Below are 253728 nucleotides of genomic sequence, written 5' to 3'. Positions count from 1 at the left end.
TTGCTTTTATGTTAGGTTTTCAGCATTAAAAAAAAGTATTTTCAATAAAACGAGACATACTGTATATCCTCTGCTCGTCCATTCATTTATTTAGAGATGAGTGAAGTTCTTAAAATATTCGATTCCGCTGCTTCGCCGAATTTACTTCATGACGGATTACTTCATCACGAAGTTCAATGACGGGGGCGATTGTGCCACCCCCATCATTGAACCCCTCAGATGCCGTGTTCATCGCCGATCGCGGCATCTGAGATCAATATTAAAGCATTTTAGGGGTTGCTTTATACATACTCCCCTCATCTATTTGAGGCCTCTGTCGCCATCTTGCTAGAAGATCCAGCGCGAAATCTCTTGCGGCGCGTGATGACATCATCATGTCTTCTGGCTTGGTGACGTCATACGTCATTCGCATGGGATCTTCAAGCAAGATGGCTGCAGAGGCCTCTTCACACTCAAATAGATGAGGTGTATGATATGAAAATCGATTTGTTACCACGAAGCACAAGGAAATTCGGCTTTGCGGCGAATCAAAATTTCCCTGAAATTCGTATCGAAGTCCACTTCATGAACTTCGATTCGATCTCTACACAGTACATTTATTCTTTCATTAATGTTACCTTAGTTCGCCATTTGTATTAGTTTCACTGTTTAAAAATGTAATGATAGCTATATATACAATAATAATAATAAAACCACCATAATCCTCAACGTTTTGATCATTGTGGCTGACAAAGACCCCCCCAAGACTCTTCACATGATGCCTTGGACATATCTTGAGATGCCCATACACATTAGAGGAACGTCATTTTCAGGTGTATGAGGGTGAGGGGGGAGTCTCCTGATTCTCCTCCACAGAAGATGTTCGTTTAAAAGAAGGATCGGGCTGTTGGATTTCAACACGTCCAATCCTTGTTTCCCACAAGAGATAAACTTATGTCCCTTTCTCCCCTGAAAACGCATGCACATTCGGCCAAACCCAGAGAAGGCAATTGTATAGGGGAGTTAGAGAGAATAGCTGCTGGCCAAATGAGCCTTCAGCCATTGGCTCCTATAGGGCTGAGTTCACACCAGTTATTTGGTCAGTTATTTCCGTCAGGTATTGGGAGCCAAAACCAGTAGTGAAGCCTCCAGAGAGATCAGGGATGATAGAAAGATTTCCTCCCGTTCTGTGTTTTTGACCCGCACCTGGTTTTGGCTCACAATTACTGATGGGAATAACTGAAGTGTGAACTTGGCCCAACATGTGCCTGTTCATTTATATATATATACGCAGGATTAATATGTAAAATAATAAATAAATAAATAAAAGTCCCCAAATGGGAAAAAAAATAAAGCTTTATGAAGTAAATGGCAAAACAGATAAAACTAAAGCAATTTTTTAAAGGGGTTGCCCCATGATCAATGTAAAAAAATATAATCCAATATCCTATATTAAACGACGGTCTCTTTATAACAAAGCTAGAACCAGCCCTGGACCTCACATGGCTCCAGAGATCTCCTCATTCATTGCTCTGCTGCTAGATTTATTTCAAGCTGGCAGCTCAGGGGGCATGCGCTTTTTCAGAAGGCTTTGTCCTTTCTACTGCAGCTGGTGGCAGCTGAAGGATGGAACTGAGCATGTGCGTCCACCTCAGTGAGCAGGTCAGAGAAATTAGAAAAACAGCAAACAGCAGGTGGCGCTGTACAGATAGATTTCAGTGAATAACTCAGAGGCTATGCTAAATGTTTAATTACGGTACATGCAATTACAAAAGTATTCAGATCCAGGGGCTGGTTTGAAAACTGTAGGGTTGGAGAACCGCTTTAACTATTTTTGTTAGATAAAATTCATAGAAGACATAAAAAATTATGCTATGATGTATGTGCCATAAAATAATGCAACTGAACTTGAGGACTACTTTAAAGGGCATGTGTCACATTGAACGTGGCGCCTGATCTGCAGGCAGCTTGGTATAGAGCGGGAGGAGCTATGATTAGGAGTCCAGTGGGTGGTCCTATTAGTGATTGACACTATCTTTGTCTACCTATACAGAGAAGGCTGTCAATCACTAATAGGACCGCCTACTGGACTCCTAATCATAGAATGAGCAAAGATATAAATATAGAAAATATAGAAAGTTCTACTGAATCATTTCTCACAAAACTATATATCATTCCGCTCAGCTCCTCCTGCTCTATAACGTGCCGCCCACAGATCTGATTGCGTGGTCAATGTGACGGGTTCCCTTTAAACCACGCAGCTGTAAAAGTGGTGCTGCGTACTCCTCAGCAAAGCATAAAAAATGATTTCCGACCAGGGAGAAGAAAACGATTCCTAAAATGGTGCAAACAGACGGATTGTGAATCCAGTGCAAGGTTAAGATGACAGAGATAAAGGCTTCCTAGATGTTCCTTCTGCTCGTTGTATAAGATATTAACATCTTGTAATCCCCGTGTCTCTGAGACAGTATGACAGGCCCAAAGTAAACCATCCAGTGAGAAAGAATATATAACCCATCGGTGTCTCTCCAGCCGCGGGCTATCAGGGCATGCTGGGAGTTGTTGTTTTGCAGCTTCATTTTCTCTGATTACCTGGTTTAACAACCCTCGGAGGGCATCCACCTGGTAGGTAAGTGTCTTTATGTGGTGCCGAGGCTTTGTTCTGCAGCAGCCGATTGTCAATTACCACTAATGGAAAGCTATTTTCCTGGTTTACGTCATGCCGCCTATTACACAAAGCCGCCTCAGGCTAGGTTCCCACTCCGTGTCATTGTCTACAACAAATCCTGTCCTTACACATCAGCCACCTGTCAACAGTAGGACTTGCTACTTGCCGATGGGAATATTTGCAAATAGAAGTACAAGTGAGGTCTTGGGTTCTCAAACCAGCTAGAGAGCCCCTATCAAACCCTAATCTGAGGCATTCAGAAGCACTGGCCACAATGCAAAATCTTTGACAGGAGAAAGCTGCAGCAGAATGGACACCCCCTTAGCTGCGATAGGGAGAGGGCTGCTGCAGGAAGGACACGTCCCCCTGAGAAAGAACGCACCCCCTAAACTCCCAGCCTTCAAAGAATCAAGCAGAGCAGTTGGTTCTACCTTTGTTAAAAAGAAACGGTCATGTACTATATGATGTCTGATTTTCAGTTTTTACATCAAAAGGTTGGACAGAGGCGTGTAGTTCTGTGAAGAACAGCTGATTGGCGAGTGTGTGCAACCACCGGACAACCTAGGGGCGATGTGCGTGAGCGTACTAGTGATAAGGTGCCGAGGATAGTAGTACTCACAGCGTGCAGTGGATGGTAAGACAGCACGAAATCCTCCGGGGCACTCTAGGTTGCAGAGAACACCAGCCAGATGTTGGTTGAGGTGCCCTTGATGGTAATTGGTGTTTAAAGTGCTTTGGTGGCTGGGCCCCTGGTTCGTGACGCCAGGACCGCTAGGTGCAAATGTTGAGAGTAGTAGTAATGATGATATAGAATAAGGAGACTAGAGCTTTTAACGAACACCCAGTACTTTACAGATCCACAGGTCATCAATATAGGAAAAAGTAATTTACATCAAGGCAACTTTTACAGGGATTCACATTAGTTCCCAGAAGTTGCATTAGGCATAGTCCTCTATGACAATCAGTCATTCTCTCTCTTATTTCTCCAGGTTGGAGGGATGAACTATCTCTGTTGTGCTGTATAATCCTACACCTCTGTATCCTCTTCTAGGAATACTATACCCTGACAAATGGCCTTTTTGTCTTTAATTATGGTGGGCAGCTTGTAGCTTAGAATCTCTCCACGAGGCTGGAGTCTGATACACGACAGTTACCTTCCTTTGTCAATATTCTCATTCCCTCTCTGAGTTGCCTGGTTCTTCTGTAATCTTTTCCCTTCTATGGGCTGGTACATGGAACTAAGGGTACTTTCACACTTGCGTTGCCGGATTCCGGCATGCAGATCCGCCAATCTGTATGCAAACGGAAACCATTTGTAGACGGATCCGGATGCGGATCCTTCTCACAAATGCATTGCAATACCAGATCCGTCTCTCTGGTGTCATCCGGAAAAACGGATCCGGTATTTTTATTTTTTTTACATTTTTAAAGGTCTGTGGATCCGTCAATGCGCCAATTTTAATGCCGGCACTAATACATTCCAATGGAAAAAAATGCCGGATCTGGCATTCCAGCAAGTGTTCGGGATTTTTGGGCCGAAGAGAAAAATGCAGCATGCTGCGGTATTTTTCTCCGTCCAAATACCGTAAAAGGATTGAACTGAAGACATCCTGATGCATCCTGAACGGATTGCTTTCCATTCAGAATGCATTAGGAGAAAACTGATCAGTTTTTTTCCGGTATTGAGCCCCTAGGACGGAACTCAATACCGGAAAACTTTGACGCAAGTGTGAAAGTACCCTTACACACGTCTGCAATTTCGTTCCGCGGAATTGCAGACCCATTCATTTCTATGGGGCAGCACGATGGGCCGCCCGGATCCGGAATTGCACACAATGACCTTCTTGCTCCTTCTGCTCTGCGCTGTGTAGAGCGGAGTTAACCCCGGGAGGCTTGTTAGAACCTGCCCCCCCCCCCCCATGCAACTTTATGAGAACACATTTACAAGCACAGTTTACATGAAAAACAATCACAACATTAAGCAGTGTGTTTCAGGACACTGCATGTGGACGTCAGACCCCCACCAGTCAGATGTTAATGGCCTATCCTGGTGGCAGGTCATTAGTATTAAAGTCTCAGAAAACCCCTTTAAGGTGCGATCCATCATATCCATATCCCTCCGCGTCTCTCCGTCACACCCTCCTGTGAACCTTTCACCCATTAAGCCGGTCAGTGTCTTTCATTCTCTGTCGGAGTGACCCTCTCCCCCGGTGAGGACACGGTAGAGCGAAGCGCTGATAGCTAATCCCTTTTGTGCTGACTCTGCTGCCCGAGCCTCTGTCACAGATTAACCGCTAGCAGATGCCACATTGTGGGCACCGCTTACAACCTGCCCATCTACTGGACCCTGATGTGATAATTGTCCTCATTGCTCTATACAACCTCAGTCACACAGGGCAGATCTGGTGCAGGGTTTGAGGCCATTTTTAGAGTAAAACTAACTAAACCAAAGTAGAACAGAGGCGCAGACTTTCACTTAACTCCTCTGCGTGGCGTATAGCGTAGAGCCACCGACTCTGAGGCTTTTTTTTTTATCACACTCCATTATTAGTGTTGAGCGTGAATATTCGAGTAGCAAATTTTTATCGCGAATATCGCCACTTCGAGAATTCGCGAATATTTAGAATATAGTGTATATATTCGTCATATCGAATATTCAGCATCGAAATCGAACACATGATTCCTCTCTGCTTCTTGCCGGTGGGCCAATGAGAAGGAAGCCATGTCAAGTTCACACCAATACTAAGCGCACCAATCAGTGATCTGTAGCCAGACCCGCTAAAATGTGAAGCTGCACGTAGTGCGAAAAAATATTCTAATCACTGCCGATTAGCGCAATCGCGAATATATTGGAGCACTTGACTCTATCTGCGTATAAAGCTATTGTAATGTTCTGCCGTGCCAACCATTTTCTACAGTCTCAGGAGAAACTCATGAAGCTTCTAGCAGCTTGAAAAATTTAACCAAAGTGACCCACGCCTGTATTTTGCGTTACGAATTCGCATTACGCGATTTTTACATTGCCGATTTTTCGCATTCAATTAAATAATCTCGAATTCGCGAAGATATGACAAATCCTACAAAATAATCATGAAATATCGCGAATTCGACTATAGCCCCTGCCGTTCATCACTATCCATTATCAGTTCCAGAAAGAGTTCCATCATACTAGTGCCAGGAAGAACCCACTATTGGATCCTGCCAGAGGTCCTCCAGAACAGTTCACTCATATTCACAGCCAGAGAGGTCCTCTCCAAGTGGTGCTTGCCAGTTAACCCTTTCTAAAACTGCCTGCCAGAGGTCTTCCAGAACAGTGCCAGAAATCCTGCCCTAATAGTGGCAGTCAGAGGGTCCCGACTCCCCACTAATAGTGCCAGCCAGAGGTCACAAGAGTTCACTAATGGTCACAGCCAGAATTGTCTCCTCAAAGCGGGGGCTGCCAGTGACCCCCTACTAAAAATACCTGCCAGAGGTCCTCCAGAAAAGTCCCAGAAAGCCTGCACTAATAGTGACAGTCAGAGAGTCCCTACTAATGGTGCCTGCCAGAGGTTCTCCAGAAGAGTTCACTCATGTTCACAGCCAGACAGGTCCCCTCCAAGTGGTGCCTGCCAGTGAGCCCCTACTAAAAATGCCTGCCGGAGGTCCTCCAGAACAGTGCCAAAAAGCCTGCACTAATACGGTAGTGGCAGTCAGAGGTTCCCTCTAAATGGTACCTGCCAGTGATCCCCTACTAATAATGCATGCCAGAGGTCCTCCAGAACAGTGCCAGGGCACCTACAATAATAGTGGCAGTCAGAGGGTCCCCACTAATAGTTCCTACCAGTGAGCCTCTACTAATTGTGCCTGCCAGAAGACCTGCATCATAGTGGTGGACAGAACTAAACCATAACAGTGCCCCTCTAAAAGGCCACCTGCACTAATTGTGTTAGAAGGAGTGCTCCCAATAATAGTGGGGACTAGGAATGTCACTAAGAATAGTGCCAACCAGGTCACCCCTTGCTGTAACAGTGCCAGCCAGGGTGGCCACATTAATAGTGTCAGGCAAAGCGCTCTAGTAAGAGTACCGCCTAGAATGTTCTCATGAATAGAGTGCCCACATTGGCATCCAGAAGTGACCCTAGTAGTGTTAGTCGGAGTTCCTCTAAAACAGTGCTCCTATAGCAGTGCCAAGTGGAGATTTTCCAAGTGCAGTGTCCTCCATAGTGTTCCAAGGCTTAAACAACCTCCTCCTTTCATAGTAAACTATAGGTTATGTTCATACAACCCTTCTAATCTTAATTAAATAGACCTGAGGATTGAGGGCGGACTCCACCCTTTCTCTGCCAGTCTCCAGGCCTTTGTCTGAGCCGATCCCTAGATCACTTCCCCCAAGTCCGGAGCAGCATTGTCCCTCTAAACTGTAGATCATTAATCCTCGCTGTGCTGACATGGCTCGTTCTGTCCCCATCGTTTTGTTGAACAGATTAGGCACCCACAATAACGAGTACACAGCAGAGCCGACTGTGCACCCTGCAGCATTATACTGATCAATGGAGGGGCTGGAGATATGGCCGCTTGTATTTTTTAAGCTTCACTTTTTTTAACTCCTTGTTTTCCTATTTTATCTAGGCTTATGGGAGGTTTATTTCCTGTTTCTGGTGGGAAAAAAAAAAATCTGCATTAATAGCAACATTTGAATTCCAGATCATTGTTCAATGTATACCCCATGTTGCAGTCCAGTTTGCAGAAAATCCCGCAAAATTATTGTCAAGCTTCTGATCCCCGCCCCGACTCCAAGTGACTTGGTTCCATGACTTCTGTGGCCAATCACTGGCCTCAGTGGTGACATGTGCTAGAACGGCTGACTAGCAGTGATATGCTGTTCTAGCATATGTGACCAGCGGGGACTGGAAACAGCTGGGAACGGGGCAGTGGTGCAGGAACGTAAAAACGGTGGACAGGTAAGCTTTTTTTTCAATTGGCCGCAGGTCACGACCATTGGGGTTGTCTGCTCCTAGGGTGGACAACACCTTTAAAGCTTACCCCATAAGACAATTGGGAGAGGTCTACCTCCGCCTGACCTGGAGAGGTGGCCATTCATGAGTAGAATGAATGAAGAGTTGGACGCATATCTGCAGGTCTCTTCCTGAATGCTGCCTCATCAGGTGGTACAGGTGTTGGTGGAACCCAATGCTAGAGAGACATGTGTGTCCCAGAGATGAGACCCACATCCTTCATTTTGGCATAACCTGAGGATAGAAGGTAGGAATACCCCTTTAAGGGCACTGCACCTTGAAATTTCCTGATAATAGATACTGTACTTCACCTGATCTTAGCCAAGGCCTTAAGGCAGATTATCATTAAGATGATCGCTAACGAGCATTTGTATGAACGTTCGTTAGCGATCATCTGGCAGTGTAATACTGCCGCCGATTACCTGATGAACCAGCAAACTCTCGTTCATAAGGTAATCGTGATCTTTTAACATGTTAAAAACAATCCTGGTTTGCCGGCGGCAGATCGCGCTGTGTCATAGCAGCGGTCTCCTCCTCTAGCGAGCAAGCAAATGTCGGGAGGGAATGCTTCCTGCCCATGTAATAGGGCCCTTAGTCCAAGTGATACAACCATAAAACAGACCCTAAAATGTGGCCGTGTAAAAAGATCCTCTTAGGGCTCATGCACACGACTGCTTGCAAATCCGCAAAACGTGGATACTGGTCCTGTGCATTCTGCATTTTTCGGAACGGAATGTCTGGCCCATAATAGTAACATAATGCGGACAAGAATAGGACTTGTTCTCTACTTTTGCAGATGGCCATAACGATGCAGACAGTGAATGGGTCCGCATCTGACCCGCAAACATTACGTTTTTTTGTGTGCATGAGCCCTTACTGATACTATTTCCTTCTGATGGAGTCATATAGGTACAATAGAACATTACAGTCTGTAGTATTACAGAAATTGTGCATAAAATGATAACATTCTCACAGTAGACCCGCAGCTTATCTAGGATGTAACACTTGTTTGCCATGAGAAGGACAGACTGTGTGAGAACTTCGCATGCAGTGCGGAAAGGAAGACGTAAACCAGTATCCACAATCCCGGAGATCCTAACGCTTTATAAATGCTTCATGTAAGCCTAGATGATAAGCAGCATTGTCTTATCCTAACAATTATTTTATTTCGATACATTGTTTCACAAATGTACACGGCATTTTGATAGCGAGCGATATTTTAGCTTTCCCACAGCAAAATTTACAGTCGATAATACTACTCGGGTACCCTCTTAATCTGGAAGTTTTTAGGTTATCAGTATAAACTTGGTGGGGTTAAGACTCCTGGCGCACCCTGTCGATCAGCTGATCAGGCACCATGACCGGAGCAGGACGGCTTCATACACTGAGCAGTGGACGCAAATGGTACTGCAGTGCTGCTCCTATTCACTTCAATGGAATTCTAAATTATATTTAGATACATTATACTGTATATACATATTCTATATTCCCACAATTTTAGGTGGGGAGATTTTAGCACATATTTATCTGATCAGTGAATCGGGTAAAAAAAATGAATGATTTTCTGCATTTCTCACATAATTTACAGTATACCCAAACTTTCGGATAACTTTTCAGAAAAAGCTGCTCCTTCTATGACTCAGGCTACTTTCACACTAGCGGCACGGACCTCCGGCAGGCTGTTCCGTTGGGTGAACAGCCTGTCGGATCCATCCTGCCGCTAGTGACCGCGTGCCCCCGGACTGCCGCTCCGTCCCCATTGACTATAATGGGGGCGGGGGCTGAGTTCCGGCGGAGGCACGGCGATAGGCTGCCGGAATAAATGTCGGACATGTCGTAGTTTTATTCCGGCAGCCTCTCGCCGTGCGCTGCTGTGCCTCGCTGGAACTTCGCCCCTATTATGGTCAATGGGTACGGAGCGGCAGTTCGGGGGCACACGGTCACTAGCGGCAGGACGAATCCGCCGGGGGTCCGTGCCGCTAGTGTGAAAGTAGCCTTATATCGGGCATATTTTAGCAGTTCTCTCCTTTGTATGCTCTATCTCTAATTCTCAGTTGTCCCTGGGCTGGTGGATGGAGACTAGCTACTCCCCATAGACTACACATGGAGACACAAGAATCTCCTTAGGACATTACAGCAGGGTGTATACAAATCTCTTAGGGCCCCATAGTAAAATTTAGTATGGGCCCCTCTCTTCCACCCAGTTTCACATAATACATTATAAAATTGGCTGCCTGCAGCCACCACTAGGGGGAGCTCAACGCATAGGAATATAAAGCTACTGTAAGCTCAGAGCCTACATGTAGAAATGTTTATACCTTGGGGCAATGCCATGTCCATTGACCCTGTGACCTATGTGTCTGTATCACAGACCCCTAAGCACTATCCTAGTCCTTGGGCCAGTCTCACAATGGTCTTTTGGTACAGACTGTTGACAACCTTGGTACCCGTACAGTCTAGTTGTGAAGGGAGTTTTCTGCAGAAGCATACATGTGAATTAAATGGAAATGCAAAGAATTCAGATCACAATTATGGGGATTTCAGAAATATTTAAGCAGATGTTCCAAACTCCTCTTCTCTTTCTCTCCAGAGTCTACTCACTCAGATGGTTTTCATATTCTGGAGTTTTTCCCAGTGAATTCTCTTCTCAAAAAAAAAAAAAAATATATATATATAAATCCATACACATTTATATCTATTTGGATCCCAATATAAAGCCATAGTGTCCCAAACTACCAGCCATATGACCAGGACTTATATTGGATGGTGCCCTGTGTGGTGCCTTCTGCTGCTGCCCATAGGACGTACTGGAATATAGTGATGAGCGGCAGGGGCAATATTCGAATTCGCGATATTTCGCAAATATTTGCGCGAATATTCGTCATATTATTTTCTTGATTGCGAAAATCGGCAATGTAATATGCGCATATTGCGCACGCAATACAGACATGGGTCACTATAGCTACATTTTTCAAGCTGCTAGAAGTTACTATATTATTACTAGAGATGAACCGAATAAAAAAAAAAAAATTCACTTTGTGACGATAGCGCCTCCCCCGTCATTGTACCCCTCAGATGCCGCGTTCATACATGAGTGTAAAATTAACAATAAAAAAAAAATAAAAAATCTAACTTACCGCCTCCATTTGCTCGCGACGGGCCGGCCGCCGCCATCTTGCTTGAAGATCTCGAGCAAAATCCTATGCGGCGCGAGATTACATCATCACGCAAGCTAGCATGGTGACGTATGATGTCATCACGCCGGCATGATGATGATGTAATCTTGCGCCACACGGGATTTCGGCCGAGATCTTCAAGCAAGGTGGAGGCTGGCGGCCCGTCGCGAGCAAATGGAGGCGGTAAGTTTGAATTTTTTTGTTTTTTATGCTATTTCAGGTTAAATCGATTCGCTGAAATTTCGGCTTCTAGGCAAATTGAATTTATCCTGATTCGATTCGCTCATCTCTAATTATTACAGACCTAATGAAATATATTACAAGAAAATCACATAAAAATTGGCATAAACTCAAAACTAGCATCATAATAACATCCCTCTATGTTGTACTATAACACCTGGGACGTGAGGCATTTATTTTTACAGGATGTTTTCAGTTTGTGCGCGCAGTAGGTTATACGTATATCTATGCTAAAATAGCTTGAAACCAAAGCAACTAGATATACAGAACTGGCCTCAAGAATTCTGTATTTTGCAGCTTTCTTTTGGGCACTTTTATCAATACTAGCGTGTCACATGGCGGATTCAACAAAAGTCCTTTTAAGTAAAAGGTGCCAGATGGGCGCACACCTGGCACTGTTTTCTGGTGTTTTGCAATGTTTGTGCCCCGCCTCTTCATATTTAGCCCCACCCATTTTTCTCACCAGTTCTGAGACGTCTTGAGAAGTGAAAAAGTCATAAGTTTCAGCATTTTTTCCCACTAAAACACACTGATTATGTCCCACTCCTAATTCATTACTGTCAAGGGAATTTGAACATTCTTCTTCCTAAGGCTACGTTCACATCTGCGCCAGTTTTTCCATTTTTCTCTACCACCCTAATGCAGATCTGAACATAGCCTTACCTGTACAGATCCTGTACTTCTCATAGCTAAGGATTTGCTGCAGATGTATCCAGTCTAGACAATTTTCTGTGGGTAAGGGTCCATTCGCACATCCGCAATTCCATTCCGCATTATGCGGAACGGAATTGCGGACCCATACATTTCTATGGGGCCGCACGACGTGCGGACCCGCACTTCCGGGTCCGCAATTCCGATCCTGAAAAAATGGAACATGTCCTATTCTTGTCCGCAATAGCGGACAAGAATAGGCATATTCTCTTAGTGCCGGCAATGTGCGGTCCGCAAAATGCGGATCGCACATTGCCGCTGCCCGTGTTTTGCGGATCCGCGGATCTGCAAAACACACACGGATGTTTGAATGGACCCTTAAACGGGTTGTCCAGGATAAAAAAAATTAAAAAAACATGTCTCTTTTTTTCCAAAAACAGTGCCACCCATGTCCACTGGTTGTGTGCGGTACTGCAGCTCAGCCTTAGGGCTTGTTCACACGAGCATGTGATGCCCGTTGCCGTATTGCGGATGCAATTCAAATTCAAATCACCATCTTTTCCCATATTAAAAATAAAAAACAAAAAATAAAGATCAGAGGCTAGGCTACTTTCAGACTACCGTTCAGAGAGGATCCGTTTGGTGTCTGCACAGACGGATCCGCTCCTATAATACAGACGTTTGGATCCGTTCAGAACGGATCCGTCTGCATTATAGTTTAGAAAAATTTCTAAGTCTGAAAGTAGTTCAGACGGATCCGTCCAGACTTTACATTGAAAGTCAATGGGGGACGGATCCGTTTGAAAATTGAGCCATACTGTGTCATCTTCAAACGGATCCGTCCCCATTGACTTACATAGTAAGTCTGGACGGATCCGCTCGCCTCCGCACGGCCAGGCTGCAAGCAGCGTTCAGGTGTCCGCCTGCTGAGCGGAGCGGAGGCTGAACGCTGCCAGACTGATGCTTTCTGAGCAGATCCGCGTCCACTCAGAATGCATTGGTAGCTGGACGGATGCGTTCGGGGCCGCTTGCGAGACCCTTCAAACGGAGCTCACAAGCGGAGCCCCGACACTAGTGTGAAAGTAGCTGGGACTGTGTCCTAAAATGCCTGTAGTATTAAAACATAAAAGTATTAATTCCGTACGGTGAAAGCTGTACTGGAAAAAAAAATCATACTGGACGATTTGCAATTTTTTAGTCGCTTTACCTCTCCCTTAAAAAAAACTGAATAAAAACTGATCAAAAGCCTTAGGCCCCTTGCAGACGAGCGTGTCCGGATTAGGTCCGGATGCGTTGCGGCAAACCCGCGCCAGTAGGTACCCAATTGCAGTCAGTTTTGACTGCGATTGCGTTCCGTTGTTCAGTTTTTATCACGCAATGCGTTTTGCACGCGCGTGATAAAAATCTGAATGTGGTACCCAGACCCGAACTTCTTCACAGAAGTTCAGGTTTGGGTTCAAGGTTGTGTAGATTGTATTATTTTCCCTTATAACATGGTTATAAGGGAAAATAATAGCATTCTGAATACAGAATGCAAAGTACAATAGGGCTGGAGGGGTTAAAATATATTTTTTTTAACTCACCTTAATCCACTTGTTCGCGCAGCCCGGCTTCTCTTCTGTCTTCTTCTTTGAGGAATAGGACCTTTGATGACGTCACTGCGCTCATCACATGGTCCATCACATGATCTTTTACCATGGTGATGGATCATATGACGGACCATGTGATGATTGCAGTGACGTCATCAAAGGTCCTTTTCCTGTGCACAGCAAAGAAGAAGACAGAAGAGAAGCCGGGCTGCGCGATCAAGTGGATTAAGGTGAGTTAAATTATTATTAATTTTTTTTAACCCCTCCAGCCCTATTGTACTATGCAGTCTGTATTCAGAATGCTATTATTTTCCCTTATAACCATGTTATAAGGGAAAATAATAATGATCGGGTCCCCATCCCGATCGTCTCCTAGCAACTGTGCGTGAAAATCGCACCGCAACCGCACTTGCTTGCGATTTTCACGCAGCCCCATTCACTTCTATGGGGCCTGCGTTGCGTGAAAAATGCAGAATATAGAACATGCTGCGATTTTCACGCAACGCACAAGTGATGCGTGAAAATCACCGCTCATGTGCACAGCCCCATAGAAATGAATGGATCCGGATTCAGTGCGGGTGCTATGCGTTCACCTCACGTGTGAAAGGGGCCTTAGGCCTCATGCACACGGCCGTTGCCGTATTGCGGCCTGCCTACAGTGGGTCCGCAATACACTGGCACGGCCGTAAGCACCCCGCATCATGGATGCAGACCCATTCACAAGTTCTATTTTTTTACGGCGAGAACGGATCACAGACCCTTTCAAGTTGAATGGGTCTCGATCCGTCCCGGTCCCCAATGCACGGAATGACCACACAACAGCCACACCTAAATGGTATCAATAAAAATGAAAGATTCTGCCTGCAAAAAACGAGCCCTCACACAGCTCCGGGGTCCAAATATGGCCATGCAACATACACAATTGTGTTGTTTTTTTCAAAGTTTTTTTTTTAAAATTAAAATACAAGAAAAACGATACAAATGTGGTATTGCTGTAATTGTACTGACCCAGAGAGTGAAGGGAAGGTAAGAAGAATTGTGTTTTTTTTTTTCCAATTCCGCCCCATTTGGGATTTTTCCAGCTTTCCACTACATCCTGTGCAATATAAAATGATGCCTTTAGAAAGTACAAACTTGTCAGGCAAAAAACATAAAAATAAAAAAAAGTCATAAGGCTATGTGAAAGGAGAAATAACAAAGTAATTGCTTCTGGAAAGCAGGGAGTGAAAAATGAAAACGAAGAAACGGAAAATTGCTCGATTCTTAAGGGGTTTGTGATTGTAGCTTCCACTGGTCTCTACTGGGTCCATATAAATCAATGTCTGCTGTGTTTAAACATGGGCGCCATATTGTGGATCCAGCATTGGATTGAAGTCCTTTGGGCCCTCTAGAGAAAATGATTCTGGGGGCCCACCCTCTGTGTGTATAAGACCGTAAGAGCCCTGTTTTATTAGGGGTCCTTTATTGCCAGAGCTTGGGACCACCGTAAGGATCCTCTGGAACTCCGGTGGGCCGGTCCGACCCTGTGTGGATCTGTAACGTAGCCTTACAGCACAGCGTCCGGCCCTAAGCCTGCAGAAGCCACTTAACCCTTTGTGTGAGAAATATGTGGAGTATGCATTGTGTTTGCGTTGTGTGCATTGTGCTCCATTGTGAGTATTGTGTTTGCATTGTGTTTTCTATGCCATCAAGAGGTCAAATATGTGTTACTGAGGGTCAAAAAAGATGCAGAAGTTGTACCCATAAGAGAAGAGGAGGGTGACAGGTGAATTTGGAGGAACAGGGACAGAAGATACACGGGGGGACAAAGAGGGGAGCTAGACAAAGGGACATTGAAGTAGGGGGAGGGGAGAGAAAGGGCTGAGAGCCAGGCAAGTGTTTCTGGTCCCGTCTGGTCCACAGTCCCATGTGTCACACATGTGACAATCTCTAAAACCACAGGAAGCATCACAAGCTACAAAGAGAAAGAGGTAGAGACTTAGCAAGAATCACAGAGATTATACTGGGAGAGGGAGGGGGAAGAGACAGCCAACTGGCCCATAGACTGACCCAGGGCCAGGGGAAGAGAGTAAGGAGAAAGTGCCAGAGACACGCAACAGCCATAGCTAATCCTGCAGGGGGGAAAGCAGAGCCAGGAACAAGGCTTCTGACAGATGAAGAGACTGCAAGAGAAGGAGAGACTGGCAGGAGAGAGAGTGTGAGTAAGAAGAGACTGCAGGGAGGAGACGTGCTCCAGAGCAGAGGGGAACACCCTGTGTCACTAGGGGGGGCCGGTGGAGCCTTGGGGGTACTTTGATGTAATTTATTTGAGTAGGGGGTGGGAAATATTTGGAAATGCTGTTATAGAGAAGACAGGCTGATGTCCAGCATAAAGAGAGCAGACAAAGAGATGACCAGAGACCCAGAGAAAGGAACAGCCTATATAGGGATAGATAGACAGATAAATCCATTCCCAGTCCTAACTAGATTATATCCTACTTGCTTTAGAAATTGTACTAAGTATTTAGTTCTGTCAATAAAGCTTATTTTAATTACTTAGATATGACATAGAGAGACAGACAGACAGATAGTAGAGAGATAATAAATAGATAGACAGAAAGCTTTTTGATTACAATACCCTCAAGTCACCATGAGCACATTGCTCCTTTCCTGCCCTACCTCTCCTCTCTGCACCCCCAGCCCCTCCTCTACCAATGTTGGCCCTTCTCCCCCTGGTGCCCCTTCTTTTCCTTGTCCTTCCCGAGGCTTTCTCCGCAGCCTTCGGATCCTATACCACATTTTGGAAGAAGAAGGTGGTGGCCGGGTGCATGTGCAGGATATTGAAGGACTTTGGGGTGGACCAAGCATTCTCGCAGGCGTCCCACAGGCTCTTAGAGATGCAACTGCTTCAAGTGGAGGATACCTAAGTTTTCCTCGACTGGTGAGGGGGCTTACCCAAGCGCTGAGAGCAGGAGACCCTCAAGACACAGCTGCACCAAGGAAGAGGGGTGAGTCTGAGAGATCTGATGGATCTTTCTAACATTGAATATCTTCTACTTCTCTTCCTAAGTGTTTCTTCATTCTGCTTTTTCATCTCATCCCCTTATTCTCCTTCGCCTGTCCTGTGCGGTCTCTCCGGTCTGACTCTTGTGTATCATAACCCTCTTTAATCTGCGCCATCTGTCTGGGTGTAATCTGTACATTAAGAGAAAAAGGGCTAAGCATGGAGGGATTATTAGTTCATGGCAACAAAAAAAAATTACTTTGTAGGGTATTAAAGGAGGTCTGTGGACAATGTGGCAGGTAGGACTCCCACCAATGGCCTAATAAAGTCATACTGCTCTGGTCGGAGACTGTTGGACTCAATGACTTCTCATGGCAGGGGCTGGATCAGTAGGGATCTCCAACGCCAGGACTCCCTTTTTTTAGGATGTAGGTGGGAGTCCCTTGGCAGTCTGCCATATACTAATGATATTCCATTTCACACACTGAAAAGTGGACAGCCCCTTTAACCCTGACCATGGCATCATAGACATTTGTTATAGAGAGTCATAGCCAGGCTTTTTGTCACCTGAGACAAGGATTCTGCGTGCTGCCCTAGCCCTCTATCTTAATTCTTTGTCCAAGGGAGAGTGATTTGTTGTTGTCCCCCTTGGCACCCAGGGCACATGTGCCACCATAGTACATGCAGAATATATACAAGATGTTCAGCTTTTGGTTGGCCAGGACTGAAATGTTGATGTTAACCTGGAAACTAGACTGCTCGGACCAGACGTGATCAGACATGGTCAGAATGGATGGTGACCCATACGTTGTAGTATGTATGACAATATCTACTACAAGGTGGGCTGTCATGGGCCTATTTCTACATGACCCATCTTCCCGCACTGGGTCTGAAGTTCACGATACTCTTCTCTTCTACAAGGGATAGGCAGGAAATGGGGGCAAAGAAGTGCTGGACCCTTCTGACTCCACAAGGTGTGGAATAACCATCTGATTGTTGGGGTCCGACTGCTGGAACCCTGACTGATCCTCATAATAGGGGTCCTATTCCCCCATCTGAATGGAGTAACAGGTCGAGCATGTGTGCTGGCAGAGATGGCCAAAGGTAGGGGATAACTTTTAAACGTGGCACATACCTTTTAACGTGAACCAGGTGTTTTCTGCTCCACTATCTGAGAGCAGGATATGATAGAGAGAGAGAGAGATGCTGAGCATTTTGATGTATAGGTTTATATGATTTGGTGCAGGATTTATGGGTCAAAAAAGCAGAGTAAGTCCTGACAGGACTCCTAAGAGAGACAGTGAGAGTCCTGCTAACCCCGCCCACACAGGATGAGTGACAGACTGCTCTGTACACACACTGAGACAGAGAGGTGTCAATCATCCTGTGTGGGTGGGGACAGCAGGACTCTCACTGTCTCTCTTAGGAGTCCTGTCAGGACTCACTCTGCTTTTTTGACCCATAAATCCTGCTCCAGATCATACAAATGTTCTTTCTTTCTTTCTCTTTCTCTTTCTCTTTCTTTCTCTTTCTCTTTCTTTCTCTTTCTTTCTTTCTTTCTTTCTTTCTTTCTTTCTCGTTCCAGTCCTTCGCTGTACCATGTGACTGTCCCTTAGGTTAACTGACTCTCTTATCTGTGGGCTAGAAGTCGCTTTCTTCATTCATTTATTTTCATTTCATCTCAATGAAAGTCTCATAGAATAACGAAAGTGACTTCCGATCAACACTAAAGCGGCGTAACATTTCAGTGAGTCACATGGTACAGCGGAGAATCGGAACAAATTTCTATAAAGAATTGCGTCACTGTTTCATTTAACATGACATGTTCAAGATCTCTGCTTGTTGTCGGTGAAAGTAAACATTCTGATTTAGATCCAGAAGCAGAAAACGCATCTGTTTCAAGTGTCGGCACCTGCTGCCCTACCTTTTGCATACGTACAGTTAGTATAGGTCAGGAGCGGGGTGATAAATTACCAGGCTCCATAACGCGGCGGTCCTGGAGATGACAATCTGTCTGCGGCCAGTCCTGACGTGAACTCTTAATTTCATCAGAACAGATGCAGATTCATAAGATGGGAACAGATGGAGAGATCAAAACATTAATTACTGAGAGAGGAATATCAAGCCTCTTATAATAAATGTCCTTCTTAAAAGTGCAGCTCTCAGCCTGGTGACGGGGGGGTCGTAAACCACAAGTGATGTCGCTCTCTCTGTCTGTCTCCCAGGGTCTAAGGCTGTCACCCGTTCCCAGAGCATCAACCATGACGTTGCCTCCACCGCCGCGCGCCTCACACGCCAAGAGCAGCGCGTACGGCGCCACACACTGACAAGTGGGATCGACTACAACACGGTACCTGCCAATGCTAAGCAATTGTGTGTATTACTATCTGTGGTGTACATAGAAGAGAGGGGCCCCAAAAAGAGTCTGTGCACCACCCATTATGGTGCTACTCAGTACAGAAGGGTCTGATGTTTGTTTCCTGCTCCAGATCCTTTCAATGACCACTGGGACAATTCCTTCTCATTATAAGGCTCCTCAGGGGAGGGGACTCTTGGGCAGGTTCTTGCCAGCCAATAGCAAAGAGGATAAGCCCAAGAAGAGCAAGAAGCCATCTCCCCAGTGTTTTTGGCAGGACCTAAGGACACTTTAAGGCCATGTTCACATCTAGTATTTTATTTACATGCAGTGTATGTGCTGAAACTCTTGGCCCTTACACCAGATGTATCCATAGAGCCCAAATGACCTGATGGAGGGGAAAAAAAAAATATTTTTGGTCTCCGTTGGGCTGGTATATGGCAGCATACCTTTTATTTCAGCTCCATAGTAAGGCACACCTGTACAAATGCATACCATTAAACATGAGGGCTATAGGCCACACCAAACAGCATATGTCATAACCCTCCATCAGACATCTATGTGTGTGAACAGTGTCCGGAAACAAACAGCGATCCAAAGTCTGTTCACACTTGCATTTTAGGGTCCAGATTAAAGCCACCCAACGTGGTTCTCCTGAAGCTCCCATTGGCCCCTATGGGGATCTTAATTTGCTTTAGTAGTAGCATGCAGAGATCCGGAGCTTGCAGCCATAATAGGGACCCTAAAATGCTGCCATATAACAGCAGTCTGAAGTGGGCCTTGTTGTGTCCTCAGGTTTGGTTCTCCAAGTTTCTTCATTTAGTTAAATGATTTGCACCATCTCAACGACCCCCCTCTAGGATCTAACAGGACATTAGATGGGGGGGGGGGGTACACTCTAGTAGGGAGAGAGTAGCTAACAAGGTATACCTACCACTCATTTCTTCATCATCTGTGACTTTAAAGATACTGCAGACTTAGATTCGTGCAAAAATGGTTGTCTTCCCAGCAAGCAGTGGGTCTCCTATATTCAGTACAATCAACCTAACTGTACAGAATTCATTATAATGTGTCCTTACTAAATACAGGGACATAGGAGATGAGGTATACCTGCCACTCCATTTTTCATTGTAGGTAAACAGTGACTTTAAAGATACTGCAGCCGTAGGTCTGTGGTGCATGCTGCGCAGAAACGGGTGGCTTCTCAGCATGCAATAGGTCCCCTATATTGGGTACAATCACCCGTACTGTACGGTGGTCATTATATTATAATGTGTCCTTACTAAGTACAGGGGCGTGAGAGACAAATCACAGGATGTGAATACTTCTCCAGCTTCTGCGCAGCATGCAGCACGGACCTGTAAAAGGAAGCAGAATTCACTTAGCTTTGGTTCTCTAAGCATCTTCATTTAGTTAAATGGGTTGTGTCATTTCAACAAACCCCCACTACGATCTAATGGGACATTAGATGGGGGGGGGGGGGGCACACTCTAGTAGGGCGAGACCCACTAACAAGGTATACCTGACACTTAATTTTTCATCATAGGTAAACAGTGACTTTAAAGATACTGCAGCCGTAGGTCTTTGCTGCATGCCGCGCAAAAATGTGTGGCCTCCTAGCATGCGGGGGGTTCGCTATATTCGGTACAATCAGCCGTACTGTACAGTGGTCATTACAGTATGGTGTGGCTTTAGTAAATACGAGAACCTAAGAGACAAAACGAGGGATGCGAGGACTTCTCTTCTCCAGCCTCCTCGGCACAGCATGCAGCATTCACTGAGGTCTATGGAACTCTTGTCTGATTTTGTTATCGAGGGTGCACTTTATTATTATTATTTATTATTACAGCGCCATTCATTCCATAGCGCTGTACATGAGGAGAGGTATACATACATAATACAGACAATTGCACTAATCATAAATAACTTTAATGACACTTTAGTCCATGAAGATACTACGCATAGTCCCTCGTGATTGATGTGATGATGGGGAGTGTAGTACTGTCCGGCAGTATCACACAGGATAATCTTAGATACAACAGACCTGCAATTATTTATTTATTTATTTATTTACAATGTTTTCTTCTACTTGTCTTGGAGCTCAGTCCTTTCCGTTCTCTCGTTCTTGTGTCGACCACCTCTTCTCGGTCGGTCCCTCTCATCGTGGAGGCCTAGGAGAGGCAGGAGAGGGTGGGCGACAGGGGCAGCGAGAGGGTAGACAGATAGGGGAGGGGTGGGAATGAGCACTGACGAGGGAGTGTCAGCTCTGCTCGCATAACTTCTCCATTCACACGGGGCTGGAGGCAACAGGCGGACAAGTCTGTGCGGCTCTGCCCAGGAAGGGGGTCGCTTAGGGAGACGACATCAAAGAGGGCGATGTAGGCAGAGGGCAGGTGCAATCACACCGGTAATTTTAGGAGACGGTAAATTGCAGGGGGGGGAAGAAAGGCACAGAAAGAAGTGAAGGGGGGAGAGAAGTCCCAGTCACATGAAGTCGTGGATCCAAAGAGCCTCATAAATACCGGGAGGTGGGGGCTGGGCGGCACGTACAGGTATATACACCGACACGCCTAGAGCTCCTGAGGGAGTACATGCTCACACCCTCTGTTATACAGCTGCCTGTACAGTATACCGTCATCTGGTGACACACACGTAGGCAGCCTGTATATAGACTGGACCTGTACACACCGTGCGGCAGATGTCGGCTTACATGTGATCTTTCCTAAGGACACACATCTTGTATGGCTGTACACGCGGCTTACACCATCCTCATCCTCCCCCTGCACAACAGCCGAGAGGCCCTGACCTTCTACCTGTGGGTGAGTGTCCGCTAATGTACAGTACGGGGGGCTATGGGGTGTGGGACGTATCTGTCATCTCATATCCATCTATCTCCTATCTAATATCTATATACTATCTATCTATGTAATATCTATCTAATATCTATCTATCATCTATGTAATTATCTATCTATCTATTATCTATCTATCTATCTATCTATCTATCTATCTATCTATCTATATTATATTATATCTATTATCTATCATCTATCTATCTATTATCTATCTATCTATCTATCTATCTATCTATCTATCTATCTATCTATCTATCTATCCATCCATCCATCCATCCATCCATCCATTTATCTCCTCCTCTTCTGTCACCCTTTATCTTCCTGTCTGTCCGCTCCCTGCTGACACACGCTGTATATCAGTTAATCCGATGGGGGTAGTAATAGCCCAGTATGCGGTAGATTCGGTGCTGCCTGATACACACTCAGCCGGTGACCTCTGGTGCTCCGCAGTTATTGTGTTTTCGCCTCCTTTTCTTGCTCGGTGTTGTCTCTCCAGCAGTTGCCTCCCTCTTTCGGGTCTGACACCCTATAAACCGTCATATTTTCCTTTTACCATTGACAATACCGTACATGTTTATTGCCCTGACTGCCGTGTGAGTGTCCGCAGCCCTGCACATTACCGGTGACTGTACGATCTGAGCCGCGGCATCCTCATGCTTGAGTCATACGTGCTCCACAACATACATAGACATTATGTTATTCAGTCCGGATCAAGCCCCAAAGTGGAGCGTGTATCCTCCAGTTCAATCCATATGAAAACAGCGCCGCCCTATCTACTGCAACTAGAAGTAAAAAATTCAGAAACTGACTTAAAGGGGTATTTCAGCTAAAACAGGTTATCCCCTATCTACAGGTACCCCCACCGATCATGAAAATGGGGGCCCCAGCCCGTACCCTGTGGAGCCCCCCGCTGGGGCCCCCGTTCTAGTGATCAATAGGACAGGGTATAACTTGTTATAAGCAGAATACCCCTTTAAGGATCCATCATTTATTACTGGACTGTATTGTTAAATCGTCTTCAGGGATACTGTGCTGCTGAGGCAGTGTATCTAAGCCTGTCATGTGTGATACTGCCTCAGAGGATCTCACAAAACTACTCTCCCCATTGGAAACTTAATTTGTTTTTATTTTGTTTATAACCTTTTCTTGCAATTTTCAGGGATTAGTGACAATAGTAAGGAAAACGCTCCCTAACCTGTGGCTCATAAAACTACAACTCCCAGCAGGTTTGACAGCCCTAGGAGCGAGCCTGCAGAGAACAATCCATGGTAATGGTGGCACAAGTCCAATGTCTCCGTGTGAGGGACCTCAGGTCATGATGGTCACTAGCAACGTATTCTTGTATTTGTGATCTGCGGCCATATCAGCCGAATCAGGTAAAGGGAGCCGTGTGTCTTCTAGGTGCAGGCAAGGAAGTCACTTAGTTACAATTCCCTAATCCAGAGGTGACGGGTTCACCTGTAGGAAGCCTTCTCTGGGAATCGTTAGGATAAAGTACGTTTTACTAGTAGTAACCAGCGCGGTGACAGCCATCATCTCAGAGGCCTCCACCAATACTTACCATATTAATCATTTTGTAGGGATGAGAACAATTCATTAGCAGAGCAAGAATAATTACAGAATTTCTATAAGACGTTTCCAAGAAAATAACCTCTGAGGCGCTGGCACTTCTCAAGAGGGTCCTACATTCCTCAGTTCTGTGATAGTTTACTTATGTGACCCGCCTGATAGATTCCTGTCATTGCTGGTTAGAATACATACACAATATCTATCTATCTATCTATCTATCTATCTATCTATCTATTTATCTATTATCTATCTATCTATCTATCTATCTATCTATCTATCTATCTATCTATTATCTATCTATCTATCTATCTATCTATCTATCTATTATCTATCTATCTATCTATTTATCTATTATCTATCTATCTATCTATCTATCTATCTATTATCTATCTATCTATCTATCTATCTATCTATCTATTATCTATCTATCTATCTATCTATCTATTATCTATCTATCTATTTATCTATTATCTATCTATCTATCTATCTATCTAATATCTATCTATCTATCTATCTCCTATCTATCTATTATCTATCTATTATCTATCTATCTATCTATCTATCTATCTATCTATCTATTATCTATCTATCTATTATCTATCTATCTATCTATCTATCTATCTATTATCTATCTATCTATTTATCTATTATCTATCTATCTATCTAATATCTATCTATCTATCTATCTATCTATCTATCTATCTATTATCTATCTATCTATCTATCTATCTATTATCTATCTATCTATTATCTATCTATTATCTATCTATCTATCTATTATCTATCTATCTATCTATCTATTATCTATCTATCTATCTATCTATCTATTATCTATCTATCTATCTATCTATTATCTATCTATCTATCTATCTATCTATCTATTATCTATCTATCTATCTATCTATTATCTATCTATCTATTATCTATCTATTATCTATCTATCTATCTATCTATCTATCTATTATCTATCTATCTATCTATCTATCTATCTATCTATTATCTATCTATCTATTATCTATCTATCTATCTATCTATCTATCTATCTATCTATCTATCTATTATCTATCTATCTATCTATCTATCTATCTATCTATCTATCTATTATCTATCTATCTATCTATCTATCTATCTATCTATCTATCTATTATCTATCTATCTATTATCTATCTATTATCTATCTATCTATCTATCTATCTATCTATCTATTATCTATCTATCTATCTATCTATTATCTATCTATCTATCTATCTATCTATTATCTATCTATTATCTATCTATCTATCTATCTATCTATCTATTATCTATCTATCTATCTATTTATCTATTATCTATCTATCTATCTATCTATCTATCTATTATCTATCTATTATCTATCTATCTATCTATCTATCTATCTATTATCTATCTATCTATCTATCTATCTATTATCTATCTATCTATCTATCTATCTATTATCTATCTATCTATTTATCTATTATCTATCTATCTATCTATCTATCTAATATCTATCTATCTATCTATCTCCTATCTATCTATCTATCTATCTATCTATCTATCTATCTATCTATCTATTATCTATCTATTATCTATCTATCTATCTATCTATCTATCTATCTATTATCTATCTATTATCTATCTATCTATCTATCTATCTATCTATCTATCTATCTATCTATTATCTATCTATCTATCTATCTATCTATTATCTATCTATCTATCTATCTATCTATCTATCTATCTATTATCTATCTATCTATTATCTATCTATCTATCTATCTATCTATCTATTATCTATCTATCTATCTATTATCTATCTATCTATCTATCTATCTATCTATCTATCTATTATCTATCTATCTATCTATCTATCTATCTATCTATCTATTATCTATCTATCTATTATCTATCTATCTATCTATCTATCTATCTATCTATCTATTATCTATCTATTATCTATCTATCTATCTATCTATCTATCTATTATCTATCTATCTATCTATCTATCTATTATCTATCTATCTATCTATCTATCTATCTATTATCTATCTATCTATTATCTATCTATCTATCTATCTATCTATCTATTATCTATCTATCTATTTATCTATTATCTATCTATCTATCTAATATCTATCTATCTATCTATCTATCTATCTATTATCTATCTATCTATCTATCTATCTATTATCTATCTATCTATTATCTATCTATTATCTATCTATCTATCTATTATCTATCTATCTATCTATCTATTATCTATCTATCTATCTATCTATCTATTATCTATCTATCTATCTATCTATTATCTATCTATCTATCTATCTATCTATCTATTATCTATCTATCTATCTATCTATTATCTATCTATCTATTATCTATCTATTATCTATCTATCTATCTATCTATCTATTATCTATCTATCTATCTATCTATCTATCTATCTATCTATCTATTATCTATCTATCTATTATCTATCTATCTATCTATCTATCTATCTATTATCTATCTATCTATCTATCTATCTATCTATTATCTATCTATCTATCTATCTATCTATCTATCTATTATCTATCTATCTATTATCTATCTATTATCTATCTATCTATCTATCTATTATCTATCTATCTATCTATCTATTATCTATCTATCTATCTATCTATCTATCTATCTATTATCTATCTATTATCTATCTATCTATCTATCTATCTATCTATTATCTATCTATCTATCTATTTATCTATTATCTATCTATCTATCTATCTATTATCTATCTATTATCTATCTATCTATCTATCTATCTATCTATCTATCTATTATCTATCTATCTATCTATCTATCTATTATCTATCTATCTATCTATCTATCTATTATCTATCTATCTATTTATCTATTATCTATCTATCTATCTATCTATCTAATATCTATCTATCTATCTATCTATCTCCTATCTATCTATCTATCTATCTATTATCTATCTATTATCTATCTATCTATCTATCTATCTATCTATCTATCTATCTATTATCTATCTATTATCTATCTATCTATCTATCTATCTATCTATCTATCTATCTATTATCTATCTATCTATCTATCTATCTATTATCTATCTATCTATCTATCTATCTATCTATCTATTATCTATCTATCTATTATCTATCTATCTATCTATCTATCTATTATCTATCTATCTATCTATTATCTATCTATCTATCTATCTATCTATCTATCTATCTATTATCTATCTATCTATTATCTATCTATCTATCTATTATCTATCTATCTATCTATCTATCTATTATCTATCTATCTATTTATCTATTATCTATCTATCTATCTAATATCTATCTATCTATCTATCTATCTATTATCTATCTATCTATTATCTATCTATCTATCTATCTATCTATTATCTATCTATCTATTATCTATCTATTATCTATCTATCTATTATCTATCTATTATCTATCTATCTATCTATTATCTATCTATCTATCTATCTATTATCTATCTATCTATCTATCTATCTATCTATCTATCTATCTATTATCTATCTATCTATCTATCTATTATCTATCTATCTATCTATCTATCTATCTATCTATCTATCTATTATCTATCTATCTATCTATCTATCTATTATCTATCTATCTATTATCTATCTATTATCTATCTATCTATCTATCTATCTATCTATCTATCTATCTATCTATCTATCTATCTATTATCTATCTATCTATTATCTATCTATCTATCTATCTATCTATCTATCTATCTATTATCTATCTATCTATCTATCTATCTATTATCTATCTATCTATCTATCTATCTATCTATCTATCTATTATCTATCTATCTATTATCTATCTATTATCTATCTATCTATCTATCTATCTATCTATCTATCTATCTATCTATCTATCTATCTATTATCTATCTATCTATCTATCTATTATCTATCTATCTATCTATCTATCTATTATCTATCTATTATCTATCTATCTATCTATCTATCTATCTATCTATCTATCTATTATCTATCTATCTATTTATCTATTATCTATCTATCTATCTATCTATCTAATATCTATCTATCTATCTCCTATCTATCTATCTATCTATCTATCTATCTATCTATCTATCTATCTATTATCTATCTATCTATCTATCTATCTATTATCTATCTATCTATCTATCTATTATCTATCTATCTATCTATTATCTATCTATCTATTATCTATCTATTATCTATCTATCTATCTATCTATTATCTATCTATCTATCTATCTATCTATCTATCTATCTATTATCTATCTATCTATCTATCTATCTATCTATCTATCTATCTATCTATTATCTATCTATCTATTATCTATCTATCTATCTATCTATCTATCTATCTATCTATTATCTATCTATCTATCTATCTATCTATCTATCTATCTATCTATTATCTATCTATCTATTATCTATCTATTATCTATCTATTATCTATCTATCTATCTATCTATCTATCTATCTATCTCATATCTATCTATCTATCTATCTATCTATCTATCTATCTATCTATCTATCTATCTACCTATCTATTATCTATCTATCTATCTATTATCTATCTATTATCTATCTATCTATCTATCTATCTATCTATCTATCTATCTATCTATCTATCTATTTTGTTATGTTGGGACCTTGTGCTAAACTAAAAATACCCCATAATGTGAAAACAGAATGTTTGAAATTTGTTTGCTAATTTATTGATTTTATTATTTAAGGAATATCTAAAATCTTGCATTAACATAAGTATTCAGGCCTTTACTCAGTTGTTTCAGAGGCCTCCACCAATACTTATCATAGAGGATCCTAATCATTTTGTAGGGATGGGAACAATTCATTAACAGAATGGGGAATAATTACAGAATTTCTATAAGAAGCTTCCCAACAAAATAACCACAGAGGAGCTGACACTTCTCATGAAGATCCTACATCCCTTAGTTCTGTGATACTTATGTGATTCACCTGATACATTCCTACTGTCATTGCTGGTTAAAATATACATTTGTTTATCTACCTATCTATCTGTCTGTCTATCTGTCTATCTCATATCTATCTAATTATCTATCTGTATCATCTATTTATCATGAATTTTGCACTCAGGACTTAGGCTACTTTCGCACTCGCGTTTGGTGCGGATCCGTCATAGATCTGCACAGACGGATCCGTTCAGATGATACAACCGCATGCATCCGTTCAGAACGGATCTGTTTGTATTATCTGTAACATAGCCAAGACGGATCCGTCATAAACTCCATTGAAAGTCAATAAGGGACGGATCCGTTTTCTATTGTGCCAGATTGTGTCAGAGAAAACTGATCCGTCCCCATTGACTTACATTGTGTGTCAGGACGGATCCGTTTGGCTCAGTTTCGTCAGACGGACCGTTTTGGTGTCCGCCTCCAAAGCAGAATGGAGACGGAACGGAGGAAAACTGATGCATTCTGAGTAGTGTTGAGCGAACTTCTGTTTTAAGTTCGGCGTCTAAAGTTCGGCTTCCGGTTAGCGAAGAATCCCGATATGGATTCCGAATTCCGTTGTGGTCCGTGGTAGCGGAATCAATAATCGTCCATTATTGATTCCGCTACCACGGACCCCAACGGAATTCGGAATCCATATTGGGATTCTTTGCTAACCGGAAGCCGAACTTTAGACACCGAACTTAAAACAGAAGTTCGCTCAACACTAATTCTGAGCGGATCTTTTTCTATTCAGAATGCATTAGGGCAAAACGGATCCGTTTTGGACCGCTTGTGAGAGCCCAAGACGGATCTCACAAACGGAAAGCCAAAACGCCAGATTGAACATAGCCTTAGTTGAAGCCCCTTTGGCAGCGATCAGCCTCCAGTCTTCTTGGGAGATGATGCCACAAGGTTTGGTCACCTGGATTTGGGAATTTTCTGCCGTTCTTCTCTGCAGATCCTCTCAAGCTTTGTCAGGTTGGATGGGAACTGTTGGTGGAAAGCCATTTTCAGGTCTCTCCAGAGATGTTTGATTGGGTTCAAGGGTTCTGGCCGGCTGACTTTCCCAAAGTTGTTCCTTAGTCACTCCTATGTTGTCTTGGCTGTGCTTGTCTTAGGTCCAGGGTACTCATGATCAGGTTTTTATTAAGAATATCTCTGTACTTTGCTCCATTCAGCTTTCCCTCAACTCTGACCAGTCTCCCTGTCCCAGCAGCTGAGAAACACTGTAGGGATGGTAATAGGCAGGTGATGAGCAGTGCCTGGTTTCCTCCAAACATTACACTTAAAATTGAGGCCAAAAAGTTCAATCTTGATTTTATCATACCAGAGAATCTTACTTCTCACAGTCTGAGAGCCTTTTAGGTTCTTTTTTGAAAACTTTCATATGTCTTTTACTGAGGAGAGACTTCTTTCTGGCCACCACGCCATAAAGCCCAGATGGAGTGCTGCAGTGATGATTGATCTTTCGGAGGTTTCTCCCATCTGTACATAGGATCTTTAGAGCTCAGTCAGAGTGACCATTGGGTTCGTGGTCACCTCTCTTGCTAAGGCCCTTCTACCCTTATTACTTAGTTTGGTGGGGCAGCTAACTCTAGGAGGAGTTCTGGTTGTTCCAAACTTCTTCCATTTAAGAATTATGGAGGCCACTGTGGCCTTAAAGGGTTTCTACCACCAGAAATACTGTTATGTAGCTGACTGATATAGCGATGCGCTAATGTCAGCACTACATAACAGTATGTTTCTAACATTTGTCCCTGCAGCCGTTTTTGTAAAAAAAGCACTTTTATTATATGCTAATGAGCCTCTAGGTGCTATGTGGGCGTAAAATCAGCACCTAGAGGCTCCGTCCACTCACCCTTTATCCCGCCCAGGTCCCCTGTTCTGCCCGCCCCGCTCCTCTTGATTGATGGCACGGTCCGCCGCATCGTTGACGAAATCCCGCGCCTGCTCCGTTCACTTCTGTCTTCGGCGCAGGCGCAGTGAGTGAATGATGCGCTCCTGGTGCCGGATTCCTCACTGCGCCTGCGCCGACTACGCCACAGTGAGGAAGCCGGCATCAGGAGAGCAGCCTTCACTCATTGCTCCTACGCCGAAGACAGAAGTGAACGGAGCAGGCGCGGGATTTCGTCAACTATGCGGTGGACCGTGCCATCAATCAAGATGAGCGGGGCGGGCAGAACAGGGCGGCTATCTATCTATCTATCTATCTATCTATCTATTTATCTCTCTATCCCATATCTATTGTGGGGTTTCGCTCTGGTAGACAGGATTAGCGGATGCAGTATAGAGGCAACAACAAGTTCTTTGGATCAAACAGTTCAGTGTTTTATTCACACTTTAGGCAAGTGACAAAACAAGCAGTCATAAACAAGCAAAAAGTCACCTTGCGGTGTTGGTGGTAATTCACACCATGCAGCAATTCTGCCTCAAAGAGTCCTTGATGATAGCAGCACCAACCTGTTTTCACGCCGAACAGTTAGCAAGTCTTCATCCAGACACAAGGCTCACAGATCCCAACACAGAGACCTGGCTTCTGAGCCCAGCTGCCTATTTAAGGACAGCCAGGTGCTGCCAAAACCCGGACCGGCACTTAAAATCCGGTCCGGTATTTGCCTTTACCTGGCTGTAAATCAGCCCAGCAGCACATGCTGGGAGGAAAATACCTGTTTTCCGAGACAAAACCTCTCACTGTGTCACACTATCTGCTGGAATTATAGCTCTAAGTTGTCACAAAACTTCACATTTTAGGCCATCCCCCATTTCCCACTAAGGCATGCCCCTTGTCAAGCTAGGTGTTGAAAATTTTCTCGAAACTAAATACACCAAGTGGCACTAGCTTGTGCCAAGTTGTGATTTTGGTGAGTTAACGACAAGGTCTAGGTGCACCCACATTGGTAAAACTGGGCCAATAATTTTACTGACCTTTATAATGTTATTCCAAATTCCTGCATACATCCCTGTATCATGTATAGACATATTCTGAGAGTTCAAGATATTCATATTGTGTAATAAAAATGTCATTGAATCATTGCTTCACACTGGATTTACCCCTATGAACTGCTCCCACCACTATTTTTGACCTAAAAAGCTCCTTCTAAAGTCTCAATATATTCCATGGTAGGGCTCAAGTGTCCATGGTACGTAAAATAGTTGTGTAGTTGTACATGTATCTAAGCACACCCTTACTATCCGTCCAGAATGTAAATTAATCGATTGTAATGTCCATTTCATCCTGCTAGGACTGCTGCACAAATTTCGAGTCTTGAGACAGAGTGTGCAGGATTTGGAGTCAGCTTGGCCTTACCTAAGAGAAGGGGCGTTGCTAGGGCCTCAAAAGATCCGGGGTCCAAGCACCAATGCATATGGCCCAATTCTCTAAGTTGAACAACCGCACTTCCCCCCTGCAAACACTAGCACTGAAGACATTTTACTGTACTTGCCATACAGCAGCACATACCTGTCACATCCAAGGCCTCCTAGGTGACGTCTCCTCGGATGTAGATCTTCTCTGTCATCATCTTCTCCATTCGGTCCGGACACTTCTCTCAGCCACCACGTCTCTGCAGAGTGTGACGCACAGACATCTTAGCTTAGCTGTACCCCCAAATACTATCCTGAAGAAAAATGAGTGCCCCCCATAGTAACAGTACTCCTCATAGTCCCACCAATAGTAATTCCCTCCTAGAATGCTCTCATTAGTAATACTGCCCCCTACTGGACCCAACAGTGATAATGTTCCACAAGAATGCCTCCATTAGTAATACTGCCCTCTACAGTGCCCCCAACCGTGATAACGCTCCCCAAGAGTGCCTCCATTAGTAGAAGAGACCTCCAGTATTAATAATACCCTCACAGAGCCCCCAGTAGAAATAAGGCCCCCTATTGTCCCCCCAGTGGTAATAAAGCTCTCTACAGATCCCCCAGTAGTAATAAGGCCCCCATAGTGCTCTTAGTAAAAATAAGGCGGATCTATAAGTCCCTCCTATAGAGCCCCTAGTAGTAGTAAGAATGCCTAATGTCCCCTGGATTTAAAATGCCCCCCTCAGTGCCCCCAGTATTTATATCACCCCCTACTGTTATAATGCTCACCCTGAAGCGCCCCAGTATTTATAATGCCACCTGCAGTGCCCCCTGTAGTTATATTTCTCAGTTTAGTGTCCTCAGAAATTATAATTACTCCGCACCTCCGCCATACAGTCCCATGTAAATAACACTATTTCCCTCCCTCCGCCATAGAGTCCCATATAAATACCATCACACCATCTCTCCAGCCCCCTCCAATATACAGTCCCATGTAAATCCCATCCCTCTCTATATACAGCCCCCTCTAAAATACAGTCCCATGTAAATAACATCATACCATCTCTCCTGCCCCTTTCAATATACAGTCCTATGTAAATAACATCACTCCCTCCCCAGCCACCTTAAGCATACAGTCCCACGTAAATAACATCACCTCCTCAATATTCAGTTCCATATACAGTACAGACCAAAAGTTTGGACACACCTTCTCATTCAAAGAGATTTCTTTATTTTCATGACTATGAAGGCATCAAAACTATGAATTAACACATGTGGAATTATATACATAACAAACAAGTGTGAAACAACTGAAAATACGTCATATTCTAGGTTCTTCAAAGTAGCCACCTTTTGCTTTGATTGCAGCCTGTGGATGACCTTGTAAGCATCATCAACAACAATCAATTGACCGGAGCGGTCTTAGCAAAGATTGAGCAGGACAGGTGGACCATCCACATACGCTCGGTGGACACTGTAACCTGCATTTGCACAGGACAAGTTATGCAGTGCTACAGTTTCACTGTTGGGCCAAAATTTAGAAAGATCTTTGCAGGTCACGAATGGTGGTCAGAGCGGATTATGGGGTAAATTCTGCTGTCAGGTTCCCTTTAAATGACAACATTCTGTCTACCTGCAGTCACCACTAGAGGGAGCTTCTAGTTGTTTACTTTAATCCTTTAAAGGGGTATTACCATCTGGAACATTTATGGCATATCCTCAAGATATGCAATGACTTTCAAGAGGGAAGGCCCCTGGAGAAAGAGGAGACTGGCTAGCTTTACTGTGTACCTAGTAGTTAGCTCAGCCACTGATGCATCTATGATAACTAGGTACTTTGTTAAATAATCTATCCAGTTGTTCATGTGATCCCATGGGCTGGTTGAGATCCTGTATGCTGCCTTTCTATCTGCAGTGCAGTCAGCACACCATGCCATGTATCTATCTATCTATTATGTATCGCTCTAATCTATCTCATAGCTATCTGTCTATCATCTATCTATCATCTGTATTTCATCTTTAAGGCATTTGGTGCTACTTAGATTTTGATGGTCTTTATATTAGGTCAGTGGGGGTCCGACCCCTCCACTCCCACCTATCAGCTGCCAGCACCAGGAACTATACAGGGAGTGCAGAATTATTAGGCAAGTTGTATTTTTGAGGATTAATTTTATTATTGAACAATAACCATGTTCTCAATGAACCCAAAAAACTCATTAATATCAAAGCTGAATATTTTTGGAAGTAGTTTTTAGTTTGTTTTTAGTTTTAGCTATTTTAGGGGGATATCTGTGTGTGCAGGTGACTATTACTGTGCATAATTATTAGGCAACTTAACAAAAAACAAATATATACCCATTTCAATTATTTATTTTTACCAGTGAAACCAATATAACATCTCAACATTCACAAATATACTTTTCTGACATTCAAAAACAAAACAAAAACAAATCAGTGACCAATATAGCCACCTTTCTTTGCAAGGACACTCAAAAGCCTGCCATCCATGGATTCTGTCAGTGTTTTGATCTGTTCACCATCAACATTGCGTGCAGCAGCAACCACAGCCTCCCAGACACTGTTCAGAGAGGTGTACTGTTTTCCCTCCTTGTAAATCTCACATTTGATGATGGACCACAGGTTCTCAATGGGGTTCAGATCAGGTGAACAAGGAGGCCATGTCATTAGATTTTCTTCTTTTATACCCTTTCTTGCCAGCCACGCTGTGGAGTACTTGGACGCGTGTGATGGAGCATTGTCCTGCATGAAAATCATGTTTTTCTTGAAGGATGCAGACTTCTTCCTGTACCACTACTTGAAGAAGGTGTCTTCCAGAAACTGGCAGTAGGACTGGGAGTTGAGCTTGACTCCATCCTCAACCCGAAAAGGCCCCACAAGCTCATCTTTGATGATACCAGCCCAAACCAGTACTCAACCTCCACCTTGCTGGCGTCTGAGTTGGACTGGAGCTCTCTGCCCTTTACCAATCCAGCCACGGGCCCATCCATCTGGCCCATCAAGACTCACTCTCATTTCATCAGTCCATAAAACCTTAGAAAAATCAGTCTTGAGATATTTCTTGGCCCAGTCTTGACGTTTCAGCTTGTGTGTCTTGTTCAGTGGTGGTCGTCTTTCAGCCTTTCTTACCTTGGCCATGTCTCTGAGTATTGCACACCTTGTGCTTTTGGGCACTCCAGTGATGTTGCAGCTCTGAAATATGGCCAAACTGGTGGCAAGTGGCATCTTGGCAGCTGCACGCTTGACTTTTCTCAGTTCATGGGCAGTTATTTTGCTCCTTGGTTTTTCCACACGCTTCTTGCGACCCTGTTGACTATTTTGAATGAAACGCTTGATTGTTCGATGATCACGCTTCAGAAGCTTTGCAATTTTAAGAGTGCTGCATCCCTCTGCAAGATATCTCACTATTTTTGACTTTTCTGAGCCTGTCAAGTCCTTCTTTTGACCCATTTTGCCAAAGGAAAGGAAGTTGCCTAATAATTATGCACACCTGATATAGGGTGTTGATGTCATTAGACCACACCCCTTCTCATTACAGAGATGCACATCACCTAATATGCTTAATTGGTAGTAGGCTTTCGAGCCTATACAGCTTGGAGTAAGACAACATGCATAAAGAGGATGATGTGGTCAAAATACTCATTTGCCTAATAATTCTGCACGCAGTGTATAGTAAACTAGCAGAAGGACCCGGCTTCGCATGTGTATATTTTATCTATTTAATTTAATGGTTGTGTGTGTCGTTAAAAGATATCGACAGTATCCACTATAACAGTGACATCTACAGTACCCCGCCCCTTTAACAGTGACCTCCACAGCGGCCTGCCCCCTTAACAGTAACATCCACAGCGCCCGCCCCTTTAACAGTGACCTCCACAGCGGCTGCTCCTTTATTAGTGACCTCCACAGCGGCTGCTCCTTTATTAGTGACCTCCACAGCGGCTGCTCCTTTATTAGTGACCTCCACAGTACCCCGTCTTGTTAACAGTGATTTCCACAATAATCCGCCCCCTTAACAGTGACCCCTACAGGGCTCTGTTCCCTTAAAATGTGACCTCTACAACACCTCGCCCCCTTAACAGTGACCTCTACAGCACCCCACCCCTGAACATTGACCTCTATATGTCACGGACGTTCCCGTGGCAGGTACCAGGAGATCGGAGAGACTGGCAACGCATGGGTTAAATTGACATGTTCTATTGGCTGATAAGGGACATGTGACCGTGGGTATGGCAGTTGGGATATGAAGTTGGCATATGAAGAGAGACTTGCAGGCTTCTATTGGCTAATGTAGGTCATGTGATGTGCCATATTTGCATTTTTTTGGGGAATATCTCAGGAACGGTACGTGCTAGAGTGCTGAGACCCGGTCTAAAACCTTCTGGACACCTCATGTACCTGTGTGCCAAATTTCGTGATTGTAAATGCGACTGTACGGATTCCTTTAGCGGACATACATACACTCAGTTTTATATATTAGATGGAGCCGGAGGCAGAAGACTCTGTCCACTGTGTAGTTTCCAGCACAGGTCAATACCATTCACGTGATTGATAGCTGAGCTGCAGTACCCGGCATGGCCACTACACAGCGGATGGAGCCTTCTACCTCCGGCTCCATTCTCTTTATATTCTCCAGCTGATTGGTACGAGTGTAGGTGTTGGAGCTCCACCGATGTGATATTAATGACCTATCTGGAGAATAAGTCTTCAATATCTAAGTCGTGGAAAACCCCTTTGATGTAAGAACAAGCGCTATTCCTGTATTGTTATATAGCGTCAGCGTTATTTCTGCTTTTCTGTAGTTATTGATAGTGTTGTAGAGTTGTGTAGATGACCACTATAGATGAGCTCACTTCTTCCACCCCTTCGCCTGCACATCCGTCCTCAGTAGAACATTTCAGGCTTCTCCACTCCCTGCAATGTCAGAAGAAGCCATAAATTCTGTATATTCTCTCTTACAGCTACGTCGCATGAAAGAATTGGAGCAGGAACGAGATGCTCTACTAGATGGTGTCCAACTGGTGGACAGGGCCCGAGACTGGTACAGGGACCGTCTGCAGGAATCTGAGCAGCAGAGGGATTGGCCGTGCACCTTGGTATGTAGAGGCCCACTTACTGTATGTCTCTGTCCTGAAGCTACAGTTGTTTTCAAAATAATAGCAGTCGGACATTACTAACCTGATCAATCACTGTTTTTGGTAGAAATGATATTTCTACATGGCAAATAAATTACTAGCAGGTGTAGTAGAATAATAGAAATCCAACAGACCCAACAGTCATGACATGCGTGCTGCTGATTCTGTGTAATTGAATCACTAATTGAAATGGGCCTGTTCAAAATAATAGCAGTGTGGAGTTCAATTAGTGAGGTCATTCATTCTTTGAAAAACCGTTGGCAATTATTGCCCTTTTTTAGGGAAGGAAGGCAGAAAATGTTGTACATGCTGGTTACAGTGCATTTCTCTGAGGAAAATGGGTCGTTCCAGACATTGTTCAGAAGAACAGCGTACCTTGATTAAAAAGTTGATTGTAGAGGGGGAAACAAAGTAAGAAGTGCAGAAAATGATAGGCTGCTCAGCTAAAATGATCTCAAATGCTTTAAAAATTGCAACCAAAACATGAAAGATGTGGAAGAAAGCGAAAAACTACCACTCGAATGGATAGAAGAATAGCCAAAATGGCAAGGACTCGGCCAACAATCAGCTCCAGGAAGATCAAAGAAGGTCTAAAGTTACCTGTGAGTACTGTTACAATTAGAAGACTCCTATGTGAAGTCAAGTTATCTGCAAGAAGCCCCCGCAAAGTCCCACTGTTGAAAAAAACATGTGCTGAAGAGGTTACAATTTGCCAAAGAGCACATTGACCGGCCTAAAGAGACATTTTGTGGACTGATGAAAGTAAGATTGTTCTTTTTGGGTCTAGTGGCCGGAGACAGTTTGTCAGACGACCCCCAAACACTGATTTCAAGCCACAGTACACTGTGAAGACAGTAAAGCATGGTGGACAAGCATCATGATATGGGGATGTTTCTCATACTACTGTGTTGGGCCTATTTATCGCATACCAGGGATCATGGATCAGTTTGAATACAGAATACTTGAAGAGGTCATGCTGCCTTATACTGAAGAGGAAATGCCCTTGAAATGGGTGTTCCAACAAGACAATGACCCCAAACACACCAGTAAACGTGTGGGGGATTGGGTCAGCACAACCTGTATGTAGGTGCACATCACTATGGCGAAATACATATACAAACGGAAAATACTAATGTGATAGCACTCGGCATCCAGCATTCTGCCCTGCCTCCATGCTGGATGAGGCATTGGTGTACATTTTGGCCAAAGCGTAATAAGCCACTCACCACGTCAAGGTCGCCTCTATTGAGTGGTCCCTAACACCAGTAAACGTGCAACGTCTTGGTTCCAGACCAACAAGATTGACATTATGGAGTGGCCGGCCCAATCCCCGGATCTTAATCCAATAGAAAACTTGGGGGGCGACATCAAAAATACAGTTTCTGAGGCAAAACCAAGAAATAGAGAAGAACTGTGGAATGTAGTCCGATCATCCTGGGCTGGAATACCTGTTCACAGGGGCCAGAAGTTGGTTGACTCCATGCAACACAGACGTCCGGCAGTTCTCAGAAACAGCGGTTATACAACTAAATAATAGTGAAGTGATTCAAAGGAAAGCAAAATCTTCAAACATTTCTCAGTTTATATAGTGAATGTTTGAGTTTGTAAAGAAGAATACAAACACTGCTAGTATTTTGAACAGTCTAATATTCACTTTTCTTAATTTTTTTTTTAGAGGAACAACACAAATTTGATATATTTTTCTTCATGTTTTGATTTGGAATAGAATGTGCAGTGTTCCCGATGCATTTATGTGTATAGAAATAAAAGCTTTTAGAAGGATTTTTAGCTTTATTCACTTTTTCAAACACACTGCTATTATTTTGAACACAACTGTATTTCTTTGTCCTCCATCTACCCCATCCACGGTGGCTCTTCTACCACATAAACCTGATACAGTCCTGCTTCTCATCCTCAGGACCAGACCCCGCCGCCTCCTCTCCTCGGCTCCGCGCTGTTGGTGCAGATCCAAGAAGTTAACAGATTCTTGAGTGACCTCATCTCATCTTCTGAAAAGGTGTGAGCTTCCATAAGAACACTTCTAAGCCCTAGTACTTGCTTAAAGGGGTTCTCTGCTCTTTTTGAAATAAAGCTTAAAGGGACATTCCCACAGGATATGCCAGAAATGAGATAGATGGTGATGGTCCCACCTTCCAGAACCTTCACCAATTAGGAGTATGAGAGCGCTACTGAAGTCTGTGGAAAGGGCTGGATGGTGGGAACCATGGTTATAATAGATTTTTGGCATATCCTATGGATGGGTTTACACTGCTGCTCTGTTCTGCCCCTATGCTTTACACTGCTGCTCTAATCTGCATGCTCACATTGGTTGCTGTGAGTAAGCACAAGCCCACCACGACCATGTTCTTAGCTCGTTGACTTCTTGCTTATATTCACAGGCTGAAAACTGTTCATTCCTACTCTTTCTCATACAGCTGAAGTTTCTTACACTATAGCTCCTGTTCGGGACGCCAGGCTAATACTGATACTTTGTAACGAACAGATACATATAACTGGACACACAATTTATAGCCCTGTGGTCAATCTTGTGCATGATGCCAGTGTATCTCGCTGGTCTTGACTTCTAATAACTTTGTATTTTAAGGGTAATCGGAGACAGTCGCCCTACTCCACAAAGCATCCTGACGCCATCAGCACACTGAAGTACCAGAACCAGCTGCTGACCAGGGTGAGTAAGAGATGGGCATAGCCGCCAGATGGAAAAGGATGGGATGACGGTATATTAGGGTTACCTACCGATGAACACCATTAAAGGACACTCTTCTGACGTGTAAGGTTTAGTAAATAATTGAATTCCCAATTAAATAACAGTTCTAGAGCCTTGTTGTTCAGTTCCTCTTTTATTCCTCCTAGAAATTTATCAATACATTGGCAACTGAAAGTTACCAAATTGTGTGTGTGTGTGTGGGGGGGGGGGGGGGGGGGTCCCTGCACTGTCTGACATGCAGGGACCAAGGGAATGGTATCACCTATTTGTCAATGTAGTCATAAATTTCGAGGGATGTTCATTTTTTTTAAATGATCAAATTTCTTTTTATTTCTTTTTATTCGTTTTTACATTTACTTTTTTTTTTATTATTTTTACTCTAGCCTCCAATACATTTGGAGAACCAGATTATTTCATGATTTAAAAAAATATAATTTTCCCCTATAACTTGAGCTGACATTGCCGCCCCACTTACCGGAGATGACAGCCCCTGACAAGTGACAGCTGTCGCTATCATGGTTGTACTGAGCTTGTTATAATCGGCAGCGTAGTCACGTGACCGATGTCACATGATCACAGTGATCAATAGGCAGTTTAATACAGAACTATCTTTGTTGCCTTTAACAACCAATCAGAGCTCAGCTTTCGTTTTTTTCAAGTGCAGAATGCATAATGAAAGCTGCGCTATGATTGGTTGGCATGGTCAACAAAAACTTAAAGGGCTATTCCCACCTTATTGCATATGCTCAGCATACGATAGAGGCCTGTCCCTCCTTTGGAACCTGCATTATCCCTGTCCTGTTTGGTGAGGCAGCCATTAGCTGTCATATCGAGGAAGAGAATAAATAAAGAGTTGACTGCACATTTGTGTGGCCATGTCTGTTCACTTTTTAGGGGGTCAGGGTACGACCACGTGGCGCGGTCAGGCAACGCAGCCATGCTGTATGGGTTGCAGCGGTCTCTAATTGAACTGAGTAGGTCCGCACTGTTTAGTTGGTTTGTATTGTTAATCACCACACGGCATTGCATTTTCTCCCAGGACCACCACCAAACCCTCCCACTTATGGGTGGGATTTAAAAAATCTGCCTGTATCCGCCTGAAAAAAAGCTGTAAGGTCATGGCCACTAGGGGTCTCACTTCCACCTAAGTTGCAGTCCAATGCCTGCTGTCAAGTAGTGTTGATCGTGAATATTCTAATCGCGAATATCAACACTTCGAGAATTCGCGAATATCTAGAATATAGTGCTATATCTTCGTAATCGCGAATATTCTAAAAAAAATTTTCATCAGTACCCATGCTCCCTCACTGCTTCTTGCTTGAAGGCCAATGAGAAGGCTGCAATATCTTTGACTTTAGGAGTAGTGTTGATCGCAAATTTTCGTTTTGCAAATTTTTTTTGGGCGAAAATTTTTATCGCGACTTTTCCCATTGACGATTTTCGCAATAAAGAAATTAATGACTTGAGATCACGAATTCTCGAATACATGATGAATATTCGCCCCCAAATATTAGCGAAATATCGCAAATTCGAATATTGCCCCTGCCGCTCATCACTGTTGTCAAGCAACATCTGCCCTGGTTACAGATACACAGGAAATGGGGGCATGTCAGAGCTACCTGAGATCCTGAGTCTGATAAAACAACTGCTTCTCCACTGCTTTTGAAGATTATAGGAGCCTCACGTGTTTCTGTAAGTCTGATTTCCCCTTCCTTATCTGTACTGTGAGCTCCGGAGATTAAAAGAAACATAGTGGGGAGTAAGGGAAAGGACGACACAGCAGTACAGTGCAGGAAGATCTCACAGAAGGGATATGCCTCCTGCTTCTGAGTGAAATGCATTTAGCTGTGCAGCTGAAACAGGGAATAATATGGCTGGAAAAGATTTTAGAGAAGCCCACATAACACATGTTCTCTCACAGTTTTGATTATACAAAGAAGCACAGGCAATATACAAGCTTTTTTTTTTAAAACTCAGGTACGCTTTAAGAGAATACCAGGATGCCAGATCTCTTTTGGGTTTTCTCCTGTGCAGAGTATTTTGTGTATCCCCCTCCAGAGTAACGTAATGAGAGGCAGAGAAGACATGCGATTGTGCTGACAGATGTCTGTATCCTTACAGGAACTCTCCGTGCAGAATGAAAGGATATGGAAACTGCAGAGAGAGAATGAGGCGCTGTACAGAGAGCTGGAGGAGCGCCATGTACACAGGGCCACCTTTATCTGACACGGGACCACCATTGTGCCGGATGACTGCAAGGACCTCACAGTGAGGCACCGTGTTACCCTCCGGCAATCAGTTTTCATAGCAGATCGTCATTCACAGCCTGAATACGGACATCTGATCTGCTATCCTGCTCCGTCGTCAGGTGCTGGACCCCGTGGTGCCCGCTGATGCATACAGGCCTGCAGAGCATCTCTTCCTGCCTGACATGAGCTCTGCAGAACTTGCCGCTGACAGCAGAGACTCTCCCAGCATCACAGCTCCAAATCAAATGATGTGAATAGAAAAATACCAGATATAATAATGACCTCTGACCGCAGAGTATCGCACCCTGCCCGGCAGGATGGTTTCAGTTACTCTATGTGATGCCCAAGAGACTGCGATTATTGGGCCGGGTTGCCATGTGGCCCTCCACAGGGTTATGTATAGTAGATCTATGGTTTATATTAGAAATATTCACTGGTTTACAGCCCTGGATGACTTGTGATATGTGACGGAAATTAAGACTAATAAAGTTATAAGGCCCAGTATGGCCGTTCCATGACCAGTGTGACACCAGTCTCTTTCCAGTGAGTTTCCTGCCTTTTGTAGCCGTGTACAGCAGAATATATGCGTTGACTTTTAAAGGGAGAGGTAGTCATGGTGTCTGACTTCCAGGCCGGCACCTCCGCCGATCAGCCTTTAAAAGAGGCTGTGACCCCTTCATTACAAGACACAGTGCCATACATTCTGTAGTGGCTGTACATGGTACTACACATAGCTATTCACTTGTTAGCAAGCGGCAGTACCACGCACGGCTGCTACCAAATGTACAGTTAGGTCATCTGTATTGAAATCCTACACCATCCCTTTAATTTGAAAGGTTAGAACTGTCCCGGCCAATAGGGGCCAATCTAAAATATGAATGTGAAGGACCTATGTATATACATATGTAGTCGTGTCTTCCTCTTACCGGTGATTTGATATTTGCAATTACTCACATACCTATACTGATATCCAGATGTGTCCTTCCTCAGCTTTCTACTTACCGAGATGACCAACTCTATAAAGGAAATATATACAGTACAGACCAAAAGTTTGGACACACATTCTCATTCAAAGAGTTTTCTTTATTTTCATGACTATGAAGGCATCAAAACTATGAATTAACACATGTGGAATTATATACATAACAAACAAGTGTGAAACAACTGAAAATATGTCATATTCTAGGTTCTTCAAAGTAGCCACCTTTTGCTTTGATTACTGCTTTGCACACTCTTGGCATTCTCTTGATAAGCTTCAAGAGGTAGTCCCCTGAAATGGTCTTCCAACAGTCTTGAAGGAGTTCCCAGAGAATCTTAGCACTTGTTGGCCCTTTTCCCTTCACTCTGCGGTCCAGCTCACCCCAAACCATCTCGATTGGGTTCAGGTCCGGTAACTGTGGAGGCCAGGTCATCTGGCGCAGCACCCCATCACTCTCCTTCATGGTCAAATAGCCCTTACTTTCAAAGTTTTCCCAATTTTTCGGCTGACTGACTGACCTTAATTTCTTAAAGTAATGATGGCCACTCATTTTTCTTTACTTAGCTGCTTTTCTCTTGCCATAATACAAATTCCAACAGTCTATTCAGTAGGACTATCAGATTGGACTGTTACAAAAATGCGACGCTTCAGTTCACTCTATGGAACCTTTTTCACTGCTTGAAAAAGGTTCCATGGAGTGAGCCGAAACGTCGCATTTTTGTCAATAAAGCACATGTCACTTTAATGGATGTGCCACGGTACTCTTATTTTTATGGATGCATGGGTGGTAGAATCACTGCCCCAACCGCTGGCACTCTGTTCATAAGTTGGTTTGGTGGTGCTGCCCAGAAGTTTTATACACTGACTCACCTAAAGAATTACTAGGAACACCATACTAATACGGTGTTGGACCCCCTTTTGCCTTCAGAACTGCCTTAATTCTACGTGGCATTGATTCAACAAGGTGCTGATAGCATTCTTTAGAAATGTTGGCCCATATTGATAGGATAGCATCTTGCAGTTGATGGAGATTTGAGGGATGCACATCCAGGGCACGAAGCTCCCGTTCCACCACATCCCAAAGATGCTCTATTGGGTTGAGATCTGGTGACTGTGGGGGCCATTTTAGTACAGTGAACTCATTGTCATGTTCAAGAAACCAATTTGAAATGATTCGAGCTTTGTGACATGGTGCATTATCCTGCTGGAAGTAGCCATCAGAAGATGGATACATGTTCCTATTCTGTTTACGCCAAACTCTGAATCTACCATTTGAATGTCTCAACAGAAATCGAGACTCATCAGACCAGGCAACATTTTTCCAGTCTTCAACAGTCCGATTTTGGTGAGCTCGTGCAAATTGTAGCCTCTTTTTCCTATTTGTAGTGGAGATGAGTGGTACCCGGTGGGGTCTTCTGCTGTTGTAGCCCATCCGCCTCAAGGTTGTGCGTGTTGTGGCTTCACAAATGCTTTGCTGCATACCTCGGTTGTAACGAGTGGTTATTTCAGTCAACGTTGCTCTTCTATCAGCTTGAATCAGTCGGCCCATTCTCCTCTGACCTCTAGCATCCACAAGGCATTTTCGCCCACAGGACTGCCGCATACTGGATGTTTTTCCCTTTTCACACCATTCTTTGTAAACCCTAGAAATGGTTGTGCGTGAAAATCCCAGTAACTGAGCAGATTGTGAAATACTCAGACCGGCCCGTCTGGCACCAACAACCATGCCACGCTCAAAATTGCTTAAATCACCTTTCTTTCCCATTCTGACATTCAGTTTGGAGTTCAGGAGATTGTCTTGACCAGGACCACATCCCTTAATGCATTGAAGAAACTGCCATGTGATTGGTTGACTAGAAAATTGCATTAATGAGAAATAGAACAGGTGTTCCTAATAATTCTTTAGGTGAGTGTATGTCTATCTGCTGCCACCAAGTGGTTGTGTTGTGAGTTGCAGCCTGTCAAGAGTTTTGCTAGCAAGCCTCGATTGGATTCATGAGAAATTGGAGTCCTTGACCAAATTCAGGCCAAGCTAAAGGTCGACATGTGTATTAGGGAACTGTGTATGGAATAAACATCCTGTGGAAATAGAACATTAGCTGGAGACAGACAGTATACAGTCCAGGTCATCCTCGGCTGCCACAGTTTATCCACACAAGACAGACAGAAACTCAGACAAGAGGGTCTCCAGCACCTGGATCCCCTCCAATATAAACTACTAATACGTTTCTATGATGTCTGAACTTCATTGAAATGACAGTGACTCTCTAATGCAGGTGAACGCTACAAGATACGTTGGGGGTCATTTAGTAACAGAAATTTGTCTATTTTTGGTATATTTCTGGCGACCTTTCCTTGCTCACGCCAAGTCTAAAAAAGGGGGCAGGGAAGGGGATGTCTAAAACGCTAGTCTTAATAAATGGCCCCCATAGTCCACAAGCAAGTTCATAATATCCCCCTAAAGTTTTGGGGTAGTGTAAATTCATAATACACAGTCCAGTAACATTATTATGACCAGCAGCTAATATCCAGAGTAACTGCAGTGTGCAGCACAGACAGCAGCTAGACAGGCTGGGAGAGACTCGGTAAGGTCCTGGAAGGTTGTCACAGGTATCTGGAGCTATGCTGCTAGAGGGTGCATGGAGGATCCAGGTGGTCTCACAGATGCTTAATTGGGGAAATTAGGGGGTCAGGGTAATACTTGTGCAGTGACATAGAGGATGGGAGTAGTAGTGGCCTTGATGTAGTGTAGTTGTGTCACTGTGTCCTACCTCAGGTCATCGCTCCCTGGGGTCTGTTGCAGTGAAAGTTCTAGCACTGAAGAATGAGGCCAGAGTTGAACGTAACATAGTCTTTTTTAAATTAGAACTTGAAAATACATACAGTAGCACCAGGCTTCAGTGCAATTCTCTTAGGGGGTATTCTAGCAGATTCGATGGCTGCAATTCTGCACTTAGATGTTGCTGGCCTAGTGGTTGTTTGGTGATAAGCGTGTCTTTGGCATGTTTTCCCTCACCTCACAGCAGTGTCTGTAGAGGTGCTTTTGTAGATCACTCTGCTGTCTGGGATCCCAAGACTTTACTTGAGTCCTTCAATTTTGGGGAGTGGGTACTCTAGGAGCTGCATCCCCACTCTCCAGCAGGATAGGGTCCTCTGTCTTCCCCTCTCCTCCTCACTCTGACTATAGAATGCTAAATCACACTAGATTTTTCTCTCCTGTCAGGAAGTCGGACAAATCCACTCTCCCAGGATGAGTGGAACAGGGTGATTAAGCCCTTTTACAGCCAACTGTTGCCACACAATGCCCCCCCCCCCCCCCCGGCGTGGGATAAGATGACAAAATACAAGAGACATATATAATATTACACAGAATTGCATATAAAACATACAGTTAGTTCCATATATTTTTGGATACTGACACAAATTTTGTTTTTATTACCTGTTTACTAAAACATATTTAAGTTATAGTTATATAATGGACATGGACATAAAGTCCAGACTTTTAGCTTTCATTTGAGGGTATCCACATTAAAATTGGATGAAGGGTTTAGGAGTTTCAGCTCCTTTACATGTGGCACCCTGTTTTTGAAGGGACCAAAAGTAATTGGACAAATGACTCAAAGCCTGTTTCATGGGCAATTCCTTCATTATTCTTAATTAAGCACATAAAAGGCCTGGAGTTGATTTGAGGTGTGGTGCTTGCATTTTGAAGATTTTGCTGAGAAGTAAAGATGCGGTCAAAGGAGGTGAAACAAGCCATCCTTCAAAAAAACCATCTGAGAAATTGCTACGCTATTATCAGTGGCAAAATCTACAGTTTGGTCCATCCTGAGAAAAAAAGCACTGGTGACCTCAACAATGCAAAAATACCTGGACGCCCACGGAAGACAACAGTGGTGGATGATGGCAGAATAATTACCATGGTGAAGAGAAACCCCTTCACAACAGCCGACCAAGTGAACAACACTCTCCAGGATACAGGCGTATCAATATCCAAATCTACCATAAAGAGAAGACGGCATGAAAGTAAATATGGAGGGTTCACTGCACGGTGCAGCCACTCGTAAGCCTCAAGAACAAGAAGGCTAAAGTGGACTTTGCTAAAAAAAACAGCACACTTCTGGAAGAACATTCCTTGGATAGATGAAACCAAGATCAACCTCTACCAGAATGATGAAAAGAAAAAAGTATGGCGAAGGCACGGTACAGCTCATGATCCAAAGCATACCACATCATCTGTAGAACACGGCAGAGGCAGTGTGATGCTTGGGCATGCATGGCTGCCAGTGGCCCCGGGGCCCTAGTGTTTATTGATGATGTGACACAGGACAAGCAGCCGGATAAATTCTGGGGTTTTCAGAGACATACTGTGTGCTCAAATCCAGCCAAACTGATTGGTCGGTGTTTCATAATACAGATGGACAATGACCCAAAACATAAAGCCAAAGCAACCCAAGAGTTTATTAAAGCAAAGAAGTGGAATATTCTTGAATAGCCGAGTCAGTCACCGGATCTGAGCCCAATAGAGCATTTCACTTGTTAAAGACTAAACTTCAGACGGAAAGGCCACAAACAAACAGCAAATGAAAACCACTGCAGTAAAGGCCGAGCATTAAAAAGGAGGAAACACAGCGTCTGGTGATGTCCATGAGGTCAAGATTTCAGGCAGTCATTGCAAACAAAGGGTTTTCAACTAAGTATTAGAAATTAACATTTTATTTATAATTATTTATTTGTCCAATTACTTTTGAGCCCCTGAAATGAAGGGATTGAGTTAAAAAATAGTTCCTCACATTTTTATGCAATCATTTTGTTCAACCGACTGAATTAAAGCTGAAAGTCTGAACTTCAACTGCTTTAGGATTGTTTTCTTCAAAATCCATTGTGGTAACGTACAGAACAAGAATTAGAAAAATGTTGTCTCTGTCCAAATATATATGGACCTAACTGTACAAAATGCAGTAATTAAAGAACACAATGGTAATACCCTCAACTCTGGGGTATTATACTTGGAAGTCTTGGTCATGCTCTTCCAACCAATGTCGGACATTTCTAGCCATGTGACATGTCGCATTGTCTTGCAAGAAGATCCCATCCGCCCCAGGGAAGACAATCAGCATGTATGGGTGTACGTAATCTGAAAGGATGGATTCATACACAAATCGGCTGAGAGCGTTTTCCACATGGATGAGTAGACCCAGAACATGCCACGAAAACATTCCCCAGACCATAACGCTGCCAACATGGCACCATGTTCTTCCAGCAACGGTTGCTGGGTGTTTGTTCTCTGATGTGTCTCGCCTGATACGCCAACGCCCATCCGTTCCATGAAGCATAGAATGTGACTCATCGGAGAAGACAACCATTTTCCCATTAGCGGAGGTCAATTTCCGATACTGCTGCAAAAGTGAATGCTTTTCTGCTGATACAACTTCATTAGCAGAGGTGCAGTGACCATCCATCTGCTCCAGAGCTCCATACACAGTGGGGTTCTCTGAACTGTTCTGTTAGACACACGTCTGGTTGCCCCTTGGTGGTGAGCTGCTCCACTGTAGTGTGTCAGTCCACCCTCGTGCACCTTCACAGTTGTTCACCTCTCACATCAGTGGCATGTGGTTTCCACGTGGCTTATTCACAATGCTGCCATTTGTCCACTCATCATACACTTTCCTTACAGCAGCACGAAATTAGTTGACACTGCGCAGTATCAGAAATACCGCCACCCTTGGCCCAAAAGCCAATAATCCTCCCTTTTTACAACTCTGATAAATCGATAATTTTACCCATGACAGCAACGAGGGATATGTGTGCAGATAGCCTATCGCTCGCCTTGTATACCCACTGAGCCAGCTCACCACACCTTATATACCCACCGAGCCAGCCATACGTGACTTCTTCATGAGCTACACTCTGCCAACATTCAAATCCCCAGCTGTTCATCATTTATGCAAAATGAAATAATACAATTCTGACTTCCTCCACTAGGGGGAGCTCACTGCATATGAATTAATTAAAATCCCATAGAACTCAATAGGAGCTATATAAATTATTATGCTTTTTGAAAACCTAGTGACATATGTAGGAACCAGAATTGTAATGTTTTTTTATTTTTTTAAATTAATTTTTTATTCTGACTGACCTTTCATGTGGTCTTTTTTAACATCACTGCATATGGGTATAAGCAGGTCCCTGGATGCAGTACCTTCTACATTGATTTGATGATGTTTTATGCCTTTATGTCAGGGGTGGGGAACCTTTTTGCTGCCGAGGACCATTTGGATATGTGTAACATCGTTCGGGGGCCATACAGAATTCTCAACTTAAAACTGCTATATTTGGTCAAACATATATTTGGTTAAACATATAATTGACTTTGGGGTAAGTTACAGAGATTGCATTTCAATTTTAAAAAATCAAGAGCGCTGTATTCTTGTAGCACAAAATAGCGTCTGCACTATATATATTACCAGGCTCGGACTGGCCCACCGGGGAGGCGGGGCATTCCTTGGTGGGCCCCCAGTCTCCTGCGCCCCCGAAATAAGATGGAGGAGTAATTATTTCTCCTTTCTCAGGAGAGATAATTATTGTAACCACTAGGTGGCAGTATCGCACAGTGATGCAGCCTCCTACTGGTGTACATTGTACAGGAGGCCCCGCAGTATCTTCTAGACTTCTGGGGCTGCTGGCAGTGAAGGAGGAGAGAACATGTCTGGCCATCCTCCTGCCCTCCCTGCTGATAGGGAAACTGTGGCTGCTGTAGATAAGTACTCCACTGCGGTGCTGGGCTCATTTCTCAGGTGTGTGACAGTAGTGAGCTGTAGGAGACTGTAAGGGGGAAATAGGAGATTTGTTTATAGCAGACACAGATCTCTGAATGTGTGCTGCTCTCTGCAGAGTTCAGAGTGGCACTGGGGGGACTCTGCCCTAGGTCCCCGCCCAATGCCTGTGCTTTAGGTGCACCCCCATAAGTGCCCCAGCTCCAGATATTCCAAATATTGAATCTTCTCCGCTTGCCCCCCTAATACTCCTGCAGCTGCTCCAGGATTACCACTATTACCCTGCCTCGGGTGACCCTAATGTCTCTGCTTCAGTTATGACTAGAGATGATTGAATTTCTTAAAAGTTCAATTTGGCAGATTCGCTGAATTTCACAAAAAAATTTGCTTCGTGATGAAGCAATTTTTTTTTGGTAAGTAGTAGGTGCAATGACAGGGAGCTGCGATAACGCCGTCCCCTGTCATTGTACCCCTCAGATGCCGCGTTCATATATGATCGCGGCATCTGAGTGTAAAATTAACAATACATTTTTTTTTTATCAAACTTACTGCCTCCATTTGCTTGCAATGGGCCGGCCGCCGCCATCTTGCTTAAAGATCTCGGCCGCAATCCTGTGCAGCGCGAGATTACGTCATCACGCCAGGATGATGATGTAATCTCGCGACGCACAGGATTTCGTCAGAGATCTTCAAGCAAGAGGCCCGTCGCGAGCAAATGGAAGAAGTAAGTTTGAATTTTTTTGTTTATTATACTATTTCAGGTTAAATCGCTGACACGAAGCATGACGAAATTCGGCTTATCCTGAAATTCGGGTCGAATTCCACTTCGTGGGATTTGATTCGCTCATCTCTAGTTATGACCCTCCGTTTGTGCCCTTTTCATTACGATGCTCCTCTAGCACCTTTGCTTGGGCTTTGTTAAAGGTTGTGACCTGCAAAGGGGGTTGAACTTATGCCCAGAAAATTCTGCACAGTGCGTCACATTCTCCAGTATTGACACGTATGGTTTACATGGCGGCAGTGATGATATTCCGTATTTACAGGCATCACTGCTGCCATGTAAAGAGATACTGGTGGTGGAGTGGTGGAGGATTTACAGGGGTTGTCCATGTTTTAAGTTATCCTCTCCACACCATAGGACATAACTATATGATTAGTGGGTTCCGATTCTGCGACCCCCACTGATCCCAGGAACGGGTCCTGTTCCCCCTTGTTGATGGTGTGACAGGCCACACATTTGCCCTGTTGCTCCATTCATTCTCTTTGGGACCACTGGAAATAGCCAGCGCTGTACTCCGCCATCTCCGGCGACCCCATAGAGAATATATGGAGAGGCAGGGCATATGCTCGACCTGCCACTCAGTCAAGAAGGGGGATCAGTGGGGGCTCCAGCGTTCAGACCCCCACAGATCACTTAGTTATCCCCGATACTGTGGATAGAGGATAACTAGAAAAGCGGACACAAGTCCTTTAACAGGCGAGCATTTCTATTTCAGTTTGACGCATATTTTGGGACAGATTTTTTATTTTAATTATTAATTTATAATTAATATTTTTTTACACCCAAAGAAAACCTTTAATGATGGGAAATGTGAAAATGTCCAAAAGCTATGACACGACAGTTGATAAGTGTCTGATTGGTGGGGTCTGACTGCTGGGACCCCCATGATCAAGGGAATGGGGTCTTAATCCCTTAAGGACTTAGGACGTACCGGTACGGCATATTTGCCGAGTCGTTAAAAACTTTAAACCTACATTGCGGCGCGGCGGGGGTTAATCGGAACAGGATGTCCACTGAAATCATTTACAACGCCGTTGGGGGTCATGTGACCCCCCCGCATCGGCGATCGCAGCAAACCGCAGGTCAATTGAGACCTGCGGTTTGCTGCGTTTCCGGTCCATTCGGGTCTCCGATGAACCGGAAAAGGACGGTGATCGGTGGTGTGATTACACACCACTAATCACAGTCCGAGCTTTTGGGGGCGGCGGTGCTGTCCTTGGGGCTGGCGGTGCTGTCCTTGGTGCTAATTGGTGTGGGGAGAGAGGCGGAAGATTCAAACTCCCGGCGCTCCTCTCTCCCCTCCTCTTCCTGCTGCTGCTCCTGCACCGTTCTGCACCAGCTCCTGTGATCCCCCCGTCAGCACCCATCACCCTCCAGGTAGGTTAGGGTCAGTGAGGGAGAGGCACGATTAGGCAGGGATAGAAGGGAGAGTTAGTTAGGGGGAAAAAAATAAATAAAAAATGTATCTGATTTATAGTTTCTGGTGGTTGGGGTCCACAACACTTAGCTGTAAGACCCTAGACCCACCCAGGACTGCTGCCACTTGCCGGATTTTGTTGGCAATCCAGGAATCCAGATTCCCACAGTGGGCTTCACTGAAATTGACTTTTTTTTTTTTTTTTTTCAGTGACCTATTTGTGAATCTGATGGTGGAGCAGACGAACATGTACGCCCAACAGTTCGTTGCTCAGCACCCGGCTCCTTTTTGGCTAGACCCGGTGGCTGGATGCCGGTCAGTGCAGCCGAGATGAGGACGTTTTGGGGCCTCGTTCTGCACATGGGTCTAGTGCAAAAACCCAGTGTCAGGCAATACTGGAGTGGGGACGTCCTCTACCAGACCCCACTTTACAGTATGGCCATGACACGCCCCCGGTTTGAGGCCTTCCGGAAATGCCTGCATTATGCAAATAATGCAGCATGTCCCCCCCCTGAGGTGATCCTGCCTATGACCGTCTGTATAAGATACGGCCGGTCATCGATCACTTCGGGGCCAAATTTGCGCAGGCCTACGTACCTGGAAGGGAGGTCGCGGTTGATGAGTCTCTCGTTCCTTTCAAGGGGAGACTCAGTTTCCGCCAATACATCCCCACTAAGCGGGCGAGGTATGGCGTGAAAATGTACAAAATTTGTGAGTGCCTCAGGGTACACTTACAAATTTTGTGTGTACGAGGGGCGAGATTCCCGTATTGAACGTCCCCCCACTCTGGGTGTTAGCGGGAAACTCGTGTGGGACCTTATGCACCCACTGCTAGATAAGGGTTACAACTTGTACGTGGATAACTTTTATACTAGCATTTCCTTGTTCAGGTCCCTTGTGGGACCGTGTGGAAAAATCTGCGCGGCCTCCCTGCCCACCCCCACCAGGTACCTATCCCCAGGGGTGAGACCCGTGCCCTTACCAGTGGAAACCTGTTGCTGGTCAGGTATAAGGACAAGAGGGATGTCCTTATACTGTCCACAATCCACGGTAACAGCATCACCCCTGTCCCTGTGCGAGGTACAGCGGCAACGGTCCTTAAGCCCGATTGTATCGTCGACTACAATCGGTATATGGGAGGAGTTCATCTCTCTAATCAAGTCGTCAAACCATATAACGCCATGCGCAAAACCCGGGCATGGTACAAAAAAGTTGCGGTCTACTTGGTACAGGTTGCCTTGTACAACGCGTTTGTACTATCCCGAAGCGCTGGCAGCACAGGGACATTCCTCCAATTCTATGAGGCAGTCCTCAAGGACCTGATTTTTTCAGACCAGGAAAGAGCAGGCCGGAGTACCTCGGGAATTGGAGGCGCCCGGATCGTCCCTGGCCAACATTTTCCAGGTGTGCTCCCCTACTGTATACTGGAAAGAAGGGACGAACCCAAAAAAGATGCAGAGTGTGTCACAAGAGGGGGATACGGAAGGACACCACCACTCAATGTGACACTTTCCCCGATCATCCGGGCCTCTGCGTTAGGCCTCATGCACACGACCGTTGTTTTATTCCGTGTCCGTTGCGCCGTTTTTCGTGATTTTCAGCGGACCCATTGATTTTCAATGGGTCCGTTGAAAACTCGGTTAATGCACCGTTTGTCATCCGCGTCCGTGATCCGTGGTTCCAGTCCGTCCAAAAAATAAATATAATCTGTCCTATTTTTTTTCGCGGAAAACGGTTCACGGACCCATTCAAGTCAATGGGACCGTAAAAAAAACGCGGAGGCGTACCCGATTGACATCCGCGTCCGTTTTATTTCTATCTTTTGCCATGGCAAAACTGTCTGCCAAAACTTGTGCCAATAAAATGAAAAAAAAAAATATATATATATACAGGAAGTCTGAGGTCACAGGTTATGCTAATTGCTGCGACCTGTGCAGAAAATCAGTAGTGTGGTGTGGCAGTCATTGCTGATCGATTTTTAGTCAAAATGCCACGCTGGAATGTAGAGAAATTAATAAATTTGGTTCAGGAGAGGCCCGAACTGTGGGACACCCGGTCCAATTCCTATCAGGACTGAGTCCGTAAGGAGGCTGCGTGGGAACAAGTGGCCCGTAGCATGAGGCGGGCCGAATGGGCCAAAGCAGATGGCCGAGGCCGGGCAGATTTAGGTAAGTGCTAGCAATGTAGTTGTCCTGTGTGTGCCAAAATGATGTAGCTATAAATTCCATGAGGTCAGAATACTGTATATGTTGTGGCCCAGCTTCATTTTGCATAAAGGCCTGTACACGGTTTTTAAATGAGTCGTGCACTAAATACCACTCCCCACCATTTATAACTCTAAATGGCCGTCCCTCCCTTTGCTACAGCATACAGTACTTATGTCTAATAACATGTATGGGCACTTTTTATTTGGTGACACATGTGTCCCTGTTGTAATTGAGCATCTTATAGTTGTCACCCTCACATATTCTAAAGTATTTTAGTACAAATGGCTTGCACGACTCGTCTCCTCCTTCCTGAATGTGTACATTAGTTTCCACACACCTGCAGTCCTGTACCATGTGCTGTATAATCTGGCCAATTCAGACATTTATGAGATTGGTCTCCTTGATCTAGGTTAACATTTGCACTTTGTTATTTGTCTAGATTTTTAGTTTTTTTTTTGATTCAATTAAATTTTTTGTAATTTGTATATTATGTCATTTATTTACAGTCAAACAGACTAAAACCCGGTGGTCTAGTTGCCGGGATCAATTAAATACAAATAAAGGCCTCCAAAAAAAGGCCCTATCTGTACACTGCCCAGTTGCAGTTTTTGCGAACAGTTATGGATTTGAGGCCGTAAGTATTTTTTGATGTTTTATTTAAAAAAAATGTTGGTTAAAATTAGTTCCTAATCTTTGTGAGCAATAGTGGAAAAGAATGTAATGGGTTGTGTTGCGTTGTACTATTGATGACCTATCCTTTGTGTAGGTCAGGCATGTCCACACTGTGGCCCTCCAGCTGTTGCAAAACTACAACTCCCAGCATGCCATAATAGCTGTAAGCTATCCAGTCCTGCTGGGAGTTGTAGTTGTGCAACAGCTGGCGGGCCGCAGTTTGGACATGCCTGGTGTAGGTGATCTCCATCATTTTTGTGGGGGAGTCCCACCAGGCACCACCGCTGATGAGCTGTATGATGAGACGACACGTGCAGAGCGCACATGGCGCCTCCCCTCTCTCTTTTGTTCCCGTGAAGCAATATTTTCACGGTCAAGGAAAGTAGATGTTTGCAATCAGATCAGGAATAGAGAAGGGAGATGGCACGTGGTCACTGCGCGCATTGTCTCCTCATACAGTTGATCATCGTGTTTGCCGGCTGTTGGTCCCACACCAATATAATCTTGTGTACCTATCCTGTGGATAGGTCACAAATCTAAAAAGGTTGGACAAACCCTCCTTTTATTCTTTGGCCCTGAATAGTGTAGGCATTTTTCGTATGTTTTGGTTGGTTATATATTTTTCCTACATACCTGCTATCTTACTTTTGTCTGTTTTTGAATTTGATACCCGTTCTGTACTGTCATTGTCATTTACATAGGTTAAATGGTATATTACAAACCACAACATGGATTCCTAAAAGTTCCCATATAAAATGCCAATTACCTAATCCGATGATAATCGAGTATAATGATGCTCCAACTACGTCCGACCAGCAGATTTTAAACTACTACTCCCACCATGGGCAAGTGTTGCCTGGTACATGTTGTTTCTCTGGAAATGATGTTCTACTAGGTTTACATTACATCAAGGATGTTTGGATGGTGGAAGCAGCCACATACAGACGAGATGGACTGAATATCAGCACTGGTTTTGGTCCTTGAATGAGTAAACCTCTTTTGGTGCTGGACAGCTCCGAACGCCAAACAATGTATTCCAAATAGTTTCACATTAGGCCTTTACATCAAATATCCAAATGTTTTTTAAAAAAAGTAATTTTTTTTTATTTGTATTAAGAACAATTCACATTGAAGGTGTTATTCCTTTTTTTTAAACCAATATGTGATGTATGCAGCCTCACCGTATATATTGTACACACACAGCTGTTTTAACTTAGTAAAAATGATGTACTTTTGCAATGAGGTAGTCAAATGATGTAATATATTTTTTCTTGTTTCTTTCAAATACAGTACTGTGGACAGTGTGGATGCCTCAGATGACTCAGAGACGGCGGGAAGTGAGACACCGGCTGTTTTTTCTCACGCAACAAGTCCAGCCCCAACGCCAGCAGAGGAGCCTGAAGAGCCGTCACTGGCCCAGCCCACCCTAGCAATGGCGAGCCCAGAGAAAGGCCAGCAGCCGCAGCCCAGGCGTCGCCGCCATGTCCCTCCCTCTTCCTCTGGGCAAGCGAATCGTGAAATGATTGATGCACGAGTCATAGAATTCCTATGCGCAGAGGAGGAGTGATGGCATGGAGGAGGCAATGTTAAGGGGACTAGGACCATTAATGAAGCAGGTCACTCCGGACAAGTACCATGAGTGCATGGCTTCTCTGGCCCTAGTCATTAAAATGTATTCCTCCCCTTACCAGGGAGACATACACTCTAAAATAAATGTTTTAAAAAATGAAATATTAAATGCTGCTCATCAGCTACAAACCTGCAGCTACCACCAGCCTCCCCAACCAACTCAAGGGCCATCTCCCCCCCCCCCCCCCCCCAAACACCATACCACCATTCCCAAGACCCGACACAACATGTGGGTCAGCCAAATTACCCGGCCACTTTGGCAACTGGGGCCACACAACAGGCCCATGTATGCCCACGCTCTTCATATGGTCCTGTGTCATTTACCCAAGACCTCTTTGAACTTTGATATGATATGTTTCAAAATGTTTTCATAGCACTTTTTGATTATGTGTTTATTATTTATGTATAATTGTATGGTTTTAGTATTTGTGATCCACATATTTTATGTAAAGTTTGTTTGGAAAAAAACAATTTGACTTGTGTTAATTTTTTAAATACACAAATCATTTATAGTTCAACACATCGCTAAAACACATAGACACGGACAATAGCTCACAAATAAACACTTTATTTTGAAGAACAACATCTGTATTTTTGGATAATGTGATCATGAGGTATTAGAGATTTTTTTGGACCATATAAGCAAAATACTAAAGATGTTAATGTCAGAAATCTAGAAATTAAAAAAAAACTAACGAGGCCAGAAGATATCAAACACTGCCACGAATAGCGTCCCTCTGCCATGGCAAGGACCCCGCTGGGCTGTAAAAGTAGTCTGCATAGAGTTCCCGAACTGCAATGCCTGCAGTCCCAGGTCGTCTATGCAGGGTCATTTCCAAACCCAAATCTGATGACGTAGGAAAATCTTCCAGGTCAGCAGAAGAGGAAGCCTCATTAATCCTGGTGAAGTTGTTTAGAACAACACAAGCTTGAATTACCAGGGTAGCATTCTCCGGATCCATTTGTAAGGATGATAAAAAAAAACACCCTCCACTTGCTAGAGAGTATCCCGAAAGCGCACTCAACATACCGACGGGCACGAGTCAACCGGTAGTTGAAAATACGCCTCCTGACATCCAAACCACGCTTTGGAAAGGGCTGCATAACATGGGGAGTCAATGCAAACCCTTCATCTGCCACGATGACAAATGGAGCAGGTGGACCTGCATATCCGGGCAGTCTTCTGGACTCGGGCAGGGCAAGCTGGTTGGCACAAAGCCGCTCACCCATTCTAGAAGCACTAAAGATGCGAGCATCCGCAGTGCTTCCATAGGCCCCGATATCAACCATTATAAACCAGTAGTTACTGTCAGCAACAGCCATCAGCACTACCGAAAAATATTGTTTATAATTGAAGAATCGGGACCCTGAGTGAGGAGGCTTCTTCACACGGATGTGCTTGCCATCCATTGCCCCGATGCAGTTTGGAAACTGCGCAGAAATATTGAAGCCCTCAGCGATCCGAACTCAATCGTCCGCCTTGGGCTGTGGCATCACCGTCTCTCGGAGTTGCTGCCAGATGACATGGCAAGTGTGACGCACAATCCGAGAGATCGTCGAGGTTCCTAAAAGGAACTCAAAATGCAGGGATGCAAAAGAGTTCCCAGTTGCAAGGAATCTGTAGGAAAAAGAAAAAAAAAACATCAGTAAGCAGCAAATCAAAGGGAACATCAGATACATGATTCGCCTATAATGTTGCATACAAGACATGTTTTTAAACAATCTATGTCCATTGTCGAGTAAACAAAATTGAAAAAAGTGAATTTGGGTGTATGAATAAAACCCTACCAGTGATTGGGGTGTGGGCAGTACTACCACAACTAAGTTACAACAACTGTGTTTAGACCCTTTACATGCTGAAGGTTATGGGCGACTTAAGAATGATGTGAACATGACGGGGGTATTGGTTATCTATCGTTCGCCACCTCCACTTACTTTAATACACTCCTTTTAATCCCCAATTCCCCACCATTACACTTCCCCGCCACAGAACCCCGATCCCAATAAGACTCGGACAACCAACTGGAAATGTAATGGCCACAGCAGCCATTTATTAAATAACAATTACAAAATAACATAACATAATACTGTAAACCCCAATGGGGGAAGGTCCTTGAAGCCCCAAAACATCGAGCTGCCGAACCAGGGTGAGCCATTCTTGCCTCCAGCCGTAACACCCAGCTCAAAGGCACCACCGAATAACCCTCCCTTGATTCACCACAACCGCTCGGTCCACCTGGGAGTCCAGCCCCAACCTTGGGGCCCCCCCAATTGTCCTCAGATTCCACCGTGACCAACTCCAAGGACCCCCCCACCGCCACAAGCCTCCGTGACATGACCACTCCCCAACAAACCCCTCCCCATACCACAACCCCAATCCCTTAAACACAAAACAAAAGGGGAAGGGTGGGTAGGAGCTTTTTCTTTCTACCTAAAATGGCGCCCTGCCTTCCTCACCCCTTAACTCCACGCCCTTCACTCAAACTAACTTATCCTAACCTTTCTCCCTACCAATAGCCCCCCCAACCATGGGGCCCCCCCAATTGTCCTCAGATTCCACCGTGACCAACTCCAAGGACCCCCCCCCACCGCCACCGACGACCGGACTTGACCACCTCAACTCCGGGCGTTCCTCCACAACCTCAGGGCCACCTCAATGCCATCCTGCAACGCCAAACTCCACATATCCAGCCCCACCGCATTCAAGTGCACACCGTCCGACCTCCAGAAAGCCCCCACTTCAGCCTCCAACTCCCTATGCCTGACTACCACCGCCCCGTTCCTAGCCATAAAACGCCCTATTGCCGTATTCACCTTTACCCTCGCCTTATTCACCGCATCCACTGATCGAGCCTCCCTCCACACCTGCCGGGGAACAATATCAGGCCATACGGTCACCATACCCGGGAACAATGACCACAACCGCAAGAAATCCCACTTGACCTCCTTAGTCAGCTCCCGAATAGGCTTCGCCGCCAAATCGTTGCCCCCCCGCATGGACCACCAACACATCCGGTGCCCTATCCATTCTCGCAAACCTATGAATCTCAGGCAACACCCCCTTCCAAACCATACCCCTTTTCCCAATCCACCTTACCACCGCAGACTCCCTGTCAAAGCCTAGCTGTTGACCGTCTGGCCGAACCGCTGCCCGGACAGCCCCCCAGAAGACGTAAGAATGCCCCAGAATCCACACCAGAGCGGGTGCCGCATCTGCAACGAGAGAAACAAAAAGAACAATACCGCAGCTTTGCACCAACAAGACAAACCCTGAACACAACCACCCCCCTTTCACTATAAGCGATCCAAACGAACATAAGACTTAAACCTCGCCGATTCCCAACGTCCAATCCGCTTAATAACATCCTCACCCAGGCCCCATCTTGCCGCTTCCGTCGCCGCCCCAATCCTAAAGGAGTGGCTAGAATACCCCACCCTATCCACCCCCACTCGGCTCAAACACCTAGAAAAAATAGCCGAGAACTGAAAACGAGACAAAAAAGTGCCATCTGCATGAACCAACAGGGGGGACACCTCCCCCCCAAGCCCCACCCCATAATCCCGCAAACATTGAACTGGGCACATATCACAACCCTCAATCCGGAAAAGCACCACCTTCCGACCCCTACCCAACGTATCCGTTTTCGACCGCCGTATAACAAACTCCACCCTATCCGCAAACAACTCAACATCCACCCTCAAAAGTCCCCCCACCCGACTTACCGATGGACAAACCAACTCCCCCACACGCATTGCCCCAAAAAACGCCATCGAGAAAGCCAACCGAAACAACCGCGCTTCCCCCTCTGACCGATAAACTCCCCGCAACTGACCCCCCAACTGAAGCAACAACCCAAACGAAACCGGCCTCCTCCCATCCACCCCTGCACCCATCCTCCGCCACCCTTTTAAAGGGATTCTGTCACCAGGTTTCACCCCTGTCAGCTAAACATATGCTGATGTTCAGGACCTCATCACGATTCCTAATGTGGGCTTATAAATGTGATCTGTAGCCTTATTTTGCTAAAAAACAGCTTTTACTAACCTGTCAGTCAAAGAAATAAGGTGCCCAAGGGGATGTGAAGTGATGCAAGGTGCCGGCCGCACCCGCCGCCGTTCGTGCCCAGCGCCGCCTTTCCAGACATTTGCTCCGCCTCCTAATCCTCTGTGCCGCCTCTCGCTCTCCCTCCCCCTCCTCCTGCTGTAAGATCTCGCGCGTGCGCACAGGGCTCTGAGAGGCTGGCGCCAGAGTGCAGGTCATACAGGGGGTTGAGCGAAGTGCCGGCGCATGCGCATGCGCACTTCGCTGTAAGAAGCCAAATGGAGAAGTCCGCACGGGCGCATCAGAGCGAGAGGCGGCACAGAGGATTAGGAGGCGGCGCAGAAGTCTGGAAAGGCGGCGCTGGGCACGAACGGCGGCGGGTGCGGCCGGCACCTTGCATCACTTCACATCCCCTTGGGCACCTTATTTCTTTGACTGACAGATTAGTAAAAGCTGTTTTTTTTTGCAAAATAAGGCTACAGATCACATTTATAAGCCCACATTAGGAATCATGATGAGGTCCTGAACATCAGCATTAGCTGACAGGGGTGAAACCTGGTGACAGAATCCCTTTAAAGCCTGCACCACCAGAAAGGATTTCGTAACATCCACCATCCGCCGAGCCTTAAAACCAAAAGCCAACCCAGCCATGTATCCGTTAACCTTGCTAACCGACCAACCCTGCTCCCTACCATGAATCAAAAACATTAATAAAGCCAACTCCGGCTCCTCCTTTCCCCCTCCCAAAACGGTACACCAATCCTCCCAGGCCCTCCAAGCCCTCATATACATATCCCACGTACCCGGAGCCAATGACGCTCGAATAAGCCCCATTAACGTTCCTCCAACAGCTCCCACAGGCAAGCCGGACACTCCAGGCCAACCCCGTCCGCATCCGGAGCCAACTGCCGAAAACGATTCCACTGCGAACGAGAAAGGGCGTCAGCAATACAATTGTCCACCCCTGGCACATGTACCGCTACAACCCAAGCATTAAGCGACAAGCACTCCAACACCAACCACTGCAGCAGCCGCCCCACTAACGGCGCCGACGCCGACAGACCATTGATCGCCTGAACTACCCCCATATTGTCGCAGTGAAAACGAACCTTCCTGTCCCGGAAACGCTCCCTCCACAACAAAACCGCCAGCACAATAGGAAACAATTCCAACAAAGCCAAATTCCTCACCCAGCCCCGCTCAACCCACACAGCCGGCCAAACCCCAGCACACCATTGACCTCCACAAAAAGCCCCAAAACCCGAACCCCCCGCCGCATCGGTGAATAACTCAAAATCAAAAGCCTCAACAACTCCACCCATAAACAGCGAGCGAACGTTATACTGGTCCAAAAACGAACTCCAAACCTGCAAGTCCGCTCGCAGATCCCTCCCTAACCGGATATAATGATGCGGAACAACCACCCCCCCGGTCACTTGCGCCAACCACCTGCAGAACACTCGACCCATGGGCATTATCCGGCAAGCGAAATTGAGCTTCCCCAACAGCGACTGAAGCTCCCTCAACTGCAACTTTTTCACCCGAATCACCCTAGCCACCAGACCTTTCAGATCTTCCAGCTTATCCCCCAGCAACCTACACTCCATTCTCACTGAATCAATCACTATGCCAAGAAAACTCAATTCTGTTACAGGCCCCACCGTCTTGCCCTCCGCCAATGGGACCCCAAACTTCCCAAAAATCGAGCTCAACGTCTCCAACAACAATGCGCAAACCGGCGATTCACAACCTGACGAGTCCACAACCGCCTACTTCAAAAACGAGCTCAACGTTTCGAAGTAAGCGCACGACAGCGAACACCCCATGGGTAAACCCCATGGGTAAACAACGATCCACAAAGAACCCCCCATCCCAAAAACACCCCAACAAATGCTGACACTCCGGATGAACCGGCAGCAACCTAAACGCCGCCTCGATGTCCGTCTTCGCCATCAATGCCCCCGCCCCAAAACGCCCTTACCCAACCCACTGCCGCGTCGAACGATGTATTTACTACAGAACAAACTGCCGGGTCAATACCATCGTTGACCGAGGAGCCCCTCGGGAATGACAGATGATGGATAAGGCGAAACTTATTCGCCTCCTTCTTAGGGACAACACCTAACGGTGACACCCGCAAATTGCAAAAGGGTGGCTCCAAAAACGGGCCCGCCATCCGCCCAAGCATCACCTCCTTCCCCAACTTCTCCCCCACCACCTCCGGATGCTCCCTAGCTGACCGCAAATTCTTCCTGAGCAACACCGCCTCCCCCGGCACGAACGGAATTCTAAAACCCGCCGCAAAACCCAACCCCAACAACCCCGCTGCCTCTCGATTGGGGTACCTATCTAAGTACGGCTGCATCTTTTCTAGCCGAACCGGCATCACCCCCTTTTCCAGAACTATCCCCCCCTCTCTGCTTGCCTCCTTTAAAACACCTCGCTGCCCCATGATTCCCTCCACAACCTGAACATTCGTGCTTAAACTTACATTTAACCCCGAACCTACAGTTGCCTTCGTTATAGGCAAAACACAGTCCCCTCGCTGAGGCAACTGCTGTATTGCCCGTCCCCCCACTGCCACCTTTCCCCCGAAAGGGCTGCCCCGAACGCACTGGGGCCGTAACCTTTAACCACAAGGCGATATCCTTGTGATCCCACCGCATCTCAGGGCGCACCGCTTTCCGCTGCCGGAATTGCTCATCATAACGCAACCACGCTACCCCCCCATACACCCGATAAGCCTCACCAATTGAGTCCAGATAACAAAACAACCCCGAACAAGCCTCCGGCGCTTTCTCCCCAATCACACTCGCCAATATCGCGAATGCCTGCAACCAGTTTGCGAACGTCCGCGGTATCAACCTATAACGGCGCTTCTCCTCCTCCTCCCTCTTACCATCCTCCCTCCGCACCCTATCTAAATTATCATCCACCCGAACAGTATCCTCCTCAACCTCAGCTCCCGCCTGCGTCTGCACTGACACCCCCACGCTCGGCAACCCCCGCTGCTGCTCCCCCGACGATCCCGCGCTCGCAGCCAAACCGTGCACCCCCCAGGCCTGTAACGGTGTCCCCCCACTCAACCCCCAACTAGCAACCAACCCCGCCAAACCCCCCAACAATTGCCCCAGGCCCTTATTCAACTCTAACTGTGAGACATCCCCCACCCCAGCCCCCACACCCTGCAGTAGCTGCGCAAGTGGTCCCCAGGAAATCTCACCTGGCTGCCTGGGTGCTGTGTTCCCATCAGCCGCAAGTCCTGACTCCTGAAGATCTCTCCTCTGCGCCGCGCCATCTGAGTGCGTAAGTCCGTCGCCGTCCTGCTGTCCCCTGGGCCCGCTGGGACCAGGGACGTCCTCACCAGGATAGACAATGAAGCCGGACCTCTCCTCTTCACCTTGCGTCCTGGCAAGGCCAGGAATGCGCAGTGCAGCAAGACCCCTTAGCAGCCCGGACCTGGCCCCGCACAGACCAGAGACGCCGGGGTTAATAGTTAATTCAGAACAGCTCCTGGGGGCGGAGCCTCCTGCACTGCCTGGATCCTGGGGCCTGCTACCACCGACGGACCTACCGGCAGCAGCCCCGCGCTGTACTTGTGACCTCCCACGCCGAGGGGCCGCCTCTGTGCCTGGAGTTACAGAGGCGCCCGCAGTACCCGGTCCCGCTCCCACGCCGTCGCCGCTCGCAGGTGTAGATGGCCGGGCCCGGCCACCCACAAGGCTCCGCCTACAAGAAGGATTCCTCCCACGTCGGGGCCCGGAGGAAGCTGGTGTCGGCGGCACCCGACGTGGAGGGTCCCGCGAGGGGCTCCAAATACTGCGCTGAGCCCGAGGGGGGGAAGCCGATGGTGACAGGCGCGCCGGCGGCCTGGCCCGCCGCGGCCGTAAAGCAGGTGGGTGAGGCAAAACGGGCACCTCACCCGGCCCCCTCAGCAGCATCTGGATCTGTTCTTGAGCCCACGCTGGGCCCCTCACCTCTGCCGCCGCCCACAACTCCCCGATCATGGCCTCCAGCTGCTCCATCACTACGGTACCACCAGCTTTTTCTTTCTACCTAAAATGGCGCCCTGCCTTCCTCCTCCTTGCCTATTTAACCCCTTAACTCCACCCCTTCACTCAAACTAACCTATCCTAACCTTTCTCCCTACCATATATACCAGTATCCTGGGTGGAGATATTAAAATTTCATTTTTTTCACCCTTCGTTGTTTTCTGATGGTCCGCAAAAAAAAAACGGAAGACACACGGAAACACAACGGAAGCAAAAACGGACACGGATCACAGAACAACGGAATCCCATTTTGCGGACCGATAAAAACAACTGTCGTGTGCATGAGGCCTTATCGATTGCTTCAGGGAGTATCACACTTCCATGGAGTACTACATTTTTATAATCCCCAACAGTCCCCTAGAGAACATAAAAAACTATGGCTCTCAGACTTTGGAGACACGGAAACAAATTATTTTTTCCAAAAATATTAGTTTTAGTGCAGGCATCCTCAAACTGCGGCCCTCCAGATGTTGTAAAACTATAACTCCCAGCATGCCCAGACAACCTACAGCAGGGCATGGTGGGAATTGTAGTTTTACAACATCTGGAGGGCCGTTTGAGGATGCCTGCTTAGTGTCTCCAAAGTCTGAGAGCCATACATATTGGACATCGCCGCATCCGTAAAAATCTTCTCTATAAAAATAACATTTAACCCACCCCCCCCCCGGATGAACAGCGTTAAAATTTTTAAAAAAAGTGTAAAAAAAAGCCATTTTTTGTCACTTAACATCACAAAAAGTGTAATAGCGAGCGATCAAAATGTCATATGCACCCCCAATTAGTGCCAATAAAACCGCCATCTCATCCTGCAAAAAATGAGCCCCTACATTAGATAGTCGCCCAACAAAAAAAAAAAAACTGTAGCTCCCATGCTATGGAGATACTAAAATAATTTTTTGTTCCTAAAATGATAATATAGTGTAAAATCTAAATAAATTTTAAAATGTAGACATATTAGGTATTTCCGCGTCCGTAAGAATCTTCCCTATATAAATAACATTTGACCAAACCCCTCGGATGAACAGCGTTAAAAATATAAAATAAAAATGGTGCCAAAACACCCATTTTTGGGCAAAATTTCCATTTGGATCCTTTTTTTCCAGTAATAAAGCAAGGGTTAACAGCCAAACAAAACTAAATATTTATTGCCCTGATTCTGTAGTTTGCAGAAACACCCCATATGTGGTCGTCAATGGCTATATAGCCACACGCCATATGGTTTCTGGAAGGCAGATTTTGATGGACTGGTTTATTTACACCATGCCCCATTAGAAGCCCCCCTGATGTAGCCTAGACTAAAAACTCCAAAAAAGTGACCCCATCTAAGAAACTACACCCCTCAAGGTATTCAAAAGTTACTTTACAAACTTTGTTAACCCTTTAGGTGTTCCACAAAATTAAATAGCGAATGTAGAAACAATTTTAGAATTTAAATTTTTTGTTACCTTGCCTCAAAAAAGTGTAATATAGAGCAACCAAAAATCATATTTACCCTAAAATAGTCCCAAAACAACAACCACCTTATCGCGTAGTTTCCTAGATGAGGTCACTTTTATGGAGTTTCTACTCTAGGGGTGCAGCAGGGGGCTTGAAAGGGTACATGGTGTAAATAAACCAGTACAGCAAAATCTGCCTTCCAAAAACCATATGGCGTTCCCCTTCTTCTATGTCCTGCCGTTTAGCCAAATAGTAGTTTACGACCACATATGGGGTGTTTCTGCAAACTACAGAATCAGGGCAACCCATATTGAGTTTTGTTTGGCTGTTAACCCATTTTTTTCAGTAATAAAGTAAGGGTTAAAATGGAAAATTTTCCAAAAAATAGAAATTCCAAAATTGTTTATCCATCTGCCATTAACTCTTGTGGAACACCTAAAGGGTGAACAAAGTTTGTAAACACAGTTTTGAATACCTTGAGGGGTGTACTTCCTTAGATGGAGTCACTTTTTTGGAATTTCTATTCTAGGAGTGCAACGGGGAACTTGAAATGGGACATGGTATAAACAAAACCAGTCCTGCAAAATCTGCCTTTCAAAAACCATATGGCGTTCCCCTCCTTCTATGTCCTCCCGTTTGGCCAAACAGTAGTTTAGGACCACATATGGGGTGTTTCTGCAAACTACAGAATCAGGGCAACCCATATTGAGTTTTGTTTGGCAGTTAACCCTTGCTTTGTTCCTGAAAAAAATTGATTATATTGGAAAATTTTCCAAAAAATAAAAATTCTTACATTTTATGTCCATTTGCCATGAAGTCTTGTGGAAGACCTAAAGGGTTAACAAAGTTAGTAAAATCAGTTTTGAATACCTTGAGAGGTGTAGTTTCTAAATTGGGGTCATTTTTGGGTGGTTTCTATTACGTAAGCCTCACAAAGTGACTTCAGACCTGGACTGGTCCATAAAAAGTGGGATTTGGAAAATTTTGGAAAAATTTCAAAATTTGCTTCTAAACTTCTAAGCTATGTAACATCCCCAAAAAATAAAATGGCATTCCCAAAATGATACAAACATGAAGTAGACATATGGGGAATGTAAAGTCATCACAATTTTTGGGGGTATTACTATGTATTACAGAAGTAGAGAAACTGAAACTTTGAAATTTGCTAATTTTTCAAACTTTTTGGTAAATTTGTTATTTTTTTATGTAAAAAAATTAACTTTTTTGACCCAATTTTAGCAGTGTCATGAAGTACAACATGTGACCAAAAAAGCAATCTCAGAACGGCCTGGGTAAGTCAAGACGTTTTAAAGTTATCAGCACTTAAAGTGACATTGGTCAGATTTGCAAAAAATGGCCAAGTCCTTAAGGTGAAATAGGGCTGAGTCCTTAAGGGGTTAAAGGGGTTGTCTCACTTCAGTAAGTTGGATTTATCATGTAGAGAAAATTAATACAAGGCTGTTAATAATAACAATTGTTATCCATATTGCCTCCTTTCCATCACATTATACACAGCACCCTGCAATCCAGCAGCAGCGGTGGCCGTGCTTACACACTGTAGGGAAAGGCTGGAAGTGCGCATAGGCCAACACCTTTACCTATAGTGTGCAAGCACGGCCACCACTGCTGGATTGAAGAGTGGTCAAAACCATGAATACGAGCAGTGCATAATGTGGTGGAAGAGAGCCAATATGGAGAATCAGAATACATTAGTAAGTGCCTTGTATTAACTTTCTCTACATAATAAATGCTATTGTAAGTGTGCTACACTTTTTAAGGTTAGGCAAAAAAATATCTTGGTGCATGCATTGCGTGTTTCCTATGTGTGATAGGAGCTGCATATGTCTTGTTTCTGACTGACTTAAGAGCAGGATATCCATATGTGTGTAAGGCTACTTTCACATTTGCGGTAGCAGGGTCCGGCTGGCTATTCCAGTGGGGGAACAGCCTGCAAAATCCGTGCTTATGATAGCCCACCGTGCCGCCAGAGGTCCGCTCCGGCCCCATTCACTATAATGGGGGAGGTCCGGAAGTCCGGCCGCAGCATGGCAAACATGCCGAGAGACGGCCGGACAAAAACTACATTGGACTTCTGGCGGCACGGTGGGCTAGCATTAGCACGGATGCGGAACATCCTGCCGGACCCTGCTACTGCAAGTGTGAAAGTAGCCTGAATTCTGCCACATGTATGTTTTGTGCATTTTGCTGTGAGTGTCCGCCATCATACTTCATCTTTAATATTTCTGTTATCACTGTAAGTGCTCATAAACACGGTTGTTGGATGTTTTGCAGTCTGCGAATTGCGGATCCGCAAAACACGGATACCACATTATGCGGAACAGAACAGCCGGCCTCTTTTTTTTTTTTTAATAGCCTTTATTTAAAAAAAAAAATTTAAAAGGTTAATACAACAATCCCAAAGGGAAAAACAATCAGCATGACAATCATACACATAAGCAAGTTCAGATAAATCCATCATTATCATATTGCGCAACAGTAAAAAAACATAAATGTATCTTTATTACAGAGCATTACTGTCGTCACAAAGAGAACTCCGCACTCACTCACACCACAACCACAATCACACACTTGGGTAATGCAGACCCACTCATCAATGAACCTCAAACTGTGCCCTCCGCTTGTACCCATATTCCCCAGATTTTGTCAAATCGATCAGGCACTCCTCTTGCTTCGTATGTCAATTTATGCATCTGAAGGTCTTTGTTAATAAGCTGCACCCACTGATCCACCGTGGGGCACTTGGGTGGTTTCCAGTTCAACAATATGTTCTTCCTACCATAAAACATTAGTAACCGTAGCAAAATTCTACTATACTTGGATGGGGTCACATCAGAAACCAGCCCCATAAAGCATATTATTGGATCACAGATCCCTGGAAGCCCCAACTTAACACTAATAAAATTGCACACTCCCTTCCAGTATATCTGCATTGTCGGACACCTCCAAACCATGTGAAAAAAGGATCCTCTGTCCCCCCCACATCTGTCACATCCAGGACTCGGTATCTGCCGCATCTGGCACAAACGCATCCGGGTCAGATATACCCTATGTATCCATTTGACCTGAATGAGTTGATCCCGAGCGCTTATAACAGACTTCCTCCACCCTAGACGCCATTCCTCCAAGTGAGAGTCTTCTAGTTCTGGGATATCCGCCGACCATCTAACAAATGATCGCTGGATAGGGGATTCTTGCATCTTAATAATTTCAACATAAAAGGAAGAAATTGGTTTGTGTGATTGTACTCTCCTAGCTACAGATTCCAGAGGACCACACTTTAAGCTTAGGGTCAAAGATTGGAACTGCTTATCACAAGCGTGTCTCAATTGGAGGAACCGGTAAAAACTCGTCCGAGGTAACAGGAATTCCGACTGCAGACTCTCAAAGGAGCGAAAGATCCCATCCTGGAACAACTGTGTCAAATATTTAAGCCCTTTCCTAGGCCAAAATTCAAAATCTGACAGGTGTAAAAGCTCAGGGAGGTGCCTATTACGCCATAGTGGGATATACGGAGACCAGGTTTCTCCTGCTTGGGTATCCATATGCTTATTCACAAATCTCGCCCATGCCTCTATAACCGTCACCATGGCCTCCGTATATCTCCCATGAACCAGAGTTCCGCCCCCCCTATAAACCAGGTTCGTTAGAGCTTCATACGACCCAACTAGCGCCGCCTCCAACACCACCGCTGGATTATTGGCATCCGCTCTAATCCACCAGGAAGCATACATCAGGCGTGTCGCTATGTAGTAAATATACATGTCTGGAAGTTGCAAACCCCCTTGTAAGTAGGAGGCTTTCAATGTCTTTCTTGCTATTCTTGGGGACTGGTGACACCATAAGAATCGAGACATGACTTTGTCTAAAACATCAAAATGGGACTTAGGAATATTTACTGGAGCTGCTCTATACACATATAATAGCTTAGGCAACAGCACCATTTTAATAATGTTGATTCTGCCTATTAAGGTCAAGGGTAGATTTTCCAAGGCTTCCAGCTTACGTGTAACATATTCCATAGTGGGTCTCAGATTCAAAAGACAGAATTGCAGAGGGTCCCTATGGATATGAATCCCTAAATAAATAAAGCTGTCCACCTGTCACGGCTGAGGATTTATAGGGCCAAGAGGCCACACCCAACAGTCAGACACACCCCGTGACTCAGACACACAGAAAGGGAGTTAACCCTTCCAATACCACAGAAGGGAAAACATAACTAAAAGGGGAAGTGTCAAAACTACAAACACACTGTGGCTGTTGCCGCAGGCAACGACATGGGTGGCAAGCGTGTCCTGGGAGTCAGCCCGAAGGCCGGGACACTGCCACCACATGTACACATACAACCAAACGTTGCCACGGGCAACCACAGTGAAGGGAAGATGTCAGTGCACACCACACACAAAACAGAGTGCACACAGACATACAAAAGTGCATACAAACGTGCACATAACTCCAAGGGAACCGCACACATAGCTGTTGTCCGCGGCAACCGCACCTGAGGCCAACAACATTATGCCTCAAGCTGCGGTTGACACTACAACCCAAAACCGCGGGCAACAGTATGCGGCTCCCAAGGAGTCACGGCCAAAACCGTGGCCGTGACACCACCACTCTCAGGGGAGACACCGGAGAAATATCTACCCCTTCATCTACATCTACTATGCATAGACTGGATTTAGCCCAGTTCACTCGTAAGCCAGAATATCTCCCATATCCATTCACCACATCTAGCAGGGTTTCTAAGGAAGGGCCAGGGTCAGCTAAGTACACCAACAGGTCGTCCGCGTATAGCGACACTTTCTCTTGTATCCCGGCTATCGACCACCCCTCTATCAAGGAGCTATTATTGATTAATTGTGTAAGGGGTTCCATTATCAGGGCAAACAGCAGTGGTGACAGGGGACAACCCTGCCTTGTGCCCCTATACAGTCTAAAAGATCGGGAAGTAAAGCCATTTACTCTAATGCGTGCTGGGGGCGCCTGATACAGCAGTTGGACCCATTTAATAAAAGAGGGAGGGAAATGAAGGCGGGACATTGTCTCCCAAATAAAATGCCATTCTACTGAGTCAAAGGCTTTCTCATTATCAAGAGATGCCAGGACCCTTGATCCCGCATTATCATGCCTGACCTGCAAGTTTGTAAATAGCCTCCTAAGGTTGATATCCGTTGTCTTTCCAGGCATAAAACCAGATTGGTCGGGATCAATGATAGATAGGACTATTCCACTAAGTCGCTTGGCCAAAACTTTGGCTAAAATTTTGGCGTCAGTATTCAGTAGGGAAATAGGCCTATATGACGCACAGTGGTCCGGAGACTTCCCAGCTTTATGAATAACCACAATGGTAGCCTCTCCAAAGGATAAAGGCAGCCCACCGGATTCATAGGCGTAGTTAAACAGTTTTAGCAATCGTGCAGATTGTAACTCAGCATCTAATCTGTACCATTTCACTGGGAAGCCATCCGGACCAGGTGATTTCCCCACTGCAATATCTCCAATCGCAGCTTTAATCTCCCCTTCATCAATAGCTCCCTCTAAGTACTTACAGTCCGTCCTCGCTAATGGTGTAAGGGGAATGGCTTGAAGGAAAGATCGGATCTCTTCCGGGGTTAAGCTAATTTTAGAGCTATACAGGTCTGCGTAAAACTGGGCAAGCTGCTCGCAGATATCTCCCGGCCGATGTACCCTCGAACCATCCCCACATGTAATGTGCGGGACCACCGTCTGTGGCGCTTCAGTCCTAGCCAGGAAGGCCAAAGCTCTCCCGTTCTTATCTCCGTCAGCAAATACTAAGCGCCTTTGATACAATAGCTTCTTCTGGGTATACTCAGTTAGGTGTAAACTAAGTTTCCTCTGTGCCTCATCCCATAGCCTACGACTCTCTGCATTCGGGTTTACAATAAAGGCCTGTTCTTTCTCTACTACTTCTCCTTCTAACTTAGTCCTAGTAGCACTCAACTCCTTCCTGTGCGTAGCTATCGCCTGAATCAGAGTGCCACGTAATACCACTTTAAAGGCCTCCCACTCCACTGACGGGTTAGTTGAGCCCTCATTAAATTCCCAATAGTCCTTCATACCTTGCTGTGCAGACCAAACTACAGGTAGGACCTCCAGCCATTTACTATTGAGTCTCCATATTCTTTCAGCCGGTGTAAGAGGTTGTTTCAGGATTACCAACAGGGGGGCATGGTCAGAAATACCTCTTGGCAAATAATCAGCTACCACCAGAGAGGACAACAGGTCTCTACTAAGGAACACTAAGTCTATCCGGGAGAGAGCTGCGTGAGAGGCAGAGTAACAGAAATATTGACGTATCTCCGGATGCAAATACCTCCAACCCTCCGTTAAATCAAACACCTCAGCCCAGGAGCTTGAACATCCGGCCTCTAATAGAACAGTCCTATCCTTGTCTGTAATGCCGACAATAATAGGACCTCAGATCAGACCTCCAGCCTCAGATCAGCCCTCTAGCCTCTATCCCCAGCCTCCAATGAGACACCCCCCAGCCTGCACATCTTCAGATCGAACCCCAAATCATACCTCAAATCAGACCTTAAAAAAATAAAAAAATAAACTTACCTCTCCAGCTCTGGATGGCGCTGCCACTTGGCAGATTAATTTACCCTCCCTGGTCTTCTTCCCGCCGGGCTGTACTGTCACCTGAGAGGGCATAGGTTCAGGTCATAGTGCGCACCTTTATGCATTATGTCCTGACACTGTACGTGTCAAGATACAGAGAGGGGCCCGGAAGAAGATCATGGAAGGTGAGTACAGCCAGTGCAGCGCTGTTCTCACCTTCCTGTGCCTCCTGCATGCTAATGACCACTTCCAAATTAGAAGTGTAACACCCCAGAGTTGTGTTACTGCACGCCTCTACCCCGCTACTATCTTCTAAGAGCCTTTATACTGTCATCTGATATAATTTACATTATGTCTTCCACAAATGTGCATATAAAACTATGTTAAAAGTAATGGTTCATGTAATTAGCCTGGTTACCAGTAGGTGGCAGCAACTCATTGGCAGGTACAAGTTACAGTTTAGTGTATCTGAGCTGGAATGGAATGGTCCAGCCCACATCCAGCAGCATGTGTGGAGAAGGAAGTTAGGTGAGCGTGCCAGCCACCCCTGCTAGAGGAAGGCTGTGTGATAGTGTTCAGGAGAACCCCTTTTCATGGAAGACAGCAAGGACATAGTCTCGGCTGAGACATGTCCATATATATCCCAGCAAGAGCACCTTCAGCTCTGCTGGATGATGAAGCAGAAACTACAGACCAACTCCAGAGTTCCAGGAAGAAAGCATCCCCTGAGAATCCATCTGTGAGATAAGTCCAGTGCCTAGGAGAAGCCTATTCCTCTTCAGCTAGTCTGTCCCCACACAGCAGAAGGTACTAGGTAAGTGCAGCGTACTCAAGTTGTGTGTAGAAATGTGTTCCTGGGTGGAGTAGTGCAATAGACACTAACCTGAGACGGCTGACTCTCTGCATAGGCAGGTGATGGTAGGAAAATGTTCGTGACGCCAGTGCCAATTAAACGGTGGCACGCCGTTTGCTGATATCAGGAATAAATGAGGAACACCGTGATGTTAAAACAGAACTCAAACTTTAGTAGTCATCATGCATGGACATAGATGGAAGCGCAGTTCCTTTGCAGACAGTTGGTTGCAGTACATTTGATGCAGGCAATATATATAGCAAGGTGACATTCAGAGTGTTAGACACAGGATTTGTAGTACAGGCGGCTTGCACTCTATTCCTGACTGATCCTGGAACATAGAAACTCTTCTCCAAGGCCCGATGCCCTAGCTCTGGCGTATATACTTGGTTTTATAATTATCAAGTACCTCCTCTGTTGTCTTTAGTCCCTCTTGCTTTTCTGGACTTGCCTCTGTCTCTCTCAGCACTGACTCTAGAAACTTCTGAACTCTCCCTTCCTAGGCTAGGCCCTGCCTATTTATACTGAACTGGGAGCTCCCTCTGCTGACTGGAACAGGGATTGCCTGCAACAGGCCTAACTGGCTTAAAGGGAAATACACATACAACCTAGCAGTGTCGGGTAACCTACCCGTATGCTGCACACCCCCAGACTTTAACGTGAGTAAGGCCTCGTACTCACACACACCTTCCTGAACCGGCATAACATGGTACATAACTTAAGCATTACATCATGAATATAATAGATAATTATTTCACACAGAAAAACATAACATTAATAACTTCATGACCAAATGACACAAGGGAAAGGGGCGTCTTCTTGCTTCTTAGGCACGGCCGCTGACCTGGCACAGCGGACTTAGGGTGAACCAGGTTAGTCCATTCTTCTTTGGTGGCAGTATAATAACGGAACTACCCAGGAGTATCCTGTGGATGTATCACAGGCAAGGGCTCACGTGGAGGAGTCCATTCTTGCGCAGAAATGTCAAGTAAAGTATTACCAGTAGCAACTGCTCGGGAGGAGACACCACCAGTATAGTCAAAGTCTCCTAAACGGACTGGCGGACGTCCCCTGGTCATCCGGGTGGACCTTCTCAACACAGGGGTCTCCTCCTCCCTTAGCAACGAGGTAGAAGAGAGAGGAGCAACAGGAGGGTCTCCATCAGTGAGACCTTGGTCAGGAACAACAGGAACAACAGGAACAACAGGAACAACTGGAACAACTAGATCCACTAGAGGGGAAACTGGATCCGGGGCATCTTGAACCGGCTCTTCTGGAGGTGAAGATACAGTAGGAGCGGGCACCAACAAGTTCAGCCACGGTGTCAGAAGCCAATGCATGGGATCAGCGTCATACCTTAGATTACTGACAGCCTGCATAGGATCCTCGGGCGGTACTGATGACTCTGACACAGGGGATTCAGATCTAGAACTCTCGGCACTAGGTTCTGTTGTCAGGCAGAGCTTTAACCGGTTTCTGTGTACAATTTGGGATCCCCTGCCTTCCCGGGTGATCTCATAAGTGTGAGTTCCAACATTTGGGATAGCAGTGACAACATAGGGACTTTGCTCCCATTTACTGTCCAGTTTACTTGTACGGCGGTTATTTTTTAACCATACCACAGCCCCTATTGTCAAGGGTTCTGCATGGGCTGCTTGATCATAGTCTCTCTGCTGTCGGTCTCTAGCATAATCCATACGTTCCTGAACAATAGCTTTGGCTGTATTCAATCGCCTTTGGTGCTCAGCAACCCAGTCGGTATTAGGTAATGGGCTGATGCAATCAGGTACATGTATGTCCAAGGAGTGATCAGCAGGCAATGTCCCTTGGCGCCCAAACATCAAATAAAAAGGGGTATACCCAGTGGAACAATGGATGGTATGATTGTACGTGAACATGAGTTGTGGCAACAGATTAGGCCAATCTCCTCTGGTTTCAGGAGGTACGGCCCTCAGCATCTCTATCAAGGTCTGATTCATTTTTTCACATAATCCATTACCTTGAGGATGGTAGGCCGTTGTCCGGATCTTCTTACAGTTGTGTAAGCGGCACAGTTCTTGGAACAGATGGGACTCAAAAGCAGGTCCTTGATCGGTGAGGATCTTTTCTGGACATCCGTAGGGCAGGAGGAAATGCTTCCAGAACAGTTCGGCTGTAGTCTTGGCTGTCTGGTCTCTCACAGGCACCGCTACAACAAACTTAGTGAAATGGTCAATAATAGTCATGGCATAAGCATACCCTGAGCGACTAGGCTCCAGCTTCACATGGTCGATGGCGACAAGTTCAAGAGGACGGATACTTACAATGGGTCTCAGTGGTGCCCTCTGATCATGGTGCTCACTTCGTTTTAAGGCACAGGCTACACACTCCCGACACCACTTCTCAATGTCTTCTCTCATGCCCACCCAGTAAAACCGCTGGCGGATATTAGCCTCAGTCTTTTGGACCCCAAAGTGACCGGATTGATTGTGGTACATCTCCAACACCATACCTGCATCTCGTCGGGGTATGAGAATCTGGTGCACTCTCTCGTTGGACACTGGGTCTAGGCTTCTCCGTAGCAATAGGCCCTTTTGTATGAAGAGTTGATGGCGCTGTCTCCACAGTTTGATGAGCTCAGGATCTGTACTCTTACGCCGAATCCTCTCAGGGGCTCTGCCACTAGTAATGAAGTCCAACAACTCACCCAGCACTCTACTTTCAGACTGTAGTTTCACCCACCTTTCTTCTTTAGGTTCAGGCCTACTGGAGGGTGAAGGAACTGCAGCTCTGTCATTGGTAGCTCGAGCCTGATCCTGTTGAGCAAATTTGTTATAGAAGGCCGGCATCTCTACATCTTCCCAAGCATCTCGCACATCATCAGGAGCTGTCTCTGTGGGAAGCCTTGATAAAGCATCAGCATTGTCATTAGTACGTCCAGCACGGTATTTTACAGAGAAATCATAGTTGGCGAGGCGAGAGGCCCATCTCTGCTCCAAGGCCCCTAATTTAGCTGTATTTAGATGTGCCAGAGGGTTATTGTCGGTGAATGCAATGAACGGGGTGGCGGCTAGATAATCTTTGAATTTTTCCGTCACTGCCCACACTAATGCCAGGAACTCTAGTTTGAAGGAACTATAATTCTGGTCATTTTTCTCAGCTCCTTTCAGGGAGCGGCTTGCATATGCTATCACTCTCTCTTTTCCCTCTTGGATTTGGGCTAACACAGCTCCCAGGCCTCGCTTGCTAGCATCGGTATAAAGATGGAAAGGCTTGCTATAATCTGGATAACCTAACACAGGAGGCTCGGTCAGTTTCTTTTTTAACACTTGGAACGCTATCTCTCTTTCCTCATTCCACTCAATGGGCACAGGAGTTCTAGGACTTTTCTTGGGTTGCCCCCTCAGGAGTTCCTGGATAGGATCAGCTATTTGAGCAAAATGGGGGATAAAACGTCTATAGTAGCCCCGCAAAACCAAGGAAACCCCTCACTTCCTTGACGGTAGTAGGAACCGGCCAATTACGGACAGCCGCTAGCTTATCAGGGTCAGGTTGCACGCCCTCTCCGCTTACCACATGCCCCAGGTATTTTACCGCAGGTTTGAGCAAGTGACACTTGGATGGCTTTACCTTCAAGCCATATTTGATAAGGATTTCAAATACTTCTGCTAAATGTTTCAGATGGTCCTCATATGTTTTTGAGTACACAATGACGTCATCTAGATACAGCAGCACTGTTTCGAAGTTTTTGTGACCCAAACACCGCTCCATTAGTCTCTGGAAAGTTCCTGGGGCATTACATAACCCGAACGGCATACAATTGAATTCGAACAGGCCCATGGGAGTGGTGAAAGCAGTCTTTTCTCTATCTGCAGGGGCCATGGGTACTTGCCAATAGCCACTGGTTAAGTCCAATGTGGAGAAATAGGCAGAGGAGCCCAGAGCGGTTAGTGACTCCTCAATGCGGGGCAGTGGGTATGCATCTTTGTGGGTTATTTGATTAATTTTCCTATAATCCACACAGAAACGGATACCACCATCCTTCTTCTTTACAAGGACCAGGGGTGCAGCCCACGGACTACGGCTGTCCCGGATTACATTAGAGTCCTTCATCTCTTGGATCATTTCCTTTACAGTCTGATATGAAGTAGGCGGTAAAGGTCTGTATCTCTCCTTGATAGGAGGATGAGAGCCAGTAGGTATGGTGTGTTGTATGGCACTCACCTCTCCATAATCAGTGGCATGCTTACTGAAGGCCTGGTGGTGCTCCTTGACAAGCTGTATAATCCCTTCTTGTTGTTGTTGGGGGGTAGTCTCGTCCCCGACATGGAGCTCCTCCCACCAGGGCACTTGTGGCTGGGTCATCGGCGAGCATCCGCTGATTGTGGCTGGTGGCTTTTCTGTCACTGGAATACGAATGATGTCTTGGAAGGATACCTGAGAAAGCTGGGCAACACGGCAATGCTTATTAAGCGCCACAGGATGATCACTCAGGTTAATCAGACGGACAGGTACTTTACCTTGGGAGACATTCACCAGGGACTTGGCAGCTCTCACAAAAGGGTAATCCTCCATCTGGATTGGTTCCACCAGGGCTGGATAGTCTCGGCCTTGGACTCCCAGGACAGCACGACACCATAAGAGAGTTTGAGAATTAGGAGGCAAAGTCACAGGCTTAATATCACTAATCCTGGCAGTACAAATTTCTCCTTTCCCATTAGCAAACCTCTGCTGAGCACTTAACACAGTAATAGTCTTTTGAATCACCCTCCTGGATGCAGAGGAAGCTGTGGGCAAAGTCTGATGTAATACAGCAAGTATTTCTGAATAACAGTTTTTGAAGACATTGGTGCCTAGAATGACAGGATGTCCTCCTCTGTCACCGGCCTGTACTACGATCACTCCCTGTTGAGGCAGGGTTACTTCTCCCACCTGCAGGGTGGGTTCCCAGTATCCATGAACCTTTACTGGTTTGCCATTGCTGGCGATAATTTCCACCCAGGATTCAGGCGGTTGGGTCAACTGGTTGGTGTCCCAGAACTTTTCAAATGCAGGCAGCTGAATAGTAGTGACCTGAGACCCAGTATCTAATAATGCTTCAAAGGGGACCCCGTTGATCTCTATATTGATTTTAGGATGGGATCCTACATAACGTGGCATCCAATTTGGATCCTCTGGACCTAGTGTTCTACCTCCCGAGGGGTGGTCCTCAGCCTCAGGGGTTGCCCGTTTAACTGCCAGCACGTGGATTCTGTGTGTCCCAGCTTTTTGCAGTATGTACACACGGGCTTCTTGCGACCTCGATTACGCCTCCCAGGATCCCTGAGGTGAGTCTCTTGGTATGGAGGTGGGAACGGCCTAGGAGATGACAGGAACTCTTCTTCTGTCATTATGGGTTTTTCCCATTCCTCTATTTTTCTGCACACTTTCTCTAGACTTTTAGTGAGGTGATTTACTTGCTCTGTCAGCATGGCAATAGTATCGGTAGCTGACACTTGAACAGCTTGGCCGGCCTCAGCTCTGTTATTGATAAGCGGTTTTGGCCTGCAGGCTGATGACTCAGATAGGGCGCTCAACTCAGGAGATACTGTGGACCCCAGGATCTTTATAGCCAGTTCTTTAAAGTCTAGAAAGGCACTGTTAGGGTGCTGGGCGGACAGCATCTTTAACTGGGTCCTTATTTGTTCACTAGACACCCCGTTGATAAATTGTTCCCTCAGGGTCTGGTCTTGGTTATCAGCCTCTTTGGGATCTATCTGCATTACAGCCCCTAAAGCCTCCTGAAGTGATAGGGCAAAGTCACGGAGGGACTCACCGGACTTCTGTTTCTTGCCAAAGAAGTGCATCTTTATCTCTGAGGCAGTCCTAGTTTCAAAAGTGGCTCTAAGGCGGGTGAATATCTGCTCTAGAGTACTCCGCTCAGCAGCAGGCCAGGATAACACTTCTCTGCGGGCAGCTCCCTCCAGCTGCGCTAGCAGGATTTCCATTTGCTGGTCGGCATTTATAGGGTACAATCGGAATAGTGCCAGCAACTTTTCTTTAAAGTCCCTTAGGGTATGGGTCTCTCCCCTGTAGCGAGGGAACCATGGGGCCCCGAAATAGTAAGGCATGGTAAAGGGCATCATGCTGGGGGCTGTAGGATGATTAGGAGCCGCAAGCTCTCCCGGGGCCGGCTGCTCAGGCACTCCTGGCTCTGACATGGTAGTCTATTTAGAGGTGGCCGCTGGCGACTAAAGGGGCCAGTACACTCCCCTTCCCTCCGGTTACAAGTGCTTACCGGTATCGCCGGGCTTGCGCAGGCCAAGTCTCGCGAGATTCCGGACGTCCTGAGTACGCGATGACGTACAAGAAACCGGGCCGCGGCGGTGCGATGATGACGAGGGGCGGGATTTTCTGTGTCTTTGAAGGGATCCGCCCAAGAAGGTCCTCAGCAGAGCGGGAAACTTTACTCCAGGCGGCCGGTGGCCATCTTTTAGCAAAATCCGCTGTCTATTCACTGACAGCAAGCAGGATGATAAAAAGTCCATAAAACCACACTCCGGTGTGGCGATTTCTTTCCTCTTGATAGCGCAACACTGCACAGCGCTTTTTGGAGGTTTTAGGGACACTTTGGGTATGTTTTTCAGTCCACAAAGTCCACTTTAATAAAACAGGCAATTTGTCACTTTGGTCACAGGGCAACTGTATAAGGCACAAAGTTCACGCTTCTTGCACTAGAAAGCGTGCGTATCCTGTTCGTGACGCCAAAAGAGAGGTGCAGCGTACTCAAGTTGTGTGTAGAAATGTGTTCCTGGGTGTAGTAGTGCAATAGACACTAACCTGAGACGGCTGACTCTCTGCATAGGCAGGTGATGGTAGGAAAATGTTCGTGACGCCAGTGCCAATTAAACGGTGGCACGCCGTTTGCTGATAGCAGGAATAAATGAGGAACACCGTGATGTTAAAACAGAACTCAAACTTTAGTAGTCATCATGCATGGACATAGATGGAAGCGCAGTTCCTTTGCAGACAGTTGGTTGCAGTACATTTGATGCAGGCAATATATATAGCAAGGTGACATTCAGAGTGTTAGACACAGGATTTGTAGTACAGGCGGCTTGCACTCTATTCCTGACTGATCCTGGAACATAGAAACTCTTCTCCAAGGCCCGATGCCCTAGCTCTGGCTTATATACTTGGTTTTATAATTATCAAGTACCTCCTCTGTTGTCTTTAGTCCCTCTTGCTTTTCTGGACTTGCCTCTGTCTCTCTCAGCACTGACTCTAGAAACTTCTGAACACCCTTCCTAGGCTAGGCCCTGCCTATTTATACTGAACTGGGAGCTCCCTCTGCTGACTGGAACAGGGATTGCCTGCAACAGGCCTAACTGGCTTAAAGGGAAATACACATACAACCTAGCAGTGTCGGGTAACCTACCCGTATGCTGCATAAGTGCAGAAGCTAATCCTGCCATAGTTACAGAGCTACCAAGCAGATGTTTATCCTGCAAGCTCCACATTTAAAGCAGAAGTATTCATTCCTGCCAATCATTGCCAAAACCTGCTGGGACCAAGAGACCAAAGCTGCATACTGTTTGGATGCAAGTTATTTCAAGTAAAGCAACGTTTGAACTTCATCTAAAGGTCTGGACATAATTTATTCTGCAAAGTTCCTCTATTACTCCTACTATCACTACACTCAAATTTATTGCAAGTGAGCCAGGAGGCAGGAGTCCGGCCGTACCCAGGTAGGAGACAACGTGACACAATTATCACTACCCTACAGAGACATTATAGGCCATTACACCACTCTGGCATTCCTAATCTGGGACGTGCGTTATAACACCTTGGAAGGGCCCTGGGATAGTACCCTGCGCACGCTGCAATTGGCGTCACAACAAATACAGAATATTATCCAATCGTACCTGGCTACTGCAGAAGCAATCATTAGCATTTGCACTATATGCTCTGGCAGGGAAGCAGGGAATCGGCGGCCTCATGAAATGATCCGGCGGGCTGTATGTGGCCCGCAGGACAGAGGTTCCCCACCCCTGCTTTATGCAATGAGCTCGCTCGTTAGTTTTGTGGATTTTGAATGCACCTGTATTATACACAGGAGCCATCAGGGGTGTATTGGCCATAGACCTTACAGGGAAGTTTCTCAGTGGGCTGATGCCCATGGGGTCTCCTAAGCCCATCCCCAAAGTTTTTGGGGATGTATTTTGTTCTGCTGGCAGTATTTTGTGATGGACTGTGGTATTTGGCTCTGTTGGGGTGGTATAATGTGGTACAATATGATATTGCTGGCCCTGCCTTCCATCAATTTGGACTCGACTACAAAACGGGGCCACTTTTAATATTTTTTCCAGGACCACTTTAACTTCCCAGTCCGCCCCTTGGAGCCACTATAGTAATTAATTACCATATAAATATGCCAATAAACTGTCAAAATGGAATTTAACTTTTTTTTTTTGCTTTCCACTGCAGATCTACTTGAAATATGCATTAACTTGCATGTGTTACTGGAAGTTCTGCCCTTCACCACTAGATGGAGCTATAGATCTATTATAGGGATGAACGAATTGATCCCAAGGAAACAATATGTGTCATTGGCAAGCGTTCATCACTTTCAATTAACCTTTCGATGATATTCTAATTTATTGGGATTCACCTATATGTCACCACTATATAAACAGGTAAAAATCTCATGAAAACAATGGTCATAGGATAAAAATCTTATTTTATTGAGAGTCAACCTGTAGACGTTCTGTAAGGAAAATATTTGGTGCTGTTCGAGGGTTATTTACATAAATGCGATTTAGGCCGAATGCACAATGCGGCCGAGAGCGGTCCGTGGTATTCCGGGCTGGATTCCTGTTCAGAGCAGGAGCTTCATGTTGCCGCTACACTACAGTAATACACTATACGAGTGCATTCAGCCTTAAAGAGACAAGAAAAAATCCCGACAACAGAGCAGGTGCCGTGCAGGTGTCAGCCATTCACCCATTTAACACAGTTTGGATATGCACACTGCCAGGATGGAGAAAGTAGGAACCTCCAGGTGAACCGCAGAGTTGCACAGGTTAGTTTTACAGCATTGATTCATAACTGTGATGGCGGTACCCATGATAACCTCCGTGGTCTCCGTGTCACACACCGTGCTGTTCGTACATCCTCGTTTATGACATGGAAAACCAGCTGCAAAGGAAGAGAAACAGAACATCAGGAGGATATAATGTGTAGATCACCATCCCCATCCAAGTACACTGGGAATATATTCCTAAAATTGTAACATTTTATTAATTCAAAACTCATACAAAATCAAGATTAAAAAAGGATTAGCAGCAGGCGTATATAGCTATACGGGGACACACTAGCGGTATCTATAACTATACCCTATCCAGGCTTGGACTGGCCCACCGGGGAGGCGGGGGATTCCTCGGTGGGCACCCAGTCTCCTGCGCCCAGAGATAAGACGAAGGAGTAATTATTTCTCTTGTTTCTCAGGAGAGATAATTACTGTAACCACTAGGTGGCAGTATCGCACAGTGATGCAGCCTCCTTCTGGTGTACATTGTACAGGAGGCCCCGCAGTATCTTCTAGACTTCTGTGGCTGTTGGCAGTGAAGGAGGAGAGAACATGTCTGGCCATCCTCCTGCCCTTCTTTGCTGTCAGGAAACTGTGGCTGCTGGAGAGAAGGACTCCTCTGCGGTGCTGGGCTGATTTCTCAGGTGTGTGACAGTAGTGAGCTGTAGGAGACTGTAAGGGGGAAATAGGGGATTTGTTTATGGCAGACACAGATCTATGAATGTGTGCTGCTCTCTGCAGAGTTCAGAGTGGCATTGGGGGGATTCTGCCCTAGGTCCCCCCAATGCCTCTGCTTTAGGTGCACCCCCATAAGTGCAATCCGCAAAACATGGATACAGGGTGTGTGTATTCCACATTATGCGGATCAGAACAGCCGGCCTCTAATAGAACAGTCCTATCCTGTCTGTAATGTGGACAATAATAGGACATGTTCTATCATTTTGCAGAACGACCATGCAGGCATACAGTCACGTAATGCACATGGAGTCATTTTTTTTTGTTTTGCAGCCCCATTGACGTAAAGAGAACGGTACAGACATGGAAAAAAAAATAAGTTTGTGTGCAAGAGCCCTGAGGTGGGCCCCCAGAATCAGTTACACTGGTGGGCCCTAAGTACCCCAGTCCGACACTGACCCTATCAATATAGTAACGTCGATATACTCCTACATACAGAAAGCCATTTATGGGTTACTTACCAGTCGCAGGATAACCCCAGATCAACACATTACAAAAAGTATACCAGTAATACCGATCAGTGAGGCCCCACACCGTGATGCGCGTTTCACTTCTTGCTTCTTCAGGGAATGCTTCTTCTATGTCCCTGTGCTGGCGCTGAGCTTTCCTGCAGCACCGCCTGCATCTTGTTGTTAGGGGACCGGGCTGGTATCCCAGAGAGGGAGCACTGACCAATCAGAGTCAGTGCTCGCTGGCTGTACTGACGTCACATGACCTGGAAGCGCGGCCTGTTTAGAAAGGCAACGTGCTTGCCACAGGTTGACTGTGATTGGTCTTATCTTCTGGATTACCACACTAGCATTTATATATTTTTTTAAGTTGTTACTTGATTCCTGACCTCGGCGTGTATCCTGACTTGACCCTGACTTATGTTTGACCCCTTGGATTTGACGTGATCTCCTGGTTTTGATCTCTGGCTACCCCTGGTTTGCGCTACTGGTTCTGATTTAGTTTGGACTGGTATTGACCTTGGCATGATAGGCTTTTTGTTCTGTCTTTTGTCCACTGTTTTCTGTGAAGTTGCTACTGGATTCCTGACCTTGGCTTGTACCCTGACTCCGACTTGTGTTTGTCCCCTTGGATTTGACGTGATGTCCTGGTTTTGAACTCTGGCTACCCCTGTTTGGGCTATTGGTTCTAATTCTGTTTTGGACTCTCCTGGTATTGGCCTTGGCATGGTGGGTTTTTTTGTTCTATCTTTTGTCCACTGTGCTATTCTGTCATTAGTCATCTGTTACTTTGTCTCCCTGCGTTCCCTTTCCTGATTTGGGCACTTATTTAGGAAAGGGCAACCAATCAGTTGTGGGCCACCGTTTAGGGTGGATTGTGCATTTAGGTAGGGACAGTGCTAGGCAGGAAGAGGACAGATTTTATGATGTGTTGATCTGGGGTTATCCTGCAACTAGTAAATAAATTATAAATGGCTTTCTGTTTGTAGGTGTATATCGATATTACCATATTGATAGAGTATAGTTTATGCAAAACTGTTTGCATCCCCAGTGTGTCCCCTTATTTCTATATATGCCTGTTGCTCTTGGATGGGGATGTGATTTATTATATACACAGGTATTACTTTACTTAAGGGGCATTTGTGTTTAATAGGTGATATGTGTTGATCACCATGTGTGAAATAGTGACCATGTCGGGCTGGGCTGGAAGTAGGGCAATAAGGATCCTTTGCTGCTGGAAGTAACTGTCTACAGCTTATCTCCTTTTCAACCAGATCTTCCAACAGTCCTGGATTTTTCAGGACCATTCCACAAAAGAGGTAGGGGTTTATGCAGATTTATTTTGTTGATCACTACATGTAAAAAAGTAATCATGTCGGGCTGGCCTAAAAAGGGAGGGCAATGATGATCCTTTGCTGCTGTAGGTAACTAGCAGCAATTTATCTCCTTCTCCAACCGTACCTTCCAACACTCCTGTCTCACAAAGGAGTTGGTCCTTTTGAAGAACTGCATTTCAATTGAAAGTTTGTGGAATTGTTCCCACATGGGAGGTGGGCAGGCTCAGGCGTGTAGCTATAAGGAAAGCAGGGGTAGCTGTTGCATTGTGGCCTTGGTCTTTGAGAGTGCCCAAAAACCACTTTGACACATGAGCAGACATCAGTCATATAAATAGCATGTGAGCAGTGGCGTACATAGAGAAGTAAGGGCCCCATAGCAAGGATCAAACCAGGTCCTCCACACAGGACAGAAGGGTTTCTGCCTAAACCCCTTTCAATGACCCTTTGGCCATTTTTTACACTGCTTCATTTGCTAAAAGTTGTTCCTTTAGAGGGTCCTGACCAAGTTTACACCCCCGGTAGCAGAGGGGATGATCCCAACTGGGCCCCATAGCAGTCGCATTGTCTGCCACTATGGTAGTTACGCCCCTGCACGTGAGAGGTCCGATTACAGATTTTGCACTGGAGTTCAGGAGCTTCAACTTATACTTCTGGTCACTGATTAAAATGTCCCATGATTTGGGATTCACTTGTTGGACACTATGTACTCCCCTAATGACTGGGAACTCCACGACCGGCTATAGGGTCCAAATCAAGGGCAATTTCTTCAGTGACCCATTACTTTCTGGCTATTTTAGGGCTTTAATATAATTTTTTTCTACTTACCGAATGCCCCCACCTTTGTCACACAGACCTCTTGAGCTTGGCAAGTAGTGTTTGATTTCATTATACAAGGAAAATCACAAGTATGGCATTCCAGTGGGGTGCCTGAAAAACAAAGAATGGTGATTGTGGAAGACATGAAAATCTCCTGCATGCTAGTGCTAGGACTGCAGGCAACACTCAGAACTAGGGATGAGTGAATCGACTTCGGATGAAACATCCAAAGTCGTTTCGCATAAAACTTTGTTCTAATACTGTACAGAACGAGCGCTCCGTACAGTATTAGAATGCATTGGCTCCGATGAGCCGTAGTTATTGCTCGCTAGACTTCGAGCAATAACTTCATAAATTAACTTGTACTGTAAAAAAACATTTCCCGAACTCCGGTTCGGAGACTTCGCAAAGCAATAACTTCGGCTTATCAGATCCAATTCATTCTAATACTGTATGGAGCTCCTGCTCTGTACAGTAGTAGAACAAAGTTTTATGTGAATCGACTTCGGATGTTTCATCCGAAGTCGATTCGCTCATCCCTACTCAGAACCTAAATACGGACATGAGGGATACATGAGCTGGATTCACACCTTGTTTTTTAAAATAAAGTAGGAGATGGATCCGACAAAGAGGAAGTGAATTGAGCTGAGCAAATTTTCAAAAAATGTTATTCGCCGGTTCGCCAAATTTTTTAGATGGCGAATTACGTTAAAAACGGCTATTTCCTGGCTGCAGAGAGCCTTTCTAGTGGTGTAGAACACTGTGCCTTGCAGTAACACGCATAGGGAGTCTGCTGTGGTAGTGAAATAATACTGTGAGTCCGTATGACATGCAGATGACAGGCGTCACTATTAGAATCACTACACACTTCACTTATTTGGGCAGTCACGAGGCAAAAACTGACTAAATAACTCTAGTATGAACTTAGCCTTACAGGTCAATGTTAGCGCCAAGAAGAAGCGCACTCCTTTTACACCGTCATCAGCTGATTCCACATAGATGTCTACAGAACCTGTTCTATTGAAGGTAGAGCCCCCTGGCAGAGTGGAGAGGGAGTCAGCAGTAAGTTTGTGTCGACGTCTCTGATTATTTTGCCCTTCCTCTGATCCGTCAGAACAATAACCCAAAAAAACAGACCCTGTCTGTGGAGCATCCGCCTTCACTCAGTCAGCATTTGGTCAGTAATCCATCAGTATTGTTAATGCCAAAAAATGCAGGCGTGGATCCAAAACAGAGATGACACGTGAATGGAATATTTGCATGTCTTCTGTGTTTAGTACCCACTCCTGCTTTTGGCTACCAAATCATAAGCCAATTCTGATGGGACCATACAGGCCTTACAGCCGCTACACAGACAGGATCTGTTGGGCGTCTCATTTTTCCTTCCTTCTTTTTTTTTTTTTTTTTTTTTTTTTTCACTTCAGACTTCAACCTCATAGAGTGTACGCTTATACGCTCATGTTCCGTTTGCCAGCCCTTAGCGTCTCTAAGCAGGTTTCGCATCATTAGTGTAGTTATTTTTCTTACTTTGTTTTTCTCTTGCCCCAGTATCTGAAAAATCTTTCATTATTATATCTTTTTTTTTTTTTTTTTTTTTTCCCCTCCTTTTTTTCCCTTCTTTTGGGGTTTAAGGTATTACTCCTTCCTTTTTTAATTTATTAGTAGTCTCAGGTAGGATGATTCTTCACTTCCTTTACCTTATCCCCATTCCTCCCTCCCCCCCTCAGTCACCCCACCCTCCCCCCTATCTCACCATAAGCAATCCAGAAAAACTTTCTCCTGATGCCTACTTCTCTGTTTCGCTTTATCTTTAGGTCTCAGCCCCTAAGTTTTTCGGCATAGCTCCAGGATCTCTTAAAAATCCTCCAATTTTCCCACTTTTTATCTTGAACTATATCATTGCCTTCCACTCCTACTCTCAATTCTTCCATTCTGTAAGTTTCTTCCACGGAGTCTATCCACTCCCAAATGTGGGGGCAGTCTACTTCCTGCCAATTTCTCGGTATTATTCTTTTGGCAGCATTTAATAGATGTGGGACCAGGTTTTTTTTATATTTTTTGATTTTTTCCCCACCCCCATGAAACAATACTACCCACGGGTCCAGCTTAATTTTTTCTTTTGTGATCTCTTCTATGCATCCCAATATTTTTTTCCAAAATTCTTCCACCTTAGGGCATTTCCACCACAGGTGGGCCATAGTTCCCAGGGATCCGCATCCCCTCCAACACTCTCCCGTTTGTCCTTCGTTGAATTTAGATAGTTTATCTGGGGTCATGTACCATCCAGTCATGCATTTATAACTCATCTCAGCTGTACGGCTGTCTACTGCCGAGGAATGGACCAGTGTCAGCATTTTTTCTATTGAGGTCCTATCTCGCTTTGATCCAAGTTCCCTCTCCCATTTTTTAACAAAAGGAGGGATCATCTGCTCGTCCACCTTTAACAGGATCTTATATAATTTTGAGATCGTTCCCTTGACCTTTTCCGATGTGCATAATTTTTCTAAATCGGTTAACTGCTCCCCTGACCTCAGTGGGTGCGGCAGTCTTTGTATAAAGTGGGCTAGCTGATGGTATCTCCATTCGTCAATTTCCAAAAAACAATTTTTCCCCTTTAATTCTTGTAGTGTTATAATGTGCCCATCTTTTATTACCTCCCTTAATTGAGTGGTGTCTTTTTTTATCCAATTTCCACCAATCTGTGTTTTGCCCGGTGCAAAATAGTCATTATTTTTTAGTGCCAGTAATGGTGAGTTAAATTCCTTTTCTATTTTTTTATATTTAGTATCCCATATTTTTAGTGCATTTTTAGTTATCTCGTGTGAGTTCTTATCTAATGTCCTATATTGAGGTGGGTTCCATATAATCTTGTCCAAGCTGGCTTTTGCCATTTCGTTTTCGATATTAACCCATCTTTTTTCCTTACTGGCCCTAACCCACTCCACCACCCTCGACAAAACCACTGCCTCATAGTATGTTTTAATGTCTGGTACTACTAGTCCCCCCTTACTTTTGGGTTGTCTTAGGGTTTGGAGGGATACTCTATGTTTCTTATTTCTCCATATGAAGTTCATAATCTGTTTTTTAAGAGCTGAGAAGAGTGTTCCGGGTAAACTTATGGGTATCATCTGGAACTTATATGTGATCTTTGGTAGGATTACCATTTTACAAAAGTTTATTCGTCCTATCCAGGATATTGGTCTATTTCTTTATCCTCCCAATTTCCTCCCTAATTTCGTTTAGCAAAGGGATATAATTTTTCTCATACATTTTTTTTATTGATGGGATAAGGAGAATACCAAGGTACTTAAGTGCTTTTACCCAGGAGAAGCAGTATTTCTGACAGATCAGAAGACGGGTTAAATAAATGATGATGTCAGCCAAGCGAAAAAGGCTAAATAGTGGCCCAGTCATGAAGTGTGGAGGTGGGAACAGCATGAGAAGTACACAGAGTGGCCCTATGACATAGTGGTGAGGTGGAAGCAGCATGAGGAGGCAACAGAGTGGCACATTGACAGAGTCTGGAGATGGCGGCAGCAGCAGCATCAGGAGGAGGCCATAGAGTGGTAAGGTGACATAGTGTGGAGGTGGCAGCAGCATGAGGTGACCACAGAGTGGCAAGGTGACATAGTGTGGAGGTGGGTGGCAATACCAGTAGCAGCTGAAGATGGTGGTGAAAGAAGGAGCACTTGGCATTAGATGTGTGGCATCAGGCGGGTGGCAGCATCAGAATAGTAGCTGAGGCAGGGAGCCAGAAGAAACCGGTCTCTTTTGTCAAAGTGTTGGTGTGGCACCATGGATGATCTAGTCTGATGCATCAGAAATTGGTGGGTGGAAATCTTGATCCACGCCTGATTCATCTTGACAAAGGTCAGTCTCTCCACATTTTGGGCGGACATTTTGGGGTAACTATGGCCCCCGCCGCACTGAACACCCACTCTGATGCCACACTACTGGCCGGGCAGGACAGATTTTCCAGGGCAAACTCGGCGGCCACAAATCCAGTTTGGCTGCCCAGTAGTCCAGCGGATCTTCAATGACGGCTGGCAGGGTGCACTCCAAGTATGCCAACACCTGCGGTTTAGGTTCTGCTCCAGGTCTAGATGCTGCTGCTGGTGAGTAGTTTCTTCACTATGCGGGTGAAGAAAGCTGCTCATCAGCGACTCTAGATTCAGGCTGCTGCTGATGGGGCTGGTACTGCTCCTGCCACCCCACCTCTCCCCAGCAGCCATGGCAGTGGAACGTGAACGCAGAGGGCCCTCCAGGTCAGACCTGCGAGAGGATGGACGATGGCGCAGATAGGCAGCGGCCAACTGACTGCATAGGATGTCTCTGTAGTAGTTCAGTTTGTCCTCCCTCTCAGTGGGTGTAAAAAAGGCCCCCATTCTGGACTGGTAGCGAATGCCCAACAAGGTGGAGAGCCAGAAGTCATCCTTCTGCCGAATGGTGACAATTCGGCTGTCACTACTTAAGCAAGAGAGCATGCAGCAGGCCATTTGCACAAGGGACTCGGAGGGACTACCTGCCTCCATCTCCACTGCATACTGCCATGTTGTGTCTGGGTCATCTGCCTCGTTTTTCTCATCTCCCTCTTGCTCCTCCGGCTGTTTCTGCTCCCCCTCTCCTGTCACCTGTGTAGATAAACCAACCATTTCACTACACATTGATTGTGTTCCAATGTCCTCCTTCTCTTCCTCCAGTTCAGCCCCCACAGGGCTCATGTGGCCGTGATATCTAGGTGCCACGTCCCCAGTCCCCTGACCAGCCATATTTAGTAGCATCTGTTCCAGGTCATACGTTCATCCCGTAGTCCTGGCGACTGACAAATAACGTGGCATTTTCAAAGGGCCTGAGCAAACGGCAAGCGTCACACATGAGCTGCCACTGGCTGACATCGAAGTTACACAGGGGAGTACTCCTGTCCGCTCGGATCATCAGGTAATGGTTTATGGCCTTTCTCTGTTCGTACAATCGGTCCAACATATGGAGGGTGGAATTCCAACTGGTGGAAACGTCGCATATCAGCCTATGTTGGGGGATGCCGTTCTGCCGCTGCAGCTCAAGGAGGGTTGGCTTTACGGTGTACGAGTGGCTGAAATGCTTGCAAAGTTTCCTGGCCATTTTTATGATGTGTTGTAGATGGGTGGAAGACTTCAGGAAACGCTTGGTAACCAGATTGAACACGTGTGCAATGCAGGGTGCATGGCTGAGCCCTTCTTGACACCGTGCCGACACCATGTACTTCCCGTTGTCGGTCACCCCGGTTACGATTTTGAGTTGTCGCTGAGAAAACCAGGATTCAATTTCTTGATGGATGACCCGGAGCAGTTCCTCCCCTGTGCAACTCCGTTCGCCCAGGGAAACAAGGTGCAGAACAGCGTGACACCGCCGTGCCCTGCACATGTGGTATGCTGGAGGGGCACTGTGAATTGTCCCTGCAGTGGAGGCTGAGGACACAGTGGAGGATGAGAAGGTAGAGGCGGACATTGTTGCTGGACCAATGGCGTGGCAACGTGGAGGCGCAAGTGGCGTCACCTGGCAAAGTTGCTGGTGTGGCTGTGCAGGAACCACATTCATCCAGTGGGCCATAAAGGACATGTACTGTTCTTGACCGTAGTTACAGCTCCACACGCCGGCTCTGCCATGCACTTTGGCAGACACCGACAGGCTCAAGGACTGGCCCACCTTCTGTTCTACATATTTGTGCAGGGTTGGTACTGCCTTTTTGGCAAAGAAATGACAGCTTGGGACTCTCCACCTCGGCTCGGCACAAGCCATCAGTTCTCTGAAAGGCGCAGAGTCCACCACTTGGAAAGGGAGTAACTGCAGGACCAGCAGCCAGGAGCACATTCAGCTTCTGTGCCGTTGGATGAGTGCACGCATTCTGTTGTCTCTTAGGAATCGCTTCGGTGATCGATTGCTAACGGAATGAGTGACGAGGAGTATGAGGAGGAGGAACAGGAGCATCTGGACCAGCAGAAGATGGGAATGACAGACAGCTCCCTTCGGCTGAGGTGGTGGAGCCTTGACTGCCTGAAAGGGTGTGTGACACTGGGTGATGCAGAGGTTGCTGCAGCAGGCTGGACCACCACATCAGAGCCACGGTTCTCCCAGGCCACTGTATGGCGACGCTGCATATGTTGACGCAGGGCCGTAGTGCCAACATTGGCACCCTGGCCATGCTTCACCTTCTGCCCACAGATTCTACATATGGCCACGTTCACCTCCTCTGGCAGCTTAAGAAACAACTGCCACACCACGAGTAGGTGGTTTTACCACCAACACTCTGCATTGACTGAATGCTACTGCTGCTGCCTCTGTGAATCCCTGCACAGCTACTTCCCGGGCAGGTAGGCTCCCGCGAAGCAGGTGGTCTACCCGTGGCACGTTTGGCTCCCGACCTCCCACTGCTGACTCCCGGCCACGCTAGCGACTTGCTGGCTCACTGGCAAGCCGCCACCCTCTTCTCCTGATGATGATGAAGCCCCTTCGTCACCTGTCTCCCAAGTGCGATCAGCTACATCATCATTATCATCGAGTACTGTCTGCATGTCACTGATGTCCTCCTCAACGGTCTCTGCGTCATGAGCTTGACCGCTCGCAACACCAGCTCCCATGCCACTCTCCTCATCACTACTTGCCCGCCTAGCGGAGGAAGCGGCAGATGTCTCCTCCAGATCTTGGCTGGCAGGAGCTGTTGACTGTCCTCTAGTACCTCGTCTTCACTGTATAGTAGAGCTGAGCCGACAGCATACAATACTTCTGTGGCTCTGGGAACTGAAAAGGACAGAGGAAGGTTGAGGACAGGTGAGGGTGCAGGGCCTGCTTCAGGCCCATGCCAACTAAAGGTTGTGTCTGACGAACCTACTGACTCTTGGCTGGGGGTGTCTGATGTCACTTGCGACGAAATCGAAGATCGAGTCAACCACAAAAGAACTGCTGGGTTGCTGGTCACGACACGACTGCTAGCCGAGACTGGGAGCTCAGGCCTCTCGAAGTGACCCCTGCTGCCATGGCTCCTTACTCTGCTGCGACCTCTGACTGCGCCAGAAACATTTAGGCCTCTGCAACTCCCCTGTGCAAGCCTGGCACTTCTCTGTCTGACATACTGTTAGATCAAAAATAATAAAAAGGAAATTAATACACCCCACAAAAGCCTTTACTACAGATAACTGCTCCACAGAGCGGCAAATGTATTTTTTCTTTTTGTGCTGATACACGTCACCTTTGGCCACTTACATACTGTAGTTGCATAGTTGATAAGGTTGGGAAAAGACAAAAGTCCAACCTATAATGATCCACGGAACAAATCCCTGGATCAATGTCCATATTCCTTTTAAAAAGGGGTTGGGCCAAAGGGAAAGGGTGTGTAAAACAAGATTTCTACAGTATACATTGTCATAAGCCTCAATGTTATTTTAAATTAAAAAGTCTAAACCTTTTTTGAAGCCATCTCCAGTATTTGCTGTGACCGGCTCCTGTGGCTATTCCAGAGATTCACAGCCCTTACTGTAAAGAATGCTTTTAGCCTTTTATGACTGAATATTTTTTCCTCCAGGTGTAGGGAATGGCCCCTTGTTTTTCGAGGGGGTTTAACACAGAATGGCTTCCCTCGATATTTTTTGTATGGTCCATTTATACATTTGTATAGGTTAATCATGTCCCCCTTAGACGTCGTTTTTCAAGGCTAATTCAGTTCTTACTGGTCTATAATTTCCTGGTGTAGACCAAGCACCCCTTTGGAAAATTGGCACCACATTCGCCTGTCATTAAAGAATCTGTAAATATTATGAACAGAGGCAAAGCAAAAACTGAACTGAGCTCCTTTAGTCCATCCGGACCCGGGGCCTAGTTCACTTTCATTTTCTTTTAGCATATTAAGGACCATGTCAGCCAGTTAAGTAAGTTACAGTATGTGAGGAATTTACACCAGTGACACCACCCTCATGAGATGCCCTTTCTTCTTTTGTATATACAGAGCTAAAAAAAACATTTAGAAGCTCTGCCTTCTCTTGATCCCCAGTGACCAACACCCCATTAACCTTAATTTAATGGCCCTACATGTTCTGACCTTGGGTTTTTTGCATTTATGTATTTGAAGAATGTTTTGGGGTTGGTCTTACTTCCATCCTTTACAAATTCTCTACGCCCTTAGTATCATTGGCCTGTCCCTCTCTAGGAGCTTCTCATACCTCACCAACCCAACATTTAGTGTCTTGCACACCACCTGCTCATCCTGCCCTCTTTTTGCAACCTAGAAAGTCCACTGTTCTCCATCCATACCTTTAGCATGGAACAACTCATAGAGTCCTATATCTTTCAGTTGCATCTCTAAGGTGATAAAATTTACCTCTCTGCCCGAGATGTTACCTCTCTGCTATCTACCGTTGGCCTTCTCCTGCTTCTAATAACGTCACATACACAATAAAAAAGTCATTCTTCCTATTACCACCACCCCACTCACCCCAATGAAAACTATCAGCCACAGTTGGCTCTATTCCCCAATCTCACAGATTCACTGCCTTGGGATAACTGCTCTGGCTCCAGTCTCATATCCAAGTCTTTACCCCCTCCTGCCATTTCCATCTCAAAAACATTTCTCAAAACTACACTTTCCTGAACCTCAAGTCAACAAAAATGGTTGTACCTGTCCTCATCATTTCCATAGACTACTGCAATATCCTTTTCTGCTTCTCTGCGGACTCCCATTCAAAACTCTTCAAAACCCACTCAAATTCAAAACTCTTCAAAACCCACTCAAATCCACCCTCTACATTGATACATGGTTAAGGGCTCTTTCACACTTGCGTTATTGTCTTCCGGCATAGAGTTCCGTCGTCGGGACTCTATGCCGGAAGAATACTGATCAGGATTATCCTAATGCATTCTGAATGGAGAGTAATCCGTTCAGGATGCATCAGGATGTCTTCAGTTCCGGTACGGAACGTTTTTTGGCCGGAGAAAATACCGCAGCATGCTGCGCTTTTTGCTCCGGCCAAAAATCCTGAAGACTTGCCGCAAGGCCGGATCCGGGATCAATGCCCATTGAAAGGCATTGATCCGGATCCGGCCTTAAGCTAAACGTCGTTTCGGCGCATTGCCGGACCCGACGTTTAGCTTTTTCTGAATAGTTACCATGGCTGCCGGGACGCTAAAGTCCTGACAGCCATGGTAAGTGTAGCGGGGAGCAGGGGAGCAGCATACTTACCGTCCGTGCGGCTCCCCGGGCGCTCCAGAGTGACGTCAGGGCGCCCCAAGCGCATGGATCACGTGATCACATGGATCACGTCATCCATGCGCATGGGGCGCTCTGACGTCATTCTGGAGCGCCCGGGGAGCCGCACGGACTGTAAGTATACCGCTCCCCCGCTCCCCGCTCCTACTATGGCAACCAGGACTTTAATAGCGTCCTGGGTGCCATAGTAACACTGAAAGCATTTGGAAGACGGTTCCGTCTTCAAATGCTTTCAGTACACTTGCGTTGTTACGGATCCGGCAGGCACCTCCGGCAACGGAAGTGCATGCCGGATCCCAACAACGCAAGTGTGAAAGAGGCCTAACCTATACACAGCACAGTGTACACAGCCGTGTCATCTCCTCCTCACACTACTACACCATGACATGTATACACAGCAAAGTGCATACAGCCGTGTCATCTCCTCCTCACACTACTACACCATGACATGTGTAGAGGGAAGTGCATATATTGGGTATGTATATATATATATATATATATATATATGTATATATATATATATATACACAGTACAGACACACCTTCTCATTCAAAGAGTTTTCTTTATTTTCATGACTGAAAATTGTAGATTCACACTGAAGGCATCAAAACTATGAATTAACACATGTGGACTTATATACAGTCATGGCCAAAAGTTTTGAGAATGACACAAATATTAGTTTTCACAAAGTTTGCTGCTAACCTGCTTTTAGATCTTTGTTTCAGTTGTTTCTGTGATGTAGTGAAATATAATTACACGCACTTCATACGTTTCAAAGGCTTTTATCGACAATTACATGACATTTATGCAAAGAGTCAGTATTTGCAGTGTTGGCCCTTCTTTTTCAGGACCTCTGCAATTCGACTGGGCATGCTCTCAATCAACTTCTGGGCCAATTCCTGACTGATAGCAACCCATTCTTTCATAATTACTTCTTGGAGTTTGTCAGAATTAGTGGGTTTTTGTTTGTCCACCCGCCTCTTGAGGATTGACGACAAGTTCTCAATGGGATTAAGATCTGGGGAGTTTCCAGGCCATGGACCCAAAATGTCAACGTTTTGGTCCCCGAGCCACTTAGTTATTACTTTTGCCTTATGGCACGGTTCTCCATCGTGCTGGAAAATGCATTGTTCTTCACCAAACTGTTGTTGGATTGTTGGAAGAAGTTGCTGTTGGAGGGTGTTTTGGTACCATTCTTTATTCATGGCTGTGTTTTTGGGCAAAATTGTGAGTGAGCCCACTCCCTTGGATGAGAAGCAACCCCACACATGAATGGTCTGAGGATGCTTTACTGTTGGCATGACACAGGACTGATGGTAGCGCTCACCTTTTCTTCTCCGGACAAGCCTTTTTCCAGATGCCCCAAACAATCGGAAAGAGGCTTCATCGGAGAATATGACTTTGCCCCAGTCCTCAGCAGTCCATTCACCATACTTTCTGCAGAAGATCAATCTGTCCCTGATGTTTTTTTTGGAGAGAAGTGGCTTCTTTGCTGCCCTTCTTGACACCAGGCCATCTTCCAAAAGTCTTCGCCTCACTGTGCGTGCAGATGCGCTCACACCTGCCTGCTGCCATTCCTGAGCAAGCTCTGCGCTGGTGGCACTCCGATCCCGCAGCTGAATCCTCTTTAAGAGACGACCCTGGCACTTGCTGGACTTTCTTGGACGCCCTGAAGCCAAGAATTGAACCTCTTTACTTGAAGTTCTTGATGATCCTATAAATTGTTGATTGAGGTGCAATCTTAGTAGCCACAATATCCTTGCCTGTGAAGCCATTTTTATGCAACGCAATGATGGCTGCACGCGTTTCTTTGCAGGTCACCATGGTTAACAATGGAAAAACAATGATTTCAAGCATCACCCTCCTTTTAACATGTCAACTCTGCCATTTTAACCCAATCAGCCTGACATAATGATCTCCAGCCTTGTGCTCGTCAACATTCTCACCTGAGTTAACAAGACGATTACTGAAATGATCTCAGCAGTTCCTTTAATTACAGCAATGAAATGCAGTTGAAAGTTTTTTTTGGGATTAAGTTAATTTTCATGGCAAAGAAGGACTATGCAATTAATCTGATCACTCTTCATAACATTCTGGAGTATATGCAAATTGCTATTATAAAAACGTAAGCAGCAACTTTTCCAATTTCCAATATTTTCGTAATTCTCAAAACTTTTGGCCACGACTGTACATAACAAACAAGTGTGAAACAACTGGAAATATGTCATATTCTAGGTTCTTCAAAGTAGCCACCTTTTGCTTTGATTACTGCTTTTTACACTCTTGGCATTCTCTTGATGAGCTTCAAGAGGTAGTCCCCTGAAAATGTTTTCACTTCACAGGTGTGCCCTGTCAGGTTTAATAAGTGGGATTTCTTGCCTTATAAATGGGGTTGGGACCATCAGTTGCGTTGAGCAGAAGTCAGGTGGATACACAGCTGATAGTCCTACTGAATAGACTGTTAGAATTTGTATTATGGCAAGAAAAAAGCAGCTAAGTAAAGAAAAACGAGTGGCCATCATTACTTTAAGAAATTAAGGTCAGTCAGTCAGCCGAAAAATTGGGAAAACTTTGAAAGTAAGGGCTATTTGACCATGAAGGAGAGTGATGGGGTGCTGCGCCAGATGACCTGGCCTCCACAGTCACCGGACCTGAACCCAATCGAGATGGTTTGGAGTGAGCTGGACCGCAGAGTGAAGGCAAAAGGGCCAACAAGTGCTAAGATTCTCTGGGAACTCCTTCAAGACTGTTGGAAGACCATTTCAGGGGACTACCTCTTGAAGCTCTTCAAGAGAATGCCAAGAGTGTGCAAAGCAGTAATCAGAGCAAAAGGTGGCTACTTTGAAGAACCTAGAATATGACATATTTTCAGTTGCTTCACACTTGTTTGTTATATATATAATTCCACATGTGTTAATTCATAGTTTTGATGCCTTCATAGTCATGAAAATAAAGAAAACTCTTTGAATGAGAAGGTGTGTCCAAACTTTTGGTCTGTACTGTATATACAGTGGATATAAAAAATCTACACACCCCTGTTAAAATGTCAGGTTTCTGTGATGTAACAAAATGAGACAAAGATAAATCATTTCAGAACTTTTTCCACCTTTATTGTAACCCATAAACTGTACAACTCAATTGAAAAACAAACTGAAATCTTTTAGGTAGAGGGAAGAAAAAATATAAAAATAAAATAATATGGTTGCATAAGTGTGCACACCCTTAAACTAATACTTTGTTGAAGCACCTTTTGATTTTATTACAGCACTCAGTCTATTTGGGTATGACTCTATCAGCATGGCACATTTTGACTTGGCAAGATTTGCCCACTCTTCTTTGCAAAAACGCTCCAAATATGTCAGATTGCGAGGGCATCTCCTGTGCACAGCCCTCTTCAGATCACCCCACAGATTTTCAATTGGATTCAGGCAGTGGCGTAGGGATCTCCTATTAAACATGATTGTGAATGTGATTGCTTCATTCTGAACACAGCTACATCTAAGTTATAAGAGGGTGCGCACACTTATGCAACCACATTATTAATTTTTTTTGGGTTTTCTTTGCTCCAACTAAAAGATTTCATTTTGTTTTTCAATTGAGTTGTACAGTTTATAGGTCACATTAAAGGTGGAAAAAGTTCTGAAATGATTTTTCTTTGTCTAATTTTTTTACATCACAGAGACCTGACATTTTAACAGGGGTGTGTAGACTTTTTTTTATCCACTGTAATATATATATATATATATATATATATATATATATATATATATATATCAGCCTAGTTATTATGCTCTCCCCCACCTTCTGTTTAGTGATTATTTATGTGTGTGTGGTGCCATGGTGTATCTGGGGGGATGATCTAATTTACACCTTGGGCAGGAATTCCTTTGATTTCTTTGGCTGTACAGATCCTGAACCTCAAGGGGCCAATTGGCAGTTGTCTGTTACAGTCTGAGTGCATGCATTCCGTCACACTCACACACAACATGATGTCATATCCCTGAGCCTAAGGGTCCATTCAGTCGTCTGCAAAATGGATCCGGACCCATTCATTTTCAATGGGGACAGAAAAGATGCAGACAGCACACAGTGTGCTGTCTGCATCCGCATTTCCGTTCCACGGCTCCACCAAAAAATACAAGACAAGAATAGGCATTTCTATTGGGGTGCCGGCCCAGTGTTTTGCATATCTGCAATTTGCGGACCCGCAAAACACTGTGGACGGGTGAATAGACCCTTAGGTTGAGGAGGGGAAGGTGGGCTGCTTTGGGCTCATATTAGCCCAAGCCAGGACAAACGCTCTCTCTCTCTGGCTACTTCACACATGGACGAGTGGACCTGAGATGAGCTGAGCAGCCCCTCCTGAAACAGAGTCTATGAACATTGGCTGAGTATCATTAACCCCTGTACCCCTGTATCCCTGTATTTACCCCTACCTTGCCATCACCCTGTATTATTAACCATTTCCCACTGCTCGGAAGTTGTTTCTGTGTTTGGCTTTGGTGAAGAAAATCGCTTACTCTGTGAACTAATCAGGCAAGAGAGACGCGGTCAGTGGATTCTGAGCTTCCAGGGCCTGATAGTTCAGGTAACTCGGTTCTTCAATCAGAGCTGAACACAGAGCAATATCTACAGCAGAGAACCTAAATCTTTTGATTTTAACAATTTTTTGTTGCGTTACACAAACCTTGAACACGTGCGAACGTCACAGAAGAAGTCGTCGCATACCGTCGCTTTGAGAAAACCATCACCGTTGGAGCTGATCAGAAGAAGTCCGGCTGGACGGGAGAAGGTGTCCCGGGTACTAGAGGACCTCCTCCAAGCAGCGACCCAAGGAAAAGAAAAGTCAGCTCCAGAGAAGATAGTTTCTCAACAAACCGTGAGTATGGACTTCTCAACACTACTACACTTAGCTAAACACAGCATATTTAACTCCATCCTCCCCACTACTTACAAGTCAGCAGAAATGCTGTGGTCCAATTTGTTAGCACAGGCTTGTAGTTATGACAAGATCTGTATTAACAAATGGACGGTATTGAAAAAGGCGACTAAACGGCTTCAGATGTTAGCCAAACTTGTACATACATTTGAGGATAGCATCTGAAAGCCAGAGGATGTTGCACTGGTGTCTCGGTCAACAGAGACAATTCCTCCGACCATTCATTGCCAGTGCTGTGCCAGTAATTCGAACCAGGTTTCAGCATTGCGGGCACAGCTGGCAGAGAATGTACAGTCTACAGTTGACCGAGACACAAGGGTGGCTAGGTTAGAGTCACAGTTAGTAGAACTGCAGAGGCAGAAGGAGAAAACAGAGGCTCAGTTGACTCAGTCGTATGCTGAGATCAAGGCCTTCAAGGAACGGGCTGCCTCTACTAACGTGATGGTAGCCAAATTGAAGGATGAGGTTGCTGTAAGATCCCAGCTAATGACTGGCATGCAACATATTTTCAAAAGCTTTTCGAAAATGGTGCGGGCCCTTTCTTTTTCCTTAAAGTCAGGGCCAGAATCTCCAAGGGCAAAAAGGGGGAGATCAGTCTGTGATAGGCCAAATCTACCAAAATTTGAGCCTGTCCAGAATAACAGAGATTGTTCCCTGACTTTGGGAAAAATAAATATTGTGAAGAGTGCGTCCCTGAGGATGGAACAATTCAAAAGTAAATGTCACGACGGCAGTGTGGACAGACCTAAGCCATGCAGGGCAAACATCAGATGTTTTGCATGTGGTGGCTTAGGTCACATAGCGAGACACTGCAAAGCAGGTAAGGACAAAACACTCAGGACAGGAAGCCAAGTCAGGTGTTTCAGGTGTGGGAGCAAAGGACACATTGCAAGGAATTGCCCTTGTGCAAGTAATTGCAATGTGTCCAGTAGCAGTAGCCAAGTAACAAATCGTACAGTGGGGTCTAGTCAGCTTGGCCAAAAAAGGGTTACCTCTCAGCAGCATACGCCTCACCAGGTGCTGAGGGGTCAAAATGGCCAATCTAGGCTAGAAAATAATATTTGGCACCCCTGTATTATTTGTTACACCGTTTGTTGCCCGTGTATGTCCATGTCATGTGTTTTGGTTATCTTTTTGTATGTTTATCTTGATGTTGATGGCGGTAGTCCTTATTTACGAATGTGTTTCGCCCTGCTGATGTTTGTAGTTTGCATTCCCCGCTGTGAGTCCAGGAGCAGTTGTTTGTGATTTATTCTTGCATCTCCTTTGAGTAGAACTGTGTTATACTGTGGACTGAGGTAGTTGTTGGTTTGCGGACAGGTAACATACATTTTCACACGGTATAGTGTGAGGTTATTCTGTGCAGCCAAGGTCTCAGATCCGGACGGGTAACACTGTTTTGCTCAAGGTTTTCAGTAGGGCTGTGTTACAGTGGGGACTACAGGCAGTGAGTTGCGGACAGGTAACATTGGCACCAGGTTCTGTGTGATTTGTACTGTGCACTCACTTTTGTTGGTCCGGACAGGTAACACAGCTCTGAGGTTGGACGCAGAGTGATTGACAGGAGAGTGTGGCCTGTGTTTGTGTTGTGGAGTCCTAAAGAGTCAAGGAATAACCTATGCCATGGATTCTTCTGGCCTCCACAAGACAGGTTAACAGGGGGAAATCAGCCTGAGTACACATGAGTAAGACAAGGATACAGTGCCATCAATAACAAGATGATGCTTTGTCCACAGCTCCCCTCGGATATCCTAACCTATTAGGGTGGCCATCCTTATCTGTTGGTACAGATGGATGTGTTGCAGAGGATGTGATCCTCGGATGGTTGGGTGCTCAGACACCAGTGTTGGGATAACGAGGGGTCCTGTGAGATGAAGGTCAGCCCAATACCTTTCTCTACACTGGGGTCAAAAGGTATTGGTGCTGGTATTCGGCAACTAATTGCACCGTGAGGGGAGAACTCGCCCAGGAGCGTATGGTACTGTCTTTCATCCTGGGTATGGATACAATGGAGCAGGAGAAAAGAACCCCAACTACGCCCAGCTAAGAAGGTGGATATCTGACCAGATACCCCTGAGAGCAGTGAGAAAGAGAATCAGAGAGAAGCCGAGTCTCCGAGATGCCAAGGAAAAAGGCTCCGCTTTGTCCTGGCTGCTTTGGATACCATCTCGAAAAGGACTTTGCTCTTCAACCTGCCCATCCACCCAGTGATCATCCTTAGTACCTGGGTGGTCATACCTTAGACTGTCATTGAACTGTCATCAACAAACGGACAAAAAGGATTGGTCAAAGGACTACAACAAGGCCAGTCAGAAAGTCCTATACTGATGAAGTGAGGGGTCAAGGACTTGACTCTGATTTGGTTCTATGACTAGTGATGAGCGGGAGGTGCCATATTCGGTTTCGCGATATTTCGCGAATATTCGCATGAATATTCGTGTTATATTCGTCGAAATCGAATATTCGCAATTATTCCAATTATCGCGAAATTATTTTTCGCATATTGCGAAAATTTATCTTGATAGTATAAGGCAACGTTCCTATGCTAAGCTAATGACTATGGCTAGGCTAATATGTGTATATTACGAAATTTTGTAATATTGCTCTAACTTCGTCTCTTAGAATATTACGAATATTCTAAAAGACGAAGTTAGAGCAATATTAAGAACATTTGCAAAAGTCGAAATTGCGATGCGAGTAATATAACACGAAATAGTCGCATGAAGATTTAAACTTAGCACTGCTATATTCCATATTCTAGCCTAATATGGAATATAGCTGTGTTAAGTTAGCACTGCTATATTCCATATTAGGCTAGAATATGGAATATAGCTGTGCTAAATTGAAATCTTCATGCGACTATTTCGTGTTATATTACTCGCATCGCAATTTCGACTTTTGCAAATATTCTTAATATTGCTCTAACTTCGTCTTTTAGAATATTCGTAATATTCTAAAAGATGAAGTTAGAGCAATATTACGAAATTTCGTAAAATACACATAGATTGTATTTAAGCTAATATACTGCTATAGTAATAATTTTTAATAGTGTACATATTTTACAAAACTTAAGTTCAGAAGAGGCAAAAAAAATTACAGGAAAAAAAAGGGATTATAGCACTATATTAGCTAAATTACAATCTATATGTGTATTTTACGAAATTTCGTAATATTGCTCTAACTTCGTCTTTTAGAATATTCGTAATATTCTAAGAGATGAAGTTAGAGCAATATTACGAAATTTCTAAAAGACGAAGTTAGAGCAATATTAAGAACATTTGAAAAAGTCGAAATTGCGATGCGACTAATATAACACGAAATATTCGCATGAAGATTTCAACTTAGCACAGCTATACTCCATATTCTAGCCTAATATGGAATATAGCAGTGCTAACTTAGCACAGCTATATTCCATATTAGGCTAGAATATGGAGTATAGCAGTGCTAAGTTGAAATCCTCATGCGAATATTTCGTGTTATATTACTCGATGCGTTCTATTAAATTGCGATGCGACTAATATAACACGAAATATTCGCATGAAGATTTCAACTTAGCACTGCTATACTCCATATTCTAGCCTAATATGGAATATAGCTGTGCTAAGTTAGCACAGCTATATTCCATATTAGGCTAGAATATGGAGTATAGCAGTGCTAAGTTGAAATCTTCATGCGAATATTTCGTGTTATATTACTCGATGCGTTCTATTAAATTGCGAAGCGACTAATATAACACGAAATATTCGCATGAAGATTTCAACTTAGCACAGCTATACTCCATATTCTAGCCTAATATGGAATATAGCAGTGCTAACTTAGCACAGCTATATTCCATATTAGGCTAGAATATGGAGTATAGCAGTGCTAAGTTGAAATCCTCATGCGAATATTTCGTGTTATATTACTCGATGCGTTCTATTAAATTGCGATGCGACTAATATAACACGAAATATTCGCATGAAGATTTCAACTTAGCACTGCTATACTCCATATTCTAGCCTAATATGGAATATAGCTGTGCTAAGTTAGCACAGCTATATTCCATATTAGGCTAGAATATGGAGTATAGCAGTGCTAAGTTGAAATCTTCATGCGAATATTTCGTGTTATATTACTCGATGCGTTCTATTAAATTGCGAAGCGACTAATATAACACGAAATATTCGCATGAAGATTTCAACTTAGCACAGCTATACTCCATATTCTAGCCTAATATGGAATATAGCAGTGCTAACTTAGCACAGCTATATTCCATATTGGGATAGAATATGGAGTATAGCAGTGCTAAGTTGAAATCTTCATGCGAATATTTCGTGTTATATTACTCGCATCGCAATTGCGACTATTGCGAAATTTCGTAAAATACACATATAGATTAGATTGTAATTTAGCTAATATGGAATATAGCAGTAAGTTGAAAGCGCCACTGACTGGAGCAGCCAGGAAGCCAGGAATCCAAAGGACAGGTAAGAACAACTTTAGGGAAGTGGGAAAGAAAAAAATATAATAAAAAAAAAAAGAAAAAAAACGAATATTCTATTTCGCGAATATATAGAACGATATTCTAAATATTCGCGAAATCTCGAAATTGCGATATTCGAGAAAAAAATTCGCAATTCGAATATTCGCGCTCAACACTATCTATGACCATGAAAGTGTTCCTTTTTATTTGTATGTTTGTCGATTGTGTACCCATAGACACTCTAGGTGCAAATATGTGACAGCCTATACTCAGGGAAACTCGCCCAATGTACTGTGGTGAGTTACAATATGGGTGTACACACATTTACATCCTATAGTCATTTCCCATTGACACGTGGGTCTGTGACCTACCTGTGTCTTCGGAGGTGTAGATAGATATGCCTTGTTGCGTGAGTCTCTATGGGTACACACACTGAATTTAATTAGCGTTGAGGGGATTTATTTGTTGTATGATGTATCTGTTGTTGTGTGAATGGGGAAAAGAGTAGATCCCCTAGGGATAGGTCCCCCTATTTTTTTTAAGGTATTTGCCACTTCAACTCTAGCAGTGGTGAAATTCATAAGGGACAGATTGGATGTCGGTTAGAGTTAGAATTATACTTCATTCCATCCTGAATTATCACCAGTCATAAGCAGGGTTGAGAAGGCAAATATTTCCCAGCACAACACTTCCCTCAAACTTCATTGTTCTCGTATCCTGTAGAGGGAAGTGCATATATTGGGTATATATAGTAATTATGCTCTCCCCCACCTTCGGTTTAGGGATTGTTTATGTGTGTGTGGTGCCATCGTGTATCTGGGGGGGGGGGGTGCTCTCATTTACACCTTGGGCAGGAATGCCTATGATTTCTTTGTCTGCACAGATCCTGAGCTTCAGGCGGACGTGTTAATGGACCCCTAGGTTGAGGAGGGGAGGTGGGCTGCTATGGGCGTATATTAGCCCAAGCCAGGACAAACACTCTCTGGCTATTTCACACATGGAAGGGGGGCTCATCACCACAAACAGAGGAAGGACACACATGGAAGCGTAGTGTGTATATCTAGATTGATTGTTGGGTGTAAATGTAGATTGCGTTGTGTTACTGTAGTCAGGTTTTGTAGTTTTGGTAATGTATTGCGGTGTTTGATTATATGGATATATATTTATATAACATTTGATATAAATATATATAGATATAGTAGAATTGATAGACTGCAGACTTATATTTGTTTAATAAATTCCTTTATTGTTTTTTTTTTTAAATAAATATATATTTTTATTTTTCCAAATCATGATATTTGTACATAAAACAGTAATAATCACAACGGTATGCCTAGCATGGCAATCATAAACATCCTTACAAGAAGAAAAATTCTATACAGCATCCTAAGAACACCCTCACGACAATATATAATAATAACTATATCCACCCCACCCCCCCATTGGCTGCCGTCCACTCCATTCATCAATGTGTAAAATAATAACAATTATGGCTATGTAGATCTGCGTGCAATTCTCCGTTTCCTTTCAATGTCCTCATAAACTCTAATTTTTTGAAGGTATGACCCCCACTCCCTTGTTGAGGGCGGGGAGACAGAGCCCCAATACTTTATTAATGTAGCTTTAGCGACCATCAATCCCCGCATCCAAATCCGTCTGACCTGGGCCGGGACTTCCACTTCTGACCCACATTCTCCAAAAAGCACTATCAGAACCCCCGGGTTATAATTCATTGAGCTCTCCCTTTATAGGGAAGCGAAAACCTCATCCCAATAGCTTCTTATTTTGCTGCAGCTCCAAAGCAAGTGGACATAGTCCGCATTAATATATCCACATTTGGAGCAGCAGCAATCCCGATCTTTATTTTGGGGAAATTTTCCTTGGATTTTAGGCGTATAATAAAGTCTGTGGAGGATCTTAAATTGAATTAACCTGTGCGCACTGGAAACTGACGCCTTTCTCACATTCCTACAAATAGTAGACCACTGTAGTGGGGGGCAATTCAGCTCTTGCTCCCACTTATCTGTGCTTTTGAAAGGTGTTACAGTTGCCAGTGCACTTCGGAGTTTTTCATAAAGTCTGGATAACTTCACTTTTTCATACTTCTGAGCGTCACAAAAATCAAAAAAAATATTCTCTTGTGGAAAAAGGGGCCTCTATTCCTAGAGACTTCAAATATATGTTTCAAACGTGAATACATAAATACGTCTAATGGTGAACTATCAGTAAAACCAAATTCCAAAAGTGATTTAAACTGACCCATATAAAAAAGGTCAGACACCCTGTTAATACCTTTACGTACCCAATAACCAAAATCTGTAATTTTGAAGAACTCCTCCAGCCCCCTGTTCTCCCACAGAGGGGTGAAAACAAACGGACCGGAAGATTTAAGGATCTTCTTCAGACTGTTCCAAACCCTCTGCAGAGAGCACGGGATCAACAAGGACCTCCTCATTCCCATAAACCCATTCTCCAACCATACAAAAATATTATCAACTGGTTTTGTAGTGTACGGGAGCTGTAATACCCGTCACTACCAAAGTGTCACTTGGTGTGCTGTCGTCCCTCCTAATTATGGGGAAGTTGTTATATGTCCGTTTTATAAAATGTCATGTAATGTATGTATTTTTCTGTTACTGAAACTTGCATGTACAGGCCTGCTAGGGGTGTCATTCGAGCTTCTAGTCAATAGAGGGAGCTAGGGAGCCCTAGTTTATATAAGGCCCAGTCAGGGAAGTGCAAGGCAGACGGAGTCTAGTGTCTGTAATCTACAGTTGGAGATTAGACAATGTCTGAGACAAGTCCAGGCCTGAAGCCTGCTGTCCAGGAGAAGATTCCCTCCTGAATTCCCATATGCAGAAACAGGAATATGTTAGATCAAGAGCCTGAGGAAGTTTCCAGAAGCTGAGAGAGACAGAGGCAAAGATCAGGAAAGCCAGAGGTACTCAGAAAGACAGAGGAGGTACTTATAGAAGCCATAGCCAAGGATATAAAGCCAGAATTAGGTTAATGGGCCTTGGTGAAGAATTGCTGTATTCCAGGATCAGACAGAATTAGAGTGCAAGCTCCTGTGCTGCAAGTCCTGTGTTCAACACTCTGTAATTACCCTGCTTTAACTGAATTGCCTGCATCGACCGAATTGCAAAATCGACTGTATGCTTAGGAACTGCATTTCCAATATTGTCTCTGCTTGCAAAACTACTAAAGTTGGAGTTCTGTTTTAAGACCACGTTTCCTCGATTTATTCCTGTATCCGCAAACGGCGTGCCACCGTTTACTTGGCACTGGCGTCACGAACTATCTTTACCTATACCTGCCCTTGCAGAGAGTCAGCTGTACCAGGTTAGTGTCTATTGCACTACATCACCCAGAAACACCTATTGCACACAACTTGAGTACGCTGCACCTCTCTTTTGGCGTCACGAACAGGATACGCACGCTTTCTAGTGCAAGAAGCGTGAACTTTGTGCCTTATACCGTTGCCCTGTGACCAAAGTGACAATTTGCCTGTTTTATTCAAGTGGACTTTGTGGACTGAAAATCATACCCAAAGTGTACAAAAAAAACTCTAAAAAGCGATCATTCATTGAACATACATGTTCCTGATTGCATTAACCCATTACCTAACACCGACTGGGTTGCTGAACATCAAAGGCGATTGAATACAGCCAACGCCATTGTTCAGGAACGTATGGACTATGCTAGGGACCGACAGCAGAGGGACTATGATCAAGCAGCCCATGCAGAACCCTTGACAATAGGGGCCGTGGTATGGTTAAAGAATAACAGCCGTACCAGTAAACTGGACAGTAAATGGGAGCGAAGTCCCTATGTTATCACTGCAATCCCAAATGTTGGAACTCACACTTATGAGATCACCCGGGAAGACAAGGGATCCCAAATTGTACACCGAAACCGGTTGAAGCTCTGCCTGACACCAGAACCCAGTGCCGAGAGTTCTGGACCTGAATATCCTGTGTCAGAGTCAGCAATACAGCCCGAGGATCCTATGCAAGCTGTTAGTAATCTGAGGTATGACGCTGATCCCATGCATTGGCTTCTGACACCTTGGTTGAACTTGCTGGTGCCTGCTCCGGGACCTACTGTAACTTCACCTCCGGAAGAACTGATTCAAGATGCCCCGGATCCAGTTCCCCCTCTAGTGGATCCAGTTATTCCAGTTGTTCCTGACCAAGATCTCCCTGATGGAGACCCTCCTGTTGCTTCTCTCTCTTCTACCTCGTTGCTAAGGGAAGAGGAGACCCCTGTTTTGAGAAGGTCTACCCGGATGACCAGGGGACGCCCGCCAGTCCGTTTAGGAGACTTTGATTATTCTGGTGGTGTCTCCTCCCAAACAGTTGCCACTGGCAATACCTTACTTGACATTTGTGCGCAAGAATGGACTCCTCCACGTGAGCCCTTGCCTGTGATACACCCACAGGAAACTCCTGGGTAGTTCCGTTATTTTGCTGTCTTTTATTGTGCAACTTCATACTAAGGAACCGTGCCCGGAGACAGACTCAAAAGTACCTGAGCCTCTGAGATTCTTATTCTTTTAAAAGTAATGTGCCCAGAGATGGACTCCACCGCATGAGAGCCTCTGTGATTTAATAAGAAATAACCTGGGTACGGACTCATGTTTGTTCCTTGAGCCTCCAAGAACTTTTATACTGTTTTATCCATTTTTGCTGTTCTATCATGGACTTATTCATTGTCATGGACTATCCTGGTTATAATGTTACGCTGTGCCAGGTCAGCGCCCCCGTTCCATTCACTATCCTGAGAGAAGAGAACGACGCCCCTTGTCACTACCCTTCATCTTTGCCAATTGGACCTGATATTAATGTAAATGTAAATGCAGATGAATTACATGTATGTATGCCTGCATGTCTCTATTTTCTATTTCAGGTAGAGATTCCAGTTGGGCGACCCTTGATGGAGTACGAGGTCGTACTCAGCTTAAAGCAGTGGGGTATGTAGTGTACGAGAGCTGTAATACCCGTCACTACCAAAGTGTCACTTGGTGTGCTGTCGTCCCTCCTAATTATGGGGAAGTTGTTATATGTCCGTTTTATAAAATGTCATGTAATGTATGTATTTTTCTGTTACTGAAACTTGCATGTACAGGCCTGCTAGGGGTGTCATTCCAGCTTCTAGTCAATAGAGGGAGCTAGGGAGCCCTAGTTTATATAAGGCCCAGTCAGGGAAGTGCAAGGCAGACGGAGTCTAGTGTCTGTAATCTACAGTTGGAGATTAGACAATGTCTGAGACAAGTCCAGGCCTGAAGCCTGCTGTCCAGGAGAAGATTCCCTCCTGAATTCCCATATGCAGAAACAGGAATATGTTAGATCAAGAGCCTGAGGAAGTTTCCAGAAGCTGAGAGAGACAGAGGCAAAGATCAGGAAAGCCAGAGGTACTCAGAAAGACAGAGGAGGTACTTATAGAAGCCATAGCCAAGGATATAAAGCCAGAATTAGGTTAATGGGCCTTGGTGAAGAATTACTGTATTCCAGGATCAGGCAGAATTAGAGTGCAAGCTCCTGTGCTGCAAGTCCTGTGTTCAACACTCTGTAATTACCCTGCTTTAACTGAATTGCCTGCATCGACCGAATTGCAAAATCGACTGTATGCTTAGGAACTGCATTTCCAATATTGTCTCTGCTTGCAAAACTACTAAAGTTGGAGTTCTGTTTTAAGACCACGTTTCCTCGATTTATTCCTGTATCCGCAAACGGCGTGCCACCGTTTACTTGGCACTGGCGTCACGAACTATCTTTACCTATACCTGCCCTTGCAGAGAGTCAGCTGTACCAGGTTAGTGTCTATTGCACTACATCACCCAGAAACACCTACTACACACAACTTGAGTACGCTGCAGTTTATCAAAAAGTTTTGTCAAATATCGTGAAAGTAAACTCTCCTTAGAACAGCAACAACGCCGAATCTGTGCACACAAATAATAACCTTGAAAAAAGGGTAGTGACAGCCCACCATCTGCCTCCGACAACCATAAATATCTCTGCTTTATGCGAACCCTCTTCCTTCCCCAAATTAAATCATTGATCATAGCCTCTAACCTATGAAAGAAAATATCTTCTATCCAAATGGGGGAGGCACACAACGGAAATAAAACTATCGGGAGGATAATCATTTTAATCAGAGCTATTCGATCCGTCTGTGCCAGTATCAGCTTCCGCCAAGTGCAAATTTTGTCCCTGACTTTATTCAGAACCGGGGCCAAATTAAGATCATAAAACCTATTTATAGGGAGCCCAATCTTTACCCCCAAATAATCTAAAGTGTCATTGGGGACCAAAACACGGACTCGCCTCCCCTCGTCTACAGCTTTCCAGTTTAGCGGGAGGAGCGATGATTTTGACCAGTTGATTCTATAGCCTGATAGTTTACCATAATCTTCTATTACCTCTATGACGTACGGGAGAATTTTCCACCCCTGATCCAGGAACAGAATCACGTCATCGGCATATAGACTTATTTTATAATTCCTTTATTGTTTAAAACACAGTTTCTAGTCCTTTTGGTCGTCGCAATAATAATCCATCGCACGTAGTTCAGGAAAAGGTAGAGCAACAGGTAGTTTGTATTTATAGTATAAATAGGGGGAGTCATCAATAGACGATTCACGCCTATTTATGAATATGAATTATTGATATGAACCCAAAATATTAATCATTAATATTTCCTTTTACAACATGTACACACAGCACAGTGCACACAGCAGTGTCATCTCCTCCTCACACTACTACACCATGACATGTATACACAGCACAGTGCACACAGCAGTGTCATCTCCTCCTCACACTACTACACCATGACATGTATACACAGCACAGTGCACACAGCCGTGTCATCTCCTCCTCACACTACTACACCATGACATGTATACACAGCACAGTGCACACAGCAGTGTCATCTCCTCCTCACACTACTACACCATGACATGTATACACAGCACAGTGCACACAGCCGTGTCATCTCCTCCTCACACTACTACACCATGACATGTATACACAGCACAGTGCACACAGCCGTGTCATCTCCTCCTCACACTACTACACCATGACATGTATACACAGCACAGTGCACACAGCAGTGTCATCTCCTCCTCACACTACTACACCATGACATGTACACACAGCACAGTGCACACAGAAGTGTCATCTCCTCCTCACACTACTACACCATGTCATGTATACACAGCACAGTGCACACAGCAGTGTCATCTCCTCCTCACACTACTACACCATGACATGTATACACAGCACAGTGCACACAGCAGTGTCATCTCCTCCTCACACTACTACACCATGACATGTATACACAGCACAGTGCACACAGCAGTGTCATCTCCTCCTCACACTACTACACCATGACATGTATACACAGCACAGTGCACACAGCAGTGTCATCTCCTCCTCACACTACTACACCATGACATGTATACACAGCACAGTGCACACAGCAGTGTCATCTCCTCCTCACACTACTACACCATGACATGTATACACAGCACAGTGCACACAGCAGTGTCATCTCCTCCTCACACTACTACACCATGACATGTATACACAACACAGTGCACACAGCAGTGTCATCTCCTCCTCACACTACTACACCATGACATGTATACACAGCACAGTGCACACAGCAGTGTCATCTCCTCCTCACACTACTACACCATGACATGTATACACAGCACAGTGCACACAGCAGTGTCATCTCCTCCTCACACTACTACACCATGACATGTATACACAGCACAGTGCACACAGCAGTGTCATCTCCTCCTCACACTACTACACCATGTCATGTATACACAGCACAGTGCACACAGCAGTGTCATCTCCTCCTCACATTACTACACCATGACATGTATACACAGCACAGTGCACACAGCAGTGTCATCTCCGCCCTCACACTACTACACCATGACATGTATACACAGCACATTGCACACAGCAGTGTCATCTCCTCCTCACACTACTACACCATGACATGTATACACAGCACAGTGCACACAGCAGTGTCATCTCCTTCTCACACTATTACACCATGACATGTATACACAGCACAGTGCACACAGCAGTGTCATCCCCTCCTCACACTACTACACCATGACATGTATACACAGCACATTGCACACAGCAGTGTCATCTCCTTCTCACACTATTACACCATGACATGTATACACAGCACTGTGCACACAGCAGTGTCATCTCCTCCTCACACTACTACACCATGACATGTATACACAGCACAGTGCACACAGCAGTGTCATCTCCTCCTCACACTACTACACTATGACATGTATACACAGCACAGTGCACACAGCAGTGTCATCTCCTCCTCACACTACTACACCATGACATGTATACACAGCACAGTGCACACAGCAGTGTCATCTCCTCCTCACACTACTACACCATGACATGTATACACAGCACAGTGCACACAGCAGTGTCATCTCCTCCTCACACTACTACACCATGACATGTATACATAGCACAGTGCACACAGCAGTGTCATCTCCTCCTCACACTACTACACCATGACATGTATACACAGCACAGTGCACACAGCAGTGTCATCTCCTCCTCACATTACTACACCATGACATGTATACACAGCACAGTGCACACAGCAGTGTCATCTCCTCCTCACATTACTACACCATGACATGTATACACAGCACAGTGCACACAGCAGTGTCATCTCCTCCTCACACTACTACACCATGACATGTATACACAGCACAGTGCACACAGCAGTGTCATCTCCTCCTCACACTACTACACCATGACATGTATACACAGCACAGTGCACACAGCAGTGTCATCTCCTCCTCACACTAATACACCATGACATGTATACACAGCACAGTGCACACAGCAGTGTCATCTCCTCCTCACACTACTACACCATGACATGTATACACAGCACAGTGCACACAGCAGTGTCATCTCCTCCTCACACTACTACACCATGACATGTATACACAGCACAGTGCACACAGCAGTGTCATCTCCTTCTCACACTATTACACCATGACATGTATACACAGCACTGTGCACACAGCAGTGTCATCTCCTCCTCACACTACTACACCATGACATGTATACACAGCACAGTGCACACAGCAGTGTCATCTCCTCCTCACACTACTACACCATGACATGTATACACAGCACAGTGCACACAGCAGTGTCATCTCCTCCTCACACTACTACACCATGACATGTATACACAGCACAGTGCACACAGCAGTGTCATCTCCTCCTCACACTACTACACCATGACATGTATACATAGCACAGTGCACACAGCAGTGTCATCTCCTCCTCACACTACTACACCATGACATGTATACACAGCACAGTGCACACAGCAGTGTCATCTCCTCCTCACATTACTACACCATGACATGTATACACAGCACAGTGCACACAGCAGTGTCATCTCCTCCTCACATTACTACACCATGACATGTATACACAGCACAGTGCACACAGCAGTGTCATCTCCTCCTCACACTACTACACCATGACATGTATACACAGCACAGTGCACACAGCAGTGTCATCTCCTCCTCACACTACTACACCATGACATGTATACACAGCACAGTGCACACAGCAGTGTCATCTCCTCCTCACACTAATACACCATGACATGTATACACAGCACAGTGCACACAGCAGTGACATCTCCTCCTCACACTACTACACCATGACATGTATACACAGCACAGTGCACACAGCAGTGTCATCTCCTCCTCACACTAATACACCATGACATGTATACACAGCACAGTGCACACAGCAGTGTCATCTCCTCCTCACACTACTACACCATGAAATGTATACACAGCACAGTGCACACAACAGTGTCATCTCCTCCTCACACTACTACACCATGACATGTATACACAGCACAGTGCACACAGCAGTGTCATCTCCTCCTCACACTACTACACCATGACATGTATACACAGCACAGTGCACACAACAGTGTCATCTCCTCCTCACACTACTACACCATGACATGTATACACAGCACAGTGCACACAGCAGTGTCATCTCCTCCTCCCACTACTACACCATGACATGTATACACAGCACAGTGCACACAGCAGTGTCATCTCCTCCTCACACTACTACACCATGACATGTATACACAGCACATTGCACACAGCAGTGTCATCTCCTCCTCACACTACTACACCATGACATGTATACACAGCACAGTGCACACAGCAGTGTCATCTCCTCCTCACACTACTACACCATGACATGTATACACAGCACAGTGCACACAGCAGTGTCATCTCCTCCTCACACTACTACACCATGACATGTATACACAGCACAGTGCACACAACAGTGTCATCTCCTCCTCACACTACTACACCATGACATGTATACACAGCACAGTGCACACAGCAGTGTCATCTCCTCCTCACACTACTACACCATGACATGTATACACAGCACAGTGCACACAGCAGTGTCATCTCCTCCTCACACTACTACACCATGACATGTATACACAGCACAGTGCACACAACAGTGTCATCTCCTCCTCACACTACTACACCATGACATATATACACAGCACAGTGCACACAGCAGTGTCATCTCCTCCTCCCACTACTACACCATGACATGTATACACAGCACAGTGCACACAGCAGTGTCATCTCCTCCTCCCACTACTACAACATGACATGTATACACAGCACAGTGCACACAGCAGTGTCATCTCCTTCTCACACTATTACACCATGACATGTATACACAGCACAGTGCACACAGCAGTGTCATCTCCTTCTCACACTACTACACCATGACATGTATACACAGCACAGTGCACACAACAGTGTCATCTCCTCCTCACACTACTACACCATGACATGTATACACAGCACAGTGCACACAGCAGTGTCATCTCCTCCTCCCACTACTACACCATGACATGTATACACAGCACAGTGCACACAGCAGTGTCATCTCCTTCTCACACTATTACACCATGACATGTATACACAGCACAGTGCACACAGCAGTGTCATCTCCTCCTCCCACTACTACACCATGACATGTATACACAGCACAGTGCACACAGCAGTGTCATCTCCTCCTCACACTACACCATGACATGTATATACAGCACAGTGCACACAGCAGTGTCATCTCCTCCTCACACTACTACACCATGACATGTATACACAGCACAGTGCACACAGCAGTGTCATCTCCTCCTCACACTACTACACCATGACATGTATACACAGCACAGTGCACACAGCAGTGTCATCTCCTCCTCACACTACTACACCATGACATGTATACACAGCACAGTGCACACAGCAGTGTCATCTCCTCCTCACACTACTACACCATGACATGTATACACAGCACAGTGCACACAGCAGTGTCATCTCCTCCTCACACTACTACACCATGACATGTATACACAGCACAGTGCACACAGCAGTGTCATCTCCTCCTCACACTACTACACCATGACATGTATACACAGCACAGTGCACACAGCAGTGTCATCTCCTCCTCACACTACTACACCATGACATGTATACACAGCACAGTGCACACAGCAGTGTCATCTTCTCCTCACACTACTACACCATGACATGTACACACAGCACAGTGCACACAGCCAGTGTCATCTCCTCCTCACACTACTACACCATGACATGTATACACAGCACAGTGCACACAGCAGTGTCATCTCCTCCTCACACTACTACACCATGACATGTATACACAGCACAGTGCACATAGCAGTGTCATCTCCTCCTTACACTACTACATCATGACATGTATACACAGCACAGTGCACACAGCAGTGTCATCTCCTCCTCACACTACTACACCATGACATGTATACACAGCACAGTGCACACAGCAGTGTCATCTCCTCCTCACACTACTACACCATGACATGTATACACAGTACAGTGCACACAGCAGTGTCATCTCCTCCTCACACTTCTACACCATGACATGTATACACAGCACAGTGCACACAGCAGTGTCATCTTCTCCTCACACTACTACACCATGACATGTATACACAGCACAGTGCACACAGCAGTGTCATCTCCCCCTCACACTACTACACCATGACATGTATACACAGCACAGTGCACACAGCAGTGTCATCTCCTCCTCACACTACTACACCATGACATGTATACACAGTACAGTGCACACAGCAGTGTCATCTCCTCCTCACACTTCTACACCATGACATGTATACACAGCACAGTGCACACAGCAGTGTCATCTTCTCCTCACACTACTACACCATGACATGTATACACAGCACAGTGCACACAGCAGTGTCATCTCCTCCTCACACTACTACACCATGACATGTATACACAGCACAGTGCACACAGCAGTGTCATCTCCTCCTCACACTACTACACCATGACATGTATACACAGCACAGTGCACACAGCAGTGTCATCTCCTCCTCACACTACTACACCATGACATGTATACACAGCACATTGCACACAGCAGTGTCATCTCCTCCTCACACAACTACACCATGACATGTATACACAGCACAGTGCACACAGCAGTGTCATCTCCTCCTCACACTACTACACCATGACATGTATACACAGCACAGTGCACACAGCAGTGTCATCTCACACTACTACACCATGACATGTATACACAGCACAGTGCACATAGCAGTGTCATCTCCTCCTCACACTACTACACCATGACATGTATACACAGCACAGTGCACACAGCAGTGTCATCTCCTCCTCACACTACTGCACCATGACATGTACACACAGCACAGTGCACACAGCAGTGTCATCTCCTCCTCACACTACTACACCATGACATGTATACACAGCACAGTGCACACAACAGTGTCATCTCCTCCTCACACTACTACACCATGACATGTATACACAGCACAGTGCACACAGCAGTGTCATCTCCTCCTCACACTACTACACCATGACATGTATACACAGCACAGTGCACACAGCAGTGTCATCTCCTCCTCACACTACTACACCATGACATGTATACACAGCACAGTGCACACAGCAGTGTCATCTCCTCCTCACACTACTACACCATGACATGTATACACAGCACAGTGCACACAGCAGTGTCATCTCCTCCTCACACTACTACACCATGACATGTATACACAGCACAGTGCACACAGCAGTGTCATCTCCCCCTCACACTACTACACCATGACATGTATACACAGCACAGTGCACACAGCAGTGTCATCTCCTCCTCACACTACTACACCATGACATGTATACACAGCACAGTGCACACAGCAGTGTCATCTCCTCCTCACACTACTACACCATGACATGTATACACAGCACAGTGCACACAGCAGTGTCATCTCCTCCTCACACTACTACACCATGACATGTATACACAGTACAGTGCACACAGCAGTGTCATCTCCTCCTCACACTACTACACCATGACATGTATACACAGCACAGTGCACACAGCAGTGTCATCTCCTCCTCACACTACTACACCATGACATGTATACACAGCACAGTGCACACAGCAGTGTCATCTCCTCCTCACACTACTACACCATGATATGTATACACAGCACAGTGCACACAGCAGTGTCATCTCCTCCTCACACTACACCATGACATGTATATACAGCACAGTGCACACAGCAGTGTCATCTCCTCCTCACACTACTACACCATGACATATATACACAGCAGTGTCATCTCCTCCTCACACTACACCATGACATGTATACACAGCACAGTGCACACAGCAGTGTCATCTCCTCCTCACACTACTACACCATGACATGTATACACAGCACAGTGCACATAGCAGTGTCATCTCCTCCTCACACTACTACACCATGACATGTATACACAGCACAGTGCACACAGCAGTGTCATCTCCTCCTCACACTACTACACCATGACATGTATACACAGCACAGTGCACATAGCAGTGTCATCTCCTCCTCACACTACTACACCATGACATGTATACACAGCACAGTGCACACAGCAGTGTCATCTCCTCTTCACACTACTACACCATGACATGTATACACAGCACAGTGCACACAGCCGTGTCATCTCCTCCTCACACTACTACACCATGACATGTATACACAGCACAGTGCACACAGCAGTGTCATCTCCTCCTCACACTACTACACCATGACATGTATACACAGCACAGTGCACATAGCAGTGTCATCTCCTCCTCACACTACTACACCATGACATGTATACACAGCACAGTGCACACAGCAGTGTCATCTCCTCTTCACACTACTACACCATGACATGTATACACAGCACAGTGCACACAGCCGTGTCATCTCCTCCTCACACTACTACACCATGACATGTATACACAGCACAGTGCACACAGCAGTGTCATCTCCTCCTCACATTACTACACCATGACATGTATACACAGCACAGTGCACACAGCAGTGTCATCTCCTCCTCACACTACTACACCATGACATGTATACACAGCACAGTGCACACAGCAGTGTCATCTCCTCCTCACACTACTACACCATGACATGTATACACAGCACAGTGCACATAGCAGTGTCATCTCCTCCTCACACTACTACACCATGACATGTATACACAGCACAGTGCACACAGCAGTGTCATCTCCTCCTCACACTACTACACCATGACATGTATACACAGCACAGTGCACACAGCCGTGTCACCTCCTCCTCACACTACACCATGACATGTATACACAGCACAGTGCACACAGCAGTGTCATCTCCTCACACTACTACACCATGACATGTATACACAGCACAGTGCACACAGCAGTGTCATCTCCCCCTCACACTACTACACCATGACATGTATACACAGCACAGTGCACACAGCAGTGTCATCTCCTCCTCACACTACTACACCATGACATGTATACACAGCACAGTGCACACAGCAGTGTCATCTTCTCCTCACACTACTACACCATGACATGTACACACAGCACAGTGCACACAGCAGTGTCATCTCCTCCTCACACTACTACACCATGACATGTATACACAGCACAGTGCACACAGCAGTATCATCTCCTCCTCACACTACTACACCATGACATGTATACACAGCACAGTGCACACAGAAGTGTCATCTCCTCCTCACACTACTACACCATGACATGTATACACAGCACAGTGCACACAGCAGTGTCATCTCCTCCTCACACTATTACACCATGACATGTATACACAGCACAGTGCACACAGAAGTGTCATCTCCTCCTCACACTACTACACCATGACATGTATACACAGCACAGTGCACACAGCAGTGTCATCTCCTCCTCACACTACTACACCATGACATGTATACACAGCACAGTGCACACAGCAGTGTCATCTTCTCCTCACACTACTACACCATGACATGTACACACAGCACAGTGCACACAGCAGTGTCATCTCCTCCTCACACTACTACACCATGACATGTATACACAGCCCAGTGCACACAGCAGTATCATCTCCTCCTCACACTACTACACCATGACATGTATACACAGCACAGTGCACACAGCAGTGTCATCTCCTCCTCACACTACTACACCATGACATGTATACACAGCACAGTGCACACAGAAGTGTCATCTCCTCCTCACACTACTACACCATGACATGTATACACAGCACAGTGCACACAGCAGTGTCATCTCCTCCTCACACTACTACACCATGACATGTACACACAGCACAGTGCACACAGCAGTGTCATCTCCTCCTCACACTACTACACCATGACATGTATACACAGCACAGTGCACACAGCAGTGTCATCTCCTCCTCACACTATTACACCATGACATGTATACACAGCACAGTGCACACAGCAGTGTCATCTCCTCCTCACACTACTACACCATGACATGTATACACAGCACAGTGCACACAGCAGTGTCATCTCCTCCTCACATTACTACACCATGACATGTACACACAGCACAGTGCACACAGCAGTGTCATCTCCTCCTCACACTACTACACCATGACATGTATACACAGCACAGTGCACACAGCAGTGTCATCTCCTCCTCACACTACTACACCATGATATCTATACACAGCACAGTGCACACAGCAGTGTCATCTCCTCCTCACACTACTACACCATGACATGTATACACAGCACAGTGCACACAGCAGTGTCATCTCCTCCTCACACTATACACCATGACATGTATACACAGCACAGTGCACATAGCAGTGTCATCTCCTTCTCACACTACTACACCATGACATGTATACACAGCACAGTGCACACAGCAGTGTCATCTCCTCCTCACACTACTACACCATGACATGTACACACAGCACAGTGCACACAGCAGTGTCATCTCCTCCTCACACTACTACACCATGACATGTACACACAGCACAGTGCACACAGCAGTGTCATCTCCTCCTCACACTACTACACCATGACATGTATACACAGCACAGTGCACACAGCAGTGTCATCTCCTCCTCACACTACTACACCATGACATGTATACACAGCACAGTGCACACAGCAGTGTCATCTTCTCCTCACACTACTACACCATGACATGTACACACAGCACAGTGCACACAGCAGTGTCATCTCCTCCTCACACTACTACACCATGAGATGTATACACAGCACAGTGCACACAGCAGTGTCATCTTCTCCTCACACTACTACACCATGATATGTATACACAGTACAGTGCACACAGCAGTGTCATCTCCTCCTCACACTACTACACCATGACATGTATACACAGCACAGTGCACACAGCAGTGTCATCTCCTCCTCACACTACTACACCATGACATGTATACACAGCACAGTGCACACAGCAGTGTCATCTCCTCCTCACACTACTACACCATGACATGTATACACAGCACAGTGCACACAGCAGTGTCATCTCCTCCTCACACTACTACACCATGACATGTATACACAGCACAGTGCACATAGCAGTGTCATCTCCCCCTCACACTACTACACCATGACATGTATACACAGCACAGTGCACACAGCAGTGTCATCTCCTCCTCACACTACTACACCATGACATGTATACACAGCACAGTGCACATAGCAGTGTCATCTCCTCCTTACACTACTACACCATGACATGTATACACAGCACAATGCACACTGCAGTGTCATCTCCTCCTCACACTACTACACCATGACATGTATACACAGCACAGTGCACACAGAAGTGTCATCTCCTCCTCACACTACTACACCATGATATGTATACACAGCACAGTGCACACAGCAGTGTCATCTCCTCCTCACACTATTACACCATGACATGTATACACAGCACAGTGCACACAGCAGTGTCATCTACCAGGCCTAGTCCAAACCTCATCTCAAGACTCAATATTCAACCCCAAGCCAGATTTTCTCTTTATGTCAGAGAGTCAGACCATACTAAAAACACAATACCCTATCTGTACTAGGTCCAGCACAGGGAGTAGGATATTCTTCTACATCTGCCAGTAGATATACCCACCCAGGCCCAGCAGTGCCCGTCCCTTTATTGCTCTTCAGAGATTTCTTACCAAGGTGGCTTCTGAGGAAGATAATGAAGATAACAGAGACAACTCCTTTCATCTGCATCTGGAAGGTCTCCAAGCTTCTTGTTACCTCCTTCAGACAAATATGTTTTCCCAAATGTGTTTAACTTCTCACTGGGATGTGTTTTATGATGCCCAGCCTCTTACCAAATAAATCTATATTACCAGGGTGTGTCCCTACGGGGCAATATCTTGGATACAGCTATTAAGAGTTGTATTTATAACTACGGGGGAGATGTATCTATTGAATAATGACATATATCACATGGTTGAGAACAATGTATCATCCAGCTCACAGGGTTATAAAAGTGAAGAGTAAAGGTACTTTCACACTAGTGTTTTTCTTTTCCGGCATTGAGTTCCGTCCTAGCGGCTCTATACTGGAAAAGAACTGATCAGTTTTATCCTAATGCATTCTGAATGGAGAGCAATCTGTTCAGGATGTCTTCAGTTCAGTCTTTTTGACTTTTCAGCACGGAGATAATACCGCAGCATGCTACGGTTTTATCTCCGGCCAAAAAAACGGAACACTTGCCTGAATGCCGGATCTGGCATTTTTTTTCCCATAGGAATGTTTTAGTGTCGGATCCGGCATTAAAAATACTGAAATGCCGGATCCATCCTACCGGTCTGCGCAAATTTTTTTTAAAAAATAAATATAAACGGATCCGTTTGTCCGTATGACAAGCGGACAGACGGATCCATTCTTGCAATGAATTTGTGAGACGGATCCGCATCCGGATCCGTCTACAAATGCTGTCCGTTTGCATGCAGATTGCCGGATCACTCTGCCGCAAGTGTGAAAGTACCCTAAGGGATTGATTGAACAAATAGATACATAGTTATATAGATTGAAATTCGATTTTGGAACATATAGGTGGATAAACTATGTGTTTATATGTATCTACGAAGAAGCAATCCAAACAAGTCGAATCGAAATGGTGGTTTATTCCTCCATGACAGGGCAATGTTTCAGGTGAAACACAACATAACGCCAGTCTCAGGACTAGTCCAGAGGATGCAGTTCTGCATAAATAAGAGGTCTGTCTCTCCTGTGTAGCTGACTTCCTGGAAACTACAGTATTATATCATCCTCTATCTAATCCATCCTGGCAGCTCTCGGACTCCCCATGCTGCTGAATTTATCATTTCTGCCCCTTCTAGGCACCAGAAGTGCAGTGATTAGAGATGAGCGAATTTCTAAAAAATTTTACTCTGCCAGTCCGCCAAATTTTTCGAAAAGATTTGCTTTGATCCGAATGTATTCGCGGTGACTTACGTTTCCTGGCTGCAGAGAGCCTGTATAGTGGTGTAGAACACTGTGCCTTGCAGTAACACGCATAGGGAGTCTGCTCTGGTAGTGAAATAATACTGTGAGTCGGTATGACATACAGATGACAGGCGTCGCTCTTAGAATCACTGCACACTTCACTTATTTGGGCAGTCACGGGGCCAAACCTGACCAAATAACTCAAGTGTGAACTCAGCCTTACAGGTCGATGTTAGCGTTAAGAAGAAGCACACTCCTTTTACACCGTCGTCAGCTGATTCCACATAGATGTCTACAGAACCTGTTATATTAAACGCTTATACAAGTAGAGCCCCCGACAGAGTGGAGAGGGTGTCAGCAGTAAGTTTGTGTTGACGTCACTGATTAATTTGCCCTTCCTCTGATCCGTCAGAACAATAACCCACAAAAAACGGATCCTGTCTGTGGAGCATCCGCCATCACTCAGCATTTGGTCAGTAATCCATCAGTATTGCTATTGACCAAAAAAAACAGGAGTGGATCTAAAACAGAGATGACACGTGAATGGAATATTGGCATGTCTTCTGTGTTTTGTACCCACTCCTTCTGTTGGCTACCAAATCACAAGCCAATTCTGATGGGACCATACAGGCCTTACAGCTGCTACAGAGACAGGATTCGTTGTGCGTCTAATTTTTCCTTCCCTCTGACAGATCAGAAGAAGTGTCAAATAAATGATGATGTCAGCCAGGCCGAAAGCTAAAATAGTGGACCAGTCATGAAGTGGGGAGGGTGTGAACAGCATGAGAAGTCCACAGAGTGGACCTTTGACACAGTGGTGTGGTGGAAGCAGCATCAGGAGAAGGCCACCGAGTGGCACAATGACAGAGTCTGGAGGTGGCAGCAGCATGAGGAGGCCACCAAGTGGCATAATGACAGAGTCTGGAGGTGGCGGCAGCAGCAGCATCAGGAGAATGCCACCGAGTGGCACAGTGACAAGAGTCTGGAGGTGGCGGCAGCATGAGGAGACCACAGAGTAGCACAATGACCGAGTCTGGAGGTGGTGGCAGCATGAGGAGACCACAGAATGGCCCAATGACAGAGTGTAGAGGTGGCGGCAGCAGCAGCATCAGGATGAGCCCACAGAGTGGAAGAATGACCAAGTCTGGAGGTGGCGACAGCATCAGCATATTGGTGACATATTGTCACAAGGTGACATATTGTGGATATGGCATCAGCAGCATCAGAATACCACAGAGTGGCAAGGTGACACAGTGTGGAGATGGCAGCAGCATCAGGATACCACAGAGTGGCAAGGTGACATAGTGTAATGACCGGCGTCACGCAAAGGGAGGGAAATGGGAAGGCCCTGTCCAAGGGAGAGGGAAAGGTGGTGACCTCTGACTCACCTTGAGGCTGGCACCTGACTGCCCTGACGTCCCTAGACGGGTTCCTCACCCGTACGCCGATCACGTGCCTGAACCCTGGCTTTCCCTAAGATGAGCCCTATGTAGTGAACGGGGCGGTGGGATCACTAGTCCGCACCACTGACACTAAAATGAAAACACCAAGGAGAGGACAGACAATACAGACAAACATATAATCCCAGGTGGGCGACAACAGCAGACAACAAAGGCCCAACAGGGATCCGGAGGGTAACGTTCTGGAACAACAACCAGGGAACACAGCTACACAGCTCCAGTAGGTCAGTATAGAAGTCCAGGCAGGAAGCTCTATATCTGGCAACCAGAGAAGTGAGAGAGGGGAATATAAGGAGGTTAGGAGTGCTGGACAAGAAACAGCTGAGGAGAAGAAGCTACGGATCCCTGAGTGAGCCAAAAAGGGTTGCAAGACAAACCCAAAAAGCTACCATTAAAAAACAGCACTATCTTTATACATAGAACACGCAGCCACCCGCTGCGACTTCCTGACCCCGGGTATAACGGAGTCAGACGTGGCTCTTGACACCCTCGTGACAGTACCCCCCCTTCCACAAGGGGCCTCCGGACACTCAGGACTAGGTCTCTCAGGATGAGAGGCATGAAAAACCCGAACTAACCTGTCGGCGTTTACCTCAGACGCTGGAACCCACATTCTTTCCTCGGGACCGTAACCCCTCCAATGCACCAGATATTGAAGAGAGCGGCGGACCCGACGAGAATTAACAATTTTGGATATTTGAAACTCTAAATTACCATCCACAATAACAGGAGAGGGTGGCAGCGGTGATGGTTCTAGAGGTGGAACATACTTTTTGAGTAACGACTTATGGAAGACGTTATGAATTTTAAAAGTCTGAGGTAGATCCAGGCGAAAAGCCACGGGGTTAATGATGGCTACTATTTTGTAAGGACCAATAAACCTAGGACCCAGTTTCCAAGAGGGAACCTTTAATTTAATATTCCTAGTAGATAACCACACATAGTCATTCACTCCTAGGTCCGGACCTGGCGACCGTTTTTTATCAGCAATGCATTTATATTTACCTCCCATATTTTTCTAATTAGCTTGAACTTTCTGCCATACAGATGAAAGAGATGACGAAATCCGTTCCTCTTCGGGAACCCCAGAAGACCTCCCTCTTTGAAAGTACAGAATTGGGGATGAAAACCATATGCACCAAGAAATGGTGACTTGCCAGTAGATTCCTGACGGCGATTATTTATGGCAAACTCGGCTAACGATAAATATGATGACCACACCTCTTGGTTTTCAGACACAAAACATCTTAGATATGTCTCATGGTTTTGGTTGGTACGCTCAGTATGTTCATTCGACTAGGGAATGGAAAGCTGAGGAAAAGGACAAGTGTACCCCCAAACGGGAACAAAAAGCTTTCCAAAATTTAGAAATAAACTGGGTTCCCCCGATCCGAAACAACATCGGAAGGGACCCCGTGAAACATCACGATTTCACTGATGAATACCTGAGCAAGAGTCTTAGCATTAGGTAGTGCGGGTAACGCAATGAAGTGTACCATTTTGCTAAACCTGTCCACTACTACCAAGATAACTGTTTTACCCGCAGATAAAGGTAAGTCAGTGATAAAATCCATTGACAGATGTGTCCATGGCCTATTGGGAATGACAAGTGGCAATAAAGACCCTGCAGGACGTGTATGAGAGACTTTCGCGCGCGCACAAGTAGAACAAGAAGACACAAAATCCATTACATCCTGACGCAACCTTGGCCACAAAAAACGACAAGACAATAGCTCCAAGGTTGCTTTACTACCCGGGTGCCCAGCAAGTGCCGAATTATGATGTTCCTTTAATAATTCGAGACGCAGGTTTAACGGTACAAACAATTTCTCTGAGGGGCAAGAGACCGGGGCGTCCCCCTGGGCCTCTAACACCTTCCCCTCCAGAACAGAGTGTACCGCAGAGACAACCACTCCTCTTTGTAGAATGGGTACCGGATCACTCACATTACCCCCTCCAGGGAAACAACGAGATAATGCATCTGCCTTGGTATTTTTTGCCCCAGGACGATAGGTAATAACAAAGTTAAACCTGGTAAAAAATAGCGACCACCTAGCTTGTCTAGGGGTGAGACGCTTAGCTGATTCGAAGTACAGAAGGTTTTTGTGGTCCGTAATCACAGTGACGGGGTGGATTGCCCCCTCTAAAAAGTGACGCCATTCTTCAAACGCTAGTTTAATAGCTAATAGTTCCCTATTGCCAATATCATAGTTCTTCTCTGCTGCAGATAGTTTTTTAGAAAAGAAAGCACAAGGACGCCATTTGCCAGGAGACGGACCCTGAGACAGCACAGCCCCCCCTCCCACCTCTGATGCATCTACTTCAACAATAAAAGGCTGGGAGACATCAGGTTGGATTAGTACAGGTGCCGAGGTAAACCTCTCATTTAGAGAGGAAAAAGCAATTTTAGCGGCGTCAGAACATTTAGAAAAATCAGTCCCCTTCCTAGTCATGTCAGTAAGGGGTTTTACAATCACCGAATAATTTTTAATGAACTTTCTATAGAAATTTGCGAAGCCCAAGAACCGTTGCAGTGCTTTGAGATTCTCAGGAAGATCCCAATCTAAAATTGCCTGGACCTTCCTAGGATCCATACGGAAACCTGAAGCAGATAATAAATAACCTAGGAACTGTATTTCCTGAACGGCGAAGACACACTTTTCAATTTTAGCATAAAATTTATTCGTCCGTAGGACCTGCAGTACCTGTCTGACATGCACCTCATGTGTTTTCAGATCAGACGAATAAATTAAAATATCATCTAGGTATATCACCACAAACCTGCCGATAAGATGACTAAAAATGTCATTAACGAAATGTTGGAAGACAGCAGGAGCATTGGTCAGACCGAAAGGCATGACTAGATTTTCATAATGCTCCTCAGGGGTGTTAAAAGCTGTCTTCCACTCATCCCCTTCCTTGATATGAATCAGATTGTAGGCCCCCCCTAAGATCAAGTTTGGAGAACCACCTAGCACCCGCAATCTGATTAAACAGGTCAGGAATGAGAGGAAGAGGGTATGGGTCTCGGATGGTTATCCGGTTTAATTCGCGAAAATCTAGGCAAGGACGCAGGCCCCCATCTTTATTTTTAACAAAGAAAAACCCTGCAGCCACGGGTGAAGAAGAGGGTCTGATGTGTCCCTTAGCCAAGCTCTCGGAGATATAATCTTTCATGGCTTGTCTCTCCGGACCCGAAAGATTATATAACCTGGTCTTGGGTAATTTTGCACCGGGAATCAGGTTAACCGGGCAATCATAAGGACGATGAGGTGGTAACTTCTGGCAACCCTTTTCAGAAAAAACGTCCTCAAAGTCTGAAACAAATGTAGGTAGGGTAGCTATGGAGGCGACTAAGCAATTGCTATTTAAGCAATTTTCTCTGCAATGCTCACTCCACTCCAATACCTCCCTGGCCTGCCAATCCACCACTGGATTGTGCGCTACCAACCAGGGAAGACCCAACACCACAGGAGTGGGAAGGCCCTCCAGAACATAACATGAAAGCCACTCGTTATGGTGGTCCCCTACCCGAAGGTGTAAGTTATGGACAATGTGAGTGAGGTTTCTCTGAGACAGAGGAGCAGAATCAATAGTGAATATGGGAATAGGTCTCTGTAGCGTACAGAGAGACAAACCCATAGTGTGGGCAAAATGGGCATCTATCAAATTTACTCCTGCTCCACTGTCTAGAAAAAAAGAAATAGTCTCCGTCTTAACACCAAAAACAACAACCGCTGGCAACACAAATTGCAATGTTCGTATGGAGGAAAAGTATACCCCCCGGCTGACATCCTCCACACAGCCTGGGGTTAGTAGTTTTGGGACGGCCGTTTTGTTTTTGAGAAAGAAAGCACAGACATTAATAAAATGACCCCTCTCCCCACAGAAAAAACAAGCCCCCCCCCTACGGCGAGCCTCAGGAGGACGGACCTGACGAGTAGTTCCTCCTAGCTGCATAGGCTCGTCTAAGTCCGTACAGACTAGCTGCTGCTTGGGAGGGGTTACCAATTGCTCCGGATTTTTCAATTTGTCCCTAAGACGTCTATCTATTCTGAAAGGGACATAACCGCATCAAGGGAAAAGGGAGTCTCATACAGCGCAAGCTCATACTCCTCTACTGGGCGCTCTCCCTGTAGGAGTCTCCGTAATTTTGATTCAGCCAGTGCGACTCGGTCAGGGTCATCATATATGAGACCCAAGGCCCCAAAAAATTCATCCACTGACCGGAGAGCCTGGGAATCAGTGGGTAAAGAGAACGCCCAGGATTGCGGGTCCCCCTGAAGCAGGGAAATAACAACCCCCACCTGCTGTTCTTCATTACCAGAGGAGTAAGGGCGCAGCTTAAAATATAATTTACAGGCCTCACGGAACGTCACAAATTTGTCCCTTCCCCCAGAAAATCTGTCAGGAAGAGCAACCTTGGGTTCCGCAACAACCTGGTTACCTGTAGCAACCCCTGGGCTTGCGGTCTGTTGCAATTGCTGCTGTTGATGGAGGACCGACGCCTTCAATCCTGCCACCTCCAAAGACAGGCCTTGAAGTTGCTTTGAAAAAGCAGCAATTGGATCCATACTGGATTCTAAGTAGGTAGAAAGAAAAAGTAGTTTTTTTTTGTATTTTTTTTCTACCTACACAAAATAAGGGCCAGATATAATGTAATGACCGGCGTCACGCAAAGGGAGGGAAATGGGAAGGCCCTGTCCAAGGGAGAGGGAAAGGTGGTGACCTCTGACTCACCTTGAGGCTGGCACCTGACTGCCCTGACATCCCTAGACGGGTTCCTCACCTGTACGCCGATCACGTGCCTAAACCCTGGCTTTCCCTAAGATGAGCCCTATGTAGTGAACGGGGCGGTGGGATCACTAGTCCGCACCACTGACACTAAAAGGAAAACACCAAGGAGAGAACAGACAATACAGACAAACATATAATCCCAGGTGGGCGACAACAGCAGACAACAAAGGCCCAACAGGGATCCGGAGGGTAACGTTCTGGAACAACAACCAGGGAACACAGCTACACAGCTCCAGTAGGTCAGTATAGAAGTCCAGGCAGGAAGCTCTATATCTGGCAACCAGAGAAGTGAGAGAGGGGAATATAAGGAGGTTAGGAGTGCTGGACAAGAAACAGCTGAGGAGAAGAAGCTACGGATCCCTGAGTGAGCCAAAAAGGGTTGCAAGGCAAACCCAGAAAGCTACCATTAAATAACAGCACTATCTTTATACATAGAACACGCAGCCACCCGCTGCGACTTCCTGACCCCGGGTATAATGGAGTCAGACGTGGCTCTTGACACCCTCGTGACACATAGTGTGGAGATGGCAGCAGCAGTAGCATCAGGATACCACAGAGTAGCAAGGTGACATAGTGTGGAGATGGCAGCAGCAGCATCGGGAGACCACAAAGTGACCCGGTGACAGAGTGCGGTGGTGGGTGGCAATACCAGTAACCGCTGACGAAAGTGGGTGAAAGAAGGAGCACTTGGCATCAGATGTGTGGCATCAGGTGGTTGGCAGCATCAGAGTAGTAGCTGAGGCAGGTAGCCAGAAGAAACCGGTTTCTTGTTTCAAGGTTTGGGTGAGGCGGCATGGATGATCTAATCAGATGCATCAGGCATGGGTGGGTGAAATTCCTGGCTTATCTATGCCTGATTTGTTTTGACAAAGGTCAGTCTCTCCACATTTTGGGTGGACAGGCGAGTTCTCCTTGGGGTATCTATGGCTCTGATCCGTCAGAACAATAACCTACCATACAGGCCTCACAGCTGCTACACAGACAGGATTCGTTGTGTGTCTCATTTTTCCTTCCTTCTGACAGATCAGAAGAAAGGTCAAATAAATGATTATGTCAGCCAGGCCGAAAGCCAAAATAATGGCCAGATCATGAAGTGGGGAGGGTGTGAACAGCATGAGAAGTCCACAGAGTGGACCTATGACATAGTGGTGAGGTGGAAGCAGCATGATGAGACCACAGAGTGGCCCAATGACAGGGTCTGGAGGTGGAAACAGTATGAGGAGGCCACCGAGTGGCACAATGACAGTGTCTGAAGGTGGCGGCAGTATGAGGAGTCCACCGAGTGGCACAATGACCGAGTATGGAGGTGGCGACAGCAGCAGCATCAGGAGGATACCACAGAGTGGCAAGGTGACATAGTGTGGAGATGGCAGCAGCAGCATCAGGATACCACAGAGTGGCAAGGTGACATAGTGTGGAGATGGCAGCAGCATCAGGATACCACAGAGTGGCAAGGTGACATAGTATGGATATGGCAGCAGCAGTAGCATCAAGATACCACAGAGTGGTAAGGTGACATAGTGTGGAGATGGCAGCAGCAGCATCAGGATACCACAGAGTGGTAAGGTGACATAGTGTGGATATGGCAGCAGCAGCATCAAGATACCACAGAGTGGCAAGGTGACATAGCGTGGAGATGTATACACAAAACCACACATAAAAGTACAAACATTATATCTTTATTAGAATAAATATCAAAGACAATCATAAAATACTGGAATGTAGAATAGAAAGGCCCCCCTAAAATGGAGATACCGTGGTCATTAATAAAAAGATTAAACCACATATATGGTGGTAGTTATCTAAATAAATAAATGGAACAACACCCCTATGTCCCATGTGATCTCCCAATTCGTTAGCAATCCAATCATGGGCAATCAAATAATACTAATGAAGGTATACACAAATATATATATAATAATTATGGATAAAATAATCCTACAAAATAAACATTGACAAAGATATGGAGTGACAAGAAGTCAAGGAGATCAAATGGTCAAAACAAGGGGATCTTGTTGACCATCATTACAATAATAAACACAAGCCTACATTATGTTACTAAAAGTAGATAAATTATATATAGACCACAAAGTAAGACCCATTACAAAGATATTAACCACTTCCCATCCGCCCGTTGACTATAAACGTCCAGGAGGTGGTTCTCTATCTCTGAATGGACGTTTCTGAACGTCCATTCAGAGATGGCAGCTGCATGCTAATCGTGCAGGGGCAGAGCGGGTTGCCCGCTGTCAGTGACAGCAGGGCAACCCAGAGAGAAGGCAGGGACAGTGCCCAGGTGTCCCTGCCTTCTAGATCGCTGTATACACAGCGCTCAGCAAGCGCTGTGTATATAGATCAGTAAGCGCTATGTGACCACCGGGGCCGGAAGAGTGCAGGAGCTGTCGGGTCTTTCACAGAACCCGATCAGCCCTGTACTGAGGCTGTACAACACAGGATACCGCTGTACAGCCTCTCTGGGGGGTGTATTTCCACGTATATGGGGCTACTATGTCAGCCCTAGTTACGGGAGAAATCAATAGTGAAAAAAAAAAAAAAGTGAAGTTAAATGTCCCCCAGAGGTCTTGTATGAACTCATGGGAGACGCAAAGTGTAAAATAAAAAATTCCACAAATAAGGAATAAAAAAAAAAATATTTAAAATAGAAACAAAAATAAACACCATAAAAAATAAAATTAATAACTGTCAAAAAAAGCCATTTTTGTCACCTTACATCACAAAAAGTGCAACACCAAGTGATCAAAAAAGCGTATGTCCCACAAAATGGTACCAATAAAACCGTCACCTCATCCCGCAAAAAATTAGCCCTACATAAGAAAATGGCTCAAAAAATAAAAAAAACTATAGCTCTCAGAACATGGACACATTAAAACATAATTTTTTTGTTTAAAAAATGCAATTATTGTGTTAAAGTGAAATAAATAAAAAAAGTATACATATTTGGTATCCCCACGTCCGTAACGATCTGCTCTATAAAATTGTCACATGACCTAGCCCCTCAGGTGAACGCTGTAAAAATAAATACATAAAAACTTTGCTCACCTTGCCCATAAAGTGTTATAATAAATGATCAAAAAATCATATGTACCCAAAAATACCACCAATAAAACTGGAAGCTTATCCCCTAGTTTCCAAAATGGGGTCACTTTTTGGGAGTTTCTGCTGTAAGGGTGCATCAGGGAGCTTCAAATGGGACATGGCATCTAAAAACCAGTTCAGCAAAATCTGCCTTCCAAAAACCATGTGGAGCTCCTTTCCTTCTGCGCCCTGCCGTGTGCCCTTACATCAGTTTACAACCACATGTGGGGTGTTTCTGTAAACCGCAGAATCAGGGTAATAAATATTGAGTTTTGTTTGGCTGTTAACCCTTGATGTGTTAAAGAAAAAAAATGGATTAAAATTAAAAAATCTGCCAAAAAAGTGAAATTTTAAAATGTTGATCTCCATATTCCTTTCATTCTTGTGGAACACCTAAAGGGTTAACAAAGTTTTTAAAATCAGTTTTAGGTAACTTGAGGGGTGTAGCTTCTACAATGGGGTTATTTATGGGGGTATCCACTATGTAAGCTCCACAAAGTGACTTCAGACCTGAACTGGTCCTTAAAAAGTGAGTTCTAAAATTCTAAGGGTCCATTCACACATCCGTAAGTGTTTTGCGGATCCACGGATACGCAAAACACGGACACCGGCAATGTGCGTTTCGCATTTTGCGGACCGCACATCGCCGGCACTTAATAGAAAATGCCTATTCTTGTCCGCAATTGCAATTTTTTTCGCGAGCAAAATGCGGAACAGAATTTCGGACATGTGAATGGATACAAAATGATGGATACAATGGATACAAAATGATGCCAACATAAAGTAGACATATAGGGAATGTTAAGTAATACATATTTTATGAGGTATCACTTTCTGTTTTAAAAGCAGAGAAATAGAAATTTAGAAAATTGCGAATCTTTCAAAATTTTGGGTAAATTTGGAATTTTTTCATAAATAAAGGTGAAATATATTGACTCAAATTTATGACTATCATGAAGTACAATGTGTCACGAGAAAACGGAAGAATCTCTGAATGGCTTGGATAAGTAAAAGCATTCTTATGCTATTACCACATAAAGTGACATTTGTCAGATTTGCTAAATTAGGCCTAGTCAGGAAGGGGGCAAATGGCCCGGATGTGAAGTGGTTAAAAACCAAACAATTGATGTCATATAAGCGAGGGTAACTAACCACTCTAGGGAAGGCCAAAAGCCCGACGTACTTTTCGCTGGTGTGCTTCTTCCAGGGGGCGAAAGAAGCGCACCAGCGAAAAGTACGTCGGGCTTTTGGCCTTCCCTAGAGTGCTTAGTTACCCTCGCTTATATGACATCAATTGTTTGTACTTTTATGTGTGGTTTTGTGTATACATTTTTTGGAGATTTTGATATGATCCCACACATGTATTTTTGTATTTATTTGTGGGTAGTTATAGTGTGGAGATGGCAGCAGCAGCATCGGGAGAACACAAAGTGACCCGGTGACGGAGCGGTGGGTGGCAATACCAGTACCCGCTGATGAAGTTGGGTGAAAGAAGAAGCACTTGGCATCAGATGTGTGGCATCAGGCGGTTGGCAACATCAGAGTAGTAGCTGAGGCAGGTTGCCAGAAGAAACCGGTCTCTTTTTTTAAGGTTTGGGTGAGGCGGCATAGATGATCTAATCAGATGCATCAGGCATGTGTGGGTGGAATTCCTGGCTGATCCACGCCTGATTCATCTTGACAAATGTCAGTCTCTTCACATTTTGGGTGGACAGGCGAGTCCTCCTTGGGGTAACTATGGCCCCCGCCGCACTAAACACCTACTCTGATGCCACACTACTGGCCGGGCAGGACAGCTTTTCCAGGGCAAACTCTGCTAGTTGCGGCCACAAATCCAGTTTGGCTGCCCAGTAGTCCAGCGGATCTTCAATGTGAGTTGGCAGGGTGCTGTACAAGTATGCCACCACCTGCTGGTTCAGGTCCTGTTCCAGGTCTAGCTGCTGCTAGTGAGTAGTTTCTTCACTATGCGGGTGAAGAAAGCTACTCATCAGCGACTGTAGACTCAGGCTGCTGCTGATGGGGCTGGTACTGCTCCTGCCACCCAACCCCTGCCCAGCAGCCATGGCAGTGGTACGTGAGCGCAGAGGGCCCCCCGGTCAGACCTGCGAGAGGATGGACGATGGTGCAGATAGGTAGCGGCCAACTGACTACATAGGATGTCTCTGTAGTAGTTCAGTTTGTCCTCCCTCTCAGTGGGTGTAAAAAAGGCCCCCATTTTGGACCGGTAGTGTCACCAAGAGCGGCCAGCACTGTTGCACGTGCTGCCCCTGCTATCACACGCCCCCTATCGGCCTGACCGCTCAATGCCTTCCAATATGTTTCAGACCGCAGATCGTCCACTGTGGGGATGCGATCGGTGAACTGAAACTGCCGGAATTTGGGCAGCAGACAGGCTAGGAGGGAGCGTGCGAACTACAGAAAACATACACTACGCAATGTGTAGGTAGACTGCCACCATCCCTTGTAACAGGGCAAGGGAAACCCTTGGCTAAACACGACAACTATCCGGGTAGCGACTCTTCAGAAACGGCTAGGATTCGTTCTGCGGTGCTTAGAGCAGGTATGAGGCTGAAGCAAATGACTTTAACGTCATTTATTATACATACAATACAAATGATTAACATATACAGAAATTATTAAAAATAACAATTATAGGGACGGATAGTCCAGTGTAAAATAAAAAGGGAAAACAGATGAAAGGGAATTCTTAGTTTCAGAAGAAGAATGTCCTTTGTGGAAAGTCGAAGAAAGTCAGTTTGTTCAGGAATAAAAAGTCCGGTAAATATGGCTGCCAGCCCACCTTGGTCCTCGTGGCTGGCTTTTTCAGATGATATTACACAAGGGAGGACTCCCATTAGATTTCGCTCATGAAGGGTCCAGCTGTTAGGGCGGGATCTCAGGCTCACCCCCTGGGCTGGGTGCTGTTATTCAGAGGGAAGTTCAAGTCCCAAAAATATGACATTTTCATATCTCAGCACACGTCCGTCTCACACAACTAATAATGACAAATTTACGATCCTCAGAAAATATCGATCTCATTGACACTAAACATGAGAATTATATCATATTCGGTTACTGAGATGTTTAATAACCTGGCTGTTGCTTATCCCAGCGGCATATGTTTTATATCAGAATACTCAGCGGATCCTGACCAACAAAATAATAATTTACATATCTATCCTACGTATGATATTCGTACAAAGGGGTAAAAATCATATGACGTATTCATTTTCCATTGGTGCCAGAAAGTCTGGCTCAGGCTGGCTTACAAGCCCTCTATCAGTGATGTTCTGGTCAGGTGTCGGTTCGCACCTAGCTGTGAGATTTCTGCAGCAAGGAAGTTTTTTGTGTAGGGTTAATTAAGGAGACTAGCTGTAATTACGTTAAGAGAACGTTGGCCTCCTAGGACAACAGCTTGTAATTACAGGAATTGAATTTATTTTTATTGCGTTATCTGCTGGGTATCAGGAATTGAATCTGTAATTCCTAGATGCGACAATCAAAAAATTGATTGACTGCATTTTATTTCCGGATATCTTGCGGTTTCTCGCGGTTCATCCGTGACAGGTAGCGAGGGTGACAATTCGGCTGTCACTACGCAAGCAAGTGAGCATGCATCAAGCCATTTGTGCAAGTGACTTGGGGGGCTCCCTGCCTCCATCTCCACTGCATACTGCCACGGTGTGTCCGGGTCCTCTGTCTCGTCTTCCTCATCGCCCTGTAGCTCCTCTGGCTGCTCTTGCTCCTCCTCTCCTGTCAGCTGAGTATAAAAACCACCCGTTTCGCTACACATTGCCTGTGCTCCAATGTTCTCCTTCCCCTCCTCCTCATCTTCCATTTCAACCCCCACAGGGCTCATGTGGCCGTGAGATCTAGGTGCCACGTCTCCTTTCCACTGACCAGCCATTGTTACCAGCATCTGTTCCAGGACATGAATCAGTGGAATGACGTTGTTCATCCCGTACGCCTGGTGACTAGTGTTGGGTTAGAATATTCGAATAGTGAATATTAATCGTGAATATCGGCACTTTGAGAATTTGCAAATATTTAGAATATAGGGATATATATTCGGAATTTGAAATATTCTAGATTTTTTTTTTCATCAGTAACCTCCCTTCTTGCTTGTGGGCCAATGAGAAGGCTGCAATGTCTTTGTCTGAGCTTAGCAACATCCCTAGCAACCAATAGGAAAGTTGCCTACCCCTTACTATATAAGAACCTCCCCAGCAGCCCTTGTATGCAGTATTTTGCAGATCTGAGAGAGACAGCAGTGTTATTGTTGTGCTCTCTGCTTTAGGGTCCATTCACACGTCCGTTATAACACTCCGTTTCTGTTCCGTTTTTTCGGATCCATTAATTTCAATTGCCTCTGCAAAAATGCGGACACCAATCATAGTGCTGTCCGAATCATGGAATCCATTCCGTTTTCCTATTTTCGAGTATGCGGATCCTGAAAAAAAATTAAGCTTGTCCTACTTTCTGTCCGTTTTTCGGGTCCATTCAAGTCAATGGATCCGTATAAATGCGGATGACATGCACAAAACCATCCGAATGTCATCCGATTTTGCAGATCCGTTGACAGGAAAATGAATGAAAAAAAAACCAAAAAAAAAAAACGGAATAACGGAAACACAGAACGGATTCAGAAGCACTTTAGTAAAAAAAAATGGAAGGTTGTACTGAAAAACGGATCCGCAAAAAAAGGAACGTTTATCTGGAAAGGTAAAAATACTGACGTGTGAATGGACCCTTAGGCTACTTACACACTAGCGTTCGGGGCTCCGCTTGTGAGTTCCGTTTGAAGGCACTCACAAGTGGCCCCGAACGGATCCGTACTGCCCCAATGCATTCTGAGTGGATGCGGATCCGCTCAGAATGCATCAGTTTGGCACCGTTTGGCCTCTGCTCCGCTCAGCAGGTGGACACCCGGACGCAGCTTGCAGCGTTTTCGAGTCCGCCTGGCCGTGCGGAGCCAAACGGATCCGTCCAGACTTACAATGCAAGTCAATGGGGACGGATCCGTTTGACGTTGACACAATATGGTGCAATTTCAAACGGATCCGTCCCCCATTGACTTTCAATGTAAAGTCAGGAGTCCCTATTAATATACCATCAGATCGGAGTTTTCTCCAATCCGATGGTATATTTTAACTTGAAGCGTACCCATCACCATGGGAACGCCTCTATGTTAGAATATACCATCGGATTTGAGTTACATCGTGAAACTCAGATCCGACAGTATATTCTAACACAGAGGCGTTCCCATGGTGATGGGGACGCTTCAAGTTAGAATATACTGAGAACTGTGTACATGACTGCCCCCTGCTGCCTGGCAGATGCTGCCAGGCAGCAGGGGGCAGACCCCCCCTCCTGTATTTAACTTATTGGTGGCCAGTGCGGCCCCCCCTCCCTCCCCAGTATTAATTGTAACCAGTGCGGCCCCCCTCCCTCTATATTCATCGGTGGCCAGTGCGGATTCCCAGTATTAAATATGACCAGTGCGGCCTCCCCCTCCCTCCCTCCCCAGTATTAAATATGACCAGTGCGGCCTCCCCCTCCCTCTATATTCATTGGTGGCCAGTGCGGATTCCAAGTATTGTGACCAGTGCGGCCGGTTGCTAGGAGACGATCGGGATGGAGACCCGAACCTTATTATTTTCCCTTATAACATGGTTATAAGGGAAAATAATAGCATTCTGAATATGACTTACCATGGTGAATCACCATGGTAAAAGATCATGTGACGTACCATGTGATGACCGGAGTGACGTCATCCCAGGTCCTTAAACTATAGTTAATGCTCTCCACAGGTCCTAGACAGTAAAAGAGTCAGACGGAGATGCCGGCTACGCGAGCAAGTGGATAAAGGTGAGTTAAATGACTTTTTATTTTTTTTTAACCCCTCCAGCCCTGTTTTACTATGCATTCTGTATTCAGAATGCTATTATTTTCCCTTATAACCATGTTATAAGGGAAAATAATAAGGTTCGGGTCTCCATCCCGATCGTCTCCTAGCAACCGTGCGTGAAAATCGCACCGCATCCGCACTTGCTTGCGGATGCTTGCGATTTTCACGCAACCCCATTCATTTCTATGGGGCCTGCGTTACGTGAAAAACGCACAAAGAGGAGCATGCTGCGATTTTCACGCAACGCAAAAGTGATGCGTGAAAATCACCGCTCGTGTGCACAGCCCCATAGAAATGAATGGGTCAGTATTCAGTGCGGGTGCAATGCGTTCACCTCCCGCATCGCATCCGCGCGGAATACTCGCTCGTGTGAAAGGGGCCTAAGAGTGACTGAACTGAAGACATCCTGATGCATACTGAACGGATTGCTCTCCATTCAGAATGCATTAGGATAACTCAATAATTAGGACGGAACTCAATACCGGAAAACTTTAATGCAAGTGTGAAAGTACCCTTAATATTTCCATACACCCCATATCCTAATCCATTTTTCCTCTATATTTCTTTGTTTATAGAGAACCTTTTCATATTTTTTAATCTTATTAACCAAATTAAGGCATATGGTCACATTTGGACTATCCCGTGAAAACCAAACCCGTGTAATCAAAAGTCTCGCCAAAAACATTGCCTTTATCAAAAGAGTCATTTTGTATTCATGACAGTTTACCTTGGAGAAATCCCCCAGCATTCCACCCTAAAAGCAATCTCTACCTTCAATTTTTGGGTAATAAACTCATCAATTGCAGCCCATTATGTTTTTAATTCTGAGCAAAACCAAAAAATGTGCAAGAAGTCGGCACCTGGTGAATCCCACGAGGACAATTGAATGTGTTCCTTACCCCACATTTATTAAGCCACAATGGCGTAACATAAATTCTATGTAAAATATTGAATTGAACTAAAACGTGATTAAAGTTGTGGGACACTAGTCTCAGATTAGACAATATGTTCTCCCAGTCATCTAATTGTATGGTTGAACATTCGGCTCCCCAAGCCCTTTGTCCAGGAGAGGATGTGTTATTAAATAGCACTTTAACTAGTAATTTATAAAATTGAGCATTTTTAAGCTTGTGACCTGCAATTCCCATTAAATCATTTAAAGGTGTAGAAGTATCTACCTGTAAGGCCTTATGCACACGGCCGTTGTTTTGGTCCGCATCCGAGCCGCAGTTTTGGTGGCTCGGATGCGGATCCATTCACTTCAATGGGGCTGCAAAAGATGCGGACAGCACTCCGTGTGCTGTCCGCATCCATTGCTCCGTTCTGTGGCCGCGCAAAAAAAAATATAACATGTCCTATTCTTGTCCGCGCTTTGCAGACAAGAATAGGCAGTTATATTAAAGGCTGCCCATGCCGACGCCTTTCCATGTTTTGCGGATTAGCGGACCTGAAAAAACTGAACGATCGTGTGCATGAGGCACAACACAGATTTTTCTTTAACACTGTACAGTGCCAAACGTAACTGAAAATACCTAAACCAAGATAAACCAATAAACCATATTCTCTCTTTGTGCTAACTCAAAAATGAAAGTATTTCCCCATTCCTCCCTACCTGTGCAACATTAAAAATATTATTTTTCTGCCAATACTGATCCCCTGCCAATTCCTCTAGAACCTGTAAATAATGATTATGCCAAAGGGGTGTACAACCTAAAGATTCTTTTATTCCCAACCAGCCTCTAATAGTACACCAGGACTTACTAAGGGTGGGTTCACATCTGCGTTCTGGATTCCGTTATGGCTTTCCGTTATAACATGGTTACAATGGAAAATAACGGAATCCATAAGATGGAAGTCAAAACGGAAGCCTTTAGTGGGATTCCGTTTTGATCCACCATAATAGAAGTCTATGGGAATCATAACGGATCCGTCTGGTTCCCGTTATGCAAGATAGCAAACAAAGTCCTGTCGACAGGACTTTTTTGTCCGTTCTGCATAACGGAAACCAGACGGATCCGTTATGCTTCCTCATAGACTTCTATTATGACGGAAAGAAAAACGAAATGCCTTTTAAAGGCTTCCGTTTTGCATTCAGTCATAATAGAAGTCTATGGGGAAGCATAACGGATCCGTCCTTCCGTCTTATGGATTCCGTTATAACCATTTTATAATGGAAAGCCATAACGGAATCCAGAACGCAGATGTGAACCCACCCTAAACCCATTAGATAATTGACTGGATTCCAGTAAGGTAAACATGCCATCATAGGAAGATTTGTCAGCAGGATCCTGATATATTATGTGATATATAGATGATATATATATATATATATATATATATATAAAAATATATTTTTATTTTGCCACTTAGGCTTCGTTCACATCACCGTTCAGCCTTTCCGTTCTCCTACTCCGTTTAGAAGCAGGAGAACTGAAAGGACGGAGAAGGCACATAACTGAGCCAAACGGAGCCTAAGGACCCCATAGACTATAATGTGATCCGTTATGTTTCCGCTCAGAAGATGATTTTAAAGTGGAGAAAAAAGTCCTGCATGCACAACTTTTGTCTCCGCTCCAAAATCATCTTCTGAGCGGAAACCTAACGGACCCCATTATAGTCTATGGGGTCCTTAGGCTCCGTTTAGCTCAGTTATGTGCCTTCTCCGTCCTTTCAGTTCTCCTGCTTCTAAACGGAGAAGGAGAACGGAAAGGCTGAACGGTGATGTGAACGAAGCCTAATACACGACAAAAAGGGCTTTAGAAGATATAACTGCACCGCTGAATGGCAAATAATTTTTTTTTTGTGCCACTAATACACGCCAAAAAGGGCTGTAATTTTTTAACTTCACCACACAATGGCTAATAAGCCCTTTTTTTCCCACTAATAGAAGCAAAAAATGCTTTAGAACATATAACTGCAACGCACAAGGGCAAATAAGACGTAGAAATACTACCCTGTTAATGCCTGTATCAAATAGCACTTGCACCCCAATAACAAGAACGGTTTGCTGGAATTACAGAGCGTTATAATGGCAATTTGGATCCCCAGTCAGTGCAGCAAGGTGTAATAGGATTGTTCCTATTACCCAGGCTGTAACCTCCCCTACTGAACCCTGTTCTACATAAATGCTGTGGGATTATTCCTCTCTATCCTTTCCCCTACAAATTGAATAATCTTTCCCTAAACTTGTAAATGGTTTTTTTTAGCACAATGAAGTCTTTTCTAGCACTGTCCCTAGCGCCTGCTGACGTATCTCCCTGCACTAAGTACACTGGAAAATGGCTGAGGCTATTTATAGGGCTGTGACAAACCAGAGCTGGCTGGCTGCAGATTGGCTGCATGCATGGCATTATGGGTGATCCCGCATTCCCAGAGTCCCTTGCTGCATGTCCTCACACGTGCAGCAGCCATTTTAGGAAAAAAAATTAATTCGTTACCACGAAGCGTGAGGAAATTCGGATTCGGTGCGAATCGAATAAAACCAGAAATTTGGATTGAATTCCACTTAGTCAACTTCAATTCGCTCATCTCTAGTGGTGATTTTGAAAATCCGAGTCCTATACTGTCGGAAGTGGTGGTGATATCCGCTCTATTGTGTAGAGGGTAAGATTCTTAGCTGTAATGTAGAAGGTTGTGAGTTCGAATCCCACCAGAAACATTTTAGAAATAGAGGCTAAATTAGATTTAAATACACTGGGTGTCCCCAAGCACTGACTCCATATATGGACATAGCTATATATGGAGTCAGAGCATGGACTCCTAAGCCGAACTAGAGTCCCAACACCCTCCCCTCTTCAGAGCAGGGTTGCCTGGTTTAATGCTCTGGTTCTCCCATTGACTTCCATTGTGCTCGGGTGCTCTGTAGAGCACCCAAGCATCGGAAAGTGTTCTTTCGAGCACCAGAGTACACGAGCACTTTGATCCTCATTTGTGCGGTTTATAGCTTCTGTTGGACCTGTGGATAGTTGGTGGTTGAATCTCAGCTGAGTTCCTGGTGCTTCAATAGCCCCTTTGGTCCTTATTTTGAGTCTGTATGTATATGTATGTCTTACAGAAGGTGTAAAAATAACAAAAAAATTTGATATTATAGTGATCCCAGGTGTTGAGTGCCTATCTTTTAAATTATATAATAAATAAAATATTGTTGACTAGGTAACCAATCTTGCAAAATTCACATGATCGCATAGGCGCCATTTTCTTGAGCTTTTGTAGTCGGATAGAGGTTTGTGGGACTCCTTTGCTTGTCTGGTATAGGATTTTTGCTTTTTCTGTATGACTGTAATGCCAAAAGACATCGAGAGCAAACTTTTCCTGCTCTGGCTCCTTTCTCGGCAATTTGGACAGCAAGAATCGGGGAGGAGGCAATGGGTCCATCCTATTCTCTCTCAAAGGCTCAGGAAGGGACACTTCCACACTTTGTAAGCTTACCTGCGGCAGGAACCATTGAAATTTCTTAACTTCTGTCGTATGTCAGTGAATTCTTTCAATCGTCTGCTGGCATCTCTACGTCCGCACCTAACCTTCCAGGATATGAACATGAGGCACAGAATAGCACCTGAGGAAAGACTCCTTGTCACATTGAGGTAAAATATTTTTCCTTTGTATTTACACGTAAATTAATTTTGAAAGGGGAATTCCCTTGTTAAACATTGTGGGCATATCGCTAGGGTATGCCCCCGACATCATGTAGATTCTCGACCCACCACAGGGACTTGCACCTACATTAGGTGAGCATGTAAACTGCCAGCGGGTGCACCACCAATGCATGGTTGCATCTCAAAAATCTATGCGAACGGAAATTAGTTTAACGTCATGTAGGGCTAAGCGTTAGCATGCCTACCATGGAAATCTTTATGTCATCACTATTCACTATATTTTTTCTTACGCTCAAATAGGAATGAAAGGAGAGGGGCTATGCATGCATAGTGCATCCTGTGGGAGTCTTTGGCCACTTTTTTATATATAGGTGCGGGTCCCATAGATTGGATCTATACCTATCTGACATTTGGAAAATATCCTAGCAACATGTACCCAATGTCCAAGGTTGGACTATCCCTTTTATTGATTATTATATATTTTTTTAATTATCACTTTTTTTTTTCTTCACCTATGTGGGCTACTATAGCAGCCCTGATGGTGCATTGTCGTGGCAGGTGACTCCATTCGTGGCTGCCATTGTTTTCAGCTGGTCTTTGGTATTAAATTACCTAAATTTCAGCATTTTTTAGCTAGTTAGTTCCCCTTTTATTTTTAGTGATAGTATAGGGACTCGCAAGAGAATGAGGACCCTTGACGTCGGCTTGCAGTCTGGGGTATATTTGTAGCCAATTTATCGATTTCTTTTAAAAATGTGCTTTTTTATTTTTTTAGGAAAATATTTTGATAAACACATGGAATTTTTCAGGTGGTAGGTAGAGACCCAGCCACAGTGGCCACACAGGCATGTCCACTATGGCACATAGATACAATAAGGACCAAGCCCTGGTTTTTAACACAATACAGTCCTGATCAAAAGTTTAAGACCACTTGAAAAATGGCAAAAAAATCATATTTAGCATGGCTGGATCTTAACAAGGTTCCAAGTAGAGCTTCAACATGCAACAAGAAATGGGAGTGAGACAAAACATTTTTTGAGCATTCAATTTAATGAAAACAACGAATAAACTGAAACAGGCTGTTTTTCAGCTGATCGAAAGTTTAGGACCACACCTCCAAAAAAAAAAAAGAAACTCCCCCAAAACAGAAATCAAACTTCCAAACATGAACTCAGTAATGAGTAGCTCCGCCGTTATGGTTTATCACTTCAAAAATTAGTTTCGGCATGCTTGATGCAAGCGTTTCCATGAGGTGAGTGGGAACATTTCTCCAAGTGGTGAAAACGGCCGCACGAAGGCCATCTACTGTCTGGAACAGTTGCCCATTTTTGTAAACTTCCCTTGCCATCCATCCCCAAAGGTTCTGAATTGGATTTTAGATCAGGGGAACACGCAGGATGGGCCAAAAGAGTGATGTTATTCTCCTGGAAGAAGTCCCTTGTCCTGCGGGCATTATGTACTGTAGCATTGTCCTTTTGAAAAACCCAGTCGTTACCACACAGACAAGGGCCCTCAGTCATGAGGAATGCTCTCTGCAACATCTGGACATAGCCAGCGGCCGTTTGACGCCCCTGCACTTCCTGAAGCTCCATTGTTCCACTGAAGAAAAAGGCACCCCAGACCATTATGGCGCCCCCTCCACTGTGGCGCGTAGAAAACATCTCAGGTGGGATCTGCTTGTCATGCCAGTAATGCTGGAAACCATCAGGACCATCAAGGTTAAATTTTTTCTCATCAGAGAATAAAACTTTCTTCCACCTTTGAATGTCCCATGTTTGGTGCTCTCTTGCAAAGTCCAAATGAGCAGTTCTGTGGCGTTCAAGGAGACGAGGTCTTTGAAGACGTTTTTTTTTTTTTTTTTTTTTTTTTTAAGCCCTTAGTCTCAGATGCCGTCTGATGGTTATGGGGCTGCAGTCAGCACCAGTAAGGGCCTTAATCTGGGTCGAGGATCGTCCAGTGTCTTGATGGACAGCCAATTGGATCCGCCGGCTCAGTGCTGATTTTTTTTTTTTGGGTCTTCCACTTGACTTTTTTGTTCCATAACCCTCAGGATCATTTAAGAAATTCCAAATGTTTCCTAAACGTACGCAATGTCACATTTAGACATAGCTATTTCCTACCAAAACAGAGAACGTTTAAATGGGGAGTTAAGGCCTCTGACATTGAGAGACAGTATCTTTACAACTATTGTAATATGGGAAATAGGCTAGTCAAATGAGATGCACGCACAGGTCTACACATGTGGAACCAATAAGGCTGAGACAGTACCCACAGCAGGCATGAAAAAAGAATCAGCTTAAAGGAAAAAACATAAAAAACGAATGAAAAAATACCTAAAAAAACTGCACTAGCAAAAACACTAGTACTATCTGGAGTGACTTGCACAGTGTTAAACACTGCAAAAATAGTAAGAACTTAAGCAATATCATAGGTGATGCATCCTGAGGAACCTAGGGGGCTGACTGAAGTCAAGCCACGGTCCAGTCCTGTGAGATCTTCTCTGGGGGCCGAACGGACTGCAGTGGATCTGGGTGATCTGGCATCAGCTTCCATTTGCACAGTAAGGTCTCCTCTTGACTTGGGGTAAAACAGGTCAGCGCTGATCCATCTTTAGCGATCACCAATTTAATGGGGAAGCCCCACTTGCAGGCAATGGCATTGTTCTTCAAAAGCTGGGTAGCGGTGGCAAAGTCCTTCCTCTTCGCCAAAGTGGCGGATGATAGTTCAGGGAAAACAGCCAAATGTAACGGGGCGCCGAAGGCGCTCTCGGTCTCCCATCAGCCGTAGACCTGCTGCTTATCTGTGTTCGGCCTCGTACCCAGGGCGGCTTTGCTAGCTGGGAGGCTCCCTGCTCCTAGGTCTGCCTTGAGTGCCGAGCTGATCACTCGGTGCTCGACTTGTCTGTCTGTCGGTTATGTGACGCTGGCCACGTCACATGACCCTCACTCCCCACTATAAATACAGGCAACCTGCTGGCTACAGGTTGCCTGTGATTTTGGTCCCTTAGGCTGTGTATTATTATTGCTATTAAGCTTACCTTTGGATTTGACCCTTGATCTGCTTCCTGACACCTCTTCTGCCTGCTCCCTGAACCTTGACGCTACCTCTCGGATTTTGTCTCTGTCTCCTCCCTCGTACTGACGTGACCTCCTGGACTGACCCCGGCTAGTTGAACCGCCTCGCCCTTCCGTTTTTGGTGGTACCTTGCTTGTTCCACCTCTCTGTCCGCTCGAGTGCTACCTCTCATTGGCTGCCAGCTTCCCTGCTGTCTCTATCTCTCTGCTAGCACTTACTCAGGTCAGGGACTGTCGCCCAGTTGCGCCCCGTCACCTAGGGCGGGTGGTGCAAGTAGGCAGGGACAGGGGACCGGGTGGCAGCTCAGGGCGTGCCTCTTTATTTTTGGGCCTCTTTATTTTTGAAGAAATGAAGTCTGGCCACGGAGTTGAGCTGTTTAGGCTTTTGGCACGCAGTGGATTCTATCCACCAAAGAGTCCATATCTGAAAGACCTGGCAGGACAGTTTTAAGGAAGCCATGAAAAAATTCTCCCAGTTGAGAGTCTGGGATGTTTTCCAGGATCCCCAAATTGCTCCCATTTTTTCTTTGGGACCTTTCCTCCAGGTCATATAATTTGTTTTTCATGCGAGAAACATCTTAAGTTAGTTCATAGTGTTCATCTATTAGAGCATTAAGTGATGTTGCATACTCAGTCATCTTGGATTCTATGTAAAAAGTGCGATCACTCAGATCTGAAATCTCCCTTTTCAGGTGGCCGAGAATAGATTTAAAAGAGAGATTACTAGCAGAGAGGCACGTAGTGAGTTCAACATAGACTGCATGGTTTGTTTGCTGAGGAAGCACTCTGGCAACTCACCCTCCGGATCAGCAGAAGATTGTTCCACACGATCCCTGCACAGGGATGGAGAAGATGGGGCCTGCCCACATAGCATTTGGTGTCCTGGGTCTGATACAGAGATAGGTCCCTTAGCAAAAGACTCGGTAAGTTTGGAAGGGGGAAACAGCTTGAACGCTTTACTGCGGGGCATAGCGACTATACACCTTGCAAGGGTATGACTTAAGCGGCTATTCCGACTGAAGTCTGGTTCCTCAGACGGAGCTCACGCTTCAAACAGCCGGCATCAGCAGTCAGGCCACGCTCTGGGATATATATTTTTTAAATAACCTAACCGTGCTTTACACTTCTCCACAACTTTATCCCTGACCTGTCTGGTGTGTTCCTTGGTTTTCATAATGCTGTTTGAGAACTAATGTTCTCTAATAAACCTCTGAGGGCTTGACAGACCAGCTGTGGTTATACTAAGAATAAATTACACACAGGTGGATTCTATTTACAAATTAGGTGACTTCTGAAGGCAATTGTTCACACTGGATTTTATTTAGGGGTATCAGAGTATAGGGGGCTGAATATAAATGCACACACCACACTTTTTAGATTTTTATTTATTTAAATTTTTGAAAGTCATGTATTATTTTCTTTTCACTTCCCACATACTTGCTACTTTGTGTTGGTCTATCACAATGTTATATTCTATTCTAATAAAATACATTTAAAGGCTATGTACACCTTTTGGAGGCGATTTTTTTAATGATTTTATTTTACTCATTTTTGGCTAAAAATCATATTTTCAATTGGACTTTATTTTAAATATTGAGCCACTCTGTCACAACGGGTTAACCGTTTTTCTAACTGTGTGTTAAAGACCAATTGAAAAAAATTTTTTTTTTAGCTCAAAATAAGTACAATGCAATAATTTAAAAAAATTGCCTCCAAAGGTGTACATAGCCTTTAAGTTTGAGCGTTTAACATGAAAAAATGTGGAAAAGTTTAAGGGGTATAAATACCTTTTCAAGCCATTATATTTACATCATGAAATGTAAAGGGATGAAGGAATGTGACTTCTCTGAGATCACTATGCATGGATTAGGAATCGTTGTCCCAGTAGGAGTGTGACTGAAACTAAACAATGGGAACAAGTAGGACATGTCATGAAGTCTCTGAACCGATTATTATTTTATTTTAAGATGAGTCAAGTTCCTCAAGGGAAACATCAACATCTAGAACCAGGTTTTATTGCTGCAGTTATCTGATATTAATGTAATTATCATTTATTTAGGCCATATAATGTCAATGAGTAATATACCTGTGCTTTATTGCATAAGTTGTCCTTGCAGATGGTAAGGTGTGTGAGATGGTCATTCTGAAGTGAGGACGAAAGAGTCGCAGCAATAAAATGCATTATTCACTTCTCCCGTTAAGGCTACTTTCACACTTGCATTCAGAGCGGATCCGTCTGGTGTCTGCACAGACGGATCCGCTCCTATAATGCAGACGTTTGGATCCGTTCAGAACGGATCCGTCTGCATTATAGCTAAGGCCTCTTTCACACTTGCGTTGTCCGGATCCGGCGTGTACTCCATTTGCCGGAGGTGCCCGCCGGATCTGTAACACCGCAAGTGAACTGAAAGCATTTGAAGACTGATCAGTCTTCAAAATGCATTCAGTGTTACTATGGCAGCCAGGACGCTATTAAAGTCCTGGTTGCCGTAGTAGTAGTGGGGAGCGGGGGAGCAGTATACTTACAGTCCGTGCGGCTCCCGGGGCGCTCCAGAATGATGTCAGAGCGATCACGTCATCCATGTGCGTGGGGCGCCCTGACTTTCAATGTAAAGTCTGGACGGATCCGTCTGAATTACTTTCACACTTAGAATTTTTTCTAAACTATAATGCAGACGGATCCGTTCTGAACGGATCCAAACGTCTGCATTATAGGAGCGGATCTGTCTGTGCAGACAGCAGACAGATCCACTTGAACGCTAGTGTGAAAGTAGCCTTACATTGTAAGTCTGGACGGATCCGTTTGCCTCCGCACGGCCAGGCGGACACCCGAACGATGCAAGCTGCGTTCGGGTGTCCGCCTGCTGAGCGGAGTGGAGGACAAACATAGCCAGACTGATGTTCGGGGCCGCTTGTGAGAGCCTTCAAACAGAACTCACAAGCGGAGCCCCGAACGCTAGTGTGAAAGTAGCCTTAAAGGTATTGCCCACTTTGGACAATGCCATTTTGTTAGGTGGATCCCCCAATAGAAAGTTGATTGCAAGTTATTGGGACTCCTAGCAATACGCTGTAATGTGGACAGAAACCGGGCTGAAAGTGTTTAGTTTTCCTGTAGTGCTTCCAGAGGGGAAATGAGGCATTACAGTGGTGCTATTGAAATCAATGGGTTGTCTGTGTAGTGCATTAAAGGACTGGGTCCTCCAGCAAGAGATTCTTTGTAGCATCGTTCCACTTTGGCTAACAATGGTATACTTCTCTTTTGATTTCAGGATTCCAAAATAGGGAACAATGAAGCCTCCTTGAGAGGACCAACTAATAAAAATCGCATTGAAAAATAATCTTTCCAGGCATGCTGGGAGTTGTAGTTTTGCAACAGCTGGAGGCACACTGGTTGGGAAACACTGGTCTAGATAAAGGTATGGTCTTTTATAGAGGATCTTCTGTATATGAAATGGGGTTTCAAAACCGTACAATCCCTTTAAGCTATTGTTTACAATGCTGGAGGTCAGTGCCGGTCTCCTCAGAAGAAATACCAAGATAGAGGACAATATCAAACAATACATGCTTGTGCAACTGGTGAGTAACTAGGCTTGTCTGATCATGAGCATAGTGAGTCACAGTAGTCACTTGCTGAATTCAATGCTTGTTGCTAGACGATAGCCCAAAAGTATTTGTGTGCTACATGATGAAGCAATCTTTTATATGCTGTAATGGGTGAATATTCTTTGTTTCATAAATAATATAATAACAAAAATACTGTTTTGTTGCTGGAAGTATTTGAAAAAAAATCTGTGTCACAGGGCACCGGCGACGTGCTTCTCCTCTCCGGCGCCCTGGTGTGACACGGAGGCAGGCGCGCACGCCGCGTCCTGCCGTAGAGCCGGGCGGGGAGCCGCTTGGCGTCTTGGTTGCTGGGGTAACGGGGGGCGTAGCGCGCCCGGCCGCATGCTTCCTCTCTGTGCGTCCGGCGTCCCCCTTTCCCATAGTAATGGTCAAGGGGCTGAGCGCCGAGCTGGGCACTTGGCTACAGACATGGTGGGAGGTCATGTGGCGCTGGCCACGTCACATGACCCCTGCCCTTCAGTATATAAACAGGCAACCTGCTGGCCACGGGTTGCCTGTGATTAAGTGTCCTAAGGCTATTTGCTATTGTGTTCCCTGAGCTATCTGGATATTGACCTCTGCCTGTTTTTTTACCTGCTACTGCTTGCTCCTAGTTCCTGACGTGACCTCTTGGCTTGACCTTCGGCTTGTGACCTGACCTGTTTTTGTTCATTCCTGTATACTGACGCTACCTCCCGGTTTTTGACCCTTTGGCTTGTATACGGACTCGTCTTGTTGTTCCTCAGTGTTTACTTGACCTCTGTGTTGGAACCCCGGCTTGCCAGCCGCCCTTCCCCTCTTGGCCTAGTTTGATCTATTAATGTGTCACCGCTCCGCCTGCTATTCCATCTCTGTCCTCTCTGCACTTATTGAGGTCAGGGACCGCCGCCCAGTTGCGCTCCGTTACCTAGGACAGGCAAGTGCAAGTAGGTAGGGACAGAGGCGTGGGTGGCAGACAGGAGGTGCACTTACTCCCTTCCTATCCGGCGGCGTGACAATCAGATTTTATTCTTGAAGTGGTTTTCTAGGACGCAAAAAGAGGGATGGAAATGGCAAAACAACAAAAATAAAAACGTAAAATACATATCCACACATTCAGATGTTACAGAATGCTATTAGCCTTGGTCCTTTTTGCTGATATTATGGTGGTAGAGGGCGATCTAAAAGAAAAAAAAAAGGAATTATTGCCTACAGCAGCCAATCACAATGCAGCTGTCTTGAAAAAAAGGAAAGTTGTGCTGTGATTGATTGCTGTGGGCAACAGACATTTTTGATAAACAAGGCCCACTGATTCTAATGAAATGGCATTCATGTGAAGTCAAGAGCGTACCAAGGCCCGCCACAGGCGTTAGTTAATGCTGACGTCACATCAAATGGCCGTGACTGGCCAATACGATTTAGTGAGTGATGTCACATGGACACTAGTGTTGGGTGCGAATATTTAAATTGCGAATATTAATCGCGAATATCGGCACTTCGAGAATTCGCGAATATTTTGAATATAATGATATATATTCGTAATTTTGAATATTCTAGATTTTCTTTTTATCAGTAACCTCCCTTCTTGCTTGTGGGCCAATGAGAAAGCTGCAATGTCTTTGTCTGAGCTTAGCAACATCCCTAGCAACTAGTGTTGTTCAAGCACCGTAGTGCTCGGGTGCTCGGGGGCTCAGGCCAAACACATCATGATATTCGGGTGCTTGACCGAGCACCCGAGTATAATAGAAGTCAATGGGAAAACCCGAGCATTAAACCAGGTAGCCCCTGCTCGGAAGAGGGGAGGGTGCCTGGTTCATAAGAAAATGTCAGAAATTTTTGGTAACACCACCAAAACGGTTCTGTAACAGCATGGGGAGGATGTATGGATGCATCTTGGACTCGCTGGTCGATGCTGGGAACTATGTTGTCCGAATAGTACGCCACTTTTACATAATGACAATAATACGCACAAAACCAAGGGGGGGGGGGAACGATTTTAGAGGAAAAATGTATAGAAAACATTCTTTCCTGAATATTTACTTGTATATAAAGTGCAAGTGCTGACAAAAATTACAAGGAAGAGGCACTCCGATACACCCTTAGTTACACATAAAGGTGGGCATCATACACACCCTTTAAAAACTATGATTGAGGTGAGCTGACCCTGTAAAAGATTTGAGTTGCGGGCCTGCAGATGAGTTGACCCTGTAAAAAAATTCTATGTGAGGGCCTGCTGGTGAGCGGACCCTGTAAAAAATTAGATGTGAGGGCCTGCTGTTGAGCGGACCCTGTAAAAAATTAGATGTGAGGGCCTGCTGTTGAGCGGACCCTCCAAAAAATTATATGTGAGGGCCTGCTGGTGAGCGGACCCTGTAAAAAATTAGATGTGAGGGCCTGCTGTTGAGCGGACCCTGTAAAAAATTAGATGTGAGGGCCTGCTGTTGAGCGGACCCTCCAAAAAATTAGATGTGAGGGCCTGCTGTTGAGCGGACCCTGTAAAAAATTAGATGTGAGGGCCTGCTGTTGAGCGGACCCTCCAAAAAATTATATGTGAGGGCCTGCTGGTGAGCGGACCCTGTAAAAAATTAGATGTGAGGGCCTGCTGTTGAGCGGACCCTGTAAAAAATTAGATGTGAGGGCCTGCTGTTGAGCGGACCCTCCAAAAAATTATATGTGAGGGCCTGCTGGTGAGCGGACCCTCTAAAAAATTATATTCGAAGGCCATATCTGCGAGGGCATTATATGTGACGAATAAGCAATGCATGTTAATATGACGGTAGAGGAGGAGGAAGGGGTGCATGGGAATACAGTCTATTAACTACATTAATAAAACACATGTAAAGTGCCTTTATGTTCATCAGCATTCCTCTGGTGGAGTCGAGAATTCATGGTCAATCCAGGCCTTGTTCATTTTAGAGTCAGCATTTTCAGTTGACAGGCGGATACGCTTATCTGTTATAATGCCACCAGCAGCACTAAATACACGATCAGACAAAACACTGGCGCAGGGCAGGGCAGCACCTCCAAAGCGTACAGCGCCAGTTCGTGCCACGTTTCCAGCTTGGACACCTAGTAGTTGTAAGGCACTGAGGGATCATTGAGGACGCTGACACGGTCTGCTATGTATTCCTTCACCATCTTCCAAAATTTTTCTATCCTTGTGGCAGTAGGCAGCACATCAGGGGGAGGGTGCTGGCGGGGTGTCATGAAACTGTCCCAGGCTTTGGAGAGTGTTGCCCTGCCTCTGTTAGAACTGCTGTGTGTTCCCATTGTCTCCCCTCCTCGGTTGGCCAAGGAACTACATACTCTGCCACCAGCGTTGTCAGATGGAAAATTTTGGATCAATTTTCCAACAAGGATCTTCTGGTATTGCACCATTTTGCTCGTCCTCTGCACCAGAGGAATGAGAGATAAGAAGGTCTCTTCGTAGCGGGCGTTAAGAAGGGTGAACATACAACCAGTAATCCGTGTTGTTTATAATTAGGGATGAGCGAACCCGAACTGTATAGTTCGGGTTCGTACCAAATTTTGGGGTGTCCGTGACACGGACCCGAACATTTTCGTAAAAGTCCGGGTTCGGGGTTCGGCGCTTTCTTGGCGCTTTTTGAAAGGCTGCAAAGCAGCCAATCAACAAGCGTCATACTACTTGCCCCAAGAGGCCATCACAGCCATGCCTACTAATGGCATGGCTGTGATTGGCCAGTGCAGCATGTGACCCAGCCTCTATATAAGCTTGGGTCACGTAGCGCTGCACGTCACTCTGCTGTTACAAGTGTAGGGAGAGGTTGCAGCTGCGACGTTAGGGCGAGATTAGGCAGATTAACTCCTCCAAAACACTTAAGACAGTGATTGATCTACAGCTGTGGATCATTGAACTGCTGCTATTCAATTGCTCACTGTTTTTAGGCTGCCCAGAGCGTTTTTCAGTCACTTTTTTCTGGGGTGATCGGCGGCCATTTTGTATCTTGTGGTGCACCAGCACAAGCTGCCACCAAGTCCATTTAACCATCAATAGTGTGGTTATATTTTGGCTATATCCTACATCAGGGGCAAGCTGCCACCAAGTCCATTTAACCATCAATAGTGTGGTTATTTTTTGGCTATATCCTACATCAGGGGCTTGGCTGTGCTTGCTATTTTATTGAGGGGTGAAATACAATTGCCAAAATAGCAGTACCCTAAATCTGGTGTTTCAGCTGTGGCCAGCCAATTGTAATACTGTCTGCTGTCTGGCAAAGGATATATTATTGTTCTGGGTTGAAATACAATTCCCAACTTAGCAATTTCTTAAATTAGTGGTTTCTGCTGTATCAGGGCTACTTTAAATCTATTCATTAAAAGGGTATATTAGATTCAAGGTGCTGATAGGGTCATTCTCAATAACTTCACACACACGCTACTGTGCATATCCAACTCTAATTCTGTCCGTAAACGTATACCTGTCACCCAGCGCCTAAATAATAGGCCTCAAATTTATATTCAGCTAAATCTGTGGTTATTGCTGTGGGTGACATGAAGCCTGATTCTCTGCTATGACATGAAGACTGATTCTCTGCTGAGTCTCTGACATGAAGCCTGAATCTCTGTTATGGGACCTCTGTCTGGGTGCCGGGGCCTAAATTATATGACAATGGACTGTTCCAATGTTGGGTGACGTGAAGCATGATTCTCTGCTATGGTGGGACCTCTCTCCTCTGCCTGGGCCTAAATATCTGACAATGGACTGTTCCAGTGGTGGGTGACGTGAAGCCTGATTTTATTACAAGACCCGGAGGCTCGTATTGCTATTCTCCTTCTTTACTCTGACCAATAGCAGCAAAGACAAAAATATTGAAACATTTGAACAGCCCCTCCCCATAGTCCTAGTATAACAGGCCACACTTCCTGTAAATCCTCCTCTTTCTTTGCTGCTGACCGCAGAGATAAGTACCTATGATATATGTGGGATTATTATTATTACTAGTATGTCGTTTTCCCCCCTTTTTTGGGTTTATGGGATATACTGTTGTTGCAGGTTTAATTTACAGGCTCCCCCCTATTTCTTGTGCCTTATAACCCCTTGACACAGCTCTGGTGTCCCTGTTATTCAGGAGAACCCCCCTATATACCGATTATCTCCTTATGGGGTTATGTATCCCCTTCTGTCTGTCCCTTCCTAGTTGGTGATTGTCTTTTTTGCTCTGACTGAGTTTTTCCTCAGTCCCTTCTATCAGCTTGCTCCCCCACGGTCCCCCCTCCTCCCTCGGCTGTTTTCGCGCCGCGGCTCACCTCTGATCTCGCCGCCGGCTCTCCTGCTTGCTGCGCTTCGCTCCGCCCGAGATCTCGCGAGATCTCGGGCGCTTCCGCTTCCGGGTTTTTCAGTGCGGCGCTCCGGAGTCTCGGCGACACTGCCCGGCATCTGCTCTCCGGCTCCTGTGTACTCGGCGGCCTCTGCTGCTCTCCGGCTCCTTCTTTTTAAGGTTTTTCTATCCCCACTTTAGCTTCTCCCTGGCTGGGGAAAATCCTCACCAGCGGAGCTCATAGGGTAGGATTCTATTCTATTTATAAATTAACCCTATCACTACCAATACTGAGGCAGGCTGTGTTATCATGCCTAATACAAGCCACAGTGGGCAAGGCCCTATTGAGGAAGACATGCCTCAAGTTGATTTAACCCCTTCTGGGGATGTTTGTGACACAGTGATGTCCCCTGTGGATCAGTCCCTGGTTTTTCAGAACACATTATCTAATGTGATTGCTGCGGCTATGGGATCAATGACATCAGTCATTTCCCAGTCTATTGCCCAGGCCCTTGCTACCCATCCAGCTGCCTCTCCCACCCCACAGCCCGCTACGGTTTCTAAACCAGCCGGGCCAGGGCCATCAGCCTCCAGAAAACGCATGACTGGTGACGATGTTTCCACCAATGTTGGCGCTCTAGGTCCGCGCAAAAGAGCCTGTACGCGTCAGGCAGAACGTACGCGAAACTGGAAATGTGCTAGAGCACAGCAGGATACAGCTTCCGACTCTGAAGTCGGTTCTGATGAGGAGGCTTTAGATGACGCCTATGAGGAGGCAGAGGACGACCCTTCTGGGGTCATAGATTCTAACCCCTTACCTGGGTGTAGCTCCATGGTTTCGGCAGCAGATGTTTTCCCTGCTTCGTTGACAGATCCCTCAGGGGAACCTCTGTTTGACCCGGATTCCCTCCACCACCCTCGGTCGGCGGAGTGGTTGCCAATGGATCATGTATCCAAATATTTGGAGGACTCGCGTGCGTTGACCCCTCTCCAAAGAGGCGCGCAACAAACTTAGGGCAGAATGCCCCAGGCCCATAGTTCCCAACAGGGTTTGTGAGACTCCAGCGGTAGACCCCAAGATGACCCAATTCCTCACCAAATCTGGGTGGAATCCGAGGAAGGGTTTGGAGTCAGCCCTGCGCGCTTGTCAGGACAAGGTCCTGGACATATTTGGCCCCCTGGCAAAGATCTTCGACTTGGCCGAAGCTGCCAAGGCTGAGGGTAGGCAAGTAGACCCTCTAGAGCTGCGCGAGTGGGTGCAGCGCGCAATTTGCGTAGCAGGAAACGTGAACACGTCCCTGGCTATTGAACGGCGCAAGGCCATCCTTTTTAAAATTGAGCCAAAGCTCTCCAACTTGGAGCTTACCGAAGCAGGTAAAGAGGCCCAGGGCCTGCTCTTTGGCGAGTCCTTTATCAAGGACTTAGGACGTTTCGTCGGTGCTTTTACTGCACTCGACAAAGCCCAAAGTTCAATGAAACGGGTGTTTCATGGTAGGGTCTCTACCAGGGCCGGCAGTTTCAGGGGCCGCCTGTCCGGCCGTGCCCATTTTCAAGCCCGTGGTTCGGGCCGAGGCTCCTTCGCCCAGAGACCTGCATTCCAGGACCAAAGGCGAGAGACAACATCCTTTTTCCCTTACCGGGGAGGATCCTGGAGACCTAGAGGATACAGAGGACACCCGGGTTCCAGACGTCCCTACGGTAAGACCAATTCCTCATGTCAATTCTTTAACTGTTTGCGTAGGGGGCAGACTCCGGCTCTTTTCTCGAGCTTGGTCACGCATCACCTCGGACCAATGGATTCTATCCACGGTCAGGGGTTTCCACATAGAGCTGACGTCCTCTCATCTACCCATTCCGCCCCCACACCCTGCAGTGCTGTCGGTAGAAAGACGCTTACTGGTGGACTCAGAGTTATCAGATCTCTTTCGCAAAGGGGCCATAGAGCCGGCATCGGCATCCCCGGGTGCGATAATCAGCAACATCTTCTTGGTGGCGAAAAAAGGGGGCCAGCTGCGGCCCGTCATCAATTTACGCGGTTCGTCAGGTACCGCCATTTCAAGATGGAAGGCATCCATCTACTTCGGGACCTCCTTCAGGTGGGCGATTGGATGGTCAAGTTGGACCTGAAGGACGCTTATCTTACCGTCCCTGTCGAGGACGCGTCCAGGAACCTTCTATGCTTCTCTTGGAAGGACAGGATTTGGCGGTTTACTTGCCTCCCTTTCGGTCTCTCTTCAGCTCCATGGTGCTTCACCAAGCTGATGCGCCCGGCCATGGCCTGGCTGCGCAGTCGGGGAGTTCGCCTCATCGTCTATCTGGACGACATCCTGATCATGGCACAGGACCATTCGGTGTTACTGAATCACCTTCGCTGGACAATGGATCTCCTGTCGAATCTGGGTTTCCTCCTCAATCAGGAGAAGTCCTGTCTCACTCCGGCGCGCAAGATGGAGTTCCTGGGGTTTCTGGTGGATTCCACGGCAGGAACTCTCAGCCTACCACCGGCCAAGGTCCGGTCCATACGGAAGGAATTGTGCAGAGCCAAGTCATCTTCCCAGATCCCTTTGCGCCAACTAGCAAGGATCATAGGCCTTCTTGCCTCATCCATTCAGGCGGTCTTCCCGGCCCCACTACATTACCGGGCTCTCCAACGACTGAAGATCTCCCACCTGCGGATGGGGGCTTCCTATGCGGATTGGATTTCCCTGGACGAGGAAACCAAGGAGGAGCTATCCTGGTGGATCCTCAATTTGCAGGCTTGGAATGGCAAGGCCATTTTCGGTCATCGTCCGGACTTCGTGGTAGATTCGGATGCCAGCCTGTCGGGCTGGGGTGCTCATTGCGAGGGGATCTCAACCGGAGGCGGCTGGTCAGCGGACGAAGCGGGATTCCACATCAATGCGCTGGAACTGTTGGCAGGTTCATTTGCAATCAAGAGTTTCACGAGAGACACGGCCAAAGCCTGCATTCAACTTCGCATGGACAACGTGTCGGCAGTGCGCTACATCAATGGCATGGGCGGAACCCGTTCCACCATTCTATCTCGGTTGGCGAAGGATTTCTGGGACTACTGCCTGGACAAGGAGTTGATTGTCTTGGCAGAATATCTTCCAGGCGTCCAGAACTTTCGGGCGGATTGGAGCTCTCGATATCTCTCCGACTCCAGCGACTGGCAGTTAGATCCAGCGGTGTTCCGTTCCTTAACATCTCTGTGGGGACCTTGCTGTATCGACCTGTTTGCCTCCCGCCTGAACACGCAGCTGCCAGGTTTCTACAGTTGGCGCCCGGACCCGGAGGCCGAAGCGGTGGACGCGTTCCTACAGGATTGGTCCAGGGGCCTGCTGTACGCATTTCCTCCTTTCCAGCTGATTCCCAGGACCCTGATTCAAGTACGCCGTCATGCAGCGGATCTGGTTCTTCTGGTCCCGTTTTGGAATTCCCAGTCGTGGTTTCCTCACCTTCTGGAGATGATGATAGAGACCCCGTGCCTGCTCTCGACATCTCAGACTCTCCTCCGAGGTCCGAATCACCAACCACACCCTCTTCTCCTGGACGGATCCCTGCGCCTGTTGGCATGTCGAATTTCAGGGGACCCTGGGAGGTCCCGGGAGTTTCGGGAACAGCTAGAGTCCTCTTGGAGAACGCTTGGGCCCCAGGAACCAGAAGATCTAACAGATCTGCCTGGGGATCTTGGGATCGCTGGTGCGTGGCTAGGGACTTGGATCCCGTTTCGGCACCTGTGACGGAGATTTTGCATTTCCTGTCTTCTCTTTTCGACCAGGGTAAGGCCTATCGCACGATCAGCCTTTTCAGATCGGCCATTTCTGCGTCCCATCAGGGATTTGATGGTACTCCCGCGGGCCAACATCCTTTGGTATGCCGTCTCTTGCGGGGCTCTCGGATGTCTCGTCCTCCTAGGCCTAGATTTTCTTCTACTTGGGACGTGTCTTGTGTCCTTTCCTTTTTGTCTTCTTGGCCTCAGAATACAGACCTTTCCTTAAGGCAACTGTCGGCGAAGCTTGTCACTCTTTTCTGTCTCATTTCCTGCAAGCGGGTGTCCGACGTCCGGGCTTTGGATTATGATGCCCGCTCGTACACGGAGGGGGTCTCTTTTGACATATCTAGGAGGACCAAGACTCACATTCGTTCAGTCGCTTATCCTGCTTTCCCGGCCTCGCCTTCTCTCTGTCCGGTGGAATGCCTCAAGGAATATGAAGCTCGCACGTCACTTCATCGTTCGCGAGAATTTTCTCATCTCTTCCTCTCTACCATTCGTCCTTTTGCCCCAGTGACCACTCCCACGCTGGCTAGGTGGATGAAGTGGATCATGGAATTGGCGGGCGTGGACACTTCTATTTTTTCGGCGCATTCCGCTAGGGGGGCATCTGCTACCTCTTTGGCGGTTTCTGGCGCCAGACTGGAGGACATTTTAAAATTGGCAGACTGGTCCAGAGTATCCACGTTCAGGGAATTTTATTTTCGGCCAGGTCCTCACGTTTTCTCATCGATCATTGAGAATTTATCTTAAACTTTGAACTTGCAATACGAGCCTCCGGGTCTTGTAATAAAATCAGGTGATTTTCCTATTTCATGACGTAAAGTCATGATTTTATTAAAGACACGGAGGCGAGTATTGCCCACCCTATATGAATGTTTATTATTATGAAGGATGTTTATTCCGAAAGGTATTATTGATTTGTGGTCATAATGCATATTGTTTTAACTCTGAGTTTTTCCTGAGTAGGTTTGTCGCAACCAGTTGATTTTGGATACCATGTCCCTATTGGTTTCTATCATTCTCTGTTTTTCACCTTTTCAGGTTGAGACCGGCCTGGTGTGCTGCATCCATTTGTCTACGTCGTCGACAGTTCGGTTCCAGACGATCGTTTGATATGGACAGGACGAGGAGCATCCTGCGGTGTTGTTTCCAGTTGTTCCCGTTTCGCTTCCGGACGGAAGGCGGTGGTTGTTCCATGATGTTCTGGGACTCTTGATTTTTCCGATTCAGTTGGATTTTCGGTCTCGTGTTACAAAGAAAGAGGAGGATTTACAGGAAGTGTGGCCTGTTATACTAGGACTATGGGGAGGGGCTGTTCAAATGTTTCAATATTTTTGTCTTTGCTGCTATTGGTCAGAGTAAAGAAGGAGAATAGCAATACTCGCCTCCGTGTCTTTAATAAAATCATGACTTTACGTCATGAAATAGGAAAATCACCTGATTCTCTGCTATGACATGAAGCCTGATTCTCTGCTGACATGAAGCCTGAATCTCTGCTATGGGACCTCTCTCCTCTCTCTGGGTGTCGGGGCCTAAATATATGACAATGGACTGTTCCAGTTTTGGCTGACGTGAAGCCTGATTCTCTGCTATGACATGAAGACTGATTCTCTGCTGACATGAAGCCTGATTCTCTGCTATGGGACCTCTCTCCAATTGATATTGGTTAATTTTTATTTATTTTATTTTTATTTTAATTCATTTCCCTATCCACATTTGTTTGCAGGGGATTTAACTAAATTTTGCTGCCTTTTGCAGCCCTCTAGCCCTTTCCTGGGCTGTTTTACAGCCTTTTTAGTGCCGAAAAGTTCGGGTCCCCATTGACTTCAATGGGGTTCGGGTTCGGGACAAAGTTCGGGTCGGGTTCGGATCCCGAACCCGAACATTTCCGGGAAGTTTGGCCGAACTTCTCGAACCCGAACATCCAGGTGTTCGCTCAACTCTATTTATAATGCATATAACGCGCGGGTCGTGGGAAAGGCAGCCTAACATTAAGTCAGCCATGTGTGCCAGAGTACCAACAGGCAAGACTTTGCTGTCGTCATCAGGAGGATCACTCTCAATCTCCTCATCCTCTTCCTCCTCTTCTGCCCACCCACGAAGAACAGAGGGAATTAAACTTTCATGGGTACTACCCTCTGTAGCGGAGGTAACCGTCTCCTGCTCCTCCTCCTCTTCAGCCTCCAATTCGCAGTGAGAAGGCGAAGTGAGGGTGATCTGGCTATCATCAACCTGTGTAATGTCTTCCCCCATTTCCACCTCTTCCACATGCACAGCGTCATCCTTAATTGTGAGCAGCGAGCGTTTGAGAAGACACATAAGTGGGATGGTGATGCTGATAATAGCGTTATCGCCGCTCACCATCTGTGTTGATTCCCCGAAGTTTCGTAAAACCTCACAGAGGTCAGACATCCATGCCCACTCCTTGCTTGTGAATAGTGGAAGTTGACTGGAAAGGCGACGACCATGTTGCAGCTGGTATTTCACAACTGCCCTCTGCTGCTCACAAAGCCTGGCCAACATGTGGAACGTGGAGTTCCAGCGTGTGCTCACGTCGCACAACCGCCGGTGAGCTGGCAATTTCAAACGCTGCTGCAGCGTTGACAGACCGGCTGAAGCTGTCGGTGACTTGCGGAAATGTGCACACACGCGGCGCACCTTCACCAGTAGCTCAGGCAAATTGGGGTATGTTTTTAGAAACCGCTGAACCACAAGTTTGAATACGTGGGCAAGGCATGGGATGTGTCTAAGGTTGCACAGCTCCAAAGCCGCCACCAAGTTATGGCCATTATCAGACACAACCATATTAACCTACAAAAAGGCCACCTGTCAACTAGACAGCTACAATTGCCAAGATAGACCAAAACGAACAAGTGGAAATAATGTATCAAAATATATGTTTATTATAAAATATAAAATATGGAGAAACTACAGGATGGCATACAAAAATACGGAGAAGCACAGGGTCAATGACATCAAACAGTCACCAATAAATCTATGGAATATAACACATAGAAGGGTACAGTCCGTGAATCAGGATAAAAGCTCAAGGATGACCAGGATAGCAGGACATCAAAATCGCCGTAATAAGGCTATGCACACAAGTACAAGTGACCATACCTGGTAATCCATGAGCTATCCCACACATACCACAATGCATAAATACCGAGACCAACCAATGTAATATTGGGTACTCAAAATAGGAATCAATGTTTCAGTCAGAAAGAAATGATACCAATATGCACAAGAATATAGGGGACCCACTATGGATATAAACAGAGGTCCCAAATTTATATCCATAGTGGGTCCCCTATATTCTTGTGCATATTGGTATCATTTCTTTCTGACTGAAACATTGATTCCTATTTTGAGTACCCAATATTACATTGGTTGGTCTCGGTATTTATGCATTGTGGTATGTGTGGGATAGCTCATGGATTACCAGGTATGGTCACTTGTACTTGTGTGCATAGCCTTATTACGGCGATTTTGATGTCCTGCTATCCTGGTCATCCTTGAGCTTTTATCCTGATTCACGGACTGTACCCTTCTATTTGTTATATTCCATAGATTTATTGGTGACTGTTTGATGTCATTGACCCTGTGCTTCTCCGTATTTTTGTATGCCATCCTGTAGTTTCTCCATATTTTATAATAAACATATATTTTGATACATTATTTCCACTTGTTCGTTTTGGTCTATCTCAGACACAACCATGCCTGGTTCTAGGTTGAGTGGCGAGAGCCATAGCTCAGTCTGGACTCTTATCCCCTGCCACAGCTCTGCGGTGGTGTGCTGTTTGTCACCTAGGCAGATCAGCTTCAGCAAGGCCTGTTGCCGCTTCCCTACTGCAGTGCTACACTGCTTCCAGCTACCAACTGATGACTGACTGGTGCTGCACGCGGATAATTTGGAGGTGGAAGTGGAGGAGGAGGAGGCGGATGAGTAAGTGGGGGTTGGAGCAACTAACGTAGCTGGTGGCGGAAACCCTGATGGAATTAGGGCCCGTATTCCTTGTCGTCGGTGGCACCTGTGCCATCCCAGGGTATGAGTCGCTCCCGGCCTCCACAACATTCACCCAGTGTGCAGTCAGGGAAATGTAGCGTCCCTGGCCAAATGCATTTGTCCATGTGTCCGTGGTTAAGTGAACCTTCCCAGTAACTGCGTTGGTCAGGGCACGTGTGATGTTAAAGGGGTTCTGCAGTTTGTTTAAACTGATGATCTATCCTCTGGATAGATCATCAGCATCTGATCGGTGGGGTCTGACACACGGGACCCCTGCCGATTAGCTGTTTGAGAAGGCAGCGATGCTCCAGCAGCGCTGCGGCCTTCTCACTGTTTACCGCTGGCCCAGTGACGTCACGACGAGTATCAACTTGCCTGGGTGGGGCTAAGCTCCATTCAAGTGAACGGAGCTTAGCCGCGCCCAGGCAAGTTGATACTAGTCGTGACATCACTGGGCCAGCGGTAAACAGTGAGAAGGCCGCGGCGCTGCTGGAGCATCGCTGCCTTCTCAAACAGCTGATCGACAGGGATACCGGGTGTCGGACCCCCACCTATCAGATGCTGATGATCTATCCAGAGGATAGATCATCAGTTTAAAAAACTGCAGAACCCCTTAAAGGAACACATGTTGGTGGAAGGCTGGCACGGAAAACCTTGAAAAATAGTGGCGGCTGGGGACTGCGTAACGAGGGATGGCCACCGACATCAGGCTGTGGAAGGCCTCAGTGTCCACAAGCCTAAATGGCAACATTTCCAGGGCCAGTAATTTGGAAAGCTGCGCATTTAGTGCTATGGCCTGTGGGTGGGTCGCTGATGGTGCTCGCAAAGGTCCAGGTGCAGGGCGGCAGGCATCCGGGCCTGCGTCTTGGACAGGGGATTGGCCAGCACGTAACACAGAGGAAGAGGAGGCAGTGGTGTGACCCGCAGACACAGATTGTGGACCCAGGCGTTCGGCCCACCTATTAGGGTGCTTTGATGCCATGTGGTGGATCATGCAGGTGGTGGTGAGGTTGCTAGTGTTCACGCCCCGGCTCATTTTGGCGTGGCACAGGTTGCAAACTACTATTCTTACGCAAGGGGGTGCTCCGTGAACAGTTGCGGGCCTATAAGGTGGTGCCCGCATTCTACCTTTTGCCACCCCACTGCCTCTTCCAGACTGTTGCAGTGCTGCAGATCCCTCCCCCTCTGTACTGCTCTCCTCGCTTGGCTTGTTTCCACCTTCCCAGGTTGGGTCAGTGACCTCGTCGTCCAGCACCTCCTCTTCCACTTCCTCACTCTGCTCATCCTCCTGATTTTTTTACCTAACCACAACCTCAGTGATTGACAACTGTGTGTTATCCTCTTCCTCATCCTCTTGAGACAGTAATTGCGGTTGAGTCATTGGCAACTGTGTCTCATCATCATCCACCTCATTAAACACTAATTGCCGTTCCCCAGCGTCATGTTCTTGTTACTCTGGATGCTCAAGAGGTTGGAAATTGGGGCACAATATCTCAGGTCCCTCTTCAAGCGTGCTTGGCAAGAGGGCCAAATCAATTAATGGCGATGAAGAGGTCCTCGGAATATCCGAGTGTGGGATCACTTGTTTGGCCCGACTGTAAATGGTGGGAGGAAGGAGGATCAGGGTGAGGATTGTGTGGACCAGACTCCTGGCTACTGAGACTGGACTTGGTGGAAGACAGGGTGGTGCTTAACAGATTGGAAGCACTATCTGCTGCAATCCAACCGACCACCTGCTGGCACTGGGCTGACTTCAAGAGTGGTGTCCTGCGCCGCCCTGCAAACTGGGACATGAAGCTAGGTATCTTGGATGATTGTTTTTCTTGTGCTCTGGCAGCAGGCACAGTTTTACCGCGCCCAGGGCCACGGCCTCTGCGTGCACCATCAGCATCACGGCTACTTCCCCGTCCCTTAATGCTTGCCTTGTTCATATTAAATGTTATATGCTTGACACACAAGATGTGGCACGGATGTCACAATTCACAGCAAGCACAGTATATGGAAAATGTACGTAAAAGTACGGAAAAAGGAAAATAGATTTCACTTATATTTTTACTATCTCTTGTCCTGACACACACACTATTGCAGAGCAGATGTGACAATTCACTGCAGACACCGTTTATAGGCAAAGTGTGGATAAATTATGGAAAAAATATAATTGTTTTCAGTTATATTTTTCCTATATCTGGCCCTGACACACAAATGTTATTGCAGCACAGATGTCACAAGTCACTGCAGACACCCTCTATCGAAAAAGTATTGCAAAGTATGGAAAAATAAAATCGCTGGCTATATTATATTGCTGCCAGCCTGCCACCACACACAATAGTCCTTAATAGGAATTTTGGGTCTTTGAAACATTTTTCTATTGAATATATTGTGATCAGACTCCCTACACTCTCTGTCCCTTCCTAAGCGCAGCTCTCCCTGACTCACAATGAGCCGATCCGGCGTCATCAGGTGCTATATAGCACCCAATGACGCGTTTCGGCCAGCCAATCACTGTAATGCCAGTAGCCAACATGGCTACTGGCATTACAGTGATGGCAGTACTTACTTACACGTTTATTGGCTGCTTAGCAGCCGTGAAACATGCGGGGAGGAGACTCGAGCATGGCGCTCAAGCACATGCGGTACTCGGCTATGTGCCGAGCATAGCGATGCTCGAGCCGAACAGGTGCTCGGCCGAGCATGCTTGTTCAACACTACTAGAAACCAATAGGAAAGTTGCCTACCCCTTACTATATAAGAACCTCCCCAGCAGCCATTCTCTACAGTTTTTTTAAGTTCTGAGAAGAGACAGCAGTGACATTGCTGTGCTCGGTGCTTTCCACACTACATTAGATAGATAGTTAGATAGCTTATATATATATATATAATACAGATAGTTAGTGGGAGATAGTCAGTGTAGGTTATATCCTGATTTAGTGTAGCTGTTGCAGTGCAGTGTGTTAGGTAGTGTGATAGGTTCTGCTGTCCATACATACATACAGACCTGCTAAAATGTGAAGTTTCACGTATTGCGCCAAAATATTCGCATCATTAGTGCCGATTAGCGCAATCGCAAATATATTGGAACACTCTAACTGCATATAAAGCCATTTTTAATGTTCTGCCGTGCTAACCATTTTATCCAGTCTCATTACTCATTACTCAAATATTACATTGCCGATTTTTCTCAATCAAGAAAATAATCTCGAAATTCACGAACATATGATGAATATTTGCCCAAATATACGTGAAATATCGCGAATTTGAATATAGCCCCTACCACTCGTCACTAATGGACACCTTGTTCAATGTTTGTGACGACCAATATGGCTACCTTTCCTGTTTTCAAAAAGAAGAAATAAAATAGAAAAATGTAAAAAAAATAAAAATCTGTAAGTAAATAAAACATAATCACCAAACTTTGACCTTTCGGAGGGAAATACTTTTTTTTAAGGGGCAATTAATGAAAAATTGCATAGATAGACAACATGTTACTAGATCCCGGTGACATTTGCACCTGCAACTGGTTACCTACAATATGTACTCACCTTTTAAAAAAAAAACTGAAATGATTTATTTTCATGGGTGTACAACCTCAATAAATGTACCGTGTACACCCAAGTACTCCTAATTTACACACAGCGATGAGAAATTCTCCTGCTTGTCTCTACGATTCTGAATTAATAGAGTGGTGGTGGTGGGGCGGCTGGGGGGGTTGTCTCCATCAGGACCTCCATCCATGAAGTAGAGAACAACAGCAAAAAGCAAGTCAGCACACCCATGCTTCCATCCATGGGAGCAGGCATTTAATAAACCATTTGAGGTGGAGGAGATGATTGCTACTCAAGTTTATTAGTGTCCTAGGGTGTGACAAATTATAGTGTTTAAGTCTTCTACCAGTCCTGATCCGCCTTTGCTGCAGGCTGCATAAGTAATATTATGACATGCTACCATCTATGATGTGCTCAGACGCTACAGTTTAGAAAAACTTTGTAAATTATATTCAAGGAATTGTTTTTATGGCAATTCACTAATACAATAAGAGGTTGTCCACATTGAAGCCACCAGACAGCAAGGGTGGATTGGCCATAGACCCTACAGGGGAATTTCTCACTAGGCCGATGCCCAGGGGGTCACCCAAGGCCTCGGCCTAGTGCTGCCAGCTAGGTATATAACGATCTGATGCTCTTAGCATTAATTATTGTAGGAGAATTAGGTACTTATGCACCCGGCCAATGGCTGCAGATGCCCTCCTGAATTCAATTGTATCATCATCCTCAAGATGGTGATACAGTTTTATACTGTGGTGAGGGCAGCAGTATTTTGTGCAGCACTGTGGTATTTGCTTCTGCTGGGGCGGTATTTTGTGCTGAGGTATTGGTTTCTGCTGGGGTGGTATGTTGTGCTGCAGGACCCGCCTACTTCTGTTTTCCCTGCCTACTTTTGTTGTACCAACCTTCTGTCAATTTGGACCCGCCTACAATATGAGGCCACTTTAAGTTCCCAGACTGCCCATGCCAGACAGTAAGTTAACCCCAGGGTGTCTGGCAGTAAGTGCTCAATTTTCCTGCAGTGGGGCAGTGGACAAAAAAAAAAACTGGAGCACAAGCCCCTGCTGCTAGCAAAGCCACTTTAGCAGGAATCATAGCGAATTGAACTGAGAAGGTGGTGTTGGAAAAATGATGCTCAAAGTGTGTTATAAAGATTAAAAAAACATTGTGTACAGGGGCTGAGGTTAGCAAATAAAGGAGGTTCTCTGAACCTTCCTCAGCAATAGTGTTGATCACGAATATTCGAATTTCGATTTTTTTTATCGCGAATATAGGTACTTCGAAAATTCGCGAATATTTCGAATATAGTGATATATATTCGTAATTTCGAATATTCAATTTTTTTAGCTTTTTTTTTATATTCGATTTTTTTTTTTTTTAATCAGTACACATGATCCCTCCCTGCTTCTAGCTTGTGGGCCAATAAGAAGGCTGCAATATACTTGACTTTAGGAGTAGTGTTTGCGAATTTTGCTCTATATTATTTTTTTTTCGAATATTCGCTATATTGCTATATGTTCTTGTTTTAGCAATATAGCGAATATTCGAAAAAAATCGAATATAGAGCAATTTAGCTAATATAGTGCTATAATCTTTTTTTTTTTATAGTTGTCATTTTTTTTCAATCTGAACTTCAGATGAGAAAAAAATTACAACTATTAGACAAAGAAGATTATAGCACTATATTAGCTAAATTGCTCTATATTCGTTTTTTTCAAATATTCGCTATATTGCTATATATTCTTGTTTTAGAATATTCCGAATATAAGTTATAGCAATATAGCGAATATTCGAAAAAAACGAATATAGAGCAATTTAGCTAATATAGTGCTATAATATTCTTTGTCTAAAAGTTGAAAAATTCGCAATAAAAAAAATCGAAAATTCGAATACGAAAATTCGCATATTACACGATTACCTTGCCGATTTTTGGAGTAAAAAAAAAATCGTAGAATATAACAAATATTCGAATTTGCGAATATTCAACGAATATTCTGCGAAATATTCGCGAAATATCGCGAATTCGAATATGACCCCTGCCGCTCATCACTACTCAGCAACCCCTAGACAGGGACTTTTTTAAGCTAACCGTATTTGTCTGTGCATTTCATGTGATATTGTAACTGATGCTTGCCTAATATGGTAATAACTGTCTGATTATGGAGACGCCAGAAAGAAAAAAGCAATGTCAATTCTGGATGAAAAGCATGTACAAAATGATGAATCAAAGCATTACTTGAAAAAAAAATTGCTGTGCCATAGATCTCCTCATAGATGTGGATTGACTATTGTCCTCTATGAGCACCCACTATTGAAAGGTGTGCAGATCTCATCTTTTCCAATAGAAAGAAAAAAGTATGCATTCTGTCTATACGTTAGACATCATTTTGATGACACCATTATCTGTAATTATCTCCTTGCTAGTAAGCAATAAACAAGTTCCTGCTTTAAATTCAGATGACTCAAATCCTAACTCATGAAACCTATATATAGCCCAAAAAGAGTTCAGGGCCCACCCCTGATTATAGCATGAAAACCGACCGAAAACCTTGTGTCATCAGTACAAGGTGTGTTACACCCCACCACTATGGCTACAGATTACATGATCCAACCCATATGCATGTATTATATAACAGATACCAAAAATATGGAAGTGATAATACACACCACAATGGCTGACTAAAGCAAATGGTGAATAAAATAATGATAGGCACATAGGAAATACTGACCAAACAGCTTAGTATACCACACAGGAACACCACCGGTCCACTCCCCAACGCACGTTTCGCGTTTAGCTTTTTCAAGTGCACGTGCACTTTATTAATATATACCAGCAGTCCGCCATCGGTCCTCTTGGTTTTTAATATGTTCATGTACTGTGACCTGTATTAAATGTCTTTTTGTGATTTGTGTCAATCAGGTCTTGTGTGATTTTCTAATAAAATTGTGTTACTTTTGGAATACTTTGGTACCACAAGTGTTTTTTGTACTCTATTGACCCACTCCTTCTGGTCGGTTTTCAAATCCTAACTTGGTAAAGAAAAACTTTTGGAACAATTTGGTCCTTCGAGCTGGAATCCAACATCCTCTGTCTTCGTCCAGACGTGGGCTGAAAACCGTTCACTGCGAAGTCTCGGTCAAAAGTCCTCCACTTGGAGACTTTAGGAATTGTAGGTCATAGTCTATGTAAGAAGACTTCAGGAATAAATAACTCTGTGCCACACTTTAAAGATAATACTGGTTGATAGAGACGTCTATAGGTTAATATTTGTTTGTCCTTGTCTTGTTTTCTACGTATATTTCTTTCTCTCTTTTAATGTTGTAAAAATTAGAGTTGAGACAGTCTCTTACAAACCCAGTCATGGTCACTTCAGGTGAATGACACAATTGTCCAAGGACTGTGTTTTGGTAAGCAGCTCTGGACGTCCAGGGCGCAACGAGCATTACAGTCCCGGGGGAGAGTAACGTTTTATTGAGCTGCCTTGGTTCAGTCCAAAACCAAAGGTTTAGCAAACGCGGTTACTCGACCTGAGTTCATCCCACCTGACCACAAAATACATGTTCTTTGTAAATATATGAGGATCTCTGAATGGCTTTCTTTACTGTGTGAATGTATGAGGATTACATATTTATAAATCCTGAGTGTATAAGAGATCTGTGGGTGTGGTTTTCTATCATGTCGACAGAAGACAAAGTCCGTGAGGTGAGAAAAAGTGAAAATACACAAACAGGTACATATCCTCATGAACTGCACCCTCCCTGTTGTCTGTGAATCTCATCTCAAATGAATTGATATCCACTGTGCTGAAGGCCTTGTCTCAGTCTTGTGTCTCATTGTATTTGCTTGTTATATGTTTAATGTTTCAAGTTGCTTGAATTATCAGGAAAGGACGCCCCCCTTCTTGGATAATATAAGACTACTGTATTTTTCTGCCTATAAGACACACCTCTGTTTACTAAAATAACAGGAAAGAGTTACTTTGTAACAAGTGCATCAATTAACCAATTAATGACTTCTCAAACTTCTTGTAATACCATTGGCTAGGCTATATTAACCACCTCAGCCCCCAGTGCTTAAACACCCTGAAAGACCAGGCCACTTTTTACACTTCTGACCTACACTACTTTCACCGTTTATTGCTCGGTCATGCAACTTACCACCCAAATGAATTTTACCTCCTTTTCTTCTCACTAATAGAGCTTTCATTTGGTGGTATTTCATTGCTGCTGACATTTTTACTTTTTTTGTTATTAATCGAAATTTAACGATTTTTTTGCAAAAAAATGACATTTTTCACTTTCAGTTGTAAAATTTTGCAAAAAAAACGACATCCATATAGAAATTTTGCTCTAAATTTATAGTTCTACATGTCTTTGATAAAAAAAAAATGTTTGGGTAGAAAAAAAATGGTTTGGGTAAAAGTTATAGCGTTTACAAACTATGGTACAAAAATGTGAATTTCCGCTTTTTGAAGCAGCTCTGACTTTCTGAGCACCTGTCATGTTTCCTGAGGTTCTACAATGGCCAGACAGTACAAACACCCCACAAATGACCCCATTTCGGAAAGTACACACCCTAAGGTATTCGCTGATGGGCATAGTGAGTTCATAGAACTTTTTATTTTTTGTCACAAGTTAGCGGAAAATGATGATTTTTTTTTTTTTTTTTTTTTTCTTACAAAGTCTCATATTCCACTAACTTGTGACAAAAAATAAAAAGTTCTATGAACTCACTATGCCCATCAGCGAATACCTTGGGGTCTCTTCTTTCCAAAATGGGGTCACTTGTGGGGTAGTTATACTGCCCTGGCATTCTAGGGGCCCAAATGTGTGGTAAGGAGTTTGAAATCAAATTCAGTGAAAAATGACCTGTGAAATCCGAAAGGTGCTCTTTGGAATATGGGCCCCTTTGCCCACCTAGGCTGCAAAAAAGTGTCACACATCTGGTATCCCCGTACTCAGGAGAAGTTGAGGAATGTGTTTTGGGGTGTCATTTTACATATACCCATGCTGGGTGAGATAAATATCTTGGTCAAATGACAACTTTGTATAAAAAAATGGGAAAAGTTGTCTTTTGCCAAGATATTTCTCTCACCCAGCATGGGTATATATAAAATGACACCCCAAAACACATTCCCCACCTTCTCCTGAGTACGGAGATACCAGATGTGTGACACTTTTTTGCAGCCTAGGTGGGCAAAGGGGCCCATATTCCAAAGAGCACCTTTCGGATTTCACTCGTCATTTTTTACTGAATTTGATTTCAAACTCCTTACCACACATTTGGGCCCCTAGAATGCCAGGGCAGTATAACTACCCCACAAGTGACCCCATTTTGGAAAGAAGACACCCCAAGGTATTCCGTGAGGGGCATGGCGAGTTCCTAGAATTTTTTATTTTTTGTCACAAGTTAGTGGAAAATGATGATTTTTTTTTTTTTTTTTTTTTTCATACAAAGTCTCATATTCCACTAACTTGTGACAAAAAATAAAAACTTCCATGAACTCACTATGCCCATCAGCGAATACCTTGGGGTCTCTTCTTTCCAAAATGGGGTCACTTGTGGGGTAGTTATACTGCCCTGGCATTCTAGGGGCCCAAATGTGTGGTAAGGAGTTTGAAATCAAATTCAGTGAAAAATGACCTGTGAAATCCGAAAGGTGCTCTTTGGAATATGGGCCCCTTTGCCCACCTAGGCTGCAAAAAAGTGTCACACATCTGGTATCCCCGTACTCAGGAGAAGTTGAGGAATGTGTTTTGGGGTGTCATTTTACATATACCCATGCTGGGTGAGATAAATATCTTGGTCAAATGACAACTTTGTATAAAAAAATGGGAAAAGTTGTCTTTTGCCAAGATATTTCTCTCACCCAGCATGGGTATATATAAAATGACACCCCAAAACACATTCCCCACCTTCTCCTGAGTACGGAGATACCAGATGTGTGACACTTTTTTGCAGCCTAGGTGGGCAAAGGGGCCCATATTCCAAAGAGCACCTTTCGGATTTCACTCGTCATTTTTTACTGAATTTGATTTCAAACTCCTTACCACACATTTGGGCCCCTAGAATGCCAGGGCAGTATAACTACCCCACAAGTGACCCCATTTTGGAAAGAAGACACCCCAAGGTATTCCGTGAGGGGCATGGCGAGTTCCTAGAATTTTTTATTTTTTGTCACAAGTTAGTGGAAAATGATGATTTTTTTTTTTTTTTTTTTTTTCATACAAAGTCTCATATTCCACTAACTTGTGACAAAAAATAAAAACTTCCATGAACTCACTATGCCCATCAGCGAATACCTTGGGGTCTCTTCTTTCCAAAATGGGGTCACTTGTGGGGTAGTTATACTGCCCTGGCATTCTAGGGGCCCAAATGTGTGGTAAGGAGTTTGAAATCAAATTCAGTGAAAAATGACCTGTGAAATCCGAAAGGTGCTCTTTGGAATATGGGCCCCTTTGCCCACCTAGGCTGCAAAAAAGTGTCACACATCTGGTATCCCCGTACTCAGGAGAAGTTGAGGAATGTGTTTTGGGGTGTCATTTTACATATACCCATGCTGGGTGAGATAAATATCTTGGTCAAATGACAACTTTGTATAAAAAAATGGGAAAAGTTGTCTTTTGCCAAGATATTTCTCTCACCCAGCATGGGTATATATAAAATGACACCCCAAAACACATTCCCCACCTTCTCCTGAGTACGGAGATACCAGATGTGTGACACTTTTTTGCAGCCTAGGTGGGCAAAGGGGCCCATATTCCAAAGAGCACCTTTCGGATTTCACTCGTCATTTTTTACAGAATTTGATTTCAAACTCCTTACCACACATTTGGGCCCCTAGAATGCCAGGGCAGTATAACTACCCCACAAGTGACCCCATTTTGGAAAGAAGAGACCCCAAGGTATTCGCTGATGGGCATAGTGAGTTCATGGAATTTTTTTTTTTTTGTCACAAGTTAGTGGAATAGGAGACTTTGTATGAAAAAAAAAAAAAAAAAAAAAATCATCATTTTCCACTAACTTGTGACAAAAAATAAAAAATTCTAGGAACTTGCCATGCCCCTCACGGAATACCTTGGGGTGTCTTCTTTCCAAAATGGGGTCACTTGTGGGGTAGTTATACTGCCCTGGCATTTTCCAGGGGCCCTAATGTCTGGTAAGTAGGTAAATGACCTGTGAAATCTGAAAGGTGCTCTTTGGAATGTGGGCCCCTTTGCCCACCTAGGCTGCAAAAAAGTGTCACACATCTGGTATCTCCGTACTCAGGAGAAGGTGGGGAATGTGTTTTGGGGTGTCATTTTACATATACCCATGCTGGGTGAGAGAAATATCTTGGCAAAAGACAACTTTTCCCATTTTTTTTATACAAAGTTGGCATTTGACCAAGATATTTATCTCACCCAGCATGTGTATATGTAAAATGACACCCCAAAACATATTCCCCAACTTCTGCTGAATACGGAGATACCATATGTGTGACACTTTTTTGCAGCCTAGGTGGGCAAAGGGGCCCAAATTCCTTTTAGGAGGGCATTTTTAGACATTTGGATACCAGACTTCTTCTCACGCTTTGGGGCCCCTAAAATGCCAGGGCAGTATAAATACCCCACATGTGACCCCATTTTGGAAAGAAGACACCCCAAGGTATTCAATGAGGGGCATGGCGAGTTCATTGAAAAAAAAAAATTTTGGCACAAGTTAGCGGAAATTGATTTTTTGGATTTTGTTCTCACAAAGTCTCCCTTTCCGCTAACTTGGGACAAAAATTTCAATCTTTCATGGACTCAATATGCCCCTCAGCGAATACCTTGGGGTGTCTTCTTTCCAAAATGGTGTTATTTGTGGGGTGTTTGTACTGCCCTGGCATTTGAGGGTCTCCGCAATCATTACATGTATGCCCAGCATTAGGAGTTTCTGCTATTCTCCTTATATTGAGCATACAGGTAATGAGATTTTTTTTTTCCGTTCAGCCGCTGGGCTGAAAGAAAAAAATGAACAGCACAGATTTCTTCATTCGCATCGATCAATGTGGATGAAAAAATCTCTGCCAAAAAAAGAAAAAGGAGGGGAAAGGCGTCTGCCAGGACATAGGAGCTCCGCCCAACATCCATGCCCACTTAGCTCGTATGCCCTGGCAAACCCGATTTCTCCATTCACATCAATCGATGTGGATGAATAAATCATTGCCGGGATTTTTTTTTTTATATATACAAAGTGTTTGCCAAAGTATATGAACACCGCCACCTCCTCAGCTCATATGCCTCGGCAAACGTATCTTTTACTGCAGAGGAGAAATCTCGTCTTGCAGCGCCGCATACACCGACTTGCGTGTAATCTGACAGCAGCGCAATGCTTCTGTCCGAATGCACATCAGTGCTGCAGCTAGTCGATCGGTTGGTCCACCTGGAAGGTAAAAAAAAAAAAAAAAAAGAGAAAAAACCAGGCCGCAACACAATAATTTTATTAACTTTGGAAGAGAACATAGAAACTTTAACTTTTTGAACTGAACATTAACCTTTTTGCTTACTGGTGTTTTTTTTTTTTTTGTTTTTTTTTTACCTTTATAGAACAAACCTCTCCTTCCCCATGGGTCAATGTGCAAAGCGCAAATCGCCCAAAGATGTGGCGAAGTACGTTATGCACTTTGTCCCATGTGAAAGGAGACGTTTGCAGCAGCTGTGAGTGAATGGGCCCTAATAGCCCTGTGTGCCTGTCCTGGTGAGATGTGATCCCTATGCTAGGTGTACCTGTGTGTGGTACTTCCGGAAACACTCTCCTAAGCATAGGGCAGGGTGGTCAGGGCAGTCAGGACAGAAATAGCGGGTGTCACGCCTTATTCCACTCCTGCTACAGACACGACATCTTTTTCGGGGTGACGGTTGGATTGAGGTACCAGCAACGACATTGGGGAAATGTCGCTCGTGTAGACGGCTAACTACACTGGTGGATGGGGCCACGGAACCTTCTGGATACAGGAGGTTCTCGATGATCTCTTCCTGGAATTTGAGGAAGGATCGTGTTCTCCCAGCCTTACTGTAGAGAACAAAACTATTATACAGCGCCAATTGAATCAAATATACAGACACCTTCTTATACCAGCGTCTGGTTCTGCGGGAAACTAAATACGGAGACAACATCTGGTCATTGAAGTCCACCCCTCCCATGAGCAAATTATAGTCGTGGACTGAGAGGGGCTTTTCAATGACACGGGTTGCTCGCTCAATTTGGATTGTCGTGTCTGCGTGAATGGAGGAGAGCATGTAAACGTCACGCTTGTCTCTCCATTTCACCGCGAGCAGTTCTTCATTACACAAGGCAGCCCTCTCCCCCCTTGCAAGACGGGTGGTAACAAGCCGTTGGGGGAAGCCCCGGCGACTAGGTCGCACGGTGCCACAGGCGCAAATCCGTTCTAGAAACAAATGCCTAAAGAGGGCCACACTTGTGTAGAAATTGTCCACATAAAGATGGTACCCCTTGCCGAATAAGGGTGACACCAAGTCCCAGACTGTCTTCCCACTGCTCCCCAGGTAGTCAGGGCAACCGACCGGCTCCAGGGTCTGATCTTTTCCCTCATAGACACGAAATTTGTGGGTATAGCCTGTGGCCCTTTCACAGAGCTTATACAATTTGACCCCATACCGGGCACGCTTGCTTGGGATGTATTGTTTGAAGCCAAGGCGCCCGGTAAAATGTATTAGGGACTCGTCTATGCAGATGTTTTGCTCGGGGGTATACAAATCTGCAAATTTCTGGTTGAAATGGTCTATGAGGGGCCGAATTTTGTGGAGCCGGTCAAAAGCTGGGTGGCCTCTGGGACGGGAGGTGGTGTTGTCGCTAAAATGCAGAAAACGGAGGATGGTCTCAAATCGTGTCCTGGACATAGCAGCAGAGAACATGGGCATGTGATGAATTGGGTTCGTGGACCAATATGACCGCAATTCATGCTTTTTAGTTAGACCCATGTTGAGGAGAAGGCCCAGAAAAATTTTAATTTCGGAAACTTGGACTGGTTTCCACCGGAAAGGCTGGGCATAAAAGCTTCCCGGGTTTGCGGTTATAAATTGTGTGGCATACCGGTTTGTCTCTGCCACGACTAAGTCCAAGAGCTCCGCAGTCAAGAACAGCTCAAAAAATCCCAGGGCCGAACCGATTTGAGCCGTCTCAACCCGAACTCCAGACTGGGCGGTGAAAGGGGGAACTACAGGTGCGGCTGAAGTTGGTGACTGCCAATCAGGGTTTGCCAGCACCTCAGGGACTCTAGGGGCTCTACGGGCCTGTCTGTGCGGTGGCTGCGACGGGGTAACTACTGCACGTGCCACCGTACCAGCTTCAACTGCCCTTCTGGTGCTCGCTACTTCACCATGTTGTACGGCAGTGCTGGTACTAGGTCCAGGAAGGGCTGCGCTGCTGGTGTATGCCTCACCACGTGATCCGGCAGCGACAGCCCCACTCTGCTGCTCTTGAAGCGGATCCTGCGTAACCTGTGGTCTAGCGACACGGGGCCGGGTACGCCTGGTGCTATCAGGGACCTCAGCCTCCTCGTCCGAACTTTGGGTCAGAGAGCCACTGCTTTCCACAGGTTCATATTCTGACCCGCTAGATTCGTCAGATGAGGGTTCCCACTCCTCATCCGACTGGGTCAGAATCCTGTAGGCCTCTTCAGAAGAATACCCCCTGTTTGACATTTTGGACTACTAAATTTAGGGGTATTCCCTGAGACTACCCAAGAAAAAAAGCAAACCTGTCTTACAAAGGGGAGGCTAGCGAAGTACCGGAGGCCGCTGCGGTTGATAAAAAATATCAAAACTGATTTTTTTATCGCCGCAGTGCGTGTACAGTGAATGTGCAGTGATCAAAAAACAAAAAATTTTTTGTCACTGCGGCGGGGCGGGCGTGGGTGAACGCACGTGTGGGCGACCGATCAGGCCTGATCGGGCAAACACTGCGTTTTGGGTGGAGGGCGAGCTAAGGTGACACTAATACAAGTATAGATCTGACAGTGATCAGTTTTGATCACTTACAGATACTATAAAAGTACAAATGCTGATTAGCGATACGCTAATCAGCGAATAAAAGTGACTGCGGTGCAGTGGGCTGGGCGCTAACTGACGCTAACTACCTAACCAAGGGGCCTAAACTATCCCTAAAACCTAACAGCCAATACTAGTGGAAAAAAAAAAGTGACAGTTTACACTGATCACTTTTTTTCCTTTCACTAGTGATTGACAGGGGCGATCAAAGGGGTGATCAAAGGGTTAATTGGGGTGCAGGGGGGTGATCTGGGGCTAAGGTGTAGTGTTTGGTGTACTCACAGTTCAGTCTGCTCCTGTGCTGGATCCAACCGACGAAAAGGACCAGCACAGGAGCAGACAAGCCATATAACAGATCATATTTACTAATATGATCTGTTATATGGCTTGTGATTGGATTTTTTGAAAATCGCCAGCCTGCCAGCCAATGATCGTTGCTGGCAGGCTGGTGACGAAATTGTTCTTTAACTTTTGCCGGCCCGCGATGCGCATGCGCGGGCCGGCAATACCCGAAATCTCGCGTCTCGCGAGATGACGCACGGATGCGTCCAGGAGGAATGAATCAACCACCTTCCGGACGCATCCGTGCGTTAGGCGGTCGGGAGGTGGTTAAAGAGGACCTTTCACTAGAATAAAAAATCTAAACTAAGTATACAGACATGGAGAGCGGCGCCCAGGGATCCCCCTGCACTTACTATTATCCCTGGGCGCCGCTCCGTTCTCCCTGTATAGCCTCCGGTATCTTCATATGTTCGGTTCAACTGGGTGGAACCTGCCGGCGTCTCTTTCTCCCAGGCTGTAGCGCTGGCCAATCGCAGCGCTCAGCTCATAGCCTGAGAGAAAAAAAAAAACTCTCAGGCTATGAGCTGAGCGTTGCGATTGGCCAGCGCTACAGCCTGGGAGAAGGAAACGCTGGAAGGCTCCACCCAGTTGAGCCGAACATATGAAGATACCGGAGGCTATACAGGGAGAACGGAGCGGCGCCCAGGGATAATAAGTGCAGGGAGGGAGATCCCTGGGCGCCGCTCTACGCGTCTGTATAGTTAGTTTAGATTTTTTATTCTAGTGAAAGGTCCTCTTTAAGCTAATTATCTAATTATCTTTCCTATTTTTTTGTAAGCAGTAGTGATGAGCGAGCATGCTCGGCCGAGTACTGGTTCGGCTCGAGCATCGCTATGCTCGGCACGTGGCGGTACTCGGCCGAATACCACGTGTGCTCGTCGCATTGCTCGAGTCTCCACCCCGCATGTTTGGCACCTCCTGAAGCATCAAATCAGCGTTCAGGTAATTCCCTCCAGTGTAATGCCATAGCCATGTTAGCTATAAGCCTTACACTGGTTGGCTGGCCGGAACACGTGGTACTAGTATAGTATTCAGCGCCAGGGAGAGCCGACAGTAGGCAGGGACATATAGCGGTTTGCTGAAATTACAACGATTGAACTCCCAAAAGGCTCTTGAAAGACAAAACAGTCCTCTTCAGGACTAAAGTGTGTGTTTGACAACAGTGCAGCATTTATTTATTTTTTAACAAGGGTTAAATTCAGCAGTATCAGGGACAGGCGTCTGCAGGAAGGGACAGATAGTGCAGGGCTGGAAAATCGCTGTGTTCAGTACCAAAAAGCTTTCAAAAGAAAGAAATATTACATATCGGTGAGATCTACAGTACAGCATCAGAAAGCAGTGTGTTTAGCAGAAATTCTAAAAAGGGGCTTATTCACTAGAGTGTGCCTGCTAGTGAGATACACACCGCTCCATCATAGAAATGTATTTTTCTGGGGAAATTAACCTAATTTGTGCCAAATCTGTGTGCGCGCTCAATCCACAAACGTGATATACAATATTCCAGCCGAGAATCATTTCTATTTGGGACAAATATCCCTAGTTTGGGTTTCATCTGTGTCTGCGTTTAGGCCGCAACCGTTATATACAGTAATTCCGCAGAGAATTATTTCTATTTGGGACAAATTTAACTGTTTTGTGCCAAATATACTGTCCAGTACTGTGTATTTATGTGACAAATACTCTATCACATTTGAAAAGAGTGTCTGTTGCGCCAATCTAAATAATCTGTGCATAATCTAGTGTCCATATTCTGTTCATTACTGGGGCATATACTGAGTCAAATTTAAAATTTGTGTGTCTAGCGACAAAATAAATAATCTGTTCAAAATGTAGTGTCCATAGCGCGTGGATCTCTGTTTCAAATACAGTACCACATGTGAAAACAGTGTATTTTGTGAGAAGTAAAATATTTGTGCCACATCTACTGTGTGTGCATTTTATACATATTACTAACATATACTGTACTTCATCCGCAGGCGGTGTATGACATCATCAGAGCTACATCGCCTGTGTAAAGTGTGCGCATCCAAAATACCTGTTTAAAATTAATTGGCGCATACACGTACATATCCTACAATACTGTAGGTGTACTTTTAAGCATATATAACATTTCATATTAACCTCCTCAGGACCGCCGTACGCAGGATTGCGTCTTTGCGGCGGTCCTGTTGTTCTGGGTGGACGCGCCGGTGCGTCCTCTCGCGAGACGCGAGATTTCGTGCATTGCCGGCCCGCGCATGCGCATCGCGGGCCGGCAAAAGTTAAAGAAGTATTTCGTCACCAGCCTGCCAGCAACGATCATTGGCTGGCAGGCTGGCGATTTTCAAAAAATCAAATCAGAAGCCAGATAACAGATCATATTAGTAAATATGATCTGTTATATGGCTTCTCTGCTCCTCTGCTGGTCCTTTTCGTCGGTTGGATCCAGCAGAGAAGCAGAGATCACTGTGAGTACCCACCAACACTACACCTTAGCCCCTGATCATCTTCCATCACCCCCATCATCCTAATTAACCCCTTGATCGCCCCCTGTCAATCACTTAGTGAAAGACAAAAAGTGATCAGTGTAAACTGTCACTTTTTTTTTCCACTAGTATTGGCTGTTAGGTTTTAGGGATAGTTTAGGCCCCTTGGTTAGGTAGTTAGCGTCAGTTAGCGCCCAGCCCACCGCACCGCAGTCACTTTTATTCGCTGTTTAGCGTATCGCTAATCAGCATTTGTACTTTTATAGTATCTGTAAGTGATCAAAACTGATCACGGTCAGATCTATAATTGTATTAGTGTCACTTTAGTTCGCCCTCCACTCAAAACGCAGTGTTTGCCCGATCAGGCCTGATCGGTCGCCCACACGTGCGTTCACCCACGCCCGCCCCACCGCAGTGACAAAAAAAAAATTTGTTTTTTGATCACTGCACATTCACTTTACACGCACTGCGGCGATAAAAAAATCAGTTTTGATATTTTTTATCAACCGCAGCGGCCTCCGGTACTTCGCTAGCCTCCCCTTTGTAAGACAGGCTTGCTTTTTTTCTTGGGTAGTCTCAGGGAATACCCCTAAATTTAGTAGTCCAAAATGTCAAACAGGGGGTATTCTTCTGAAGAGGCCTACAGGATTCTGACCCAGTCAGATGAGGAGTGGGAACCCTCATCTGACGAATCTAGCGGGTCAGAATATGAACCTGTGGAAAGCAGTGGCTCTCTGACCCAAAGTTCGGACGAGGAGGTGGAGGTCCCTGGCAGCACCAGGCGTACCCGGCCCCGTGTCGCTAGACCACAGGTTATGCAGGATCCGCTTCAAGAGCAGCAGAGTGGGGCTGTCGCTGCCGGATCACGTGGTGAGGCATACACCAGCAGCGCAGCCCTTCCTGGACCTAGTACCAGCACTGCCGTACAACATGGTGACGTGGCGAGCACCAGAAGGGCAGTTGAAGCTGGTACGGTGGCACGTGCACTAGTTACCCCGTCGCAGCCACCGCGCAGACAGGCCCGTAGAGCCCCTAGAATCCCTGAGGTGCTGGCAAACCCTGATTGGCAGTCACCAACTTCAGCCGCACCTGTAGTTCCCCCTTTCACCGCCCAGTCTGGAGTTCGGGTTGAGACGGCTCAAATCGGTTCGGCCCTGGGATTTTTTGAGCTGTTCTTGACTGCGGAGCTCTTGGACTTAGTCGTGGCAGAGACAAACCGGTATGCCACACAATTTATATCCGCCAACCCGGGAAGCTCTTATGCCCAGTCTTTCCGGTGGAAACCAGTCCAAGTTTCCGAACTTAAAATTTTTCTGGGCCTTCTCCTCAACATGGGTCTAACTAAAAAGCATGAATTGCGGTCATATTGGTCCACGAACCCGATTCATCACATGCCCATGTTCTCTGCTGCTATGTCCAGGACACGATTTGAGACCATCCTGCGTTTCCTGCACTTTAGCGACAACACCACCTCCCGTCCCAGAGGCCACCCAGCTTTTGACCGGCTCCACAAAATTCGGCCCCTCATAGACCATTTCAACCAGAAATTTGCAGATTTGTATACCCCCGAGCAAAACATCTGCGTAGACGAGTCCCTAATACATTTTACCGGGCGCCTTGGCTTCAAACAATACATCCCAAGCAAGCGTGCCCGGTATGGGGTCAAATTGTATAAGCTCTGTGAAAGGGCCACAGGCTATACCCACAAATTTCGGATCTATGAGGGAAAAGATCAGACCCTGGAGCCGGTCGGTTGCCCTGACTACCTGGGGAGCAGTGGGAAGACAGTCTGGGACTTGGTGTCACCCTTATTCGGCAAGGGGTACCATCTTTATGTGGACAATTTTTACACAAGTGTGGCCCTCTTTAGGCATTTGTTTCTAGAACGGATTTGCGCCTGTGGCACCGCGCGAACTAGTCGCGTGGGCTTCCCCCAACGGCTTGTAACCACCCGTCTTGCAAGGGGGGAGAGGGCTGCCTTGTGTAACGAAGAACTGCTCGCGGTGAAATGGAGAGACAAGCGTGACGTTTACATGCTCTCCTCCATTCACGCAGACACGACAATCCAAATTGAAAGGGCAACCCGTGTCATTGAAAAGCCCCTCTCAGTCCACGACTATAATGCGCTCATGGGAGGGGTGGACTTCAATGACCAGATGTTGGCTCCCTATTTAGTTTCCCGCAGAACCAGACGCTGGTATAAGAAGGTGTCTGTATATTTAATTCAATTGGCTGCCTATAATAGTTTTGTTCTCTACAGTAAGGCTGGGAGAACAGGATCCTTCCTCAAATTCCAGGAAGAGATCATCGAGAACCTCATTTATCCGGGAGGTTCCGTGGCCCCATCCACCAGTGTAGTTAGCCGTCTACACGAGCGACATTTCCCCAGTGTCGTTGCTGGTACCTCAACCCAACCGCCACCCCGAAAAAAATGTCGTGTCTGTAGCAGGAGTGGAATAAGGCGTGACACCCGCTATTTCTGTCCTGACTGTCCGGACCACCCTGCCCTATGCTATGGAGAGTGTTTCCGGAAGTACCACACACAGGTACACCTAGCATAGGGATCACATCTCACCAGGACAGGCACACAGGGCTATTAGGGCCCTTTCTCTCACAGCTGCTGCAAACCTCTCCTTTCACCTGGGATAAAGTGCATAACGTACTTCGCCACATCTTTGGGCGCTTTGCGCTTTGCACATTGTCCCATGGGGAAGGAGAGGTTTGCTCTATAAAGGTAAAAAAAACTAAACAAAAAAAAAAATACCGGTAAGTAAAAAAGTTAAACGTTCAGTTAAAAAAGTTTAAAAAAAGTTTCTATGTTCTGTTCAACAGTTAATAAAGTTATTGCGTTGCGGCCTGGTTTTTTCTTTTTTGTTTTGTTTTTTTTACCTTCCAGGTGGACCAACCGATCGACCAGCTGCAGCACTGATGTGCATTCGGACAGAAGCATTGCGCTGCTGTCAGATTACACGCAAGTCGGTGTATGCGGCGCTGCAAGACGAGATTTCTCCTCTGCAGTAAAAGATATGTTTGCCGAGGCATATGAGCTGAGGAGGTGGCGGTGTTCATATACTTTGGCAAACACTTTGTATATATAAAAAAAAAAATCCCGGCAATGATTTATTCATCCACATCGATTGATGTGAATGGAGAAATCTGGTTTGCCAGGGCATACGAGCTGAAGTGGGTATGGATGTTGGGCGGAGCTCCTATGTCCTGGCAGACGCCTTTCCCCTCCTTTTTCTTTTTTTGGCAGAGATTTTTTCATCCACATTGATCGATGCGAATGAAGAAATCTGTGCCGTCCATTTTTTTCTTTCAGCCCAGAGGCTGAACGGAAAAAAAAAATCTCATTACCCGTATGCTCAATATAAGGAGAATAGCAGAAACTCCTAATGCTGGGCATACATGTAATGATTGCGGAGACCCTCAAATGCCAGGGCAGTACAAACACCCCACAAATAACACCATTTTGGAAAGAAGATACCCCAAGGTATTCGCTGAGGGGCATATTGAGTCCATGAAAGATTGAAATTTTTGTCCCAAGTTAGCGGAAAGGGAGACTTTGTGAGAACAAAATCCAAAAAATCAATTTCCGCTAACTTGTGCCAAAATTTTTTTTTTTCAATGAACTCGCCATGCCCCTCATTGAATACCTTGGGGTGTCTTCTTTCCAAAATGGGGTCACATGTGGGGTATTTATACTGCCCTGGCATTTTAGGGGCCCCAAAGCGTGAGAAGAAGTCTGGTATCCAAATGTCTAAAAATGCCCTCCTAAAAGGAATTTGGGCCCCTTTGCCCACCTAGGCTGCAAAAAAGTGTCACACATGTGGTATCTCCGTATTCAGCAGAAGTTGGGGAATATGTTTTGGGGTGTCATTTTACATATACCCATGCTGGGTGAGATAAATATCTTTGTATAAAAAACTTTGTATAAAAAAAATGGGAAAAGTTGTCTTTTGCCAAGATATTTCTCTCACCCAGCATGGGTATATGTAAAATGACACCCCAAAACACATTCCTTACCTTCTCCTGAGTACGGAGATACCAGATGTGTGACACTTTTTTGCAGCCTAGCTGGGCAAAGGGGCCCACATTCCAAAGAGCACCTTTCAGATTTCACAGGTCATTTACCTACTTACCAGACATTAGGGCCCCTGGAAAATGCCAGGGCAGTATAACTGCCCCACAAGTGACCCCATTTTGGAAAGAAGACACACCAAGGTATTCCGTGAGGGGCATGGCAAGTTCCTAGAATTTTTTATTTTTTGTCACAAGTTAGTGGACAATGATGATTTTTTTATTTTTTTTATTTTTTCATACAAAGTCTCCTATTCCACTAACTTGTGACAAAAAATTTTTTTTTCCATGAACTCACTATGCCCATCAGCGAATACCTTGGGGTCTCTTCTTTCCAAAATGGGGTCACTTGTGGGGTAGTTATACTGCCCTGGCATTCTAGGGGCCCAAATGTGTGGTAAGGAGTTTGAAATCAAATTCTGTAAAAAATGACCAGTGAAATCCGAAAGGTGCTCTTTGGAATATGGGCCCCTTTGCCCACCTAGGCTGCAAAAAAGTGTCACACATCTGGTATCCCCGTACTCAGGAGAAGTTGAGGAATGTGTTTTGGGGTGTCTTTTTACATATACCCATGCTGGGTGAGATAAATATCTTGGTCAAATGACAACTTTGTATAAAAAAATGGGAAAAGTTGTCTTTTGCCAAGATATTTCTCTCACCCAGCATGGGTATATGTAAAATGACACCCCAAAACACATTCCCCACCTTCTCCTGAGTACGGAGATACCAGATGTGTGACACTTTTTTGCAGCCTAGGTGGGCAAAGGGGCCCATATTCCAAAGAGCACCTTTCGGATTTCACTCGTCATTTTTTACAGAATTTGATTTCAAACTCCTTACCACACATTTGGGCCCCTAGAATGCCAGGGCAGTTTAACTACTCCACACGTGACCTCATTTTGGAAAGAAGACACCCCAAGCTATTCCGTGAGGGGCATGGCGAGTTCCTAGAATTTTTTATTTTTTGTCACAAGTTAGTGGAAAATGATGATTTTTTTTTTTTTTTTTTTTTCATACAAAGTCTCATATTCCACTAACTTGTGACAAAAAATAAAAACTTCCATGAACTCACTATGCCCATCAGCGAATACCTTGGGGTCTCTTCTTTCCAAAATGGGGTCACTTGTGGGGTAGTTATACTGCCCTGGCATTCTAGGGGCCCTAATGTGTGGTAAGGAGTTTGAAATCAAATTCTGTAAAAAATGACCTGTGAAATCCAAAAGGTGCTCTTTGGAATATGGGCCCCTTTGCCCACCTAGGCTGCAAAAAAGTGTCACACATCTGGTATCTCCGTACTCAGGAGAAGGTGGGGAATGTGTTTTGGGGTGTCATTTTACATATACCCATGCTGGGTGAGAGAAATATCTTGGCAAAAGACAACTTTTCCCATTTTTTTATACAAAGTTGTCATTTGACCAAGATATTTATCTCACCCAGAGCATGGGTATATGTAAAAAGACACCCCAAAACACATTCCTCAACTTCTCCTGAGTACGGGGATACCAGATGTGTGACACTTTTTTGCAGCCTAGGTGGGCAAAGGGGCCCATATTCCAAAGAGCACCTTTCGGATTTCACTCGTCATTTTTTACAGAATTTGATTTCAAACTCCTTACCACACATTTGGGCCCCTAGAATGCCAGGGCAGTATAACTACCCCACAAGTGACCCCATTTTGGAAAGAAGAGACCCCAAGGTATTCGCTGATGGGCATAGTGAGTTCATGGAAGTTTTTATTTTTTGTCACAAGTTAGTGGAATATGAGACTTTGTATGAAAATAAAAAAAAAAAAAAAAATCATCATTTTCCACTAACTTGTGACAAAAAATAAAAAATTCTAGGAACTCGCCATGCCCCTCACGGAATAGCTTGGGGTGTCTTCTTTCCAAAATGGGGTCACTTGTGGGGTAGTTATACTGCCCTGGCATTCTAGGGGCCCAAATGTGTGGTAAGGAGTTAGAAATCAAATTCTGTAAAAAATGATGAGTGAAATCCGAAAGGTGCTCTTTGGAATATGGGCCCCTTTGCCCACCTAGGCTGCAAAAAAGTGTCACACATCTGGTATCTCCGTACTCAGGAGAAGGTGGGGAATGTGTTTTGGGGTGTCATTTTATATATACCCATGCTGGGTGAGAGAAATATCTTGGCAAAAGACAACTTTTCCCATTTTTTTATACAAAGTTGTCATTTGACCAAGATATTTATCTCACCCAGCATGGGTATATGTAAAAAGACACCCCAAAACACATTCCTCAACTTCTCCTGAGTACGGGGATACCAGATGTGTGACACTTTTTTGCATCCTAGGTGGGCAAAGGGGCCCATATTCCAAAGAGCACCTTTCGGATTTCACAGGTCATTTTTTACTGAATTTGATTTCAAACTCTTTACCACACATTTGGGCCCCTAGAATGCCAGGGCAGTATAACTACCCCACAAGTGACCCCATTTTGGAAAGAAGAGACCCCAAGGTATTCGCTGATGGGCATAGTGAGTTCATAGAACTTTTTATTTTTTGTCACAAGTTAGTGGAATATGAGACTTTGTAAGAAAAAAAAAAAAAATCATCATTTTCCGCTAACTTGTGACAAAAAATAAAAAGTTCTATGAACTCACTATGCCCATCAGCGAATACCTTAGGGTGTGTACTTTCAGAAATGGGGTCATTTGTGGGGTGTTTGTACTGTCTGGGCATTGTAGAACCTCAGGAAACATGACAGGTGCTCAGAAAGTCAGAGCTGCTTCAAAAAGCGGAAATTCACATTTTTGTACCATAGTTTGTAAACGCTATAACTTTTACCCAAACCATTTTTTTTTTACCCAAACATTTTTTTTTTATCAAAGACATGTAGAACTATAAATTTAGAGCAAAATTTCTATATGGATGTCGTTTTTTTTGCAAAATTTTACAACTGAAAGTGAAAAATGTCATTTTTTTGCAAAAAAATCGTTAAATTTCGATTAATAACAAAAAAAGTAAAAATGTCAGCAGCAATGAAATACCACCAAATGAAAGCTCTATTAGTGAGAAGAAAAGGAGGTAAAATTCATTTGGGTGGTAAGTTGCATGACCGAGCAATAAACCGTGAAAGTAGTGTAGGTCAGAAGTGTAAAAAGTGGCCTGGTCTTTCAGGGTGTTTAAGCACTGGGGGCTGAGGTGGTTAAGAAGGCGGCCACTATAGGACGTGGAAGTGGCCGTGATGCTGATGGTTCACGCATGAGCTGTAGCCCTGGGCTCAATGAAACAGAGTCAAATAATGTAGATGAGGGCCTCCAGGGGCGCTAACCCTCTAAAACAGTGAAGGCGATGGCAAACCTTTTAGAGACTGATTGCCAACCTGCAACCACAAACACACTTATTTATCGCAAAGTGCCCACACGACCATTTACCCTGAATACTACAGTCCAATATAGTATATCTTCCATGTTCCTTATTATTTAGCTATGGTGGCCTGCCTACAGTCAATGTGCTGCTTGTGCCATTCATGGCGTACCAGACGCTGATGAATGGCAGGAAAACTGTAAGACATATTGGTGCACCATAGACTTTTTCAAGAGTAAGGGTGCCCACAGAGAGGGCTCTAAGTGTCGCCCCTGGCACCTGTGAAAGGGTTTCACTGACCCTATAAAACATTATGAGCGAGGGCATCCTAAAAAGCATGTCGATATGATGGAGGAGGAGAAGGACGAGAAAAGGAAGATTGAACCATATAACCTTTTTTGGTGGTGGCAGAGGTGCATGTGAATACAGTGTATTCAGTACTTTACAAACAACACATTTAAAGTGCCTTTATGTTCAGCCGCTTTCCTCTGGTAGAGTAGAGAAGTCAGGGGCAATCCAGGCCTTCTTTATTTTTTTAAGAGTTGACCTGTCAGCATTTTCAGTTGACAGACGGATGCGCTTATCAGTTATTATTCCCCCAGCAACACTATATACCCGCTCTGACAAAACGCTGGCGGCAGGGCATCCCAGCACCTCTGAGGCATAGAGTGCAAGTTTGTGCCACGTTTCCAGCTTGGACACCCAGTAGTTGTAAGGCACTGAGGGATCACCGAGGACGCTGACACGGTCTGTTATGTACTTCTTCACAATTTTCCACAATGTTTCCCCCCTTGTGACACTAGGGTGAGGGTGCTGGCGGGGTGTCATGAAACTGTCCCAGGCCTTGTAGAGTGTTGCCCTGCCTCTGTTGGAACTGCTGTGTGTTCCCCTCGTCTCCCCTTCTCGGTTGGCCAAGGAACTACGGACTCTGCCACCGGCGTTGTCAGCTGGAAATATTTCTGCAATGACATTCTGTTCTGTTTGGTTATTTATGTGTTAATTACCAGGCCCTGACATTGGTTTACCTCCACTCTTTGCCTCCACTGTTGTCATATGGAAATTTTCTAAGCAATTTTTAAACAAGGATCTTCTGGTATTGCATCGTTTTGCTCGTCCTCTCCACCACAGGAATGAGAGATGAGAAGTTCCCTTTGTAGGGGGGGGGGGGGGGGGGTCGAGAAGGGTGAACACCCAGTAATTGGTGTTGCCTAACATGCGTGTAATGCATGGGTCGTGGGAAAGGCAGCCTAACATGAAGTCAGCCATGTGTGCCAGATTCCCAACAGGCAAGACTTCGTCACCAGGAGGATGACTCTCATTCTCCTTATCCTATTCCTCCTCTCCTGCCCATCTATGCAGAACAGATGCAATAAACCTGCTATTGCTACTACCCTCTGTAGCGTAGACAACTGTCTCTTGCTTCTCCTCCTCCTCATCATCCAATTCACACTGAGAAGCCAAACTGATGGTGTTCTGGCTATTACCCTGTGTAATGTCTTCCACCTATTTCCACCTCTTCCACATGTGAGGCGTCCGCCTTCATCGCTAGCAGCCAGCGTTTCACTAGACACAGAAGTGGTATGGTTCGGCTGATAATGGCGTCATCGCCACTCACCATCGGTGTTTATCTCTCAAAGTTGCGTAAAACCTCACAGAGGTCAGACATACAAGAGCATGTTGCAGCTGGTATTCCACTACTGCCCTCTGCTGCTCACAAAGCCTGGACCACATGTAGAACGTAGAGTTCCAGCGCGTGCCCACGTTGCACAATAGTCTGTTAGCTGGCAAATGCAAGCGCTGCAGCAGCATTGCCAAACTGACGGCAGCTGTAGATGACTTTTGGAAATGGGCACACACACAGCGCACCTTCACCAGTAGCTCAGGCAAAATGGGGGAGGTTGGGAGAAAATTGAGAACACGTGGTATGGCTGGATCCCAGACATTTAGGTGGGATTCACATGGCCATATCAGCATTTGCCCCATGTACAATTTTACCTTCTTCACTGGGCAGAGGTTGTTTTCTGCCGCTGTGACGGCCCTGGTTCGCTGAGGGCTGGGCCTGTTATGTTCCAGGGTTTCATGTTTTTATTGTTATTGCTTGAGTTTGATTTTCAGACTAGGCTGTAAAATAAAATATGTTATGGTTATTTGGTTATTTATCAGTTATTAAAAAGTTCATGTCATTGGTTTAACTCCACTCTTGTTTGTTAGGTTTTTAGTTATATTAGTGTATAAGTTTGGGATGTTTGTTGTGCATGGCACATATATGCTGTATGATTGCCATGTGTGTGAGCTTGCCGAGCTACAAAGCTGCCAACAACTTATGGACATTATCAGACGCAGCCAACCTGGTCCCTTATACCCTGCCCCAGCTCTGCGGCGGTGTGCTTTTTGTCACCCAAGCAAATTAATTTCAGCAAGGCCTGTTGCCGCTTCCCCATGAGAATTCAGAGTTTGCAGTGGAGGAGGAGGTGGAGGCGGAGGAGAAGAAGGGAGGGTTGCTGCCACTAATGTAGGTGGTGGCAGAAATCCTGATGGAAGTAGTGCCCTTTCAATCCTTGGCATCAGTGGCACCTGTGCCATCCCAGGGTCCGACTCGCTAACGGCCTACACAAGGTTCACCCAGTGTGCCATAACTGAAATGTAGCATCCCTGGCCAAAAGCACTTGTTCATGTGTCCGTCATTAAGTGGACCTTCCCAATACCTGCGTTGGTCAGGGCACGGGTGATGTTACGGGACACACACACAATTGCTGGTGTAATGCGGGGACGGCACAACGTGAAAAATAGCGGCGGCTGGGGACTGAGTAACGCAGTACTGGCCATCGCCATCAGGCTGAGGAAAGCCCCAGTGTCCACAGGTCTAGATGGTAACATTTCCATGCCTACAAATTTTTAAAGGTGCGCATTTAGTGCTATAGCCTGTGGGGGGGTGACGGGGTATTGGCGCTTATGATCAAAGGCCTGGGGACATCTGTACACTGTGCTTGGACACAGAAAGGGGTGTGCTAGCAGATGGTGCTTGCAAAGGCCCAGCTGCAGGGCGGGAGTCATCCAGGCCTGCGTCTAGGACAGAGGATTGGCCAACACTTAACACAGGGGAGGAAGAGGAGGCAGACACTGATTGTGGACCCAGGGGTTCGGCCCACCGATTAGGGTGCTGTGATGCCATGTGGCGGATCATGCTGGTGGGGTTGAGGTTGCTACTGTTCCCACCCCTACTCATTTAGCCTCCAGTGTACAGTCTTCCCCCCATTATGTTCCCGTGTTTGAGTGTTTATTGTTATGTTTTTAGTTAGTTTATTAATAGGATGTAAAATATGTTATGGAACTCTAGAGAGAGTTCAGAGAAGAGCTACTAAACTAGTACATGGATTGCAGGATAAAACTTACCAGGAAAGGTTAAAGGACCTTAATATGTATAGCTTGGAAGAAAGAAGAGACAGAGGGGATATGATAGAAACTTTTAAATACATAAAGGGAATCAACTCGGTAAAGGAGGAGAGCATATTTATAAGAAGAAAAACTACCACAAGAGGACACAGTTTTAAATTAGAGGGGCAAAGGTTTAAAAGTAATATAAGGAAGTATTACTTTACTGAGAGAGTAGTGGATGCATGGAATAGCCTTCCTGCAGAAGTGGTAGCTGCAAATACAGTGAAGGGGTTTAAGCATGCATGGGATAGGCACAAGGCCATCCTTCATATAAGATAGGGCCGGGGGCTATCCATAGTATTCAGTATATTGGGCAGACTAGATGGGCCAAATGGTTCTTATCTGCCGACACATTCTATGTTTCTATGTTATTGCTATTTATGAAATGTTGAGTTCTTATTTAGGTATAGCACAGTTACAGTTAGCAAATTCCAATTCTTTGATTGTCCCCACCTTCCTCAATAAAGCCCCAGACTGCGGAACACCTACCCCTTGTCAAGGGAGATTTGCATAAGGGGGAACAGTTGCGGGCCTGCTTATTGTGGCCCGCCTTCTCCCTTTTGCCACCACACAGCCTCTTCCAGCCTGTTGCGGTGCTGTGGATCCCTCCCCCTCTGTCCTGCTGTCCTAGCTTGGCTTTCCACCTTCCCAGGTTGGGTCAGTGATGTCATCATCCCCCATCTCCAAATCCACTTCCTCACTCTGGTCATCCTCCTGACTTGTGTTGACCCAACAAGACCCTACTTATTGACCATAGTGTCTCATCCCTATCATCCCCCAAGTAAAACACTAATTGCCCCCCCCCCCATCTTCTTCTGACTTTGGAGGCTTACGAGTCAGCTCACCTGTAGGCCCTCACCCACAATTTTTTTGGGGGTCAGCTGACATGGTATATTATTTTCTATGTTTCAGACTTGGAAGGGAACATAATTTGGTTTCCTTCAGTGGTGAATCTTTCACGCATGTGTGTTTTTTTAAAGGATACTGGTTTTATATAGTGGCACAGGGGTAAATATTTCAATGTTTTTTTAAAAAAATATGTCAGGCTTGACTCCATTTTCTCCTCTCTTTTTTGCAGATGCTTTTTCAGGAGATATTAGACCCTTTCGCATTTGTATTCCTTTTTTTCATTGTATGTGCCACTTTCCCTAGATCTTTCTTTGGGGTAGACAATAGAATTCCAAGATAGTCAGATAGCAGCTTGTAATTGTGGTACAGTTCCATAATGTAACGAGACAACAAATGCTGACCGCCATTCCCTGCGCTAACTCTGCTATGTGACGTTCTCTGGAACCCAAAGGAACATTCCGATTAGAAATTGGTCATTCTTTCTTGGTAGCCTGTGCTGACCGGGTCAATTAACTTCTTAGATGGTCAGATCAGCAGGTCCTTGCTCTTAATGTTTTTGAGGGTCACCAGCATGCCATGAATGATAATTTTTAAAGGGTGTGTATGATGCCCTCCTTTATGTGTAATAAAGGGTGCATTATAGTGCCAGCTCCTTGTAATTTTTGGCAGCCCTTTCACTTAGTGCATAGGCTTTATGAGTGTAGGAGTCCCACTACCTGAACAATTGTAGCACCATGTGAATGAGGCCCTCCTTTATGTGATATACAGGCTGTATCTCTTCTTCCTTGTAATTTTTGGCAGCACTTACACTGTACAGGGAGTGCAGAATTATTAGGCAAGTTGTATTTTTGAGGATTAATTTTATTATTGAACAACAACCATGTTCTCAATGAACCCAAAAAACTCATTAATATCAAAGCTGAATATTTTTGGAAGTAGTTTTTAGTTTGTTTTTAGTTTTAGCTATTTTAGGGGGATATCTGTGTGTGCAGGCGACTATTACTGTGCATAATTATTAGGCAACTTAACAAAAAACAAATATATACCCATTTCAATTATTTATTTTTACCAGTGAAACCAATATAACATCTCAACATTCACAAATATACATTTCTGACATTCAAAAACAAAACAAAAACAAATCAGTGACCAATATAGCCACCTTTCTTTGCAAGGACACTCAAAAGCCTGCCATCCATGGATTCTGTCAGTGTTTTGATCTGTTCACCATCAACATTGCGTGCAGCAGCAACCACAGCCTCCCAGACACTGTTCAGAGAGGTGTACTGTTTTCCCTCCTTGTAAATCTCACATTTGATGATGGACCACAGGTTCTCAATGGGGTTCAGATCAGGTGAACAAGGAGGCCATGTCATTAGATTTTCTTCTTTTATACCCTTTCTTGCCAGCCACGCTGTGGAGTACTTGGACGCGTGTGATGGAGCATTGTCCTGCATGAAAATCATGTTTTTCTTGAAGGATGCAGACTTCTTCCTGTACCACTGCTTGAAGAAGGTGTCTTCCAGAAACTGGCAGTAGGACTGGAAGTTGAGCTTGACTCCATCCTCAACCCGAAAAGGCCCCACAAGCTCATCTTTGATGATACCAGCCGAAACCAGTACTCCACCTCCACCTTGCTGGCGTCTGAGTCGGACTGGAGCTCTCTGCCATTTACCAATCCAGCCACGAGCCCATCCATCTGGCCCATCAAGACTCACTCTCATTTTATCAGTCCATAAAACCTTAGAAAAATCAGTCTTGAGATATTTCTTGGCCCAGTCTTGACGTTTCAGCTTGTGTGTCTTGTTTAGTGGTGGTCGTCTTTCAGCCTTTCTTACCTTGGCCATGTCTCTGAGTATTGCACACCTTGTGCTTTTGGGCACTCCAGTGATGTTGCAGCTCTGAAATATGGCCAAACTGGTGGCAAGTGGCATCTTGGCAGCTGCACGCTTGACTTTTCTCAGTTCATGGGCAGTTATTTTGCGCCTTGGTTTTTCCACACGCTTCTTGCGACCCTGTTGACTATTTTGAATGAAACGATTGATTGTTCGATGATCACGCTTCAGAAGCTTTGCAATTTTAAGAGTGCTGCATCCCTCTGCAAGATATCTCACTATTTTTGACTTTTCTGAGCCTGTCAAGTTCTTCTTTTGACACATTTTGCCAAAGGAAAGGAAGTTGCCTAATAATTATGCACACCTGATATAGGGTGTTGATGTCATTAGACCACACCCCTTCTCATTACAGAGATGCACATCACCTAATATGCTTAATTGGTAGTAGGCTTTCGAGCCTATACAGCTTGGAGTAAGACAACATGCATAAAGAGGATGATGTGGTCAAAATACTCATTTGCCTAATAATTCTGCACGCAGTGTATATACAATTGAATCTACAGGATAAAATGTTTCCTAACAATTTTTCCTCTAAAAGGGATTTTTTTTTTGTGGGGGCACGGTTTTGTCAGTTTTTTTCTCAGTCTGTTAAAGTGGCGTACAACTTGGACAACATGGTTCCCAGCAGCGACATTGGTGTCCAAGATGCATCCAGACATGGTCCCCCTGCTGTTCCTGATCGATTTCAGAGGTGTTTCCATCACTTTCAGACCTTTTCCTATAGTCCAGGCACCCTCCCCTCATCCGAGCAGGGGGTGCCTGGTCGCCTCCCGTTGACTTCCATTATACTCGGGTGCTCGGCCGAGCGCACGAATATCGCGATGTGTTCGGACCGAACACCCGAACACTTTGGTGCTCGCTCATCACTAGTAAACAGAGTTGTGTCTTATTGAAAGAAAAATACGGCAATTTGAGTATGGAGAATTCTGCAGGTAAATTGTCGGGATGTGGATGTATATGTTGTTGTCAACAGAAAGAGCTTGAATGGCAATTAATCAGAGATGGTAAATATATGTATCAATTAGGCCCTGACAAAATACAATATTTAGAAAAAAATTGCGTACGAAATTTGGGTATAATGGTAAATTGACTGTAGAATCATGTTCAAAATTAGTAAAAGAGTTAGGCAAAGAAGGAAACCCTCTTTCATTTATCATATTGTGAGAAGCAATATGTAATCGTACTTCCAGTGTGTGAGATGCACCTGGAGAGTAAGTAGAATAATTCCAGAGTCTGGGACCTGGAAGAGAGAGACTTAAAGGCTATGTACACCTTTGGGGCAAAGTATTTTATTATTGCATTGTACTTATTTTGAGATAAAAATAGTTTTTTAAATTGGTCTTTATTAAAAATATGGCATCCTTTTTTCTGTACAGAGCTGAGATACTCTAGTAGCGCCCTTTGGATTTTCTGCTCGATATTAGAGATGAGCGAATTTTTCAAAAATTAGATTCACCGATTCAGTTTGACCTGAATATATTCACACCGAATTACATTAAAAAAAACAGCTATTTCCTGGCTGCAGAGAGCCTGTATAGAGGTGTAGAACACTGTGCCTTGCAGTAACACGCATAGGGAGTCTGCTATGGTAGTGAAACAATACTGTGAGTCAGTATGACATGCAGATGACAGGCGTCACTCTTAGAATTACTGCACACTTCACATATTTGGGCAGTCACGGGGCCAAAACTGACCAAATAACTCAAGTGTTAACTCAGCCTTACAGGTCAATGTTAGCGCCAAGAAGAAGCGCACTCTTTTTACACCGTCGTCAGCTGATTCCACATAGATGTCTACAGAACCTGTTCTATTAAACGCTTATACAAGCAGAGCCCCCAGACAGAGTGGAGAGGGTGTCAGCAGTAAATTTGTGTTGACGTCACTGATTAATTTGCCCTTCCTCTGATCCGTCAGAGCAGAAAATACCGCAGCATGCTGTTTTCTCTCCGGCCAAAAACACTGATCACTTGCCGGAATGCCGGATCCGGCATTAATTTACATTGAAGTGTATTAGTGCCGGATCTGGCATTAAGTGTTCCGGCAAAACGGAACATGCGCAGACCTTTAAAAATTAAAAAAAATTAATACCGGATCCGTTTTTCTGGAGGACACCGGTGAGACGGATCCGGTATTGCACACCAGTGAAGTGTGTATATTTTTCTTTCTGTACTGAAATAGGCCAGTAAACGATTTCAACACATATAACTGCAGAAGTGAACTGAGAATATATTTTTCTTTTTGTACTTAAATAGGCCACTAAATGCTTTTAGCAGAAATAAATGCAGCAGTGAAGAGCGTATATTTTTTTCCTTTTTGTACTGAAATAGGACACTAAACGCTTTCACCACATATAACTGCAGAAGTGAAATGCGTATATATTTTTCATTTTCCACAGATATAAGCCACTAAAGGCTTTTCAACATAGCACTTGCACCCCAATAACAAGAACACGTTGCTGGAATGCCAGAGCTGTAAATCGCCTTTTTTTTTTTACAATGAGGTTTTTCTAGCACTGTCCCTAGCGACTTCTGACGTCTCTCCCTGCACTAAGATGCTGTGAAATGATTCCACCCTATCCTTTCCCTGCACTTATAAATCGTTTTTTCAGGGTTTTTTTTCACAATGAGGTTTTTCCTATTGCTGTCTCTAGTGCTTTCTCACGTCTGTCCCTGCACTGAGAATGCTGGAAAATGTCTGACTCTAAGATGGCCACCATATTTATAGGGCTGTGACATCACAGGGTTGGCTGCTGATTGGCTGCATGCATGGCATTATGGGTCAGCCAGCCCATACCCAGAGTTCTTTGCCCCATGTCCTCACACGTGTAGCAGCCAAATTGCGATTCATTACCACGAAGTGTGAGGAAATTCGCATTCGTTGCGAATCAAAATTTTCCTGAAATTCGGGTCGAATTCCACTTCGTCTGATTTGATTCGCTCATCCCTACTCGATATTTTTTAATAAAGTCCAATTGAAAAAAAAGATTTTTAGCCAAAAATGAGTAACGTGCAATCATAAAAAAAAATTGCCTGCGAAGGTGTACATAGACTTGAAGTAACTCCTAAACTTAGGCTGTTTCACTGGTGAGAAGCCATTGAAAGGTGAGAGACTTAAGTTATCCTGGTATGTGGGAAGCAGCCAGGAGCCAATGTGTTGGTAGAAGTGGGGCTGATGGGGAATACAGAGAGCTGCATTTCTGGGAATAGTGCTACCCCACCCATAGAGATAGTCTCCTTGCAAACAGGGAACAGATGCAATAAAACAATATGAATGTATGTTAAAACCAGCTGGTATGTCAACAGGTGGATGGATGTGCAATAATGGAAACCTTTTAGGTAACAAAATGGTTGAATGATCATGACGTGTCTGATGGAGCACAGTTATGATTACAAGTGATAAGAGGATGTTGGCAATGATTGAAATGAACTGAATTCTGGGTGTGACTATGAGAGATGTCTGGACCAGAGAGTAAGACAGCCAGCACTCCAATATGAATGCGCGGTGCACGTGTCCAGGGCCTATACAGAGAAGAGGACCGGCACTCGCTGAAGTAGATACAATACTTCCATTTATTGCCACATAGAGGACAGATAAGTGACGCGTTTCGACTCTACAAATCGAGTCTTCGTCGAAACGCGTCACTTATCTGTCCTCTATGTGGCAATAAATAGAAGTATTGTATCTACTTCAGCGAGTGCCGATCCTCTTCTCTGTATGAGAGATGGCTGACGTAAAGCGATGTGTGCATGAATTATTTTTTTTTACTTTTAAACAATAGAATGCGGCTCTCAGCCCTCCAGCACGGCACAAAGCCTCAGATTTCAAAAACAGAGACATCTCTGCTGAGCCCAGCTGCCTATTTAAGGACAGCCAGGTGCTGCCAAAACCCGGACCGGCATTTAAACTCCGGTCCGGTATTTGACCTCATCTGGCTGGAAACCAGATGTGTGCATGAATACTCGGGATTAATAACAAGACATTAACATTAAGGAATGACTATGTGAAAATGATGACGTGTGTGAATTGGGCCTTTCATATTGTCTTATCAATTTGTGGTGTTATGTACAAAAGTTAAAGTTACTTGCTGTGAGAAATGTGAAATGTTACTGACTGAATGTTCAATCAACAACAGAGATCAGACTTAGAGCCTTGCTTAGAAGAAGGGGTGAGGCGGCCCAACTGAAAGATGCGGGACATTCTATATACCACCTTACAATGGCAACCCTTCAGACCACGCCACACCCTTTGCCAGACGCTATATTGTCATTGGTATCTGATACATTGTGGGCGACCAGTAAAGTAGTTTTGGCAGGAGGCCTGTTTGAACTGCCCATGTTAAAATAAGTCCTAATTCACACCTCTGTGTCTTTGCCAGTAGCTCCTGGGTCACATCCAGGAAAAAGCCACTGGAGCCCAGATAAAAGAGGTGGGACTATACGTAAAAGTACTTCCCTGTCTGATGCGCCCTTATTTCCAGTAGCAGGGGGGACACTGAAGAGGCGACCATTAGTTTATTGGATAATGCACGATCTGCTGTAATATGTTGATGTTCTGAACAGCGAGGTTTTGAAGAATTTATTTTTTTATAATTTATATTTGTAAAAGGCAGCAAATTATCCAAAGATAAGCGGCAGTCCTAGCGTAGTCCATGACCACATTTCTAGGACAGTGTATATTTCCAGGTTTGAAGTCCATTCAGCAAATCTCTCTCCCTAAAAATCCATGGTGAATGAGGCAATTTTTAGGAATAGTAGGGTATTGTGGAGAGTGGATACCTGGCGCATCCTTCTTCTTAACCACTTCCCATCTGGGCCCTTTGCCCCCTTCCTGACCAGGCCAAATTTTGCAAAACTGACATATCTCACTTTATGTGGTAATAACTTTGGAACGCCTTTATTTATCCAAGTCATTCAGAGATTGTTTTCTCGTGACACATTGTACTTCATAATAGTCATAAATTTGAGTCAAAATATTTCACCTTTATTTATGAAAAAATCCCAAATTTACCCAAAAATATGAAAAATTCGCAATTTTCTAAATTTCAATTTCTCTGCTTTTAAAACAGAAAGTGATACCTCATAAAATATTTATTATTTAACATTCCCCATATGTCTACTTTATGTTGGCATCATTTTGGAAATGTCATTTTATTTTTTTAGGACGTTAGAAGGCTTAGAAGTTTAGAAGCAATTCTTCAAATTTTTAAGAAAATTGCCAAAACCCACTTTATAAGGACCAGTTCAGGTCTGAAGTCACTTTGTGGGGCCTACATAGTGGATACCCCCATAAATGACCCCATTGTAGAAACTACACCCCTCAAGGTATTCAAAACCGATTTTACAAACTTTGTTAACCCTTTAGGCGTTCCACAAGAATTAAAGGAAAATGGAGATCAAATTTTTAAATTTCACTTTTTTGGCAGATTTTCCATTTTAATCAATTTTTTTCTTTAACACATCGATGGTTAACAGCCAAACAAAACTCAATATTTATTACCCAGATTCTGCGGTTTACAGAAACACCCCACATGTGGTCGTAAACTGCTGTATGGGCACACGGCAGGGCGCAGAAGGAAAGGAACTCCACATGGTTTTTAGATGCCATGTCCCATTTGAAGCCCCCTGATGCACCCTTACAGTAGAAACTCCCAAGAAGTGACCCCATTTTGGAAACTAGGGGATAAGGTGCCAGTTTTATTAGTACTATTTTTGGGTACATATGATTTTTTGATCATTCATTATAACACTTTATGGGGCAAGGTGACCAAAAAATTGGTTGTTTTAGCACAGTTTCTATTTATTTATTTTTACAGCGTTCACCTGAGGGGTTCAGTCAAGTGACATTTTTATAGAGCAGATTGTTACGGACGTGGTGATACCTAATATGTATACTTTTTCTCATTTATTAAAGTTTTACACAATAATAGCATTTTTGAAACCAAAAAATTATGTTTTAATGTGTCCATGTTCTGAGAGCTATAGTTTTTTTATTTTTTGAGAGATTTTCTTATTTAGGGGCTCGTTTTTTGCGGGATGAGGTGACGGTTTTATTGGTACCATTTTGTGGGACATACGCGTTTTTGATCACTTGGTGTTGCACCTTTTGTGATGCAAGGTGACAAAAATTGCTTGTTTTGACACAGTTTTTTTTTTTTTTTTTACGGTGTTCACCCGAGGGGTTAGGTCATGTGATATTTTTATAGAGCTGGTTTTTACGGACGCGGCAATACTAAATATGTCTATTTTATTTAATTTTTTCTATTTTTAATTTTTTTTTTTTATTCCTTACTTGGGATTTTTTTTTTTTTTTACATGTGAAACTTTTTTTTATTTTATTTTTTCAACCCTTTATTTTATTTTTATTTTATTTTACACTTTTCGTCCCCCATAAGGTCATACAAGACCTCTGGGGGACATTTACTTCACTTTTTATTTTTTTTTCACTGTTGATTTCTCCTGTAACTGGGGCTGACATAGTAGCCCCAGTTACAGGACAAATGCACCCCTATAGAGGCTGTACAGCAGCAATCCAGCGCTGTACAGCCTCACAGCAGGGCTGATCGAGGTCTCTGAGAGACCTCACACAGCTCCTGCACTCTCCGGTCACGGCGGTCACATGACCGCCGGGCCGGAACAGGAAGCGCACAGCGCTTCCTGCTCTGCAGACACAGCGCTCGGCGAGCGCTGTGTCTGCAGCGATCGTGAAGGCAGGGACACCTGGGCACTGTCCCTGCCTTGTCTTAGGGTTGCCCTGCTGTCACTGACAGCGGGCAACCCGATCAGCAGCTGCACGATTAGCGTGCAGCTGCTATTTCTGACAGGACGTTTTAAAACGTGCTGTCAGAAATAGACGTCCACCCATAGGACGTTTATATCCTATGGGCGGACGTGAGGCGGTTAAAAGTCTGTTTCAAACAAAGGACATTGAGTAAGAGATGGCAAACAGAGAAAGGACGGGTAAGAACCTGAAAATGAGGAACACGGGTCTCCATGACTAGTTAACGATGAACAAGTATGTTACAAAAAGAGTAAAGAGGAAGTGTTGAATTTAGGACAAATAGAAATAATGTTATAATATGAGGAAAAAACTGAGGTTTAAGAATAGACGGAAAGGAAATACAATCTTTGTGTGATTGATGGGCATCTAGAACAGTAATCCACCCAGATGAGATGACATGATCATGTTTGAACTCGGCATCTGAGGGGAGCGGCACAATCGCCGTTGCACTCACTACTTTCAAAGAAATGTGCTTCGTGATGAAGTAATTTGTCACAAAGCAGACTTTTTTTGTAAAATCCGGTGAAGCAGCCAAATAGAATTTTTTAGTACCTCGCTCATCACTAGTTACAACCTGAGCCTGAGCTCATAGATTTACAAATACTAAAAGATATGCAGCAATCTTCACCCAAAGGTGAACAAAAATGGATGAATAAGGGTGCCATAAAAAAAAAGAAAAAAAGATGAGATATATGTATGTCCCCAAGGGAAATACATATTACCCAGCAATCTTTTTTAGGTATGCAGCTATATTGAGCCATGGAACTCAAGTCATGTCTCAACAGGAGGGTTGGTAGAACCAAAATTCAGAGTCTTAGAAGCAGTAAACCAGGAAGTGAACAGCAGAGCTGGCTGCAGGTGAGGATGAATTAGCAAGATGGGAAAACCCCTTTAATCTGTTGAAAACCCCCCCTTTTTTTTGGTTATTAACCCTTTGACTCTACCTTTACTATTTTATTCTATTACCTTTTAATAAATCTTATTCAATTTTCTTTATGTACACATTTGTTTTGTTAACTATTCTATACTTAATAAATCTCCCACTTATCGTCAATAGCTTCTTCCTGTTATTATTATGATACCCATCTACTACCAGATACTATCCAATCTATTATTAATAGTTTCTTCGTATAGCTTTTACGTTACCTTTAAAATTACAATAAATCATTACCTATAACATACCATAAACAAACAATAACACATAGGCTGTAAGCCAAACGCAAGCCAACAACCTATCCATGAGACAGGTACAGTCAGCATACATTACAATTGCAGCCTTGTACACAATAAGACTTATAAAACCAGCTTTTTTTTTTTCCCTTCAGATGGGGATACTATACGATCATTAAACTACCGATCATACTTCTCCCACCCATCATCATCCGGGAACAATTTTATTTTTTTAAAATTTTATTTTCCATTTTTTCCTGATCCTCACAAAGGTACAATTCAAGAATAACAATCTACTACATTAATCCACCTCTTCACTTTCCATATCCCTTCTGCATCAACCTCCCCTTTCCTTTTCTTATCCCACAAATAACACACATAACTTTCCTAATACCATTCGTACACTATCTCTGACTGTTAATTCTTTCCTCTTATACACATATACATTCCTTACATCCCACAACACTTCTTTTATACAAGCCAACAACTACAACACTCTCTCCTTCACCCCATCACTCATATCCAACCCAAACAAACAACTGAAAGGACAACAAGCTGATGCCAGTTATTTCTTTACATAATGGTCCCATTCTTCTAATCAACTCCCTCGCAAACTTACAATTCCAAAATAAATGTACAATACTCTCACTTCCACCACAACCCTCCCTAGGACACACACCACTTCTAACTAATCCACGATTCCTCTGAAACTCTTTTACTGGTAACACCCCATGTAAACTCTGCCAAACCACTTCACTCTGTCTATTTGTTAACCCATCCATCCTAACTTTCTTCCATACCTTCTCTATATCAGCACCTCTTCCCATATTTATTCCACACTCAGTCTCTCTACACTTTATCATCCTGTATACCAAACTCTTATTATGCAACATCCTCACATCTACACATAAGTCATACTTGACCAAAAAATTATGCACCCACATATACCATACTTACACCCCGAACGAAATTGGACATCTCAGATCCCTCACACGCCACTTCAAATCGTATCAAGTAGGTTCCAAATAAATAGCTATACATACAGTACATGAGTATTTCATCTCTACCTTAACTATTCTTAACAAAAACAATACAATATTAACTCCAAAATATACCTCCAAATTTGGAAACTCCAAACCACCTTTATTTATCCTTTTAACTAATACTTCCCTCCTGGCTCTCTCCATCTTTGATCCCCATAAGAAAACAAACAAAATTCTATTCAGATTTCTCATCATCATAAAACCTGGTGGAAAAACAATTGCAATATACCAAAAATAGGCAAGATAACACTCTTAATCACCATAATTTTGCCAAAAAAGGACAACTCCCTCATCCGCCAAAAATTCTAATTATTTATAACTCTCACCTTCACCTCTTCCCAACTATCCTTCCCTTCTAATTTCTCATCAAATTTCGCACCTAAAATATTAATCAGGCCTTCCACCACACTAAATCCTAGTCCAGCAAGTAGAGATGCAATCTAAATCAGGGTTAGTAGACAAAAACCTAGTTCCAGCAATTATTATAACCATTAAAATTAATAAGCTTTAATTAGATATCCTTAAAATAAGACACATGGAACAAAAATCACTGAGATTATCTCAGATAGTTCTACCGCAGGCAGCTATACACATATATCCTGAAGGGTGGGGAGAACTGTCCCTATAGTCTCACCCTAATCTAGTGCTCAGCCCAGGGACGACCCCTGATGGTGGGGACTCCCTGTCCACGAACCTGGACTCACAAAGTCCTAACTCGACCCTAACAGTAAGGTGGAGGGTAGAGGGTAGAGTAGGTGCCTGCCAGTAAAAATAAGGAAAAAAAGAGACACTGTACATATACACTTCCCTATAGACATAGGGTAAATTGATGGACTCTGTATACAGCCCTAGTGCTATATTAAAACAGTCAACAAGGTACACAGTGCATCAAGGTATATGTAATGAAATCACCATAAACATAGAAAGAAATGAAGAAAACCCCAACGCGTTTCCCCCACTATGTGGGATCATCAGGGGGTAGGTAAGATCAATAGCTGATATCATAGATATCGGATACCCATATTATAAAGTGATATCCGTAATTTGGGTGAGGAGCACCAATATTGATAAATCAGGTTCCGTTATGTATTCATCTCGATTGTAAGGGGGCCATAAGATGATAGCGGGAGGAGATCAATCTCAATTGGACTGTACACCGACCATAACATAGGGAAGTGGTTGTTCCATACGGTCACATTTCCATAGAGGCATAGTCTCCACAGAGATAAGAAATGTCCAATGAGTAGCAAGATGGCATCAGCAAATATAGATGTCCGTTACAAACACTCGGAATCACATAACACACACACATTATCCATATAACCTCTCACCTTCCATTAACCCCCACCACCTCCTGGCACTTGCACTGCACGAATCACCTTATCTTTCCTTAACAGACACAGCAATGGTTCAATCGCACATATAAACACAATGGGTGACAATGGACACCCTTGCCTCACCCCAGAAAACACATTCACTCTTCTACCTACACAGCCATTCAACTACACTCGACTAAAAATTCCATCATACATACTTCTCACTCTCCACACAAACTCAGCTGGAAATCCCATTAACAACACTCTATACACAAACTTATGAGCCAACTTATCATATGCTTTTTCAAAATCCAAACTTAACAAGAACACCTTTCTCTTCCCCTCCGTACAATCCCACAAACAATCTCTCAACATACACCCATTCTCATGGATCCTCCTTCCTTCCAGGTACCGCACAACACTGTCCTTCCCCGATCACTCTATCAATCACTTCTTTCATTCTGTTTGCATACATCTTCGCGTAAGTCTTGTAGTCGCAATTAAGTAACGTTATCGGTCGCCAATTCCTTAAATCCTTACAGTCTCTTTTTGGAATCAAGAAAATCAACCCCGACCACATACTATCCGTGATTTGTTCATTCATCCACATAAACTTATACAATTCTACCACATCAGTTCCTACCACGTCCCACATCCTATAGAATTCAACAGGAAGACTATCCTCCCTTGGCGTCTTATAAGCTGCCATACTACTAACCACCCTCCATACTTTATCACTTGTTATATTCCTCATCACACACACGCTCTCTTCTTCATTTAAACTCTTTTCTATCACACTGAACACATCTTCCAACCTCTCATCCCTCCATTTTTCAGCATACAATTCCTCATAAAATTTTGCAACTTCCTCATACACTTCCTCTCCACTCACCTCACTCTGCTTATAACATACATTTATGCACTGCCTCTTTCCAAAGACCTTATTTTTTTTTTTTAAAGTGTAAATTTTTCTCCAAATTTTCTAATTTTGCCCTATAAATTATACTTCTACATTTTTCAATGAAAAATTCTTTAATCTCACGTCTCACGCCGACTATATCCTCACTCACATCAACACCCTCCTCTATTAACTTATACAAAATCCTTAACTTAGCATTCAATCTTAGTGATGAGCGGCAGGGGCAATATTCGAATTCGTGATATTTCGTGAATATTTTGTAGAATATTCGTCATATATTTGCAAATTCGAGATTATATTCTTGATTGTGAAAATTGGCAATGTAATATTCGCATTATGGGCGCGAAATACAGGCGTGGGTCACTTATACCAGCTTGAAAAATGTAGCATAAGTTTCCTGAGACTGGAGAAAATGGTTGGCAAGGTAGAGCATTAGAATAGCTTTATATGCAGATAAAGTGCTCCAATATATTTGCGCTTGTGAAGATTCGGCAATTAATGATGCGCATATTTTTTCGCAATACGTGCAACTTGTGACATCACAGCACTATGTCTGTAGCATGTATATATGGACAGCAGAACCTATCAGCTACACTATAGATCAATCTAACCTACAGTCATGGCCAAAAGTTTTGAGAATGTGAAAACTAATATTTTGGTCAAAGTTTGCTGCTAAACAGCTTTTAGATCTTTGTTTCAGTTGTTCCTGTGATGTAGTGAAATATAATTACACGCACTTCATACGTTTCAAAGGCTTTTATCGACAATTACATGACATTTATGCAAAGAGTCAGTATTTGCAGTGTTGGCCCTTCTTTTTCAGGACCTCTGCAATTCGACTGGGCATGCTCTCAATCAACTTCTGGACCTATTCCTGACTGATAGCAACCCATTCTTTCATAAATCACTTCTTGGAGTTTGTCAGAATTAGTGGGTTTTTGTTTCTCCACCCGCCTCTTGAGGATTGACCACAAGTTCTCAATGGGATTAAGATCTGGGGAGTTTCCAGGCCATGGACCCAAAATGTCAATGTTTTGGTCCCCGAGCCACTTAGTTATCACTTTTGCCTTATGGCACGGTGCTCCATCATGCTGGAAAATGCATTGTTCTTCACCAAACTGTTGTTGGAAGAAGTTGCTGTTGGAGGGTGTTTTGGTACCATTCTTTATTCATGGCTGTGTTTTTGGGCAAAATTGTGAGTGAGCCCACTCCCTTGTATGAGGAGAAGCAACCCCACACATGAATGGTCTCACGATGCTTTACTGTTGGCATCGGAGAATATGACTTTGCCCCAGTCCTCAGCAGTCCATTCACCATACTTTCTGCAGAAGATCAATCTGTCCCTGATGTTTTTATTGGAGAAAAGTGGCTTCTTTGCTGCCCTTCTTGACACCAGGCCATCTTCCAAAAGTCTTCGCCTCACTGTGCGTGCAGATGCGCTCACACCTGCCTGCTGCCATTCCTGAGCAAGCTCTGCACTGGTGGCACTCCGATCCCGCAGCTGAATCCTATTTAGGAGACGATCCTGGCACTTGCTGGACTTTCTTGGACGCCCTGAAGCCTTCTTAACAAGAATTGAACCTCTTTCCTTGAAGTTCTTGATGATCCTATAAATTGTTGATTGAGGTGCAATCTTAGTAGCCACAATATCCTTGCCTGTGAAGCCATTTTTATGCAACGCAATGATGGCTGCACGTGTTTCTTTGAAGGTCACCATGGTTAACAATGGAAGAACAATGATTTCAAGCATCACCCTCCTTTTAACATGTCAAGTCTGCCATTTTAACCCAATCAACCTGACAATGATCTCCAGCCTTGTGCTCGTCAACATTCTCACCCGAGTTAACAAGACGATTACTGAAATGATCTCAGCAGGTCCTTTAATGACAGCAATGAAATTCAGTGGAAAGTTTTTTGGGATTAAGTTAATTTTCATGGCAAAAAAGGACTATGCAATTCATCTGATCACTCTTCATAACATTCTGGAGTATATGCAAATTGCTATTATAAAAACTTAAGCAGCAACTTTTCCAATTTCCAATATTTATGTAATTCTCAAAACTTTTGGCCACGACTGTACACTGACTATCTCCCCTAACTTTCTGAAATTATATATATAAGTTAACTGTCTAATGTAATACAACAAAGCACAGCAATCACACTGCTGTCTCTTTCATAACTGCAATAAACTTCTTATATGGTAAAGGGTAGGCAACTTTTCTATTGGTTGCTAGGGATGTTGCTAAGCTGTGACAAAGCCTTCTCATTGGTCGACAAGCTAGAAGAAGGGAGGGATGATCACCTGATGTGTACTGTGTTAAAAAAAAACAACAATATTCGATTTTACTAATATATAGTGCTATATTCTAAATATTCACGAGTTCTCGAAGTGCCGATATTCGCGATTAAAATTCGCTATTCGAATGTTCGCGCTCAACACTACTCAATCTCACATACTCCTCTTTTTGCGGCCGCCAGTTTATAACCTAAATTCCTAAGAAAATACCTTGTTCGGGATCCTTTTTACCAGACACAAAAGTGCTGCAATCACAATTAAAATCTCCCGCATGAATTACTGGCATTCTCCCAGGAATAAATAATCTCACATTTTCAAACAAAAGTTTCTGTTCATTCTTATCTATAGGTATGTAAATATTGATTACACAAAATTTCACATTTTTATATTCAAAATTAGCTAATATACACCTCCCTTCTTCTATCACCATATAATTTACTAAAGACACATCCCTCCCTTTAACTAAGAAACCAACTCCATAATTTTTTTTAAAACACTCCCTGACCACACAGATTTTCCATACATCCACTCTTCTTCTCTTACTATTTTACAGAAGCCACATTCCTATAAACAAAAAATTGCAGTATCTTCTTGTGCTACAAATTCAATAATAGCCGCTTACTTTTAAATACTCTTACATTCTGTAAGCAGATCTTGAAACACATATTTCTTATCTAACAAAAAAAAAAATATTTTAAATTCATCCATATTTTCCAGGTAGCTTATGCTCAAAGTCATACTGTTTCACCACCTCCACCAGAATCCATGCTCTCCTCTTGCTGGCTCTCTTAGGAGTTGCTGATTTCTGGTCCACTCGTATAACCCCTTCTCTTTTTGACACTCTGACTCTTCCATATGACTGAAGAGCTCTCTTATTCTTCTTCTGTGTAGGATTCCTCCCCACCCTCCCTTTGACTCTTTCCAGTCCGCTCTCCTCCAGACGCCTCTCCAGATAGAAATTCTCTAATATTTATTGGGTCAGACGCACTTGGGAGATCATCTACAACTTCCTCCAAACTTTTTACAGGAAATGCTTATTTTCCTCCTCACTCGCCACAGCTGCATAGGCTTTCCTTCTCTTTTCCCGCTCCTCTTGAACTATCAGCTGCTGCCTCATGTTGTTGTCTCTTTGGGCTTCAGCCTTTGGACAATTCCTATACATGTGGTCTTCTTCCCACATACACTCACCTAAAGAATTATTAGGAACACCATACTAATACGGTGTTGGACCCCCTTTTGCCTTCAGAACTGCCTTAATTCTACGTGGCATTGATTCAACAAGGTGCTGATAGCATTCTTTAGAAATGTTGGCCCATATTGATAGGATAGCATCTTGCAGTTGATGGAGATTTGAGGGATGCACATCCAGGGCACGAAGCTCCCGTTCCTCCACATCCCAAAGATGCTCTATTGGGTTGAGTTCTGGTGACTGTGGGGGCCATTTTAGTACAGTGAACTCATTGTCATGTTCAAGAAACCAATTTGAAATGATTCGAGCTTTGTGACATGGTGCATTATCCTGCTGGAAGTAGCCAGAGGATGGATACATGTTCTCATTCTGTTTACGCCAAATTCGGACTCTACCATTTGAATGTCTAAACAGAAATCGAGACTCATCAGATCAGGCAACATTTTTCCAGTCTTCAACAGTCCAATTTTGGTGAGCTTGTGCAAATTGTAGCCTCTTTTTCCTATTTGTAGTGGAGATGAGTGGTACCCGGTGGGGTCTTCTGCTGTTGTAGCCCATCCGCCTCAAGGTTGTGCGTGTTGTGGCTTCACAAATGCTTTGCTGCATACCTCGGTTGTAAGGAGTGGTTATTTCAGTCAACGTTGCTCTTCTATCAGCTTGAATCAGTCGGCCCATTCTCCTCTGACCTCTAGCATCCACAAGGCATTTTTGCCCACAGGACTGCCGCATACTGGATGTTTTTCCCTTTTCACACCATTCTTTGTAAACCCTAGAAATGGTTGTGCGTGAAAATCCCAGTAACTGAGCAGATTGTGAAATACTCAGACCGGCCCGTCTGGCACCAACAACCATGCCACGCTCAAAATTGCTTAAATCACCTTTCTTTCCCATTCTGACATTCAGTTTGGAGTTCAGGAGATTGTCTTGACCAGGAGAACACTCCTAAATGCATTGAAGCAACTGCCATGTGATTGGTTGACTAGATATTTGCATTATTGAGAAATAGAACAGGTGTTCCTAATAATTCTTTAGGTGAGTGTATATCACATGCTTTAGGGGCTGGGCACTCCCCAGCAGTATGCCCCTCCTGCTTACAGTTCCTGCAACACACTTCTTTCTGACATCTCTCCTTAGTGTGCCCAAAAGAATAAAATTTCCTACAATATGATGGCTGTCCAGGGTAGATCAGGTTACCTCTGTTTCCAGCCACAGAAAAATTAGCCGACGGGTGACTAAAACCTCCCACAGACTTAGCTTTAAAAATGACATTTACAATTAATGATACCAAGAAGATTCTTCTAAGGCACTGTTTTCCCCACATAGTCACAATATTTCAACAAAAAATCCATAATCAAATTTACTTCAGTGAAAGGATTATAGTACTACTATTTTGATTTCATGAAGACCAAACAATGGAGTTCTCTTTACTTCCATTAAATCAGGATCTTCTGAATTGTTTCTGAACCATTCATATGCATCCAAACAAAGGTTCTCATTCAGAAACGCTACATCGTACACACCTGTTTTAGGGAAGTTTTGGACACTATAAATTTGATGTCTCTCAGCTCCAGTCTTCTTTTCCATGAGCTTGATCACAATAAATTCCAAAGTATTCTTCCTCATATCCTTAAGATCAACTTCCAAACGAATAGTGTAAGGAGTTCCTGCCATCTTTAGGAACTGTCAGCCAAAGCCAGAGAAAAAAAATCATCTCCCTTAAGAGAAAACGGATCACCTCAAACCTCGCACCTTCTGTCCATGTCCGGGCATAATTGGTTATCCTTTAGTGGTTTTCACAGATGTGGGCGCTGTTCCAACTGTAAAATCACTAAATTCCCTAAAAAAAAACTTAAAGGAACAATCGACCCAGAATTCGTTTTTAATGGATATCAAAGAGGGATTGACATGTGATTCGATTAATGTCATCTATTTAATTGAATGCCCGTGCCACAAACAATATATTGGCAGGACTAAGCAAACTTTGAAAAAGAGAGTATCAGAACATGTCTCAAATATAAAGAAAGGGTATGAATTACATTCATTATCTAAACATTACAAAGATCACCATGATAGTGACCCATCAAGCCTTAAATATATGGCGTTAGAAAAAGTCAAATATACAAACCGGATTCCAAAAAAGTTGGGACACTATACAAATCGTGAATAAAAACTGAATGCAATGATGTGGAGGTGCCAACTTCTAATATTTTATTCAGAATAGAACATAAATCACGGAACAAAAGTTTAAACTGAGAAAATGTACAATTTTAAGGGAAAAATATGTTGAATCAGAATTTCATGGTGTCAACAAATCCCCAAAAAGTTGGGACAAGGCCATTTTCACCACTGTGTGGCATCTCCCCTTCTTCTTACAACACTCAACAGACGTCTGGGGACCGAGGAGACCAGTTTCTCAAGTTTAGAAATAGGAATGCTCTCCCATTCTTGTCTAATACAGGCCTCTAACTGTTCAATCGTCTTGGGCCTTCTTTGTTGCACCTTCCTCTTTATGATGCGCCAAATGTTCTCTATAGGTGAAAGATCTGGACTGCAGACTGGCCATTTCAGTACCTGGATCCTTCTCCTACGCAGCCATGATGTTGTGATTGATGCAGAATGTGGTCTGGCATTATCTTGTTGAAAAATGCAGGGTCTTCCCTGAAAGAGATGACGTCTGGATGGGAGCATATGTTGTTCTAGAACCTGAATATATTTTTCTGCATTGATGGTGCCTTTCCAGACATGCAAGCTGCCCATGCCACACGCACTCATGCAACCCCATACCATCAGAGATGCAGGCTTCTGAACTGAGCGTTGATAACAACTTGGGTTGTCCTTGTCCTCTTTGGTCCGGATGACATGGCGTCCCAGATTTCCAAAAAGAACTTTGAATCGTGACTCGTCTGACCACAGAACAGTCTTCCATTTTGCCACACTCCATTTTAAATGATCCCTGGCCCAGTGAAAACGCCTGAGCTTGTGGATCTTGCTTAGAAATGGCTTCTTCTTTGCACTGTAGAGTTTCAGCTGGCAACGGCAGATGGCACGGTGGATTGTGTTCACTGACAATGGTTTCTGGAAGTATTCCTGAGCCCATTCTGTGATTTCCTTTACAGTAGCATTCCTGTTTGTGGTGCAGTGTCATTTAAGGGCCCGGAGATCACGGGCATCCAGTATGGTTTTACGGCCTTGACCCTTACGCACAGAGATTGTTCCAGATTCTCAGAATCTTCGGATGATGTTATGCACAGTTGATGATGATAGATGCAAAGTCTTTGCAATTTTTCGCTGGGTAACACCTTTCTGATATTGCTCCACTATCTTTCTGCGCAACATTGTGGGAATTGGTGATCCTCTACCCATCTTGGCTTCTGAGAGACACTGCCACTCTGAGAAGCTCTTTTTATACCCAATCATGTTGCCAATTGACCTAATTAGTGTTAATTGGTCTTCCAGATCTTCGTTATGCTCAAATTTTCTTTTTCCAGCCTCTTATTGCTACTTGTCCCAACTTTTTGGGGATTTGTTGACACCGTGAAATTTGGAATCAACGTATTTTTCCTTTAAAATGATACATTTACTTGGATTAAACGTTTGATCTGTCATCTACGTTCTATTACAAATAAATTATTGACATTTGCCATCTCCACATCATTGCATTCAGTTTTTATTCACAATTTGTTTAGTGTCCCAACTTTTTTGGAATCCGGTTTGTACATGGAGAGGGGGTAACCATATCCTCCAGATGTCCAGAATGGAATCTAAGAGGATATTTGAATTTGATACCCTATTACCGAGAGGCTTGAATGCTGACATGGAACTGTTCGGCTTCCTATAAATGGGGCGTTGGCCTGGTGGGACAGAGACATCTGTGTCAGGCTGTTTTCCCAGCACCCAGATCTCTCTTTCCTGTCAGCTCAGCGCCTCTCCTCATCTATAGTTACATTGAAACCGAATATAAAAGCTGCTGACACCTCTTTTTCAATATATTGATGACAATAGTGAATGTATTTATATTATATTGTTATAATGAATTTTATCCCGATTTCAATCCGTGACATAATTATGTGTGTACAATGCATTAATTTATTATTTTAACTTCACTAATGTATCCAGCTGTATTATTTTGACTCATTTTAGCTTAATCCCGAAAAAACGCATTGAAAACACACAGAAACCGCACATGCGTTTTTTCGGGTTTTATGTGTTTTAGGGTCTATATACTATCTATAGACTATCAGACCCGTTTTTAACGTATAGTATACCGCATGAAATTCAATTCCTAATAGCAAATCCATTAGCATAAGGATCTTGAAACTAATGTTTATAACATACACATTATGTTAAAAAAAAAGAGCATGTCCCAACTCTTGGAATTGATTTCCTGGTTTTCAAGATATCCCTCACTGGTCCAACCCAGGTTCCAACCCACATTCCCTAATCATGGACATTATATAAAAGAGGACATTATACCTCCACTGTTCAAACCACTGAAGAAGGGGTCCCCTTACCCCGAAACGCGTTTGGTAACAGTGAGGGATCATCGAAATAGGAGCGCTCCATATTAATAATTTCGACGTGTACTATTCAACATTTGGAACATCGATCACGTCCGAATTCAGCAACATCGAATACAGGTGATTTGAATCCCCGCTCAAAAGACGTCAGCGGCACATGACCAAGCAGTGAACCACGTGGGACGCCACGTAGGTCCTGGAAGGTCACAGCTGGGAATCCTGCAACATTGCTGTGTTCCGTGCAGAGGAACGGGAGATCTCACCCACTCGGTGGACCGAACAAACATCACGCCAGGCAAAAGATCCAGTGATTACTGGATAAAGATGTGGTAACGTACATCTCTTTTGCTACATACGTTATATGGATGAATCGATTACTTTTTGCAGTTCCGGTTGATAACAGTTCGACCTAAACTAGACGGACTTATCACTTGGGCCATTCTATATTCCCCCACATTGCGGCCAATACTGATATTGGGACTCTGTGATAAGTGTGGCATTAGAGTGCGATATATATATATATATATATATATATATATATAATCTCCTTCAGCATATATATTTTTTAATGTTGTTTGTAATTGTGTTTTTATGAGATGTTTTATTTGCATGCGATATTGTAGCGTGTTATATTTTTAAGCCTATAAAGTTTAATGTGGATACTAATTCATTGTGTGTTTGCCTGATACTGAGTGACCCCCTATCCAAATTTTACACACATGTCCGGGCATGCCTTGATCATAACCAAAAAAGCTGAGATGAAGGAACCTGAGAGCCAGTGAGCCTCAAAATTGCTTGATTTGAGTTGGATGGCTTGGGGGAAATGTGCTCCCTGCTCATTATCATTTATCATACCTCTTTTTTGGATGCCAGCTAACTCTTCTCTCATGGCCTAGGAGGGCTGCAGATAAATGTTCAGTTTTCTGCTTGTTCTAACATTATATTCAATAACCTCTCTATACTTTTTTTTGTCACGTCCGCTCATTTGCATAAACTCTGGCATATAGGAAAGACATGCAAATTAGCAGAATCAGCCTGTTTTTTTAGCTGAAACACTAGTTGTATGTCTTTCCCATATGTTTCATCCGAAGTCAATTCTCTCATCCCTAGATATAACTAACAGGCCCAAGCAAGGATGCTTCAAATTAGCCCTTGTTAAGGTTTGCCCAGAGACATCATAGTTCTTCAGAAGTGTCAAAGCTGAATAAGACTCCTTAAAAGGAGACCAAGGTATTCCAGGAGTGTTTGTACCTCCAGCTCTGTGCTCATGAAATGTATATTATTGCACCAGAGGCAATATATCTCATCAAGAACGGTGTGGGTAGCTAGAAACAGAGTATTAGAGGCACTTCTCATATAATCAAGCAAATGCTTCAGAGAGGACTCTCACTCCTGCCCAGGGGTGGGATTAAAATTTTTAACAACAGGTTCCCTACTCAATGGCGGACATGCTGTCACAGGTAATGGGGAGGGGAAAACACCAGATAACACACAGAAGGAAAAGACCGGAGTCTAGGCCTCAAAGCTAAGGGAGAGGGATGGTGACTTCCTAGGAATCCATAGACCTCTCCCTGACTCCTGAAGGTGGAAATACTCATACATCGTAATCTTAGCCCTGTAAATCCCTAGGAGTGGTGGAGGTAATGAGACTACTGGTTCCTTCCCAGATGAAGGAACCAGCATCTCCCTGAGGCCTAGAAAACAACAAACACAAGCGAACAACAAAATGCAAAACAAAATGCACTTACGTATCTTAAAGAAGAATGGAGGAGCAGGAGATCCAAAGGAACAACAAACCAGCTGAACCAACCCCAGCAGGAAATATCAACCACATGGTAAGCAGTGTGAGTCAGAACTAAAAAGAGCCTCAGTAATGACCACAAGCTGCACCTGACAGGAGGTGTGGTCATTACCAAACAACAACACTGCAAGGAGAAAACAGACTGTCAGATTCTCTCACGTGCAACCAGATCTTCTCACCTCTGTCATGGGAGGCACCGTGACAGTACACCCCTTTACAGGTGACCTCCGGACACCCAGGGCCGACTATCAGGATGAGCCCTGTGAAAAGCCTTCACAAGGTGACTGGCATTAACGTCGGTCGCAGGAACCCACATTCTTTCCTCTGGACTGTAACCTTTCCAGTGCATTAGATACTAAAGAGATTGACTGAGAATTTGTGAGTTCACTATCCTGGCAATCTGAAATTCAAGATTACCGTCCACCAAGACAGGAGCAGGAGGAAAGGAGGACGGTTCAGCAGGTTCGACATATCTTTTCAGTAATGATTTGTGAAAAACATTATTAATTTTTAAAGCCTGCGGAAGTTCAACCGGAATTATAATGGCAGGTATCTTATATGGCCCAATAAACTTGGCCCAACTTCCAAGAAGGTACCTTCAACTTAATGTTTCTTGTGGACAGCCACACAGAATCACCCACTCTCAAGTCCGGACCACTCATACGTCTCGTCAGCCATACGTTTATACTTTTTGCCCATTTTTTTTTAAAATTGTTTAGAATTTTCTGCCAACAAAGAGGAAAATCTTTCCTCTTCCGGTATACCAGAAGTCTCAGTACCAGAAAATGTGCCAAACTGCGGCTGGAACCCATATGCTCCAAAAAACGGCAACTTATCAGTGGACTCCTGCCTACTAGGGATGAGCGAACCCGAACTGTATAGTTCGGGTTCGTACCGAATTTTGGGGTGTCCGTGACACGGACCCGAACATTTTCGTAAAAGTCCGGGTTCGAGTTCGGTGTTCTGCGCATTCTTGGCGCTTTTTGAAAGGCTGCAAAGCAGCCAATCAACAAGCATCATACTACTTGGCCCAAGAGGCCATCACAGCCATGCCTACTATTGGCATGGCTGTGATTGGCCAGTGCACCATGTGACCCAGCCTCTATTTAAGCTGGAGTCACGTAGCGCCGCACGTCACTCTGCTATGATCAGTATAGGGAGAGGTTGCAGCTGCGACGTTAGGGCGAGATTAGGCAGATTAACTCCTCCAAAAGACTTCATTCTGTGATCGATCTGCAGCTGTGGATCATTGAAGTGCTATTATTGACTTGCTCACTTTTTTGAGGCTGCCCAGAGCGTTTTTAGATCACTTTTTTTCTGGGGTGATCGGCGGCCATTTTGTGACTTGTGGTGCGCCAGCACGAGCTATCACCAAGTGTATTTAACCATCGATAGTGTGGTTATTTTGTGCTATATCCTACATCAGCTGCAGGCTGAGCCTGTGCCACCGAAGTGCATTTAACCATCAACAGTCTGGTTATTTTTTGGCCATATATTACATCAGGGGCAAGTTGAGCCTGTCACCCAGCGCCTAAAAAATAGACCTGACATTTCTATTCAACCAAATCTGCACAGTTTTAGCTGGTCAAGTTATTTGTAGTGACCGTCAGAGCAGACTTGTTCTGGGTTGAAAAAGCATTCCCAAATTTGCCATTCTGAAAATAACTAGTTTGTGGTATTTCAGGCCTACTTGAAATCTATCCCAAAAAGAAAATCTTACATTGAAGTTATTGATAGTATCATTCAGAAAAACCTAAGACACACGCTAGCGTGCTGATAGAAGTGTCATTCTGTGATTAAACCTATAACTGTCACACAGCGCAAAAAAAAAAAACAGGTCTCACATCTCTATTCAACCAAATCTGCACAGTTTTAGCTGGTCAAGTTATTTGTAGTGACCGTAAAAGCAGACTTTTTGTTCTGGGTTAAAAAGGCATTCCCAAATTTGCCATTCTCAAAATTGTGGTGAACGGGAACAATGAGGAAAACATCTAATAAGGGACGCGGACGTGGACATGGTCGTGGGGGTGTTAGTGGACCCTCTGGTGCTGGGAGAGGACGTGGCCGTTCTGCCACAGCCACACGTCCTAGTGAACCAACTACCTCAGGTCCCAGTAGCCAGCAGAATTTACAGCGATATTTGGTGGGGCCCAATGCCGTTCTAAGGATGGTAAGGCCTGAGCAGGTACAGGCATTAGTCAATTGGGTGGCCGACAGTGGATCCAGCACGTTCACATTATCTCCCACCCAGTCTTCTGCAGAAAGCGCACAGATGGCGCATGAAAACCAAGCCCATCGGTCTGTCACATCACCCCCATGCATATCAGGGAAACTGTCTGAGCCTCAAGTTATGCAGCAGTCTCTTATGCTGTTTGAAGACTCTGCTGCCAGGGTTTCCCAAGGGCATCCACCTAGCCCTTCCCCAGGGGTGGAAGAGATAGAATGCACTAACGCACAACCACTTATTTTTCCTGATGATGAGGACATGGGAATACCACCTCAGCACGTCTCTGATGATGACGAAACACAGGTGCCAGCTGCTGCGTCTTTCTGCAGTGTGCAGACTGAACAGGAGGTCAGGGATCAAGACTGGGTGGAAGACGATGCAGGGGACGATGAGGTCCTAGACCCCACATGGAATGAAGGTCGTGCCACTGACTTTCACAGTTCGGAGGAAGAGGCAGTGGTGAGACCGAGCCAACAGCGTAGCAAAAGAGGGAGCAGTGGGAAAAATCAGAACACCTGCCGCCAAGAGACTCCGCCTGCTACTGACCGCCGCCATCTGGGACCGAGCACCCCAAAGGCAGCTTCAAGGAGTTCCCTGGCATGGCACTTCTTCAAACAATGTGCTGACGACAAGACCCGAGTGGTTTGCACGCTGTGCCATCAGAGCCTGAAGCGAAGCATTAACGTTCTGAACCTTAGCACAACCTGCATGACCAGGCACCTGCATGCAAAGCATGAACTGCAGTGGAGTAAACACCTTAAAAACAAGGAAGTCACTCAGGCTCCCCCTGCTACATCTTCTGCTGCTGCCGCCTCGGCCTCTTCTGCTGCTGCTGCCGCCGCCTCGGCCTCTTCCTCCGCCTCTGGAGGAACGTTGGCACCTGCCGCCCAGCAAATATGGGAAGTACCACCAACACCACCACCTGCGTCACCAAGCATCTCAACCATGTCACACGGCAGCATTCAGCTCTCCATCTCACAAACATTTGAGAGAAAGCGTAAATTCTCACCTAGCCACCCTCGATCCCTGGCCCTGAATGCCAGCATTTCTAAACTACTGGCCTTTGAAATGCTGTCATTTAGGCTGGTGGACACACACAGCTTCAAACAGCTCATGTCACTTGCTGTCCCACAGTATGTTGTTCCCAGCCGCCACTACTTCTCTAAGAGAGCCGTGCCTTCCCTGCACAAACAAGTGTCCGATAAAATCAAGTGTGCACTGCGCAACGCCATCTGTGGCAAGGTCCACCTAACCATAGATACGTGGACCAGTAAGCACGGCCAGGGACGCTATATCTCCCTAACTGCACACTGGGTAAATGTAGTGGCGGCTGGGCCCCAGGCGGAGAGCTATTTGGCGCACGTCCTTCCGCCGCCAAGGATCGCAGGGCAACATTCTTTGCCTCCTGTCTCCTCCTCCTACTCAGCTTCCTCCTCCTCTTCTTCCACCTGCTCATCCAGTCAGCCACACACCTTCACCACCAACTTCAGCACAGCACGGGGTAAACGTCAGCAGGCCATTCTGAAACTCATATGTTTGGGGGGACAGGCCCCACACCGCACAGGAGTTGTGGCGGGGTATAGAACAACAGACCGACGAGTGGTTGCTGCCGGTGAGCCTCAAGCCCGGCCTGGTGGTGTGCGATAATGGGTGAAATCTCGTTGCAGCTCTGGGACTAGCCGGTTTGACGCACATCCCTTGCCTGGCGCATGTGCTGAATTTGGTGGTGCAGAAGTTCATTCGCAACTACCCCGACATGTCAGAGCTGCTGCATAAAGTGCGGGCCGTCTGTTCGCGCTTCCGGCGTTCACACCCTGCCGCTGCTCGCCTGTCTGCGCTACAGCGTAACTTCGGCCTTCCCGCTCACCGCCTCATATGCGACGTGCCCACCAGGTGGAACTCCACCTTGCACATGCTGGACAGACTGTGCGAGCAGCAGCAGGCCATAGTGGAGTTTCAGCTGCACTACGCACGGGTCAGTCGCACTGCGGATCAGACCCACTTCACCACCAATGACTGGGCCTCCATGCGAGACCTGTGTGCCCTGTTGCGCTGTTTCGAGTACTCCACCAACATGGCCAGTGGCGATGACGCCGTTATCAGCGTTACAATACCACTTCTATGTCTCCTTGAGAAAACACTTAGGGCGATGATGGAAGAGGAGGTGGCCCAGGAGGAAGAGGGGTCATTTTTAGCACTTTCAGGCCAGTCTCTTCAAAGTGACTCAGAGGGAGGTTTTTTGCAACACCAGAGGCCAGGTACAAATGTGGCCAGACAGGGCCCACTACTGGAGGACGAGGAGGACGAGGATGAGGAGGAGGTGGAGGAGAATGAGGATGAAGCATGTTCACAGCGGGGTGGCACCCAAAGCAGCTCGGGCCCATCACTGGTGCGTGGCTGGGGAAAAACACAGGACGATGACGATACGCCTCCCACAGAGGACAGCTTGTCCTTACCTCTGGGCAGCCTGGCACACATGAGCGACTACATGCTGCAGTGCCTGCGCAACGACAGCAGAGTTGCCCACATTTTAATGTGTGCAGACTACTGGGTTGCCACCCTGCTGGATCCCCGGTACAAAGACAATGTGCCCACCTTACTTCCTACACTGGAGCGTGATAGGAAGATGCGCGAGTACAAGCGCACATTGGTAGACGCGCTACTGAGAGCATTCCCAAATGTCACAGGGGAACCAGTGGAAGCCCAAGGCGAAGGCAGAGGAGGAGCAAGAGGTCGCCAACGCAGCTGTGTCACGGCCAGCTCCTCTGAGGGCAGGGTTAGCATGGCAGAGATGTAGAAAAGTTTTGTCACCACGCCACAGCTAACTGCACCACCTCCTGATACGGAACGTGTTAGCAGGAGGCAACATTTCACTAACATGGTGGAACAGTACCTGTGCACACCCCTCCACGTACTGACTGATGGTTCGGCCCCATTCAACTTCTGGGTCTCCAAATTGTCCACGTGGCCAGAGCTAGCCTTTTATGCCTTGGAGGTGCTGGCCTGCCCGGCGGCCAGCATTTTGTCTGAACGTGTATTCAGCACGGCAGGGGGCGTCATTACAGACAAACGCAGCCGCCTGTCTACAGCCAATGTGGACAAGCTGACGTTCATAAAAATGAACCAGGCATGGATCCCACAGGACCTGTCCATCCCTTGTGCAGATTAGATATTAACTACCTCCCCTTAACAATATATTATTCTACTCCAGGGCACTTCCTCATTCAATACTATTTTTAATTTCATTTTACCATTATATTGTGGGGCAACCCAAAGTTGAATGAACCTCTCCTCTGTCTGGGTGCCGGGGCCTAAATGTGTGACAGTGGCCTGTTCCAGTGGTGGGTGACGTGAAGCCTGATTCTCTGCTATGACATTAAGAAAGATTCTGTGCTGACATAAGGCCAGATTCTCTGTTACGGGACCTCTCTCCTCTGCCTGGGCCTAAATGTGTGACAGTGGCCTGTTCCAGTGGTGGGTGACGTGATGCCTGATTCTCTGCTATGACATGAAGACAGATTCTGTGCTGACATAAGGCCAGATTCTCTGTTACAGGACCTCTCTCCTCTGTCTGGGTGCCAGGGCCTAAATGTGTGACAGTGGCCTGTTCCAGTGGTGGGTGACGTGAAGCTTGATTCTCTGCTATGACATGAAGACAGATTCTGCGCTGACATAAGGCCAGATTCTCTGTTACGGGACCGCTCTCCTCTGCCTGGGTGCCGGGGCCTAAATGTGTGACAGTGGCCTGTTCCAGTGGTGGGTGACGTGAAGTTTGATTCTCTGCTATGACATGAAGACAGATTCTGCGCTGACATAAGGCCAGATTCTCTGTTACGGGACCGCTCTCCTCTGTCTGGGTGCCGGGGCCTAAATGTGTGACAGTGGCCTGTTCCAGTGGTGGGTGACGTGAAGCCTGATTCTCTGCTATGACATGAAGACTGATTCTGCGCTGACATGAAGCCAGATTCTCTGCTATGGCATGAAGAGACTGATTCTCTGCTGACATGAAGCCAGATTCTTTGCTATGGGACCTCTGTTCAATTGATATTGGTTCATTTTTATTTTTTTAATTTTAATTCTAATTCATTTCCCTATCCACATTTGTTTGCAGGGGATTTACCTACATGTTGCTGCCTTTTGCAGCCCTCTAGCTCTTTCCTGGGCTGTTTTACAGCCTTTTTAGTGCCCAAAAGTTCGGGTCCCCATTGACTTCAATGGGGTTCGGGTTCGGGACGAAGTTCGGGTCGGGTTCGGATCCCGAACCCGAACATTTCCGGGAAGTTCGGCCGAACTTCTCGAACCCGAACATCCAGGTGTTCGCTCAACTCTACTGCCTACGTTTATTTATTGCAAACTCAGCCAAACAACAAAAATGAAGACCACTCCTCCTGATTCTCCGAGAGAAAACATCTCACATAAGTCTCCAGATTCTGGTTAGTGCTGAAGAGAAGGACAATTGGACCCCCAGGCGAGTACAGAACGCCTTCCAGAATCTGGAAACAAACTGAGTCCCCCTATCAGACACCACATCAGAGGGGATACCGTGTAGTTTCACGATGTTATCGACCAACACTTGTGCGAGAGTTTTAGCATTAGGTAGACCTGATAATGCTATAAAGTGCAACATCTTGCTGAAGCGATCAACAACACCCAGAATCACAGTTTTCCCTGAGGAATTAGGCAAATCTGTGATAAAGTCCATGGACAAATGAGTCCACGGTCGGGACGGGATAGACAAGAGAAGTAGAGGTCCTGAAGGCCGAGTATGTGTCACCTTGGCACGCACACAAGTCTCACAAGCTCACACATAGTCCTCAATACATTTACGCATTCCTGGCCACCAGAATCTCCGGGAAATTAGATCAACCGTGGATCTGTTCCCAGGGTGTCCCGTAAGAACAGTACTGTGATGTTCTTGAAACACCTTGTGCCATAGTTCCTAAGGAACAAACAACTTTCCTGGAGGACAAGAATCAGGTGCATCTCCCTGGGCCTCCAACACCTCTGCCTCAAGTTCAGGATAAAGGGCAGATACAACAACCTCATCAGCTAATATTGGGCCAGGATCCTCTGAATCACCCTTCCCCCGGGAAAGCTACGCGACAAAGCATCCGTTCTTAACCCCAGGGCGATAGGTGACAGCAAAATTAAATCTGGTAGAAAACAACCACCTTCTGGCCTGCCTTGGGTTCAGACGTTTAGCCGACTCTAGATAAGCCAAATTTTTGTGATCAGTAATTACCGTAATGGGATGAATCACTCCTTCCAACCAATGACGCCATTCCTAAAAACCAAATTAATGGCCAGCAACTCTATTACCTACATCATAATTTCTTTCAGCAGTAGAGAGTTTTTAGAGAAAAAAGCACATGGGCGCCATTTGCTAGGAGAAGGACCCTGCGACAAGACTGCTCCAACCCTTACCTTGAATACGTCAACTTCCACAATGAATGGCTATGACACATCAGGTTGCATCAGTATAGGAGCAGAAGCAAAACACTCCTACACCACTGAAAAGGCATGTAATGCCTCATCAGACCAGACTGAGAAATCTGCACCTTTCTTCATCATATCTGTTAATGGTTTAACAATAGTCGAGTAATTCAAGATAAAGTTACGGTAGTAGTTGGTGAACCCCAAAAATTGCATGAGCACTTTCAGATTCTCGGGTCAGTCCCAGTCCATCACAGCACAGACTTTTTCCGGATCCATGCGAAAACCCAAAGATGAGAGTAGGTAACCCAGGAATTGAACTGCCGGAACTGCAAATACACACTTCTCCATCTTAGCATACAATTTATTCTCACTTAGGATCTGTAAGACCTGTCCCACCTGATCCTGATGCTTCTCCATGTCGGGGGAATAAATAAAAATATCATCCAGATACACCACCACAAACTGGCCCACCAGATGATGAAAGAGGTCATTGATAAAATATTGAAAAACAGCAGGAGCATTGGTCAACCCAAAAGGCATGACCAAATTCTCAAAATGACCTTCAGGGGTATTAAAGGCCGTCTTCCATTCGTCCCCCTCCTTGATCCTTACCAGATTATATGCCCCCCTCAAATCCAATTTAAAGAACACCTTGGCACCGACAATCTGGGATCAAAGGAAGGGGATAGGGATCACGGACAGTAATGCGATTAAGCTCACAGAAGTCCAAACATGGCCTAAGGGTTCTGTCCTTTTTTTTTTTTTTCAAAGAAGAACCCTGCAGACACTTGTAATTTGGATGGTTTAATATGACCTTTAGCCAAACTCTTGGTGATGTATTCTCGCATGGCTACTCTTTTGGGTTCAGAAAGATTATACAACTGAGACTTGGGCAATCTAGCTCCGGGAATAAGGTTGACGGGGCAATCATACTCCCGATGTGGAGGTAACTCCTGGTCTCCACTTTCAGAGAATACATCAGAAAACCCCAAAATAAAAGGAGGTACTATTTTAGTGGTTACAACAGAAAGCGACGTGCTAAGACACTTGTCTATGCAAAAATCACTCCAATCAAGAATCTGTGTCGCTTGCCAATCGATGGTATGATTATGCTTGGATAACCACGGTAAACCTAGCACCAGAGGAGCAGGCAGACCCTCCAGCACAAAACATGAAATGGATTCTTGATGAAAATATCCCACCTTTAGGTGAATGTCCTGCACTATTTGTAACAAATACTTTTGTGAGAGTGGAGCGGAATCAATCGCAAGCACCAAAATATTTTTGTCAAATGCGCTTGTTGTCAAACCATGCATACGGACGAATTGGCCATCCACTAGGTTAACCCCTGCCCCACTGTCGATAAAAACTTCAACTCCCAAAATTTTGGAGTCTAGCGCCACCTTGGCAGGCAGAAGAAATAGGGTACTACCGGTAAATAACAAAAGTAGATTCTCCGATTCCCCACCCACACCACCAACAGTGAGAAGAGGACTAAACACATTTTTTATTTTATTTTTTTCAACTTGACATTTAACAGGACATTAACAAAATGTCCCCCTTTACCACAGAAAAAGCTGAGTCTTTTCTTAACCCTAACATTTTTATTACCAGGTCCAGGAGTGACATACCCCAACTGCATTCGCTCATCATCAGACATGAGCTCAAGTGCCTCCCTACCCAAAATGTTGGAAGAGGCCGCCTCTCCATATGATAGTGTGTCCCGAGCAAGAGGAACCTTAGATTTCTCCCTCAGGCGTCTATTAATACGTACAGCCAGAGACATGGCTGCCTCCAATGACTCTGGATATTCATGAAATGCCAATGCGTCCTTCAGGTTCTTGGATAACCCTTGACAGAATTGACTACAGAGGGCTGGGTCATTCCACTCAGTATCAGTTGCCCATCTCTTAAATTCAGAGCAATAGGACTCAGCAAAACGCTCTCCCTGCCATAAACCATGCAACTTAGTCTCGGCCAGGGAGACCCGATCTGGGAAATCGTAGATAAATTCCAGAGCAAAGTTGTCACTTCCCCTGGAAAACCTATCCGGGAGAGCGACCTTAGGTTCCAGGCAGGCCTGGTTCCCGCTGCTGGAAGCCGCCGCCTGTGGTCTCTGAAACTGCGAGACGGCCGTGCGGAGGTCAGCCACCTCCAAAGACAGTCCCTGCATACGATCGACCAGTGCAGAAACAGTCTCCATCGCTGCACTGACAAACAAAATGGCGGCTTTTTGGCGGTTAATAATGTCACAGGTAATGGGAGGGGAAAACACCAAATAACACACAGAAGGAAAAGACCGGAGTCTAGGCCTCAAAGTTAAGGGAGAGGGATGGTGACCTACTATGAATCCATAGACCTCTCCCTGACTCCTGCCAATATAAGTTGACCCTGAAGGTGGAAATTCTCATACACCGGAACATTAGCCCTGGAGACCCTGGAAATCCCTAGGAGTGGTGGCAGGGAATGAGACTACTGGTTCCTTCCCAGATGAAGGAACCAGCATCTCCCTGAGGCCTAGAAAACAACAAACACAAGCGAACAACAAAATACAAAACTAAATGCACTTAGCTTAAAGCATAATGGAGGAGCAGGAGATCCAAAGGAACAACACACCAGGTCAAACAACTCCAGCAGGAAATATCAACCGCATGGTAAGCAGTGTGAGCCAGAACTAAATAGAGCCTCAGTAATGACTACTAAACAACAACACTCCAAGGAGAAAAGAGAAAGACTATCAGATGCCCTCACGTGCCGCCAGTCTCTCAGATCTTCACACCTCTGTCATGGGAGGAACCGCGACACACGCGGTGTCATGACACATGTTTACATGTGCATACACCATATTTATATGCAACACACATACACCATATACATGGTACATAAACATAAATACACAATATATACACACTACATACATACCACCCAACTAAGGAGCTAAACTATCAGCGGCACATGAAGCAATGGAAGAGAACATCTCCAGCTGCCCTGCCGCAGCCAGAGCACCGGATCAGGACCCAGCCGGTAACACGGTTCTCCGATCCAGTTGTAATTTTAACAACTGGATCTGGAGAACTGGAGGGAACTGTCTGAATCCCATGCCTGCTCCTGCCCAACACCCCGCTCTTCTACATGCTCGCACAAATCCAAAAGCTCCATGTCATTATCAGCAGCAGCCAAGTAATCTTTCTTCTGTAAAGCAAAGCACAGATCGACCGCACAGACTTGAATTTTACAATCAGCTTCTTTGGGGGCAATAGTGTATATGATAAGTGCCTCTAAATTAAAGGGGTTTTCCAGGCTTTTAATATTAATGACCTATCCTCAGGATAGGTCATAATATCAGATCAGCGAGGGTCCCCCGCCTATCAGCTGTATGAAGAGAAAGCAAGCGCTGTTCGAGAGTGCCGTCTCCTGTCTCTTCCTGCTTGCGGCGAGCAGGAAGAGAGACAGAAGACAGCAGGCGCGCATGGCGTGTGCCTTCTCTTCATACAGCTGATCGGCAGGGGACCCTTGCTAATGTTACTAGGGTTTTACTAGATGTCCCCAAAACCATCATTTTCTCTTTTTTTCTCTGGAATATTATTGATAGACATTTTGCAAATTCAAATTTAAGGAGAACAAATTAAATAGTACGATGACATCAGAGGAAGATAATGAGATGAAGATGCCTTCAACATAAGGATAGTTTGCAAATTCAACTTATATGTTTACCATAAGATTTATCAACATCATGAATATATTGCAATTTTGATTAAATTAAAGGGTTTGTCCGCTTTATTTATATTTATGAGCTATCCTCAGTATAGGTCATTAACATCAGGTCAGCAGTGGTCTGACACCCCGGCATACCCAACGATCAGCTGTGCAGAAGTAACTAGAGATGAGCAAAGTTTTGAAAAATTTGATTTGGCAGTTTCACCGAAGTTCCCAAAGAAATTCTATTTATTACGAACTATGGTAATTCTTCACAAATCACTATAAATCAAGTATACCCTGGCCACTCTGCCTTAGGGTAGGGCCACATGGAGTGACCATGCTGCTGGCGGTTTGTGGCCATGCTGCGGTGAAGAACTGTGTGACCAATTAGCCCAAAGTGGCCTTTCATTCGCAACAAATCTGAATTTAATGGCGCTTCATGGTAACAAATCAATTTTTTCCTAAAATGGTGGCTACATGTGTTACAAAGTGAAAGTAAGAAGCCCGGGAACAAGAGATCACCAATAATGCGGTGCAGCCAGGCAATCAGCAGATGGCCATTCCCTGTGATGTCACAGCCCTATAAAAATCCTAATCCCACCCAGTCTCCATAATTTTACAGTGAACTGAGCATAGGGACAGATGTGCCAAGTGCTATGGATGGTGTTTAACAAAGCTTAAATTGTAGAATCTTGGATAGGGAGACTGTAGGGACAGTGCAGGGACAGTGTAGGGAGATGATAGGGAGAGTTTTTGCACACTGTAGGCAGAGTGTAGGGACAGTGCAGGCTATGTAATCTGAAGCAGAAGGGATCCATAAGAGACAGCTCTGTTTCAATCCCTGTACAGAGCTTCTGTATCCAATTGAACTCCTTGCTTCTCAAATTGGGGTGAATAAGCGGTGTAATTTAAATGTTATTGGGGTGCCACCTTGTTTCATAGATAAGAAATCCCATTAGGCCTTGATTCTCAAATTGGGGTGAATAAGTAGTGTAATTTAACTGTTATTGGGGGGACACCCCAAAAGATAAGTGGATCTGCTGCCTCTGCTGCAATCTTCTCCTACTGCCACTATCTTGTACTGTTCCTGCCACTGCTGTTGCCTCCCACCTACCTACTCTGTGACGGGGCCACTATTTTGACTCCTCGTGCTGTTGGAAAAGTCCCAACTCTGTAGTAGGTAACAGAACAGGTTCTGTAGCAATCTACAGTACAGACCAAAAGTTTGGACACACCTTCTCATTCAAAGAGTTTTCTTTATTTTCATGACTATGAAAATTGTAGATTCACACTGAAGGCATCAAAACTATTAATTAACACATGTGGAATTATATACATAATAAACAAGTGTGAAACAACAGAAAATATGTCATATTCTAGGTTCTTCAAAGTAGCCACCTTTTGCTTTGATTACTGCTTTTCACACTCTTGGCATTCTCTTGATGAGCTTCAAGAGGTAGTCCCCTGAAATGGTCTTCCAACAGTCTTGAAGGAGTTCCCTGAGATGCTTAGCACTTGTTGGCCCTTTTGCCTTCACTCTGCGGTCCAGCTCACCCCAAACCATCTCGATTGGGTTCAGGTCCGGTGACTGTGGAGGCCAGGTCATCTGGCGCAGCACCGCATCACTCTCCTTCATGGTCAAATAGCCCTTACTTTCAAAGTTTTCCCAATTTTTCGGCTGACTGACTGACCTTCATTTCTTAAAGTAATGATGGCCACTCGTTTTTTTTCTTTACTTAGCTGCTTTTTTCTTGCCATAATACAAATTCTAACAGTCTATTCAGTAGGACTATCAGCTGTGTATCCACCTGACTTCTCCTCAACGCAACTGATGGTCCCAACCCCATTTATAAGGCAAGAAATCCCACTTAGTAAACCTGACAGGGCACACCTGTGAAGTGAAAACCATTTCAGGGGACTACCTCTTGAAGCTCATCAAGAGAATGCCAAGAGTGTGCAAAGCAGTAATCAAAGCAAAAGGTGGCTACTTTGAAGAACCTAGAATATTACAAATTTTCAGTTGTTTCACACTTGTTTGTTATGTATATAATTCCACATGTGTTAATTCATAGTTTTGATGCCTTCAGTGTGAATCTACAATTTTCATAGTCATGAAAATAAAGAAAACTCTTTGAATGAGAAGGTGTGTCCAAACTTTTGGTCTGTACTGTATGTGGAAACAGCATTGTGAAATGAGATAGCTCTTTAACTCTATAGTATACATAGAATCTTGGGCCACTGCATGGTTAAGTACATTATACCTGACGCTAATGGCTTGTTCACCGTTATGCATTCCGTTATTGTTTTCCATTATAACATGGTTATAACAGAAAAAAGCTGAATTCATAAGATGGAATTCAAAACGGAAACCTTTAGAGGCATTCCGTTTTGATCCGTCATAATAGAAGTCTATGGGCAGCATAACGGATCCGTCTGGTTTCCGTTATGCAGGACGGAAAACAAAGTCCTAGGCTACGTTAACACTTCAGTTATTTGGCCAGTTAATTCCAGTAGTTATTGTATGGGGAGCCAAAATCAGGAGCCAATCCTACTCTCAGATAACATATGAAAATATCTGCACTGGTTCTGTCTTGGACTCGTAACTGACCAAATAAGTAAAGTGTGAACTGAGCCTAATAGTGACGCACGCCAATGCACACATACTGACGCACAGTCGCTGATCACTACCAGAAAGGACTAGCTATGTATGTTGCGGCAATGCACAGTGATGTACACCGAGATACACTCTCTCCCTGTGGGCCGGGATATAGCTGATTTAATGCACTTCATGACAAATTAATTTGGAACTAAGCACATTTTTTGTCTGTGTCTTGATGACTTTTCTAGGGGTGCAGACTGGATGGTACTGGATGGCACTCTGGCAGTGGAATAATAAAGGTTTCCATCTTAGGCCTCATTCACACATACGTGGATTTTCACGGACCACGGTCCATGAAAACCCATCATGCCATCCTGCTAAGTGCACAAGCGCATGGCGTCATTAGTTGCTATGACGCCGTGCGCTTCGTGCTGCCGCCGCTGTACAGTAATACACTCGTATAGATCATAGCGGCACGAAGTGCACGGCGTCACATTAACAAATGGCGCCGTGCACTCATGCACTCAGCAGGACGGTAGACCGGGTTTTTACAGCTGATAAAGGAAAAAGTAAATGTAGGAATAAATAAATCAAACTGATGCAGAATAATTCTCCCTGCAGTCTCCCTGCACTCTCCCTCCAGTCTCCCTGCTCTCTCCCTCTCCAATATTCTTCTATTAATCGTTTTTAAGCAACACTGTCCCTAGTGAACGAGCGCTTGCCATGTCTCTTCCTATACTCAGCTCACAGGACAATGGCGGAGACCGCGCGGGATGAGACTTTTATAGGGTTGTGATATCACAGGGGATGGCTATCTGCGAATTGGCTGGCTGCACGACATTATGGGTGATCTTGTATTCCTGATCTTGCCTCCTCTACACTTAGTTTCGCTTTGTAACATGTGCAGCCGCCATTTTAGGAAAACCTGATTCGTTACCACGAAGCGTGAGGAAATTCGAATTCATTGTGTATCGAAGTTTTTCCAAACTTCTAACCAGATTCGGTTTCGAATGCTTCCCTCAACACTAGAAGTAACCCAAGCCGTTCCATTTGCTTCGGCTCCATCCTATTCAAGTGTATACTACAGAGCCGTCTCCTAGAAATGAATGGGACGGCTTAGAAGTAATTAGAATGATCACCGCTGCAGTTGCGATGGCCATTAGGTAAACAGTGAGCAGTGAAGAGAAGGCAGCGCTCAGCAGGGGTGCCAGAAGTCATCACCTGCCAATCTGATATTGAAGACCTATCTTGAGGATAGGTCATCAATATTAATAAAGCAGACTGTCATGGTGCAGTTCACTGTGACAGTTGTGGCCGTGTAGGCTGGCTGCATGCCCTATCGCGTACTGGCTGCAGGCTGACTCCTGTGTATGCTGGTTGCTTGGGGCTGCGTGCTAGCTGCAGTTTTGTTTGTGAACTGTGGCCTGTGTTTGTGGTTTCCGTCTCTGTATCTCTGTGGTTCCTGTCCCCAGTGCCGTGCAGGCTGGATGCATGCGCTTTGTGTACTGGCTGTGGGTGTTTCCATGTATCCTGGTTCTGCGATGCGTGCTGGCTGCGGCCTTGTGTGTAAACTGTGGCCTGTATCATTTGTTCAGAGCTTCTTGTTAATCCTGGTTTTGATGGGGTTAACTTTCCCTGGTCTGTTCCTGTGTGTGGCTTATCAGGTGCCCTCATATCGCAGCTATATCCATCTGTGAGCTGTGGGGCTTCTGGTCAGTCTGTCTTATGTCTTGATGGGTGTAGCCCCTTGCCACTGACCCAGGGATTTTTTTTTTACCATCTGCCCTTCTGTGTGGTGTCGCCTCTAGAGGGAGGGTGCGAGGAGGAGGTACTGTCACGGTGCTGTTCACACAAGACACCGCAGCCAGCACGCAGCCCCAAGTAACCCGCATACACAGGAGTCAGCCTGCAGCCGGCCACAACTCTCACAGTGAACCGTACCGTGACACAGACAACCCCTTCAACTTTTCTTACATTGACAATTCATAATGAATTCATCCATGGACAATCACTTATTGACTTATGCACAAAATATAACAAAAAGAAGAAAAGATTGAAGAGTCCACCATCATCAGGTGCACACTGTAGTGTCACCTCCTCCTGGACATAGTCTAGGTATAGCGGAGACAAGCAGATTACTTACCGTACGTCTGAATGCTGAACAAGGTGACAATGGAAAGGGATAAAGGTGTGATCTGCATTGTGGTCTGATTATCTGCTTCCACTAAATCCGTGTGTGTCTCTTTTTCACCGTTTTATAGGTCTCGTAATATTCATGATTGCAGCATTTCCTGGTGGAGGCGAAACGTTTATCCCATAACTGGCAGAGCTTATGGAGAAGTTATTGTAGTCTCACAGTGAAGACACATTTCCTTAATGATGAAACTTATCAGATACAACAAAGTTTTTTTGTATGTTTTTCTAGTTTCTAAAATGTATTTTTACACTAGTTTCATTTTAGGGAGTTTGTATTAGTAGCTAAAGGGATCTCCTGTTGAGGACCATTATATATTAGAGTGAAGACTGTCTACAAAGAGTGTGTGATGCAGGCCAGGCCAAGGCATTTTGGTGCCTAAGGCAGATAAAGACAACTGCTCCTCACCAGAGGTGGATTAAATGGGTTATCCAGTAGTACAAATGCCCAGACCCCTCCTATAGACGATACTTACTCGGTCCCCGGCACCCGCGTCCCTCCAGATTCCTGTACAGCCACCGCTGCATCTTCCAGTTACCCGCGATGCTAGGGAGTCTGGTCACCGTCACAGCCTGCTATTGGCTGCTCCCACCATTGGCAGATGTTTTGATCCACGCGACGGGGAGATGCATCGGTGGCCGTGCAGGGTTCTGGAGGGATGCGGGTGCCGGGGACCAGGTAAGTATTGTCTATAGGAGGGCCCGGGCATTGTAGGAGGTATTTGTACTATTGGATAACCCCTTTAAGTGGCCCAAAGTTCCTGGGTTGTTCCTTAAGCTTGGGCCCCACGTGTAAAAAAAAATATGTATATCTACTGAAGACTATGTCCCCCTAGCCCCCTAGTAGCACCTGCACAACTTGTCGTGGGCACTTTAAACTGTTGATATGTGTATGTAATGTATTGTGGTATCAAGCTGTAATTCCTATTACCAGGCTGTTATTAGATTTATTCGCCCCTAGGTGGTTAGAGTGTTATTAGATTTATTCGCCCCGAGGTGGTGCTGGCATCACTTATATATAGTCTGGGTTTTGCTAATATTGGGTGTGAGAGGAAGTTAGCAGAACAGAAGGAAGGAAGTTAATGGAGGAGCAGAACAGGCCTAGTCCACAATGTAGCTGCTATTTTAGCCCCTTGGCCCTGATCAAGCTAAGGGAGTATAGAGAACAGTATTACAGCAGCACGGACCAGGGAGTCTACGTCTGGTGGAGGTTGGAGCTAAACTCGCCAAGGACTTCACCTGCACCAGCGACCAGGAGGAACCGAAAAGTACCTGGACACAGCCGGACGATTACAGAGGTCGTCTGGTCCAAAATCAAACTTCTTTTTCTATGCTCCTAACACCCCTCACCTTCCACACATATGCCCCCAATACCTGTTTTTCATGTCTGAGCTTTCTTTCCCCCCTGGAAAACATTAGATTATCCCGGCAGATCTGTTTACTTTCTCCCTTTTCTTGTTTTGTTAAATACATAACTTTATTGATACACAAGCCTGGCTGCACTGCACAGTGATGAGTCACAGGCTGGCCCCGCCCCCCCACTGCTCTGCCTGCAGCACACACCCAGACAGGAATCTACTTCTCACTCTGTCTCCTATCAGGTGTGTGCCTGATACACAGCCTGTTGTGTGCGATACTGCCTGCTGAAGCGTGTATCTAATCCTATCTTCTATGATCCTGCCTGCTGAGCTGTGTATCTAAACCCTTATGCACAGGGGCGTAGCTAAAGGCTCCTGGGCCCTGGTGCAAGAGTTCAGTTGGGCCCCCCTTCTCTCAGTCAGGGGCGTAGCTAGAAATGCATGGGCCCCATAGCAAAAAAAAATTATGGGCCCCCCCCCCTCTGTGCCATCCACAGATCCCGCTCCCCTAAATAGTGCCATCCACAGATCCCCCTCCCCTAAATAGTGCCATCAACAGATCCCCCCTCCCCTAAATAGTGCCATACACAGATCCCCCCTCCCCTAAATAGTGCCATCCACAGATCCCCCCTCCCCTAAATAGTGCCATCCACAGATCCCCCTCCCCTAAATAGTGCCATACACAGATCCCCCTCCCCTAAACAATGCCATCCACAGTATCACGTGCCTATCTCCCCCCCCCATGTGCCAGTGTCAGGTGCCAACCCCCCCCCCCCAGGTGCCAGTATCAGGTCAGGTGCCAACCCCCCTCCCCCCATGTGCCAGTGTCAAGTGCCCACCGCTCCCCCCATGGCAGTAACAGTCGGGTATTTAAAAAAATAAAATAAACACTTCTACTTAAGTCCATGTCAGCGATGCGATGCAGCCTCTTCCTGTGTCCCGCCCTGTATGTCCATATATGGAGTCACTGCTTGTATTTCAGAAAAGGTTTCTGCTGGGATTCAAACCCACGACCTTCTGTATTAGAGGCAAAGCATCTAACCTCTAGACCATAAGAGATGCCTTGCTGCTGACTGAAAAATTATGAGACTTCTACTGTTATAGCTGGCTAAGTGTACATCTATACACATGACAGCTGCTCATATTTAGAGATATAGCAGAGCTGAGTGTGCTGGGATAGCTGTCATATAGAGATATAGCAGTGCTGGGTGTGTTGGGGCAGCTGTCATGTGTAGTGATACATTGGAGGTTGTGGGTTCGAATCCCAGACACATCAGGAGACTTTAGAATACAATAAAATTAGAGCACATTAGCGAGGGGGCCTGAACATTAAGACCGCTGCTGTGACGGGGCCCTGAACAGTAAGACATCGATATTTAACTAAGGCCTCTTTTACACTTGCGTTGTTGGGATCCGGCATGCACTTCCGTTGCCGGAGGTGCCCACCGGATCCGGAAAAACGCAAGTGTACTGAAAGCATTTGAAGACGGAGCCGTCTTCCAAATGCGTTCAGTGTTACTATGGCAGCCAGGACGCTATTAAAGTCCTGGTTGCCATAGTAGGAGCGGGGAGCGGGGGAGCAGGGGAGCGGTATACTTACAGTCCGTGCAGCTCCCGTGGCGCTCCAGAATGATGTCAGAGCGCCCCATGCGCATGGATGACGTGATCCATGCGCTTGGGGCGCCCTGACGTCACTCTGGAGCGCCCGGGGAGCCGCACGGACGGTAAGTATGCTGCTCCCCCGCTCCCCGCTACACTTTACCATGGCTGTCAGGACTTTAGCGTCCCGGCAGCCATGGTAACCACTCTGAAAAAGCTAAATGTCGGCTCCGGCAATGCGCCGAAACGACGTTTAGCTTAAGGCCGGATCCGGATCAAGCCACTGAGGAAGAAGGTAGTAACCTTTGAAACGCGTCTGGCGTGGACGGATAAGAAATTAATCCTGGCAGAAAACCGGCAGAACGATATTGTCATCTAGGATAAGCGCTTCAACCGAACAAATACCAGATCTACTGGCCACAGTCTGGTAACTTAAGGACAGCAGAAAAATCAGCTGGAACTATTAAACCAGCGATCCGGAGCAGGGTAAAACGCCCATTGCAGACTGACCGGAACTCTGTCTATGATTTAAACAGAGCGAGACCTGTGGACTACGGACAGCTCTGGACAACTGCGATTAACAGTGGAAGCGGACCATAGAGTCCAGGTATATCAGTCAGGTATACCAGCAAGGTACCTCTTCACTCTATACATGAGCCTTTCTTGCAGCCACGCTACAGACTGAACCACAGTATTAAGCGTGAGTACCACTTTAAACAGGAGTGACTGTTAAAACCTTTATATTTGCCCAAATCCGTGGAAAGTGATTATTATTGGAGCAAATATTTGTATTAGGAGACATTTGCTAGAGTCGTGGAACTGCCACTATAAAACTCCTCTTGAATGCGGGTAGTATATACACCCTGATTATTTTCTATTTTGAAACAAAGGAACACTTCACAGTATAAATTGATATTTTTCTTTGCACGATTTGCAAGTGATCACCAACGTTTATTTTCCTATTCATATATTTTTTTGCTGTTTGGATTATATTTCATTTGAAAGACCTGTCACGTTTATAAATTTTCCTTTTATGTAACACTTCACTTGGTGATGAGCATCTGCAGGTGCTCATTGAACACTCACTGAATACTCACCCAACGTATTTAACCTTTGCAATTGGAGTTTGTCTCACAGGCAGCTTATTTTTAACCTTATCTACCTCAATTCTGTCTTTAAGTGACTATTATATATATATATAGATTGAATACATTTGGCTATAAGTTCAATTTTTATTATCTGTATTTTATGATATTGTGTTTATGATACTGTGATTATTTATGTTATTGATATCAATTTTATTAAAATATTAAATTTATCACCCGGTGGTTCCGGATATTAGAGTGCCCATCTCTATTTCTTCAATATTATTCGGATCCGGATCAATGCCTTCCAATGGGCATTAATTCCGGATCCGGCCTTGCGGCAAGTGTTCCGGATTTTTGGCCGGAGCAAAAAGCGCAGCATGCTGCGGTATTTTCGCCGGCCAAAAAACGTTCCGTTCCGGAACTGAAGACATCCTGATGCATCCTGAACGGATTTCTCTCCATTCAGAATGCATTAGGATAATCCTGATCAGGATTCTTCCGGCATAGAGCCCCGACGACGGAACTCTATGCCGGAAGACAATAACGCAAGTGTGAAAGAGCCCTAACTTGAAAATAAACTGTCGGGCCCCGAAGCAGCTGCTTCCCCGGTAGTTACGCCACCTCCTGGCTGCCTGTGTGTAGTGTCTGTGTGTGTTAATAAAAAAAAAAATATATAAAAATTAATGCGGTCGGACGGGCCCCCTAGTGGCGTAGGGCCCTATGGTTGCTATGGCGATCCCTACGCCACTGCTCTCAGTGCTTTGTGGCCAGTGCTTCGTGCTACCTGAGGCAAAAATTGAAACAGTACCCCCCGTGCCAAATTCTTGACCTAACCCCTTCTTTCCACCAAGAGGTGTAACTTGACCAGCATGGACTTTATATAATACCAGTATCTTCTTATGCGGCTCAAGGATCTTTGGGCCCCCTCAGGCTCCTGGGCCCGGTAGCGACTGTTACCTCTGCACCCCCTATAGCTACGCCCCTGCTTATGCACACAACCGTATCCATTTTGCAATCCACATTTTTTGCAGTCCCATTGAGTTCTATGAATTTGAGGACCAGGATAGGACATGTTCTATCTTTTCTGGAACTGACATATGGATATGGAAAGTACACTGATGAAGTCCCTGTGCTTTCCACATCCGTGCGTCAGTTCTGTGACAGATAGAACATGTCCTATTCTGGTCCTCAAAAGGCAGATCGAAAACCCATATAACTCAATGGGACTGAAAAAAAAAAAGTGAATCGCACGCAGACAGTATCCTTATTTAGTGGATCCGCAACTGCAGACCACAAAACAGATACAGTTGTGTGCCTGAGCCCTATCACTCATACTGAGCGCCCATAACAGTGACATCCACAGCGCCCCGAAACAGTGACATCCACAGCGCCCCCATAACAGTGACATCCACAGTGCCCCTGAAACAGTGACATCCACAGCGCCCCCATAACAGTGACATCCACAGTGCATCCATAAGAGTGACATCCACAGTGCATCCATAAGAGTGACATCCACAGTGCACCCATAATAGTTACATCCACAGCGCCCCCATAACAGTGATATCCACAGTGCCCCCGTAACAGTGACATCCACAGCACCCCCATAATAGTGACATCCACAGCACCCCCATAATAGTGACATCCACAGGGCCCCCATAACAGTGACATCCACAGTGCCCCATAACAGTGACCTCCACAGTGCCCCCATAACAGTGATATCCACAGTGCCCCCATAACAATGACATCTAGAGTGACCTATAACAGTGACATCTAGAGTGCTCCATAACAGTGAAATCCACCGTGTCCCATGTGCCATCCACAGTAACCACACTCAATTGTATTGCAAGTGAGCCAGGATTTAGGAGTCCAGCCGTACCAAGGTAGGAGACACCGTTGACACTACCATATCTGCTATACAGAGACATTATCCCCCTCTGGCATTCCTCACCTGGTACGTGAGCTATAACACCTTAAAGGGCCCTGCTACAGTACCTGCGCAAGCTGCAATTGGCGTCACAAACTATACACATATAAACTGACCCACTGCATAGCATGCCCACTGACCCAGTGTCCTGCTCGTTACACATCGCACTGTGCAGGAGTCAGTGCAGGCTTCACATAGAAGCCTGTACACTGCAGAGAGCAGCCGGCAATCCCGCGCATGCGCACTAGCTGAATGCTGAATGCTAGTGCGCATGCGTGGCGACTGAAGATGGCCGACCGGAGCTTTCTTTTTCAGGAGGCAGTGATGTCCTTCATGACGATCCGTCTCCTGCTCAAGAAAGGAAGAAAAGACAGGAAGAGAAGAAGACGGAGACTCACCGGAAGACCAGAAAGCCTGACAGGAGCAGTCACGTGACCGGGAGGCGAATCTTGGAAAGGGGTGCTCTGTGGAAGGTAAGTACCAGACCAACATTCTTCCCTCCACAGGTTAGAATTATGCCCCAAATTAGGGTTAGCCCGGAGAACCCCTTTAATGCGCAAATTATCCATTACCACATGCCTCTATGGACATAGTGGACCGTAATTCTTCAGTGAGCATACTTTCCAAAGAATGGAGCAGAAGACTGATGCCTGACATTAGGGAGCGCGCCCTGGGGATTGCTACTGACCAGTAAGAGATATTATATCCAGTACCTGGGTGCTAGAGTGTGGACAAAGTATAGACAGATATAGGAAGAAGGAAAACTCCTCAAGTTACAACTGTCAAGCCTGTTACCAGGAATACAGCTGAACCAATATTTGGATTATTACTTATGCTATCTACATGACCTGTACTGACTACCCTGAGACAATTGATCAAGTAAAAGTTCTGCTGTTTACAACAATTGACTCCTCATCCTTTCTACCACCTTCATTTGCACCTAATGGTGCTGCACCATCTCATACAATACAGTATAATCCCTGCACCATGCTGTGTAATATACAGTATAATCCCTACACCATGTGTAGTGTATGGGGACGGTAATGCCCGTCACTACGGAAGGGTCACTTGTTGTGCTGTCGTTTCCCCTTATTTATGGGGAAGTTGGTATAAGTCGTCTTTATAAAATGTAATGTAATGTAATGCTATGTACTTCCCTGTTACTGTGAAATTTGCATGTGCAGGCCTGCTAGGGGTGTCATTCCAGCTCTTAGTCACTAGGAGAGGCAGTCTGGAGTCTGGAGTCTGGAGTCTAGAGTCTAAGGTTGATAGTCTAGTCTAACCAGAGATTAGACAATGTCAGAGTCAAGTCCAGGCCTGAAGCCTGCAGACTAGGAGAGGGTAATGCAGTCCCTGTAACCGGGTTCCAGATCCAAGGAGAAGGTTCCCCTCCTGAATTCATATCCGCAGAAGCAGGAACACTACAGTTAATCAGCCTGAGGAAACTGAGAGGGAGACAGAGGCAAGTCAAGAAAAGCAAGAGGTACTCAAGACAACAGAGGAGGTACTTGATAGAGATAAAACCAAGGATATACGCCAGAGCTAGGGCATTGGACCTTGGAGAAGAGTTTCTATGTTCCAGGATCAGTCAGGAATAGAGTGCAAGCTGCCTGTACTGCAAGTCCTGTGTTTAACACTCTAAAGTCACCTTGCTATATATATATATATTGCCGGCATCAACTGTATTGAAAATCAACTGTCTTCAAAGGAACTGCGCTTCCGTCAATGTCCCTAAATGATGACTACTAAAGTTTGAATTCTGTTTTAACATCACGTGGTTCCTCAGTTATTCCTGCTATCAGCAAACGGCGTGCCACCGTTTAATTGGCACTGGCGTCACGAACATTTCTCATCATCACCTGCCCTTGCAGAGAGTCAGCCGTCTCAGGTTAGTGTCTATTGCACTACAACACCCAGGAACATTTCTAAGCCTAACTTGAGTACGCTGCACCTCCTGTACAGAATACATTATAATCCCCGCACCATGCCATACAATATATAGTATAGTAGAAAATTGGTACCTGGAATTTTACTTTCCTTGAGTCCGAAGGCAGCACAGAATGGGTTAACGTTGACCTCTTTTAGTTTCATAGGACCGCCCACCTAGATTTAAACAAGCAAACAATTAGTCAATCACATCATGAGTACACCTATAAGGTCTGGTGAATGCAACTGCCCCTTGTATTAAAAAATAGATCCACACAGTTGCAGAACAAAAAATATAATTTATTTAGGGAGGGTAAGCCTGTGCTGCCTTCGGACTCAAGGAAAGTAAAATTCCAGGTACCAATTTTCTACTTTCCCTTATCGTCCTCGGCAGCACAGAATGGGATTTTTATAGATTCCAAAGGGGGGGATTATACTGAAGCTGAACTTAGAATGCCTGTGCCAAAGGCTGAGCTCCTGGACTCGATGTCAAGGCGATAATGCTTTGCGAAGGTGGAAGGAGTGGACCAGGAGGCTGCGCTGCAGATTTCTTGTATAGACACCTGCCCATATTCCGCCCAAGAGGCTGCTGTCGACCTCGTGGAATGAGCCTTGATGGAAAGTGGTGGAGTTTCCCCCTCTAACAAGTAGGTTTCTGTGATGGTTTTCTTTATCCACCGGGCGAGTGAATCCTTGGATGGCGTTCGCCCTCTTCTCGGTCCAGAATAAAGCAGAAAAAGACTTTCGTCTAAACGGAACTCTTCCGTTCTTCGCAAATATGTTTCTACTGCTCTTTTCACATCCAGCATATGTAATTGCTCCTGTTCTTCATCCGCCGGATTTGGGAAGAATGTAGGCAAGAAGGTTTCCCTATTAATATTCATAGTGGAAGGAACCTTTGGTTGAAAGGAAGGTATGGTTCTAATCAATATCCCATCAGGAAGGATTCGTATATATGGATGTCTGGAAGATAACGCTCGTAGTTCCCCCAATCTTTTCGCCGAAGTAATGGCTACAAGAAACAGAACTTTGCAGGAGAGATATCTGATGTCCACTTGTTCCAGCGGTTCAAAGGGTGGTCTTGTGAGTCCCCTTAGTACTAGGGATAAGTCCCACACAGGAAAGGGTTCGTGAATCACCGGTCTTAGCCTCTTCAAGGCCTTGAAGAATCTGACTATCAGAGGATGGAACAGATATTTATTCTCTGTCAAGATATTAATGGCAGTCATCTGGGATTTTAAGGTATTCGGCTTCAAGCCCATATCAAATCCTTCTTGAAGGAACTGAAGAATACTGGAGATGTTTATTTCCGTATATCCCTTTCCCGACAACCAAGACCGGAATTTTCCTAATACTTTGGCATATTTCACATTGGTAGAATGCTTGCGGGAATTCATTAATGTGTCAATGACCGAAGCTGGTAGGCCCTCTTCCTCTAATCTGCTTCTCTCAACATCCAGGCCGTGAGGTGCAACCTGTCTAGGTTCTGATGGAATAGACCCTGCTGGAGGAGAAGGTCGCGGGCACATGGAAGCTTCCAATAGTTCCCTTCGGACAGTTGGAGAAGAAGAGGAAACCATGACCTCCGGGGCCAAAATGGTGCTATTAGTATTACTTTGGGTCTTTCTACCGCAATCTTCTGTAGAACCCTCGGTATGAGGGGTACTGGTGGAAATAGGTAGACAAATAGGCGACTCCAAGACATCGAGAAGGCATCTACCACTGTTTGCCCGTCGTGTTTGCTCAGGGAACAGAACTTCTGGAGTTTCCGATTTTGTCTGGAGGCCATCAGATCCCAGGTTGGACAACCCCATCTGGCTATGATTTGCTTGAAGTAAATCGGATTCAAACCCCACTCGCTCGGACTGACTGTCATCCGACTCAGACGATCTGCTTGTATATTGTAACAGCCTCTTATATGAATCGCTCTTAATTGCGAAAGATGTGATTCTGCCCAGGTGAAAATCTGCTTGCATAATTTCATCAAGGACGGGCTCCTCGTTCCTCCTTGTTTGTTCAGATAGAACACCGTGGAGAGGTTGTCTGAGCGAACCAGCACCGATTTTCCTTCCAGGAGGGTTTGAAAATGGACTAGTGATTCCAGAACAGCCTTCATTTCCTTGAAGTTCGAGGACTGTCGCATATCCTGGGGAGACCATTTCCCTTGGATCCATCTGTTCTGCACGTGAGCTCCCCAGCCTCTGGCTGAGGCATCCGTGGTCATTATTATCGGTGACAGATACTGAAATGATTTCCCTACTGTGAGCTTCTCCGTCTGTAACCACCAGTTCAGACTCTGAATAACGGAAGGCCTCAGGCTGATTCTTCTTTCCAAATCGCAATGACTGGTGCGTCTTGCCTGTATCATATTCCATTGAAGGTCTCGCATATGGATCTTCGCCCAGGGGACCGCATCTATGGTAGAAGTCAGATGACCCAAGGTCTTCATCACTCTGCGTACGGATGGCTTGTGAATGGATCTCAAGGTTCTCACTTCCTCTCTGATCTTCTGACCCTTGTCTGAAGGAAGGAACACTTTCATGCAGCGGGTGTCTATCACCATCCCCAAGAATCTTTTCGACGTCGTTGGGGAGAGCTGAGATTTCTTCCAACTCATTATGAAACCGAGGGACTGGAGAAGCGAGATGACTGTACGGAGATGAAGTTGTAACTGTTCCTCCGTTGCTGCTGCCACTAGCCAGTCGTCGAGGTAAGGATAGACTTGAATGGCCTGTAAGCGTAGATGCACTGCTGCCACCACTGATATTTTGGTAAAAATCCTGGGTGCGGACGTCAGCCCGAAGGGCAACGCTCTGAATTGAAAGTGCAGGATTCTCCCTGCTCTTCTGACGGCCACTCTTAGGAACTTCCTTGAGGAAGATCTTATGGGCACATGCAGGTAGGCGTCCTCCAAGTCCAGGGAGGCCATGAACTGATCTCGCTGAAGAGTGGACACCACCGATCTTAATGTTTCCATCTTGAAATGGATTTTTCTCAGACAATGATTTAAGTATCTGAGGTCTATAACGAGACGCCAATCCCCGCTTGCTTTTGGGACTAAAAACAAGCTGGAGTAGACTCCCTTTTTTTCTTGACCTCTTGGTACCCGTTCTAAAGCTCCTTTCTTTAGAAATTGGTCCACCAGGTGATCTATACGAGGGTCTTCTCTTTGAAACAGAAATCTGCTTCTTGGCTGATGAAGAAACTCTAGCGAGTATCCGTCCCTTATTAGATCCAGAACCCATTTGTCTGTAGTGATTCTCTCCCAGTTGTTGTAGAAGTGGGATAAGCGACCTCCTACAGACTGGCTTTCGACGTCAGAAATCAGCCTTGGAGTTTTTACTGATGTCTTCCTTTCCTCTTGCTTTTTCAGCAGAACTGGGAAGGACTCTTCTGTCTGACCGGCCTCTGCTAGATCGCCCACGATAGCCTGTTCTGCGGTAAGGCTGCCTACCAAAGGGACGAAAATTCCTTGGACGGTTCTTGGTTTTAAACTGAGGGAACTTCAGAGATTTTTCATCCGAATTGGCTTCTAACAGCTTGTCTAGCTGAGAGCCGAACAGTCTCCCAGGCTTAAAGGGTAGAGCGCAGAGGTTGGTCTTTGAGGCAACATCTCCTGCCCATAGCTTGAGCCACAAGGTCCTTCTTATTGAATTTGAGAGGGCCATATCTTTAGCCAGGAATCTCAGCGAATCCACTGGAAAGTCGCACAAAAACTCAGCGGCCATTTTAAGGGACGGCAGTTGAAGGAGCAGGTCTTCTCTGGAGACTCCGTCCTCGATGTCCCTTCCTAGGTGACTTAGCCAGATTCTGAGGGCTCGAGCCACTGGTACTGCTGCCATGGCTGCCTTACTTAACGTGGCCAAGTAAGAATGCAGTCTCTTTAGCAAGTTATCTGCCTTTCTGTCCATCGGGTCCCTCAGCAGCGCGGAGTCATCTGCGGGAAAGAAGGACCTTTTAGCCAGCCTTGTTACCGCAGGATCAACTCTAGCGGGGACTTCCCAGCTTGAGGACTCAGCGGAGTCAATCTTATAAATGGAACGGAATCTTGAGCCCGGATCTATTTTCCTCAGGGGACATTTACATTCCTTCTGGAATATGGAGTCCAGAACTGGATGGCTTGGAAGGACTGAAGCTTTTTTCTTTGGGAAATAGAAGAGACTCTCCTTGTCCTGTGCGGCAACAGGGTCTTCCTTAGTCTCCATTATTCCCTTTACGTCCTTGATTAAGCGATTCGCATTTTTCTTATCAAAAAGGAAATTCTCCTCCATATTAGAGACTTCCCAATCCGAGCCTGAGTCTTCGCTCTCAGACGTCAGAGACTCGTCAGAGGATGAGGAGATAGGATCGCGCTTTCTCTTTTTGGCTTTCTGTTTCTGCTTTGTCAGAAAGGACTTAAAGAGGCTCATCAGTTTTCTGGACTCTGCGTCAGACTCGTCTTCAGGCTGAGTGCAGGAAGCGCAGATATTAGACTGTGAATCCTCAGGTAAGGGCTGAATACAAGAGATGCAGCGGGATTGCTTCTTCCTTGACCTCTTTGATCCAGCAGAAGATCTATGAGAATGGACAGAATCCGCTGCCATACAGTTGTCACAGTAGTCCTCTCGCTGTTCATCAGGTAGGGGCTGCTCACATGACAGGCAATATCTGTGTCTGTGCTTCTTAGACCTCTTTCTCACTGAACCAGGAAGCCCAGACATCTGGAACAGAGAAAAAACAGACATATCATGAGCAAAACCAGCAAGGATCTCTGTCAGAAGGAACCCCAGCTGACACAATACCTTAATCTCACAGGAGCTCGGCTGCCAGGCACTTATGGCAGCTTGCTCCAGCCTGCATCCACCTTAAATATTTGATTTTGGCGCCCTGGACGCCGCCTGGTGACGTCAGCTGCTCCTGAGGCTTCCTAATAGCCCAAGAGGGCGCGCTGACTGATGACGTCAGACGCTGCCCGAACCCGGAAGTGCGGCGGCCTCCTCCGATCCTAGGAGAGGCATGCTGGGGATTTCAAATGCCGGGCGTCGGGCGCACACTGCGCGGATCATCGGCAGGGCAGCGGCTATCAGACCGCAACGGATCCCTCCTGCCGGTGCGCACATCGTGGATGCGGCATAGTGCCAGCGCCAAGGACACACCCGTGGCACTGCTGGACACTTGGCCTGGAGCCTGGGACACACCCCACGGCATAGGTGGCCGATCTTCACCACACCAGACAGGTGGGCAGATTCCTCAGAAATGAGGACATAAAAAAAATACAAGGGGCAGTTGCATTCACCAGACCTTATAGGTGTACTCATGATGTGATTGACTAATTGTTTGATTGTTTAAATCTAGGTGGGCGGTCCTATGAAACTAAAAGAGGTCAACGTTAACCCATTCTGTGCTGCCGAGGACGATAAGGGAAAGTTCATACACCATGCTATACAATATACAGTATAACCCCTACACCATGCTGTGTAATATACATTATAATCCCTGCACTGCTGTACAGTATACATTATAATCCCTGCACCATGCCGTACAATATACAACATAACCCCACAGTGTAGGTGTTATACTGTATATTGAACGGCATGGTGTATGGATTATAATGTATATTGTATAGCATGGTACAGGGATTATAATGTATACTGTACAGCAAATGTATGGAGGTTACACCATGCCGTACAATATAACCCCTGTGAGATAGATAGATATACCTATATACTGTACAGCCTATACCTATGTACAGCCTATACCTATGTACATATATACAGCTTATACCTATATACAGCCTATACCTATGTACATAACTATATACAGCCTATACCTATATACAGTCTATACTTATATACAGCCTATACCTATGTGCAGCCTATACCGATATACAGTCTATTCCTATGTACAGCCTATACCTATATACAGTCTATACCTATGTACAATCTACAGCGTGTAGACTGTACATAGGTGTAGACTGTATATAGGTATAGGCTGTACATAGGAATAGACTGTATATTGGTATAGGCTGTACATAGGTATAGGCTGTATATAGGTATAGACTGTATATAGGTATAGGCTGTATATATGTACATAGGTATAGACTGTATATAGGTATAGGCAGTATATGGGTATAGACTGTACATAGGTGTAGACTGCATATAGGTATAAGCTGTATATAGGCTGCATATAGGTGTAGACTGTATATATAGATATAGGCTGTATATCGGTCTAGGCAGTATATAGTTGTAGGCTGTACATAGGTATAGGCTGTATATAGGCGGAGGGCATGCTGCTGCAGAACATAAGGGGTAAAACCACTGGCAGGAACACACCATCCCAATGATAGACTATCACTGGGATGGGATGGTGTGTTCCTGCCAGTGGTTTTACCCCTTGTGTTCTGCAGAAGCATGCCCTCCCGGTCTGTCCCCGGCATACTTATGTAGCAGGCAGCTTTGAGGGAACACTGCTGGTGATCCCTGTACTAGAGAGTGCCCCGGAGGATTTAGTGCTGTCTTCTGCATCACTGCACGCCGGCCCAGGTAGGCTCTGCTAACCGTGAGTACAAACTACTACTATCCCCATCGGCCCACCGTACCTCACAGATTGCCCCTTTGTTCCGGTTCGCTGAAAACTTCTTTATGGTCTTGCACAGATTTTCTGTTTTAGGCATAATTTACACCTCAATGTTATTAATTACTTGTGTATTGTTGATTGCATTTAGTGTTAGTGCGCAACTTCTCTTCTGCACAAGATGCATCAGCAAGAGGACAGGACTTCAGCCTCCCTGTGCCTGCTTGGAGACCAGCGCTGTGTAAGCTGTGGAGAAGAACACATTATATCCTGTCACCCTCTCACATGGTTTTCAGGGCTTTAAAGAGAAATGGAGGAGGTCCTATTGGGATATCATGAATAGGAGGAGACCACCACTCCTGCTGAAGCAGGTGACTGAGGACTGATGCATCTGCTGCTTCCGAGCCTACTGCGGCTGATGTTATGGAACCACCCCCAAGATATGCAGAGATCCTGGTGGAGATAACCAGATATAGCTGGAGTTTGCCAAGTGACAGAAGGCCCATTAGGAGAAATGTGTGAACTTCTTGCTAGATCATCCCCAGCTTTGTGTACACACTACCCTGGAACTTAACTGATTTATATCTAGTTATCTCTGAAATAGGTTGTGCCTGGTGTGAGGCCTCTCAGCACCCGTAAGAAGGTATTTTGGTGCCCCATGCCACTATAACATCTGCTTTCCCAGCTGCTGCTCTTGGATGTAAACCACTACTGCCAACAACACCTGCGTCCAAGGCACCAGCAACTGTAGTGCCCCCAACAGCTCCAGGAAGATCTGTAAGTAGTGGGCAAGGCTCCTTGTCAAACAAAGTGCTAGTGTAGACTTCTCAAAAGAATCCCTAGCGGACCCTATCTGGGTATGGGTATACTTAAATCAATCAATTCAATATTGGTGCACTAAATGGCGGTATTTCAAATGCCTGAATCAAACCCTTGTATGTAGAGGATGTATCTCACAGAGCCTGAACCAGTGTAGGCCTGAATTCAATATTGGTGCACCAAATGGCGGTATTTCAAATGCCTGAATCAAACGCCTGTATGTAGAGGGTGTATCTCACAGGGCCTGAACCAGTGTAGGCCTAAATTAAATATTTCTTTGCCCAAAATGGCTGTATTTCAAATGGCTGTATTTTAAATGCCTGAATCAAACTGTCATGGCGGACAGGATATAAGATACACAAATCACAAAACAAGTTTTCTAGGCGAGAAGCTCTCCCTATTCTGCTTTGCCCACATTCAGACCTTGAAGGTAGGAATAATGTGTCCTCGTGCCTGGGCTGAGAATACTCTAGAATCCCTGAGATGGTGAAAGGGGAAAAAGGGACAGCCTGCTCCATCAGAACCAGGAGGGGACAGACGACAAACTAAAGAAATAAGAAACCAACTTATCTGAGCTGGAAAAGCCAATCCTTCACTCCTTACTTCCACAGACTGACTGAAGGTATAACCCGCACGGCACCCTGGGAATGAAAGTAATTTAAGCCAATGACCCCACCCAGAGCACCTGAAGGAAGGCGGATCTAGCACGACTCCAAAACAAAACAAATGATTAGACACGTGCTGCTAATCTGACAGACCTCCGCACATCGTCTGAGCAGGGCATGACACAAACCCCTGTATGTAGAGGGTGTATCTCACAGGGCCTGAACCAGTGTAGGCCTGAATTAAAGATTTCTTTGCACAAAATGGCTGTATTTCAAATGGCTGTATTTCAAATGCCTGAATCAAACCCCTGTATGTAGAGGGAGTATCTCACAGGGCCTGAACCAGTGTAGTCCTGAAGTAAAGATTATTTTGACCAAAATTGTTGTATTTCAAATGCCTGAATTAAACCTCTGTATGTAGAGGGGGTATCTCACACGGCCTGAACCAGTGTAGGACTGAATTCAATATTGATGCACCAAATGGCGATATTTAAAATCCCTGAATCTAACCCAAATGTATTAAGGGTGTATCTCACAATGACATCTGCATCAAAGGCTGCCAACAAATTTTTTGGGGCCCAAACGAGTGTTTGTTTAACAACTGAATTTGACAGCAGTATATAAGCCTGTAATTTCACACGTGCTGATGCTGCAAGGCCTGAAAATAGTGTTTTTTGTCAAAAAAGTGTGTTTTTAAAACCCCAGAAAATGATGGGTGTATTTCTAGCTTAAATTGCACACTGACTAATCCATATGATGTAGATTGCCAAAAAAGTGTTTTTTTTTGTAACAGAATATGAAAGCTGTATATATATTAAACTTGAATTTAACATTTGCAGATCAGGAAAATACAGTTTTTTGACAAAAAAAGTGTTTTTTTCAAACCCTAGAAAATGATGGGTGTATTTCTAGCTTAAATTGCACACTGACTAATCCAGATGTTGTAGATTGCCAAAAAAATGTTTTTTTTTGTAACAGAATATGAAAGCTGTATATATATTAAACTTGAATTTAACACTTGCAGATCAGGAAAATACTGTTTTTTGACCAAAAAAGTGTGTTTTTCAAACCATAGGGAATGATGGGGGGTATTTCTAGCTTAAATTGCACACTGACTAATCCAGATGTTGTAGATTGCCAAAAAAGTGTTTTTTTGGTAACAGAATATGAAAGCTGTATATATATTAAACTTGAATTTAACACTTGCAGATCAGGAAAATACAGTTTTTTGACAAAAAAGTGTGTTTTTCAAACCCCAGGAAATGATGGGTGTATTTCTAGTTTAGGTTGCACACTGACTAATAAAGATGTTGTAGATTGCCAAAAAAGTGCTTATTTGGTAACAGAATATGAAAGCTGTATATATTAAACTTGAATTTAACACTTGCAGATCAGGAAAATACTGTTTTTTGACAAAAAATGTGTTTTTCAAACCCCAGGAAATGATGGGTGTATTTCTAGCTTAAATTGCACACTGACTAATCCAGATGTTGTAGATTGCCAAAAAAAGTGTTTTTTGGTAACAGAATATGAAAGCTGTATATAGATTGAACTTGAATTTAACACTTGCAGATCAGGAAAATACTGTTTTTTGACGAAAAAAGTGTGTTTTTCAAACCCCAGAAAATGATGGGTGTATTTCTAGCTTAAATTGCACACTGACTAATCCACCAAAAAAATGGTGATTTGCAATTTCCCAAAAGCTCAGATGCAGTGCTGGTGCACTGAGCTTGCATAAAATGGCCGCAGCCGCCGCCACCCACCGAACTAGCAGAATTATAAAAGTAGTTTTTTTTGGTCAATGAGCTCAGGGCAGGGTAAAACAATTGTGCCCTGCACCCACACAACTATTTCTCTGTAGATCGCTGAGTTAGATTCTCTCCTATTCTCTCCCTGAAATCACAAGTCCAGCCGCATCCTCTCCCTACACTTGTAACAGCAGAGTGACGTGCAGCGCTACGTGAATCAAGCTTATATAGAGCCTGGGTCACATGCTGCTCTGGCCAATCACAGCCATGCCAATAGTAGGCATGGCTGTGATGCTTTTAAGGTCAGACAGTTTTACCGCTTGTTGATTGGCTGCTCTGCAGCCTTTCAAAAAGCGCCAAGAATTTTACTGAAATGTTCGGGTTCGGGGTTCAAAAATCCTAAAGTTCGGTACTCAACCCTACTGGTGAATTCACTAACAATTGATATCTCTCCGATATGATGCAACACCACACACTGGTTACACAATTATTTGAGAGATTGTGTAACACCATAGACTGGTTACATGTTTGTTAGAGATCTACACAGGACCAGACTCAGACACCTAAAAACCTATTAACTGCCCCCGACATGTTTGACCAGCCAACTGGGTATTGGGCAGCAATGAGGAAGATCGTTGCAAACAAAGTATAAGTGACCTGCTAATCTAAAATCTCCAATCAGCTAAAGACACATATCGCTGCCAGAAACACCCAGACCTAGGATGCGCCTATCCCTTCGCTCTGGATAGTGGCTCCTCCTTAACATTCCACCTATGGCGGTGGCATCAATCAGCACCCAAGCAAGTGTGCTTTGGGGTGAACAAGCTACTTGTTTGCAACGTACATTGCTCACTTCTGAAGTGACATGATTAACTGTTCAGATACAATCTTCAGTGTCTACAAAAATGTCACATTTTATTTTGGGGCAGATACATAGATGATATTTTGATTTTTTTGGGATGGCACTATAGAAATTTTCAATGATTTTGTCAACCTCTTGAACCAAAATGACATTGGTATGAAAGTTACCTCTGAGATTGATACACACACGTTGACCTTTCTGGACCTCAGGATCTCTGTGGATCCTGGTGGCCGCATTCTAACTGAGATATACCGCAAACCTACGTCCACGAACCGTTTATTACACTGGTAAAGCTTCCTCCGCTTGCCACTTAAAAAGGGCATTCCTATTGGTCAGTATATAAGGGCCCGTAGAAATTGTACTGAAGAGTCCAGTTTTTTCAAAGAAAGTGCAAACTTGTATCAACGGTTTAGACAAAAAGGAGATCCAAAAAAAAAGTAATGCCTTTGCCCGTACTAAGGGGACGAACCGGTCTGATTTGCTATGTGACAACAGACAAGTGACTGACTCACAGGTTATTAGGTGTATGGGCATGTATGATGCCCAGAGTTCAGAAGTATATCAAGTTCTCAGTAAACACTGGCACATCCTTCAGGCAGATAATGATTTGCGGGACGTGATAACCACACGTCCCAGCATTACATATCGAAGAGGTTAAAATCTCAAAGACACTCTTGTGCAGAGTGTCTTTGTCTCCGAACCCCCTTCCACTACATGGCTCTAGTCAAAGACAGTAGGTACACATCCGTGTGGAAGGTGCTCTTTTTGCTCTTACATTAAGAAAACAAAGATCTTCAGCAATCCTGTTGATAATAAGGAATATCGTATTAAAGAATTTATCAACTGTCAGTCGATGGGTATTATTTACATTGCCCAATGTCCCTGTCCGAAAATTTATGTTGGCAAAACAATACAAGAATTAAGACGCCCCATCTGTCAACATATTAGCAGTATCAATACCAAAGCAGATACTGCTACATCCAGACATGTGAGACATTTTCATGATGGTGACCCCAATTGTTTGAAATTTTGGGGTATATGTAAGAAGTCCCTAAGGGTGAGGAAGGGAAATCTGGATAGAATCCTTTTACAAGAAGAAACGAAGTGGATATACAGACTGGATAGTCTGGGTCCCAAAGGCCTTAATGAGGGCTTCACTTATGCATCATTTTTGTAGACACTGAAGATTGTATCTGAACAGTTAATCATGTCACTTCAGAAGTGAGCAATGTACATCCCAAAGCACACTTGCTTGGGTGCTGATTGATGCCATTTGCCTTTTTAGCTTGGCACTGCACCTATCTAATATGTTTTACTGGTGCCCGTACTTTCAGCTTGCATCATCCATAGCATAACTATCATATGTGATACCATATACTTACCTCTGGCCCTCGTAGAGGATGTGTTGCATAACGTCATCCTCTCTTTCTTTTATTATTGCAATGTCAAGTATTGTCTAATACTGCAGGGAGGATTAACTCTCCGACCTACTAACAACGGTCAGCCCTGTAATGTCTGCACCTCTAAATGGTGATGGCACATACAGTAGGTGCCGGGCACACACTGTATATTGTTACGATAGCTGGCAATGTGATCATTAAGTTCCAGCAAACTGCCCCTCTGCGCAGTGCATACACAGTGCCCATTCATGTCCCGGGCAGTTCACTAAGTTCCTGCGCATCGATCCTTCACGCAATGCTTTGTGGCCAGGGGGAAGAGAAGCACATAGCCTTCCTGCTGCCTGAGGCAAACATTGAAATGGCAACCCCCCCACCCCATACCAAATTCTTTACCCTCCAGCCAGAGGTATGACTTGACCAGCATGCACTTTCTATAATACCAGTGTCTTCTTATGTGGCACAATTGGGCCCCCTCGGGCTCCTGGGCCTGATAGCAACTGCTACTTCTGACCCCTTCCCAAATGCTACGCCCCTGATTGCGATCAGTAAAAGTTACGTTTTAGAGGAGAAATTATCTGGGTCAAGTTTGGGGATCTAGCCTCATGGCTTCTTTTTGTTGACTGGTGTAGACTTGGAGCCATAATGTTCTAGAGTGATGGACTCCCCGAGTGACTCCAGCATTTGATTCCCCTACATCCAAGTTGTTCCTGTTGCGCCCTCCTTCTCCTTCTCAGGAAATCCAAACTGAGTTTTGCGATGTTAAAGCACGGTGCCCAGCGAGAGTACAAAGCCCCCGAGATGCCGTATAAAACAAAATCATATGTGATTAATTTTTTTGTAACATTTGGGCTGTATTGAGAGCCGGACCCAAGCTAAACAATATACCCAGAACCCGTATTTTGCAGTTTTATTTGCTGTTTGCACTATTTTGGACTTTTTATAGACTAGTCATGGAATGTGCCTTCTACACATGACCCGTCAACCCTGTGCCATCTAGGAAGATGATCGCTATTGCCCCTTACCACATATGACTTTATGAAGTAATTACATTATTTGGTTGTTGCTGTATATGTGTTTCCTTTGCAGATCAGAGGAGAAGAAGAAGAAGAAGAAGAAGAAGAGGAAGAGGAGTGCAGCACTGTAATTGTGATATTGTATAGACATGCAGGTTCTCTCTATCTTTCATGTCATCTGAAGAACGCCGGGAACAGCTAACTTTAAAAAAGGGTGGTATGCAGTTTACCGGCAGCCCACTACATAAAGGGGTTAAATGTAAGAGTCAGGGTATGATGTGCATTTTTTTCTTGAAGGCTGTAAATAGGGTAAACTAGTCTGGGATATACTTGCTAGGTGGGTTGCTCTTCTCTTCCCCTAGACAATGAGTTGCTGCTCCATTGATTAGAGTGAGTGCAGACAAACAAGAGAGAGGAAGTATGAAGCAGCCCCGGGGAGATCAAGCAGCCAGCTAAAGGGATTGGAATAGGACGGAGCCTAATAGCAGCCTCTGAGGAATTATTCTGGGATGTATAGCTTCCATTAAAGGGGTCGTCTCACTTCAGCAAATGGCATTTATTATGTAGAGAAAGTTAATACAAGGCACTTACTAATGTATTGTGATTCTCCATATTGCCTCCTTTGCTGGCTGGATTAATTTCTGTATCCCTTTATACACTGCTCGTTTCCAGAGGTCATGACCACCGCTGCAGCGCTGATACGAGGTGGCCAGGACAGGAGCTGCTGCACATGCATGTCTATGTGCACTCCCATGGTTCCGGCCACCAGAGAGGTTGGCACTTCTTTTTCCTGTAGTGTACAAGCACGACCACCGCTGCTGGATTACAGTGTGGTCGTAACCCCTGGATACAAGAAGTGTATAATGTGATGGAAAAAATGAATCGAGACAGCAAAGGAGGCAATATGGAGAATCACAATACATTAGTAAGTGTCTTGTATTAACATTGTACAGATGATGAATGGCATTTGCTGAAGTGAGACAAGCCCTTTAAGGAGGAGGTGCATGATATTGACTGTGAAGATTAGGTGTGTCTAAGACTGGGCTTCACAGCACATTTGTCTGGAGTCGGAGAGGTTCAGGTACCCAGGCATGTTTTACAGGCAGATTGCAGTTCTATAGGTGTAAACCCCTGAGCTGGGCATTGTAGTGCCCCATTTTGATGAGAGAAGAGAGATTGACAGAAACATGGGTACCACAGAGAGAGAAAGTGCAGAAACACTGGAAAACGGACTCCGTCTTATAGGTCTCGTAGTATTCATGATTGCAGCATTTCCTGGTGGAGGCGAAACGTTTATCCCATAACTGGCAGAGCTCATGGAGGAGTTATTGCAGTCTCACAATGGAGACACATTCCCTTATTAATGATGAAACTTATCAGATACAACAAAGTTTTTTTTTCCTTCAGTCTATAAAATTTATTTTTAGACTAGTTTCATTTTAGGGAGTTCCTATATATGGCCCATGGGTCCGCAAAAGATGCGGATAGCGCTCTGTGTGCTGTCCGCATCCGTTGCTCCGTTCCGTGGCCCAGCAAAAATTATGAGTCCTGTCCTATTCTTGTCCGTTTTGCAGACAAGAATAGGCATTTCTATTCTGTTCTGTTCTGTTCCGCAAAAAACGGCACGGTCGTGTGCATGAGCCCTTAGAGTGAAGACATTTTGTTGCCTATGGCCCTGAAAAAAATACTAACAGTGGCCCCCGTTTAGTAGTTGGGTCCAAATTGATGGAAGGCAGGACCAGCAATACCATATAATGGCACGTTATATCACCCCAACAAAGCCAAATACCATAGCCCGTCACAAAATACCGCCAGCAGAACAATATACATCCCCAAAAACTTCCACTGGACGGCCGTGAGGAGGGCTCAGGTGACCCCCTGGGAATTGGGCCACCAGAAAATTTCCCTGTAAGGTCTATCGCCAATCCGCCCCTGCTCCCCAACAGCGGGGGATTAATGGGGTTGTCCAATAGTACAAATACCCCTCACAATGCCAGGCCCCTCCTATAGGCGATACTTACCCAGTCCCCGATCTAAACCCCTGAGCTGGGCATTGTAGTGCCCCATTTTAATAAGAGAAGAGAGATTGAACAGAGAGAGAAAGTGCAGAAATATTGGAAAACGGACTCAGAGAGAGAACACTTAGGCCTGTTTATCATGTTTGAAAGCCTCAAGATCTGTAAACCCTGTAAGACATT

At 44.8% G+C, this 253728-nt stretch overlaps 2 protein-coding genes across 8 annotated transcripts; one reads left to right on the top strand and one right to left on the bottom strand.

Moving 5' to 3' along the window:
• The first annotated feature begins 15335 nt into the window (after positions 1-15335).
• Positions 15336-42415, top strand: SAPCD1 (suppressor APC domain containing 1). 2 transcript variants are annotated; one of them, XM_040442830.1, is made up of 7 exons: positions 15336-15494; positions 15977-16284; positions 18506-18630; positions 36357-36491; positions 38449-38547; positions 39136-39219; positions 41380-42415. In XM_040442830.1, exons 1-7 carry the CDS (start codon positions 15451-15453, stop codon positions 41482-41484), a joined length of 900 nt encoding a protein of 299 aa, XP_040298764.1. In that variant the 5' UTR covers positions 15336-15450; the 3' UTR covers positions 41485-42415. The 2 variants fall into 2 exon arrangements, with proteins under 2 accessions (XP_040298764.1, XP_040298763.1); XM_040442829.1 differs by lacking the exon at positions 15336-15494 and having other exon boundaries at positions 15544-16284.
• Positions 42416-81631: 39216 nt separating this feature from the next.
• LOC120977618 (CD59 glycoprotein-like) lies at positions 81632-230737 on the bottom strand. Of its 6 annotated transcripts, none has more exons than XM_040405628.1 (4): positions 230587-230737; positions 85345-85446; positions 81852-82108; positions 81632-81728 (listed from the first exon to the last, which is right to left on the bottom strand). In XM_040405628.1, exons 1-3 carry the CDS (start codon positions 230642-230644, stop codon positions 81918-81920), a joined length of 351 nt encoding a protein of 116 aa, XP_040261562.1. In that variant the 5' UTR covers positions 230645-230737; the 3' UTR covers positions 81632-81728; positions 81852-81917. The 6 variants fall into 6 exon arrangements, 2 of the variants coding, with proteins under 2 accessions (XP_040261562.1, XP_040261561.1); XM_040405627.1 differs by lacking the exon at positions 230587-230737 and adding an exon at positions 121631-121774 and having other exon boundaries at positions 81639-81731; positions 81855-82108; XR_005773934.1 differs by lacking the exons at positions 81632-81728; positions 230587-230737 and adding an exon at positions 225068-225170 and having other exon boundaries at positions 81941-82108.
• Between the last annotated feature and the right edge of the window lie 22991 nt (positions 230738-253728).

Source organism: Bufo bufo, chromosome 8 (assembly GCF_905171765.1).
Source record: "Bufo bufo chromosome 8, aBufBuf1.1, whole genome shotgun sequence".
Lineage (NCBI taxonomy): Eukaryota > Metazoa > Chordata > Amphibia > Anura > Bufonidae > Bufo > Bufo bufo.
The sequence above is the reverse complement of the archived record's forward strand: the minus strand, read 5'-3'. Positions and strand labels throughout refer to the sequence as shown.

Excerpts from the sequence above, each read along its gene's own strand:
- LOC120977618 (XM_040405628.1), bottom strand. The coding sequence starts at position 230,644 with ATGCAGATCACACCTTTATCCCTTTCCATTGTCACCTTGTTCAGCATT. Across the intron at positions 85,447-230,586 it reads GTTCAGCATTCAGACGTACG|GCACCCCACTGGAATGCCAT; the intron begins GTAAGTAATCTG and ends TTTGTTTTTCAG. Across the intron at positions 82,109-85,344 it reads GACAAAGGTGGGGGCATTCG|CTGGTTTTCCATGTCATAAA; the intron begins GTAAGTAGAAAA and ends CTTCCTTTGCAG.
- SAPCD1 (XM_040442829.1), top strand. The coding sequence starts at position 15,927 with ATGAGCACATTGCTCCTTTCCTGCCCTACCTCTCCTCTCTGCACCCCC. Across the intron at positions 36,492-38,448 it reads GGGATTGGCCGTGCACCTTG|GACCAGACCCCGCCGCCTCC; the intron begins GTATGTAGAGGC and ends TCTCATCCTCAG. Across the intron at positions 39,220-41,379 it reads AGAACCAGCTGCTGACCAGG|GAACTCTCCGTGCAGAATGA; the intron begins GTGAGTAAGAGA and ends GTATCCTTACAG.